Source organism: Anomaloglossus baeobatrachus, chromosome 8 (assembly GCF_048569485.1).
Source record: "Anomaloglossus baeobatrachus isolate aAnoBae1 chromosome 8, aAnoBae1.hap1, whole genome shotgun sequence".
Classification (NCBI taxonomy): Eukaryota; Metazoa; Chordata; class Amphibia; order Anura; family Aromobatidae; genus Anomaloglossus; species Anomaloglossus baeobatrachus.
The window spans coordinates 61,992,331-62,236,123 of NC_134360.1; the positions used below are offsets into that span (position 1 = coordinate 61,992,331).

General features: G+C 48.2%; 2 protein-coding genes across 2 annotated transcripts; both read right to left on the reverse strand.

The window, feature by feature from the left end:
• Window positions 1-20,463: 20,463 nt before the first annotated feature.
• On the reverse strand, window positions 20,464-101,845 carry SH3BP1 (SH3 domain binding protein 1). Its single transcript, XM_075320822.1, has 18 exons — window positions 101,742-101,845; window positions 77,467-77,509; window positions 77,164-77,268; window positions 77,006-77,082; window positions 76,809-76,920; window positions 57,382-57,458; window positions 55,016-55,139; window positions 54,720-54,788; window positions 54,254-54,344; window positions 52,402-52,535; window positions 50,373-50,484; window positions 50,024-50,105; window positions 48,947-49,027; window positions 35,103-35,216; window positions 34,922-35,019; window positions 31,948-32,062; window positions 24,043-24,167; window positions 20,464-21,032 (listed from the first exon to the last, which is right to left on the reverse strand). Exons 1-18 carry the CDS (start codon window positions 101,792-101,794, stop codon window positions 20,758-20,760), a joined length of 1,887 nt encoding a protein of 628 aa, XP_075176937.1. The 5' UTR covers window positions 101,795-101,845; the 3' UTR covers window positions 20,464-20,757.
• Window positions 101,846-131,341: 29,496 nt separating this feature from the next.
• GGA1 (golgi associated, gamma adaptin ear containing, ARF binding protein 1) lies at window positions 131,342-242,740 on the reverse strand. The gene is made up of 17 exons (XM_075321726.1): window positions 242,630-242,740; window positions 235,100-235,184; window positions 233,700-233,775; window positions 205,266-205,364; window positions 201,752-201,875; window positions 201,570-201,670; window positions 185,868-185,948; window positions 185,639-185,776; window positions 185,483-185,564; window positions 183,118-183,225; window positions 177,124-177,258; window positions 142,915-142,976; window positions 139,042-139,190; window positions 136,815-136,999; window positions 135,743-135,912; window positions 135,554-135,664; window positions 131,342-135,409 (listed from the first exon to the last, which is right to left on the reverse strand). Exons 1-17 carry the CDS (start codon window positions 242,658-242,660, stop codon window positions 135,299-135,301), a joined length of 1,848 nt encoding a protein of 615 aa, XP_075177841.1. The 5' UTR covers window positions 242,661-242,740; the 3' UTR covers window positions 131,342-135,298.
• Between the last annotated feature and the right edge of the window lie 1,053 nt (window positions 242,741-243,793).

The window sequence follows — 243,793 nt, forward strand, 5'->3', positions numbered from 1 at the left end:
AAGTCTAATGATGAATGACAAACCTTATTGTTAGTATGCAAAGAAAGCAGTCAGTCCTGGAGCAGGAAATGAGATTAGAGGGATGAAATAAGTTCCTATGAAGATAAAGCAAAGACAAGATGAGAATTCAGACAATAGCCAGGGTGACCGGAGAGAGAAGATTGATACCTGATATGGAGAAACTCCTGTGTGAATGCCGGTATGAGTCCTGAAGTGCACGTGGTGGCAGGAAGTGGGGCCTATTTAAGAGGTGCCCGATTACTAAAAGAAAACACCTGTTGTTGAAAGTCAGGACCGGACCGTGGTACGTCAGTGGCCCGGGCGCAGAGAGACCACAAGGATCCATCCGCGCAAGCGCCAACGACGGCCACAGCCGGTCTGTGCACGTAACCATTGATGGACAGTGAATGCCGGAAGTAGCGTGAACCGCATCCGTGGAACGCATCAGTCGCGCATGCGCAGAAGGGTCAAAAGACCGATCGGCGCATGCGCAAGCAGCGGCCACGGAGTGTAAGTGCTGATGGAAGGAGTGGGCCGAGCGCAGGCGCAGACCGGCCGGAGAACCGGCCAAGACCGCGCACGCGCAGGCACACCGACGTCCAGAAGATGGTGGATGTTGCTGACAGGGATACAGTGCCGTGACGGGATCGTGGATGGGATATTTACAGCGCCTGAAAGATAAAAAGACATATGATAAGAACCCATGTATAAATACAAGAGGGTACTATTAAAAAAGAAGACAGCACAAAGGTTTAAACAGGGAAATGAATAAAGAAATGCCAACAGAGGAGAGACTTATAAGAATGACAATAGCTAAGAAAGATTTTTCACAGTAGGGAAATTAAAAAATTATTGTTAATAGAAAACCTCATATTCACGGTTCAAGCCCAATGGCTCTAATGTCTGTAGTGTATAGATCCAATAAGCTTCGCGCTCCTTCAACCTCTGTACTCTATTCCCCCCCCTCCTGGGTGCTAGAACTTGTTCCAAGATCTGGTAGCGTAACTGCGCTACAGTATGACCAGCTTGTATAAAGTGAGCAGGAATGGGTAAGAGCGTCTGTTTGCACCTAATTGTAGATTTGTGCTTACTGATCCGGTCTCGGATATGTTGGGTAGTCTCCCCAACATATCCGAGACCGCAAGGACATTTGATCATGTAGACAACAAACGATGAATCACACGTAAAGAAATCCTTAATGTGAAAAATCCGTCCTGTCCGGGGATGGGTAAAAGTATTGCCTTTAGTGATGTTGGAACATTGTATACAGTGTAGACACGGGAAGTTCCCAGAACGAGCTGTTTGCAGTGTCATTTGTCGTTTCTCTTTCTTTTGTGAGCCAACATCCGCCCGTACTAGCGCATCCCTCAAATTTTTGGGGCGCTTGTTGCAAAATAGGGGTCTATTGATGAACTCTGGAATATTCGGGTATGCTTTGCCTAGAAGTGACCAGTGTTTCAGTATAGATCCCCGCACTTGCGCCTGAAAGGGGTGATAGGTAGCTACAAAAGGTACTCTAGGGCCTGATTGTGAACTAGATGATTTAGTAGTGGGTTTTGGTATGGCAACCTGCTGTGGATAGCCCCTAGCAACAAATTTATTGCTCATTTCAGCCATGCGTCTTCCTCTAAGAAGGGGATCAGACACTATACGTTCAACTCGTTTTATCTGGGATATTGGAAGGGCCCGCTTGATGTGACTGGGATGGGAACTGGTAAAATGCAACAAACTGTTCCTGTCCGTGGGCTTAGTGTATAAATCGGTAGAAATGACCCCACTTGGGGACTTCAAAATGAGTACATCAAGAAAATTTATTTCATGAAGGTCTGAGTGTAAGGTGAAACTCAAATTGGGCAGACAACCATTTAGATCCGAATAGAATGTATGTAAACTAGAAGAATCACCGCGCCATATCATAAAAATATCATCTATGTATCTCCGCCACGCGATGACATGTGACGAGAACATAGGATGAGAGTAAACAAAGGTGTCCTCAAAATGCGCCATAAAAATGTTAGTATAGGGGGGCGCTACATTTGATCCCATTGCAGTCCCTTGTACTTGCATGTAATATTGATCTTGAAACATAAAAAAGTTATTATACAATACTATAGTTAAAAGATCAATGACCAACTTTCTTTGATCAATAGATAATGCGTCTTGTTGATCCAAGAAAGAATCGACAGCCTCAATGCCTTGTGTATGATTTATACTTGTGTATAGACTTGTCACATCAAGGGTAACTAGAATATCATCGCCGGAAATGTAATTGGTTGTCCTAAGAAAATGTAGGAAATCATTGGTATCCTTAATGTATGACCTTATACGTGGTACAAAAGGATTCAGAATTCTTTCAAGTGTGATGGCCAAGGGTGATAAAATAGAATCAGTGGAGGCCACAATGGGCCGTCCAGGTGGTCTATTTAGATTCTTGTGAATTTTAGGTAAAGTATAGAATACTGGTGTTATAGGAGATTCTTTAACCAAAAATTCAGCCAACTTTTTATCCAAAGTACCAAGACGTAGATGTTCCGTGATCATATTGCCAATGAGTTCCCTAATCATGGAAGTAGGATCACGTGGAATGGGCTTGTATGTGGTGTGGTCGTCAAGCTGGCCCTGTATCTCGGATATGTAATAACTCCTATCCATCACCACTATAGCACCACCCTTGTCTGCTGGTTTGATGATTAATTTCTGGTTACTCCTGAGGCCCTCAATGGCTTGAGACTCTGTAGGTGTGAGATTATGACGAACACGTAACAGACCGTTCCTTATGTCATGTATAACCCCCTGTATATCGGAGCTAACAAGACCTATAAAGGTCTCAACCGGATGGTAAGTTTTAGGTGGTTGAAAAGAACTACGTGTCATTAGATTGAGGTCCTTAAGATGGAACATTCCCGGGGTGGCTGTATGTACCACCTGATTGCTAGTATCTAGGGACTGGAAATGGGTCTTGAGTCTGAGGGACCGAAAGAACCTCCTGAGTTCCTGATCAAGGGTAAATTCGTTGAAGGTGGGGGTGGGGCAAAAGGAAAGACCCTTCTGCAGAACCTCGGACTCTGTCGGGGACAGATGATAGGAGGAGATATTATAGAGGATGTTAGTCCTACCTGAGACCGAGTCGTGACTTTGTATGGGGCACTTTGGTTTCCTTTTCCCACGCCTCGTCTTTCCCTTTGAGGGCGTCTTGGTCCTAAAAAAGAAAAAGAGGAAGACCCCCGAGACTGGCTATGATCACTATCGGAGCTAGTCGAGCCCTGGTATGAAGCCTGGTATGGTTGTCGACGGTCATGAGATTCCATGAAACGCCATTTATAAACACGATTTCTAGAATAGTCATCCTGATCCCTAATATATTTGGATCTTTTTCTATCCTGCAATGTGTTCTTAAAGTCCATCATGGAGTCCTGAGTCCGTGTCTTCATCGTGTTCCATTCAGCCGTTGGCAAAGTGTTGGATAGTTGTTCCTCAATACTACGGATACTCTCACTGACATCCCGGAGTTCCTGTTGTAAGAAATCGATGGTAAGAATAATAATATCCATGGAGCACTTATTTAATATGCTCTCGAATTTATCACAATAGGTGGTATTGTCTGCAAACAGAGTGGGACGTAAGGGAACTCGTAGGCCACGGGGTATTCTTTTGGCTTTATGATACTCCGCCAAGGTTATGGAATGCAAATCGAAGGCAATTTGTTTGCGGAGAATTTTCTCATAGTCCCTTGATCTTGATTCTTCAGCCGGAATGGTCAAAAAAGTGTTAGGAGTGGTAACTTTAGCCAAAATTGAAGAGGTTTCCTCCTCATTATATGAGAGGGTAGAAAAAGACATTTTGAAAAAGTTGATATCAAAGAGGAGCCCAGACTAAAAATACAGTCAATGCAAAAGAGAGAGTCTGGCTCACTCTAATATAGTAGGTGCCTCCGAGAAAAAAAATTCACAATAATCAAAATAAGCTCGGGCACACAGTGAAAAGTAAGAGTCCGAAAAACAATGCTTTTTTTGAATGCAGTAGATTTTTTATTGATGCAAAGGACTAGACAAATCTCAAATCTGACGTTTCGGCCAGCACATATAGGCCTTCCTCAGAGATGGTCTGTGATACAATTTTACAGAAAAGAAAAAAAGCAAAATTAGTACATGTACAGACACCCATACATTATGCACACATCCTAGTGTGAAGATAAACATGTTAGCATCAATAGACATATATATACACTGATAGTAGAAAAAACAGGTACATCTGTTCCCATTTGTGGGATATAGTACTTATTCTTTATTCTTTCTTTTTTTCTTTTTTCCTGACTTCTCTCATATCACTACTCTCTGTGCCCTCTTCCCCTTCCCTTTGACCCTCTCCGCTGTTCCTCTGCACGCCTTCTCCTCCCTTTTCTTTGTCTTTTCCTCTGTTCTCCCTCTTGTTTGCTCTAATGTTTTACTTTCTTGTATATTTCTTTCTTGACTTCTGCTCTCTCTCTTTGTCATAATCGTGGTCTCACTCATATCTTCAATCTTCACCTGAATTCTTCACCTAAAGCCGGTTCAGCATGCTTACATGTGTCTATTTTTAGGCATTCCTGCTTATCATGACGGCATCACCCTGAGTATTAACTCGAATACGTGTCCCTTCCATTTTTTCATATAGGTATGCCCCATTTTTCTATATTGTCCAAGTTAGGAGGGTCTTCAGTAGTATGAACCTTCTCTATTTATATGTATCTTTGTACTCAATACATCTCGTATGATATAATTTTTTCGCAATGTACCTGTTTTTTCTACTATCAGTGTATATATATGTCTATTGATGCTAACATGTTTATCTTCACACTAGGATGTGTGCATAATGTATGGGTGTCTGTACATGTACTAATTTTGCTTTTTTTCTTTTCTGTAAAATTGTATCACAGACCATCTCTGAGGAAGGCCTATATGTGCTGGCCGAAACGTCAGATTTGAGATTTGTCTAGTCCTTTGCATCAATAAAAAATCTACTGCATTCAAAAAAAGCATTGTTTTTCGGACTCTTACTTTTCACTGTGTGCCCGAGCTTATTTTGATTATTGCAACCAATCACAGACACGGGGACTGCCAGTGGGCAAGGGAAGCAGTGAATATGTATGAGGCTAATAAGCAGCCCCGGAAGAACAAAGAGCGGCCCAGAATCAGTTACAGCCACGCCGGAGACTCGGTAAATATAGCACGCTTGCTTTATTTTTATTTTTCCTCTTTTTTTTTATTTCCCGAGTTATTTTTGAAACCACTTGGGTCTGGACTTTTACAGTCTGGGTCCACCCATTACTAATCTCCAGTGATCCGGAGAACCAGAACTCTGAAGAGCCCCTTGTGAAAAGAGTGGAGGTTGATCATGCACACATCTACTCCATTCATTCTTATGGGAGTGCAGAAGACCAGCCAAGTGCTGCACTCAGCTATTTCTGGTGACAGAGTGCATGATCAACCTCCGCTCTTTGGAGCTCCAGTTCTCAGAATTAATTAGGGTCCCAGAAGTCTTTTTATTCAGTGCAGATTTATATTGCTCGGTGGTGGAGGGAAGAGTGCATCTTTTCATTTTTCACCTTATGTATCAGTGGTCCTCGTTGCCATTGTCCATCACCATCACAAAGGGCTCTGTACTGTGATTCTCAACTTTATCCTCCTGCAAACACCCAAAAGAAGACCGGAGAGCGATATCAGTTCCTTTACAGCCTTTATAATGAGATCTAGCGTTACATTTGTTTTTCATGTCAAATGTGAGCAGCTGCTCCCCCTAATGCTAAAAAGTTGAATATATCAAAACTTTTTAAATATTTTTTTTTCTTTTATTCTATTAAAAAAATTTTCCAAAACTAAAACACCAATATTTAAAAATTTAAAATATATATATTTTTTGTGATAAATTTCCTTTAAACACACAAGAGGCTACATGCTAGGCCAAAATAGAGAACCCTCAATTGGTGCAAATGTTCCTGATAGTATAAACATTTTACCAAATCTACAGAACGCAGATTCTTCCACAGCATGGTGGATTTAGGATCAGCTCAATGCTCTGTCAATTCATTATCTTGATCCTTCCTCATGTATCAGAGTCCTACTACTCAGTAAATTCTATACACAGATGTCCAAGTACAAATTAATATGCCAGTATAGTCATTGTCACGGGGTCCTCCGATATCACACAATCAACAGAGCGAGAGATAGGTGAACAACCCAAAAAACATTTATTCCAAGCAAAACAGAATGTCCATCAAATAATCCACCGCACAAAGGGTAAAAATAGTCCAGAAATGGCTTAAATGTCCCGGAGTTCAGTCACACTCCTCCAGCAGTCCTTCTCCAGGGAATTTCGGGGTTTCTCACAGTCTCTCTGTGGTGCTGGCTGCAGCCTCAGCATCTCCCTCAGAGGTTCCATCTTGCTTCTTCTCTAGTAAGTCTCACCCAGAATGAATAATCCCACAGGTAAGCAGAGTTTAGGTGGATTCCAGGCCCCCTCCCCCACACCTAGGGACAGAAACACTGCAAGGGGTTATAACCCTGCAGAAAGGACAAACAATACCTCAAATAGACAGACCACCACGCCCAAAACATGAACCCACACAAAATTGTACATAACACACAATATCACACCATCACAGTCATCATACCCCTCACAACCAGATTCTAGTTCCAAAAGTACTAGCATCCTTGGCCTTTAAAACAGTTACTGGTTCAAGTGATTTTGCAGCCCCAAACCACCCTATGTCTCATGACCAAAAGCTACGAACACAATGAACAGCAATACTCAGCCAGAAATTACCTGTCCAAAGTCAGAGAGAACAGACATGTTGGGGTTTGCAAGATACATGGCTTGCTTTGCCATAAACACACTAAGACCACTCAGATTCGACGATCAACCAGTCCAATCTTTCTCTGAGTCAATAAAGCAGACACTGTTCCTTTAAACAGCCGATCTTTACTGAACTTCAAAGCAAGGACATTTTCCATTCCCATAACACGGGCACCGCTTCTGGTCCCGACGGGGGTTACCTCCAGACTCCACTTCCACATATAATTTGATGGCCGACCGCTCTCCTGGCATCTGGGCTCCATCGGACACCACTAGGACCCTCATTCTCCCATCTGACGTCACGCAGCACAAACCAATTCAAATAGTCTTTAGGCCTACCCGTCCCACCCACAGGGATTAGATTGCGCTTAGGAAAGGCTAGCTGCAACAGCACTCCTCCGCTCGTGCATTAGGGACCAGTGCATCCAGGACCTACCCTTCTTTGTTAAGGGCCCACTGACCTTTGGTCTCACAGGTGATTTCTTTGGGTTTCGAATCCAGGAAATAATGGACGCCTCCCCGACCAACCGAACTAGACCCCGCTTCTGGGGATGCAGTTCCACAGACCCCTTAAGAGCAGGACCCTGCGTGTCCGGAATCAAAGGGGTGACCCTTAGGATTGTTAATCAGTAAAAGAAAATGGCTTCTTCTTTCTATCACATCATGGGGTCTCTCCTACCCTCCTTCTACATCCTGTCCTATATATACCCTACCCTATCCTTCTCCTTTCTCTTAACCCATTTTCTGCCTAACCAGGTGCCAGGGCAGCCTTCACAGACCCACATTGCCACCTGGTGGCAATTTACCAGATTTACAATACATTAATGTACATTACAATAAAAAAGGGCAACCAGTCCAGTTAGCCCAGGCCAACACATCTAATGCACAAACAGGATGCAGACAAGCCTCTCAACATGATGGACACTTCACAGGTGCAAGGTAAATTGCACACCAGTGGCGCGCATAGGGCACTGTTCACACTTGTATGCGCATGGTGTCCAGCCAGCAACCTATTACCACGCCCTTACTATTAGATTAGGCGGGTTACCCGGACACTACTCACTGCAGCACGCAAGGGACAGAAATTCCACTATGCACGGCCGTATTAAGAGGCCCGGCTGCACCCCGCATAGTCAAAGTGCAAAAAATACATATAAAATATATGTGAGGTATTAGTTTGTAAATTGGCCAATGTACGTAAGCCCACAATCCTCATCACGGATCCTCACGTTTGCGGGTCCCTACACTGATAAATATCAAAAATAGCAACAAAAAGAGGAGCTAAAAACTCCCCCAAAAATGTATTATAAAATGTACTCACAGCAAAAAAGGGCAACCAGTCCAGTTAGCCCAGGCCAACACATCTAATGCACAAACAGGATGCAGACAAGCCTCTCAACATGATGGACACTTCACAGGTGCAAGGTAAATTGCACACCTTGCGTGCTGCAGTGAGTAGTGTCCGGGTAACCCGCCTAATCTAATAGTAAGGGCGTGGTAATAGGTTGCTGGCTGGACACCATGCGCATACAAGTGTGAACAGTGCCCTATGCGCGCCACTGGTGTGCAATTTACCTTGCACCTGTGAAGTGTCCATCATGTTGAGAGGCTTGTCTGCATCCTGTTTGTGCATTAGATGTGTTGGCCTGGGCTAACTGGACTGGTTGCCCTTTTTTGCTGTGAGTACATTTTATAATACATTTTTGGGGGAGTTTTTAGCTCCTCTTTTTGTTGCTATTTTTGATATTTATCAGTGTAGGGACCCGCAAACGTGAGGATCCGTGATGAGGATTGTGGGCTTACGTACATTGGCCAATTTACAAACTAATACCTCACATATATTTTATATGTATTTTTTGCACTTTGACTATGCGGGGTGCAGCCGGGCCTCTTAATACGGCCGTGCATAGTGGAATTTCTGTCCCTTGCGTGCTGCAGTGAGTAGTGTCCGGGTAACCCGCCTAATCTAATAGTAAGGGCGTGGTAATAGGTTGCTGGCTGGACACCATGCGCATACAAGTGTGAACAGTGCCCTATGCGCGCCACTGGTGTGCAATTTACCTTGCACCTGTGAAGTGTCCATCATGTTGAGAGGCTTGTCTGCATCCTGTTTGTGCATTAGATGTGTTGGCCTGGGCTAACTGGACTGGTTGCCCTTTTTTGCTGTGAGTACATTTTATAATACATTTTTGGGGGAGTTTTTAGCTCCTCTTTTTGTTGCTATTTTTGATACATTACAATAAACCTTAGGTGACTTCTGAAGGGGGTGGCTTAGCTTTGACCCCACTTAATAAATCTGCCCTCAAAACCGCTGCTGATACTAGATCTGCTGATCAGGGAGCTTCAGCCACAATCAAGTGGGCGTATCCAGCAGCGGGCCTAATGTCTGCCATAGAGAATGTGAGCTGTTCAAGCAACTAGAAGATTTTCCAAGCAAGTACAACACAAAATTTCAAGAGCTCTCTGAGTTAGAGCTTCAGCTGGCCGAGGTAGTCACTGAACTTCCTGGATTCTGCTATCTGGACACAGCTTATAGCAGAGGTCTCAAACTCGGCTAGGTGTATAGGCCGCACATAGAAAAAAAAATATTTGATTGCAAGAGAAGAAGGGAATTTTGTTTACTTACCGTAAATTCCTTTTCTTCTAGCTCCTATTGGGAGACCCAGACAATTGGTGTATAGCTTCTGCCTCCGGAGGCCACACAAAGTATTACACTTTAAAAAGTGTAACCCCTCCCCTCTGCCTATACACCCTCCCGTGCATCACGGGCCCATCAGTTTTGGTGCCAAAGCAGGAAGGAGGAAACTTATAAATTGGTCTAAGGTAAACTCAATCCGAAGGATGTTCGGAGAACTGAAACCATGAACCAAAGAACAATTCAACATGAACAACATGTGTACACAAAAGAACAACAGCCCGAAGGGAACAGGGGCGGGTGCTGAGTCTCCCAATAGGAGCTAGAAGAAAAGGAATTTACGGTAAGTAAACAAAATTCCCTTCTTCTTTGTCGCTCCATTGGGAGACCCAGACAATTGGGACGTCCAAAAGCAGTCCCTGGGTGGGTAAAGAATACCTCGATAAAAAGAGCCGTAAAAACGACCCCCTCTTACAGGTGGGCAACCGCCGCCTGAAGGACCTGCCTACCTAGACTGGCATCCGCCGAAGCATAGGTATTCACCTGATAGTGTTTTGTGAAAGTGTGCAGACTCGACCAGGTAGCCGCCTGACACACCTGCTGAGCCGTAGCCTGGTGCCGCAATGCCCAGGACGCACCTACGGCTCTGGTAGAATGGGCTTTCAGCCCTGTAGGAACCGGAAGTCCAGACGAATGGTAGGCTTCAAGAATCGGTTCCTTGATCCACCGAGCCAGGGTTGACTTGGAAGCCTGCGACCCCTTACGCTGGCCAGCGACAAGGACAAAGAGCGCATCAGAACGGCGCAGTGGCGCCGTGCGAGAAATGTAGAGTCTGAGTGCTCTCACGAGATCTAACAAGTGCAAATCCTTTTCACATTGGTGAACTGGATTAGGACAAAAAGAAGGTAAGGAGATATCCTGATTGAGATGAAAAGGGGATACCACCTTAGGGAGAAATTCCGGGACCGGACGCAGAACCACCTTATCCTGGTGAAATACCAGGAAGGGGGCTTTGCATGACAGCGCTGCTAGCTCAGACACTCTCCGAAGTGACGTGACTGCCACTAGGAAGACCGCCTTCTGCGAAAGACGTGATAGAGAAACATCCCTCATCGGCTCGAAAGGTGGTTTCTGAAGAGCCGTTAGCACCCTGTTAAGATCCCAGGGTTCTAGCGGACGCTTGTAAGGTGGGACTATGTGGCAAACCCCCTGCAGGAACGTGCGGACCTGCGGAAGCCTGGCTAGACGCTTTTGAAAAAACACGGAAAGCGCCGATACTTGTCCCTTGAGAGAGCCGAGAGACAAACCCTTGCCCATTCCGGATTGAAGGAAAGACAGAAAAGTGGGCAAGGCAAACGGCCAGGGAGAAAAACCCTGATCAGAGCACCAGGATAAGAAGATCCTCCACGTCCTGTGGTAGATCTTGGCGGATGTCAGTTTCCTGGCCTGTCTCATAGTGGCAATGACCTCTTGAGATAACTCTGAGGACGCTAGGATCCAGGACTCAATGGCCACACAGTCAGGTTGAGGGCCGCAGAATTCAGATGGAAAAAAGGCCCTTGAGACAGCAAGTCTGGTCGGTCTGGTAGTGCCCACGGTTGACCCACCGTTAGATGCCACAGATCCGGGTACCACGACCTCCTCCGCCAGTCTGGGGCGATGAGGATGGCGCGGCGGCAGTCGGACCTGATCTTGCGTAACACTCTGGGCAGCAGTGCCAGAGGAGGAAAGACATAAGGCAGTCGAAACTGCGACCAATCCTGAACTAATGCGTCTGCCGCCAGAGCTCTGTGATCTTGAGACCGTGCCATGAATGCCGGGACTTTGTTGTTGTGCCGGGACACCATTAGGTCGACGTCCGGCGTTCCCCAGCGGCAGCAGATCTCTTGAAACACGTCCGGGTGAAGAGACCATTCCCCTGCGTCCATGCCCTGGCGACTGAGAAAGTCTGCTTCCCAGTTTTCTACGCCCGGGATGTGAACTGCGGAGATGGTGGAGGCTGTGGCTTCCACCCACAGCAGGATCCGCCGAACTTCTTGGAAGGCTTGACGACTGCGTGTGCCGCCTTGGTGGTTGATGTACGCCACCGCCGTGGCGTTGTCCGACTGAATTCGGATCTGCCTGCCCTCCAGCCACCGCTGGAACGCCTTTAGGGCTAGATACACTGCCCTTATTTCCAGAACATTGATCTGAAAGGAGGACTCTGCCGGAGTCCAGGTTCCCTGAGCCCTGTGGTGGAGGAAGACCGCTCCCCACCCTGACAGACTCGCGTCCGTCGTGACCACAGCCCAGGATGGGGGCAGGAAGGATTTTCCCTTCGACAAGGAAGTGGGAAGAAGCCACCACTGAAGCGAGGCTTTGGCTGCCCGAGAAAGGGAGATGTTTCTGTCGAGGGACGTCGACCTCCTGTCCCATTTGCGTAGAATGTCCCATTGGAGTGGACGCAGATGAAACTGCGCAAATGGAACTGCCTCCATTGCTGCCACCATCTTCCCTAGGAAGTGCATGAGGCGCCTCAGGGGGTGTGACTGGGCTCGAAGGAGAGATTGCACCCCTGTCTGTAGTGAACGCTGTTTGTCCAGCGGTAGCTTCACTATCGCTGAGAGAGTATGAAACTCCATCCCGAGGTAAGTCAGCGATTGTGTCGGTGTCAATTTTGACTTTGGGAAATTGATGATCCACCCGAACCTCTGGAGAGTCTCCAGGGCAGTGTTCAGGCTGTGTTGGCATGCCACCCGGGAGGGTGCCTTGACTAGAAGATCGTCTAAGTAAGGGATCACCGATTGTCCCTGAGAGTGTAGGACTGCCACCACTGTTGCCATGACCTTGAAGACCCGTGGGGCTGTCGCCAGGCCGAAAGGCAGTGCCACGAACTGAAGGTGTTCGTTTCCGATGGCGAAACGCAGGAAGCGCTGATGCTCTGGTGCAATCGGCACATGGAGATAAGCATCCCTGATGTCGATTGATGCTAGGAAGTCTCCTTGGGACATCGAGGCGATGACGGAGCGGAGAGATTCCATCCGGAACCGTCTTGTTTTCACGTGTCTGTTGAGCAGTTTGAGGTCCAGAACGGGACGGAATGATCCGTCCTTTTTTGGCACCACAAACAAGTTGGAGTAAAAACCGCGACCACACTCTTGAAGGGGAACAGGGATCACCACTCCTTCTGCCTTCAGAGTGTTCACCGCCTGAAAAAGAGCATCGGCTCGCTCGGGGGGGCGGAGATGTTCTGAAGAAACGAGTCGGAGGACGAGAGCTGAGCTCTATCCTGTAACCGTGAGACAGAATGTCTCTCACCCATCGGTCTTGGACATGTGGCAACCAGGCGTCGCAAAAGCGGGAGAGCCTGCCACCGACCGAGGATGCGGTTTGGGGAGGCCGAAAGTCATGAGGAGGCCGCCTTGGGAGCGGTTCCTCCGGCGGTCTTTTTAGGACGTGACTTAGACCGCCATGAATCAGAGTTCCTCTGGCCCTTCTGTGGCCTGTTGGACGTGGAGAATTGAGATCTGGCTGATGGCCGAAAGGACCGAAACCTCGGTTGTATCTTCCGTTGCTGAGGTCTGTTTGGTTTGGACTGGGGTAAGGACGAGTCCTTTCCCTTGGATTGTTTAATAATTTCATCCAATTGCTCGCCAAACAGACGGTCGCCAGAAAATGGCAAACCGGTCAAGAACTTTTTGGAAGCAGAGTCTGCCTTCCATTCGCGTAGCCACATGGCCCTGCGGACTGCCACTGAATTGGCGGATGCTACCGCTGTACGGCTCGCAGAGTCCAGGACGGCGTTCATGGCGTAGGACGAAAAAGCCGACGCCTGAGAGGTTAAAGACACAACCTGCGGAGTAGAGGCACGTGTGACTGCATTAATCTCAGACAGACAAGCTGAGATAGCTTGGAGTGCCCATACTGCTGCGAATGCCGGAGCAAAAGACGCGCCTATGGCTTCATAGATGGATTTCATCAGGAGCTCTATTTGCCTGTCAGTGGCATCCTTTAGCGATGAACCATCTGCCACTGCTACTATAGATCTAGCCGCCAGTCTGGAGACTGGAGGATCCACCTTGGGACACTGAGCCCAACCCTTAACTACTTCAGTGGGGAAGGGGTAACGTGTGTCATTAAGGCACTTAGTAAAGCGCTTGTCCGGAAATGCTCGGTGCTTCTGGACCGCATCTCTGAAGTTGGAGTGATCGAAAAACGCACTCCGTGTACGTTTGGGAAACCTAAATTGGTGTTTCTCCTGCTGTGAAGCTGACTCCTCTATTAGTGGAGTTGGAGGAGAAAGTTCTAGCACCTGGTTGATGGACGCTATAAGGTCATTTACTATGGCGTCCCCTTCGGGTGTATCCAGATTGAGAGCAATGTCAGGATCAGAGTCCTGATCTGCCACCTCCGCTTCATCCTCCAGAGAGTCCTCATGCTGAGACCCTGAGCAGTGTGATGAAGTCGAGGGAAGTTCCCAGCGAGCCCGCTTAGCCGGTCTGGGACTGCGGTCCGTGTCGGAGTCCTCACCGTGGGACCTAGGAGACACCCCAGGAGCAGTTTGACGCGCCGACCGAGGGGGGCCTGGGGGCAATGATTCAACAGTGCCCGGGGCCTGTGTTACCGGTCTGGACTGCAAAGCTTCTAGTATCTTAGCAGACCATCTGTCCATAGACTGAGCCATGGATTGTGAAAGAGACTCAGAAAGTTTCTCAGCCAATACTGCAAACTCTGTCCCTGCCACCTGGACAGTGGCAGCCGGTGGTTCTACCTGGGCCGAGGGTCCCACCAGTGCCTGAGGCTCCGGCTGAGTGAGTGTCACAGGGGCCGAGCATTGCACACAATGAGGGTAGGTGGAACCTGCAGGTAACATAGCCGCACAAGAGGTACAAGTTGCAAAATAAGCCTGTGCCTTGGCACCCTTGCTTTTTGCAGACGACATGCTGTTGTCTCCTCTTAGAGCAATCAGTGAGGGTATATAGCCAAAAGCAAATAATGCGGCCGAACAGAGCAAATGTATACACAATATGGATATATATATACACTTCGGCACCTAGGGGGGCCAGCACCTGGTAACTGGTGCGGCTTACCGACCGCCCTCAGCGGTTGTGTGTACACCAGATTCCCTGCCTGGGCCTCCCAGCGCTGTGGAGCTCTGTCTGAAGTTCTCCACCGGCAGCAGCGATGATAACAATGGCTGCCAGCGTTCTGAGAGGAGGAGGGAGCCGTGGGCGTGCCTCAGAAAGTGCGGGAATCTGGTGCCCCACAGTGCTCAGTGAGGGGGGAGGAGGATACTAAGTATGCTCCAGCCCTCACCGCTGACGTCCAGTCTAGCGTCCCGCCCTTACCCCTGACTGGCAGGCCTGGGGGCGGGAATATGCGGTACTAGGCCGCAGAAGCCGGGGACTAAATTTAGAAGCGTGGCCGGCAAACAGGCGCGGTCGGCGCGGTAGTCCCGGCGACACAAAACACACAGCAGCTGCTGCAGCGTCCGATACACAGGCGCTCTATGCGCCGTCCCCAAGGGGACACAGAGTACCTCTGAAAAGCAGGGCCTGTCCCTGATGACATCCAGTCTCCTGTCCGTCAGATTCCCTCAGGGGCTGCGGAGGGAGCCCGGTCCCAGTGCATGGTGACCGGTTAGGATCCCACTTCTCCCAGAGCCACTAAGGGATGGGGAAGGATAACGGCATGTGGCTCCAGCCTTTGTACCCGCAATGGGTACCTCAACCTTAACAGCACTGCCGACCATAGTGGGGTGAGAAGGGAGCATGCTGGGGGCCCTGGGGCCCTCTTTTCTTCCATCCGATAAAGTCAGCAGCTGCTGCTGACTAAAATGTGGAGCTTGCGTGAATGTGTGCCTCCTTCAACACAAAGCATAAAACTGATGGGCCCGTGATGCACGGGAGGGTGTATAGGCAGAGGGGAGGGGTTACACTTTTTAAAGTGTAATACTTTGTGTGGCATCCGGAGGCAGAAGCTATACACCAATTGTCTGGGTCTCCCAATGGAGTGACAAAGAAAGTGACATTTTTACTGATACAATATTTTTTTCTCTACACCTTTGGATCACTGTTTTTGAACATTTTTTTGCTCATTTATTATAACAAACATGCACTTTTTTTGTTTAAATATCTAAAAAAAACCCCATTTTTTATGGTAATAGAAAATGTCATGCTTTATTTTTTTGCTTACATTTTATCCCTTTCTTGTAAGTAATATATTGTAGTTTTACAATTAGCACCATATAGTAATTTTGGCCAACATCTTTTAGTAATGTCCCCCATCCTGTTCCCCTTCTTGAAGTAATGTTCCCTTTTTTATAGTATGAATCAGCTCACCGTGGAAAAAGCTCAGTCTTGATTTCGTCCTGGAGCACGGACAGGCACTGCCACAGCCCAAAATAATGCAAAAGATGAGGATGTCCAGCTCTTCAGGCAAAAAATCACGTCTTTATTTTATCATGCAGACACAAAGAATGACATGACCAGCACAACGCGGTTCAGGTGAAAGCACATGATTAAGGGTGAGTGCTTTCACCTGAACCGCGTTGTGCTGGTCATGTCATTCTTTGTGTCTGCATGATAAAATAAAGACGTGATTTTTTGCCTGAAGAGCTGGACATCCTCATCTTTTCCCTTTTTTATCCCCATCCTGTTGTAATGTGCACATCCTGGTCCCTATCCTGTAGTAATATGCCCATCACGTAGTAACATGCCCCAGCCTTATCCCCTTTAACTAATGTGCCCCATCCTTGTCCCCATCCTTTAATACTGTGCCCCCTCCTTGTCCCCATCCTGTAGTAATGTGCCCAACCTTGTCCCCTTTTACTAATGTACCCATGCAGGTCCTCTTCTTGTCCTCTATTGTGTCATTCTACATACACACACACACACACACACACACACACACTAGGAATGTCCCATCCTGGTCTCCTATTGTGACACTCTATACACACTCACACACACACACACACACACACACACCTCTGCAATGTCCCATCCTGTTTCCCTATTGTGCCATTCTACACATATACACACATACAAACACACACACACGCATTCTTCTCACCTGTCCTCCATTTCCTCGGCGTCCTCTTCCCTGCTTCTTGCAGCCCGCAGGCACGAGCCACCGTAACAGTCGCGGCCGCTGTCAGCACTTAATCTGAATTTCAGATGAACATTTTGCTGTCGCGCAGAGTCAAGCTCTCTCAGCACTAGTCCAATGGCGGCTGCTGGCCAATCAGATACAAGCAGGTAACGTCCTATGCATCAGCTGCTTGCTTCTGATTGGCCAGCGGCTGCCATTGGACTAGTGCTGAGAGAGCTTGACTGTGCACCGCCGGTAAAACGTTCATCTGAAATAAAGCAGTGAGCAGAGACGGCTGCGGCCCCTGCACCGGCCGCAATTTTTAAGGGGGGCATGTTCCTGCGGTCCACAAGAAGCAGTCTCGGGGCAGCATGTGGCCTGCGTGTTTGAGACCTCTGGCTTATAGGGTACTTAGCACACAAATATGCAATTTATTTGAGCCCACCAACCATGACAAAGTGTACTATATACTGTATAAGGTTTAGGATCCGATCAAAGAAAGCTCGTCTAGTCGTTGCTGGTGGGCTCACCAGAATTGTCCCGTTTCTGTGCTATGTACTTAAATTTATTAAGTATATTCATTATGATAGTAATCCAGTTTAAATTTCATATAATCAATGTTTGCTGACATCTTAATGCATACGGATGCTGCGGCATTATTTTGTTTATATATTGTGCAGCTTGCATATTTTCATACTTGCTTTACTCTGTTATGAGTTGCTGGTCAGTTTTGTATTGCAACACTCCAACTTCAGCTTTCCCGAGTGTTAGACATCTGTCCCAGATATGGGCTTTGCTCCCCTCAACTCGGTCTGCTGAACTCTGTTGTGCACCACATCAGGCTTTACAGATGGCCCAATGTGCTTCCATGTGATCATCTGCCTGGGCCTATGTAAGACATGTGTCTTGGTATTAAGATTTTTTTTGTGTTCCTGAGTCTTATCTGCTTGTGCCTTCCAGTATCTATGCTGCCTGCTTCACCTGTCTCCTGTCTGCCTGCAGTTTCCAGTACCTCTGCTTCCGGTCTCTTCTCTGCAACCGGTCTCCTGTCTGCCTACAACCTCCAGTATCTCTGCTACCAGTCTCCTGTCTGTGGCCTCCAGTACCTATGCTGTTTCCCGCGTGCCTCACCTGCTTGGTACCCCTATGCACCCGTGACCCATTGAGTCCTTGGGCTTGGAAGATCTACCTCACCAGGTGAGCCTAACACTAAGGAATCTTATCCCAATCCTCATGGGTAATGACAACGCAAGAATATTCATGGTTCAGAGGCCAAAATAGTTGTCCAAAAGTTAAGAGAAAAGAGGAATGCACAAACAAGGAAGTAGATATAAAAAAAGATACAACCATGACTGTTGCTAGAGATACCGCAGTAAGCAGAGGTCACATATAAACACTGGCTATGCTACCAGTAAGAGGAAGCTGTTACTGGCTGCTACTGGATTTGTGAGGAGTCAGATCCTCTATGTTAAACTGAGTTCAAAAGACCTGCAGGGAGATTTATTGGCAGAAGACACTGAGGTTTCAGTTTATACAGTAAGGTGCATCCTAAATACGGAAGTTTCTTTATACCCAAATTCTAAGATGTCACCTCTACTGATCCATAAGCACAAGAAAAAAACATCTCCAATATAGTTAAAACCAAATAAATAATTACATTCTAGGATTCAGCCCTGTGAAGCAAGGAAACAAAACTGCAATTTTTCTATGGATCAGCGGTATGTCTGGAGGAGGAAGCATGCTGATAAGAAAACCATGCCCACAGAGAAGCATGGAGGGGGCTCAGTGATAACTATTGTGAAATATGGTTGTGACTCTGTGATGCCTACAGTGAAACATGGTGGGGCTCGGTGATGTCTACAGTGAAGCATGGCGGGGATTTCTGATAACTACAGTTAAGCATGTCAGAGGCTCAGTGATGCCTAGAGATAAATGTGTCAATAACACGTGATGTCTACGGTCACATCGGTCTGCTGAGCTCTGTTGTGCTCCACATCAGGCTTTGCAGATGGCCCGATGTGCTTCCATATGATCATCTGCCTGGGCCCATGTAAGACCTGTGTCTTGGTATTAAGATTTTTTTGTGTTCCTGAGTCTTGTCTGCCTCTGCCTTCCAGTACCTCTGCTGCCTGCTTCGTGGTCTCAGCCCTGTGGAGCAAGGAAACAAAACTGCAATTATTCTATGGATCAGCGGTATGTCTGGAGGTGGAAGAATGATGAAAAGAAAACCATACCCACAGAGAAGCATTGAGGGGGCTTGGTGATAAATACTGTGAAGTATAGTAGTGACTCAGTGATGTCTACAGTGAAACATGGCAGGGGCTCAGTGATGTTTACAGTGAAGCATGGCAGGGGCTCAGTGATATCTACAGTGAAGCATGGCAGGGGCACAGTGATGTCTACAGCGAAACATTGCAGGGGCTCAGGGATGTCTACAGTAAAGCATAGCAGAGGCTCAGTAATGCCTAGAGAAAAACGTGTCAACAGCACGGTGAAGTCTACGGTGATTATGGCTGTCAGGATTCTTTCTTGTGGCTCTGTTTTCATGTTTTGCAGAGTCAATATGTTTTGTATATGCTTTTCTATGGACTATATTTTCTGGTTCTAAGCCCGGTGGGAGGAACTTATTCGGTAATGCCTCGTTCCAGGTAATCACTCTGCCTTATCTTGGAGCCTTTACACCCAAAATGCTGCCAGTGATAGTTCCTGCTTATCAGTGTACAATTCTGGTTCCCACGAGTGGTTCAGATCTTGTCCTACTACTTTTGTTCCATTCCCGTTCCCTCTCCTCCCCTGCTCTGACTGTACTTCCTGGTTCCCTGACCTTTGGTTTTCTGTGACTCCGGCTCTACACTCTCTCTGGTCCCTGACATGTCCTCTTTGTTTCCGACACCGGCTGATACCCTGACCTTGTCGCTGTTCCCCCTCGGGTATTGATGCTCCTTCCTGGTTACTGACCCCTGGCTCTCACGCAACCTCAACTTCTCTTGCTCCCTCTGTATTGATGTTACCTCCTGGCTTCTGACTCAGCTAGATCGACTACTCTGCAGACCTCTCCCACTAGGGTACACCTCATTACACCTAGGTGCCTGACATCATTCTTACCAACTTGTGCCCCCTAGTGGTTTAGCGTCACATTAGCAAAGGCTAGGTGGTGTCCACAGTGAAGCTAGGTGGGGCTCGCTAATGTAGAAACATGTCTAACATGGTGATGCCTACGGTGAAGTATGGCAAAGGCTGGGTGATGTCCACAGTGAAGCTAGGAGGGGCTTGCTAATGTCTACAGGGAAGTATGATGGTGGCTCTGTGATGACTACAGTGAAGAATAGCAGTGACATTTTAATTTTCTGGAACTGCTTTGATTCCTCTGGTGTTGGATATCTTGACCATGTAGAAGGCAAGATGGATTCAGTCAAGTATCAGGAAATCCTAGCAAAAACTGCATGTCTTCTGTGAGGAGCTGAAGCTTGGGTGTCACTGGACCATGATCCCAAGCATCTTGCATTCCACCAAGCCTTGGTTTCTGAAGAAGTCCTTGAAGATTTTGGAGTTCCCCGACCTGAATCTCATAGAAAATCTTTGGTTGGATGTGAAGAAGACAGCTGTAAACTGAAACCCTAGAGTTCTAGTGACATGGAAGCCATTGTCCCTGAGAAATGAGGTATTCCCAAGATTCACCAGGAACTGCCAGAAGCTGGTGTCATAGAAATTTTACAGAAAGTTTCTACATTTTGCTAAAAAAACTATTTGTGATGGGAGGTGAATAATTTTGGTTGCAAGTGTATATTATGACCATAGCATGCTCTACTTCTGTGTATGACCATAGTCCAGATTATCTCTATATATGACCACATATTATGACCATCACCTGCTTTGCTTCTGTATGTAAATTATGACCATACCCTAGTCCGTGTATGAATATAACCATATTTTATCATTTATTAACCATGATAATTTACATTTTTTAGCATCAACATTGTGTGGATGAAAACTCTTAGAATAACTGGGGTTAATTAACCTTTTAATGACCATAGGAGCCAGTCCTATGTTTTATACAAAAGTCAAAAGTAGTATCTCGCCTGTCCAGGGAGCTGCACTGGATTCATATAAGAAGCTGCAACACATGAAGCACATAACACAAGATGTAATACATTTCCACCATGAGTCTCTTATTGGCCCAGTCTGCGTGACATACAAGGTTTAGGTGGAGAAGTCTCTTCCCTCTAGTTGTCTGTAGATTGAATACGGTTCCTGGGTAGAGGTTGTGGAGCAATTTTCTTTGAGGGATCTGTACATCCTTCCTGTGATTTGTCATTGGGGCCCTTGGCTGGCTGGGGTGGATTAGGTGGGGGTATGTTTGGCACTTTCAGGCTGCCGCCAATATTCCTCCTAGGTATTGGTTGAGGACTTTGGAATTCTTCAGAGTTCTCATTATTGGTGGATCCTCGAGTTGGTACAACAGGAGGGGCAATGGGACGCTGAGGAGCTGGTCGCTTCACTGTAACAAAAAACAAACTTATCATATAAAAGAACTAGTGAATCCAAGTGGTCGTGCCAGTCCTTTACAGTGGCACAATAGGCTCAATGGTGGAAGTCCCATAAACCGGCACAATAGGCTCAGGGGTGCCAGTACCTTAGAGGAGCTAAATATATTAAGTGGTAGCAGTCTCTTAAGAGCATCAAAATAGGCTCAGTGGTGCATGTCTCTTAGAGAGGCATAATAGACTCAGTGATGCCAGTCCATTAAAATGGCACAATAGCCTCAGTGGTGTGAATCCCTTAAAGCAACACAGTAGGCTCAGTAGTGTCAGTCCCTTAGAGTGGCACAATAAGCCAGTGGTGCCAGGCCCTTTTGAGTTGCTCTGTGGACTCAGTGGTGCCAGTCCCTTAAAATGGTACAATAAGGTCAGTGGTGTCAGTCCCTTTGAGTGGCACAGTAGGCTCAGTAGTGCCAGTCCCTTAGAACAGCACAATAGGCTCAGTGGTGCCTGTCCCTTTGAGTGGCACAGTAGACTTAGTGGTGCCAGTCCCTTAGAACGGCACAATAGGCTCAGTGGGGCCAGTCCTTTTAGAGTTGTACAATAGACTCAGTGCTGCCAGTCCCTTAAAATGGTACAATAGACTCAGTGGGGCCAGTCCCTTAAAATGGTACAATAGGATCAGTGGTGTCAATCCCTTTGAGTGGCACAATAGACTCAGTGGTGCAAATTTCTTAAAGAGGACCAACCACCAGGATTTTCCTATATAAACTAAAGCCAGTGCTATACGGACACTAGGATGCGGATTCTAAACATACAGTCATATGAAAAAGTTTGGGCACCCCTATTAATGTTAACCTTTTTTCTTTATAATAATTTGGGTTTTTGCAATAGCTATTTCAGTTTCATATATCTAATAACTGATGGACTCAGTAATATTTCTGGATTGAAATGAGGTTTATTGTACTAACAGAAAATGTGCAATCCGCATTTAAACAAAATTTGACCGATGCAAAAGTATTGGCACCTCAACATAAAAGTGACATTAATATTTTGTAGATCCTCCGTTTGCAAAAATAACAGCCTCTAGTTGATTCCTGTAGCTTTTAATGAGTTCCTGGATCCTGGATGAAGGTATATTTGACCATTCCTGTTTACAAAACAATTCCAGTTCAGTTAAGTTTGATGGTCGCCGAGCATGGACAGCACGCTTCAAATCATCCCACAGATTGTCAACAATATTCAGGTCTGGGGACTGGGATGGCCATTCCAGAACATTGTAATTGTTCCTCTGCATGAATGCCTGAGTAGATTTGTAGCGGTGTTTCGGATCATTGTCTTGCTGAAATATTCATCCCCTGCGTAACTTCAACTTCGTCACTGTTTCTTGCACATTATTGTCAAGAATCTGCTGATACTGAGTTGAATCCATGCGACCCTCAACTTTAACAAGATTCCCGATGCGGACATTGGCCACACAGCCCCAAAGCATGATGGAACCTCCACCAAATTTTACTGTGGGTAGCAAGTGCTTTTCTTGGAATGCCGTGTTTTTTGCCTCCATGCATAACGCCTTTTTGTATGACTAAACAACTCAATCTTTGTTTCATCAGTCCACAGGACCTTCTTCCAAAATGTAACTGGCTTGTCCAAATGTGCTTTTGCATACCTCAGGTGACTCTGTTTGTGGCGTGCTTGCAGAAATGGCTTCTTTCGCATCACTCTCCCATACAGCTTCTCCTTGTGCAACGTGCGCTGTATTGTTGACCGATGCACATTGACACCATCTGCATCAAGATGATGCTGCAGGTCTTTGGAGGTGGTCTGTGGATTGTCCTTGACTGTTCTCACCATTCTTCTTCTCTGCCTTTCTGATATTTTTCTTGGCCTGCCACTTCTGGGCTTAACAAGAACTGTACCTGTGTTCTTCCATTTCCTTACTATGTTCCTCACAGTGGAAACTGACAGTTTAAATCTCTGAGACAACTTTTTGTATCCTTCCCCTGAACAACTATGTTGAATACTCTTTGTTTTCAGATGATTTGAGAGTTGTTTTGAGGAGCCCATGATGCCACTCTTCATAGGAGATTCAAATAGGAGAACAACTTGCAAGTGGCCACCTTAAATACCTTTTCTCATGATTGGATACACCTGCCTATGAAGTTCAAAGCTCAATGAGGTTACAAAACAAATTTAGTGCTTTAGTAAGTCAGTAAAAAGTAGTTAGGAGTGTTCAAATCAAGAAATTGATAAGGGTGCCCATACTTTTGCACCGGTCAAATTTTGTTTAAATGCGGATTGCGCATTTTCTGTTAGTACAATAAACCTCATTTCAATCCAGAAATATTACTGAGTCCATCAGTTATTAGATATATGAAACTGAAATAGCTGCTGCAAAAACCCAAATTGTTATAAGAAAAAAGGTTAACATTAATAGGGGTGCCCAAACTTTTTCATATGACTGTACCTTTAGTTGTGAGATCGGATGTGTAGTTTCTGAAATATAGGCAAGTAAAATTTGTGAAATGCACTGTTACTTGATTAATAGGTGATGCAGAATATCTAATAGGTGGGTCAGGTTTTACTAGTTATTCCCACCCCTGTCTGCCTGCCTCTCTCCTACCTCCCCTGTAATAACAGAGACAGGGGGAGGAAGGACAGGTAGCAGACAGGGGTGGGAATAACTATCAAAACCCGACCCACCTATTAGATATTCTCCAGCACCTACGAATCAAAAGTAACAGTGCATTTCACAAACTTTACTTGCCTGTATTTCAGAAAATATATATCCGATCTCACAACTAAAGGTATGTATAGAATCAGCATGATAGGGCCAGTATAGCACTGGCTTTAGTTTATATAGGAAAATCCTGGTGGTTGGTCCTCTTTAAAGCAGAAAAATAGACTCCTTAGTGTTAGTACGTTAGATTGGCAGATTAGCCTCAGTGATGCCAATCATTTAACATAAATGTGTGTAAGTGCTTAGCATAAAATCTCCAGATAATGAAGGCATTAACGGCCCTTTCTCACCTTTACGAGCTGTGGTTGGGCTGGATTCCGGTTGAGTTGATGTGTTACTTCCTGCTTCAACAGGAGGTAACCCCTTTACCAATTTCATAGAAATTTCTAGAGGAACCGTCTGGAGTTCAGCATCTCTGCAATAGACACCAAAGTATGACTGCGTCAACAGTGAAACCTAAATGGAATATATCAGCATTTTTTTGCTATGTAATCTGTGATCCGCATGACGTAGAGGCAGACACCATGATTCCAACGATGATTACTTACTGGACTGCTTGGTGCAGTATTGCCAAAGTCCCTCTTTTCTTGCAGTGCTCAGAATGTGGAGCTGCATATAACCCCGCCCACACCACTGATTGACAGATTTCTGTGTACACTGTAAATTGTTAGTGAGCTGACAATCAGTGGTGGGGCAGGGTTACAGAGAGCAGCCTGACTGGCCTGCACGTGAGACCTAGTCAGTGTTATGCACATACCTAACTTAAACACATGTAAAGGGAGGACTAAAGCCTACAATACAGCAGCTACACCCATGTCCTACTGGTTCCTGTACAGACTAGAAAACCCATAGCTGCACAACTAAAAACACCAGCTTATACCAGGCTCCCTGAAAGACCTCAGACCAGTTTCTTGGTCCTCCTGAGGAACCAGAGAGGAGGCCACCATGCACAACTAACCAAGAGAGGGAAAGTGTACAGCGGTAGATGGAGACCCAAGGTGAGGAAACGTAAAGCATGTGAACAGGTGGGGAAAAGGAGTATAATAAAAGAAAGTAAGAGAACATCCACCAACCTAACTGGGGAGAGAAGAAAGGTATTGAGAAGGTAAATAAGTAAAACAACTGGTCTCTGCCTAGCAGGCAAAATACAGCAGATTTTTATAATAAGCTGCATTACAAATCTTCTCATATTCTCTTGTACAATTAATTTATGCAAAGTCTGTAAAACCACAGTAGTCATTAAAAATTGACAAGAGATATTACCCAGCTTCATAAGTCACTTTTTACGATTCCTCTGTGCAGAGCATCTTCCACACAGATGATGCTCTGCTCCACCTTCCTGGTAATTGCTCTGTTTCATTACTGAGCGTGCTCTCCCTGAACCTTGCCAGTCGTACTCTCTGGTTCTGCAGTTCTGCTCTTGGCTCGTGTTTGTGCTTGTGTTTTCATCTAAGCTTCTTGACCCTGGACTGTTGTTTGACTCCTCTCTGCCCTCTCCCTGTTCTTGTCGCTACCTCCTGATTTCTGACCTCGGACTGCCACCTGACCATGTCTCTGTCTGCTCCCTGTATCTAATACGTACTCTCCTGGAATTCTGACCCTCAGTCTGTGACTTGACTTTGTTTCTGCTTACTCCTTGTGTCCTGTTGTGTCCTCCTGTTTCCTGACCCCGTCTTGTCTGACTACTCTTTCATCTATACTATCTGTAAGCATTACTAGCATTGACTAGCATCACATTACTACGCCACTAGGCGTAAGGAGGGATTTACCAGTCAAGAGCATCCTCAGACATACAGCACCATACCTCTGCATGGCTGGGATACAGGGTTATATGTATCTTATGTTCCTCCGGAGCCTCAAGAATTATAAGACGACTGGTCCGTAATAAATGCAAAAACCCAATCACCAATCTCCAATCAATTACTGATATAGGTAAGTCCAGAGATATTTGGACAGTGACTGAATCTTCGTGATTTCAGCTCTGCAGGCCACTATGTTTATTTAAAATTAAACAACTGAGATGCAATTGAAGTGGAGACTTTTAGGTTTAATTACAGGGGTTGAACAAAAATATCCTGTGAGACGTTTAGGAATTACAACCGTTTTTCTACAAAGTCTCCTCATTTCAGGGGCTCAAAAGTAATTGGTCAAATTTCTTTTACCATAACTTTGTTCATTTTTGATCCTTTGTAGAGAATCCTTTGCAGCAATGACGGCCTGAAGTCTGGAAGCCATGGACGTCACCATCGCTGGTTTCCTCCTGTCTGAGGCTTTACTGCAGTGACTTCAGTTGCTTCTGTTTCTGGGTCTTTCTGCCTTATGTTTTGTCTTAATCATGAGAAATGCAGCTCGATGGAGCTGAGATCTGGTGATGACTGGGTCATTCTCCATCTGTCTGTGAAGTGTCGTCCAATCAACCTTCCTGCATTTCGTTGAATCTGAGCAGAAAGTCTCGCCCTGTGCACTTCAGAATTCATCCGGCTGCTTGTGTCTTCAGTCACATCATCAATAACAATTAGTGCCCCAGGGCCATTAGAAGCTCTGTATGCCTGGCCATCCCACCACCTCCACCATATGTTCCAGAGTGCTGTGCTCTGGATCATGAGCCGTTCCAAGCCTTCTCTATACATCTTCCCATCATACTGGTACAGGTTGATCTTAGTCTCATCCGTCCTCTGCTGCTTTTCCAGAACTGGGCGACTTCTTTCGATTTTTTGGGACAAAGTCTAATCTGGCCTTTCTATTTTTAAGGCTGATTAATGGTTTGCACCTTGTGGTGACCCCTGTGTATTTGCTCTCATGAAGTCTTCTCTTTATGGTAGACAGATTCTAAAACACCAACTTCCTGGAGATTGTTCTGCACTTGGTTGGATGTTGTGAAGTGGGTTTTCTTCAACATGGAATGAATTCTGCAATCATCCATCACTGTTGTCTTCTGTGGCGGTCCAGGACTTCTTGAGTTCCCAAATTCACCAATGCGCTCTTTCTATCCCTAGAATGTACCTGTAACGCCTGCCTGGATCAACAGACTCAGGGGGGATGTAATGGACAGACTAGAGGGAAGCCACTCACCAAGCAGGACCCCCAGAACCCTGAAACACTTTAACCCCTATACAGGGATTTGGAATTACACAGGGCCCTGGAGATCACTACCTGTGGAAGGTTGCAGTCCGATGAGAGTAGTCGCCAGGCAGGGTCAAACCAGGAATAGCAGAACAGGGACAGAATCGGCAGACAAGGACGTAATCAGAAAACGGAGCAGAGATCAAATCCGGATCGGGCAGCAAGGTACAAAAACAGCAGGCAGAAGGGTAGTCAGCAAACATGCAGAAGTCAGCACACAGGAATCACAAAACAGAACAGGGCAGACCAGAAGCCAGGAAATCAGAACTATCTCTGGCAGTGGTCATGTGACAGGAGGGGGAATAAGGGTGTGGTGTCTTCCCTTTGACTGTAGCTAAACGCTGGCAACTTCAGCTGGAAGACACATGCCACCCAAGTCGCTGGAGCAGACTCCAGCGGTGACGTAACAGTACCAAACTGTTAATTTAAAAATATAGAAAAACAGCCAGCTCACCCAAGGATGTGATTGGAGTGGATTTCCTTGATCCGCACAAAGAATGCCTTGGCCAGGGCTTCAAAAACTCAGAAAGGAGAAAAATCCAGCGGAAAATAGGCAGGGATAAAAAACATATTAGTTTATTAAATTTATTAAAATAATGGTGCAGTGGTACTGGCACCACATAGACCCCTCAGGGATAAAATCCAATGTTTTTCGACATGCACAATGTTTTAAGGCGGCATTACATGCTACAATTTATCTGACGATATGTCGTCGGGATCACGGATTTCGTGACGCACATCCGGCATCGTTAGCGTTGTCGTTGCATGTGACACCTACGACTCCGAACGATCGCAAATACGTTGAAAATCGTTGATCGCTAACACGTCGTTCCGTTTCAAAATATTGGTCGTCGTTTGGAACGCAGCAGACATATTGCTACGTTTGACACCCTGCCAACGACGAACAACATCCACACAACCGCCTTGGTCAAACAATATATCGCTGATCGCTGTTGCGTCGTTGGTTTGATGTGTACATGTGACCGCTAATAAACGACCTATGTGCGATCTCGGCAAATCGTAACTACGATCTGGGCGTGTCACATCGCTAACGAGATCGTCAGATAAAACGTAGCGTGTAAAGCGGCCTTTAGTCATGGATACAACAATATCTCAAGACTACAAGTTATAAAGGTAGTGGTAGCCATACAAATCACATGGGGGGTCACAGCATTGGCTTCATCAATTAAGATAAAAACAGGTACAAAAGCAAAATACAAAACCCAAAGAACAACCTATATAAATGTATTACAAAGATCTCATGTGAGAATACAAATAAATAGATGCACATACGGTAAATTATGTCGCAATTTTAAGTATAACTGCAAAAAAGAAAACCAAATAAAAAGACATGAAAGAAACTAACCAGGACATAAGATATTACTTAATGTTGGTGCACATTTGGCTACTTATGTGACCGGATGTTTATTAAGACTGGTCACTAGAATAGGGTTTTGATTGAGGACAGGTAAATAGTTTTTAATAATTTGAATATAATTATTGTATTGTGGACTGTATGGATCTGAACACGTAACAGGACCAGCAGTGCGGTTACTGTAAAGGGACCTACACTTTTCTTTTTTGTATCAAGTAACAATTTTCTGTCTAATTCATTCACATAGTTTTTAGCTCTTTATAAAGTCCACTTTGGATATCCTCTGACTTTTAACCTGGCACATACCATATCACATTCCTTCTGAAAACGCCTATGAGCACTGCAATTTCTCTTTGTTCTAGTAAGTTCTCCCATTGGGATGTTTTTGATTATATATGGGGTGAATGACAGGACTTAACCTGTAAAAGTGAATTGCTGTGAGTAGGTTTTCTAAATGGACAAATATCTACAGTACCACTATCAGCATATCCTGTTATAGCAATGTCCATAATAGCTAAATTGTCTGTTAAGGAGACGAACTCTAGTGCCACCTATTGTAAGTAGCTATCCTAAAAGTCAAAAGTGGCTCTTTAACGAGCCTTGTCATATGACCTAGGATTTATGCCAGATCAGAACTTCATTTTGCAGACAGGGAGTTTTTGTCCCTCGTCAGTGCAAAGTATGAGATCAGATCTGGCTATATGAGAAGCTATAGTGGGATCTAAGGGGAAAACTGTTCTCCTTGCGGAGACTAACAAACCAATCTGGCTGTGAGTGGTGAGGAGTCTTATAGCTGCAATGTTCCTCTGGGAAATATTCAAATTGTCTCTTCAGGGAGGAGGGCTTTTTAAAGAGCCACTTTTAACTTTTATGATAGCTACTTCCAATAGGTGGCACTAGAGTTCGTCTCCTTCCTTGACCCTGGTCAAGTTAAGACGTGAAACGGCCGTCGTCCGACGTGCTCTGTGTACCCCCCGTCCCCAAATGCCTTCACTTGTAACCTGTTGATGGAATAAAAAGGTTTTTTGACACAACCATTCCGGTGAGTACCTTTCTCTCTACTATTTTTCCCCTAATTTTGATACCCATCCAAGATAAAGCCCGACAGCTGGGGGCTTGTATTCTCAAACTGGGGAGGCCTATGGTTATTAGGCCAGATTCCAGCCTAAAAATAACAGCCTGCAGCTGCCCGGGATTGTTGCATCCATTAGATGCGACCAGCCCGGAGCTTTACCCAGCTCCTCCCGATTGCTCTGGTACGGTGGCAATCGGGAAATATTATGGGCTAATAAAGGCCCACGGCTGCCACTAATCCCTAGATTAGTCATGGGGAGGGTCTTTGAGACCCCTTTGATATGTACCGTAAGTGAAAGTAAATAAACGCAAACACCAAAATAATCCTTTATTTGGAATAAAATACATAAAAAACACCCTCTTTCACCACTTTATTATCCCCCAAAACACTCATGCAGGTTTGACATAATCCATACGAGATCCCATAACAATTCAGCTATGCTACATATGAGTCACAGTGCGATCATTTAAATTATATATTTAAATAATAATAATAAAAAAAAAAAAGCCGCATACGGTTTCTCTTATTTTGATGTGCAGTCAAGATAGGCGCACGGCTGGGGGCTGCAGCCTGTAGCCGTGGGCGTTTTCTGTGCTGGTATTATAATACGGGGGGACCCTACGCCAAATATTTTATTTATTTTTCTACCACGATATTGACCCGCAGACAGAGCATGTGATTGGTTGCAGGCAGATGCTGTCACACATACTGGGGGAGCACCTGACTACATCCAATCACAGATCTCAGGCCAGCCGGTGATGAGACTAATGAGTGGCCCAGGAAGTGAAGGAGAGGCCGCGGGAGCAGTGTACAGCCACGACAGAGCCTTGGTAAGAAGGCAGTGCTCACTTCATTTTTATTTTCTTTATTTTTCCTTTATTTTTTTTTTATTTCCTGAGTGCCAGATCCGGATCAAAGACCCAGAATCCCGGGCCCGGGTCCGGCACATGGGCACCTTTGAGACCGTAGGATCCAGACTTTTACAGTCCGGGTCTGCCCATCACTACTTATTAGAACAAAGAGAAACTGTAGTGAACATAGGCGTTTTCAGAAGGAATGTGATACGGTATGTGCCAGGTTAAAAGTCAGAGGATATCCAGAGTGGACTTTAAAAAGAGCTAAAAACTATGTAAATGGATTAGACAGAAAATCGTTACTGGATACAAAAAAGAAAAGTGTCGGTCCCTTTACAGTAACTGCACTGCTGGTCCTGTTATAGGGGATACTTTAAGAAAAAAATACTAAATTGTGAATCCTTGTGGATTTTTAGGTTATGTACTAGAGTGCCACAGGCCCTACATGTACGCCAGGATTTAATTACACAATATAATTAATATAAATTGGTTGCTATTTGAGGATCTTATTCTATAGTTTCTTTCATTGTTTTCTTTTTTGCAGTTATACTTATAATTTTGACATAATCTATGTGCATCTATTTATTTCTATTCTCACACAAGATCTTTGTAAGACATTTATATAGGTTGATCTTTTGGTTTTTGTATTTTGCTTTTGTACCTGTTTTTCCTTAATTGATGAAGCCAACCTGTGACTACCCAGTGATTTGTATGGCTACCACTACCTTTATAACTTGTAGTCTTAAGATATTGTTGTATGCATGACTAAAGGGTGCTTTACATGCTGCGACATTGCTAGCGATCTCGTTAGCGATGTGACACGCCAGATCGCAGATGCGAGCTGCCGAGATCGCACATAGGTTTATTTTCATAGCGCCGGTCACATGTGCGATCTCGGCAGATCGCATCTGCGATCTGGCGTGCACATCGCCAACGAGATCGCTAGCAATGTCGCAGCGTGTAAAGCACCCTTAAGACATGTGCATGTCGAAACGCATTGGTTTTATCCCTGAGGGATATATGTGGTGCCCGGTCAGCTGCAGCATTATTTTAATGAATCGAATAAACTAATATGTTTTTTATCCCTGCCTATTTTTCACTGGATTTTTCTCCTTCTTTCTATACTGTTGATTTGGCTACTCCTAACATTTTTGCTATCCTTCTGAGGAATTTGTTCTTTTTTTCAGCCTAATGATGTTCTGTTTCTCCTCCATCAAGAGCTCCTTTGACCGCATGATGTGGGTTCACAGCAACAGCTTCCAAATGCAACTCCCGCACCTGGAATCAGCTCCAGACCTTTTACCTGCTTAATTGATGATGGATTAGAGAGGGAAAAGCCCATGCAGCCCATTAAGGAGCTTTTGAGATAAATGCCCAATTACTTTTGATCCCTTGAAATGAAGCAGCTACATACTAAAGAGCTGTAATTCCTAAACCCTACTCAAATTAGGATGTGAATACTCTCAAATTAAAGCTGAGAGTCGTCACATTAAGCCCAGATTGATTATATAACTGTATCTTAAATATGTTTTGGTAAACAACTAAAATGCCAAAATTGTCACTGTCCAAATATTACAGGACCTAACTGTATATGGCGGAGGGTGCTTATCAGACTGAATTTGCTGTGTAGTAATAATACAGTATAAATATAGTATAAGATAGTAATAAACTATGAATTTCTGCATTTTCACAGTTTCATAGCCTGTCGCTGTCACCGTCATTTTCTCATGTAGACGAACAAAAATATATCCTTACTAAACAAACATACCGGCCGGAGGTGTCTGGAAGTGGGGTGTTTGCTGTCGGAATGTGTCCAATCCCTGGGGTCACCTCGCTCACTGCTGGAGAAGTCACATAGTCATCTGGAAGCCCAAAATCCACATCTGCAAAATGTGATCAAATAGACTAATAGGTTATTGGGGAAACATACTTTAGTGTAAAATAGAAAATCCCTATATGTCAAGATGAAATGCCAACACAACAGAGACACTTACAGGAACGGGAAGTGATACGAGTCCATGCTCACTGACTCATGGAGGATACAATAGGCATATAGAACAGTTATGAAACCAGACATACAGTATTTAAGGGATTGTTCACTACTCACGTCATACCAGCACTTATACTCACTTACTGTTTTAGTAACATTGGCACCGAGCCTTCTGGAACTGACGAGACCTTATATCATGGGAGAGCTGTAGCCTATCAGCAGCCACTGATCGGCTGCAGTGTTCACATTTCCCTTAGATGCCAGTGCAGGAGGTGATTTTTTAAAAAAAATGTTACATGGGGAACTACAACATTTAAGAAGTGTTTGTCCAGGCAGACCAGTGTTCCCCAACTCCAGTCCTCAAAGCCCACCAACAGGTCATGCTTTCAGTATTTCCTTAGTATTGCACAAGTGATTATTCCAACATTGGCTTTACTTAGGAAATCCTGAAAACATGCAATTGATTGTGGGCCTTGAGGACTGGAGTTGGGGAACACTGAGGTAGAGGAAAAAACCTGTAACCATTTATTTCTCGCATTATAACATATGAGCATTCTCTGCCTTTCTACTTGGTGTAGGTTTTTGTATGGTCATGATTATTGGGTTTGAGAGGAACTTTTTCAAGTTTCCTGTCTTCTGACAAAGGCTCAATCATCATGTGCATGTTAAGGAAAGTTTAATGTTTAATCTGATCGTGCACATTAGATAAAAGCTGGCCAAACTTACTGATTTCAGCCAAAGATCTAATGTATGAGGAACTATTACCCACGCAGGTATTGGTGGAAATAAGGGTTTGGATGTTTTTCTGCAGAAGATAGGAATCTGGTTGGAAAATACAGAAGGGCCTGGAGGGAGACAGAAGGTCCCAGAGGGAGACAAAGGAGCCTGAAGGCTGGAAAAAAAATAGACTGAAGGTTGGGAATAGAAGAGCTTGTATAGAAACAGAGAAGCCTGGTGGGAGACAGAAGAGCATGGAGGGTGAGCATAAAAAAGCCTGGAGGGTGAAAAAAGAGAAAATTGGAAGGAGACAGAGGAACCTAGAGGATGAGGACAGAAGAGACGGTAGGGAGAGGGCAGAAAAGCCTGGATGGTGAGGGTATGTTACGTCACCACCGGAGCGACTTCTGCTCCGATCGCCAGATGACGCCGTCTTCCTGCCGAGGATAGTGCTGGTGATAGGAGAGTAGGCAATGCCGGCGACGCCGGTGGGTGCAGGCTCCGCTCATCCACTGGGATGGGTTTCCTTGGGATCTGAAGTACCACTGGCTGACTGTAGGTGGCTTGTGTCTTCCAGCTGACGTTACAATCATTCAGCCACAACCAATAGGAAGACACCACACCCTTCTTAATTCCCCTCCTGTCTGCTGACCACTGCCAGAAATAGATCTAATTTGCTGGCTCCTGGTCCGCCCTGTTCCGTTTAGTGATTCCTGTGTGCTGACTTCTGCGTGTTTTCTGACTACCCTCCTGCATGCTGTTTTTGTACCTCACTGCCCGATCCGGATTTGACCTGTGCTTTGTGTTCTGTTTACGTCCTTGCATGCCGATTCTGTCCCTGTTCTTCAATACCTGGTTTGACCCTGCCTGACGTCTACTCTCTTGGACTGCAGTCTTCCAAAGGTAGTGATCTCCAGGGCCCTGTGTAATTCCAAATCCCTGTATAGGAGTTAAAGGGTTTCAGGATTCTAGGGGTCCTGCTTGGTGACTGGCTTCCCTCTAGCCTGTCCATTACAGCCCGTCTGAGTCTGTGGATCCAGTCAGGTGTTACAGGGTAGAAGAACCTGGAGGGAGACAGAGGAAGCTGGAGGGAGACAGAGGAACCTGGTGGGAGAAAGCGACGTCTGGAGAGATGGGACATAAGAGCCTGCAGGGAGACAGAAGAGCCTGCAGGGAGACAGAAGAGCCTGAAGGGAGACAGAAGAGCCTAAAGGGAGACAGAAGAGCCTGAAGGGACAGAATGTTAGGTAGGGAGACCGTGGGTTCTGAATGGTGGAGACAGAGGAGCCTGGAGAGAGACATAGAGGTCTTCAGAAAGGGAAGAGAAAAGCCTGAAAGAAGACAGAGGGGTGTGGAGGGTCGGGACAGAGGAGCCTAAAAGGTGGGGACAGAAGAGCTTGTAGGAAGACAAAGGAGCCTGGATTGTGGGATAAAAAAGCCTGTAGGAACACATTTTATTACATTTTTAGGGGAAGTGACGGTGACCAAAAAACCCATTTCTGGTGTGTTGATATCAAAACCTGTCCAATATCATGCTGCTGATGGTAAAAAAAATCAAGGTCTCCTTTGCAGGCCAGCCATAGGGTGGGCTTCAAAGGAGCTCAGTGATGACAGGTGGCACAGAGGGCTTCAACAAACCCCTGACGGTTTTAGCAACCCATCAGCATCCCACATTTATGTCACAGTACCTACGATGGATGCATAGAATGACGTATCCCAATGCTGGCGCTCTGTTAATGTTCCTGTCAGAGTTTGATAGCAACTTTTAACAGGTTAACAGTCCTGGACAGCTGTTAGAGGCCAGTTCTGGCTGTGTGTTCTCTGTTGAGTATGGCACTCCGCGATCCCGCTTCATACACCCACTACCGACTTGCACCGTACATGTACTGCGGATGTCAGTAACGTCTCTGGCTGACACTTATAACCCTTCTAGTAGACATGCAAGCTTGGCCCAACACTAGAAGCTAGTGGACTAGCATACAAGCTATTTAATGTGGATTGACAACATGTGAAAGAATTTTTAAAACCATTTTACCTTCAGGAAAAACTTCAGCCGCACAACTTATCAGTCCTTCAACCACATTCACTACCAGGATGGGGGAAGCAGACGCCATGTCAATTATAGATAGGTCCCTATTAAGAAGAAAGGGATAGGTGATAAAAATACTAGTGGTAACCCTATAGCTTCATGTGACACCTGCAGATCTTGTTCTTACCCTTCACTGTGAGCCCATAACAAGTTGGGACCCAGTACAATTGCTATGTTACTCGGTGTCATCTTGTTCACCTCCTGCCGTTCCCCCAGCTTTGCCAGAAACTTAATTAAATACCTAGAAAGAAGAAAATGTAATAAAATGATCTACAGATAGATAAGTCTATAGGAGAGGGGATAAGTCAGGTCCTGCCCAAAATTGCATACTTACATCGTTTCGACTTATCCCAAGTCTTTCTCAAAACCATGCTTTGTTTGAAAGTCTTGTGAAAAGCCAAAACGCGTCACCATTATTGCCTGTGTATGGAGTTGAAGGGCCTTCATAGACCTCTTTACAGTTTTTTCATGAAATTTGAGTGCCCCTCTATTTTTCACTATTGGACTTTGGATGCCTTCCTTATACCTGTGCACCACTACTATTTGTGTGCCGCCTGGAAGTTGTTTCTTTGCCAAGAACCTGGTACTGTCATTAACCTCTGAAGGCAGCAAACTCACAAAGGGACACATTTGGAAACAGGGAGCAAATAGTAACAGAAAAAGGAGTAAAGAAACCCAAACCAGAATAAGTATTACACCTTAGATTCCTCACATTACTCCTATTTCACACCTCTTTGACATTTTAACAAGCAGCTTCATCATCAGGTTGTTACTTGGAATGGCTTCCAACAGCCTTGAAGTAATTTTCAGAGGTGATGAGCACTTGTTGGGTCCGTTGTTTTCTTCACTCTATTTTTACCAGATAGGTGTGCCCTGAATTTGGAATAAATCCGTCATGACATAGATCAAAAAATCCCTAAATGAGTGTATCTCGCTCCGGGGAGACCCGAGGTGAATCTGGTGTCAGAAGGTCAAAGCACCTTGCCAGTGGCAGGTTTACTACTGTAATGGCCCCGTTACACGCAACGACGTATCTAACGATATATCGCCGGGGTCACGGATTTCGTGACACACATCCGGCATCGTTAGCGACGTCGTTGCGTGTGACAGCAAGGAACAACCATTAACGATGGAAAATACTCACCTTATCGTCCATCGTTGACACGTCATTCCTTTTTAAAAAATAGTTGATTGTAGAGGTCGCAGGTTGTTCGTCATTCCCGAGGCAGCACACATCGCTACGTGTGACACCTCGGAAACGACTAACTGCAGCTTACCTGCGGCCGCCGGCAATGCGGAAGGAAGGAGGTGGGCGGGATGTTACGTCCTGCTCATCTCCGCCCCTCCGCTTCTATTGGGCAGCCGCTTAGTGACGCCGCTGTGACGCCGCACGAACTGCCCCCTTAGAAAGGAGGCGGTTTGCCGGCAACAGTGACGTCGCTAGGCAGGTAAGTGCGTGTGACGGCTTCTAACGATTTTGTGCGCCACGGGCGGCGATTTGCCCGCGACGCACAAACGATGGGGGCGGGTGCTTTCACCAGCGATATCGCTGCATGTAACACCCCCTTTATTTGATAACATCTCCTTGCTTGTGGTGCTGTAAGGGTTAAGCACCCTTTCCTGCCTGGCTGCTGGCTGTAGCTTCCAATCTCAGGTGTGGCTCTTTGAGCTCACTCCCTTTCACTATTTAAATCATGTGATCTGATCGCATGATGCCTGTGATAGAAACTGAATCTCTCATTTCTATATGGTGCACTTTGGAAGGAGCCTGCTCTGGAAAATCTGTCGTGTTGTGTGCAGCTGTGGTGTTTGCTGCACTGAAGCCGCTGGGAGTGTTTTTCCTTTGCATGTCTATTTCCCCGTTTGTATTCCTACCCTTGTGTTTCTGTATTGTAGTGGCAAGTCTAGTAATTGTGTAGGGCTAGCTGAGGGCCTTAGGTATCTATGTTGGCGACATGTTGCAAGAACCTGTATAGGAATGCTAAGAAGCTCAGGAGCCAGCTTGAGTTCAGGAGGTGTCCCCTCACCTGTCTAGCGGCAGGGACCTCCGTTTTATCATGACCCCTGTGTTCCCTGTGTGTTGATCCATCTTCTAAGGGTTTACCAGGTACTTGGCAAACCCTGCTAATCATTTTCATGACAAAATCATCAACAATATCACCAACAAACACCTCCACACCTTCACTCCTACCCTCCATGCATCACGGTGGGCACCACACATGGAGAAACAATCCACTTTTCTGTATCTCATAAAGACATGGTTGTTGGTACTACAAGTCTTATAGCTTCACTCCTCAATGCACAGTACAGATTTCCACTGATTTAATGTCTAGTCCTTATATTGCTTGGTGAATACAAGTCTGTTCTTGTTTGTGGTTCTTAGTTGTGGGTTCTTTGCAGTAAATTGACCATAAATGCCACTTCTCACAGTCCCCTCTGGACAGATAACGTTTAAATCTGTATGCTACTTGATGTTTGTACATCATTTATGAGGGATGTTATTGGAGGTGCTGTCAGTTTGTGGTTTCTGAGGCTGGTAACTTTGATGAACTTATTCTCTGCAGATGACGACCTGATCGGGCTGCTGAAAGAGTATAGACAGCTGTCACCAGAGTAAAAGGAGGTTACTCTGGGGAATCTAAGGTGTAACACATATCCTGACACTTTATACTACATTGAGAAAATTATTCAGACACCTACATATACCACCTTCAGGAGTTTTTCTGGCCTCCCATTCTATATCCATACATGTTAATAGGGAGTCGTTCCCTTTGCAGCCTTAACAACTACGTCTCTTTTTTTTGGGAAGGCTTTTGAGCAGAGTTTGGAGGTGTCTGTGAAAATATTTGCCCATACATTCAGAAAAGCATTTGTGAGATCAGACAAGGATGTTGCATTAGAGGGCCGGGCTCACAGTCTCCATTCTAGTCCATCCCACTGGGCATGGGTAGGGTTGAGGTCTGTATCCTTTGAGCCGGTCATGTTCTTCCATTAAACTTGTGTACATTGGGCACATTCATGGGGAACAGAAATGGACTTTTACCAAATTTTTTCCACAAAGCTAGAACCCACAATTGTCCACAATGTCTTGTGCTTAAGTATTAAGATTTTCCTTGATTGGATCTAAGAGGCCGAGGCCAATCCATGAAACATAATAATCTTATCCCACCTACATCAGACATTACAGTTGGCACAATTCAGTCGGGCAGGTAATGTTCTCTTGGCAATGATCAAACTCAGACCACTCATCAGATGTAAGCTAGAGATGTGTGATCCTTCACTCCACAGTACACGTTTTCTCCAGAGTCCAGTGATGGTGGCTTTACATCAATTCATCCAAAGCTCAGCATTATGTTTGGTGATTTAAGGCTGCATGCATCTACTCGGTGTCACGCTCCCGGTTCGACCGCTCCGCCCACCTCCTGTTGCTCCAACCCCTGGGGTCCCCGCTCCCCGCCGAGCACGCTCTCCTGCGACCTCGTCCATGCCTTTTCCCCATCGGTCCCGGCCCAGTGCCGCACTCTCACTGCAGCCACCTGCGCTCCAGCGTCCTGCCTCTCCCCCTGTGGTCTAAGCTCTAACTTCCAGTTGGCGGTCCTCACACATGCACACTAGAGGGTGCACGTGCGTGCACTCACCTAGCCTTAAAGGGCCAGGACAGCCGTCCGGGGTATAGTTCAATAGGATAAGGCACTTCCACAATATATGGAGTTCCATATACGGGGTGCTCACGTGGGTTTCCAGACAATATAGTGAGTTAATAAGCACGAGGCACTCCCAGATAAATTGAAAATGTGAAAGTGTTTTTATTGTTATTTCATATTCAGTGCAGTTAAACGTTTCGGTCAATGTTTGACCTTCGTCAGTAACTAGCACACGAAATAAATAATGCACAGGATAGCTGACTCTGGCTTCAGAAGTCAGGGATGGATAGCTGTAGGTATCCTAAAGATTAAGCATAATTTCTGGCCGTCTGTGATAAGCGGTATCCGCCGCTGTGTGGTAGTCAGCTATCCTGTGCATTATTTATTTCATGTGCTAGTTACTGACGAAGGTCAAACACTGACCGAAACGTTTAACTGCACTGAATATGAAATAATAATAAAAACACTTTCACATTTTCAATTTATCTGGGAGTGCCTCGTGCTTATTAACTAGCTGTCCGGGATATGACTACTAATTAACCTTGGGTATTTAAGACTTCCTATTCCCCTTGGCCAGTGCTTGTTCAACGTGTCCCTGTAGCTTGTCTCTTGTACCAGTTGTTCAGGTCCCTCTATGCCTGTGCTTTGTGTAACTCTGTCTCTGCTTGCAGATCCTGAGTACCATTCTGAGTACACACTTCAGCCTGATCCTGTTAACCTGCATCAGTCTCCGCTCCTGGATCTCAGCCTGATTCCATTAACCTGCACCAGTCTTCGCTCCTGGACCTCAGCCTGATCCCGTTAATCTGCACCAGTCTCCGCTTCTGGACTTCAGCCTGATCCTGTTACCCTGCACCAGTCTCCGCCTCTGGACTTCAACCTGATCCCATTAACCTGTATCTGGTTCAGATAGGATCCTGTAGCCATAAGATTCTATCCAGTGACTCTTTCTGATCCCGGCTTCCGTGCATCTAGGCCCTCTGCGGTTACGCTCGACAGTCCCTGTATAGGGGTTCACTCGAGGCGGCGTCACAGGGGAGTCCGATGCACGGTCCAGTGGTTCCACTCCCAGGACTATCATTTCAGTCGGCTATGAAGCTCCCGACGGATACAGGGTTAGTGCTGATGGTAATAACAGAGAACGTCTGGACTCTGCAGTTATGGAGTCAGTAGAGCAGTGGTAACTTATGCCCTCTGCTCCTCAGTCATCGGTGACCCCACTCTGTAACTTTATGTGGTCTCAATGTCGTGTCTGAGTAACCGTGGTTCCTTTCACTTAGGCTGCATTCACACATCTTCATAATGTTTAAGGTTGAAGGTAGACTTAAGTCCATCGAGTTCAACCCATAGCCTAACATGTTGATCCAGAGGATTGCAAAAACCCCATGGGGCAGACAGTAAGCTCCATATTAAGGGAAAAATTCCTTCCCGACGCCACATATGGCAATCAGATGAGTTCCATGGATCAACGACAGTCACAGCATCTAGTGCACATAACCAGTGATATTATATTTTTTAAGAATTGTTTGTGTGAAATGTCCTGGTTCTGTCTGTTTATTTTGGACAGCACACTGACCATCCATATACCTATCTGTTTTAAAAATGGATACGTGTCTCCAGTCTGCGAGACAGCAAAATGGATGAGAATAGGACATGCGCATACTCATTGTGACCACTCAATTACTTTTTTCTGTGCACTCAATAAGACTATCGGGGTCCATGTAAAAAGAGATAACACACTGAAGACATACTTTGTACTATAGTTTTCTATCCAAGTCACATCTGTTCTAAACTGATCCGTTGCGAAGATTCAAATCGATAAGATATTGTCGAGACAGTCTAACTGCTTTAGTGATTGGTCCATTTCTCTTGGATGGTAACACTCACATATACAGTATGTGTGTTACACTAGGTACAGGGACGTACCAAGCGCATGGTGAAAGGGAAGAGAAACTGTGTCTAGGGAGAGGAAAGATGGTGACCCTTGACCGAACCTACTGTTAGTTCCTGGGGTCCCCCACCATCTTAGATAAGTTTCGCACATATCCGCTGAGCCGGATATCTGACCCTAGGTATCCCTAATGCTGGGCCTTAAATAGGGAACGGACGGGATGAGCTCTTCATCAACCCCACTAAGCAACTATAGAAGACATAAGGAGGACGCACAGGAGATAAAGCATAAACTACTTATCATTAGATGACTCTGGCAGAAATTCAGCAAAGCTTTCAGCAACGATACCAAAGAGCAGTACAAACCACCTGCTTGCAACTTCGGCTTGAAGGAACTGAAAATATCACCAGCACTAGTCCAATTTAAGGAAGGGGTATTTAAACACTAAGGGAATACTGACAATCATCAGCTAGGTGTAGGCGAGCTCCTGCTGGGTCCAAAAGGGAGAGAGATGAATCCAGAAGGAAAGCTACCTATACCGAGGAATACTGATAGCAGGAACAATAGAAAGTCTGGGAGCATTCTGCGCAGCCAAACGCTGTGACCTTCGATGGCCAGAAACCCCATGACTGTCTGTCACCCGTGACACACCTGTGACAATGTGTGAATGTACTGTAGCTTCATCAATAATATCACGGACAAGTAATGGAGGAATATTTAACTGGAAGAAATATCATGACCGGACTTGAAACATGAGTGGTGTCATTTTACATGACTGCGCTGGTATCAGTGAGCTTTTTCCCACCAGCTATTCTGTGACACCCTGGACCCCAGGGGTCACAGGTAATAACACCTACCACATTACACACACACCCCCATCCCTTGTGAGGACACACCCGTCACCCGAAAGGGAGGCCTGATGCCTCCCTCAGGGCAAGTAGGGCACACCAGGTGGGCGGAGTCAGGCGGAAAGGCACGCCCACTAAGGAGACTACTGTTCTGAGGCAGGAAGTTACATAGTTACATAGTTACTAAGGTTGAAAAAAGACCTAGGTCCATCTAGTACAACCTTCCTCCACCAGTTCTACATTTGGTCACAAAGTCATTTATAACCAACAATGTTGTGTGTACTGAGGAAATCATCCAGCCCTTTTTTGAAAGCTGTTATAGTATCTGCCATTACTACCTCTTGTGGTATGGCATTCCAGTGAGCAGTTTACAGTAGACAGTGAAAGTGACAGGAGGTGTAGAGGAGCAGAGCTGTTAGGGACCCGGGTTGGAGCCTGGGACCCTTGGAAAACGTCAGGCAGGCAGACGGTGGTGGCCATCTGCAGGAGTAACGGTATAGCAACCGGTGGAACCGTAGGGACCGGGCCAGGGTTGGAGCCTGCCGGCCTTGAACCGGGGAGTCAACCGTGTACCGGAGCACCAGAAACCGGGTACTCAGACCCCGTCCTAGCTTAGAAGCCACTGAGTTTAGGCAAATTGACTGATTGCTGGCTGGACCTCACGGGTTCATCCACACCCAAAGTCCCGAAAGAAGGCAAAAGCCCACCGATACCGGGTGAGAGCCACCGCCAAGGGCCAAACATCCGATGGGCCAGCGCCTGCGGGCAACAGAGGGCTCCCCCAGCAGCTCAACGCAGGGGAGCAGGCTACCACTGCCCAGGCAGGGGAGCCGAAAAACCACAACAAGAGGTGCAAGGGAAAAGGGGCCACCATCAGCCTCACAAGGGACACAAGCAGCCAGCTGCGGGACCCGACCATACCCGAACTTTGGTTTACCAGTGACTCTGAGTGTGAATTAATCGTGAGTAGACCAGTGCCATCCGGGCACGACACTGCACCGCAGCACGGCACCCTGCACCCTGACAACAACCCCGTTGCCAACACGTCCCTCACCCGGGCCCCGGGACACACCGCCCCTACCCACGGAGGGGCTGACATGTAGGCTGCGGCCGCAACACCGATCCCGGACGAGCTCCCCCCATCACTCCAGCCGCAGCGGTGGTGCATCCCGTCACCACTACCCGTGGGTGACGTCACGACCCGTCCGACGATAACGCGGCCCCCGGCTGCGCACCTCGTCCCACACCACCACCACCACCCCGTTTAACAGAGCGACGTGGCCCCCGGTCCGGAGGCGCTCATGCCACCGACAACCCGAGCCCGGACATCGAGCGGCTCGGCCCGAGCAGCGGAGAGCGGCCGGCCCTTCTCAGGGCGGTACAATTCTGTCACACCTTAGTAAAGACAAAGAGAATTTTGTTACTTACCGTAAATTCTTTTTCTTATAGTTCCGTCATGGGAGACCCAAACCATGGGTGTATAGCTTCTGCCTCCGGAGGACACACAAAGTACTACACTCAAACGTGTAGCTCCTCCCTCCTAGCATATACACCCCCTGCTAGCCAGTCCTAGCCAGTTTAGTGCAAAAGCTGAAGGAGGACATCCACCCACAAGTAGAGACAGAGTAAAACCCGGAACAACCGGAACCTCTGTCTGCAACAACAACAGCCGGTGAAGACACACGGAACAAGAAACCTGCCAACAGGCAATAGGGAGGGTGCTGGGTCTCCCATGACGGAACTATAAGAAAAAGAATTTACGGTAAGTAACAAAATTCTCTTTTTCTTTATCGTTCCTATGGGAGACCCAAACCATGGGACGTTCTAAAGCAGTCCATGGGTGGGAAATAAACAGACAAACTGAGAAGTAGGCGAAACCTAACTTCACAAATGGGCGACAGCCGCCTGAAAAAAGCGTCTGCCCAAGCCCGCGTCTGCCGAAGCATGAGCCTGCATTGGGTAGTGCTTCGAAAAGGTATGCAGACTAATCCAAGTGGCAGTCTGACAGACCTGGTGAGCCGTAGCCTGGTGCTTGAAAGCCCAAGAGGCACCGACATCTCTGGTCAAGTGTGCCCTGATCCCAGGCGGGGAAGGCACTTGAGTACACTGGTAGGCATCGGAAATGGCCGACCTAAGACGAACCAGGGTCGGCGTAGATGCCGAGAGACCGCTACGCTGACTAGTGGTCAGCACCAGAGAGAGGTGCACCGCGTAATAACAACGGTGCGAGACACAAAGATCCGGAGCGCCCGCCCCAGATCCAGGATATGCAACGCTTTTTCAAAGCGATGAACAGGAGCCGGACAAAAGGAAGGCAGGGAAAATGCCCCGGTTAAGGTGGAAGCAGCAACCACCTTAGGGAGAAAGTCCGGAGTCGGACGGAGACCACCTTGTCTTGATGAAAAACCAAAAAAGGGGGTGACTCAGAAGAGAGTGCAGCCAAAACAGAGACTCTCTTGAGGGAAATTATGGCCACTAGAAAGACCACTTTCTGTGAAAAACGAAACAAAGAAACCTCCCTGAGAGGCTCAAAGGGGGGTTTCCGGAAACCGTGAGGACCGGATTAAGGTCCCAGGGCTTCATAGGCCGCCGGTAAGGCGGAATAATGTGAGATGCGCCCTTGAAGGAGCGCACCTGAGCCAGCCGGATGATACGCCGCTGGCACACACTGACAGAGCCAAGAGCTGTCCCTTAAAGAGGGATAGTCCTAAGCTGTAGACCGGACTGTAGAAGGGACAGGAGGGTCGGCAAGGCCAAAAGGCCAAGGACACTTCGGAGCTCGAGTCATAGTGGAGATGACTTCAGGAGGGATACCAGAAGTCGTCAAGATCCAGGACTCAAGAGCCACGCCGTCAATCTGAGAGTCCAGAATTCTGGCGGAAAAAAACGGACCCTTTGAGAGAAGGTCTGGACGGTCCGGAAGATGCCATGGCAACACTACGGACAGATGGAGCAGGTCAGGGTACTAAGCTTGCCTGGGCCAGTCTGGAGTATGAGAATGACCCGACGGCCCTCCTTACTGATCTTGTGCAGGATTCTGGGCAAGAGCTAGAGGGTGAAACACGTAAGACAGACGAAGCTGGGACCAAACATGCACCAGTGCGTCTGCCGCAAAAACCTGAGGATCGTGGACCGCGGATGGACAGCTGAGATAATCTGCCTCGCAGTCTTCATGTCTGGGATGTGGGCTGCGGATATGGTGGACTAGGAGTCCTTCGTCCACTGAAGAATGCGTTGAGCCTCCAACATTACCAGGCGGCTGAGTGTGCCGCCCTGGAGGTTGATGTAGGTAAACGCTGTCACGTCGTCTGACTGGACTCGAATGTGCCCAGCCGTCAACAGATGGTGAAAGGCTTAGAGAGCTAGAAACACAGCTCTGATTTCCAGCACATTGATCCAGAGGGCTGATTCGGACAGAGTCCAAGCGCCCTGCGCTCCGTGGTGGAGAAACACTGCTCCCCAGTCGGATGGACTAGTATCCTGGTGAGGATCACCCGGGACGGGGCCAGGAAGGAGCGTCCCTGAGACAGAGTGGCCGAAGCCACCACTGAAACGAGCCCCTGGTCTGTGGCGAAGCCACCACCCCGTGGAAGGAGGAAGTTTGCTTGTTCCAACAGCGGAAAATATCCAGTCTCCGGGGAGGAGAAACTGGGCAAGGGAATCGCTTCCATTGACGCCACCATATGATCCAGTACCTGTATTCGGTGCCTGATGGAACGACGTCGACCGCCAGCAGAGGAACTACTGTTTGACTAAGGGCAGCTTCACAAGTGCCGACAGAGTCTCGAATTGCGTCCCTTGGTACGTGAACTTCTGGTTCGAAGTCAGAGTGGTCTTGGACAGAATGACAAGCCACCCGAATTGGTTAGCGTGGCGAGAGTGAGCGAGGCACTCTGCTAAGAGTCTGCACTGGATGAATCCCCGACAAGAAGGCCGTTCAGGGCAAAAGATCACTGCCAACCTCTAGGGGTGCAGGACCCTAATCACAGCTGCCCCAACCTTGAGAGTACTCGAGGGGCCGTGGCTAACTCCAAGGGAAGAGCCACGAATTGGACCACTCCGATTGCAAAACGTAGCCAACGCTGGTGAGAAGCTGCGATTGGCACATGCAGATAGACATCTCTGATGTCGATGGATGCTAGGGAATGTCCTTGGGTTATCAATTGATCCGGTGAAAACACCCGGAACAAGACCGAGACTCCATGTGAAAACGCCGCACCTGAACATGCTTGAAAAGCTTGAGATCCAGGTCGGAAGTACCTGCCCTCTACGGGGACTAGGAATAGATTTAAGCAGAATCTCAGAACCGTTCCCAATTGGGAACCGGTACAATTACTCCATTGGCCTGCAAGAATGCCACGGCCTGTGAGAAGGCGGCGGCCTTGGAACAGGGGGGAGTTGACAGAAAAAATCTGTTTGGCGGGTGGATAGAAATCTATCCTGTAGCCATGGAGAAGTAATCCCGCCCCCACTGATCGGAGACGTGTTAAAATCATACGTCGCCAAAGTGGAAGAGCCTGCCACCGACCAAGGACGTTGCTGGCGTGGCCAGATAGCCCGGAGGAAGCTGACTTAGTGGCAGTATCTCCTGCGGTTTCTGAAGACGCGGCTTCGAGCGCCATTTGGGTTTTACGATCCTTGGCCGAACTAGTGGACGAGGCCGAGGGCTTAGAAAACGCTCAGATGGAGGAACGCAAGAACGAAAACCTCCGCTGATTCCTGCCCTGGACAGGTTTCCTGATTTGGGATTATGGCATGGAAGAACTCTTCCCGCCAAAAGCTTCCTTAACAATTTCATCCAGTTGTTTTCGAAAGACTGGTCCCAACAAAGGGAACCCAGCAAGGAACTTCTATAGAAGCATCTGCCTTCCACTTCCGAAGCCACAGGAGCCTGCGGATAGCGAGGAAAGTAGCCGAGGCCACCGCGGTGCGGTGAGAGTCTCCAGCATGGCAGACATGGCATAGGATGAAAAGGCTGAATCTGGAAGTTCAGGCAACCATTTCGGGCATAGAGTCCCTGTGAGGGAACGCATCTCCTCTAGAGAAGCAGAGGAGGCTACGAAAGCCCGCACTGCTATAAAGCTGAGGAGAACAAAGCTCCTGCCGCCCCTAAACATATTTGGCCAGAAGGACAACCTGGTGGACAGCAAAACTATAAATGAGGAGCCATCAGCCACCGATATAACGGCCCGGGCTGAGCCACCCTTGGTGAATGAGCCCACTCCTTAACCACCACTGGTGGAAAGGGAAACAGTCATCAGAACCACGCTTCATGGGAAGCGTCTGTCAGAGCAGACTCTGGGCTTGGTCACAGAGGCCTGAAAAACTGGAGTGGTTAAGGAACACACTCCTTGTTCTCTTAGGCAAGGTAACTCCGGCGGATTAAGGTCCAGTACAAAAGTAATGTACAGTGGGATCCCTATAGAGGTGCCGTCAGCCACTGATACAACTATCCGGGCTGAAAGTCTAGACACCGGAGGGACCACCCTTGGCGAATTAGCTCACTCCTTGACCACCACTGGTGGGAGGGAGAAACAGTCATCAGAACTCCGCTTTGGGGTCTGACAGGACAGGCTGTGGGCCTGGACACAGTGGGCTGAAAACTAAAGTGGTAAGGAACACACTCCTTGTTCTGTTTAAGGTATACTGATGCCTTTCTGCCAGCGGGGAGTGCTCCCCTGATACCGGCGGATGGAGGTCCAGTACAAGTATAATGGACGCAATCCCATCATTAGCATCTGCGTCACCTTCGGACAGATCAATGGTACATAAAGTAGCGTCCGAGCCCCTGGTAGGGACATCCTCCTCGTCCAGTGAGTCAGCTCGTGAATCAGAGCTGCGGGACGGGGAAGGACAGGGGACCCTGCGTCTCCATTTTAGGAGGACGGGGTCTGAGACCAGAAGGAGAGTCCTCCGTGAGCTTTGCTGAGCGAGTAGCAGCAGAAACACCCTGAGAAGGGGGCTAATGCATGCTCCGCAGAGTCCGGGACGGTCATCCCCTGGAAAGAGCGGATTCTGCCCAAACCGGGGGTTCAGCCACCGAAGCCGGAGCAGCTGGAGGGACCACTGATGAGCCTCCAGGCTGACTCTGCGTCTCCTGTGTTTATGTGCTCGGTACAGCCGTACGAGTCCTCATACAGTGCAAATTAAAAACAGCCCTGCAGCCTTGCTCTGATGTGAGACATGCTGCAGAGGTGGGGGCTCTGACCAGAGTGGCCCCCAGCAGAGTATATAACAGATAAAATAAGCAGCTGCACAAACCGGAGGTTGTGGCTGCTAGGCCGTTTAATAGACATTTTTGTGCCCCCAGTCCCTCAGCCCAGGCCCCCACTTGTCACAATGTGGAATCTCTGTGCCTATGTAGGCACAGAGAACGCTGAGAAAATGGCAACCGGAGCGAGGAGAGGGGGCGGGGCCTACTCTGAGAGCGGCAAATGAGGTAGACAGGGGAGGGAATCCTTCCTCAGTGAGGAGTGTCCCTTCCCTGTGCTGCACAGCCGCTGGGCGGAGCCATCCTGTCTCTCTGCGTGACTGACAAGCAGAGGCAGTGGAAACCGAAACTAGGCCTCAGGCGAAGCCGGGGCCTAGATTTAAACATGCGGCCGGCGTGCAGGCACCATCGGCGCGGTTCTCCAGTGAAAACTGGAGAACCGGCCGGAAATGTTAACACAAACATAAAACACACTCTCCCCACAAAATAAAGTATAAAGGACCCCTGGAAAGACCACTTTCTGTGGTAATAACGTCTCATGTACTTAGCTTGTGAGACGCAGGTGCCAGGTCCCTGGGGGATGAGCGCTCCGTCCGACAGGATCCTGAACAGGGCTGTGGATGGAGACCGGTCTCCTGCAAAGCAGTGAGAACCGTGTTGGCTCCCACTTCAAACCAGAGCCTCTCAGAGGGTGTTGAAGGAGCGCGGCATGTGAAGGCTCCAGCCTTGGAAAATCAACCTTAACAGCACCGCCGACACAGTGGGGTGAGAAGGGACATGCTGGGAGTCCAGAAGGGACCCTCTTTTCCTTCCAAATCTTTGATCCAAAGAAAAAAATCAAAAATCAAAAATCAGAGAATGCATGTGTGTGTGACCTCCTGAAACACAAAGCATTGAACTGGCTAGGACTGGCTAGCAGGGGGTGTATATGCTAGGAGGGAGGAGCTACACGTTTGAGTGTAGTACTTTGTGTGTCCTCCGGAGGCAGAAGCTATACACCCATGGTTTGGGTCTCCCATAGGAACGATAAAGAAAAATTACGTAGCAGGGAGTCAGATGTTATACACCTCAGTAGGCAACAGTGCCGGTTGTTATACACTGGGGGCACAGCTCTGGTCTTTGTATAGAGATGAATTTTCAGCCTGGTCATTTGCTGAGGGTGTCCTATACACACAATTAGGGTGTGCCACTGCAGTTGTAACCAGGGCCTACTCAGAAGTTTCGCCTACCCCTGAGCTGAACCCCTAGCTATCCCTCTGACCGGGGTAAATGGGAGTAAAGAAAAATAAAACAAATTCAATGATTAAGACTTTTAAGATGAGCAGCCAAGGACTTTTATCATTGCCCCACCCCTCACAGATCATCTTGAAACTGTACCTGAGGTTGTTATAGTTTTCAACAGGAAGTCTCTGAAGAACCTCCTTATAACTCTCCTGACGGGCTTCAGCCTCTTTGACGCTAGAAGACAATACAAAGATGATGAAATATTGGTCTAACATCAGAAGTCTTGTATATACAGTGTGTCCACCCATATCCTGTCCACCGCCATTAACTTGAGAATCGTGGCAGAATCTATAGGAATAGAAGTGGTGTCTAGGTATAGCAAAGTAGCGATGTGCTACGCAATGAAACCACCTATAGCGTCACCTGGTGGAAGACAACGGAGTTAGCATTTTTATCTCAAAAACGGAACGAGATAGAGAAAAAATGTGAATTAAAAAATTGTAGGGCATCATCAATTCAATACGAATCGACACCTTGCATACAGAAATGCTATGATATGAAACCCATGACTCCCCAAAACATTGAATGGTGGTCACGCATATGGCGCTCATTTAACTTTGATGCTCAAAGTGGCCACCGTCAGCTGCAATGCACATCTGGCCTCTGGACAGCAGACTGTATCTTGCTGCACGTTGTGCAATATGGTAGGTGACACGTTTGCACAAGCATCTGTGATACGTCGTCGTAGGTCCTGCAATTTTGGTGGAGGGGTCGCATACACCTGCTGTTTGATGTGACCTCACAGAAAAAAGTCCAATTGGACCAGGCCAGGTGAGCGTGGAGGCCACTCCACACAACCACCATACCCAATGACTTGTAGGAAGGTCTCCATGAGGTATCACTTCACATCCGCAGCCTTGTGAGTTTTACACATTCTAATCATAGCATTTCTGTATTCAAGGTGTCGATTCGTATTGAATTGATGATGCCCTGCAACTTTGTAATTCACTTTTTTCTCTATCTCGCTCTGTTTTCGAGATAAAAATGCTAACTCTGTTGTTTTCCACCAGGTGGCGCTATAGGTGGTTTCATTGCATAGCGCATGGCTATTTTACTATACCTAGACACCAGTTCTATTCCTATAGCCACCGCTGTTCTCAAGTTAATGGCGGTGGACAGGATATGGGTGGACACACTGTATATGCCTAAACCTCTCAAGTACTCTTGTACCTGGCAGCTTTCATCCAGTCATTGTAGAGTTCGGATGTCATCAGCGGCTCTGGAAGCTCACGGAGATAGGACTTTAACGCACCTAAAGGAAGAATTGTAGCAGAAAGTTAAGGGAGAGAATGGAGATACACATGGTGGTAAGAGAGGAAACCAAGAACATGACTGTAGGAAGAGAGTGTCCATTCCTCCAGATGTGATTCTCTATTGACATTACTGTGGGTCTACAGTCCAGTGATATCTACAGTGTTACTGGAGAGGAATCAGACGAAACCAGAGAAAATATATGGCCATTAATCAAACAAGGAGTAGAGTCCCAAAAAGAACCTGTGAGGAGCAGGAGATGACGGACCTGCAACAGCATGAGGTTCAGACATGAATTCACCCAGATCGCTGATTCCAGCATCAAGATGGCATTTCAGCTTCTTCAGGACAGACGCTCCAGCAGCCAATCGGAACAGACCCTGGGGTAGAAGAATCACTAATGACATCAAGACCTTGTAGCTGCTAACACCCTGCAGTCAAAACATCTCTATGCAAAAGTATCTGAAGAAAACAAGAATTACACAGAACTGGTCCCCACTCCTGACATGATGGTCTCTGTGATATGTATGCATAAATTGACATATGGGGGTCCCCATTCTTCTTTTGAGTGAGGCGTGTCCCTGAACAGTCAGCAGTGATTGCACAATATTAGACTCTATAGCCCGCTTTACATGCTACAATATATCTTACAATGTGTCGGCGGGGTCACGTCGTAAGTGATGCACATCCGGCATCGTAAGGTATGTTGTGGCATGTGACAGCGACGTGCAATTGCGATTGAACAAAAAAACGTTCATCGCATGCACGTCGTTCATTCCTGACGAATTGAACGTCAGGTTGTTCATCGTACCCAGGGCAGCAACCATCGCAGCATGTGACACCCCGGGAATGATGAACAGATCCCACCTGCCTCCTGCGGCTGCCGACTGGCAATGCGGAAGGAAGGAGGTGGGCGGGATGTTTACGTCCCGCTCATCTCCGCCCCTCCGCTTCTATTGGCAGGCTGCCGCGTGACGTCGATGTGACACCGAACGTCCCTCCCACTCCAGGAAGTGGACGTTCGCCGCCCACATCGAGGTCAATATGGAAGGTAAAGTACGTGTGACGGGGGTTAATCGTTTGTGCGGCACGTTCAACAAATTGACAGTGCCGCACATATGATGGGGGCGTTGCAAATCGCATACGATATCGTATGCGAAATTGCAACGTGTAAAGCCCACTTAAAGAGACATACCCCAACCTAACACACCCAGTCAAATGTATTTGTACAATTTTAAGAAAAACACACAAATCTGAGAAAAGATGTTCCAGAATTGCTGCATTATAAGCAATACACTTTACTAAACTAGACATATAAGGATGTTTCTGTTCCTCATAGTCCTTAGCATCCACCCTGTTTCTTTTCTCCACTCAGCATCCACCCTGCTCCTCATCTTCCCCTAACATTCACCCTGCTCCTCCTCACATCCAGCATCTATCCTGCTACGTATCTCCCACCATCATACATCATGCTCCTCCTCACCCCCAGGATCCCACCCTGGACCTTTTATCACTCAACATCCACCCTGTTTCTCCAATATCTACCCTGCTTCTCTTCTCCTCCTCCCCTCCAACATCCATCCTGCCCCTCATCTGGCCTAGCATCCACTTTGTTTCTCCCATCACCTAGCATATACCCTGCTCCTCCTCTCACCCAGCATCCACCCTCCTTCTCTTCTTCCCAGCATCTATCCTGTTCCACATCTTCCCCAGCATCCACCTTGCCCCTCCTCTCTTCCAGAATGTATCCTACTCTCCACCTCCCAGCAGCATCCACTCTGCTCCTCCTCTCCCCCAATATCCATCCAACACCTCATCTTCCCTAGCATCCATCCTGCTCCTCCTCTCACCCAGTATGCACACTACTTCTCATCTCACCCAGCATCCATCCTACTCTCTCCTGCCAGCAACCACTTTGCCCCTCTTCTGCACCAGAATGTACTCTACTCTCCGCCTCCCGCCAGCAAACACTCTGTTCCTCCTCTCCCTCAATACCCATTCTGCTCATCCATCTACCCAAGAATCCAACCTTTTTCTTCTCCTCTCCTCCAGCATCCACCCTGCTTCTTCTCTCCCTGAGCATCGCTGTTTCAACTCACCTTCTGCCAGTGTCCACCCTGCCCCTAATTGTCCCTGGTATCCACCTTGCTTATCTTCTCCTCTCAGCATCCAACTTGTTCCTCTTCTCCGTCAGCTTCCATCCTGGTCCTCCTGTCCCTCTGTATTCACCCTGCTTCATACCTCTCCCAGTATCCACCCTGTTCCTCCTCTCACCGATAATCCACTCTACTACTCACCTCTTCATGCATTCCATACATGAGCAGCATTTTTACACAGGCAGATATGGGCACAGCAATTTCACATGAAAACCGAGAAAGGTGTGTCGCTAACGGGACTCCATACACATCTGCAGATGGTGGTTTCAATGGAGCTGTAGGAGAATCAATAATAAAATTGAGGTATTAAGAGCACAGTATTATCAAATTATGAAAGCTGATCTACCAGCGACGAGGCGGCCAACTTCTAGATGAGAACCTAAGCTATCAAACTTAGGCCCCTTTCACGCATCAGTTTTTTGCCGTCAGTCACAACCTGTTTGCTCAACAGATCCGTCGCAGATTGTGGAAAAACTGATGCGACTGATCTGTTTTTCGACAGATCTGACTAGTGGATCCGGCGAAAAACTGATCCGTTGCATCCGTTTTTCGACAGATCTGTTTTTTAAACACAATAGATAGATAGAGGGATAGATAGATAGATAGATAGATAGATAGATAGATAGAGAGACAGAGAGATAGAGGGATAAATAAAGAGATAGAGGGATCGATGGATGAATGAATGAATGAATGAATGAATAGAGGGATAGCTAGAGTGATAGATAGATAATAGATGAGAAAGACATATATAATGTCCCACTCCCCAGCATTTTGTAATCTTGCACCCTTTAGTGCCTTTCATGTGGCACTAAAGGGTGTTTAGCAAAAAAAAAAAAAATTAAAAAACAACGTGTGGTCACCCCTATCTTTTGTAGCCAGCTTGGGTAAAGCAGATGGCTGCAGCCTGCAGACCACAGCTGGCAGCTTCACCTTGGCTGGTAATCCAAAACAATAAATAATTTAAAAAAAAAGTGGGGTCCCCCCCAAATTGGATCACTAGCCAAGGTAAAGCAGACAGCTGTGGTTTGGTATTCTCAGACTAGGGAGGTCCGCGGTTCTTGGACTCTCCCCAGCCTAAAAATAGCAGGCTGCAGCCGCTCCAGAAGTGGCACTTCCATTAGATGTGCCAATCCTGATGCTTTGCTCCAGCTCATCCCAATGCCCTGGTGCGGTGGCAAACGGTGTAATGTATGGGGTTGATACCAGTTGTGTAATGTCACCTGGCATCAAGCCCTGGGGTTAGTGATGTCATGGCGTCTATCAGTTACCCAACATCACTAACCCAATCAGTAATAAAAAAAATTGACGACAAACAAATTTTTATTTGAAAAAACACTCCCCAACACATTCCCTCTTTCACCAATTTATTAGAAAGAAAAATCAAATCCGGGTCCGGCGTAATCCAATAAGGGGGTCCCATGACGATCCATACTCCCTGTCCCTGATCATCAGGACTCGTGAAAGCACAAGCTGTGTGAAACGGCCCATCGTCAGACATTCTAGCCCACCTCACCTCCCCATTTCTGTACCAGTCCTACCACATATAAGAGCACCTTCGTCTAGAATAAACGCACCGTGTCTTCAACTCTGATGAGTGCTGCCTTTCTGTCTTTACCTGCCATTATTATATACAGTATTTTAGAATGCTGTATATAAGGGCTTACTGCAGGTGGCTGTAGCCTATAGGGGACAAATCTGGTGAGAGGTTCCCTTTAAAGCCTACCTCTTCCGACAAGCCTACAACCTGCAGTAACCCTTAGTCCATTATACCACTGAACGACCAGCTCTACCCTCGGCTTCTATATCTCACCCATCCCTTGTAGACTGTGAGCCCTCATAGACAGGGTCCTCTCTCCTCCTGTACCTGTCTGTGCCTTGTATTGTTCATGATTATTGTACTTGTTTTTATTAAGTACACCTCTTATCATATGTAAAGCGCCATGGAATAAATGGCGCAATAATAAGAAATAATACGCTCGGAGTAAACACCTACCACTCTCCTTCAAGGTGTCTCTCAGCTCCCCAAGTGCCTCCGTCAGATGAGCTAGGGATTTTCTGTGATATTCCGCTTGTAATTCCAAGAGCTGAAAACAGAGGAAGAAAACTTCAGAGACCTTAATGTACGCAGCTCTGGTATACCTGGAATCCCCCAAAATATAACTCCACTGGGACCCATGGAACCACAAGTGCCACCACTAACCCTTCACATACTGCAGTTTATCTTCTGTATAATTGTGATACTAATGTTCAAACATAAAATAGGAGAAGTCGTTCTCAGATAACTAGTTTCCAGTTTTCATTCCTCCAATATAGGTTATAAAAATGAAAGTGGTTGTGATTTCAAGGGTGGTTTATTGAAATTATTTAGGGTGGGGGATGTTGACATTCATTCTTTAAAAAAGTAAAAAAGTATAAGCCAAAGAATATGAGAAGGCCTCTCCGGAGGTCGCGGTATTTACCTGAATGAAGTAATTCTCATACTCCGGCTCCTTGGAACTGAACTGATATAGATCAGATAAATAATCATCCTGCATCAAAAATAAATCAATTAAAAAATACTGCAAATAGAGTTATTGACAAAATATACTGTCAACTGGTGACCATCATTTCATGTCAAGGATATTGCGTATTGGAGAAGGTTCACAGAGAGTAGAGACAGAAGATCACAGCACCACAGAAGGCAACACATTCAGGAGAAGGCTCCTGAGAGACGAAAGAGCCAGAATTGTGACTGTCCACATGGCCACCCACTTACCTTGCTCTGGTCCAGTCTCCTCCTCAACTCCTCTTCTTCCTCTTTGAGACTCTCCAGCTTAGGTGGAGTAACTGCATTTCCACCACCTGGAATCATTGACATATTCTTCTGGGCTTGAGACAGCCTACATGACATGATCAGATAGAATAGTGTCTGCATCTCGTATAAAAATGCCCATTGACTAAATCCCTATGGTATAGTACCTCAGGTAATGCCTCACCGAACCCTTGAGAACAATGGCAACCAAGAAAGCAATGCTTGTCATGAGTATGGAATGCATATCAACAGCTGATACTACACCAAGGGTCCCTCACCTTGATATAGTTAGAATCTACTGTAGAGCAGAGAGACATAGTCTACATGCATCACCACTTTCCGTTCTGTAGACCACAAAATGCTTTAGTTTGCAGCCTACAAAATGGACACATTGGATAATTCCCAGGCAGGGAGGGGGGAGTCAGGGGACATTATTACTGTACATGGGGGGGGATAAAATATTAAATGGGCACTTAAAAAGCATTATTGTTGTAGGGGCACTCAGGGCCTTATGACCATCAAAAGGGCACATATGGGGTATTAGTACTTTCTAGGGTTAAAATGTAAAAACTGTTTCTACGGAACTTGCACAGGGCCTCAAAATTTTATAGAGACCAATTGTATGCCCCCTTCCCCAGTGATGTGTATGCCCCCCAGTAACATCTGAGCCCCCCAGTAACATCCATGCCCTTCAGTAATGTGTATGCCCACCTAGTAATGTGTATGCTCCCCTAGTAATGTGTATGCCCCACAGTAAAGTGTATTTCCCCCAGTAATGTGTATACCCCTTAGTAACATGTATGCCCTTCGTTAACATGTATGCCGATCAGTACCATGTATGCCTCTCCGCAGTAATGTGTATGCCCCCCAGTGTTGTCTATGCCCCAAGCCTCTCCTGTGATGTATATCCTGCAGCCTCAGCCCCTCCTGTGATGTAAATACTGTAGCTCCAGCCTCTCCTGTGATGTATATACCATAGCTCCAGCCCCTCCTGGGATGTATATACTGTAGCCCCTAGCCTCTCCTGTGATGTATATGCTGTAGCCCTTAGCCTCCCCTTTGATGTATATACTGTAGCACCAGCCCCTCCTGTGATGTATATAATGTAGCCCCTAGCCTCCCCTGTAATGTATATATTGTAGAATCCAGCCTCCCCTGTGATGTATATATGTGCCGCCCCAGCAGCGTATCGAACCGCTCAGATTCGGGGGTAGTGTCGGTTCGTTGCTCGATGGTCTCCGAATCCGGGGGCTTAGGGGCCACACTCAAATGTAAAGCGGGTATTTACAGGGGATTTGGTATAGTTCGTGATGCCACCCGTGGTGTGTGGTAATTGGGAGTACCGCCACTGCCGTTGGGAGTACCCGGGGTGATGGAGTGTTGCAGCTAGGTGACGTTGCCTTCCACGGCTAGGGGTAGGCCCCGGGACTCTAGATGGTGATGCAGGGACACAGTGGACTCAGTCGGGTACTCACACAGCAATGAAGCAGACGCTGACAACAGAGTAAACCAAGTCACTGAATGCCGCTGCCTCTTAACGGGAGCTCGTCTGGGTCCCGTCCCCTGCAGTGCTGCTGGTGGTCTGTAGCCTGCCTCCTGGCACTAAGCTTTAGATTGTCCGTTGTGGTCCGGTGGCTTGGAGCTATCCGGGCCCCACTCCCCACTGTGGCTAAGTGAAGGAGCCTGCTCTCAGGGGTCATGCTTGGGATTTCAGTGGGCTGCTTGCTAAGAAAGCCCTATCCCCCTTGTTGCGCTAGTGCCCCAATTCTGGAGCTGGTGGGAACAGTCCATAAAGGCCCCGTTCTCCTCAGGTTAATTGTCGGGTTGCCTGAAGCTTCTCCCCGACCTAGGGTCCGTGTGCCCCGTCATGCCATCGGTCCCGGAGCGGTGATAGGACCAGGCTGCTGACCGTCCTCTTTGACAGGTCCCAGGCAGCTAGCCTCAATCCCCTGCGACCGGGGATCCGACTTCTCTAGGTCCAAACCACCGTCTGTGACCTAGTTGTCCTCTCCCCTGGGAGCTCCAACTCCCAGCTTCCTCAGAGCTCCTCACAGCTTGAGGATTACCACTCAACTGACTTGACACCTCCCACCTTCCTGTCTGACCCCTAGGTTGGCGGCCCTATTCCTGCTTAAGCAGCCGACTGGTGTGCCTGACAGGTGTGGTGCAAAGTGTATAAACACAGATCCCCTGCACTCATCTGTATTTTATATAGATGCACAGATCGGCTGCACTCACCTGTATATTATAGATACACTATATACACAGATCCCCTGCACTCACCTGTATATTATATAGACACACTATATACACAGATAGGCTGCACTAACCTAGTTTTTACAGTGTTCCAGTCAGTCAGGAGTTTTTGTAGCTGTTTCCGATGTTTTAGAATTGTTGGTAATTCTTCCTGAGGATGAAAGATGATACTTTTGTAAGACAACACATACCATCCAGAAAAGTAGTATGTTTTTTTTTCTCACCTGTCATCCGTCTGCTGACCTTTTTCTTTTAGCAGCTTTATTGTTTTACAGGACCATTTACAGTTTCCCATCTTACAGAATTGTAATGTACCCACAAATTTCCGAATCCATACTTATGGTCCGTATGGGACCCGATTTTTTTGTCACACTATACAGATTTCAGAATCAAACTGCAGCATGATGGATATGGAGCACCCCACGGGGCCTAGGAGGATACTAGTAGCCGGGCCGGTGACGGGTCGGGGGGATGTCACGGGTGGTCTGCCTGGTTTTGTGACCCCGAGGTGTCCACGGAAGGGGGACGGGTGGATGGGATGGAGAGAATGAGGGTAGTAGTAGTGGAGGAGTATGATGAGAGTGGTTTAGTGTCGCCAGAACTGTAGTCCCGGCTTGACTGTCGAGAGTGTGTGGTTGCTCCTACTTCTACCTAAAGTTGTGCACGCCCCCCCTGGTCGTTGTCCTAGTGACCGGGAAAGTCCCATGTCTCGTGATGGCCACCCCCCAGCCCCCCCCCCCCCCCCCCCCCCGTCTACCCTAGTCCAGCTCCCCAGTGAAAAAGTTCCTAAGCTGTATGTAAGGTGGAATGTGGAAACACCGGTGATTAACCCCCTCTTTCTTTGTCGCTCCATTGGGAGACCCAGACAATTGGGTGTATAGCTTCTGCCTCCGGAGGCCACACAAAGTATTACACTTTAAAAAGTGTAACCCCTCCCCTCTGCCTATACACCCTCCCGTGCATCACGGGCTCCTCAGTTTTTGTGCTTTGTGTTGAAGGAGGCACACATTCACTCAAGCTCCACACTTTAGTCAGCAGCAGCTGCTGATTATATCGGATGGAAGAAAAGAGGGCCCCAGGGCCCCCGGCATGCTCCCTTCTCACCCCACTAAGTCGGCGGTGCTGTTAAGGTTGAGGTACCCATTGCGGGTACAGAGGCTGGAGCCACATGCCGTTTTCCTTCCCCATCCCTTAGAGGCTTTGGGAGAAGTGGGATCCTAACCGGTCATCCAGGCACTGGGACCGGGCTCCCTCCGCAGCCCCTGTGGGAATCTGCCGGACAGGAGACTTAATATCATCAGGGACAGGCCCTGCATCCAAAAGGTACTCTGTGTCCCCTTGGGGACGGTGTATGGAGCGCTCGTGTCACAGACACTGTAGCGGCTGCTGTATTTTTATGACGGCCGGGACTACCGCACCGACCGTGCCTGTTTGTCGGCCGCGGTATTAAATTTAGTCCCCGGCTTCTGCGGCCTAGTACCATAACTCCCGCCCCCGGGCCTGCAAGTCAGGGGTAAGGGTGGGACGGTCGACCTGACGTCGACAGTGAGGGCTGGAGCACACTTTAGGTGTCCTCCTCCCCCCTCACTGATCACTGTGGGGCACCAGATTCTCGCACTTTATTAGTCGCCGCCCACGGCCCCCTCCTCCCCTGAGAGCTCCGGCAGCCATTTTTACAATCATTCTGCCGGTGGAGGATTTCAGGAAGAGCTCTGCAGCTCTGGGAGGCCCAAGGCAGGGAATCTGGTGGACACACAACCGCTTTGGGCGGTCGGTAAGCCACACCGGTCACCGGTGCTGGTCCCCCCAGGGTGCCGAAGTGTATATATTTATATATATATCTGTATACATTTTCTCTGTTCGGCCGCATTGTTTTTGCTTTTGACTATATACCCTCAGTGATCACTCTCCTAGGAGACAACAGCATGTCGTTCACAAGGAGCAAGGGTGCCAAGACACAGGGTTATTTTGCAACCTGTACCTCGTGTGCGGCTATGCTTCCTGCAGGTTCCACCTACCCTCACTGTGAGCAATGCTCGGGCCCTGTGGCACTCGCTCAGCCGGAGCCTCGGGCACTGGTGGGCCCCTCGGCTCAGGTAGAACCGCCGGCTTCCCCTGTCCAGGTGGCAGGGACAGAGTTTGCAGTTTTAGCTGAGAAACTCTCTGAGTCACTTTCACAATCCAATGGGCATTGCGGCACCGGGCTACGGCTCAGCAGGTGTGTCAGGCGGCTACCTGGTCTAGTTTGCACACTTTCACGAAACACTATCAGGTGCATACCTATGCCTCGGCAGATGCCAGCCTAGGTAGGCGAGTCCTTCAGGCGGCGGTTGCCCACCTGTAAGAGGGGGCCGTTTTCGGCTCCTTTTATTGGGGTATTCTTTTACCCACCCAGGGACTGCTTTTGGACGTCCCAATTGTCTGGGTCTCCCAATGGAGCGACAAAGAAGAAGGGAATTTTGTTTACTTACCGTAAATTCCTTTTCTTCTAGCTCCTATTGGGAGACCCAGCACCCGCCCCTGTTCCCTTCGGGCTGTTTGTTCTTTTGTGTACACATGTTGTTCATGTTGAATTGTTCCTTTGGTTCATGGTTTTAGTTCTCCGAACATCCTTCGGATTGAATTTACCTTAGACCATTTATAAGTTTCCTCCTTCCTGCTTTTGCACCAAAACTGAGGAGCCCGTGAGGCACGGGAGGGTGTATAGGCAGAGGGGAGGGGTTACACTTTTTAAAGTGTAATACTTTGTGTGGCCTCCGGAGGCAGAAGCTATACACCCAATTGTCTGGGTCTCCCAATAGGAGCTAGAAGAAAACGAATTTACGGTAAGTAAACAAAATTCCCTTCTTACCTGAGATGAATACTGCAGCTTAAAGGGAACCTGTCACCAGATTTTTACCTATTAGGCTATGTGCGCACGTTGCGTACAGTTCACTGCAGAAATTTCTGCAGCGATCTGAAGAGCACATGTGCGCTTTAAATCGCTGCAGAAATGTCCGTAGTGAAGCCGATTCCATGCGCTCTGCCTGCAGCTCCTCCCATAGACAGAGCAGGAGCTGCCGGCAAAGCGCACGGAAGAAGTGACATGTCACTTCTTTTTACGCAGCGCTTCGGCAGTGGCCGAAGCGCTACGCTCTAAAACGCCACGTGCGCACGGCCCCTGCACAATCTCCATAGACTGTGCAGGGGACGCAGGACGCATGCAGTAACGCTGCGCTACAAAGCGCAGCGTAACTGCATGTATTTACGCAACGTGCGCACATAGCCTTAAACTAAAAGAATCCCCTTCTGCAGCTCCTGGGCTACATTGTATGAAGGTGCACCTTGGCCCTGACTCACCCTCCAGCCTCAAAAATAACTTTATAAAACTTGGCCGTTAGGTATGCTAATTACCTTGGTTGGCCAGATGGGCGGGCTCGTTTTCTCTCCTTTTCTCTCCTTTATCCCCTCCTGCTGCTGATCGCCGTTCTCCTTCCTTGATTGACGGGATGACGCCCTCCATCATCCTCCTCGTCGCATTTTCAAATCTCGCGCCTGTGCAGTTAGGCCTTCTCGCGCAGGCGCAGTTCACTCTGCCATATCACGGGCAGAGCAGAAAACAACTGCCCTCGTGCCGGTGAGCTAAATGCGCAGGCGCGAATTTATGGGCAGGTACGAGCATGGCGCTGGTGAGGTCATGCACAGCGCCAACCTCACCAGCGCCATGCTCGTACCCGCCCATAGTCTCGCGCCTGCACATTTAGCTCATTGGCGCGAGCTAGGGCAGCTATGTTTTCTGCTCTGGCCGCGATATGGCAGAGCGAACTGTGCCTGCGCGAGCAGACCTAACTGCACAGGCGCGAGATTTGAAAATGCAACGAGGAAGATGACGGAGGGCGTCATCCCGTCAATCAAGACAGGAGGACGGCGATCAGTGGCAGGAGGGGGATAAAGGAGAAAAAACGAGCCCGCCCATTTGGCCAACAAAGGTAATTAGCATACCTAACGGCCAAGTTTTCTAAAGTTATTTTTGTGGTTTGGAGGGTGAGTCAGGGCCAAGGTGCACCTTCATAGAATGCAGCCCAGGAGCTGCAGAAGGGGATTCTTTTAGTTTAATAGGTAAAAATCTGGTGACAGGTTCCCTTTAAATGAGCTGTAGAACCCTGTGGTGACTGAAGCCTCAGGTGCGCCACAGATACAGCTTCGAAAAAAAACACCAGATCTGCACTGCCTCATTGAATAACATTGGCTCAAGTGCCTAACCTTTTTATATCAGATTTCACTCGAAGTATTTATACCAAAGAGTGAACGAACCCCAAGACTTGCAGACTTAAAATGAACAGTGGGGCTGTCTTATTGCTGGCCATATGAACAATATGGTTTGCACTTTTGGGTAGGATGGGTGCATAGAGATTGTATTTTCTCAATAACTTTCAAAAAAACAAAAACATAGATGTAAGAAAATTAGATAACTTCATTGAATTGTTGCCCCACATATGAGAAACTGGCCTGATAATGAAGGGGACCCAAAGTCCTTCAGACTTCTAAGGTTTCATATTCTTTTTGGACAAAGTGTGTTCTCGTAGCAAGGCATGGGAGTGGTCTCTCCAAGAATCTCGTAAACAACTCTTCTAATCTGCTAGTTTTGACTGAAGATGGTTGATGTTGCCTAAAGAGGTCAGAAAAGTTCATCTTGACCATAAAATAAGGAAACTTTATACTTGAAGTGTCAATTTGGGAAGTAAATTGTAGGTTTGTATCAACTAAATTGATGTGAAGGTAAAAAGTGTTAAAGGGAATCTGTCAACAGGATTTCACCCCCAAACTGTTTATATACGTATGTATAATGCTATACCTGGTGCAGTTAGAGCCTAACCCACCATGTGTTGGCAAAGCACTAACAGATAGAAACTGTCGGAAAGAAACACTAGGTGGCGCAAAATCTAGTGGAGAGAAGTCAAACAGGCCAAGGTCGATGCACAGAGAGGCAACATCAGGACAATAGGGAAAACCAAGGCAGAGTCAGAGAGCTAGCCGAAGTCGGTACACGGAGGGAGTCAGTCAGTAAATAGGGATGAGATTAGTCCACAGGGATGGGAAGGAGTAGAGAAGGTGGGTTAGACAGAAAGAGGTACATGGAGGTCAAAACACCGGTACGGCAGGACGGAATTCAGGGATGAGACAGAGAGGGGTCACGGAGAAGTCAGGGAATGTAGACAAGGGCAGAAGGAGGAAGTTAGGAGAGGAGGAGGAGGGGAGCGGTAGTGGGACAGAATCAGGGAAGACACAAGCAGACCAGAGCCGAGTACTTATTGAAAGCGGAAATATCACTGGCGGCGCTGCAGCAGGATCGGCTCCATAGTAAGGCAGAGGGGAGTCGAAATCGAGGCCCAGAGAAACCCCTCTCCCAGGGTCAGGAAGGGGCCAAAAACCCGGGGGGGGGGGGGCAAAAGGGAGTGCCAGCTCTGCAGGAAGTCGGCCTATAGTGCAAAAGCGTGAAACCGACTCTGCAGGATGGCGGGCCTGCAGAGCATGATCATGGCAGCATGGAGATCTTTCAGAGACAAGTCTAGTAATACCTTTACATGGCCACTCTGTTCCTCCGTTACTGGTAAAGCAGTGTTTGAATTGATATGTAAAGGAGCTAGTTGTAGATTTAAAGCCTCTGTCACTCCAGCTCTATTTTACCAACCAGTGCTGCCTCCTCCTGCTTCAATAACAGCCTCTATGGAGTATGTCATTAGGCAGGCAATACAGCCATTAATCAAGTAGGAGGTGGCAGGGCTGATTGTGGAATAGAGCTGCAGTGACAGAAGCTTCAAATCTGCAAATAGTTCTTCAGCCTCATACCAATTCAAACGCTAATTTCTCAGTGATGGAAAATTGGACTGCCCATATAAAAGTATTGCTGCTCTTTTAAGGTAGTGGAAGAATGATCATGAACCCTTGAAGATCATATAGTAATTGTATTATGTTTGGTGATACATTTTTCACTGGCTGCACTGATTTAGAAGTGTACTGTGAAAACTATTACTAGCTGCAGGAGTTTGGGAAAACAAGGGGTGAGCAATTAGTTAGAAGCTCAGGGAGTGGCTGCAGAAACCTAGTACACCGGAGTGCCTGATTACAGCACAGTGAGGATCAGCTAGACAGAAAGCATGTGCTACGAGAACAGGAATCCAGAAAGAGTGATAGAGGCATTATTCTGGAAATGAGTACACCTTAGTGCAGGGGAGGGCATCCTCCGGCCTGCGATGTCACTGATTCCAGCCCCCGGGCAGATTCCTGGCGATCCTTGTGCCTCCCGCCCTGTGTGGCTGGCTTTTAATTCTTTGTTACTCTGCAAGTATGTGCACACGTCATTGAGTACTGGATGCTGCAATGCCCTAACACTGGTTTATATCATTACCCTGGCCAGTATTAGCATCAGGATGTTCTTTGTGGGCAGTGTTCGTGTGCTCTGCACTCCCATCCCGCTTGTACCATGAAGGTAGCAGTCTCAGCATTTCCTATATAATGTATCTGCATCATTTTCAGTGTGTCCTATATGATAGAATACACCAAGTCTGGTGTATACATTAATATATATAATGTATATATGCTACACCCAGTGCATTCTATGTTATATGTGTATACCAGTTTCAGTGTCTACTATGTAATGTATATACATCAGTTCAGTGTGTCCTACATACTTTATATACACCAGTCACAGAGTATCGTCTGTGATGTTTAAACAGCAGTCATAGTGTATTTCATGTGATATATAAACACTTACCTAACAATCTCTTATGTGGTGTATCTGAAGCAGGCTCAGTGTATCCTATGTCATGTATATATACCAATCCCAGTATATCCAAGTAATGTACACAGCAGTTTTGGTGTCTCTCATGTGATGTAAATTAAGCAGTCTCAATGTCTTCTATGCGAAGTATACAACAGTCGGTGTATCCTATTTGATCTATTTCAGAGTCCTAGTGTATCCTTTGTGATGTATATAGCAGTCTTGGTGTATTCTATGTGATATCTACAGCAGTTTTGGTGTGTCCTCTGTGATGTATATACAGCGGTCTCAGTTTATACTATGCGATGTATACAGCAGTCTTGATGTATCCTTTATGATGTATACAGCAGTCTTGGTATCTCCTATGTGATGTTTACTGCAGGCCTCCCATTGCCTAAGATCTGTAAACAATACATGAGTAGTGACAGCTGTCTAGTACACCACAGGCCTAGTTACAGCACAGTGAGCATCAGCCAGACAGAAAGTAAATTATACCAGACAGGAATCCAGAAAAGGTGCAGAAGACATATACTGGACGTCAGTACAGCTCAGTGGGAAGTCGGGTGAGGTCTAAACAGGATCATAGTTGGGAACAATGGAGGAGCAAAGCTAATAATGTTCCTGAGACTGTTGCGGACCGGACAAGGTCATCCTAGTACAATAATAGACAGCAAGGTGCCTACATAGTGTAGAAGATTTTAGAGAAAAAAAGTCTATGTCTTGCCTAATGTGAGAATCTGGGAAGATAGCTGCTGCAGCTGGTGTGTGGAAAGTAGTAAACATGGATTTTGTATGAAAGTAGGATAGTAATGAAGAAGAAATATAAACCAGCAAAGGTAAAGCAGACAGGTGGGGGCTAATATCAGGCTGCAAAGGGCCATGGTTATTTGGTCCCTTCCCAGCCTAAATATACCAGCTGGAAGCAGCCTTAGAAGTAATGCATTACATAAAATACATAAATTCTGGTGCTTTGGTTCTGCTCTTCAGCTGGCATCAAGCCGCAAGACCCAGCGAGTGGTGATGTAACTGACAGATGCCTCTCCAATACTAATGCGGGCGTCACACGGTACGATATATCGGGCGATATGTCGTCGGGGTCACGTCGTTAGTGACGCACATCCGGCATCGTCAGACATATCGTACCGTGTGACACCTCGGAACGACTGTGAACGAGCAAAAATACTTACCTTATCGTTGCTCATTGACACGTCGTTCATTTTCAAAAAGTCATTCCTCCTTCTCTGCTCCGGTTGTTCGTCGTTCCCGTGGCAGCACACATCACTCCGTGTGACACCACAGGAACGACGAACACAGCTTACCTGCATCCCGCCAGCAAAGCGGAAGGAAGGAGGTGAGTGGGATGTTTACGTCCCGCTCATCTCCGCCCCTCCGCTTCTATTGGCCGGCGGCTGTGTGACGTCGCTGTGATGCCGAACGTCCCTCCCCCTTCAGGAAGAGGATGTTCGCCGCCCACAGCGAGGTCGTTCGGCAGGTAAGTACGTGTGACGGGGGCAAATGACTTTGTGCGCCACGGGCAACAAATTGGCCGTGACGCACAAACGACAGGAGCGGGTGCGATCGCTTATGCGATCGCACGATTTATCGTCCCGTGTGACGCCCGCATAACAACAGGACTTGATGCCAGCTGACATACATCCAAACTACCATTGCCCTGATTGCCACTGCACCAAGGCAAAGCACCAGATGTGGTGCATTTTATGTGATGCGCCACTTGTGGGGCGGCTGCAGGATGCTATTTTTAGGCTGGGAAGGGCCTAATAACCACAGACCTTCCCAGCCTGATAATACCAGCCCTCAGCTGTCTGCTTTACCTTGGTTGGTTATCAAAAATCAGGAGGCCCCCATGTCATTTTTTTTAAAAAAAAAAATTATTTGGTTACACAAGGCTAAAAACACCCTTTAGTGCCACAAGAAATAAGCAAGGTTATAATATGTAGAGGCTTTGAGACATTATATATCTGCAGGATATTTATCTATCCGGTATGTCTATACAGTATATGAATGCTTTATATATATACACATATAAATAGTTTGGGGTATGAAATCATGCTGACAGACTCCATATAAATGTCTTTACGTGTCCTTCACAAGTAAAGAATATATAGTCAATATAATGTTGCTACATAGTGTTTGATGTAAAGAAGGTGCTATCTACTTGTCCACAGTGACTTTTACTATTTTCTCTCTTTTTGTGCAGTAATTTCATGCTTTGTGACATTGTTCTATGTATCATTAGTCCTTTGCCTTGCATTTATATTACTACTGTCTGCATTAATTTATTTGGTTTTGGGCTATTTGCTCTTTAGTTCTTGCAACAGTACTCAGCATAAATGAGTACACCCCAAACAAATTAGTCAGAAAGTTTCCTCTAAGAATCAACATTTTCTTTGGGATGTCATAGTACAAAATACGGTCATAAATGTGGGCCATTGATTGCAAACAAAATTTGCTATTTTGCACCCAAAAAAAGAAAGATTCCTAACAAATTTATTCAAGATGGTGCAAAAATGGGTACACCCCCATGAAAGTCTTTGGAGCTAAGCTAAAGTTTACACTACAAAATTCTAATTAGCAAGAAGACAACCACAGGTAGATCTAAGGTGTTCAGCAGACAGGTAACTAAAAAAACACTCCCTTTTCTTTTCACCAATGGCACCACATGGGAGAGAAATGTCACGACTTGAGAAAAAAATGTATTTACCGAAGAAAGGTACAAGCTACAAGATGATCAGCAAAGATTTACTTATCAGTCAGAATACTGGAGAAAAAGTGATACATAAATTTAATAGATGGAACTGCAACCATGTCACAGATGTCCAGGCTGATCACGGAGGGTAGAGATGTATTGTCTCAAACTACAAGTCTGCAGTCATTCTATTGTGACTGCAAACTTGTACATCCTCACATTTTGAGCACTGGGCATTGTGAGTATACTATGGTGACCAGCATCTATGTAGTCGGAATGGGTCTTGGAGTTTGCATATTGCCCACTCCTAGCACCAACACCTCAAAATCCTCACAGTGAGCAGTACGCATAATGCAAAGATACACAAGTATTCAGTCACAGAACGACTGCACTCTGGCATCATAAGACCGGACAATCCCTTTAATACCTAAATAGAAGCATTTTTTTATGAAAAAGAATCAACATGCAAGTTCACTGCAGTTAGTAGAAATCAAAACTAGGGTGAGTGTTTCCATGACACAATATGGCACATAAGGCAGAGGAACAGCATGCATGGGTGTCGTCCACAAAGGAACCCGCTCCTAAATTTCATGCACAAAAAAAACACGTATACAATTTTTCAGGGCCCATGCTGAAAAATATGAAGACTACTGGGACTCTATACTCGGGAGAGAAATGGTTTTGGAGATGATGGCTTCAAGACTTTATGCTGTTGTAAAGGTGAGGAGTACAAAGAAAAACCCTGATAGACCTGGTGGTGTCCGTGTCCTTATGTGGGGCTGCATGAGTGCTGCTCGTGTCGGGGGCTACATGTCACTGATTGGATCATGAATTCAGGGGTGCAATGCGGCGCCATAGTGATAGAGAAGATGTCATCATCACTACGTGCCCTCAGTAGGTGTACATTTTTACAACATGATAATGATCCAAAACATCTAAGGCCATTGTTCCATTTGTGAAGAATAGGGTGAAAATTTTTCAGTGGCCAAGTGTCCTCTGATCTGAACCCAACTGAGCACCTATGAGTAGTTCAGAAGAGTTTCATCACTCTCGACTTGTACACTTGACCCCATTTCACCAACCTCACGAGAATACTTATCACGGGCCCTAACCCATCTTTTCAACCTATCATTAAACTTCAGCTGTTTTCTCTTTTGCTTTCACACATTCCGCACCTAGCCTGAAGAAACGATTGCTCAACCTGACCTCTACGTCCAGCTACCGCCCCATATTGTTGCTTCCTTTTTCCTCTAAAATCCTTAAACAGCATATCCATGCTGAATTTTTGTCATAGCTTCACTCTGGGGCTTGATCCGGTGACCTCTACTTGTGTGGTCGTTTTCCCTTTCTTTGTACCACAGCATATTTTGTATTGGTTGATCTGCTGTTAGTACTCTTGTCTTTCCTTTGCCTTTCTGTTTTATTTCCACTCAAGTGTGTTGACTTTCTTGTTTTGTTTCCCTATCACATCATGGGAAGGGCTGTTTCTACTCGCTATGTATATGCCTCAGTTTTGGCTATATTCCAAGGTTGATGGATGTGTGGAGTCCCAGCTTCTCAGTTTAGGATAACCTTGCTGAGTTATCAATTTTGCTTTTCCCTGCAGTTTGTTTGTGTGTTTCCCTCCCCAGCATTTTTCCATTCTGTTTAATTTCGGATTTGGAGGGGTTCTATTTAATCCGTAAATCTTTTTTAGGTTTCTTCTGCCTTCCCTGTTCGACTGTCTAAACACATCTTTGGCCCTGTATCTCATATTCTGCCTGTGTGCACGTCTTTTAGGATTATTGGTGTTTTATGTTACACTTTATACTTCAGAGCATAGTTAAGGAAACGCACGGTCAGCCAACATTGATTGGATGCACCATTGTGTAACCTTAGGGTGACAACTTCCATAGTCAAGCAAGGACAAAACATCAAGCAAGGTCAAAACAGTGACATGTTTAGGGTAATCCTTGTCTGTATAGAGACCTGTGGTTACATCTCCCCTGGTTTGTTCGTCCTCGTGTGAGTTGAAGGTCGTAACAACGTTCCTCAAACCGCTCATCTAACTCACATTTTGACGATCTACAATTTGGTTTGTTTCCACCATTCCACTGAAGCTGCCCTAACCAAGATTATTAATGACTTACAAAGCTTACAGACAATTCTCTACAGTATACTGCTCCCTCTAGACCTGTCCTCTCCCTTCGACACAATCACCCCCTCCTACTACATATCCTCTCTTGCCTCGGTATCACAGACTTTGCCCTCTCCTGGATGTCCTCATACCTCACTAACCACGTCTCCTATTACAACAATATCTCTTTATCCCGCCCCTCTCTCTGCTTGTGCCCCTCAAGAATCTGTCTTGGGATTCTTACTCTTCTCCATCTATACTTTTGGCCTAGGACATCTCAAAGTCCCATGGTTGCCAGTACCACCTATGCGCTGATGACACTAAAATCTACCTCTCTAGCTTAGACGTCAGCTCTCTGTTATCCAGATCCCAGAGTGAATATCAGCCATATCCTCCTTCTCCTCTCACTACCTAAAGCGCAATGTGAACAAAACCAAACTCCTCATGTTTCCGCCATCTCACTTCTCTTCTCTACCCGATCTTTCTATCACAATATATGAAATCACACTTTCCCCTATATATGAAGATGGCTGCCTTGGAGTAACTCTTGACTCTGCCCTATCCTTCAAACCTCACATCCAAAATGTTTCTACCTCCTGCCACCTCAAGGTGGAAAATATATCCTGAATTTATCCTTTTCTCAACCCTAAATCTACTAAAATGCTAATACATGCCCTCATCAACTCCCGCCTCAACTACTGCAATATCATCCTCTGTCGCCTTCCTGCTAATACTCTTGCGCCTCTCCAGTCCATCCTTAACTTTGCTGCCTGAATAATCCACCTCTGTCCTTACTACTCCTCCACCTCTCACCTCTGCAAATCCCTTTATTTATTGGCTCCCAATTACCCAATATATCCAGTTCAAACAACTTACACTAACCAAAACCAAAGACATGAGTATACGTTGGTATACATGTACTGCATAGAGGCATGTTCACTCTGATGCCATGTAACAGACAAAGCCTAAGATAGAAAGAAAATGAGAATATACCCTTAATATTAGATGATTAGGGACTGTCTAGATTGGGGAACACCTTGTTGCGGTGGGATGGCTTTACACTTTTTTTTCAATCAAAACAGTGTATACTAAATACCCTATGTTACTTATATGTACTATATCTTTTTATAGCAGAGTATATGCTCATTTTCTTTCTTTCTTAGGCTGATCTACAAAGCCTTTACTCACAAGGAAGTTATCAATGCTCAGAAAATCTTTTTGTGGTGGTCTTTGGAGCGTTACTAAGTATATATCCCTATAATCACTTCAAAAGACCATATCATAGTGCAAAATATTCAATCTTTATTAACATGATTAAAAAAACATGTACACAAAAGACACAAAGACATGATTAAAAATTGTGAAAAAAGGTGTAAAATGAAGGGTCTATCAAAAAGACATCCATGATTTTAACAAACTTCATTTATAATATTATTTGATATATTGAAACCATCACATATCATCCCCTGTATTCTGAGATGAATTTATTCAAACATATGAAGGATATATGTGCAAATCTCATTGCATGTAATTCATGAATAATGGTTATTTAAGTTTTTTTCTGAAAAAGCAAGAGAAATAACCTTCAAATGGTGGACAGGAAAACTGCATGTAAATGAGAATCAAAGTGCTCTAGGATTATGGGAAGAATGTATATGTCCCATTATATATAAATGCCTAAATAGGCATAATGTTTATATACTTTGCAAAGAAGGATAATCTTTATACAATGGACACAGAAATAGAGCATATCGCAGAAGTGTCAAATCTCATAGTAAAAGAGATCCGATCATTCCTCACAGACCAATATTTTAAAGCCCATATAGGGCAAACATGCAGATGGATGGTATAATTTTTACCTGAAGTTGATAGAGCCTCCCTCACACCACTCCAACGATCGTTTCACGTATCTTCGTCAGGGACGAAGATACGTGAAACGATCGTTGGAGTGGTGTGAGGGAGGCTCTATCAACTTCAGGTAAAAATTATATATAATGGGACATATACATTCTTCCCATAATCCTAGAGCACTTTGATTCTCATTTACATGCAGTTTTCCTGTCCACCATTTGAAGGTTATTTCTCTTGCTTTTTCAGAAAAAAACTTAAATAACCATTATTCATGAATTACATGCAATGAGATTTGCACATATATCCTTCATATGTTTGAATAAATTCATCTCAGAATACAGGGGATGATATGTGATGGTTTCAATATATCAAATAATATTATAAATGAAGTTTGTTAAAATCATGGATGTCTTTTTGATAGACCCTTCATTTTACACCTTTTTTCACAATTTTTAATCATGTCTTTGTGTCTTTTGTGTACATGTTTTTTTAATCATGTTAATAAAGATTGAATATTTTGCACTATGATATGGTCTTTTGAAGTGATTATAGGGATATGATCTACAAAGCCGTCTATAATCTTTCTTCTCCATATATCTCCGAACTAATCTCCCGATATTATCCTACACGGAATCGATGGTCCTCCCAAGACCTCCTTCTCTCCTCCACACTCATAAGTTCCCAAGACTTCTCCCGAGTATCCCTCATCCTCTGGAATTTTGTGCCCCAACAAGTCCGATTATCTACCACATTCGGAACTTTCAGATGGAACTTGAAAACCCATCACTTTGAGAAAGCTGACAGTCTGCAAAGACTCTGGTGCCACCTAACCACCACCAGAGCTGCTGCAACTGCTCAACCTACTGTCTTCTCCAATGTCGTTCTGCTCCTCTTCTCAGTGATGTCACTCCTTTTCAGAGCCTTATCGGGTCTCACTACACTTGGTGTGACCTGGAATTAGCTATTACAGTGTAAGGCTATGGAGCCTCAGAGCGAGGTTACATAGACATACATTGCAAAGGAGACTTCCGGCTCACAAATTGAGTGGGCTGGCTAGTTAGAATTCTGTGACATCACTGAAAAGAGGAGCAGAACAGACCTGGACACTGGAGAGAGCAACTGGAGGTGAGTATATTAATACACTTGCAGTACACTTCAAGCACAGAAAGTGCCTTGCAAAAGTATTCACCCCCTTGGCTGTCTACCTATTTTATTACATTACAACCTGTGTTTAAATTTTTTTGTAATCCGATTTGTGTGTGATGCATAAGTGTAAGTTGGGGTAAGGAATTAAATAAAATATAGGCAAAAACTTAATTTATTTGATAAAATAAATAAAAATTGCTATGTGCATATGTATTCACTCCTTTTGATATGAAGTTCCTAAAAATCTCTGGTGCTATCAATTACTTTCATAAGTCACATGCTTAGTGAAAGTAAGTCCACCTGTGTGCAATCTAAGGCGGGCTTTGCACGTTGCGACATCGCAAGCCGATGCTGCGATGTCGCACGCGATAGTCCCCGCCCCCGTCACAGGTACGATATCTTGTGATAGCTGGCGTAGCGAAAATTATCGCTACGCCAGCTTCACATGCACTCACCTGCCCTGCGACCGTCGCTCTGGCCGGCGACCCGCCTCCTTCCTAAGGGGGCGGGTCGTGCGGCGTCATAGCGACGTCACACGGCAGGAGGCCAATAGCGGCGGAGGGGCGGAGATGAGCAGGATGTAAACATCCCGCCCACCTCCTTCCGCATAGCCGCCGGCGGCAGGTAAGCTGATGTTCCTCGCTCCTGCGGCGTTAGGCTATGTGCGCACTAGAGCTTTTTACCCGCGGATTTACCCGCGGATTTGCCGCGGAAATTTCTTGAGAAATGTCTGCAATCTTTGTGCAGACATTTCCCAGCAATTTCTATGAAAAAAAAAAAAAGCTGTGCGCACTTGTGCGGATTTTTCTCAAGAAATTTCCGCAAGAAGAATTTCTCGAGAAACTTTCTTGAGAAAATGAACATGTCCATTATTTCCGCAGGTACCCTGCGGATTTCTGCAGTACAGCCTGCAAAAATCCGAAGGGAACCACCCGCGGGAAAATCGTGGCAATTCCGCAGCTATTCCGCGGCTAATCCGCGGCAAATCCGCGTCAAATCCGCATGCGGATTTGGTGCGGATTTTTTCCGGAGGTCCGGAAATCTTTCACTCCAAGAAGTTTCTCAAGAAATTTTCTTGAGAAACTTCACATCTCTAGTGCGCACATAGCCTTATACACAGCGATGTGTGCAGCCGCAGGAGCGAGGAACTACATCGTACCTGTCGCTGCAGCATAATTATGAAAAAGTCGGAGCCTGCAACGATGATACGATAACGACGCTTTTGCGTTCGTTAATCGTATCATCTAGCATTTACACACTACGATCTCGAAAGTGACGCCGGAAGTGCGTCACATTTGATTTGACCCCACCGACATCGCATGTGCGATGTTGCAACGTGCAAAGCCGCCCTAAGTGTCACTAACCAATCAACACCATGAAGACGAAGGAGGGCTCCAAACAACACCATGAAGACCAAGGAGATCTCCAAACAACACCATGAAGACCAAAGAGATCTCCAAATAGCACGATGAAGACCAAGGTAATCTCCAAAGAAGTCAGAGACAAAGTTTTTGAGAAGTACAAGTCATGGTTGCGTTCTAAAAAAATATCCCAATCTCTGATAATCCCCGGAGCACCATGAAATCCATTATCATCAAATAGAAAGAACATGGGGCCACAACAAACTTGCCAAGAAAGGACCGCCCAACAAAATTCTCAGCCTGGGCAAGGAGGGCATTAATCAGAAACGCAGCAGAGAAACCAAAGGTAACCCCGAAGGACCTGCAGAGTTCCCAAGCAGAGACTGGAGTATCTGTCCATGCGACCACAAAAAGCCGTACACTCCATAGTGCCAGTCTTTATGGAAGAGTGGGCAGAAAACGTCTTACAACCAAAAATTGGAAGGTTCGTTTTGAGCCTACAAAAAGACATGTGGGAGACTCCCCAAATGTATGGAGGAAGGTGCTATGGTCAGTGTGGAGACCAAAATGGAGCTTTTTGGCCACCAAGGTAAACGCCATGTCTGGCACCAAACCAATACAGCTAATCATCACAAGAACAGAATTCCCACAGTGAAACATGGTGGTGGCAGCATCATGCTGTGGGGATGTTTTTTGGCAGCAAAGACAGGGAAAATGGTCCAAGTCAGTGGGAAGATGGATGGTTCGAAATAAAAGGATATTTTTGAGCAAAACCTGTTTCAGACTGTCAGTGATTTGAGACTGGGACGGAGGTTCATATTCCAACAAGACAATGATCCAAAGATACTGCTAAAGCAACACAAGTGGTTTAAGGGGGAAATGTGTAAATGTATTGGAGCAGCCGAGTCACAGCCCAGACCAATGGAGAATCTGTGGTCAGACTTGAAGATTGCTGTTCACCAGAGGAAACATCTAACTTGAAGGAGCTGGAGCAGTTTTGCATGGAGGATTGGGCAAAAATCCCAGTGGCAAGATGTGGAAAGCTCATAGAGACTTATCCAAAGTGACTTGCACCTGTAATTGCCGCAAATGGAGGCTCTACAAAGTACCGACTTTAGAGGGGGTGAATAGTTATGCACACTGACGTTTTCAGTTATTTTGTAAATAAAATGAAAACCAAATGTTTTCAGTTGTAGGCATGTTCTTTCCATGAAGTGGAATTCCAGGTTGTGAGGTAGCAAAACACGAAAAATGCCAAGGGGGTGAATACTTTTGCAAGACACTGTATACACACTCACTGAATAAAAAGATATACTTCGGAGTGCTTGTTTAACAGTGGTAGTATGTTGAAGTCATAGATACTCCTTCATTGACAGCAGAAGCATACTGCGGGGATACAGAGATTTCATCATTCATAGCGGTGGTATGTTACAGTGATACAGACAGTCCAGGCTGCAGCATTATACCCGTCTGTTCCTACACATTAATCTGTGCTGCATTCTTCTATTGCACTGCAACTTAAAACATAAAAGAACACTTCCCCATTCATGTTCCCTTTTATGCTACATTTACACTGGCCGAGTATCTGGAATGAGCATACATGGAAATGCTTGTTTCTCATAAATTAATCAGTGTAAACAGGCTGGCAAACGCCAAATGAAGGAACAGAATGCTTATTTGTGAGGTGATGTGATTTTTAAACTTTCTTAAAAACCATTGTTCTCAGCAGCATATTGTGCAGTATATACAGGACATGTGTGTCTCACATAAAGGAACATCCAGGGAGTGCTGCAACACACAGGGAACACGATAAAGCGGTGAGCCCTGGCGCTAGGTAGAGGGGGAGGCAGGGTAACTTCCTTTACTCACCTGAAGCTCATCCCTGCACTCCCTAACGTCCCTATATGGGTCCTTCCTTCAATCGCCGATCACGTGCCTTGGCCCTCGCTTTCCCTGCATTCACCCGGCTAGTGAGAAGGCTGGTGAGAACCCTAGTCTCGCCACTGCAATAACACAACACAAGGGAAGGGAGACAGACAGGTGGAAAATAGACACAAAAAGGAAAACACTCCAAGGTCCTTCAATGCAGCTAAGCACCACAGCTACAACTGTCAGAACTCCTCAGAGATTCTTTAAAAGTGGTCAGCATGAGAGTGAAGATTCTATCACCGGTGTCAGGTGGTAAGACACATGACTTTTTATAACAAAGGGGAGTGAGCACAAAAGAGTTGAACCTGAGATTAAGGCTACAATGGACAGCTCTTATCATACATTTTCTTACTACACAGAATTATTTTTTTAACTAGTGCCCAGAAGTGAACGGCATAATGCATTGTAAAGTGGATTTAAGTCCCTGTGCCATGAGTCCAGGCCTCTTATAATACATGGCAATATCTGTCTGGCTTTAACACCTGATTGACAGTGCATGTTGTTATTTAGTCTTGATCTACAAGTACACACAGATCCTTCTCTACAAGTGACTCTCCTAGTTTTACTCCCTGTAGAATGTATGATGCCCACAAATTATTACTACCAGGTCCTTCTCTAAAAGCTTCACCCCTAGTTTTACCCTCCCTAAAACATGATGAATGCAGATTATTACACCCAGATCCTTCTTTGCAAGTGATCCTAGTTTTACGCCCCCTATAATATATGATGCCCACAAATTATTACCAACAGGTCTTCTCTTCAAGTATCACTCCTAGTTTTTCTCTCCCTAAAAATGATGAATGCAGAATGTTATATAAAGATCCTTCTCTACAACTGTTTCTCCTCATTTTACTCTCCCTAAAACATGATGAATGCAGATTTTTACACCCAGATCCTTCTTTGCAAGTGACTCTCCTAGTTTTACTCCCCTTATAATATATGATGCCCACAGATTATTACCACCAGGTCCCTCTCTACAAGTATCTCCCCTTGTTTTACTTTCTCTAAAAAATGAATGCAGATTATTACACCCAGATCCTTCTCTAACGTCTCTTCCCTAGAATACTCTCCCTAAATCATGATGAATCCAGGTTATTACACCCAGATCCGTCTTTGCAAGTGACTCTCCTGGTTTTCTTCCTCTAGTCTATAATATATGCTACCCACAGGTTATTTTACTCAAATCTTTAAACTCTTCTAGTTTCACGCTTCGTAGATTTATGATTTATGCCTGCAGATTTTTACACCCAGATCCTCGTCTACCATTGTCTCTTCATGTTACTCCCCCTAAATTATTGGATGAATACAGATTACTAGTATGCAGATGCCTAATTCTACAATTATCTACACAGATCTTCATCTGTCTAGTCGAAGATCACTCAGTTTATAATTTATGAAGACTTCCTTTAATTCGCACTATATTACACAACTTCTGTTATATGCAAAAATGGAAACAATTCTTCCCATCTTCTAGGTTATAGCTGTGGACAGTTCTAGATATAACTGTAGGGTTCCACAAATATTGAGGTTCTTTTTTACTGAGAACTCTGCAGTTGTTGGCCTGTGAAATATCTGAGCCTAAGGGGGCGGTAGAAGTTGGGAACTGAAGGGCTATAGGTCTGGGTCATTACCTCACTTAGCCTGGTCAGTGGCTGGAGAACGTCTCGTTCCATGTTCATTTCATAATCTGCCAGATCCTGGGCCAGAAACCCCTCCACACAGCAGCCCATCTCCAGTGTCCTCCTAAGGAAGCCACACATTAGAGGTTACTAATCTCAAAACTACAGTTCCCCATCACTCCGGATCCCTGTCTGGTCACCACTCTCACCTCAGACTTGACTCACTATCCATTTCTTTCAAGCCATCAGCCATGGCTAATGACAGAGACATCAGGGCGAGTTTCTTCTGCAAAGACAAAGACTATCAGAAGCCTCGTTCAATGTACAGAAGTCCCCGTGCCGCGGATACAAAGCCCCATTAGCTCACCAGCTTCTTGTCCCTGTCAGAACTTGCTGGACCTTGCATACAATTTGCCAGACGTTTTCCAACAAGATGAGCCACTCGCTTCATAATGTCCACCTGCTGATCTGCCTGGGGAACAAAAGCGTGAAAGAGATGAGGGAAGTAACCTCGGCACCGGAATCATCCACACCCTACAGTGCAGATTCCATATCATCCTGTATATAGTATCCACCATTCCATGTACACCACCACTATCCCACACTAATCAGCCACCCATCACAGAGGTATATCTAGGGTTTCAGAAATGGCAGAAGGAATTTTACTTACAGACAATAAGTCCTCGGTTAGGAGGTCGGTGACATCTTGTGATCTGAAATAATTTAAGAAAAGGTTAAAGTGTACATGTGCTTCCGTGAGTGTCGTGTTTACATGTGGAATAACATTATTTCTTCCCATTATATGACCTGTAGCCTGCTCTATCTCTAATACCTCTGATACACAGTGCACATAGACACAAGGCATTCCTGCCCTCCAATATGTATGTAACCCCTGTTCAGAGGTAGCTGCAGAATGGAGGACATGCATCCATACTAAGCAGTGTAGCTGTAACTCTGCTGCAGTACTAAGCAGTGTAGCTGTAACTCTGCTGCAGTACTAAGCAGTGTAGCTGTGAATCTAATGCATTACTAAGCTGTTACCTCAAATACACAGTGCATGTATACACAAGGCATTCCTGCCCTCCAATCTGTAAGTAACCCCTGTTCAGAGGTAGCAGCAGAATGGAGGACATACAGCTATACTAAGCAGTGTAGCTGTGACTCTGCTGCAGTACTAAGCAGTGTAGCTGTGAATCTGCTGCAGTACTAAGCAGTGTAGCTGTGAATCTGCTGCAGTACTAAGCAGTGTAGCTGTAACTCTGCTCTAGTACTAAGCAGTGTAGCTGTAACTCTGCTCCAGTACTAAGCAGTGTAGCTGTAACTCTGCTCCAGTACTAAGCAGTGTAGCTGTAACTCTGCTCCAGTACTAAGCAGTGTAGCTGTAACTCTGCTCAAGTACTAAGCAGTGTAGCTGTGAATCTGCTGCAGTACTAAGCAGTGTAGCTGTGAATCTGCTGCAGTACTAAGCAGTGTAGCTGTGAATCTGCTGCATTACTAAGCAGTGTAGCTGTGAATCTGCTGCAGTACTAAGCAGTGTAGCTGTGAATCTGCTGCAGTACTAAGCAGTGTAGCTGTGAATCTGCTGCAGTACTAAGCAGTGTAGCTGTGACTCTGCTGCATTACTAAGCAGTCTAGCTGTGACTCCGCTGCATTACTAAGCAGTCTAGCTGTAAATCTGCTGCATTATTAAGCAGTGTAGCTGTGAATCTGCTGCAGTACTTAAGCAGTGCAGCTGTGAATCTGCTGCAGTACTAAGCCATTTAGCTGTGAAATCTTCTCCAGTACTAAGCAGTGTAGCTGTGAATCTGCTCTAGTACTAAGCAGTGTAGCTGTGAATCTACTGCAAGGGAGCGATGAAGGGGGCGGGGCGATGTAGCCGACCAGAGAGGACGCATGGGAAGAGAGCTCCTATAATCCTGATCTTATCCTGGCCATTTACACCCGGTTACCTGACCTATTTACTCACTGACCTGCTGCTGTTATAGGAGACACCATCTGGAGGCTGGTGATTCCCACTGGAGCTATTCCCTGACTTTTGCACGGCATTGCTGGATCTCCTGAGGCTGGGGAGTGTGGAGCAGTAGCCATCTTCCCTACAGCATGCATTTCCACAGTGAGCAGCAGAGCATGACTCCGGAGAGCAGTGAGGAGTGACAGATTTATGGCCAGAGGTGAAGACCCAGGAGCGGTGAGCACAGGGAAGTTAATTCTCTCTTAGGGTACTTTCACACTTGCGTTTATTTCCTTCCGTTACAATCCGCCCTTTTGGAAAACAGCGGAATCCGTTAACGGATTCCGCTGTTTCCCATAGACTTGTATGGGTGACGGATTGTACCAAGAGGACCTGCGTTGCTTCCGCTGAGCGACGCTCCGTTGCTTCCGCCCAGCGGGAGGAACGCAGCATGTAACGTTATTTTGAGCAGCGGAATCCTCTGGATTCCACTGCGCATGCTCTTTTTTTTTTTTTAAAATCAAACTTTATTTTGGCTCGCGGTGGCCGAACGTTCAGCTGAGCGCCCGGCCGTCGGCAAGCGACAGCGCTCAGCTGAGCGACCGGCCACTGGCATGCCCGGCCGCCGGCAAGTCACAGCGCTCAGCTGAGCGCCCGCCGGCATGCCCGGGCGCCGGCAAGTGACAGCGCTCAGCTGAGCGCCCGCCCGCTGGCATGCCCGGCCGCCGGCATGCCCGGCTGCCGGCAAGTGACAGCGCTCAGCTGAGCGCCCACCGGCATGCCCGGGCGCCGGCAAGTGACAGCGCTCAGCTGATCACCCGGCGGCCGGCTGCAGGGAGCGATCAGCTGATCACCCGGCGGCCGGCTGCAGGGAGCGATCAGCTGATCACTCGGCGGCCGGCTGCAGGGAGCGATCAGCTGATCACCCGGCGGCCGGCTACTGGGAGCGATCAGCTGATCACCCGGCGGCCGGCTGCAGGGAGCGATCAGCTGATCACCCGGCGGCCGGCTGCAGGGAGCGATCAGCTGATCGTTTACAATAGTCTGCCGCTGGTAAAACTGTAAAAAAAAAAAATCAAAACGAATTGCGTTGTTTTGCAGCATCCGTTGCATCCGTTGTGCCACTATATGCAACACATCCGTTGCATCCGTTACACAACGCAATGCAACGGATACCGTTCAACGCAAGTGTGAAAGTACCCTTAGCTGTGTAACTGGCAGTCAGTGTGCAGCACATTAAGGGGCCGGCTGCAGTGTGGGAGACTTTAACAAATAGAGTGCTGGAGGGTCTGGAGTGTGTGCCTTGAAAAACAGGCCCTGCAGATTTTTCCTGACACATGAAAACAAATAAGTGACACATATTGAAGCCCCCACGCTGCGCAGGCCTGCATCATCCTGATAAATACAGCCTGAGTGCTGTGCTGCCCTGGGACTCCCTTCATTCTTATTATCCACCATATAAGTGGCTGTTTTCTGGCTCTCTGGACGTGGTGAGAAAGTGGAGACAGACATATTACTAAATATACATTATAAAGGCACAGATTCAGACGCACAGGGGCACGATAAGAGAGGGGTGCAGAATCAGCAAATCCCCAGTGTATCAATATGAGTCCCCCTAAACAAAGTGGAGCTATTGACAAACTTAAGGAGTTCGCAAGGGGTGGTCAGGCAGATGCCCCTAAAGCCAAGAGAAATGCCACCCCAAAAGGTCAGGCACTATTGGATGACGGGTCAGAGGATCGAGATGATTTAACCCTGAGGCAGGTGTATGAACAGCTTCTACAAGCAATTTCTACAAGCAACAGCTCCCTCACAGGGAAGATTGAGCAGGTACATTCAGAGGTGGGCCTCCTGCGTCAGGACATGCAATCCCTGAGGGCCCGAACAGCGGAAGTCGAGACGCGAGTATCTGAACTGGAGGATCAAACTGTAACACTCAAAACAAAAATGACCACAATGGCCGGATCGGCAAATGCATGGCGCCAGAAAGCAGACGATCTGGAGAACCGCATGCGTCGAAACAATATACGAATCATAGGACTGCCAGAGCGCTCGGAAGGTCAGCATCCGGAACAATTCCTGGAGGAGTGGCTGAAATGTAATCTCGGAGATGAGTTCTCCTCGACATTTGCGGTGGAGAAGGGCGCACAGAGTTCCAATGAAGCCTCCTATTCCAGGCGCGCCACCATGTCCCTTTTTAGCAAGGATGCTCAACTACAGAGATAGAGACACAGCACTCCGTCTGGCCCGACAGAAGAGCCCACTCAAGTTCAATAATGCTGCGCTCTCGATCTTTCCGGACTTTTCGGTGGACCTCCAGAAGCAGAGGGCCCACTTCATGGAGGTGAAGAAGAAATTAAGGGAGCGGAACATCATCTACTCTATGCTGTACCCTGCCCGGCTCCACATAGTGCATGAAGGGTCGCCTCTGTTTTTTACTACACCTGCTGAGGCTGAGGACTGGCTACAGGTACACCCGAAACCTAAGAAGCCATGAGATTACTTTCCTAGGTGACATTTTCTGTGCCCCCTGGCGACCCTCTTCTTCCAAGGTTGCTTGAAGCCCCCTTTGGAGACATATGGGACTTCCCTGTGCTTCGAGTGATGGAGGAATTGGCCAGGAATTGGTTCTTGTGAAATGGGAGCCCTATCTTGTGCACCCTTATACCACCTATACCAGGACACTGTATTCAGTGGTGGTATCCCCATTGATGTTTGAAATGTTTTACAGGACTTATCGGAAAGATCCTGAAGTTCGATATTGGTTCTATATGTTTACAGCTGCAATTGCATTAACTTTATTTCTTTGCAGGGACAGGCTTATTACTGTTGGAGGGTTAACCACACTTAATTGCAGGGCAGAAAGCGTCTTATACCTGGCATCCTGGTTCTATAAAAAGATCTATGTGATATGGGGTCAGAGCTAATATTTATGACCTGAAATGTCAGAGGCCTTAAATCGCCCAAAAAAACGTATTAAGGTATTCTCCCAAATTAAGCAAGTCAAGGCCCAACTGGTGGTACTGGTAGAGACTCACATCACACGGGACACAGCCAGACTAGTAAACAAACCATGGGTACAATGGTCGGCACATGCATTCCACACCAGCTACTCCAGGGGTGTCTCTCTATTGGTCCATAGACATATCCGTTGGGAAGTAAAGGTGGTGAGGCGTGACCCGGAGGGGCGATTTGTGTTTATATATGCGTCTATAAACTCTAGAGATTATGTGCTGTTATGTATTTACAACCCCCCGCCAGCTCGCATCTCCATTCTTAAACAAGCACTGAGCTTTGCTCTCAATTATCCAGATGCGTATGTGTTATGTAGGGGGGATTTTAATCTTGTGATGAATGAGGAGCAGGACAGGTTTCGGATGGATGGAGGGGGACAACATTCGGCCACACACTTGACTGATTTGCAGCAATGCGCGGAGGGAGGTGGGTGGATTGACCTTTGGCGACTCCGGCATCCTAACACCCGAGAATATACATGTCATTCTTCTACTAGACGCACGCTGTCCCAACTAGATTATATTTTTGGGTCGAGCAATATCGCAACTTGGGTGGATGACGTGGTACACGGGGTCAGGGGCATATCAGATCACAGCCCTTTGATTCTTACTATGAAGACTAACCAAGGTGTTGGAAAACCCTTTTGGAGGTTAAACCCCTTTTGGCTGAAACTAATAGATCAAAGTGATAGAACTCTGACCCAAATAGAGGATTTCCTGGAAGCCCACCCTAAACCCTGGACTATTAACTTGGTGTGGGACACTCTTAAAGCCTACCTTAGAGGGTGTTTGCCTTCAACTATAACATATCTTAAAAGAGTGACTAAAACTGAGGATGATATAGTAGAGGGGAGACTTAGGGACTCAGAGGCAATATATATATCGGCCCCAACCGATGGAAATAGGGCGGCCTGGATGCAATCATATAGGTTATATATGCAGCACTCTGAGACCAAGTCCAAACGCAAATTACGGTATTCTTTACCCGACAATCATATTTTGAGCTTGGAAATCAATCCAGTAAATTATTGGCATATATGTTTAGGCAACACAACACTTCAAATACAATATTGGGTATACGGAGGATGGATGGCTCAATAGCTACATCCCCTGAAGATATTTTAGAGTGCTTTTGTGAATACTATAAAACCCTATACACTTCTAGAAATCCTCATGGAGTTCAAAGTTGCGTGACATATTTGTCGGATTTGGAGTTTCCCACTTTGAGTGGATCACAACAGGAGTCTCTGGAGGCGGACATCACACTGGATGAAGTGATTACTGCCATCTCGGATATGGCTAGGGGAAAATCTCCGGGTACAGATGGCCTTCCCATAGATTCTATAGTAAATATTGTGACGTATTGGCCCCGATTCTTTTAGAGGTTTTCTCACATTTTTCAGCTAGCGACTCTCTACCTGCCTCCTTATACGAAGCGCATATAGTCGTGCTGAGGAAGGAGGGTAAAGACCCACTAGACTGCGGTTCATACCATCCTATATCCCTAGTTAACGTGGATTACAAGATCTTTACCAAAATACTGGCGTCCAGGCTTAATTCAGGCATATTGAGTATAGTTCACCCAGATCAAACCGGATTTATGCCTGGGAAAAACACCTCTATAAATATAAGACGGGTCCAGTCCATAGTGCCATATAGCACACTGGTCCAGGAGAACGAGTGGGCCTTGGCCTCGCTGGACGCGACCAAGGCATTTGACTCAGTAGAATGGTCATTTTTATTTGCCTGCCTCCAGAGATTCGCTTTTGGGCCTAAATTCAGTAATTGGATTCATATGTTGTATAGGTCCCTGACAGCCAGGATACTAGTCAATGGTGCTATGTCTACACCCTTCTCATTGAATCGGGGCACAAGACAGGGATGCCCTCTGTCTCCAGCATTGTTTGCACTACCGTATTTTTCGGACTATAAGACGCACCAGACTATAAGACGCACCCTGGTTTTAGAGGAGGAAAATAAAACTTTAGCAAAAAAATTTGGTCATGACACACTGTTATGGGGCGAGGATCTGCTGCTGACACTGTTATGGGGGTAATGTCCCCAAATTCTCTACTAAGGTACCCCATCCTGGTAATGATCCTCCTGCCTTGTATATGATCCTGCTATAAACCCCCATCCTGCTCATATACCCCCATCCTGCTTATATACCAGCATCCTGCTCATATTCCCCCATCCTATTTATATACCCCATCCTGTTCATATACCCCCATCCTGTTCATATACCTCATCCTGTTCATATTTCCCCATCCTGCTCATATACTCCCATCCTGTTCATATACCCCCATCCTGTTCATATACCCCCCATCCATCCTGCTCATATACTCCCATCCTGTTCATATACCCCCATCCTGTTCATATACCCCCCATCCGTCCTGCTCATATACTCCCATCCTGTTCATATACCCCCATCCTGTTCATATACCCCCCATCCATCCTGCTCATATACTCCCATCCTGTTCATATACCCCCATCCTGTTCATATACCCCCATCTTGTTCATATACTTCCATCCTGTTCATATACCCCCATCCCTCCTGCTCATATACTCCCATCCTGCTATATGCCCCCATCGTGCTCATATACCATCCTGGTATATGGCCTGTATCCTATAGCACAGAGAAAAAAAAACAAACGTTTATACTCACCTTTTCCTCACTCCCTGCAGCCGATCATCTTCCTCTCTGCACCACTGACCTGTGTGTGTGTGTGTGTGGAGCCGTTCCCCTGCAGCACGCGATGTCTTCCTGTCTGTGCCGATCAGCTGACCAGCACAGATCAGCTGACCGGCACAGACAGGAAGACATCGCGTGCAGCAGGGGGACGGCTCCACACACGGGGACGGGTGAGTGTACTGATTCACTGCACCCCGCGCTGATGATGACGCGCGGGGGGCAGTGAATACAGCCGCACATGATCACTCCAGGCTGTAATTGCCAGGGGTGATCATTCGGACCGGCTCTTTACTATGCGCGCGTCCCCGCTCGTCCTCCCGCCCACCTGTCAGTGCCGGCTTCTGCGCTGAGAAATGGGCGGGAGGATGGGCGTGCATATGTAATGAGCGGGCACACGTGGTCACAGCAGGCTGCTACAGCCTGCTCGTGCCCCCCGATGACCCGCTCCACCGCAGCACCTCATTCCCCGCAGCCACAGTCAGACCATAAGACGCACCCCCAACTTTCCCCCAACATTTGGGGGGAAAAAAGTGCGTCTTATGGTCCGAAAAATACGGTGGTTATTGAAGCTTTGGCAATTAGAATCCGCTCTCATCCACAGATCACCGGAATCACTATAGCCGACCGCACAGATCAAATAGGATTGTATGCAGATGACATGGTTGTCTTCTTAGATCGAGTGCAAGAGACTCTACCGGTGGTTATAGACACTATAGATACATTTGGTGAGTTTTCGGGACTACGCATCAACTGGGATAAGTCGGCTTTGATGCCATTAATGCATGGGTCTGGAATTTCAATGGAGGGTAGGTCACCTCTGCAAGTGGTAACTAGCTTTAAATACCTGGGCATACACATACAGAAAGACCATACACTAGACCTGCAGACGAGTATAAGGCTATGTGCCCACGCTGCGGAAAATGCGCGGATTTTGCCGCGGATTTCTCGCGGAAAAGCCGCGGAGTTCCCGAAAATCTGCAGCTCAGGCACTCAGCCATTTCTATGGCATTTTGGAAATGCTGTGCCCATGCTGCGGATTTTTCCGCAGCGGATTTCGTGCGGATTTTGATCCGGAAAAATCTGCAACATGTCAATTATTGTTGCGGATTTTCATCCGGATTTTGGCTTTAAAATTGGGGAAAAAAAATAAAAAAATCCGCACCAAAATCCGCATTAAATCCGCGGTAAATCCGTGGCAAATCCGCACCTTTGAAAAGGTGCGGATTTTGCGGGAAAGAGATTTTGATGCAGAAAAATCCGCAGCTACATTCTCCCGTGGACACATAGCCTAACACCACTTCTGGAGCACGTTAAACTTAAATATAACTTGTGGAGCAAGCTACCCCTGTCAGTGGTTGGCAGAATAAATTTAATCAAAATGAAATTACTTCCAAAGCTTAGTTATACACTACAACATAGTGCAGTATCAGTACCCAAATCCTTCTTCTCAATGTTGAACTCGCTTACTACCTCTTTCATATGGGGGAAATCCAGACACAAACTTCGATCCATTTCATATCCATTTTACAGAGATCCAAAAGACTGGGAGGGATGGCTCTGCCGGAGTTCTTCCTGTACTATCTGGCGGGACAGCTTAGGGCACTAGAGACTTGGATGCCTGGATGTCAGCTGCCAAACTCTGAGAGTCACTTGGCACATGCGGCTGGGACTGATTGTTTAGTGGGTTTTCTGGAATCAGATGGACTGAGAACACCACGGCAATTACCCCTCCTCAGGTTGGCAAGATTAGTCTGGCGACAAGCCAAGAGGGTGGTGGCGGAACTCCCATTATGGGGGAATAGGCACTTCCATACTCTGAGAGATCACCCCTCGGCGCAATTCTGGGCCACTCACAGCGTCAGTGCATTAGGTGATCTTTTTGTCCCGGGAACCACAACCTTCAAGTCCTTTGAACAAGTCCAGATTGAATATAATGTTCCAAGGTCACAGTTTTTTAGATACCTGCAGATTCGCACAGCGATTCATTCCCACATACAGAAAATTGGAGTGAGGAAATTGATATCATCACTTCCTATGATAGGTATTCTAAAATCACAAGGACCTCGAGGCCTCATCTCAGCTATATATACTTACCTGTTGTCGGAGGGGGTGGAGTCGGACCCCTTGCCAGCCCAGGATAGATGGAAATCTCTAATTCCCTCTCTACAGGGAGAGGAATGGGAAGAGATATTGGAATCTCCGACTGCGGTATCCCCTTCGGTTAATAATAAGTTGATTCAATGCTACATTGTCCACCAGGCATACCTTACGCCAACTCGATTATTTAGTATGGGCCATTCTCATACACCGGAGTGCCCGAGGTGTCATCTCTCAGGGGCAAATTTCATACATATGATTTGGAGCTGTCCCAATATATCTTCGTACTGGCGGGAAGTGACATCTCTGCTGACATCGATTGTGTCGATTCCTGTTTTGTGTGACCCTTTGATATGCCTGTTTGGGGTAGTGGAGGAAGAGTCCTGGGATCATTACATGACAATATTCCTCAGAGTGGCATTGTTTCTGGCTAGGAAATTAATAGGTCTGAGGTGGATGGGAGATTCGAATCCAACTGTGCGGTCCTGGGTTAAACTAGTCAATGCAACCATAGTCTATGAGCGGGTGGTATATTATAATAGGGGGTGCCCGGGAAAATTTAACAAAATCTGGGGTTTGTGGAATTCTTCTCCAGACACACTTGCGGAGGTTTGAGGGAGATTATGCGGATAATGGAGGTTCCCGCTAGATGTTGGGATATGAAACACTGTCCAATGGTATATTGAGATATAATAATGCAATGTGGCTGTTGTTCTTTCTTTCTTTTTCTCTTCCTCTTTCTATCTTGTTTTCAAAATATGGTCATGCTGATAGTTACAGCTGTTCTTATGCTCAATATAAAATTAGATATTTATGTAAATGATAAGAAGTATGGATAATAACATTGTTCTATCTTAAGTGCTAAAGATATTATGGACTTTATATGACTGTTTATTGTTATATTTAAATATTACTATCTATATACTGAGCTATCTTTATAGAGCAAATGTCAGTTGTACCATATTTGAAATTGTTAATAAAACGAAGTTAAAAAAAAAAGGGAGCGATGAAACACTTACTAGAAGCAGCAGCATGGAGGGCATTCTCCAGCAGTACCTGGTGTTCCACGTACATTTTTGATCTTTTGATCAGTACTAAAACCTAATAACAAAACTCTATACAGAGATATATATAGATATATACACACTGCCCAATTGTTCTACTATGCAGAACAGAAAAATATTCTGTAAACTAATGACAACATGTCTCCAAATTTCCAAGCAAAAAAATTTGTATTTACAGTCAGGGCCAGAAATATTTGGACAGTGACACAAGTTTTGTTATTTTAGCTGTTTACAAAAACATGTTCAGAAATACAATTATATATATAATATGGGCTGAAAGTGCACACTCCCAGTTGCAATATGAGAGTTTTCACATCCAAATCGGAGAAAGGGTTTAGGAATCATAGCTCTGTAATGCATAGCCTCCTCTTTTTCAAGGGACCAAAAGTAATTGGACAAGGGACTCTAAGGGCTGCAATTAACTATGAAGGCGTCTCCCTCATTAACCTGTAATCAATGAAGTAGTTAAAAGGTCTGGGGTTGATTACAGGTGTGTGGTTTTGCATTTGGAAGCTGTTGCTGTGACCAGACAACATGCGGTCTAAGGAACTCTCAATTGAGGTGAAGCAGAACATCCTGAGGCTGAAAAAAAAGAAAAATTCCATCAGAGAGATAGCAGACATGCTTGGAGTAGCAAAATCAACAGTCGGGTACATTCTGAGAAAAAAGGAATTGACTGGTGAGCTTGGGAACTCAAAAAGGCCTGGGCTTCCACGGATGACAACAGTGGTGGATGATCGCCGCATACTTTCTTTGGTGAAGAAGAACCCGTTCACAACATCAACTGAAGTCCAGAACACTCTCAGTGAAGTAGGTGTATCTGTCTCTAAGTCAACAGTAAAGAGAAGACTCCATGAAAGTACATACAAAGGGTTCACATCTAGATGCAAACCATTCATCAATTCCAAAAATAGACAGGCCAGAGTTAAATTTGCTGAAAAACACCTCATGAAGCCAGCTCAGTTCTGGAAAAGTATTCTATGGATAGATGAGACAAAGATCAACCTGTACCAGAATGATGGGAAGAAAAAAGTTTGGAGAAGAAAGGGAACGGCACATGATCCAAGGCACACCACATCCTCTGTAAAACATGTTGGAGGCAACGTGATGGCATGGGCATGCATGGCTTTCAATGGCACTGGGTCACTTGTGTTTATTGATGACATAACAGCAGACAAGAGTTGCCGGATGAATTCTGAAGTGTACCGGGATATACTTTCAGCCCAGATTCAGCCAAATGCCGCAAAGTTGATCGGACGACGCTTCATAGTACTGATGGACAATGACCCCAAGCATACAGCCAAAGCTACCCAGGAGTTCATGAGTGCAAAAAAGTGGAACATTCTGCAAAGGCCAAGTCAATCACCAGATCTTAACCCAATTAAGCATGCATTTCACTTGCTCAAATCCAGACTTAAGACGGAAAGACCCACAAACAAGCAAGACCTGAAGGCTGCGGCTGTAAAGGCCTGGCAAAGCATTAAGAAGGAGGAAACCCAGCGTTTGGTGATGTCCATGGGTTCCAGACTTAAGGCAGTGATTGCCTCCAAAGGATTCGCAACAAAATATTGAAAATAAAAATATTTTGTTTGGGTTTGGTTTATTTGTCCAATTACTTTTGACCTCCTAAAATGTGGAGTGTTTGTAAAGAAATGTGTACAATTCCTACAATTTCTATCAGATATTTTTGTTCAAACCTTCAAATTAAACGTTACAATCTGCACTTGAATTCTGTTGTAGAGGTTTCATTTCAAATCCAATGTGGTGGCATGCAGAGCCCAACTCGCAAAAATTGTGTCACTGTCCAAATATTTCTGGACCTAACTGTATTTTCTGAAAATGAGAAATGGTCAAAATAACAAAAAAAATGCATTGCAATTAAAGTCATTGTCATGGCCAGCCCCATCTCCAGACCTGAACCCCATTGAAAACTTCTGGAATGTAATCAAGAGGAAGATGGATAGTCACAAGCCATCAAACTAGGAAGAACTGCTTACAAAAAAAGCAGTGTGAAAGACTGGTGGAAAGCATGCTAAGACGCATGAAAGCTGTGATTAACATCATAGTTATTCCACAAAATATTGATTTCTGATCTCTTCCTGAGGTAAAACATTATTAGTATTGTTGTTTCTAAATGATAATCAACTTGTTTTCTTTGCATTATTTGAGGTCTGAAAGCAATGCATTGTTTTGTTATTTTGACCATTTCTTATTTTCAGAAAATAAATACAGAATTTATTGCTTGGAAATTTGGAGATGTTGTCAGTAGTTTATAGAATAAAAGATCAACTTACATTTTATTTAAAAATATATTGTACCTATAAAAAAGAAAAATCAGAAAAACTGAAAATTTTGCAGTGGTCTCTTATTTTTTTTCCAGAGCTGTATAATATATATATATATATATATATATATATATATATATATATATATATATATATATATATATATATACAGTTAGGTCCAGAAATATTTGGACAGTGACACAAGTTTTGTTATTTTAGCTGTTTACAAAAACATGTTCAGAAATACAATTATATATATAATATGGGCTGAAAGTGCACACTCCCAGCTGCAATATGAGAGTTTTCACATCCAAATCGGAGAAAGGGTTTAGGAATCATAGCTCTGTAATGCATAGCCTCCTCTTTTTCAAGGGACCAAAAGTAATTGGACAAGGGACTCTAAGGGCTGCAATTAACTCTGAAGGCGTCTCCCTCGTTAACCTGTAATCAATGAAGTAGTTAAAAGGTCTGGGGTTGATTACAGGTGTGTGGTTTTGCATTTGGAAGCTGTTGCTGTGACCAGACAACATGCGGTCTAAGGAACTCTCAATTGAGGTGAAGCAGAACATCCTGAGGCTGAAAAAAAAGAAAAAATCCATCAGAGAGATAGCAGACATGCTTGGAGTAGCAAAATCAACAGTCGGGTACATTCTGAGAAAAAAGGAATTGACTGGTGAGCTTGGGAACTCAAAAAGGCCTGGGCGTCCACGGATGACAACAGTGGTGGATGATCGCCGCATACTTTCTTTGGTGAAGAAGAACCCGTTCACAACATCAACTGAAGTCCAGAACACTCTCAGTGAAGTAGGTGTATCTGTCTCTAAGTCAACAGTAAGAGAAGACTCCATGAAAGTAAATACAAAGGGTTCACATCTAGATGCAAACCATTCATCAATTACAAAAATAGACAGGCCAGAGTTAAATTTCCTGAAAAACACCTCATGAAGCCAGCTCAGTTCTGGAAAAGTATTCAATGGACAGATGAGACAAAGATCAACCTGTACCAGAATGATGGGAAGAAAAAAGTTTGGAGAAGAAAGGGAACGGCACATGATCCAAGGCACACCACATCCTCTGTAAAACATGGTGGAGGCAACGTGATGGCATGGGCATGCATGGCTTTCAATGGCACTGGGTCACTTGTGTTTATTGATGACATAACAGCAGACAAGAGTAGCCGGATGAATTCTGAAGTGTACCGGGATATACTTTCAGCCCAGATTCAGCCAAATGCCGCAAAGTTGATCGGACGGCGCTTCATAGTACAGATGGACAATGACCCCAAGCATACAGCCAAAGCTACCCAGGAGTTCATGAGTGCAAAAAAGTGGAACCTTCTGCAATGGCCAAGTCAATCACCAGATCTTAACCCAATTGAGCATGCATTTCACTTGCTCAAATCCAGACTTAAGACGGAAAGACCCACAAACAAGCAAGACCTGAAGGCTGCGGCTGTAAAGGCCTGGCAAAGCATTAAGAAGGAGGAAACCCAGCGTTTGGTGATGTCCATGGGTTCCAGACTTAAGGCAGTGATTGCCTCCAAAGGATTCGCAACAAAATATTGAAAATAAAAATATTTTGTTTGGGTTTGGTTTATTTGTCCAATTACTTTTGACCTCCTAAAATGTGGAGTGTTTGTAAAGAAACGTGTACAATTCCTACAATTTCTATCAGATATTTTTGTTCAAACCTTCAAATTAAATGTTACAATCTGCACTTGAATTCTGTTGTCGAGATTTCATTTCAAATCCAATGTGGTGGCATGCAGAGCCCAACTCGCGAAAATTGTGTCACTGTCCAAATATTTCTGGACCTAACTGTATATATATATATATATATATATATATATATATACACATATACATACCTACACTTATCCGGGAGTGCTGCCTCCATTTTTCTATTTTGCATATTACAACAATTGGACAGTTGTTTGGTAGGATTCGCATCCCCCATATGCAAATGTGGTGTCGTTCTACTACCGTATATATATTGGACATACCTTCTCATTCAAAGAGTTTTCTTGATTTTCATGACTCTGAATATTGTAGATTCACATTCAAGGCATCAAAACTATGAAGTAACACATGTGGAATGAAATACTTAACAAAAAAGTGTGAAACAACTGAAAATATGTCATATTCTAGGTTCTTCAAAATAGCCATCTTTTGCTTTGATTACTGCTTTGCACACTCTTGGCATTCTCTTGATGAGCGTCAAGAGGTAGTCACCGGAAATGGTTTTCACTTCACAGGCGTTCCCTGTCAGGTTTAATAAGTGGGATTTCTAGCCTTATAAATGGGTTTGGGACCATCAGTTGTGCTGTGCAGAAGTCTGGTGGATACACAGCTGATAGTCCTACTGAATAGACTGTTAGAATTTGTATTATGGCAAGAAAAAAGCAGCTAAGTAAAGAAAAACGAGTGGTCATCATTACTTTAAGAAATCAGTCCGAAAAATTGGGAAAACTTTGAAAGTGTCCCCAAGTGTAGTGGCAAAAACCATCAAATGCTACAAAGAAACTGGCTCACATGAGGACCGCCCCAGGAAAGGAAGACCAAGAGTCACCTCTGCTGCGGAGGATAAGTTTATCCGAGTCACCAGCCTCAGAAATCGCAGGTTAACAGCAGCTTAGATTAGAGACCAGGTCAATGCCACACAGAGTTCTAGCAGCAGACACATCTGTAGAACAACTTTAAGAGGGGACTTTGTGCAGCAGGCCTTCATGGTAAAATAGCTGCTAGGAAACCACTGCTAAGGACAGGCAACAAGCAGAAGAGACTTGTTTGGGTTAAAGAACACAAGGAATGGATATTAGGCCAGTGGAAATCTGTGCTTTGGTCTGATGAGTCCAAATTTGAGATGTTTGGATCCAACCACCGTGTCTTTGTGCGATGCAGAAAAGGTGAACGGATGGACTCTACATGCCTGGTTCCCACAGTGAAGCATGGAGGAGGATGTGTGATGGTGTGGGGGTGCTTTGCTGGTGACACTGTTGGGGATTTATTCAAAATTGAAGGCATACTGAACCAGCATGGCTACCACAGCATCTTGCAGTGGCATGCTATTCCATCCGGTTTGCGTTTAGTTGGACCATCATTTATTTTTCAACAGGACAATAACCCCAAACACACCTCCAGGCTGTGTAAGGGCTATTTGACTAAGAAGGAGCGTGATGGTGTGCTACGCCAGATGACCTGGCCTCCACAGTCACCAGACCTGAACCCAATCAAGATGGTTTGGGGTGAGCGGGACCGCAGAGTGAAGGCAAAAGGGCCAACAAGTGCAAAGCATCTCTGGGAACTCCTTCAAGACTGTTGGAAGACCATTTCCGGTGACTACCTCTTGAAGCTCATCAAGAGAATGCCAAGAGTGTGCAAAGCAGTAATCAAAGCAAAAGGTGGTTACTTTGAAGAACCTAGAATATAAGACATATTTTCAGTTGTTTCACACTTTTTGAAGTATCTCATTCCACATGTTTTCATTCATAGTTTTGATGTCTTCAATGTGAATCTACAATTTTCAGAGTCATGAAATTAAAGAAAACTCTTTGAATGAGATGTTGTGTCCAAACTTATATATGTACAGGGTGGTCTGAAAGTAGGTGGACAGAAAATAATAACATTTATTTTGATTTATATATAAAATTATATTTACTAACACAAGCATAACACTGACAATTAAATTTTATTCTGAACAATAATACAAAAGCCCTTAAATTTTATCAACGCAGGTGCTCAGTCTGTTTTCCATTACAGTTTGCACAGCTTTGAAGTCTACCTCTTACGCTTCAACAAACATTTTTGCACAGGTCTCTTTGGGTATTAATTTCTTGAAATGCATCTCTTATGTAATTTTTCAAATCACTGACACTTTTTGGTTTTTGACTATAAACTTTGTCCTTGAGTACTCCCCAAAAGCAAAAACCCATTGTGGTCAAGTCTGGTGAATGTGCCGGCCAGTCAAGTACCGTATTTTTCGGACCATAAGACGCACTTTTTTTGCCCCAAATGTTGGGGGAAAGTGGGGGGTGCGTCTTATGGTCTAAATGTAGGGCTGCGGGGAATGAGGGTGCTCCGGTGGAGCGGGTCATCGGGGGCATGAGAAGGCTGTAGCAGTCTGCCGTGACCACGTGGGCCTGCTCATTACATATGCACGCCCATCATCCCGCCCATCATCCCTCAGCACTGAAGCTGACGCTGACAGGTGGGCGGGGTGATGGGCGAGGGGTGCGCGCATAGTAAACAGCCAGCCGTGATCACCCCTGGCAACTACAACCTGGAGTGATCATGTGCGGCTGTGTTCACTGCTACCCGCGCATCATCATCAGCGCGAGGTGCAGTGAATCAGTACACTCACCATTCCCCTGCAGCACCGCGATGTCCTTCTGATTGCCGGCAGCGCTGTGTGGAGACTAGCGGGGCTCACAGTGATGACGTCATCGCTGTGCGCACGTGTCCACACAGCGTCGCCAGCACAGACAGAAGGAGATCGCGGTGCTGCAGGGAGCGTGGCCGGCTCCACACAGCGCTGCCGGCACAGACGGAGGAGGAGTGACGCTGCATGGAGCAAGGAAAGGTGAATATAAATGTTTATTTATTTATTTTTTTGTGTGTGTGCCGCAGGATGGGCGCATATGAGCAGGATGATGGGCGCATATGAGCAGGATGATGGGTGCATATGAGCAGGATGATGGGCGCATATGAGCAGGATGATGGGCACATATGAGCAGGATGATGGGGACATATAGCAGGACGATGGGCGCATATGAGCAGGATGATGGGCGCATATGAGCAGGATGATGGGCGCATATGAGCAGGATGATGGGGACATATAGCAGGATGAGGGACATATAGCAGGATGAGGGACATATAGCAGGACGATGGGCGCATATGAGCAGGATGATGGGCGCATATGAGCAGGATGATGGGCGCATATGAGCAGGATGATGGGGACATATAGCAGGATGAGGGACATATAGCAGGATGAGGGGCATATAGCAGGATGAGGGATATATATACAGTATTTTTCGCTTTATAAGATGCAACTGATTATAAGACTCACCCCCAAATTTGGTGAAGGAAAAGAGAATTTTTTTTTTTTTTAATGTTAAATGGGGTCCATCTTATAATGCCAGTGTCCGTCTAACAAATCATATAGGGTACATGTCCCTCATAGCCCCCCATCCTAAAATTAGCCCCCCTTAATCTGGATATGGCCCCCTTATATTGAATATAGCCCCCTTGTGCTGGGACACGTCCCCCTGTGCTGCCCATGGCCCCTATAGATGGCACACCTCCCCTGTGTTTGATATGCCCCCCATGTGTGCTGCCCATGGCCACTATAGATGGCACATCTCCCCTGTGTTAGATATGGCCCCCAGGCTGCTGCCCATAATAAAATAAAACACTTTCCTTACCTTCTCAGCGCTGTCCCTCCTCTGTCTCACTCCTCGCAGTTGAGCTCCGAGTCCTCCCTCCTCCACTTCCTTGCTGCCGGTCATGTGATCGGCACGGCAGAGTGATATCATCTCTGCGTGCCTTATCACAGACAGCAGCAGCAGGAGACCGGGAGATCAGCGCTGGAGGTAAGTAAAGCTTTTTTAATTTTACTATGGGCAGCAACACGGGGGCCATATCTAACACAGGGGGGATCATGTGCGATCAAAGGAGGGCGCAGGCAGATATAATATGCCCCGCTGCCCCAGCCCCTCAGCGTGATGCGGTTTCAGCACCACGCTGCTGATGGACAGCGGCTATGCATACTATATGAGCGGCAGCAGGAGATCAAACGCTGCCGCCCGCAGCTGTCACCTGCCCCTAGCACCGCTCCAGAGCGGACCCTGCAGTATATATATATGTACACCCCCCGTATATTCGGTTTATAAGACGCACCCCCTACTTTCCCCCAAAACTTGGGGGAACAAAAGGAGGATCATTACCAGGATGGGGTACCTTACTAGAGAATTTGGGGACATTACCCCCATAACAGTGTCAGCAGCAGATCCTCGCCCCATAACAGTGTGTCATGACCACATTTTTTGCTTAAAATTTTATTTTCCTATTTTCCTTCTCTAAAACCAAGGTGCGTCTTATGGTCCAGTGCGTCTTATAGTCCGAAAAATACGGTAGGCCTCTTTGGCCAATCCATTTATTAGGAAATGTTTCATCAAGATACTCGCGGACTACTCTTGAATAATGTGGAGGGGCCCCATCTTGTTGGAAATAAAGGTCATTTCAATTAGGCTGTTGCTGTAACTGGTGAACAACTTGATTCATTAGAATTTCGAAATACTTATCTCCTGTGACATGGGCGTACCCAGGATCAAAACTAGGGGGGGCAAGCCATGGTCATTCAGGTTGTAAAATATTAGAACGGAAAAGGCGAATGAAACGAAAATTTTAAGAGAATTAAATGTAATTATAGCTCGATTAATGACTCCGTGCCCCTCCCCACATATACACACAGACACACACACACACACACACACACAATACAATGCACCCCCATTACCCTCACACACACACACACACAGACACACACACACAATACAATGCGCGCTCCATTACCCCTCCCCCCCACATGCACACACAATACAATACATCCCCCCATCACTCACTACACACACACACAAATACCATGCACCCCCCATTACCATCTCCCCACGCACACAATACAATGGACCCCCCCAAACACACACACAATACAATGCACCCCCCCATCACTCCCTACACACACACACACAATGCACCCCCCATCACCCCCTACACACACACACACACACACACACACAATGCACCCCCTTCACCTCCTACACACACACACAATGCACCCCCCATCACCTCCTACACACACACACACACACACACACACAATGCACCCCCTCATCACACCCTACACAAACACACTGCACCCCCCATCACCCCCTAGACACACACACACACACACACACACACACACACACACACACTACACACAATACAATGCACCCCCCATCACCCCTACACACACACACACACACACAATACACACAATACAATTCAGCCCCCCCATCACCCCCTATACACACACACACACAATACAATGCACCCCCCCATCACCCCCTACACACACACAATACACACAATACAATGCACCCCCATCACCCCCTACACACACCCACACAATACAATGCACCCCCCATCACCCCTTACACACACACAATGCACCCCCCCATTACCCCCTACACACACAAAATACAATGCACCCCCCATCACCCCCTACACACACAAAATGCACCCCCCCATCACCCCCTACACACACACACACACAATGCACCCCCCCATCACCCCCTACACACACACACACACACACACACACACACACAATACACACAATACAATGCAACCCCTCATCACCCCTACACACACACACACACAATACAATTCAGCCCCCCATCACCCCTACACACACACAATACAATGCACCCCCCCATCACCCCCTACACACACACAATACACACAATACAATGCACCCCCATCACCCCCTACACACACCCACACAATACAATGCACCCCCCATCACCCCTTACACACACACACACACACAATGCACCCCCCCATTACCCCCTACACACACACAAAATACAATGCACCCCCCCATCACCCCCTACACACACACACACACACACAATGCACCCCCCCATCACCCCCTACACACACACACACACACACACAATACACACAATATAATGCAACCCCTCATCACCCCTACACACACACACAATACACACAATACAATGCCACCCCTCATCACCCCCTACACACACACAATACACACAATACAATTCAGCCCCCCATCACTCCTACACACACACAATACAATGCACCCCCCCATCACCCCCTACACACACACAATACACACAATACAATGCACCCCCATCACCCCCGACACACACCCACACAATACAATGCACCCCCCATCACCCCTTACACACACACACAATGCACCCCCCCATTATCCCCTACACACACACAAAATACAATGCACCCCCCATCACCCCCTACACACACACAATGCACCCCCCCATCACCCCCTACACACACACACACACAATACACACAATACAATGCAACCCCTCATCACCCCTACACACACACACACACACACACATACACAATTCACCCCCTCATCACCCTCCACACACACACACACACACACACACACACACACAATGCACCCCCCATCACCCCCTACACACACACAATGCACCCACCAATCACCCCCTACACACACACACACACAATACACACCATACAATTCACCCCCCCATCACCCCCTACACACACAATGCACTCCCCCATCACCCTCTACACACACACACAATGCACCCCCCATCACCCCCTACACACACACACACACATACACATACTACAATGTACCCCATTACCCCTCCACACACACACACACACACACACAATACAGTGCATCCTCCATTACCCCTCCCCCCACACACAATACAATGCCCCCTCCATTACCCCCTCCCCGGACATAATACATTGCACCCCCCAATCACCCACCGGCACACACAAATTACACTACCCCATCACTACACACTCCTGCCTCCCCCCCTCCCTTGGAATACAGTGCTCCTCCTCTGCCTGTCACAAAGCTGTGTCTCCTTCACAAATGTTCTCCGTTATGTGTCCTCAGCCCCTCCCCACACATCCCCATTAATTACACCTGTCTCTTCGGCTCCTCCATGGAGCGTTTACCGCTTCATGTCTCCTGTGTCCCGGCGCCCGCAGCACTGTGATGACGTCAGCAATGTGCTGATCTCATCACGTTGCTGCACGTTGGGGGCGGGGCCCCTTTTCGGCGCGCTGTTCAAATGTATTTACGTCTGAAAGACGCAAATACATTTGAATAGGAAGAAGGAGGAAGCTGCAGTCACCGGCGCGCTCCTCTGCACTGTGTGCATGCCGGGCACACAGCAGAGCCGGCACAGCACAGCGCGCTGCCTCCTGCTGCAGCTAGTGTGCCCGGCATGCACACAGTGCTGAGCAGCGCGCCGGTGGCTGCAGATACAGCGGCCCACTACAGGCACCGGCCCACTACACCGTGCCCCTGCTTCTAGGGGGGGGGCAGCTGCCCCCCCCCCCGTGCCTCGCTGGGTACGCCCATGTCCTGTGACTGTTCTATCAAAAAATATTGGTCCTAAAGCACCAAAACTTGAACTACCACCCCAAACACTGACATCAGGCTCATTTTTGTTAGAGTTGTTGCTCTAATGTTAAATGCATGTTCTCATTATACCAGTAAATACAATTATGTCTGTTAATATGGCCGGATAATTTGAAAGAAGCTTCATTACTTCACATAATGTTATCTAAAATGACTGGATTTTCGTTAAGCATAATCTCACTAACTTGCAGCCGCCTGTCTGGATCCTCCTCCAATAAACCATCAATTAGACGTGGACAATAAACTTTCCACCCAATAATGTCAGGATTTGCATGATAGAAGCTGGTGAAATTCCCAATTCTAAAGAGACTCTTCTGGGGACTTGTTTGGACTCTAAGCAAATGTTTCAGCAACAAGTTGCTTACTATTTTCTGCACAGGCTGTTTTGGGTCGACCAGTTTTTGGAGCATTAAGGATTGAGCCAGTGACATCGAATTTGTCACAAAGGCGGTAAATTGTCTCTTTGGGGCTTGAGTACCAAATGTTTAAACCCAATTTGCTCTAACGGTTTCAGCATTTTGAGATTTCCAATACTCTTAAAATCCATTTTCTTTGATCTGTATTTCATTTTTTTGCCATTATGGGTTATCTGAATTATCTGAAAAGAAAACAGATTTGGGGGAGATTTATCTGTGAAAACTGGATCTGTGAAACTAACTCAGTTGCCCTTAGCAACCACCAATCAGATTCCACCTTTCATTTTCCAAAGAGTCTGTGAAGAATGAAAAGTGTAATCTGATTGGTTGCTATGGGCAACTGAGACAGTTTCACTTTACACCATGTTTCATAAATCATAACCTTCATAACCCTATTACACATACTGTCCACCTACTTTTGGACCACCCTGTATATATATATATATATATATATATATATATATATATATATAAAAATCTGTACTGCTGTACTGTGCAAATACTTAAAAACAAAGACAAGTATTAATATTTTATCAATCTACAAAATGTAAAGTGAATAATCGAAACAGAGATCTAAATCCCCTGAATATTTGGTGTCACCGCCCTTTGCGTTCATCAATCCTTCTAGCTACACTTGTCACCTGTACACTTTTTGAATGAAGTCACAAGGAGATTGTCCCAAACATCTTGGAGAACTGACCCCCGATCTTCTGTGACTGAGGATTGTATGGACCCTTCTATCTGTTGATCCCAGACAGATGATGTGAGATCAGGGCTCCATGGGGGTCGGATCATCACCTCCAGGACTCCTTGTTCTACTTTAAGCTGAAGATAGTTCTTAATTGGCGTCGTTGTCCAGCTTCGGAATAAATTTGGAGCCAATCAGACGCCTCCCTGATGATGTTACATGATGGATAAGTATCTGCCTGGATTTCTCACCAGTGAGGATATCATTAATCCTGACCAAAACCCCACTCCATCTGCTGAAATGTGGCCACAAAACTGCCGGACCCTCCACCGCACATCAATGCTCCTGTGGACCCTCATTGTGGTGCTGCTCTCTTGACCTTCAGGAACAATCTGCTTCCTTCGTATTTTAGCTCATCATCAGTCCAGATTCCACTACCTCCCAGTTCCTATGTTTTCATGCATAGTTTGCCTACTTGGCCTTGATTCCATATCTAAGGTCCGAGGGTTTTGGTAAACTTTCTTCAATGAAGACCCCTTCTTTCCAGACTTATACACACATTAGATGGTTGCTGCCACTTCAGAGCTGGACATTTTCTTCAGTGGAAGTAACATGATCATCTACTTCATCGTTTCCTTGGCCGACCACTGCATCTATGTTCCTCAATATTGCCCATTTCTTGGTGCTTCTTCTTCAGACCTTGATCAGCACATCTTGAAACCTCAATCTGTTTTGAAATCTTTCCCTGGGAGACACCTTACTGATGCACTATAACTGCCTAGTGTCTTGTTGTGTTCCCTCTTGCCACATTGTATGACCTTTGACAAGAAACTATCTTCCACAACCTCACCTTTGTAGCAGCTACTGTCTGATCCTCACCCAGTTTTCATCTTCTCACACTGCTGTTCTTGTTTCAATCGATATATGTAAGTGAGGACCATCATCTACTATTTGATTGAATTGGTTACACTAAAATCCAATAAAATCCATGAGTGTGAACAAAAAATGGTGGTCACATATTGATGGGATATAGATTTCTTTTTCATTCATTTATTTAGCATTTTCTTTATTGATAAAATAATAAACTATTATCGCTACAATTTTTTATAGCATTCTTACTGTTCTGTATTATTATTTCCAATCCTGTCTATAAAACACACATCTGTAAACTTGGGAGATAAAATGAGCAGCAGTCCCATGTAAACAGTATACAGTGACCTCTTGTATTATGGGCTGTCCTACTCCACAGGATCATTATCTGTTTAGGTGTGAGATATTGTGCAGACATTGAGCAGACATTTGTTGGAGGGGGGGGGAGGGGGGTACAACTATAACTTTAAGACACTTTAAACTTCCTCCAAAAGATATGATAAGATCTGTCACTTCCTCGTCATTTGGCCGGTGTCCGGGTGCAGAGCTCCGGTGTGCAGCCTCCGGGGTCGTCAGTCATGAGCTCCTGGCGGCGGAGGGGCGCCCCGGTGATCTGCAGGGTCGGTCTGGCCCCCCGGACACTCACCTGCCGTGGGTCGCCAGCTGCTGCCGCATGCGGTTGATCTGCCTCTGGATCATGGTGCAGGTGTCCCGTCCGTCTCTGCCGGTCTCCGCGATCTGGGGCGATGGGTGAGGCCGAGTCCCCTCCTCCGGAAGGGCTGCGGTGTCTGCACTGAGCTTCGGTCGCGAAGTTTATAGTTCATTTCTCAGGGCGTCTTCTCGGGTGTTCACAGGAGCCGGCGACAGAGAAGCCAGGGACAGAGCAAAGCTCCAGTCACAGGGAAGGTGCAGCACAGAGAGGACCCCCGAATAGTCACAGCGACCCCCGAATATACACTGCGACCCCCGAATAGTCACTGCCCTGAGGGACACAGCGACCCCCGAATAGTCACTGCTCCCCTCACTATATACACACAGCGACCCCCGAATAGTCACAGCAGCCCCCAAATATACACTGCGACCGCGGAATAGTCACTGCCCTGAGGGACACTGCGACCCCCGAATAGTCACTGCTCCCCTGACTGTATACACACAGCGACCCCCGAATAGTCACAGCAGCCCCCGAATATTCACTGCGACCCCCGAATAGTCACTGCCCTGAGGGACACTGCGACCCCCGAATAGTCACTGCTCCCCTCACTGTATACACACAGCGACCCCCGAATAGTCACAGCAGCCCCCGAATATTCACTGCTGCCCTCACTGTATACACCCAGCGACCCCCGAATAGTCACAGCAGCCCCCGAATAGTCACTGCTCCCCTCACTGTATACACACAGCGACCCCCGAATAGTCACAGCAGCCCCCGAATATACACTGCGACCCCCGAATAGTCACTGCCCTGAGGGACACTGCGACCCCCGAATAGTCACTGCTCCCCTCACTGTATACACACAGCGACCCCCGAATAGTCACAGCAGCCCCCGAATATTCACTGCTGCCCTCACTGTATATACACAGGGATCCCCAAATATTCACTGCTCCCCTCACTGTATACACACAGCGACCCCCGAATATTCACAGCTGCCCTCACAGTATATACGTAGCGACCCCTGAATATTCACTGCCCTGAGGGACACAGCCACCTCCGAATAGTCACTGCCCCCTCACTGTATATATACAGCAGCCCCTATACCTGCCCTGCTGCCCCCATTGTATATGCAGAGCAGCCCCTAAACCTGCCTGCTGCCTCTCACTGTATACACAGCATCCCCTGTACCTGCCCTGCTGCCCCTCACTGTATACACAGCAGCTCCTGTACCTGCCCTGCTGCCCCTCACTGTATACACAGCATCCCCTGTACCTGCCCTGCTGCCTCTTACTGTATATACACAGCAGCTCCTGTACCTGCCTTGCTGCCTCTCACTGTATACACAGCATCCCCTGTACCTGCCTTGCTGCCCCTCACTATATATACACAGCAGCTCCTGTACCTGCCCTGCTGCCCCTCACTATATATACACAGCAGCTCCTGTACCTGCACTGCTGCCCCTTACTATATATACAGTACACAGCAGCCCATGTACTTGCACTGCTGCCCCTCACTATTTATACACTGCAGCCCATGTACTTGCACTGCCGCCCCTCACTGTATATACACAGCATCCCCTGTACCTGCCTTGCTGCCTCTCATTGTATACACAGCATCCCCTGTACCTGCCTTGCTGCCTCTCACTGTAAACGCAGCATCCCCTGTACCTGCCTTGCTGCCCCTCACTGTATACACAGCATCCCGTGTACCTGCCTTGCTGCCTCTCACTGTATACACAGCATCCCCTGTACCTGCCTTGCTGCCTCTCACTGTATACACAGCATCCCCTGTACCTGCCTTGCTGCCCCTCACTGTATACACAGCATCCCGTGTACCTGCCTTGCTGCCTCTCACTGTATACACAGCATCCCCTGTACCTGCCTTGCTGTCCCTCTCTGTATACACAGTAGATCCTGTACCTGCCCTGCTGCCCCTCACTATATATACACAGCAGCTCCTGTACCTGCACTGCTGCCCCTCACTGTATATACACAGCAGCTCCTGTACCTGCACTGCTGCCCCTCACTGTATATACACAGCAGCCCCTAAACCTGCCCTGCTGCCCCTCACTGTATACACAGCATCCCCTGTACCTGCCTTGCTGCCTCTCACTGTATACACAGCAGCTCCTGTACCTGCCCTGCTGTCCCTCTCTGTATACACAGCATCCCCTGTACCTGCCTTGCTGCCTCTCACTGTATACACAGCAGCTCCTGTACCTGCCCTGCTGTCCCTCTCTGTATACACAGCAGCTCCTGTACCTGCCCTGCTGCCCCTCTCTATATATACACAGCAGCTCCTGTACCTGCCCTGCTGCCCCTCACTATATATACACAGCAGCTCCTGTACCTGCCCTGCTGCCCCTCACTATATATACACAGCAGCTCCTGTACCTGCCCTGCTGCCTCTCACTATATATACACAGCAGCTCCTGTACCTGCACTGCTGCCCCTCACTATATATACACAGCAGCTCCTGTACCTGCCCTGCTGTCCCTCTCTGTATACACAGCAGCTCCTGTACCTGCCCTGCTGCCCCTCACTATATATACACAGCAGCTCCTGTACCTGCACTGCTGCCCCTTACTATATATACAGTACACAGCAGCCCATGTACTTGCACTGCTGCCCCTTACTATATATACAGTACACAGCAGCCCATGTACTTGCACTGCTGCCCCTTACTATATATACAGTACACAGCAGCCCATGTACTTGCACTGCTGCCCCTTACTATATATACAGTACACAGCAGCCCATGTACTTGCACTGCTGCCCCTTACTATATATACAGTACACAGCAGCCCATGTGTCGCGGGCGGGGAGGAGGGTGTCAGCACACCGCGCTCACCCCTTCTGCTCGGGTCCGGCGGCTGCTCAGTGGTGGCTCGAGCCGTGGGCCGGATCCCGGGGGTTTCTCTAGCGGCGCTCCTCGCTTGTGAGTGAAAGGGGGGTTTGGGGTGTTGGGATAATGTCCGTGACGCCACCCATGGTTGTGGTGATTGAGTGTACACCACCGCTGCTTTATGTGGAGGTCCCGGGGATGGTGAGGCGGAGCAGCCAGTTGTTGTGTTGTCCCTCCGTGGGTAGGGGTTGGTGATCCCGGGGCCCAGTGGGGTGCAGGGGCGCAGGGGCAGCGCTGTGCCTTGCGGCACGGAGGTACTCACTCAGCCAGTAAACACGACACAGTTCTCGGTAAACAAACGGCTGGTTGGACGGGTCCCTCGGACGGTTCACGGTGCTACGGTTCCCTGCAGTTAACGGTGGCGGTCTCTTCCCTGCACCTTTGAAATGTTTGTTTGGTAGCGATGGATTCCCACTGGTTACCCGCTCCCCGACTACAATCTGGGCCGGAGGAGCTTCACACTTTGCCCGCAGGCGCCGGCCCTGGGAAACTGGTGCCTTGGCGGTGGCGGTGTTTCCCCGTTGTGGTTGGACCTTTGCCGTCAATCAGGACTTGCTTGTTGGGAGATCTACGTCCCCTTCACTAACGGATTTAGCAATTTACAGCGACTCCAAGCCTTGCCGGGATCTGAAAAGCCCCTGCTCTGGTGCTGACTGCCCTTTGTATCTGCTCCAGACCACCGGGCACACAGCCAACGGGGTCCTTCCAGGAACCTCCAGACAGTCCCACTGCAGACCTTCACCGCCGTCTGCTGACCTTGCTGGCTCCGTCTGGGCACACAGCCACAGACCAACTTCAGGCTTTCTGTCACTTCACTGCTGTTTCACTTCACTCTAGCTCCCTCCTGAGCTACACTCTGTTGTTTCCTCTTTTCACTTGCCCTGCCTGGGCTAAAACCTCTGCTGGTTACTCTCTCATGTCCCTCACTGGACTCCTCCAAACTCCATCTGCCTGGTACTTCCTGCCTCCAGAGCTGTGACCTCCTAGGTGGGCGGACACCAACCGCCTGGCTCCACCCCCTGGTGTGGACACCAGCCTCTGGAGGAAGGCAACAAGGGTTTGTAGGTTAGCTGGTGTACCTGCAGGGAATGTGGGGGGTGTGTGTGTTGTTGTGACCTGTGACCCCTGGCTTCCCCAGGGCGTCACACATGTACTTGCACTGCTGCCCCTTACTATATATACAGTACACAGCAGCCCATGTACTTGCACTGCTGCCCCTTACTATATATACAGTACACAGCAGCCCATGTACTTGCACTGCTGCCCCTTACTATATATACAGTACACAGCAGCCCATGTACTTGCACTGCTGCCCCTCACTTTTTATACACTGCAGCCCCTGTACTTGCACTGCCGCCCCTCACTGTATATACACAGCATTCCCTGTACCTGCCTTGCTGCCTCTCACTGTATACACAGCATCCCCTGTACCTGCCTTGCTGCCTCTCATTGTATATACACAGCAGCTCCTGTACCTGCCCTGCTGCCCCTCACTATATATACACAGCAGCTCCTGTACCTGCCCTGCTGCCCCTCACTATATATACACAGCAGCTCCTGTACCAGCACTGCTGCCCCTTACTATATATACAGTACACAGCAGCCCATGTACTTGCCCTGCTGCCCCTAACTATATATACACAGCAGCTCCTGTACTTGCCCTGCTGCCCCTCACTATATATACACAGCAGCCCCTGTACTTGCCCTTCTGCCCCTAACTAGATATACACAGCAGCTCCTGTACCTGCCCTGCTGCCCCTCACTAAATATACACAGCAGCTCCTGTACCTGCACTGCTGCCCCTCACTATATATACACAGCAGCCCCTGTACTTGCACTGCTGCCCCTCACTATACAGTGTGTCCACCCATTTCCTGTCCACTGCCATTAACTTGATAACTGTGGCAGCTATAGTCATAGAAGTGGTGTCTAGGTATAGTAAAGTAGCCATGCGCTACGCAATGAAACCACCTATAGCACCACCTGGTGGAAGACAAGTTAGATAGAGAAAATAAGTGAATTAAAAAATTGTAGGGCATCATCAATTCAATACGAATCGTCACCTTGCATACAGAAATGCTATATGAACTCATGACCCCCCCAAAACATTGAATGCTGGTCACGCATATGGCGCTCATTTAACTTTGATGCTCAAAGTGGCCCCCGTCAGCTGCAATGCACATCTGGACTCTGGACAGCATACTGTATCTTGCTGCACGTTGGGCAATATGGTAGGTGACACGTTTGCACAAGCATCTGTGATACATCGTCGTAGGTCCAGCAATGTTGGTGGAGGGGTCGCATACACCTGATGTTTGATGTGACCTCACAGAAAGAAGTCCAATGGGGTCAGATAAGGTGAGCGTGGAGGTCAATCCATGCAGCTACCATACCCAATGACTTGTAGGAAGGTCTCCATGAGGTATCGCTTCACGCTTCACGTCCGCAGCCTTGTGAGTTTTACACATTCTAATCATAGCATTTCTGTATGCAAGGTGTCGATTCATATTGAATTGATGATGCCCTACAACTTCGTAATTCACTTTTTTTCTCTATCTCATTCCGTTTTCGAGATGAAAATGCTAACTCCGTTGTTTTCCACCAGGTGGCGCTATAGGCGCTATAGGTGGTTTCATTGCGTAGCGCATGGCTACTTTACTATACCTAGACACCACTTCTATGCCTATAGCTGCCGCCGTTCTCAAGTTAATGGCGGTGGACAGGATCTGGGTGGACACACTGTATATATGTCGCACCCAGGGACATGAGGTACTCGGTTCCGGGCAGTACAGGTTTTGGGGAAGTCACGGTGGTGGCCGTTACCCAGTTCCATGCCCTCCGCAAGTAGGGTTTTGTCCCAGAGGGTGTATGATGCAGTGGGCATCGGAAGAAGGAGTCCACACAGGTGTTCAGTGCAATTGGTTTACTCACTGCTGGTAGATGTTGACTGGTTGCCCGAGGCCGGCTGGTTTCGCCTCCAGGTCCCCTTCGTCCCAGTGCCAGTTTGGTTCTCTGGTACCTTCTTCCCCTGCACCTGTCTCTGGTTAGTGGGTCCTCTTGGTATGGAACAACTGGGGGTCCCCGTTCTGTGGTTTTTCCACTTCTGTCCGCCTGACAGTAGCGTGAATGCTGTGGGGTTGAAGTCTCTGGTCCTGTCCCCGGTTCTCCCGTTGCTACTGAGTCTTCGAATTCTTTTGGGTCAGCAAGGTCCTTGATGGTCCCCTTGCTGTGCAGGTGTTAACAGGTCGGCCTAGAGCTTTTTCCTTTCCTAGAGTCCTGTACCCCGTTGGTGCGTAGTTCCGGGAGTACACCACCGTACTCCACCGGCAACCACTTCTCCTGGGTACCATGTCACCGTTAACCTGCGACAGACTGTCTACTCTGTCAACTCTCTCCTTTCCACCCTACCGACGACTGTCAATTCACTCACTGTCTCTCTCCACAGTCCGCCTCTCCCACCTGGTCAACTAGTGGACTGGATTGGCTCCACCTCTAGGCGGCCATCAATTGGTCCCACCCCAGCTGGGTACCATTGTATTGGGGATTATTGGGGAAAACTGGGATTACCTAGGTTTTTGTTGGTACCTGCACTGGGGTCCTGGGTCCCTAAGGGGGTAGGCCCTGCATCCTTGTGTGGATGCAGAACCTTGTAGCACCCTGATGGTTTCAGGGGCGTTACATTTACACAGCGAGTCCTGTACCTGCCCTTGCCCTGCTGCCCCTCATTTTATACACAGCAGCTCCTGTGCCGGCCCTGCTGCCCCTCACTATATATACAGTACACAGCAGCCCCTGTACTTGCACTGCTGCCCCTCACTATATATACACATTCTAGCACCAGCGTCCCTGCACTACCCTGTCTCTCTCCAGCAGGAACGCCGATTCCCTCACTGCTGGGGTCGGACTGTTTCATGTCTCGCAGTCCCACGGCCGCCCATGTGCTACTCTGCCTCTGTACTCCTGTCCCTTTACCTATACCTGTGTTCACTTTTCCATATCTGTCTGCCTCTGTCGTGCCCACCGTACCTGTTTGCTCCAGCTATCCTGTCATCCTCAACCATCCTGGTTGCACCTGCCTCCACCAGAGACTGTACCTGTCTGGACCTGTGCATTCTTGCATTCCCTGCCCTGAGGGTCAGTTGCCATAGTCCCGGCCACAGCCCTGGGAGTGGCACCTGGGTCCACCTCAGTGGTCACTTAGTTAAGCCCCTTACATGTTGGGGTAAGCCTGAGTCCCCCCGTGGTCCAGTGCATCTACTCCTACTACTGCTCGCCTCAACACCGATGAGCGTTACAGTTTGCGCAGGCCATGGACTCCGCTGACTCCGATACCCTTTCACTTACTGTGCTGTACTGGAAGATGTCGCACATGCAGGAACATCAAGATCAGACACTGTCCTTTCTGCGGACTGTGATCTCCCATTCAATGATCTGGGACCGGTTGCATTGGCATCTGTCCAACTTGCAGCTCCATCTAAACCCGGACCTCGTCTGTCTGCTTCGATACGATTGGACAGTGACGCCAATCAATGCCAAGGATTCATAAATCAGTGCACCCTGCACTTTGAACTATTAGCCCACCAGTTTTCTTTGGATCTGACCAAAGTAGCATTCCTCATGTCACACCTCAGTTGTGAGGCACTCACTTGGGTCAACTCTCTGTGGGAGGGAAGATACCCAGTCACCTCCAACGTCCTAGACTTCCTGGAGTCATCCCGGAAGGTTTTCGATGATCCAGGTTGTGTTGCATCTGCTGCATCCTCTCTGCTGCAGTTACGGCAGGGTATCCACACTGTCAGTCAGTATGTGGTTCAGCTCCACACCCTCTCATCCAAACTGTGATGGAATAATTAGGTGTTGGTGGCCACCTTTTGGGAAGGTTTATCTGGGAGGATCAAGGATGAACTGGCAGGCCATGATATTCCCACTACTCTGGATGACCTGATTTTCTTGGCTACCCCGGTCGACCTCATCTTCCAGGAGAGATCCGTAGAGGTGAAACGTGAAAGGGAACCTGTACGCCTGGTTCCATCTCTCCAGAAGCCGCAGGTTTCACTGTTTCCAGTTGCCACTCCTACTCTTGAACTCATGCAAGTTCACGATATCAAGATGGTTGAATAACATCAAGACCATCGTCGAGCTATGGGCCTATTTTTCTGTTGCGGAGGTGCAAAACACTTCATGCATGCATGTACCATGAGGCAGGGACCCTCTTGTCTAGGGCCATTAGGAGGGGCTACCCTTGGAGAGAAAAAATCCTCATTGACCCGCCGAGTTCATATTGCATACAGGTTTTTGATTCTCTGAGACAGCCCACCTAAATTCTGGATCTGCTGGGAACTTCATTCAACAGGTTGTGGTGGGTTGGTAGCAGATCCCTGTATGACACCTGTGAAATGCCTTAATGGTATGTTCTTTGGATGGAGGGTTTATGGCTAGCTTTTGGCATAGCTTTTCCTGCAGGTTAGGAAGTAATCTTTCGTTCTCTTCAGGATATCATTCTGAGACTCGTCAGATACAGAGAATGAATCAAGAATTAGAACAATATCTAAGATGCTTTGTTTCTTCTAATCAAGAGGACTGGGTGGATTTTCTTCCTCTACCTGAGTTTGCTCTCAATAACCGCACTTGTACAGCTATTGGTACCTCGCCATTTTTTTCTATTGTGGAGGTTTTCATCCAGTTTTTGATATTTTTTATGGCTTGCAGTCGGTGATCCCAGAGGAGAAAAGATTTTCTCCTCGTTTGAGTAAGGTCTGGAGAGAAGTTGATAAAGGTCTTTTGTTAACCTGCAATCGGACCAAGAGAACTGCAAACCGTGGACGTAGGAGGGCTCCTGTCTTTGCGGTAGGAGATTTTGTGTGGCTATTTTCAAAAAATCTTTCTCTAAAAGTTCCATCAAGGAAATTTACTTCCTAAATATGTCGCTTCATATAAAGTACTTAAAATCATTAATTCTGTAATGGTCAAGCTCCAACTCTCAGTTGCATGTAGGATCAATAATAATTCCTTCCATTCCTCTCTTAAAAAGTTTGAGGGGATGTCAGGTTTGCAGGATATCATTGAGGTTGAGTTGGAGTAACACTAGGAGTATGAAGAGAAAGAAGTTTCGGGTTACAGTTGTGTCAGACGTCACCTGCAGTATCTTGTTAAATGGAAGGGTTTCGGTCTGGAGGAAAATTCCTGGGTTGATTCTAGAGATTTGCATGTGGATCACCTAGTGAGAGAGTTCTGTCAGCGGCATCAGTGGTTGGGGATCTCTCTGGGTCCAGTGGCCCCTTGAAGAATTGGGGGTACTGTCATGCATCTGGATTCAAACCTATAAGTCTGCTTTGTGGTCGACTTCTCTGTCCGCTGGACCACAGCAGATACACCTTTTCTTTGGGTGCTTAGTTGTGTTACTCTAATAGAACTAATTTAATAACAGGTGTATTCATTTACTCATTTGTCAGCCCAATCACCTTTCGGGTGTGCCTTTAAATACTTTCCTCCTACTATTTCCCTTTGGTGAAATTCTCATTTTGAAGTCCAGCCATATTACTTTTAGTTTCTGCCACTCAGTGGAAGACCAGCCAAAAATCCTCTCTCTTATATTTATGTTCTCCACTCTGCACCTATCTTATGTTTGTTATCAGTAAGTAGGCAGCATATTCTTTAGCAATAGTCACCTTCTCTGGTATTTTGTTGTTTGTCTTACTCTGGGGTCACTTTCTACTTCAGCACACTTTCCATTCTGTAGGTAATTTTCACTCTGCTCTGCTCTCCAGTTCCTTAGGAGGAACATGAAGTGCTCGATGGCCATTCAGGTAGCATAGGCCCGAGATGCCATAGTTTATTCTGAGGTCATGGCTATTTCAACTCCCGCAGGAACCACTAGGGACTGCGAGGTTGGAATCTCTAGTCTGTACAGGAACCGGGAGGGTCATTTGCAATTTTTTAGTGTGTTTACTTTATCCCTTGTGAGTTGATATGCGAACATAATGTAAAGCAACCCCCACTGAACTCTGAAACAATGAAAATGTGTTCTGTGAAGTGATGGATCACATTTCTGATCTGGAAAAGTCTTTATTTGGCGATTGCCAGTAGAATGGTACTTGGCTAACTTTACTGTGCTGCCTGTGAAGTCTAGTTGAGGAAGGATAATGCTATGGGCTTGTTTTTCAGGTTTTGAAGCTCCTTAACTCCAGTGAAGGGAAATCTTTCAACATTTTGGTCAAGTATAGCTTTGTGGAAAAAAGTTTGAGTAAAGACCTTTCCTGGTCCCCATAACTGTGCTCAGAGTAGAAAGCAAGGCCCATAAAGGTATGGTTGGGGGAGTTTGGTCTGGAAGAACTTGACTGCCCACATAGATGTCTACTATTCTAGAATGCAGTGTTGTGGAGTCGGTAAGCCAAACCTTCGACTCCGACTCCTACATATATTGCTTATAGTTAGGTGAAAAATTTATTGTAGTACATGAACATGTGTATGTGAACATCAGACATTTAATAATTTTTATGATACAATAATCAAGATATTTGGATAGAACATAAAATATATTTATTGGTATACAACTTTAGAACACAAACTGTAATAAATTGTAAATATGTAATACACTATGTAATATACAGTAGATTACATATATATCTTGTGTGTATGTATATTTATATATATATATATATATATATATATATATTACTAGAAGGTGGCCCGATTCTAACGCATCGGGTATTCTAGAATTTACGTATTGTGTAGTTAATGTATGATTTTGTTATATATATAGAGGTTGTTGTGTGTAGTTGCCAGTGTTTGTGTAGGGCCCTGTAAATGTTCTGGGTGTTGTCTGGGTGTGGGGGTGTGTTGCGTTGTGTGTGTTGCGTTATTTGTGGAGCGCTGTGTGTCTGCAGCGTTCTGTGTGTGTGGTGCTGTGTGTGTTGCGCGGTTTGTGTGGGTGTGGAGTGCATGTGTGTGTTTTGGGGGGAGGTTTTGTGCAGTGTGTGTGTTGCGCGGTATGTGCGTATATTTATGTATGCCGCGGTGTTTGTGTGTTGGGTGTTGTGTGTGTGCGGCGTTGTCTGTGTGTGTTGGTGTCTGTGTAGGGCGGTGTTTGTGGTTCCCAGTGTGAGTGTGGTGTGTTGTGCGGTGCGCGTGTGGCGGTGTGTGTGTGTGTTTTGGGGGGGTGCACCCCCATCGTGCTCCATCCCCCATGCTGCGCACCCCTCATCGTGCTCCATCCCCCATGCTGCGCACCCCTCATCGTGCTCCATCCCCCATGCTGCGCACCCCCCATTATGCTCCATCCTCCATGCTGCGCACCCCCCGTCGTGCTCCATCCCCCATGCTGCGCACCCCTCATCATGCTCCATCCCCCATGCTGCGCACCCCTCATCGTGCTCCATCCCCCATGCTGCGCACCCCCCATCGTGCTCCATCTCCCATGCTGCACACCCCCCATTGTGCTCCATCCCCCATGCTGCGCACCCCTCATCGTGCTCCATCCCCCATGCTGCGCACCCCTCATCGTGCTCCATCCCCCATGCTGCACACCCCTCATCGTGCTCCATCCCCCATGCTGCGCACCCCCCATCGTGCTCCATCTCCCATGCTGCACACCCCCCATTGTGCTCCATCCCCCATGCTGCACACCCCCCATCGTGCTACATCTCCCATGCTGTGCACCCCCCATCGTGCTCCATCCTCCATGCTGCACACCCCCCATCGTGCTCCATCCCCCATGCTGGGGCTGCCAGGGGCGGGTCCGAGCGTGGCAACGTGTGCCAGGGGCGGGGCTGAGCGGGCGAGGCGTCAGCGTATGCCGGCTCCCTGCACATGTGTACCGTGAGCCGGTGTACGCTGGTAACCATGATACACATCGGGTAACTAAGGGAAGCGCTTCCTATAGTTACGCGATGTGTATCATGGTTACAAGCATACACCGGCTCCGTCACGATCCCAGCATCGCAAGGTTATGTCCGCCGGGGGCGGGGCCGAGTGTGCCAACGTGTGGTGGGGGCGAGCGGGCGAGGCGTCAGCGTATGCCGGCTCCCTGCACATGTGTACCGGAAGCCGGTGTACGCTGGAGCGGGGCTGAGCGGGCGAGGCGTCAGCATATGGCGGCTCCCTGCACATGTGTACCGGGAGCCGATGTACGCTGGTAACCATGATACACATCAGGTAACTAAGGGAAGCGCTTCCTATAGTTACGCGATGTGTATCATGGTTACCAGCGTACACCGGCTCCGTCACGATCCCAGCATCGCAAGGTTATGTCCGCCGGGGGCGGGGACGAGTGTGCCAACGTGTGGCGGGGGCGAACGGGCGAGGCGTCAGCATATGCCGGCTCCCCGCACATGTGTACCGGGAGCCGGTGTATGTTGGAGCGGGCGATGCGTGCGGAGGGCCGGGGCGAGCAACTAATCCATGCGGGGGGCGGGGCCAGGCCAAGGCGAGCGGCCAATCCGTGGGGGGGAGGGGCCAGGCCGAGCCCAGCGGCCAATCCGACAGTTATCACTGTAACGACACTGTCACGGTGACACAATTTTGGAGCAAGACAGACAGACAGACAGACAGACATACAGAATAAGGCAATTATATATATAGATATTACATATTGTATTATATATTTATAATTTATTACAGTTTTTTGTGTCCTAAAGTTGTATTCCAATAAATATATTTTATGTTCTATCTTAATATCTTGATTATTGTATCATAAAAATGATTTAATGTCTGATGTTCACATTGTACTACAATAAATTTTTCACTTAAATATAAGCATTATACTAAATGTTATTATTTAGTATGTTTTTGTTGAAAACTATTTTTTGCCACTTACATAGTGCATTACATAGTGTTATATATAACACACAATATATACTGTATATATAACACTATGTAATACACTATGTAAGTGGCAAAAAACAGTTTTCAACAAAAACATACTAAATAATAACGTTTAGTATAATGCTTATATTTGAGGTAAAAATTTATTGTAGTACAATGTGAACATCAGACATTAAATCATTTTTATGATACAATAATCAAGATATTAAGATAGAACATAAAATATATTTATTGGAATACAACTTTAGAACACAAAAAACTGTAATAAATTGTAAATATGTAATACAATATGTAATATCTATATATATATAATTGCCTTATTCTGTATGTCTGTCTGTCTGTCTGTCTTGCTCCAAAATTGTGTCACCGTGACTGTGTCAACAAAAACATACTAAATAACATTTGTGCAGTCTATGAATTTGTTGTAAGAAATAGAATTGGTTCCATCAGATCCTCCTTCGCAGATGACCTCAAATCTGACCTAATAATTTTAAGGCTAGAGAACAACCTCTCTACAGTAATTTGGGTTGGAGGCAAAGCCGTAATCACATGGGCAACATCTCTAACAATTTCCAGGTATAAAGCCTGCTTTATACGTGTCAATTTGACATACGATATCGTATGCGATTTGACACGCCCCCATCGTATGTGCGGCACGTTCAATTTGTTGACCGTGTCGCACAAACGATTAAGTGCCGTCACATGTACTTACCTTCCATACGACCTTGATGTGGGCGGCGAACATCCACTTCCTGGAGTGGGAGGGACGTTCGGCGTCACAGCGACGTCACGCGACAGCCGGCCAATAGAAGCGGAGGGGCGGAGATGAACGGGACGTCAACATCCCGCCCACATCCTTCCTTCCGCATAGCCATCGGGAGCCACGGGACGCAGGTAAGATCTGTTCATTGTTCCCGAGGTATCACACACTGCGATGTGTGCTACCTCGGGAACATTGAACAACCTGACGTGCAATTTTTAGCAAATGAACGACGTGTATGCGATGAACGGTTTTACGTTCAATCGCAATCGCACGTAGCTGTCACACGCTACAACAACACAAACAATGCCGGATGTGCGTCACTTACGACGTGACCCCGCCGACACATCATTAGATTTGTTGTAGCATGTAAAGCCCGCTTAAAGGAATTGCCTCATACACAGTCAGTTTTGATGAACGGTTGAATTTTTCTATTTCTTTGAGAGCAAGTGAAAAATTTTACTGATATCTGGTCAATCTGCTGCTATAGGAGACGGAGTGAAATCTTTTTCCTTGCGGCAACGCTTTGCTGCCTGCTCCATGTCATCCAAATACTTGTCAAAGTTAAACTCCTCATCTGATGAGGATGAAGATATGGCAGCAGTAGCACTGTCAGGCCCCAAGACCTCTTGCGCCTGGCAGTCCTGTAGCCGCTCATCCTAAGGGCTCCGCCACACATCCGTGAAAACCACGTCCGTGTAAAATGGGCCGTTTTTCGGGTCCGTTTTTCGTTTTTTAGGTCCGTTTTTATGGTATGTGTGGCCTGCGTGTGTATCCCGTATGCTAGCCGTATGTGCGTGAGTGAAATAACTGACATGTGTGTGTGTTGTCCGTGTGAAATGTACGTGTGTGATGCAAAATGTCGTTACTACATGTCGGAAGACAGAGTAGCGGGATGAGAATGAACTCGGGTGAACTTCACCCGACTTCATTGTCATGCCGCGGCTCTGTCTGTGTGCCGTGTACTGATTAGCGGTCACCTGTGAAGGATTCACCGGTGACCACTAATCCCCCGAGTGACTGAAGTGTCCCCCCCTCTCTCATATACTCACCGTTCCCCGATCACCGGCGCTGCACGGCGTTCACACTGTTCCAGCGGCTTTTTCTAATTTGAAAAAGCCGGCCGCCCATTAATCAATCTCGTATTCCCTGCTTTACCCGCCCACCGGCGCCTATGATTGGTTGCAGTGAGACACGCCCACCACGCTGAGTGACAGGTGTCACACTGCACCCAATCACAGCAGCCGGTGGGCGTGTCTATACTGTGCAGTAAAAAAAATAATTAAATAATTAAAACAACCGGCGTGCGGTCCCCCCCCATTTTAATACCAGCCAGATAAAGCCATACGGCTGAAGGCTGGTATTCTCAGGATGGGGAGCTCCACGTTATGGGGGGCCCCCCACCCTAACAATATCAGTCAGCAGCCGCCCAGAATTGCCGCATACATTAGATGCGACAGTTCTGGGGCTGTACCCGGCTCTTCCCGATTTGCCCTGGTGCGTTGGCAAATCGGGGTAATAAGGAGTTATTAGCAGCCCATAGCTGCCAATAAGTCCTAGATTAATCATGTCAGGCGTCTATGAGACACCTTCCATGATTAATCTGTAAGTTACAGTTAAAAAACACACACACCCGAAAAATCCTTTATTAGAAATAAAAAACACAAACAAATTCCCTCATTACCAATTTATTAACCCCGACAAACCCTCCATGTCCGGTGTACTCCACGGACCTCCAGCATCGCGTCCAGCTCTGCTGCATGCAGGTGACAGGAGCAGCAGAAGACACCGCCGCTCCGGTCACCTCCACGCAGCTAATGAGGTGAGTAGCGCGATCAGCTGCTGTCAGTCAGGTAACTCGCGGCCACCGCTGGATCCAGGTAACCTCAGTGATAGCAGCTGATCGCTATACTCACCTCATTAGCTGCGTGGAGGTGACCGGAGCGGCAGTGTCTTCTGCTGCTCCTGTCACCTGCATGCAGCAGAGCTGGACGCGACGCTGGAGGTCCGTGGAGTACGCCGGACTGGAGGGTTTGTCGGGGTTAATAAATTGGTAATGAGGGAATTTGTTTGTGTTTTTTATTTCTAATAAAGGATTTTTTCGGGTGTGTGTGTTTTTTAACTGTAACTTACAGATTAATCATGGAAGGTGTCTCATAGACGCCTGACATGATTAATCTAGGACTTATTGGCAGCTATGGGCTGCCAATAACTCCTTATTACCCCGATTTGCCAACGCACCAGGGCAAATCGGGAAGAACCGGGTACAGTCCCAGAACTGTCGCATATAATGTATGCGGCAATTCTGGGCGGCTGCTGACTGATATTGTTAGGGTGGGGGGCCCCCCATAACGTGGAGCTCCCCATCCTGAGAATACCAGCCTTCAGCCGTATGGCTTTATCTGGCTGGTATTAAAATGGGGGGGGACCGCACGCCGTTTTTTTTAATTATTTATTTATTTATTTTACTGCACAGTATAGACACGCCCACCGGCTGCTGTGATTGGGTGCAGTGTGACACCTGTCACTCAGCGTGGTGGGCGTGTCTCACTGCAACCAATCACAGCCGCCGGTGGGCGGGTAAAGCAGGGAATACGAGATTGATTAATGGGCGGCCGGCTTTTTCAAAAGAGGAAAAGCCGCCGGAGTTTTTAGAACAGCCGTGCAGCGCCGCGCCGGAGATCGGGGAATGGTAAGTATGAGAGAGGGGGGAACTGACCGACAGACAGCTAGAGGGACAGATAAGACAGAGAGACCGACCGACAGACATAGAGACCGACCGACAGACAGCTAGAGGGACAGACAGACATAGAGACCGACCGACGGACTGAGGGAGAGAACGAAACATAAAAAGAAAAAAGACTGACATCACATGAAAAAAGCACAAAACATACAGGGAACAAACAGAGATGCGTCCGTGTCACTCGGACGTGCGCACAGACCCATTGACTTTCATTGGGTCCGTGCTGCGTGTTGCGTGAATAAAACGGACATGCTGGCGTGAGACACGGACCAAAAAACGCATCACGGAGACGGACTCACGGACATAACCAAAAACGCAATTGTAACCGCAGAGATATAGTAACATTGGTGCACGTTTGGCCGTGTCTCCAGTATACACGGAAACGGACCAAACACGCACGTGTTTCACGGATGTGTGTTTCAAGCCTAACTGCTACGTCACTCAAAGCTTCTTTTCCTTTAGTAAGCTGTTGATCATCAAGCAGTATACGATGACTTGGGTCCACATAAGCAGCTGCCAGAAGAATTTTATTTTCCAATAGCTGTGTCTCTCCATTTTATTGAAGCAGAAATGCCATCTGTGATTAAACCTCCTCTTTGGGACAGGCAAAATAGCAAGTTCTTCCACTCCCTTATGAAAATGCCAGGAGTTAAATCCTCAGCTTGTAATTTTTTAGTCACGGTAAATGGGTGATTAAGCAATTCCTTCAATTCAGCCCCCTGTGTCCATTGACCTTCATTTAATGTTACTTGAGGGTTCACCATATCTATAAGAAACGATTTTAGTTCAAGCAATCGCTCAGTCATTAAATAAGTGCTGCCTCACCGAGTGGCTTGATCAACAATTACCCCTTTCCTAGCACTTCTCTTCAAGATGGAATCAATTTTAGGGGTTCTGGTGGCAAAAACCAACTTCCTCACTTTTCCAATTAGATTTCCAGCATGTCCGTCCAGTTTCACACATCCGGCTTTTCGCTGGTTTGGAGGATGCGGCGCATGCCAGTACAGTACAATACAGTACAATGGCAGCGCCGCAACTTCCGGGTCACATGATCCGGTCACATGACAGCATGTGACCGGCGTTTGTCGCGCTGCCACTGTACTGTATACACTGTACTGGAGTGCGCCGCATCCGCCAAACCGGCGAAAAGCCGGATGTGTGAAACCGGCGTCCCTCTTGCAGATTATCTCTTATTGCCAGCTGCAGCGCGTGCAAAACACAGCGCATGTGATGAATATGAAAGTGTTTTGAAGCAGCTTCAGCAAGATCATCTAATTCTAAAGTATAATTTTGCTGTTCTTCTGTTGTAATATCTGTTTGTTCCTCAGTTACATGAACAGCACTGTGGCTCCATCTCACACATACTGAATCCTAAATTTTCTTCTAGATGTTGTTCATTACTCTCATTCATCAGTGTAATTGCACTTATCAAGTTTGAAGCATTGTCCTTTATAATAGCTAGAACCTGTTCTTTTTTTGAGTTGGTAATCTTGCAGAACTTTTTCCACTAAGGCCTGGAGAAACTGGCCAGTGTAATGAGCTTTAGTATCTTTTAGGCCTCTGCCACACTCACGTGAAATTCACGCACATGCCAAGAGACACGTATTTCCCCTGCGTGTTGCGTGCCGGTAAGTACGTGTCTCTGGTACGTGCGGGACACGTGTGTTCTACGTGTGCTATCCGCGATAGCACACGTAGAACCGGTAATTTACATACTCACCTGGTCCTTCCTGCTGTCTGCGCTGCTGTCCGTGGTGCTGATCCTCGGTCTCCAGCCCTCCCGTCTCCCCGCTGCTGCTGCTGCTGCTGCCAGGCAGTGAAGTGAATATTCTATGAGATTAATGAGCGGCGATCGGCAGCAAGAGGCAGCAGCGGCAGAGACCGGAGGGCTGGAGAAGGTGAGTAAATGTTTTGGTTTTTTTTCCTCTGACACGTGTGTTTTCTCTGGCGCGTGTCACACGGGACCGCATCCACACTACACCCGTGTGGTACGGGTGCGGGCCGCGTGACACCCGTGCTGCGGGAGAAAACACTGACATGTCAGCGCTTTGATAAACGCACACACGTACAAACGCACACGGACACACGTTCCGTGTGGTTTTACGTGTGTGTGCCTGCTACAATAGGGTAGCATTGCTGAACGTGTCTCCGTGCCGCCGGTACGTGTAAAAACTGACAAACACGTGCCGGCGGCACGGATGTGTGTCGCAGGCCTTACTGCCAGTGTCTTGCTAACAATTTCTTTCTTGTTACAAACATATTGAACATTGATGGCAAAATAATTCAGTGAAATGCAGTGACTCCGGGGATCCCAGCAAAGGCAATGGGTGAAAAGATAGGACATTCAGACACAGCGTTTGTGGCCTTTTTCTAATCTGCTTTTGCTATTGAAAGCATTATTTATGAGCTCAAAAATCTTTCAGGTGATGGAGTTTTTTAAAAAGCTGATCTGCTTTTGCAGCTGACAAACGTATCCTCAAAAACGCAGCAAAAACGCTGTGTGTGAATGTAGCCTTAGAGCAGGAATAGAACAGACATTTTATAGGACATTTCATAACTTTCCCAAATTCCTATGAAAAAATATTCAGCACATTCTGCATTGAACGGCTGTACCCAATTTATTATATATTTTAGGAGTCAGAGTCGGTGCATTTTATACCGACTCCAACTCCACCAAAATGAGCTCCGACTCCGACTCCACAGCCCTGGTAGAATGGGAGGTCATAAAAGCTGCCGGGTAATGAAGTGATTCATGCGAAATAAATTAAAATAGTAATTTTATTAATCAATTATTGTTAAATAAAAAAGCCCCCAACAAAACAGAAAAAAACAGGCAAAACATCTATTACTATTATTTATTATAGAGCCATTTATTCCATGGCGCTTTACATGTGAAAAAAGGGCACACATAAACAAGTACAATATTCGTGAACATTTCAAGGCACAGACTGGTAAGGAGGAGAGAGGACCCTGCCCACGAGGGCTCACAGTCTACAGGAAATGGGTGAGGATACAGTAGGTGAAGGTGGAGATGGTCATGCAACCCTATGACAGGTTGTGGATGGCTTTTTATGTCATGATTAGGGTTTTGAGCTGGAGTTGTTGGGCAATGGGAAGCCAGTGAAGGGATTGATAGAGAGGAGAGGCCGGGGAATAGCAGGGGGACAGGTGGATTAGTCGTGCAATAAAATTTAGGATAGATTGGAGGGGAGTAAGAGTGATTGAAGAGAGGCCACAGAGCAGGAGGTTACAGTAGTCCAATCGGGAGATAATGAGGGCATGCACTAAGTGTTTTTGCACATTCTTGGTCAAGGATTGTACAGAATATTATTATTTTTTATTATTATTATCATTATAATATTATAACGCCATTTATTCCATGGTGTTTTATATGTGGAAAGGGGTACACATAATAGGGACAACTACAATAATCATAAACAAAACAAGGCACAGACTGGTACAAGAGGAGAGAAGACCCTGCCCGCAAGGGCTCACGGTCTACAAGGGATGGGGAGGATATAGTAGGTGAGGGTGGAGATGGTTGTGCGTCGTTATAGAGGACTGAGGGTTACTGCAGGTTCTTGGCCTGTCGGAAGAGGTGGGTCTTCAGGTTCTTTTTGAAGCTTTTCAAGGTAGGCGAGAGTCTGATGTGTTGGGACAGAGTGTTTGAGAGTATTGGTGAGGCATGGGAGAAATCTTGGATGCAGTTGTGTGAAGAGGAGATGCGATGGGAGAGAAAGAGATCTTGCGAAGATCAGAGGTTGCATGCAGGTAAGTATTGGGAGATGTATGGAGGAGACAGATTGTGGTGGCTTTGTATATCATGGTTAGTGTTTTGATATTGAATCTTTGGGCAATGGGAAGCCAGTGAAGAGATTGGCAGAGAGGAGAGGCTAGGGAATAGCGGGGGGACAAGTGGATAAGTCGGGCAGCAGAATTTAAGATAGATTGGAGGGGAGTAAGAGTGTGAGAAGGGAGGCCACAGAGCAGGAAGTTACAGTAGTCCAGGCGGGAGATAATGAGAACATGCACTACTGTTTTTGCAGATTCTTGGTCAATGAATGTACGGATCTGGGAACTATTTTTGAGTTGGAGTCAGCAGGCGGTCGAAAGGGCTTGAATATGTGACTTGAAGGAGAAAGCAGAGTCAAGGGTTACCCCCAGGCAGCGAGCACGTGGGACTGGGGAGAGCGAGCAGCCATTCACTTTGAATGATAGGTCAGGTGGAGTGGTAGAGTGAGGTGGGGAAGATTGATGAATTCTGTCCCTATGAGGGACTGCGAACATTGCCTGGTAATTAGAGGGAGAATTATATAATACAATGAAAAATTCACAACAATAGATTGTAACAGAAACTTATGACAGCAGGGGATACACAAAACAATTAATATTGAGGTTGTTTATCCATAGACTAGAACTATAGTTTTAAGAAACATGAATATAGTTGCACAGAATTTAATAAATTAATAAATGAAAATAATAATAAATAGATATATAATTTATAAAAGCCTGTACATCAAAAAATTAATGTAACAACTTATTTAACTTTTATGTGCTTATCTTTAACAACTTGTATGCTTAAATATGCTTGAATAACAGTGAGACTTACCACAGAACATGAGTGTGGTCTCGCACCTATGCCCATACAGATAGCACTTACCCTAGGCGTATATACTGATTTCCTAAGTCTAATTATCAGGAAGTGCCTAACTACTGTTCCCCCAATTGCTGTCCACAACCTATACCTTGGCACATATACCTTGGATAACAGCAAGTGATACTCGTTCCAGGCAGACTGTTCCTTGGCGAAACGTGCATTGGGGTGGAGGGACTGGCAGTCTGAAACGGGTATCACCTGCAGTTATCCAATGTACTGTATATGTGCCCTTATAGATTTGCTATAGAAGTATATGTGCCCTTATGCTTTGATACGTTGTCCTTTTCATACCCATAGTACTCGAGTGTACAAAGTAACTCGTCTTGTAGGACACTCACATATACGTAGCTCAGCATTGAAACCACCATCAACCTGGGCAAGTATCCAACGCCTTTTTCTATGAAACACCCCCATTTCATCAGGCTTCCTCCACCAAACTTGACAGTTCCTTCTATTTCTTGATCCATTATCCCCTTTTTCCCTTGATTCTTAAAGACCCATTTCCACCCATCGGAGCCTAGTCTTTTGACTTTCATCTCATTGCACCAAATCACCTGTTTTCAATCTTCTACTGTCCACTTTTCGTACTTTTTTAAAACTTGAGTCAACGCTTATGATGATATTGAAGTCGAGGCTTCTTCACCTTTTTTCGGGCCACCATTCCACACTTGTGTAATGTGCGTCACACGGTGCTTGCATGGACGTCTGTGATCTCACTATTATGAACCATATGAGCCACCTCCACTGCCGGGTGTCACCAGAACTGATAGAGCTTGTGATGAGCCAATTTGTTGACGCCGATATTTTGCCTCCACATCACGTCTTGGCTTTTGAATGGATGGACGGACTTCATTTCGTGTTCTTCTAACTGTCATGGCCTCACATGATGCAGTTTGGCAATTTTCTTGGCCAGGAGATCTCTATCGATGAGCTGGATAATGCGGTTTTTCTTTTCTTGGGAAATCTTCTTCATAGATGTGCCTCGGTTGAACCAGTGACCTTTCACTTGGGAATCAACCAAGCAACACACTGAACTATTAGGGAATGTGACAACTGGTTGCAATTTGTAGGATACAGGATATAAAAGATGTTTCCACCACCAGGAGCAAAACAGTAACAATACAGTGACATGACAAGAATCTGCATAACTAAATGTATGTTAAATAGTATTTACATATGAGATAACCAAGATGATTAGCTATAAAATGAAGGTAGTCTCACGTTCGAAGCTGTAATGGATGGTGAGCTATGGAGCCTAAAAGTCAAAGGTTCAAAACATTGTTACCATTTTGCTTGTAAGTGTAAGATAAAAAAAAAAACGTGGGCCCTACCATTTGTTACCTATGCTTTTGTGAGCACACCCCACATGTAGTCAAAAGTTCTGTTTGGACACACGGCAGGGCTTGGAACGGAAGAGGCGACATTTGGAATGTAAATTTCTCTAGAATAAATTGCAGACATCAGGTCTCATTTACAGAGTCCATGAGGTATCAAAACAGCAGACACCCCCACAAATCACCCCACTTTGGAAATTAGACCCATCAAGGAAATTGTGTGTGTGTGTGTGTTGAGCATGTTGAACCTGTAGATGCGTCACAGAACTTTCTAAAATGTTGATGTGTAAATTTTTTGTTTTCCGCTAAAATGTCGTTTTAGCTATAAGTTTGTAATTTTCACAATGGAGAATAGCTTAAAATGGACCCCATAATTTTATTGCACAATTTTTCCTGAACATAGTGATGCCCTAAGGGTACTTTACATGCTGTGACATCGCTAGCGATCTCGTTAGCGATGTGAAATTCTAGATCGCAAGTGCGATCTTTTGAGATCGCACATGCGTAAAATGACCCATGTGCGATCTCGAAAGATCGCACTTGCGATCTAGAATTTCCCGTCGCTAACGAGATCGCTAGCGATGTCGCAGCATGTAAAGTACCCTCTAGAGGTTGTCACAATCTATTGTTTGGCCACAGATCAAGGCTGGGAAGGAAGGAGCACAATTTGTTTTTGGATCACAGATTTTGCTAGAATAGTTTGCAGGCGACATTTGCGGAGCCCCCAAGGATCCAGAGCAGCAGCAAAACCCCTAAAATGACCCCATTGTAGAAATTGCACCTCTCGGTGAATTCATCTACGGCTGCAGTGACTATTTTATAACATCCACGCCATGCTTTTTTCTGTAGAATTGCAAACATGCCAGCCTAGTGTCCATACATTGTGTCCAGCTTGTTCTTCTGGCGACATGCACCCCGTAAATTGTTAATTGGGTTCTCCGCACTACAATAATGCCAAACATGTGGCTGTTCACATTTCGTCTGAAAATTCTGACTGTGGTGGATTATTGGACGTGTTGGGGCACAGAATTCCAGAGGATGGGGGAAACTCAGGAGAAGTCTTGAAGGCGATTGGGTGTAGAGGAGAGAAGGAAGCCTTCAGTGGACCAGAGATTACATGTTGGAGAATATTGGGAGATTAATTCTGAGATATGAGGAGACAGATTATGGACGACTTTGTAGGTCAACATTAGTAGTTTGAACTGGATACGGTGGAAAATTGGGATCCAATTAAAGGAGAGGCGGAGGAGAAAGATGGATTAGTTGGATAGTAGAGTTAAGGACGGATTGGAGAGGTAATAGACTGTTAGCAGGGAGGCCATAGAGGTGGATATTGCAGTAGTGGAGGCAGGAGATGATGAGGGCTTGCACTAATATTTTTTGTAGATTGAAGGCTGAAGAAATTACGAAGTCTGTTAATATTTTAGAGATGGAGGGAGCAGTAGGTGGCAAGAGCTTGGATAATTGGTTGGAAGGACCGGCCAGAGTCAAGGGTTACGTCAAGGTAGCTGACTTCTGGTACAGGGGAAAGCATGATGCCATTTAATGTGGTAGATCGGGTAGAGGAGTTAGGTGACATGGAGGGAAGATGAGTTCAGTTTGGGCCACGTTGAGCATTAGGAAGCGTGATGAGCAGAAGGATATGGCTGATAGACACTCCTAGATTCTAGACAGCAGAGAGGTGATGTCTGGCTCAGAGAGGTAGATCTGAGTATCATCACTGTATAGATGGCACTGAAAGCCATGTGGCTTTATGAGTTGTCAACAGCCAAAGGTATAGATTGAGAAGAGGAGAGGTCCCAGGATAGAGCCTTGAAGGACACCAACAGAGAAAGAGTGGGATGAGGCGATCGTGTGTAAGACACTAAATCTGAGGTTGGAAAGGTAAGAGGAGATCCAAGAGTGAGCAAGGTCTTTGATACTAAGGGAAGAGAAAACATATATAATGTGTTAGTACAGAATTATTAGCCTGCCCCAATCTACAACCTTTGCTAATTTTAGGCAGGAACTGTAAATACAATTCATTTTTATTGATTTCATTAAAAAAAACAAAACTGTAAAAGTGTCTCTTCACCCCTTGACAAAAAAAAAATATAATATAATAAAACGATACCAAAGGACCAGGTTGGCATGGAGCACTCCACCAGGTGAATGTATTGGTGCTCTCATCTACCCACATACCTGTTAGCATTACTTGGTGTGAACCTTGGCCCCATAGCAGTACTTCATTGCTGGACATAACAGTCTGCCCTACATGTAAAATAATTAGGAGTTAAAATAAATGAAATACGGTCACCAATATATTGCACTAGGCCCCTCAGGAATCATCTCATCTCATACAATTACGTGAATAGGAATGTGACATGCAAAGACTAACATATAATGGTCTTGCCATATAGGATTTGTAAAATATGTTTTTTTCTTCATTCTTCATTAGGGATGGTGGAAGAATATGATTTGATTTTAATATAGGTCTGCATAGATTTCAGATGGTACCGTATTTTTCCCAAACTAAGACACTGTGTTATACTTTTTTACCCCCCCTTCAAAAAAAAAAAGCACTAGGGCTTATTTTTGGAGGAAGTCTTCTTTTTGGAGAAACACCCCACTTCCAAGGAGACTCATACTTACCAGACCCGGACATCTGCATGGCTCCCAGGTCCTCCCCTGCTTCTGGTTGGCTGGCTGGCACACACACACACTTTACATCCAGCGTTACAGAATACTTCCAGCCACAAGGAATGATGAGAGGAAGTCACGTGTCTGTCCGCAGGTCCTGTAAGCTAGCATTGCGGCAGGTCCTTGCGCTCCACTGTCCACTGCACAGCCTCTCAGGATTCTGCCAGCCAGAAGAAATCGGTCTCGCTGGATGTGGTGTGTGTGTGATGCGATGTGTGTGTGATTCGATGTTTGTGTGTGCGATCTGATTGTGTGTGAGATCGGATGTGTGCGGGGGTGTGATCACTGCAGGTCTTCTGCTCGCACATCTGGTGAGTGTGATTACGGGGTGCCCACTATCTATAATGAAGTGTCCTACAGTATCTAACTTTTTTAGCTGCACACTTAATTATTGAACAGCGACTAGGGCTTATTTTCAGGGGAGGACTTATATTTAAGCCTTGCTCCGAAAATCCCTGCTAGGGCTTATTTTTAGGGAAGGGCTTATTTTTTGGAAAAACACGGTATTTGTCTTAATCCAAGATCATTGCTGGGCGGATTACAATATTTTTGTTTTCCTGCAAGCTTTTAATTTCTAGTCATTCACCTCTAGTTAAATTATAATGTTGGTGAAAGGTATTATCCTCTTCCCGATGGTAAATAAACATCGGTGCTTGCTGGTCTTTCTTCAGCCCCAATATTTATTTATGGTCAGCGGTGTGGCAGCGATCGGGACCCATAAAGTCCTTCAAGTGCCGGGATTCAAGTGCAGAACGCTAGATCAAACTGGCGACATCATGGGACCTGATTGGTTCCCTTGTGCCCAAACAGTAGTGTTTCATCACATATGTGGTACTGGTGTAAAGGCTGCTTTACACCTTACAATTTCCTATGCGATCTCGTATGCAATCGCACACGCCCCCATCGTTTGTGCGACTCGAGCAATTTGTTGCCCGTGTCGCACAAACGAGTAAATCCCCCGTCACACGTACTTGCCTTCCATACGACCTCGCTGTGGGTGGTGAACATCCACTTCCTGGAGTGGGACGTTCGGCGTCACAGCGACGTCACACGGCAGCCGGCCAATAAAAGCGGAGGGGCGGAGATGAGCGGGACGTAAACATCCCGCCCACCTCCTTCCTTCCGCATAGCCGGCGGGACCCACGGGACGCAGGTAAGCTGAGATCATCATTCCCGGGGTGTCACACACAGCGATGTGTGCTACCTCGGGAACATTGAACAACCGGACGTTCAATTTTTAGAAATTGAACAACGTGCATGCGATGAACGTTTTTGCGTACAATGGCAATCGCACGTAGGTTTCACACTCTACAATATCACTAACGATGCCGGATGTGCGTCACTTACGACGTGACCCCGCCGACATCTTGTTAGATATATTGTAGCATGTAAAGCCTGCTTGAACAGGAGAAATTGCACAACAAATTGTATGGTCCATTTACTGCAGTTACTTTGTGGTTAAAATAACTTTTGTGTGAAAAATGTAAATATTCTTTCCTTCCACATTGCTTTAATTTCTGTAGAGGGTTAATAAAGTTCTTGGATGTGGTTTGAGCACTTTGAGGGATGCAGTTTTTATAATAGTGTCACTTTTGGGTATTTTCTATCACATAGGCCCCCTCAAAGTCACTTCAAATGTGATGTGTGCCCTAAAAATATTGGTTTGGTAAATTGTATTGGAAAAATTAGAAATTGCTGATAAACTTTTAACCCTTCTAACAAAAAAATTATCTTTAAAACAGGATGCTGATATAAAGTAGACATGTGGAAAATTTTATTTATTAACTATTTTGCGTGGTATAACTATCTGGTTTAGAGGCATAAAAATTCAATATTCGAAAATTACAACATTTTCGCATTTTTTTATTAAACTCTTTGCTATTTTCAGAAACACAAAATCATATTGAGCAAAATGTACCACTAACAACGTGTCACGGAAAAAATAAATCTCAATTGCTGGAATCCGTTGAAGCGTTCCAGTTATTACAATATAAAGTGACGCTGGTCAGAATTGAAAAAATTGTCCTTGTCAGGAAGGTGAAAACAGGATGGGGGGGTGAAAGGGTTAAAGGATTCGGAGTACTCATGGATCTGATGAAAATTAGACTCATTTTAAATTGGTTTTACAGAAATAATCTGGTACTTTTTTGTTAATAAAATGTTTCTTTAGGGTTCATTTGTGCATGAATTCTTTGATTTAATTAAATGCTTGAAACCAAATTTACTGGAAGCCGCAAATGTCAAGTCTTTACTTAAAGAGAATATGGAAGGAGGTTTTTTTGGTTTTTAATCTGAGAGCAGCAAAAAAAAGTCTATGATTAAAGGGAACCTGTCAGGTCTAATATGCCCCCCAGAACCACGAGCAGTTCTGGGTGTATATTTCTAATCTCTGCCTAACCGTCCCTGTATCTAGTAGCATAGATAAAGAGATTTTTAGAAAAAGTATTTCTAAAGATCCTTTATGATATGCTAATGAGCGCAGGGAATAGTCGCAAGGGTGTTAGATCCTGTGCTCATCCTGCCCTCTTAGCATGCCCACAGGGGCCTGCTAACATGCTATGCAATGCCCAGCGTCATCAGCCGTGAAGCACATAACTAAGTCCATTGTCACCACTTCAGATTGCCAGGTTTAGGCTTAGTGCACAAGATCATAAGTCCTGGCACTTCCGGTCATGCACATTATGAAGCCGGGTGTACGCGTCCCGGCTTCAGAGAGGTCTAGTGAGCTTGACCAGAAGTAACAAGCATTCTGATCATGCGCACTGACCCTAAACCCGGCAATCTGAAGCAGTAACAACGGACACAGGTATGCACGTCACTGGATGCAGACGCTGGGCATTTAATAGCATGTTAGTACGCCCCTGTGGGACTACTAACATGCTAAGAGAGTAGACTAGTCAATGGAAATAATGCCCTTGTGACTAGTCCCTGCGCTCATTAGCATATCATAAAGGATCTTTAGAAATACTTTTTCTAAAGATCTCTTTATCTATGCTAGTGTATACAGGGACGGTTAGGCAGGGATTAGCAATATACACGCAGAACTGCTCGTGGTTCTGGGTGCATTTTGGACCTGACAGGTTCACTATAAGTAGTAATGAGGTTCGAAACGTGTCATCCTTGTGAAAAGTTTTTGAACAAATGTGATTTTTTAAATCATTTTTCTGGATTTTCATTTTGTTTTCAAGTGTTTTACACGGGTCCATTTCCATCTTGTGTATAATAGTATGTCAGATTGGAATCTGTCCCGTAAAGTGCCCACTTCCCACTTTTCTTCTATAGTGGTCTTGCACTCTGTAAGCTCAGGTTTAGTCTGCTGGTTTCTACCAATCATATATTATTTGTATAACTGCCGCAGACTTACATCCTTCCGGTAAGGTGCTATAATATAATAGCCAAACTCTAAAAAAACAAAACCTCATGCCAAAGATTTGTGATCCACAGATCTGAAACTTCCATTTGGCCCATGCTCATATCACAGTTCCACTGCCTGGAAAAAAAAATGTTGTGACTGGTGGAAGAATAACAAAAGACAGTAATGCTGCCTGCACTTGGCCACATTTATAGTTATTGATCCAAGTAGTCTTTTAGAAAAGAGTCCCACCGCTGTATACATCTGACGGGGATTGCAACGCAATGCTCAAACTGACTGGTGGCTATTCCGACCTGAGCATGAAAACAGATATGTCAATGCACCTGTCACGCTCCGGTCGGGAGAGCTGCCAGCCAGTCCGAGTGTTGGGTTGGAATCCCCATCTAATTTATACGTGTCACAATTCTCTGTGCAGAGCATCTCACAGACCTGGAGACGCTCTGCAGCACTTTCAGACCTGACAATGTGTCCATTCCTTGTGCAGAGCATCTTGCCCTTGGAGATGCTCTGCGGCACTTACAGACCTGGCAGTGTGTCTATTCCTTTGTGCAGTGCGTCTTGCCCTTGAAGATGCTCTTCAGTGCTGTACTCGTTAATGAACAAGCAGCTTGGTCACTATACTGAAGTCCAGGTTGGTTCTGGGAGGTGCTGGTTACTCAGCTTTTCCATCTTCCGGGTAATTGCTTAGGCTTCTTTACTGAGCATGCTCCGCCAGATTTCTGCCAGTTGTTTTGTCTGGCTCTGCTGTGTTGCCATAGTTTGTGTGTCTGCTTGTATTCCGATCTTGGTATTCTAACCCCGGACTGTTATTGAACGTCCATCTGCCCGCTCCATATTCCTGTCGTGCATTCCTGTCTTGGACCCCGGACCGTTATCTATGTCTTTGCTTGCTTCTTTTTACTACTACGTGCCCTTCTGGTATTATGACCCTCGGATTGTGCCCTGACTACGTCTCTGTTTACCCCTTATGATTATACGTGATCTCATGTTACCAGACCCTGGCTCCCCTGACTACCCTTCCGTCCATACAATCTCATAAGGTAGGGGCAAGCATTACAATACAGTTACTTAATGGACTCTTCCCTTAGAAAAATCAATTGTTTTTCAAGTGGAACGTTTGACACTTCTTTACTTCGTCTCTACACTTGTCATGTCTAAGTGGAGTTGTAAGTTTTTCTCGGCATGAAGACGCTTTTTGCACCAAATTATATAGTGTAAAGTAGGAAAACCTGTCCAGATAAGCCACATTTAAAATACTGCTTTTTCGTGAAAATTAGTGCTGACAGATCTTGTTACCAAAAAGTTATCACTATACAGAAACCCACATTGTAATTGCTTCCTTTATTACATTCAGTAGTAAAGACACTGTTCCAGATCTCAGACTTTGCATGTAAAGCAGAGCTCGCTGCTATGTTAACCTCTAAAACCACATGTACTCCATATGTGTAAGTGGAGTCCTAGTGAGAAGTGCATGTGGCATACAGGACATGGTGGACAGACTACAGAAAACATGGCCTCCATAAACTCCAGAATTAAGCCACTGAATTGGCGATCAGAAAATCTTCTGATATTGGAAGAAAATTAATTTTATTGTAAAGATATTTCAAATCCATAAGATTATTAAACCACAGCTGAAGATGCCAATAACTTCCCCATTATTCTGCATTACAGCAACACAGAGGAAGATAATTTGACAAATAACAGCAATAATGGCCAGAATATTTATGCAGTATGTGGCAGTTAGGCCTGCACATCTGCCTGGGCTGACGTGGTCGGGCCGGTGCTAGGGACAGAGGGTGGGGATCTGCCCATAGTTGGGAACAGTCATAACTCCCAATACATAGCCTCACAAGGCCAGGCCGGAACTAAGGACAGAGAGTGAGGATAGGACCGTGGTTGGGGACAGACATAAAACCCATTACAAAGCCTCACAAGGCCAAACCGGCACTAAGGACAGTGAGTGAGGACAGGACCATGGTTGGGGACAAACATGAAACCCATTACATAGCCTCACAAGGCCGGGCCCGAACAAGGGACAGAAGGTGAAGATAGGACCGTAGTTGGGGACAGACATGAAACCCATTACATAGCCTCACAAGGCCAGACCGGAACTAGGGACAGAGGGTGAAGATAGGACCGTGGTTGGGGACAGACATGAAACCCATTACATAGCCTCACAAGGCCAGGCCGGAACTAGGGACAGAGGGTGAAGATAAGACCGTGGTTGGGTACCGACATAAATCATGGCCTCACAAGGCCAGGCCGGAACTAAGGACAGAGAGTGAGGATAGGACCGTGGTTGGGGACAGAGATAAATCATATACATAGCCTCACAAGGCCAAGCTGGAACTAGGGACAGAGGGTGAAGATAGGACTGTGCTTGGGTACAGACATAAATCATATTATATAGCCTCACAAGGCTGAGCCGGCACTAGGGATAGAGAGCGAGGATAGGACTGTGGTTGGGGACAGACATAAAACCCATTATATAGCCTCACAAGGCTGAGCCGGCACTAGGGATAGAGAGCGAGGATAGGACTGTGGTTGGGGACAGACATAAAACCCATTATATAGCCTCACAAGGCTGGGCCGGCACTAGAGACAGAAGGTGGGGACCTGGCCATCGTTGGGAACAGTCATAATTCCCAATACATAGCCTCACAAGGCCAGGCCGGCACTAGGAACAGAGGGTGAGGATAAGACTGTGGTTTGGGTACAAATGCAGTGTGGGAAATTAGTATTTGATCCTATGCTGATTCTGTAAGTTTGCCCACTGACAAAGACATGAACAGTCTGTAATTTTAAGAATAGGTTAATGTTAGCAAAGATAGAAAATCCAATAAAATCCAGAAAATCACATTGTCTAAATTATATAAATTTATTTGCAATTTGCAGAGAAAAGCTCCTAGTCAATTTGTTACCTGCATTAAAGACAGCTGTGTTACATTGTCACCTGTATAAAAGACTCCTGTCCACAGACTCAATTAATCAGTCACACTCTAACTTCTACAACATGGGCAAGACCAAAGAGCTTTCTAAGGATGTCAGGGCCAAGATCATAGACCTGTAACAAGGCTGGCATGGGCTACAAAACCATAAGTAAGACGCTGGGTGAGAAGGAGACAACTCTTGATGCAATAGTAAGAAAATTGAAGAAATAGCATCTTAATTGACATCGTTCTAGGGCTCCATCCAATATCTCACCTTCTGGGGTATCCAGGATCACGAGGAAGGTAAGATATTAGCCTACAACTTGTTAATGATCTAAAGGCAACTCGGACCAATGTCACCAAGAAAACCATTGGTAATACATTACATTGTAATGGATTAAAATCATGCAGTGCCCGCAAAGTCCCACTGCTCAAGAAAGCAAATGTGCAGCCGGCCCGTCTGAAGTTTGCCAATGAACACCTGGATGATTCTGAGAGTGATTGGGAGAAGGTGCTGTGGTCAGATGAGACAAAAATTGAGCTCTTTGGCCTTAACTCGCCATGTCTGGAGGAAGAGAAATGCTGCCTATGACCCAAAGAACACCATCCCCACTGTCAAACATGAAGGTGGAAACATTATGTTTGGGGGGTGTTTCTTTGCTAAGGGCACAGGACTACTTCACTGCATCAGTGGAACAATGGATGGAACCATGTACCGTAAAATCTTGAGTGACAACCTCCTTCCTTCCGCCAGGACATGAAAAATGGGTCGTGGCTGGGTCTTCTGGTACGACAATAACCCAAAACATACAGCCAAGGCAACAAAGGAGTGGCTCAAAAAGAAGCCCATTAAGGTCATGGAGTGGCCTAGCCAGTCTCCAGACCTTAATCCCATAGAAAACATATGGAGGGAGCTGAAGTTCTGAGTTGCCAGCCAACAGGTTCAAAATCTTAAGGATTTAGAGATGATCTGCAAAGAGGAGGGGAGCAAAATTCTCCTGACATGTGCAAACCTCATCAACTACAAAAAAACATCTGACTGCTGTGCTTGCCAAGGGTTTTGCCAGCAAGTATTAAGTCTTGTTTGCCAAAGGGATCAAATACTTATTTCTCTCTGCAAAATGCAAATAAATTTAAATGATGTGATTTTTCTGGATTTTATTTTGGATATTCTCTCACTGTTAAAATTAACTTACCCTTACAATTATAGACTGTTCATGTCTTTGTCAGTGGGCAAACTTACAAAATCAGCAAGGGATCAAATATTTATTTCCCATCACATAGCCTCAGGAGGCTGAGCTGCAGTAAATATAAAGTGAATATTGAGCTTGCACCACATCGATCTTCATTTATGTGCAAGTGGTTTGGAGTCACAGAAGGGAAGTGAGCAGCTTGTGACTCAGTGGATGAAGGAAGTGGTCAGCACACTGCAGCAGCAGACAGAAGCCACAAGAGTCATTTCATAAGACCACATGGAGCCGGCTGAGACTGAACACAGGATACTGCAGGCTGTTACAACAGCGAGGAAATGTGTAGGTGAAACCGAAATTAGATGCAAACTTCGCTTACATTTATACTGTAAATATAAGTGACCTTCACTGCTATGGCCACATGTAGTGCCACGGGGCAATGCCGGCAGGGCTTAGTCATTTAGGGTCGATGGTTCGAGCTTCTCGGATTTCATGGTGACCATCAGCATGGGGTCGGGAGGGTCTGACATCTATATCCTCCTTCAGCTCATTACCTTACAGGGTTCACCGAAAGGGTCCGGCATACACAGAGCTCGATAGGTCAGAAGTTGTCACTCCCTTTTGGTGAAGGGTTTGTAACTAAAAAAAAGTGGCAATAGATTCCACAAGGCGATAGGAAGGCAGAGATTTAGAGGCATACTGCCACATCACACATGAAGTTTATGTCAAGGCTGTTTAGCTACATGAATCCTGCCGCATGCGATAAGTGAGAATAAAACTAGGAGACCAACATTCGACAAGATCGTCTGCAGATTTCACAAAAATCATAGAAATCAGAAGTATATTAGACAAAGACAATTAACACATAGCGGGAGGGTGAGGATGTGGCAATGGCTGAGCTCAGTTACTGTACACGGCAGGAACAGCTGAGATTTACCCCATAACATGAAGGCCTGCTCCAGAACAGATAGAGGCAAAAGAGGCAAAAGAATAAGAGGGGGTAAAGACTGAAATCTGACAACGTCCCCGGGGGTCTGTGTAACAGCAAGAAGGGGACAATAAAGGACAGCCAATCAAGTCAGAAAGATTGATAGTAGTGCAGTTCATGTTGGGGCTCCGGCCATCATCATTTCCCCGTCAATTTTCTTCCAGACATATCCTAAAGATTTCCCCACTTCTCCACAGGAGGAAAGTCTTCCACATCTCCCATTTCATCAAAGCTTTCCTCGCCTTGGCTATAGGTCAGTTTGTATCGTAAGCGAACCTTTTCCTGCGTGAGAAGAAAGCAAAATGGAAAGGTCCAAATCCAATAACTGGTTATGCACAACACAAATGATATGAGACGATTTAAGTACGCAATGGTGGTCTGTATCTCAGTGCCGGCACTTAGTACCTGGCAGTGACAGCATTATACCTGTGCGGGATTGGCCAGCAGCAGCACCTGAGTGACAGCAGATGGAGGCAGGATTGGGTTGAATGCCGGAAGTTCAGTGCCAGACGCCGGCTGCAACTTTACCCTCATGGTCTATAAGAATAGAGCGTTGTTAGATGTGAAACAAGGTTTGTGTGACGCAACAATGATTTTTGAGGTATCCCATCCAACCTTAGGAACAGCGGCCTGAAAACTTATTCCAGTGACAGGGAGTGGCGCTGTACTCAACATGGAGATCACAACCACCAGGACATCCGGTCTCCCTGCTGGAGCGCCCTGAGCAAAGTGGAAGAGCACCCGGAAACTACGTTGGTCGTACACAGTGACTGGGAGGATGCTACCTGCAAACAAGAAAAAATAGGCAACAAGTGTGCAAGGAGAAAAAAAACAAAAACAGAGAAAATTGCAAACGGATATGTCACAAAGTTACAGACAAGCCCTTCCGTGTAAAAGCTGCCACCATGGACTAAGGCAGGGGTCTCAAACTCAGCTAGATAAATGGGCCGCACAGAGAATGGTTGTAGACCACTAAGGCCAGAGATTCATCAACTTCCATTGACGTCACATCAACAAAGCAGTGACTTCTCTTCTGCTCTGTTCCAACTGTTCCAAGGCATGACTACCAATGGCATGCTGATAGGCAGTGGGGAGCCGGCAGTCAAACTGCAGAGAGCTGGTTGTCAATTAGCATGACATCGACATTCATGCCCTATTGACAGAGCAGAGCGGAAGAGAAAGAGATGCTCTGTTGCTGTAGAGCAGTTGAATTACCGGAAGAAGCGGTCATCGGGTACAATAGGCAGGTAGGTTGCGACCACCTGCCTGTAAGTTTTAGACCAATAGTAAATGAAAGAGACGCTTTTGCTACACTACACTCTACTATGTGCTCCAGCGTAAGATCATTAAGGAGCACCAGTGAACTCCTCCCTTTGGGCTGATCTGATCAATGCTGCCACAGGGATATTTCAGTAGCTCATGTGCCCTGCGCAAATTACAGTCCAAGGGACCACATGTGGCCCATAGGCTATGACATCGGCATCAAATAACTGATTTTATCTGAAAAAATGTACTGAAAGGCAGACGTTATCACGAATGTCCACCAGAGGAAAAAGCATGCCATCTAGCAGATGAGAGGTCCTGAGCAGGAATGTCCCCACTAGAATGTCTAGATATATCCCATTAAATAGCATAAATTGAAAAAATAATTGATGATATCCCTGCTCTACCGCTTACTGATCCGTACTCGGTTTGATAGACTCCAGAGGCACAGTGACAGCATTAAGGGAGGCTTCTGATTTTGCGGGTGACGGCTGGTCTGGAGCAGTGAACGTCAGATCTCCCAGTGCAGAGGGCTGTTGAGACTGCGGTGCAGATGGAGGAGCTTTACTCTGTAGATCTCGTAAAGTAGGCTTCTGCTGGATCTTTTCCCTGAAAAGAGACAAATCATAAGTGTGATGGGATACCTCGTAAGTTCACATATACTACACACAAAAAGTTAGGGATATTTGTCTTTCGGGTTAAATTTCACAATGATCTAAAATGCACTCAATTCTTTTGAGGTGAACCTTATGTGACGACCTCCAATCTTTTGACCTCACATGTTCAATGTTTCAGTAATTTTTCCACAACTTGCTGTTCTCTTAATTGCAAATCTGACACAGGTATTTGATCATGAATCACCCAATTTCGTGGTTCAATTGGAATTGGTATTAAACAGTCCTTCTCATCACGCTGTTCACATTTTGAAATCATTAGACCAAGATGACACCTAACAATTGATCAGCAGTAGCTTGCCATTGTGAGGCTTCAAGCAGGATGTTCTCAGACAAAAGTGGCCACTGAGCTTAGAGTGTCACAGAGTGTCATCAGCCAGTTGCAACAGACATACAGAGAGACTGGAAGAGTCAAGGAAACGCAGAGAAGTGGACATCCTTTAGACATCTCACACTGATGACGGTTTCATTGTGAATAATGCACTTCAGAACCAGAAGATGAATGCTACACAAATCCAGGCACATTTAAGGTAGGTGGGAGGCACTCAAGTGTCACATCAGACCATTCAAAACCATTTACATCAGAGTGGTCTGCATGCTAGATGACCTGCAGGGGTACCTCACCAAACCACTAGGCACATGTGCCATCATCTTCGTGGACGAAAGTTCAGTGGGCCCCAGCGCTGTTCACTGATAAAAATCGATACATGCTGAGCAGAATTGATGGCCACCATTTATGCTGGAGACATCAAGGACAGCGCTAAGTATCAGCCATTGCTGTCACCAGATGAATCTTTGGTGGTGGTGGTATTACAGTGTGGGCAGGTGTGTCTCAAAACAGAACTGCCCTACACTTTGTGAATGGTACAGTGACAGCCCCCTACTACTGGAATAACATTATTAATCCAGTCATTGTTCCTCTACATGAACAGCACCGGCCAAATTTAATCTTCATGGATGACAATACTCCAGCTCTTTGAGGTCACATCATTAGGGAACGGTTGCTGGAGACTAGGGAACCTCAACTGGAGCGGACTGCTCGTTCTCCAGACCTGAATCCCATAAAAAACCTGTGTCATCAGCTGAGTCGCCGTGAAGAGGCTGTAACTCTGTACTCCAGAAACTCAATGACATTACCTCCACAGGTATACCCACCACTATTGTTGGCTTTTGTTTAAAAAAAAAATGCTTGAGATGAGGAAATCACAATTGCATATTTCTACTTAAATACTTTACCTTCATGATAAAATATCACTGTAGCGTGAACGTTTTACATAAATTGCACCTGAAAGCCAAATATCCCTAACTTATTGTGAGTAGTGTAATTCTATACATTTGCTGAAAGTTTCCTTGTAGATTTAAGATCGAAAGAAGACAAGTCCATCAAGTTCAAGCTTTCGCATGTGTGGTGATGTTGTCCAGAATGGTGGACACAAGCAGAAATCTAACAAATAAGCATAAACGGCAAGCTGGCCTACACAGAGGTTTCGGGCCATTCATCTGGCAAAGTTCTCTATCTGGGTACTAATAAATAATCTGCAGGTTTCTGTGTGTGTGGTTTAAAAGTGGGGGAACCACTAGCAGAGAGGGGTGCATGGATGTATGTGTAGATGACAGACTAAGGAAATATTATGTATAGGGAGACATTACTTGCTTTATAGAGCATTAGTAAAGCCTCACTTAAGGTCAGTCAATCACTTCAGCGTTGACTCACTCATGCTTACCAGCTTTTAAGCCTTCTTAAAGAATTGTAGAAAACTAAATGCCCCCCCCCCCATTTATTCACTTCTCTCCATATTTATTCCTCCCTTCTCCCACTGTTGGAACATCCTGGACACATTTTTACATATATGACATACGACATGTAAAATAGTAAAGACCAAGTGAGTAACTTGCTGACACACACAGAGAAACCCAACCCTGCCCACGAGGAGTCGATCAGGATAGAAGTAGCCATTACGTAAGGGAGAATCTCACCAGGGCATGTGCAGGGCATTGGGCGGCAAGGATTGTTGCAGGAGTGTCTTTCCCAGCAGGTCTAGCTCCTCTAAAGCTTTGTTAGACGGTGCTGCAGTCTGCACAGTGGATGTGACCTTCTCAGCAGCTTCATTGTTTGGTTCTGAAGACTGAAAAATATCAAAATTATGGAATAATAATGGTCTACCCTGCAAAGAGTGATCATTTCGAAAGTCACAAAACAAGAAGTGACTACAGTGATAGATCCATTCAGCACAGAAATATCAGAAGATTCAGAAGAAATACACTGGAAGATCCCAATAGTTCCATAGTAAATCACCGTCTCCCAGCATATACATGCAAGGCCATGAAAATGTGTGCTTAGGCCAAGAACAATTGTCTGCCGGTGTGAACACGACGCGGCTGTCTGTGTACTGACTTGTGCTTATTATTATCCTGTCATTATATCCGAGAGGTAATTTCTCCCAATCACCTAATATTATGCATCCTCTTCTCTTCCGCACTTCATCAATTTCATTTTCTGTCTTTGAGCCGGTTACAGAAGAAGTCGTTACCAAGCGCCTTGCTTCTTCTTGTCCCACTACCAGACATCCTATTTCCTCTCAACTCCTCTCGTCTCTTTCTCCGGTTGCGACTACTCACTTACCCAAAATATATTAGCCCTCTCTTTCTTCTGGTATCTTTCCTCCTTCAAAAAATGCAGTCAAAATCTCTGTACTGTTTGAAATTGTTAATAAAACAAAGTTAAAAAAAAAAACTCTCTGTACTAAAAACACATCCCTCAATTAGAGCTGTGCAGCTAACTACAGACCGGTCTCTAATCTCCCCTTCATCTCAACTCCAGAACTGCTTCTTCCACTTTCGCCTAATCCGCTGACTCTCAGATAACGATCTTCTTGACCCTTTACAATCCGGATTCCGCTCTTTACATTCTATAGAAACTGCCCTTACTAAAGTCTCTAATGATCTGCTAACTGCTAAATTTACTGGTCACAGCTCTCTACTGATTCTCCTGGATCTCTCTGCAGCACCTGACGCTGTGGGTCACAAGCTCATCCTCACTATACACTGCAATCTCTTGATTTTCCTTCTGACTTTCCTACAGTCTATTGTTTACCAGCTATTTTTTTTCCTCTTCTTCCCCATTTACGTGGGTGTTCCTCAGACTTCAGACCTAGGCCCCGACCTCTTACTGTCGGAATTCCTCAGGGTTCCATCCTAGGCCCTCACCTCTTACTGTCGGGATTCCTCAGAGTTCAGTCCTAGGTCTCCTCCTCTTATTGTTGGGGTTAATCAGAGCTCAGTCCTAGGCCTCCTCCTCTTACTGTCCTTTTTCTTCAGGGTCCAGTCCTAGGCCACCTTCTCTTACTGTGAAGGTTCCTCAGGGTTCAGTCCTAGGCCCCCTCTTCTTACTGTCAGGGTTCCTCAGGGTTCAGTCCCTAGGTTCCTTCCTCTTATTCTTGGGGTTCCTCAGAGTTCAGTCCTAGCCCCCTCCTTTTACTGTTGTGGTTAATCAGAGCGCAGTCCTAGGCCTCCTCCTCTTACTGTCCTTTTTCTTCAGGGTTCAGTCCTAGGCCACCTTCTCTTACTGTGAAGGTTCCTAAGGGTTCAGTCCTAGGCCCCCTCTTCTTACTGTCGGGGTTCCTCAGGGTTCAGTCCCTAGGTTCCTTCCTCTTATTCTTGGGGTTCCTCAGAGTTCAGTCCTAGCCCCCTCCTCTTACTGTTGGGGTTAATCATAGCTCAGTCCTAGGCCTCCTCCTCTTACTGTCTTTTTTCCTTAGGTTTCAGTCCCAGGCCCCCTCTTCCTACTGTCGGGGTTCGTCAGGGTTCAGTCCCTAGGTTCCTTCCTCTTACTGTTAGAATTCCTTGGGGTTCAGTCTTAGGCCTTCTCTTATTGTTGGGGTTCCTCAGGGTTAAGCCCTAGATTCCCTCCTCTTACTGTTGAAACTCCTCAGAGTTCACTCCTAGGTTCCCTCCTCTTACTCTCGGGGGTTCTTCAGGGTTAAGTCCTAGGCCTCCCCCTTACTGTCAGGATTCCTAAGGGTTTGGTCCTACTCTCCCTCCTCTTACTGTCTGGCGGTTTTCAGGGTTTGGTCCTAGGCCTCACATTACTGTCAGGGTTCCTCGGGGTTCAGTCCAAAGTCCCCTCCTTTTTTCTCTATACGCCACTGCTACTGGATAATCCATCAGCAGATTTTCAGCACAATCTCTATGCTGATGACACCCTATTCTACACTTCTGCTCCTGACATCACCCCTGCATTACTACAAAATACCAGGGATTGTCGGTTTGCTGTCTCTAACATCATGTCCTCCCTCTAGCTAAAACAAAATACTTCCAAAACTGAACTTGCATTTCCCCCCTCTACTAACCTACCTAAACCCCATATTGGAAATTCGGTGTGTGGTTCAACTAGCTACACAGCCGCTGTTTTAGGATTATGTTTAACTCAGATCTTTCCTTTACCACTTATATCTGAATACTCACTCAGGTCAACTGCACCTTAAAAACATCTCAAGAATTTGACTTTTCTTTACCTTTCACGCTGCAAACAAACTGTCACTCTTCTACATTCTCACTTGTACTACTGCAATGATCTATTAATCTGTCTCTCTTTTAGCCCAAACCCTCCCCTCTACAATCTAGCCTCACTGAGGCAGCTGGGGTCATGTTTTTGTCCAGCTGCTACACCGATGCAGCCACCTGTGACAGTCATTGCACTGGTTACCCATCTGCTACAAAGTACATCATGAATGTATCACTATCACCACAGAGCTCCTCATAGTGCTGCACCGCCCTACATCTCCCTCATCTCTGTCTACCACTGTACCCCTCCTCTGCATTCTGCTAATGATTTAAGACTGACTTCCTTTATAAGCTGAATTTCCAACTTCCGACTCCAGGACTTCTCTTGTGCTGTACCAGATCTCTGGAATGCACTACTTCAGACAATTGAGGTAATTCCCACTATCTACTGTTCTAACCTTGCTCTAATAAAAAACAAATTTCATTAGAGGGGCCTGTCTAGAGAGGCCCATCACCTCACCTTACTAATCTAGGTATTCCCCGTTCTTTCTTCCCTCCTCTGTTTCCACACCCTCCATGTACTTGATAGCACTCTATCTGTATACTGATGACCCATTGATGCAGCATTAAATGAATACCCTAATTATTCTGTACCATAAATAACAAGAACTTTGTTGCCTTTTGTGTCCCCCTATTTTGTGATAGATTGTAAGCTTGTGAGCAATATCCTCACTTCTTCTAGTATGTCTTGAAGTATCGTCATATTTTTCGGATTATAAGACGCACCCCAACAATAGAGGAAAAAAAAAAAAAAGGGTAAAAAAAAAGGGGGTCCATCTTAGAATCCGGTGGTGTCTTACCAGAGGGGGCGGTAGCAATGGTGTAGTGGCGACACAGGAGGCAGGGGCGGTGGTGGATGCTGCGGGCGGTGCAGCTGGTGAGTGTCCCAGAAACTGTCAGCGGTGCTGGGGCAGCTGGGCTGGGGCGGGTGGGCAGGGTTTGAGGCAGATGGGCAGGGTTTGGGGCAGGTGGACAGGGTCTGAGGGTGGTGAGCCGGCGCATGCGCACATTGAGCTCTTGGCTCAATGACAAGTTGAAATGTCATCTGCGCATGCGCCACATCCGGGTACCATTTTCCTTAAGTTCACTGCTGGGAGATTAATGGACCAAAGGTGGCACGTGCACAGATGAGATCTTGAGCTTCACTTTCCTCCCAAATTTTTATAATCCGAAAAATATGGTATGTGTTACTCTGTAGTGTCTCATATTGATTGTACAAGGCCCCTCTAAATTGTAAAAGTGCTGCGGAACATGTTGGCACTATAGAACTAAAACTATAATGATTACCTGAAAGCTATTCCACGACGAAGCTTCCCGAGTCTGTGCAGGGGGAACAGGGTCGTTTAATCCTAGGATTAGATAATGCAGAAAGGTAAATGACAGTCAGTGACTTCTTTCTACAGATTACTACCAATCATCCATGATGCCAAAACTCGGATATCATGTGCCACTTCACTCACCAAGCTCATAAGGCTTTCTATGGATTTAAAGCCAAGACGTCTTGTCCCTCCACTACAGCAGCTGTAATCCAGGAAAGGAGCTCATTGATTTGCTAGTGATTTAGTTTTGTGATTGCTATTTTCGTAGGAGCTGGCTGCTTTCCTGAGAAGTCGGCTTTAGTTAAGACTTGCCGCACCAATTCCAGAGCCGCTTTTTATAGAACTTGGTGCTGCGCCACTCCTCTGTAACTCTTAATGGAAATGTATGAATACATTGATGATTGGCCATGAATAATGCCTTGGCAAGTAAAATGTCTACGCGCTGTAATTTAGTGACACATTTGCAGATACAAAAAAAAGAGGATTGGCTCACTGTATATATATATAGAAAAACAAAGTAGAACTGATGCATGATGGTGAATGCAAACATTCTCTAATATAGATAAGTCAGCGGGGCAGACAGGATGCTTCAGGTCCTAATCTCTGCCATACATTTATCCTCTGTTATGTTTCAGCCCAGACCTTACTAGGATATATCCAGGTTCATGCTGCCTGATGTAAGAGCAGTGCAATAGGGGGCAAAGACCCTGATTTCAGCACTGTGTTGCTTTCTGTGCTCCTCGAAGTAGTTTCCAAAAAACATAGTCTTATCAGACACATCTCTCGTACCGTGTTTCCCAGAAAATAAGACCTACCCCAAAAATGAGCCCTAGCATGATTTTACAGGATTTTTGGTCGGCTTGTGTATTTCTGTATGTATGTACATGTATATATGTGGAGTGTGTCTTTTTCCATGTGTATGTGCAGTGTGTGTGTATATATACAGGAGTATATGCAGTGTGATGACATGATTATATTTGATATTTATTTTGTTTAATAAAAAAAAAAAAAGAGAATTTTGTTTACTTACCGTAAATTCTTTTTCTTATAGTTCCGCATTGGGAGACCCAGACCATGGGTGTATAGCTTCTGCCTCCGGAGGACACACAAAGTACTACACTAAAAAGTGTAGCTCCTCCCTCCGAGCATATACACCCCCTGGATGACGATATCCAGCCAGTTTAGTGCAACAGCTGAAGGAGGACATCCACCCACAAGTAGAGATAAAGTAAAACCCGGAACAACCGGAACCTCTGTCTACAACAATAGCCGGTGAAAACACACGGAACAAGAACTGCCAACAGGCAACAGGGAGGGTGCTGGGTCTCCCATGTCGGAACTATAAGAAAAAGAATTTACGGTAAGTAAACAAAATTCTCTTTTTCTTCATCGTTCCTTATGGGAGACCCAGACCATGGGACGTCTCAAAGCAGTCCATGGGTGGGAATAAACAGAAAACTGAGAAGTAGGCGAAACCTAACTTCGCAAATGGGCGACAGCCGCCTGAAGGGTGCGTCTGCCCAAGCTCTCATCTGCCGAAGTATGAGCATGCACTTGGCAGTGCTTCGAAAAGGCATGCAGACCAGTCCAAGTGGCAGTCTGACAGACCTGCTAAGCCGTAGCCTGGTGCCTGAAACCGAAGAGGCACCGACAGCTCTGGTCGAGTGTGCCTTGATCCCCGCGGGGGAGGCACTCGAGTACACTGGTAGGCATTGGAAATGGCCGACCCAATCCAACGAGCTAGGGTCGGCTTAGAAGCCGAGAGGCCCTGACGCTGACCTGTGGTCAGCACAAAACGAGAGGTGCACCGCCCAAGAACAGCGGTGCGAGACACATAGATCCGGAGCGCCCGCACCAGATCCAGAGTATGCAACGCTTTTTCAAAGCGATGAACAGGAGCCGGACAAAAGGAAGGCCGGGAAATATCCTGGTTAAGGTGGAAAGGAGAAACCGCCTTAAGGAGAAAGTCCGGAGTCGGACGGAGAACCACCTTGTCTTGATGAAAAACCAAAAAAGGTGACTCCGAAGAGAGCGCAGCCAAAGCAGAGACTCCCCTGAGGGAAGCTATGGCTACTAGAAGACCACTGTCTGTGAAAGACAAGACAAAGAAACCTCCGTAAGAGGCTAAAGGGGGGTTTCTGGGAAGCCATGAGGACCAGATCAAGGTCCCAGGGATCCAAAGGCCGCCGGTAAGGCGGAATGATGTGGGATGCGCCCTGCATGAAGGAGCGCACCTGAGCCAGCCGGGCAATACGCCGCTGGAACACTGACAGAGCCGAGACCTGTCCCTTGAGGGATAGTCCTAGCTGTAGACCGGACTGTAGAAAGGACGGGAGGGTCGGCAAGGAAAAAAGGCCAAGACGCATGGCCGGAAGGGCGACACCAGGACAGGAAAATTCTCCAGGTCCTGTGATAGATCCTGGCCAAGGAATACTTCCGAGCCAGAGTCATAGTGGAGATGACTTCAGGAGGGATACCAGAAGTCGTCAAGATCCAGGACTCAAGAACCACGCCGTCAATCTGAGAGCCGCAGAATTCTGGCGGAAAAACGGACCTTGTGAGAGAAGGTCTGGACGGTCCGGGAGATGCCACGGCGCCTCTACGGACAGATGGAGCAGGTCTGGGTACCAAGCTCGCCTGGGCCAGTCAGGAGCAATGAGAATGACCGGACGGCCCCCCATTCTGATCTTGCGCAGGACTCTGGACAAGAACTAAAGGGGGAAACACGTAAGACAGACGAAACTGGGACCAATCTTGAACCAGCGCGTCCGCTGCAAAGGTCTGAGGATCGTGGGGGCGAAGATCCACTTCCGGAGTGCCCCACTTGCGGCAGAGTGACCGAAACACTGCCGAATGCAGAGTCCGCTTGCCGTTGTCCACGGTATGACGGCTGATGCCTCCCAGCTTTCCATGCCTGGGCTGTGGACTGCGGATATGGTGGACTTGGAGTCTTCCATCCATTGAAGGATGCGTTGAACCTCCAACATTGTCAGGCGGTGAGTGTCCCGCCCTGGTGGCTGATGTAGGCAACCGCTGTGGCGTTGTCTGACTGGACTCGAATGTGCTTGCCCGCCAACTTGGTGAAAGGCCAAGAGAGCTAGAAGCACAGCTCTGATTACCAGCACATTGATCGAAAGGGATGATTCGGACGGAGTCCAAGTGCCCTGCGCTCTGTGGTGGAGAACTGCTCCCCAGCCGGATAGACTGGCATCCGTGGTGAGGATCACCCAGGACGGGGCCAGGAAGGAGCGTCCCTGAAGAGAGAGGGGCCGAAGCCACCACTGAAGGGAGTCCCTGGTCTGTGGCGACAGAGCCACTAACCTGTGCAAGGAAACCGCTTCCACTGACGCCACCATCTGACCCAGCACCTGCATTAGGTGCCCGATGGAATGACGGCGGGGCCTCAGCAAAGAGCGCACCGCTAGTGAAGGGACTGCTGTTTGACTAAGGGCAGCTTCACAAGTGCCGGCAGAGTCTCGAATTGCATCCCTAGGTACGTGAGCTTTTGGGTCGGAGTCAGAGTGGACTTGGGGAAAAAAACAAGCCACCCGAATTGGACTAGAGTGGCGAGAGTGAGCGAAGCACTCCGCTGACGGTCTGCACTGGATGAAGCCTTGACTAGAATGCCGTCCAGGAAAAAGGGATGCCAACCCTTGGGGGTGCAGAACCGCAACCACAGCTGTCATGACCCTGATGAATACTCGAGGGGCCGTGGCTAACCCAAAAGGGAAGAGCCACAATCGGAAATGTTCCTCTCTGATTGCAAAATGTAGCCAACGCTGGTGTGAAACTGCAATTGGCACATGCAGATCGACATCTCTGACGTCGAGGATGCAAGGAATCTCCTTGGGTCATTGAGGCAATGACTGATCGCAGAGACTCCATGCGAAAATGCCGCACCTGAACATGCTTGTTGAGAAGCTTGAGATCCAGGATGGGGCGGAAGGAACCGTCCCTTTAGGGGACTAGGAAGAGATTTGAGTAGAAACCTCTGAACCGTTCCCAGGCGGGAACCGGTACAATTACTCCGTTGGCCTGCAAGGATGCCACGGCCTGAGAAAAGGCGGCGGCCTTGAAGCAGGGGGGAGTTGACAGAAAAAAGAATTTTGTTTACTTACCGTAAATTCTTTTTCTTATAGTTTCGACATGGGAGACCCAGACCATGGGGTGTACAGCTTCTGCCTCCGGAGGAGACACAAAGTACTACACTAAAAAGTGTAGCTCCTCCCTCCGAGCATATACACCCCCTGGATGACCATATCCAGCCAGTTTAGTGCAAAAGCTGAAGGAGGACATCCACCCACAAGTAGAGATAGAGTAAAACCCGGAACAACCGGAACCTCTGTCTACAACAACAGCCGGTGAAAACACACGGAACAAGAACTGCCAACAGGCAACAGGGAGGGTGCTGGGTCTCCCATGTCGGAACTATAAGAAAAAGAATTTACGGTAAGTAAACAAAATTCTCTTTTTCTTCATCGTTCCTTATGGGAGACCCAGACCATGGGACGTCTCAAAGCAGTCCATGGGTGGGAAATAAACAGAAAACTGAGAAGTAGGCAAAACCTAACTTCACAAATGGGCGACAGCCGCCTGAAGGATGCGTCTGCCCAAGCTCGCATCTGCCGAAGCATGAGCATGCACTTGATAGTGCTTCGAAAAGGTGTGCAGACTAGACCAAGTGGCAGCCTGACAGACTTGCTGAGCCGTAGCCTGGTGCCTGAAAGCCCAAGAGGCACAGACAGCTCTGGTCGAGTGCGCCTTAATCCCCGGCGGGGGAGGCACCTGAGTACATTGGTAGGCATCGGAGATGGCCGACCTAATCCAACGAGCTAGGGTCGGTTTAGAAGCAGAGAGACCCTTGCGCTGACCTGTGGTCAGCACAAAAAGAGAGGTGCACCGCCTAAGAGCAGCGGTGCGAGACACATAGATCCGGAGCGCCCGCACCAGATCCAGAGTATGCAGCGCTTTCTCAAAGCGATGCACAGGGGCCGGACAAAAGGGAAGGCAATGAAATGTCCTGGTTAAGGTGGAAAGGAGACACCACCTTAGGGAGAAAGTCCGGAGTCGGATGGAGGACCACCTTGTCTTGGTGAAAAACCAAAAAGGGTGACTCCGAAGAGAGCGCAGCCAAATCCGAAACTCTCCTGAGAGAAGTTATGGCCACCAGAAAGACCACCTTCTGTGAAAGTCGAAACAAGGGAACCTCCTTAAGAGGTTCAAATGGGGGTTTCTGTAAGGCCGTGAGGACCAGATTAAGGTCCCAGGGATCCAAAGGCCGCCGGTATGGCGGAATGATGTGAGATGCGCCCTGCATGAAGGTGCGCACCTGGGCCAGTCGGGCGATACGCCGCTGGAACAACACTGACAGCGCCGAGACCTGTCCCTTGAGGGAATTGAGGGATAGTCCTAGCTGCAGACCGGACTGTAGAAAAGACAGGATGGTCGGCAAGGAAAAAGGCCAAGGAGCATGGCCGGAAGAGCGACACCAGGACAGGAAAATCCTCCAAGTCCTGTGGTAAATCTTGGCCGAGGAAGACTTCCGAGCCTGAGTCATAGTGGAGATGACTTCAGAAGGAATGCCGGAAGCCGTCAGGATCCAGGACTCAAGAGCCACGCCGTCAATCTGAGAGCCGCAGAATTCTGGCGGAAAAACGGACCTTGAGAGAGAAGGTCTGGGCGGTCCGGGAGATGCCACGGCACCTCTACGGACAGACGGAGCAGGTCTGGGTACCAAGCTCGCCTGGGCCAGTCTGGAGCAATGATTATGACCCGACGGCCCTCCATCCTGATCTTGCGCAGGACCCTGGGCAAGAGAGCTAGAGGGGGAAACACGTAAGCCAGACGGAACTGGGACCAATCCTGAACCAGCGCGTCCGCTGCCACGGCCTGAGGATCGTGGGAGCGAGCCACGTAAACCGGAACCTTGTTGTTGTGCCGGGATGCCATTAGGTCCACTTCCAGAGTGCCCCACTTGCGGCAGATTGACCGGAATACTGCCGAATGCAGGGCCCACTCGCCGTTGTCTACGGTTTGACGGCTGAGATAATCTGCCTCCCAGTTTTCTACACCTGGGATGTGGACTGCGGATATGGTGGACTTGGAGTCCTCTGTCCACTGAAGGATGCGTTGAACCTCCAACATTGCCAGGCAGCTGCGAGTCCCGCCCTGGTGATTGATGTAGGCAACCGCTGTCGCGTTGTCTGACTGGACTCGAATGTGCTTGCCCGCCAACAGGTGGTGAAAGGCTACGAGAGCTAGGAGCACAGCTCTGATTTCCAGCACATTGATCGAGAGGGCTGATTCGGACGGAGTCCAAGTGCCCTGTGCTCGGTGGTGGAGAAATACTGCTCCCCAGCCGGATAGACTGGCATCCGTGGTGAGAATCACCCAGGACGGGATCAGAAAGGAGCGTCCCTGGGACAGAGAGAGGGGCTGAAGCCACCACTGAAGAGAGCTCCTGGTCTGTGGCGACAGAGCCACTAGCCTGTGCAAGGAAGAGGTCCGCTTGTCCCAACAGCGGAGAATGTCCAGCTGCAGAGGACGCAGATGGAACTGGGCAAAGGGAACCGCTTCCATTGACGCCACCATCTGACCCAGCACCTGCATAAGGTGCCTGATGGAATGACGGCGGGGCCTCAACAGAGAGCGCACCGCCAGATGAAGGGACTGCTGTTTGACTAAGGGCAGCCTCACAAGTGCCGGCAGAGTCTCAAATTGCATCCCTAGGTACGTGAGTTTCTGTGTCGGGGTCAGAGTGGACTTGGGCAGATTGACAAGCCACCCGAATTGAACAAGCGTGGCGAGAGTGAGCGAGACACTCCGCTGACAGTCTGCACTGGATGAAGCCTTGACTAGAAGGTCGTCCAGGTAAGGGATCACTGCCAACCCCTGGAGATGCAGAACCGCAACCACTGCTGCCATGACCTTGGTGAATACCCGAGGGGCCGTGGCTAACCCTAAGGGGAGAGCCACGAATTGGAAATGTTCCTCTCCGATTGCAAAACGTAGCCAACGCTGGTGAGAAACTGCAATTGGCACATGGAGATAGGCATCTCTGATGTCGATGGATGCTAGAAAATCTCCTTGGGTCATTGAGGCAATGACTGAACGCAGAGATTCCATGCGAAAGTGCCGCACCTGAACATGCTTGTTGAGAAGCTTGAGATCCAGGATGGGCCGGAAGGAACCGTCCTTCTTGGGGACTAGGAAGAGATTTGAGTAGAAACCTCTGAACCGTTCCCGGGCGGGAACCGGTACAATTACTCCGTTGGCCTGCAAGGATGCCACGCCCTGAGAGAAGGCGGCGGCCTTGGAGCAGGGGGGAGTGGACAGAAAAAATCTGTTTGGCGGGCTGGAAGAGAATTCTATCCTGTAGCCGTGGGAGATGATATCCCGCACCCACTGATCGGAGACGTGTTGAAACCACACGTCGCCAAAGTGGGAGAGCCTGCCACCGACTAAGGACGTTGCTGGCGCGGCCAGATAGTCAAGAGGAGGCTGCCTTAGTGGCAGCGGCTCCTCCGATCTTCTGGGGACGCGGTTTCGTGCGCCAGCTGGTTTTTCGATCCTTGGCTGAGTTAGTGGACGAGGCTGAGGGCTTAGAGGATGACCAGTTAGAGGAACGAAAGGAACGAAACCTCGACTGGTTCCTGCCCTGGACAGGTTTCCTGGTTTTAGTTTGTGGCAAGGAAGTACTCTTCCCGCCAGTAGCTTCCTTAATAATTTCATCCAGTTGTTCACCGAACAGCCGGGACCCAGCAAAAGGGAGCCCAGCAAGGTACTTCTTGGAAGAAGCGTCTGCTTTCCACTCTCGCAGCCACAAGATCCTGCGGATCGCGAGGGAATTAGCGGAAGCCACCGCCGTGCGGTGAGAAGCCTCCAGAATGGCAGACATGGCATAGGATGAAAAAGCCGAAGCCTGGGAAGTTAAGGCAACCAGTTCGGGCATAGAGTCCCTGGTGAGGGAATGCATCTCCGCCAGAGAAGCAGAGACGGCCTTAAGAGCCCACACTGCTGCAAAAGACGGGGGGAACGAGGCCCCTGCCGCTTCATATACAGGTTTGGCCAGCAGGTCAACCTGGCGGTCAGTGGAATCCTTAAGTGAGGTGCCATCCGCCACAGATACAACTGTCCGGGCTGAGATTCTAGACACCGGAGGATCCACCTTAGGTGAATGAGCCCACTCCTTGACCACCTCTGGTGGAAAGGGAAAACGGTCATCAGAACTACGCTTTGGAAAGCGTTTGTCAGGACAGGCCCTGGGTTTGGTCACAGTGGCCTGAAAACTGGAGTGGTTAAAAAACATACTCCTTGCTCTCTTAAGTGAGGTAAACTGATGCTTTTCTACCAGAGAGGCTTGTTCCTCTGACACTGGTGGATTGAGGTTCAGTACGGAATTAATGGACGCAATTAAATCACGAACATCCGCATCACCTTCGGTTAGATCAATGGGGTACATAGAGGTAGCGTCCGAGCCCACAGTAAAGGCATCCTCCTCGCCCTGTGATTCAACACGTGAATCAGAGCCGTGGGACGAGGAAGGAGAAGAGTCCCTGCGTCTCCGTTTAGGAGGACGGGGTCTGGGAACAGATGAAAAATCCCCTGTGAGCTCTGCAGAGCGAGCCGGAGCAGCAGAGGCGCCCTGAGAAGGGGACTGATGCATGGTCAGCAGAGTCTGGGATAGCTGTCCCATGGAGTCGGCAAAGGACTGGGAGATAGCATTAGAAAACGATGCTACCCAAGCCGGGGGTTCAGCCACCGGGGCCGGAGCAGCCGGAGGGACCACTGGGGAGACTCTAGGCTGAGGCACCACCATGTTAGAGCAGGCATCACAATGTGGATATGTGCTCGGTTCAGGCAGTATGAGCTTACATGCAGTGCATATAGCGTATAGATTTGCAGCCTTGCTCCTAGTGACAGACATGCTGCTGAGGTGGGGGCTCTGCAGTAAGAACACACTCCTTCAGAATTCCCCCCAGAGAGTGTATAAAAAAGTCCACAACCAGAGGTTGTGGCTTACCAGACCGATTTGTGTGCCCTCCGGTTCCACAGCTTGGACCCCCAGACAGTTTGCAGAGCAGCTGCAGCCAGCGCCGATCAGCATGAAAACGCTGAGAAAATGGCGCCTGAGTGAGGAGGGGGGGTGGGGCTAGGTCCAAGAGCAGGAACCGGAGGGCCAAGGAGAGATACAGGGGAGGGAAACATCTCCTTAGGAAGGAGTGTCCTCCCCTATGCTGCACGGCCGGTGGGCGGCGCCGCACTGTTCCCCTGCATGACTGACATGCAGGGGCAGTGAAACCGAAAGTAGGCCGCAGCCGAAGCCGGGGCCTAAATTTCTACATGCGGCCGACAAGCAGGCACCCCCGGCGCGGTTCTCAGGAAAAACCCAGAGAACCGGCCGGAAAACACATACAAGTTACAAAACACACTCTCCCCTCAATAAATGCACAAGGGACCCCTGAATAACGTCTCAATACTTAGCTTATGAGACGCAGGGCCAAGTCCCTGAGGGATGAGCACTCCGTCCAGGCAGGGACCTGAAAAGGGCTGCGGATGGAGACCGGTCTCCTGCAAAGCAGTGAGAACCGTGATGGCTCCCACTTCAAGCCAGAGCCCAAGGGATGGCGAAGGAGCGCAGCATGTAAGGCTCCAGCCTTGTAAAATCAACCATAACAGCACCACCGACACAGTGGGGTGAGAAGGGACATGCCGGGAGTCCAGCTTGGACCCGCTTTTCTTCCAAATCTTTAAAATCAAAAATCAGATGAGAATGCATGTGTGTGTGACCTCCTGGAACACAAAGCATTAAACTGGCTGGATATGGTCATCCAGGGGGTGTATATGCTCGGAGGGAGGAGCTACACTTTTTAGTGTAGTACTTTGTGTGTCCTCCGGAGGCAGAAGCTATACACCCATGGTCTGGGTCTCCCATAAGGAACGATGAAGAAAAATCTGTTTGGTGGGCTGGATAGAATTCTATCCTGTAGCCGTGGGAGATGATATCCCGTACCCACTGAACGGAGACCTGTTGAAACCACATGTCGCCAAGCGGGAGGACCTGCCACCGACCAAGGACGCTGCTGGCGCGGCCAGATAGTCAAGAGGAGGTTGCCTTAGTGGCAGCAGCTCCTGCGGTCTTCTGAGGACGCGGCTTCGTGCGCCAGTTTTGGTTCTTGGCCGAGTTAGTGGACGAGGGCTTAGAGAACGACCAGTTGGAGGAACGAAAGGAACGAAACCTCGACTTGTTCCTGCCCTGGACAGGTTCCTGGATTAGGTTTGTGGCATGGAAGTACTCTTCCTGCCAGTAGCTTCCTGAATAATTTCATCCAGTTGTTCACCGAACAGCCTGGGCCCAGCAAATGGGAGCCCAGCAAGGTACTTCTTTGAAGAAGCGTCTGCCTTCCACTCTCGAAGCCACAAGATCCTGTGGATAGCGAGAGGATTGGCCGAAGCCACCGCAGTGCGGAGCCTCCCGCCAGACATGGCATAGGATGAAAAGGCTGAAGCCTGGAAGTTAAGGCAACCATCTCGGGCATAGAGTCCCTGGTGAGGGAATGCATCTCCTCTAGAGAAGCAGAGATGGCTTTGAAAGCCCACACTGCTGCAAAAGATGGGGAGAACGAGGCCCCTGCCGCCTCAAATACAGATTTGGCCAGAAGGTCAACCTGGCGGTCAGTGGGATCCTTAAGAGAGTTGCCATCAGCCACTGATACAACTTTCCGGGCTGAGAATCTAGACACCGGAGGGTCTACCTTTGGTGAATGAGCCCACTCCTTGACCACCTCTGGTGGAAACGGAAAACGGTCATCAGAACCACGCTTTGGGAAGCGTCTGTCAAGACAGGCTCTGGGCTTGGTCACAGTGGCCTGAAAACTGGAGTGGTTAAGGAACACACTCCTTGTTCTCTTAGGCAAGGTATACTGATGCTTTTCTGCCAGAGAGGGGAGCTCCCCTGATACAGGCGGATTGAGGTCCAGTACAAAATAAATGGACGTAATCAAATCACTAGCATCTGCGTCACTTTCGGACAGATCACTTGGGTATATGGAGGTAGCGTCCGAGCCCCCAGTAAAGGCATCCTCCTCGTCCTGCGAGTCAGCTCGTGAATTAGAGCCACGGGACGAGGAAGGAGGGGGGACCCTGCGTCTCCATTTTAGGAGGACGGGGTCTGAGCCAGATGAAGAATCCTCCGTGAGCTTTGCTGAGCGATGCGAAGCAGCAGAAGCGCCCTAAGAAGGGGGCTGATGTATGCTCAGCAGTGTCCGGGACATCTGTCCCCTGGAGAGAGGGATTCTACCCAAGCCGGGGGTTCAGCCACCGGAGCCGGAGCAGCCGGAGGGACCACTGGGGATGAGCCTCCAGGCTGAGGCACCACCATGTTAGAGCAGGCATCACAATGTGGTTATGTGCTCAGTACAGGCAGTACGAGCCTACATGCAGTGCATATTAAGCACAGCCTTGCAGCCTTGCTCCTCGAGTGAGACATGCTGCTGAAGTGGGGGCTCTGAGCCAGAATGCCCCCCAGCAGAGTATATACGCAGAGTATATAAGCAGGTCCACAACCGGAGGTTGTGGCTTGCCAGACCTTTTGACATTGGGACATCTCTGTGCCCTCCAGATCCCCCAGCCCGGACCCCCAGGGAGATGGCCAGCGCCGATCTCACAATGTGGTTTATGCAGACATGCATAAAAACGCTGATAAAATGGCGCCGGAGCGAGGAGAGGGGGCGGAGCCTGCTCTAAGAGCGGGTTCCGGAGGGCCAAGGAGATATACAGGGGAGGGAATATTACCTCAGAGAGGAGTGTCCCTCCCCTGTGCCGAACGGCCGCTGGGCGGAGCCGCACTGTCCCTCTGCATGATTGGCATGCAGGGGCAGTGAAAACGAAACTAGGCCTCAGGCGAAGCCGGGGCCTAAATTTAACGATGCGGCCGGCGAGCAGGCACCATCGGCGCGGTTCTCTGATGAAAACCAGAGAACCGGCCGGAAAAGTCACAATAAATACACAGCACACTCTCCCCAACAATAAAGTACATGGGACCCCCGATAACCACGTCTCAGATACTTAGCTTGTGAGACGCAGGGCCATGTCCCTGAGGGATGAGTGCTCTGTCCGTCAGGATCCTGAAAGGGCTGCGGATGGAGACCGGTCTCCTGCAAGGCAGTGAGAACCGTGCTGGCTCCCACTTCAAGCCAGAGCCCGAGGGATGGTGAAGGAGCGCGGCATGTAAGGCTCCAGCCTTGAAATCAACCTTAACAACACCGCCGACACAGTGGGGTGAGAAGGGACATGCCGGGAGTCCAGGCTTGGACCCGCTTTTCTTCAAACTCTTTCCAAAAAATCAAAATCAGATGAGAATGCATGTGTGGATGTGTGACCTCCTGAACACAAAGCATTGAACTGGCTGGATATCGTCATCCAGGGGGTGTATATGCTCGGAGGGAGGAGCTACACTTTTTAGTGTAGTACTTTGTGTGTCCTCCGGAGGCAGAAGCTATACACCCATGGTCTGGGTCTCCCATAAGGAACGATGAAGAAATGTGGATTTTGCTCGTGTGCGCGCTGTGTGGGTCTATATGCACGTGTGCGCGCTGTGTGGGTCTATATGCACGTGTGCGTGCTGTGTGGGTCTATATGCCCGTGTGCGCGCTGTGTGGGTCTATATGCATGTGTGCGCGCTGTGTGGGTCTATATGCACGTGTGCGCGCTGTGTGTGTCTATATACACGTGTCTGCGCTGTGTGTGTCTATATACACGTGTCTGCGCTGTGTGTGTCTATATACACGTGTCTGCGCTGTGTGTGTCTATATACACGTGTCTGCGCTGTGTGTGTCTATATACACGTGTCTGCGCTGTGTGTGTCTATATACACGTGTCTGCGCTGTGTGTGTCTATATAGATATGTATGTGCTGTGTGTATATACGTGTATGTGCTGTGTACAGTGTGTATATACATGTGTATGTGCTGTGTGTACAGTGTGTATATACATGTGTATGTGCTGTGTGTACAGTGTGTATATACATGTGTATGTGCTGTGTGTACAGTGTGTATATATATATATATGTGTATGTGCTGTGTGTACAGTGTGTATATACATGTGTATGTACTCTGTGTGTGATGAAAAATTTGCTTTTTTTGGTCAATAGCAAATGTAGATACCGTAGTTGTTCATGGAAACAATTAAAGATATCCCCTGAAAATAAGCTTTAACCCACAATTTGAAGCAAAACATCATATAACACCCTGTCCTTGATATTCATGAACTCCGGCTACATAATGCTTCATATTCATTAGCTCGGTTAGCTTTGCTTCTTGCCACCAATTGATTGTTTCCCATGCACAGTTTAGGCAGAAAGTCGTCAATCACTGGCTCGCGTGGAGTTAGACTGAGCTCACCACGGATGGTACTACCGTGTTTCCCCGAAAATAAGACGTCCCCCGAAAATAAGACATAGCAGGAGTTTTCAGGGATGCTTTAATATAAGACATCCCCTGAAAATAAGACATAGCTGCGGTCAATAATGAAGTGTCATGCAGTGGTGAAAGAGTTAAAGACACTGCAGGACACTTCATTATAGGCAGCGGGCACCCCCAGAAGAGAGAAGACAGAAGAAAGAAGACCCCCGATCATACTTACCAGACCCCGACTGGGAGCATGTGAGCGCATCAAGGTCCTGCAGCGGCGGAACACACACACACGCACACACACATCAGATCACACTCACTCACTCTCACACACACATCATTTCGCATCCACACACTCACAACATCCAGTGCTATCGCTTGCTTCTCGGCGGCGATACTGTGCACTGTGCAGTGACCTTCCAGGACCTGCCGGAGGATCACATGGCCGGAAGCATGTGGTATGTCCGGATGTTGTGATTGTGTGAGCGCGTATGTGCGATATCGTCAGTGTGTGTGTGTGAGTGTATGCGATCGGATGTGTGCGTGTATGCTGTCTGATGTGTGAGTGTGTTCTGATGTGTGAGTGTGTGTGTGAGTGTACGCAAATCGGATCTGTGAGTGTCGGCAGAGGAGCACAGCGTGCAGCACAGCTGCTGGGACCGCCCACCGGTGGGCACAGGGAGAAGTGGGGTGTGAGTGTATGCGATCAGATGTGTGTGTGTATATGATCAGATGTGTGACTGTGTGTGAACGTAAGCGATCGGCTCTGTGAGTGTCGGCAGGAGGCAGAGGAGCACGGCGTGCAGCACAGCTGCTGGGATCGTGGGGTGGGTGTGTGTTTGTGTGTGTGATCTGATGTGTGTGTGTGATCTGATGTGTGTGTGAGATCTGATGTCACCAGACGCAGGGGAGCACAGCTGCAGGGAGATCACAGGGAGAAGTGTGTGTGTGTGTGTGTGTGTGTGTGTGTGTGTGTGTGTGTGTGTGTGATCTGATGTCAGCCAGACGCAGGGGAGGCATGCAGCGTACCTGATGGGAGATCACAGAAGGATCTGGGAAGCCTTCAGACGCCCTGGGCTGGTAAGTGTGACGATCCTGGGTTGGGGGGGGGCTGCTTTTTGTGGGGGGTAAACTTACCCCCAACCATGTCTCCTCGAGAATAAGACACCCCCTGAAAATAAGACATAGTGCTTTTTTTCAGGGGGAAAAAAAATATAAGACAGTGTCTTATTTTCGGGGAAACAGGGTAGCAGATAAGAAGGGAATTTTGTTACTTACCGTAAATTCCTTTTCTTCTAGCTCCTATTGGGAGACCCAGACGATTGGGTGTATAGCACTGCCTCCGGAGGCCACACAAAGCATTACACTAAAAAGTGTAAGGCCCCTCCCCTTCTGGCTATACACCCCCAGTGGGATCACTGGCTCACCAGTTTTAGTGCAAAAGCAAGAAGGAGGAAAGCCAATAATTGGTTTAAACAAATTCACTCCGAAGTAACGTCGGAGAACTGAAAACCGTTCAACATGAACAACATGTGTACCCGAAAAACCACCAAAAATCCCGAAGGACAACAGGGCGGGTGCTGGGTCTCCCAATAGGAGCTAGAAGAAAAGGAATTTACGGTAAGTAACAAAATTCCCTTCTTCTTCGGCGCTCCATTGGGAGACCCAGACGATTGGGACGTCCAAAAGCTGTCCCTGGGTGGGTAAAGAAATACCTCATGTTAGAGCTGCAAAGACAGCCCTCCCCTACGGGGAGACAACTGCCGCCTGCAGGACTCTTCTACCTAGGCTGGCGTCCGCCGAAGCATAGGTATGCACCTGATAATGTTTGGTGAAAGTGTGCAGACTCGACCAGGTAGCTGCCTGGCACACCTGTTGAGCCGTAGCCTGGTGTCGTAATGCCCAGGACGCACCCAAGGCTCTGGTAGAATGGGCCTTCAGCCCTGACGGAACCGGAAGCCCAGCAGAACGGTAGGCTTCAAGAATTGGTTCTTTGATCCATCGAGCCAGGGTGGCCTTGGAAGCCTGCGACCCTTTGCGCTTACCAGCGACAAGGACAAAGAGTGCATCCGAGCGGCGCAGGGGCGCCGTGCGGGAAATGTAGATTCTGAGTGCTCTCACCAGATCCAACAAATGTAGATCCTTTTCATACCGATGAACTGCATGCGGATAAAAGGAAGGCAAGGAGATATCCTGATTAAGGTGAAAAGATGATACCACCTTAGGGAGAAACTCCTGAATGGGGCGCAGCACTACCTTGTCCTGGTGGAACACCAGGAAAGGAGCTTTGCATGACAGCGCTGCTAGTTCAGACACTCTCCGAAGAGATGTGACCGCTACCAGAAAGGCCACTTTCTGTGAGAGTCGAGAAAGTGACACATCCCTCAGGGGCTCGAAAGGCGGCTTCTGGAGAGCAACAAGGACCTTGTTTAGATGCCACGGATCTAACGGCCGCCTGTACGGAGGTACGATATGACACACCCCCTGCAGGAACGTGCGCACCTGAGAAAGTCGCGCTAGACGCTTCTGAAAAAACACGGATAGTGCCGAGACTTGCCCTTTAAGGGAGCCGAGCGACAAGCCCTTTTCCAACCCAGATTGCAGGAAGGAAAGAAAGACAGGTAACGCGAATGGCCAGGGGGATACTCCTTGTGCAGAGCACCAGGATAAGAAAATCTTCCACGTTCTGTGGTAGATCTTAGCAGAAGTGGACTTCCTAGCCTGTCTCATGGTGGCCACGACCCCTTGGGGTAATCCTGAAGACGCTAGGATCCAGGACTCAATGGCCACACAGTCAGGTTCAGGGCCGCAGAATTCCGATGGAAAAACGGCCCTTGGGACAGTAAGTCTGGACGGTCTGGTAGTGCCCACGGTTGGCCGACCGTGAGATGCCACAGATCCGGGTACCACGACCTCCTCGGCCAGTCTGGGGCGACGAGAATGACGCGGCCGCAATCAGATCTGATCTTGCGTAACACTCTGGGCAAGAGTGCCAGAGGTGGAAACACATAAGGGAGCCGGAACTGCGACCAATCTTGCACTAAGGCGTCTGCCGCCAGAGCTCTTTGATCGCGAGACCGCGCTATGAAGGTCGGGACCTTGTTGTTGTGCCGAGACGCCATTAGGTCGACGTCCGGCACCCCCCAGCGGCGGCAGATTTCCTGAAACACGTCCGGGTGAAGGGACCATTCCCCTGCGTCCATGCCCTGGCGACTGAGGAAGTCTGCTTCCCAGTTTTCTACGCCCGGGATGTGAACTGCTGATATGGTGGATGCTCTTTCCTCCACCCACATCAAAATTCGCCTGACTTCCTGGAAGGCTTGCGGACTGCGTGTCCCTCCTTGGTGGTTGATGTATGCCACCGCTGTGGAGTTGTCCGACTGAATTCGGATCGGCTTTCCTTCCAGCCACTGCTGGAAGGCTAATAGGGCAAGATACACTGCCCTGATTTCCAGAACATTGATCTGAAGTGTGGACTCCTGCTGAGTCCACGTCCCTTGATCCCTGTGGTGGAGAAAAACTGCTCCCCACCCTGACAGACTCGCGTCTGTCGTGACCACTGCCCAGGATGGGGGCAGGAATGATCTTCCCTGTGATAATGAGGTGGGAAGAAGCCACCATTGCAGAGAGTCCTTGGCCGTCTGAGAAAGGGAGACTTTCCTGTCCAGGGAAGTTGTCTTCCCGTCCCATTGGCGGAGAATGTCCCATTGAAGTGGGCGCAGGTGAAACTGCGCGAACGGGACTGCCTCCATTGCTGCCACCATCTTCCCTAGGAAGTGCATGAGGCGCCTTAAGGGGTACGACTGACCCTGAAGGAGAGACTGCACCCCTGTCTGTAGTGACCGCTGCTTGTCCAGCGGAAGCTTCACTATCGCTGAGAGAGTATGAAACTCCATGCCAAGATACGTTAGTGATTGAGTCGGTGCCAGGTTGGACTTTGAAAAGTTGATGATCCACCCGAAAGTCTGGAGAGTCTCCAGCGCAACATTCAGGCTGTGTTGGCATGCCTCTTGAGAGGGTGCTCTGACAAGTAGATCGTCTAAGTAAGGGATCACCGAATGTCCCTGAGAATGCAAGACTGCTACCACTGCCGCCATGACCTTGGTGAAAACCCGTGGGGCTGTCGCCAGACCAAATGGCAGAGCTACGAACTGGAGATGGTCGTCTCCTATCACGAAGCGTAGAAAACGTTGGTGCTCTGTAGCAATCGGCACGTGGAGATAAGCGTCCTTGATGTCTATTGATGCAAGGAAATCTCCTTGAGACATTGAGACAATGACGGAGCGGAGGGATTCCATCCGGAATCGCATGGCGTTCACATGCTTGTTGAGCAGCTTTAGGTCCAGAACAGGACGGAACGAGCCGTCCTTTTTTGGAACCACAAAGAGATTGGAGTAAAAACCTTGCCCTTGTTCCTGCAGAGGAACAGGGATCACCACTCCTTCTGCTTTTAGTGAGCACACCGCTTGCAGAAGGGCATCTGCTCGGTCGGGACGGGGGGAGGTTCTGAAGAACCGAGGCGGAGGACGAGAACTGAATTCTATCCTGTACCCGTGAGACAAAATGTCTGTTACCCACCGGTCTTTGACCTGTGGCAGCCAAATGTCGCAAAAGCGGGAGAGCCTGCCACCGACCGAGGATGCGGAGGGATGAGGCCGAAAGTCATGAGGCAGCCGCCTTGGAAGCGGTTCCTCCGGTTGCTTTCTTGGGGCGTGAATGAGCCCGCCAGGAATCTGAGCTCCTTTGCTCCTTCTGAGTCCCTTTGGACGAGGAGAATTGGGTCTTGCCGGAGCCTCGAAAGGACCGAAACCTCGACTGCCACTTCCTCTGTTGAGGTTTGCTTGATCTGGGCTGGGGTAAGGAGGAGTCCTTACCCTTGGATTGCTTAATGATTTCAGCCAATTGTTCACCAAACAGTCTATCTACAGATAGTGGCAAGCTGGTTAAACATTTTTTGGAAGCAGAATCCGCTTTCCATTCCTTTAACCACAAGGCTCTGCGCAAGACAACAGAGTTGGCAGACGCAATTGAGGTACGGCTTGTAGAGTCCAGGACAGCGTTGATAGCGTAAGTCGCAAACGCAGACATTTGCGAGGTTAGGGACGCTACTCGCGGCACTGCTGGACATATGATAGAGTCCACCTGTGCCAGGCCAGCTGAAATAGCTTGGAGTGCCCACACGGCCGCGAATGCTGGAGCAAACGACGCGCCGATAGCTTCATAGACAGACTTTAACCAAAGGTCCATCTGTCTGTCATTGGCATCTTTAAGTGAAGCCCCATCTTCCACTGCAACTATGGATCTAGCCGCTAGCCTGGAGATTGGGGGGTCCACCTTTGGACACTGGGTCCAGCGTTTGACCACGTCAGGGGGAAAGGGATAACGTGTATCCTTAAGACGTTTGGAGAAACGCTTATCTGGGTAAGCATGGTGTTTCTGGATTGATTCTCTGAAGTCAGCGTGGTCCAGAAAAGTACTCAGTTTAGGCTTGGGATACCTGAAATGGAACTTCTCCTGCTGTGCCGCTGCCTCCTCTGCAGAAGGGGCAGGGGGAGAAATTTCCAATAGACTATTGATGGCCCCTATAAGGTCATTTACCATGGCGTCACCATCAGGAGTATCCAGATTGAGAGCGGTTTCAGGATTAGACTCCTGATCCCCCTCCTCTGTCTCATCATGTAGAGACTCCTCTCGCTGAGACCCTGATCCGCGTGATGACGTGGAGGGTCTCTCCCAGCGAGCACGCTTAGGCTGCCTGGGACTGTCATCTGAATCAGAGCCCTCAGGCTGAGATGCCTGGGACCCCCTTGAAGCACGGATTAACTCCAACTGAGGGGGACCGGGGAACATTGCCGCAGCAGTGTCCATGGACTGAGGAACTGGTCTGGCCTGCAAGGTCTCTAGGATTTTTGTCATAGTGACAGACATCCTGTCAGCAAAAACTGCAAACTCTGTCCCCGTCACCGGGACAGGGTTCACCGGCGACTCTGCCTGGGCCACTACCACCATAGACTCCGGCTGACGAAGTGGCACAGGGACCGAACATTGCACACAATGGGGGTCATTGTAACCTGCCGGTAGATTAGCCCCACAAGCGGCACAAGCAACGCTCACAGCCTGTGTCTTGGCACCCTTGCGTTTTACAGATGACATGTTGTCGTCTCCTCAGAGCAATTGGGGTATACAGCCAAGAAGCGACCTTACAGTGTAAAATATATATATATATGGTACAGAGAAAAAAGTACACAAATATAACACTGTGGCACTAGTGGGGCCAGCACTAATGTGCTGCTTACCGCCCGCTTAACGCGGGTGTGTGGTCGCCAGAAATCCCTTGTCTGGGTCTCCCAGAGCCTGCGTCCGTTCTCCAGCCAGACTGCATGTAAGAATGGCTGCCGGCGTCCTGTGGAGAGGGGCGGGCCCTGGGCATGTGCAGACAAAAAGCGGGAAACCTGCGTCCCCCTGTGCTCAGTGAGAGGGCTGGAGCATGTAAATAAGGCTCCAGCCCTCGGCGCTGATTAAACGTACAGCGTCTCTCCCTTGCCCTGATTGACAGGGTGGGGGCGGGAACGAAGCGGAGCTAGGCCGCAGAAGCCGGGGACTAAATTTATAAGCGACGCCGTCGTAAAAGCACGGTCGTCGCTAAGTCCCCGGCGCACTACAAGTCGCAGCCGCGCCGCCGCCTAGGGGCGGTCGGCGCGGCAGTCCCCAACACATAAAGTCACTCAGAAAAACTGTAGTGACTGTAACCCCAGCGCGCAGCGCTACTGTCCCCGGCGCACTAGCACACCCAGCAAGTCTGGAGTGTGCGCGGCCTGTACATACGGGGACACAGAGTACCTTAATGACGCAGGGCCTTGTCCCTGAACGGTACCCAGCTCCGTATCCAGCAGGTTCCATGGGTCTGTGGATGGAGCCCGGCCTCAGGGCTTGGGGGCCGGTAAGATCCCACTTCCTCAGAGCCCCTCAGGGGGATGGGGAAGGAAAACAGCATGTGGGCTCCAGCCTCCGTACCCGCAATGGGTACCTCAACCTTAACAAACACCGCCGACATAAAGTGGGGTGAGAAGGGAGCATGCTGGGGGCCCTAGTATGGGCCCTCTTTTCTTCCATCCGACATAGTCAGCAGCTGCTGCTGACTAAACAGTGGAGCTATGCGTGGATGTCTGACCTCCTTCGCACAAAGCAGAAAACTGGTGAGCCAGTGATCCCACTGGGGGTGTATAGCCAGAAGGGGAGGGGCCTTACACTTTTTAGTGTAATGCTTTGTGTGGCCTCCGGAGGCAGTGCTATACACCCAATCGTCTGGGTCTCCCAATGGAGCGCCGAAGAAAACAGTCACATCAAGATTACCGCAAGAAGCCGAGTAATAGACACAGTGTTGGATTCCAGGCCTCTATTTTATGCTGCCCTCAGATTGAAAAGCATACAGCAGCTACAAAGAACACCACAGAAAGAATGGACAGAAAAATCTGGGAAGGCCAGTCAGGACTGAGACGTGATAAGTACAGGGCTTAGGGTTGATGAAGACTACTTTCAGTGACTATCATGCTACCAGTCTGAGAATTCATGTCATATAGAAACCAATAATATAACGGCTTAATATCACGCAATGAAATTAGGAAAACAAGATCCCCGATACTCCTCCGATCATCCTGTTATGTCTCGATGGCTTTTCCACTTTACGCGAACGCTCTGTAATTTGCCCACCTTGCTAAGATGTCATTATTAAACAGTTTGTATTTTTTATTACTGAACAACTACAATACTCTCGGTTAATCCAAAAGGTTACTAAAACAGTCTTTAGGAAGTAGATGTGTGGTTTTGTCTCAGGAGAAGATCTCTGCGCAGAATTATTATGTAACTAAATGAAAAAGAAATTTTCTCTCACTTTCCATGCAATGAGAATAAAACCAAACAGCTCAATGTACAAAATACATTTCTGACATCTCCCACAGATCTCCGTGCCGATAGAGGACTAATATATATATATATATATATATATATATATATATATATATATATATATATATATATATATATATATATATATACAGCCACTCTTCTCTTCAGTACCCAGCATCAGTACCCAGCATAAGCTCCAGCCATGGAGACTGTCGGCTTCTTACTCCCACAGCCCCAGACACCGCTCAGAGATGTGATTGTTCGCCTTAAATCTCCCGTGTAAGAAGGGCCACAAGATCTCTAGGGTTTAGGTCTGGTGAGGAAGGGGCTGGGTCATTATTCTTCATCTTTAAGACCTTCACAGGCACCGAGCAGTGGTGACCTCGATGCGGTGATGGAGCCTTATCCTAGAGAAGGATCTGGGTTTTCTTGAGAGCTTCAGACTTTTTCCTGCATCACTGCTGGGAGAACGTGTCTTCTAATCACTGGAGGAGGTGTGAGATCTTGAGTTCTTCTTCAACCTGAAATAGTCCACCTAGCTGTAATGATCCCAGCCCATAGATGTTCCTCACCTCCACCTCGCTGGGATCTGAGTGGAAGTGGAGGTCTGTGCCTGATACTGATCCAGTCACGGTTCATCCATCTGCTCCATCAAAGGTTGCTCTCATCTCATCAGTCTATAAATACTGGGAACAATCTGTCTTCAGATATTTTTTGGGCCCAGTCTTGACATGTCCTCTTGTATGTCTTTCTCAGTGATGGTTGTGCTCAGCCTCCCCACCTAAGCTGTGTCTCTGAGGACTGAACATCTTGTACTTCTGTCTCTTGCTCAGTGGTGGTCGGGCTCGGCCTCCTCACCTCCTCCATATCTCTGAGCACTGAACACCTTGTACTTCTGTCTCTTGCTTAGTGGTGGTCGGGCTCGGCCTCCTCACCCCGGCCGTGTCTCTGAGCACTGAACACCTTGTACTTCTGTCTCTTGCTTAGTGGTGGTCGGGTTCAGCCTCCTCACATCGGCCGAGTCTGTCAACAGTGAACACCTTGTACTTCTGTGTCTTGCTCAGTGGTGGTCGGGTTCAGCCTCCTCACCTCGGCCGAGTCTGGCAATAGGGAACACCTTGTACTTCTGTCTCTTGCTCAGTGGTGGTCGGGTTCGGCTTCCTCACCTCGGCCGTGTCTCTGAGCACTAAACATCTTGTACTTCTGTCTCTTGCTCAGTGGTGGTCGGGTTCAGCCTCCTCACCTCGGCCGAGTCTGTCAATAGTGAACACCTTGTACTTCTGTGTCTTTGCTCAGTGGTAGTCGGGCTCGGCCTCCTCACCTCAGCTGTGTGTCTGAGCACTGAACACCTTGTACTTCTGTGTCTTGCTCAGTGGTGGTCGAGCTCTGCCTCCTCACCTCAGCCGTGCCTCTGAGCACTGAACACTTTGTACTTCTGGGCGTCCAGGGGGGAATATGACAGCACTGGAGGATAATGGCTTTTGTCGCATCACGTCTGATTCTTCTTGTATTTTTGCCCGTTAATATGCAGTAATTCAATTGCTAACTAGTTGTTTGTACTACAGGCTCCTTACTATTGTTTTTGGTTTTTGTGCATAACACCAAGGTGAATCTAAAAAGCTGTAATGCATTACATTGCCCGATATTCAGCACAAAGGATTGAGGTTTCAAGTAATGCAAGTGTCTATAGTCTTACCCAAGAAAGGAGTGCAACCATCAGCATAAATGTCTCATATTGCACAATGCATAGTGCAGACATCACCAGAACCAGCAGAGACTACGGTGGACGTATTACAGGCAGAAGCTGCAGAGTACGATCCACCCTATAATTAATAAACTCATCACTGAAACTTCAATACCAAGAAGCAAAAAAGTGTTGAAATTATGGAAATCACAAAATCAACAGACAGGTTAAAGGGAATCTGTCAGCAGATTTTTTGCTATGTAATCTGAAGACAGCATGCTGCAACGGTTAAAATGTAGAATTCGGGCATGCCTGTCTTGTCAAGATCCAATCTGTTGCTTATTTGCTATGTTTGTTTAAGCAGCAGGAGTTATCATTGCAGGACTACAATGTCATGAGCACACCAGTCTGGCACGCCCCATCCTCTGACAGTGAGGTGTCAATGTTTATAGAGAACCTGGTGTGGGTGGGGTCATCACTCTCAGCTCTGCTGTATGTATGTATCTAAAAATTTTGATTGTGTCAGGCTGCTTTCACATTGCATTCTGACCTGCGTTTAGTGGTCCTGTAGGGGCTTCCGTCTGAATCCCCCGCAAAACGGGTTTCGGACGCATGCGCCAACGAGGCCATTGACTACAATGGTGCAGATGGAGTCACCATGTGCTCTGTCTTGCACCATTTTCGGGCGTATATGCTATCCGTCTTTCCCGTAGCAGACTGCATCTGGGTGTCCGTCTCCAGTAAGCATATACACCCGAAAATGGTGCAAGAGAGCACACGGTGACTCCATCTGCACCATTATAGTCAATGGCCCAGTTGGCGCATGTGTCCCAAACCTATTTTATGAGGGATTTAGACGGAAGCCCCTATGGGACCACTGAACGCAGGTCAGAACGCAATGTGAAAGCGGCTACACTCAGTAATCTAAGTGATACATCGTTGGATTCAGGTTCTCTTTGCCTACATCATGCTGCTCTCAGGTGAGGTAGCAAAAACCTGCTGAAAGATTCCCTTTAAAGATATGAAAATAATGGGGCTAAGCACTTTTCGACATGTAGTTGCCAACTACCTGACTGGTCAGCCATTCACCAATCTCTCCGGCTTAGAGCGGGTACAGATCAGCTCCTCGTAGTGATTCTCCCACTTCTTGTGATGCTACGTTGACAGACCAGTTTCTTCTCTTCCGCTCTGCCTGTTCCCATCTGTCTAACTCAGAGTTAATGCGATTTACTTTGCATGAGCTGGCACATCAGCAGTGCAAAGAATTGTGCAAGTTTCGCCCATAAAATGTAATGTGCACTAACTAACCTGCGCGACAAAGAGACGGCTGTCAATCAACATGATGTCTGCAGTAATGGCCAAAGAGCAGAGGAGAAAAAAAAGGAACTGCTCAGAAGAAGTTGGAGAAACACCGTCAGCAGCGGTTCTGTGACTGCCGGGGAGAGATCAGTGCATGGCAGAATAGACCGGGACTTACCAACTACCTGCCAGAAATTGCTTAGCCTCATAGTAAAAAGAAAGAAGGGAATTTTGTTTACTTACCGTAAATTCCTTTTCTTCTAGCTCCAATTGGGAGACCCAGACAATTGGGTGTATAGCTTCTGCCTCCGGAGGCCACACAAAGTATTACACTTAAAAGTGTAAGGCCCCTCCCCTTCTGGCTATACACCCCCAGTGGGATCACTGGCTCACCAGTTTTAGTGCCAAAGCAAGAAGGAGGAAAGCCAATAACTGGTTTAAAGACCAATTCAATCCGAGGAAACCTCGGAGAACTGAACCATACCACATGAACAACATGTGTACCCGAAAAAACAGAAAAAACCCCGAGAAAGCAGGGCGGGTGCTGGGTCTCCCAATTGGAGCTAGAAGAAAAGGAATTTACGGTAAGTAAACAAAATTCCCTTCTTCTTTGTCGCTCCATTGGGAGACCCAGACAATTGGGATGTCCAAAAGCAATCCCTGGGTGGGTAAAAGAATACCTCATGATAGGGCCGTCAAACGGCCCTCTCCTACAGGTGGCCAACCGCCGCCTGAATGACTTATCTACCTAGGCTGGCGTCTGCCGAAGCGTAGGTATGCATCTGATAATGCCTGGTAAAAGTAAGTAGACTCGACCAGGTGGGTGCCTGACACACCTGCTGAGCCGTAGCCTGGTGCCGTAATGCCCAGGATGCACCCACGGCTCTGGTAGAATGGGCCTTCAGCCTTGAGAGAACCAGAAGCCCAGTAGAACTGTAGGTTTCAAGAATTGGTTCCTCGATCCCCCGAGCCAGGGTGGATTCAGAAGCTTGCGACTGTTTACGCTGACCAGCGACAAGGACAAAAAGTGCATCCGGGTGGCGCAGGAGCGCCATGCGGGAAGTAGAACCTGAGTGCTCTCACCAGAACCAACAGATGCAAATCCTTCTGAAATTGATGGACTGGACGAGGACACAAAGAAGGTGAGGTGATATCCTGATTGATATGAAAGTGGGATACCACCTTAGGGAGAAATTCCGGAATCGGACGCAGAACTACCCTGTCCTGGTGAAGGACCAGGAAGGGAGATTTGTATGAGAGCGTTGCTAGCTCGGAAACTTTCCTAAGAGACGAGACCGTTACTAGAAGGCCACTTCCCGAGAAAAGCGGGAAGGGAGACCTCTTTCAAAGGCTCGAAAGGAGGCATCTGGAGAGCAATTAGAACCTTGTTCAGATCCCAGGGCTCTAACGGCCGCCTGTACGGAGTGCTGAGAAGACAAACTCCCCGTAGGAACGTGCGTACCTGAGGAAGTCGTCTCTGAAAAAATACAGATAGCGCTGAGACTTGTCCCTAAAGGGAACTGAGCGACAACCCTTTTTCCAACCTAGATTGCAGGAAGGAAGGAAACATAGACGATGCAACCGGCCAGGGAGAAACACCCTGCGCCGAGCACCGAGATAAGAATATCTTCCACGTCCTGTGGTCAATCTTGGCGGACGTTGGTATGCTAGCCTGTCTCATGGTGGCAACCACGTCCTGAGGTAATCCTGACGACACTAGGTTCCAGGACTCAAAGCCACACCATCAGGTTGAGGGCCGTAGAATTCAAATGGAAGAATGGCCCTTGAGACAGCCAGTCTGATTGGTCTGGTAGTGCCCCCGGTTAGCCTACCGTGAGGCACCACAGAACCGGGAACCACAACATCCTCGGCCAATCTGTAGCGACGAGGATGGCGCGGCCGCAGTCGGTCCTGATCTAACGCAGCACTCTGGGCAACAATGCCAGAGGTGGCACATAAGGTAGCTGGAACTGCGACCAATGCTGAACTAAGGCGTCTGCCGCCAGAGCTCGATGATTGTGAAACCGTGCCATGAAGCTGGCACATTGTTGTTGTGCCGTGACGCCATTAGATCGACGTCCGGCCTCTGTCAGCGGCGCCAGATCTCCTGAAACCCGTCCGGGTGAAGAGACCATACCCTTTCGGCCACACCCCGGCGACTTAGGAAGTCAGCTTCCTAGTTTTCCACGCCTGGGATGTGAACTGTAGATATGGTGGATGCCGCGTCTTCCACCCACATCAGAACCTGCCGGACTTCCTGGAAGGCTTGCCGGTTGCGCGTTCTTCCTTGGTGGTTGATGTATGCCACCGCTGTGGAGTTGTCCGACTGAAGTCGGATTTGCTTGCTTTCCAGCTGCTGTTGGAAGGTGTGTAGGGCAAGATACACTGCTCTGTGTTCAAGAACATTGATCTGAAGGGTGGACTCTTGCTGAGTCCACGTACCCTGAGCGCTGTGGTGGAGAAAAACTGCTCCCCACCCTGATAGACTCGCGTCTGTCGTAACTATCGCCCAGGATGGGGATAGGAAGGACCTTCTTTTTGACCATGAGGTGGGAAGAAGCCACCACCGTAGAGATTCCTTGGCCGCCTGAGAAAGAAAGACGACTCTGTTGAGGGAGGTCGACTCCCCGTCCCATTGGCGGAGAATGTCACATTGTAGTGGACGCAGATGAAACTGCGCGAAAAGAACTGCCTCCATTGCTACCATCTTACGTAGGAAGTGCATGAGGCGTCTTAATGTGTGCGACTGGTTCTTAAAGAAGAGATTGCAGCCCGTAGTGAATGCTGTTTGTCTAGCGGAAGCTTCACTATCGCTGAGAGAGTATGAAACTCCATGCCTAGATATGTTAGCGATAGGGTCGGGGTCGGATTTGACTTTAAAAAGTTGATGATCCACCCAAAACTCTAGAGAGTCTCCAGCGCAACGTTCGGGCAGTGTCGGCATGTTTCCTAAGAGAGTGCCTTGACAAGTAGATCGCCTAAATATGGGATCACAGAGTGACCCTGAGAGTGCAGGACTGTGACTACTGCTGCCCTGACCTTGGCGAAGACCAGTGGGACTGTCGCTAGCCGGAAGGTAGAGCTACGAACAGAAGGTGTTCGTCTCCTATAACGAAGCGTAGAAACGCTAGTGCTCTGGATCAATCGGCACGTGTGGATAAGCATCCTTGATGCCTAATGATGCTAGGAAATCTCCTTGGGACATTGAGGCGATGACATGGCGGAGGGATTCCATCCGGAACCGCCTGGTGTCCACGAGCTTGCTGAGCAGTTTTAGATCCAGAACGGGACGGAACGGCCCGTTCTTATAGGCACCGCAAATAATTTGGGGTAAAAACCGTGACCTTGTTCCTGAAGAGGAACGGGGGTCATCACTCTTTCTGCCTATAGAGTGCACCCTGTTTGCAGAAGAGCAGCGGCTCGGCCGGGAGGTGGAGAAGTTCTGAAGAATCGAGTTGGAGGACGAGAAGTGAGTTCTATCCTGTACCCGTGAGACAGAATGTCTCACACCCAACGGTCATTGACCTATGGCAGCTAAATATCGCCCAGGCGGGAGAGCCTGCTACCGACCGAGGAGGCGGAGAGAGGAGGCCGCAAGTCATGAGGAAGCCGCCTTGGAAGCGGGTTTTCAGACTGTCTCTTTTTTGGGCGTGACTGAGCCCGCCAAGAATCTGAGCTCCTCTGATCCTTTTGAGTCCACATTGGACGAGGAAAAATGGAACCTGCCCGAGCCTCGAAAAGACCGAAACCCCGACTGCCTCCTGCTCTGTTGGGGTTTGTTGTGCCCGGGCTGAGGAAAGGATGAATCCTTACCCCTGGACTGTTTAATGGTTACATCCAACGCTCACCAAACAGTCGGTCAGCAGAAAAAAAGGCAACTGGTTAAGCAACCTTTTTGGAAGCAGAATCTGCCTTCCATTCACTTAACGAGCAGACCAGGCTCTGCTTAAAAACACGGAGTAGCGGAGGCTACCGCCGCACGGTTCGCAGAGTCCAGGGCAACCTGAATCGCGTAAGAAACAAATGCAGACATTTGAGAGGTTAAGGATGCCACCTGCGGCACAGATGTACGTGTAACCGTGTCAATCTGTGTAAGACAAGCTGAAATAGCTTGGAGTGCCCCAAGGGAGAGAATGCCGGAGCCAACGGTGCGCCGACAGCCTCATAGATGGATTTCGCCAGAGATCCATCTGTCTGTCAGTGGCATCTTTGAGTGCAGCTCCATCTCCCACTGCAACTATGGATCTAGCTACAAGCCTGGAGATTGGAGGATGCCGCTTGGGACACTGGGTCCAGTCCTTGACCACGTCAGGGGGCAGGGATAACGTGTATCCTAAGCCGTTTGGAGAAGCGCATATCTGGATAAGTGTGGTGTTCCTGGACTGCCTCTCTGAAGGCAGAGTGGTCCAGAAAAATACGTGAAGCTGACTCCTCCACTGGAGGAGCTGTGAGAAATAACCAACATTCTATAGATGGACGCTATAAGATTATTCACTATGGCGTCACGATCAGGTGTATCCAGATTGAGAGCGGTCTCAGGATCAGAATCCTGAGCCGCTACTTCCGCCTTATTACACAGAGAGTCCTCTGGTAGGACCCTGATGAAACCGAGGCCGCTCATAGTGAGCCCGCTTAGGCTGTCTGGGACTGACGTCCGTGCAGAGCCGTGACTCTGGGATGCGTGTGACATTCCCGGAGCTGTTAGTTGTTCACACTGAGGGGGGCCATGGATCAATGATTCAACAGTGCCCATATTGTGAGAGACATGTCCGGACTGCTAGGCTTCTAGTATCATAGCCATAGTCTCAGAAAAACTGTCAGTAAATACTGCAGACACCGTCCTCATCCCCTGGCCATTAGTGCATACAATGGGAGTCTATGTAACCTGCCGGCCGTATAGCCGTACATGCTGTACCAGCTGCATAGAAAAACATGTGGTTCTGCACCTTTGTTTTACACAGAGAATATGCTGATAACTCCTCCGCATAATCCAGGAGGGTATATACAACGTGCGACCAAACAGTGCAATATATATAGTACAAGCATATCTATAAGTGCACTTCTGCACTAGTGGGGTTAGCACCACAGGTGCCGTTAACGCCTGTTGCAGCGATTGTGTGACTATCAGAATGCCAGGGTCTTCCACACTTGTCTCTGTATCGTACAGAAACTGACACTAATGGCTGCCGGCGTCCTTGTAGAGAAGGAAGCCGTGGGCGTGCCTGAGAAAGTGCGGGAATCCGGATTCACAGTGCACACCGTGAGAGGGGTGGAGTATGCAAAACATACTCCAGCTCTCAGCGCTGCTGTGCTATGCAGCGTCACGCCCCTACCCTGACTGTCAGGGCTGTGGGCGGTAACGAAGGGAGACTAGGCCCAGAAGCCGGGGACTCGAGTTAACAGCGCGGCCGCCGTAAAAGCGCGGGCCGCGCTGAAGTCCCCGGCGCACCACAAGTGCCAGCCGCGCCGCAGTCCCAGCGGCCGGCGCGACCGATTCCTAGAAGTGGCCAGCGTCCCGCCCCTCTCCTGACTGGCAGGTCTGGGGGCGGGAACGAACGGAAGCAGGCCGCAAAAGCCGGGGACTCTAGTTATCAGCGCGGCCGCCGTAAAAGCGCAGGCCGCGCTGAAGTCCCCGGCGCACTACAAGTGCCAGCCGCGCCGCAGTCCCAGCGGCCGGCGCGACCAATTCCCATAAGTGAGCCTGCTTCAGCGAAGCTGAATGAGGCCATGGCACAGGCGCCGCAGCGCTGATGTCCCCCGGCGCACTACAACACCCAGCATGCTGCGGTGTGAGCGCCAAATGCACGGGGACACAGAGTACCTTGAGGAAGCAGGGCCATGTCCCTGATGTACTCCGCTCCATCCAGCATCTTCTCCAGGGGCTGTAGATGGAGCACGGTCTCAGTGCCTGGAGACCGGTAAATCCCACTTCACCCAGAGCCCTGTAAAAAGGGATGGGGAAGGAATCAGCATGTGGGCTCCTGCCGCCGTACCCGCAATGGGTACCTCAACCTTACAAACACCTCCGACATACAGTGGGGTGAGAAGGGAGCATGCTGGGGGCCCTTAGTATGGGCTCTCTTTTCTTCCATCCGACATAGTCAGCAGCTGCTGCTGACTAAAAAGTGGAGCTATGCGTGGATGTGTTGCCTCCTTCGCACAAAGCACAAAACTGGTGAGCCAGTGATCCCACTGGGGGTGTATAGCCAGAAGGGGAGGGGCCTTACACTTTTAAGTGTAATACTTTGTGTGGCCTCCGGAGGCAATAGCTATACACCCAATTGTCTGGGTCTCCCAATGGAGCGACAAAGAAATATCCCAGACAAACCTCTTTAACGGATGAATGCTGAATGCACAGCTAAATAGGAAAGGATTCTTTACAGTTAGAGCAGTCAGACTGTGGAATGCCGACCACAAGAGGTAGTAATGGCAGATACTAGAACAGCTTTTATATCAGGGCTGGATGATTTCCTCGGTACACAACATTGTTGGTTATAAATGACTTAGGGGCACTTTACACACTACGACATCGCAGGTGCGATGTCGGTGGGGTCAAATTGAAAGTGATGCACATCCGGCATCGCAGGCGACATCGTAGTGTGTAAAGCCTAGATGATCCGATTAACGAGCGCAAAAGCGTCGTAATCGTATCATCGGTGTAGCGTCGGCGTAATCCATAATTACGCTGACACGATGGTCCGATGTTGTTCCTCGCTCCAGCAGCAGCACACATCGCTGTGTGTGAAGCCGCAGGAGCAAGGAACATCTCCTACCGGCGTCACCGCGGCTCCCGTAGGATATGCGGAAGGGAGAAGGTGGGCAGGATGTTTACATCCCGCTCAAATCCGCCCCTCCGCTCCTATTGGCCACCTGCCGTGTGACGTCGCAGTGACGCCGTACGACCCGCCCCCTTAATAAGGAGGCGGGTCGCCAGCCAGAGCGACGTCCCAGGACAGGTGAGTCCATGTGAAGCTGCCGTAGCGATAATGTTCACTACGGCAGCTATCACAAGGATATCGCAGCTGCAACGAGGGCGGGGACTATCGCGCTCGGCATCGCAGCATCGGCTTGCGATGTCGCAGCGTGCAAAGTAGCCCTTAGTGACCAAATGTAGAACTGGTGGAGGAAGGTTGAACTCGATGGACCTAGGTCTTTTTTCAACCTGTGTAACTATGTAACTATGACCAATGGTGTCCCAGATGTGCTCAATAGGAGACAAGATGGGAAACGCTGCAGCCCATGAAAGTGCGTTCAAACCACAAAGGCTGCTCACATTAGCACAAGGCGTTGTCATGTCAAAAAAAATGTCTCTTTGGAAAAATGGTCGTAAACTGGTTCCACCACCAATCCAACGTAATATGGAGGTGTTACTGCACCAAGACTGAAGACAAGTGAGATATGGCTGCAGGGATTATGCCTCCTTACACTGAAATCCTAGGAGTTGGACCAGAGTGACATACCGTCATGAAAGTCTACTCATGATGTTGCCCATGCGGCCTCCAGACAGATGTCTGGCTATCTCAGTGGACAAGACAAAAATGGGACTCATTGCTCAAGAGGACAGCGATGGACACCGTGTGACACCGGACTACGCTGTTGCTACACGTTCTGATGACCCTCTGCACGCACTGATGAAGGTCTTTGACCAAAACGTCTGTGCTTTTGCTGGTCCTACAAGTTCTTCTCAAAAAAAGACCACTGTTCACATTTATCTTGAGTGCCAAGTTTCTACATCTAGCATCCATCTGGAGACCATAAGAGCAACGCCATGAAGGAGCCTTCACGAAGGAATGTCAGACTGGTCCTACTCCCAGGATAATGGTGTAGAATAATGTACAGTAGCCAGACCCTTGTAGTCTTAATTACAGGTGCACTAATAGCTCAGAGTTACACTGATTGTTGGTGAAACCAGTGGATTCACCAACAAATCAATGTAGTGTCCCTAGAGTCATTTTTCATTTTAACGACACTGTATCCTAAACGGGCTTCCATGGCCTCCAGAATTATCACCGAATGAGCACAACCATCATTGGCTGGCAACAAAGGCAGCTGCCAGCAGCGGATTTTGATGATTTACCCAAGTGTGACATTACCTTCTTTGGACAACCATTAATAACATCACTGATAGCTGTCTAGACATGTAAGATGCAAAAAGGAGAACAGTCGAGTGTATATGCAAATAGAAATTTATTTATTATCAAAAGAGACAAACGCAAAACAGCAATATAAAAGGGAGTTAAAAACTACCACTGAATCAAGGGGGGGCAAACACTGATGAAAATGTACAATACAGTTGTTATCAATAGCCGTGGGAGAGGTGAACATATATGGTTATTCTGTTAAACCATCAAAAATAGATGTGATATAATACTAATATCTATTGTTCACACTCTCTACTAGTCGTGGGAGAGGCATGCGGTTTAAAACAATGGGGGAAACAATTAGCCGTGGGAGGAGAGGTGCTGGATGTTTTAACAATCCTCTAGTCGTAGCATGAGGGAAGGTAAAGGTATACTAACAGATAATCGAACTCACTGGGGTAGGTGGAAAATATCAATATTCTATTTAACTGACAATTGCAGTATATACACTGGTAAAACCCAACCCCACCCAGGTATGTAGAAAACCCATATCACCAGTTTCCAACCACAGGCCAATAGTTACCAATAGTTCTCTAGCAGACAAATTATCACACAGTCTAAAGTGCAAGTGCATATCAATAGAACATGTCCAATGTAAAAAAAAAAAAAAAAAAGTCACAGTAAAAAACCACATGCCAACAAGAAACCAGCCATGGAAGTCAAAGGTATAAAATCACATGATGCACATACCCAAAGAGGAGGACGGGATCGCCACCAACGCGCGTTTCACGAGGTGTTGTTGCTTCTTCAAGGAGGAGACCCTTGAGGTTTTTTATACCTTTGACTTCCATGGCTGGTTTCTTGTTGGCATGTGGTTTTTTACTGTGACTTTTTTTTTTTTTTGACATTGGACATGTTCTATTGATATGCACTTGCACTTTAGACTGTGTGATAATTTGTCTGCTAGAGAACTATTGGTAACTATTGGCCTGTGGTTGGAAACTGGCGATATGGGTTTTCTACATACCTGGGTGGGGTTGGGTTTTACCAGTGTATATACTGCAATTGTCAGTTAAATAGAATATTGATATTTTCCACCTACCCCAGTGAGTTCGATTATCTGTTAGTATACCTTTACCTTCCCTCATGCTACGACTAGAGGATTGTTAAAACATCCAGCACCTCTCCTCCCACGGCTAATTGTTTCCCCCATTGTTTTAAACCGCATGCCTCTCCCACGACTAGTAGAGAGTGTGAACAATAGATATTAGTATTATATCACATCTATTTTTGATGGTTTAACAGAATAGCCATATATGTTCACCTCTCCCACGGCTATTGATAACAACTGTATTGTACATTTTCATCACAGTGTTTGCCCCCCTTGATTCAGTGGTAGTTTTTAACTCCCTTTATATTGCTGTTTTGCGTTTGTCTCTTTTGATAATAAATACATTTCTATTTGCATATACACTCGACTGTTCTCCTTTTTGCATGCTATTACGAGTGGTGCATATACCCCGCCAGCGCAAGTGTACTGGCGGAGTATTTACCTTATGGCTCAGTCTTTGAGAAATTGTTTCATACTAGACATGTAGGAGTGGGGAGCTCTGTGTATATCAATCCTGTAATTTCCATAATTCCACATCTGTCGCTCACAACCTACCCCATGGAGAGTGTACGGGCTCCACTGCAATCTTGTCTGATGGCAGTGCCAACCCTGGAATTTTCAAGCTAATCGCTAACCTACAGTGTCACCTACATAGATTGCTTTTATGTTACATGTTTAGTGATTCTTACCTAATGACATGAGCTCATCATCCAGAAGAGAGCTGGATGAGGACACCTGGGTCAGGTCACAGGGCTGAGATGGAACGGTGGGGTACGATGGAGTCATGTCTAATCCTGACAGGTCCAGCAGGGCAGAGCTGCTAGCTGAGGAAATAACAAGAAGATCACTCTGAAACCTGTCATTCTGGAGGAAATGTTCAGGGCCTAAATAGAAGGATTTTTGTGTACTCACCGTAAAATCTCTTTCTCTGAGTCTTCATTGGGGGACACAGGACCATGGGTTATGCTGCTGTCACTAGGAGGCTGACACTAAGTAAACAGAAAAAGTTAGCTCCTCCCCAGCAGTATAACCCCTGAGCCGGAGGCGGGCTCAATCAGTTTAGTGCACAAGCAGTAGGAGGAGAATCAAACCATTCTGGATAATACAGATAAAAACTATGAATAGTAGTCGTGTGACCAGTGGCCTGGGGAAATAGCCACTGAGGTAACCGACAGGTAATATATATAACAAATAACACAAGCAGGGTGGGTGCTGTGTCCCCCAATGAAGACTCAGAGAAAGAGATTTTACGGTGAGTACACAAAAATCCTTCTTTCTCTATCGTTTCATTGGGGGACACAGGACCATGGGACGTCCAAAAGCAGTCCCTGGGTGGGAAGAAAAACCATCACCGGAGATAGGAAGGTAACTGCTTCCCCGTCGGGCTTGCGCCAGACTTACAAGCACCTACGCTGTTACAGGTGTGTCACTGCCACCCGCAAACCTTACTCCAAGGCTGGCCGTTGCCGAAGCTTGGGTGTGAGCCTGGTAGAAACTAGTAAAGGTATGCCGACTAGATCGGGTGGCGGCCCAGGCAACCTGGACGGTCGACCTCTGTAGTCCAATCGCCCAAGGGGTACCCCTTGCTCGGTAGACCGCGGCGGAAGTCCGCCCTTCGTGCGATAGTCTTCACATATGGAGTAATGGATCCATGTGAAAATCTGGCCCCTGGCGCCGGCATGCGCCTCTTGGGACCGGGTGGAAGGGAGGACTGGTTGTCGGTGTAACTGAAAAGGGTGTCCTGCAGACATGTAAGACTGAGGGCTCGTACCAGTTCTGGAACGAACTAGGCCCCTTTCCGGCTGAGAGAGGAGACTAGAATCGAAAACCGAATACTAAACACCTCTTCTGGAAGGAAACAGCGAGCTGCCTTGGACAGAAACGAAGAGTTCTGGCCGGAGCCTCCCCCTGTCCTGCTGGAGGCGCTGGAAAACAAAAAGGGGGGAAGAACGACAAGAGGGCTGTCCGCCCTGATGCTGTCTGAAACAACGAGATGGCCACGAGGCGCCCACCTAACAAAAACAGGTGGAGCCGGGAGAAGAGGGGGTACCTTGAACGAACCCCTCTCTGGAAAAAAGAATCCACGTTTTTAGTGAAACGATGAAACAGCCGAGCCAGATGGACGCTTCTCAGAGCGAAGGCTCTGATTGGATGACGGAAGTGAAAAGACTCCGAAAAAAACCGAAGCGAAACGGGCCGACACCTGGCCGATACAGGGAGGCGCGAGAGGGCCGCATTCGGATCTGACTGGAAGAATGCCAGCAAAAAGGAGGGAAGATGTAGTCCTCACCCACTGGGGGAGCTCTTTCCTAGTGGAAATAAATCCTGGAGGAGACTGGATTCCCGGCCCTCAACGTTGTCTGTAATCCTCTTGTCAACAGGCCTGACCGAGGCAGTACCCGGGATCCACTGGTGAGGCCGTCGAACTTGGGACCTTTGAGTCCTGGTAGAGGAGAGGGGCCCCGACACAGAGAACTTGGCGGTCGGGAAGGAGCCCCGGGGCCTCCGTGAGGAGTTGAGTAGGCTATGCGAACTATGCTCGCCTGGGTCACTCCAGAGGCATCGTTGCCATGGTCCATCCTGAGATCCCTCGAGACCATGGGAAGCTGCGGGAAGATGCAGGAGAACCTGAACAGGCCACACGACCGGTCGAGGGTGTCGTCACCTAGTCCAGAGCAGGTGGTACACTCGAAGCACTATTGACTTGAAAGTTGGAACGGGAGAACAATAAGTCCATGACTGGAGGTCTTCCCTCGTCCGTGAACTGACTGGTGACTTCCCTGTTGAGGAGCACTTTTCCTAAGGGAGATCTTTCCTACCGAAAAAATCGGCCATCCAAAACGTCCATGCCAGGGATGGACTGCCGAGATAGCGAGTTAATGGACCCGTCCCAGGGCAAAATCTTCTTGGCCTCTTCCTTTGCCATGACACTCTCTGGGTCTACCTGGTGGATGATGCACGTCACCGCTGTGGCATGGTCCGACTGGAACCTGACTGGGCAAGGCCCGACCCAGAGAAGAATTGTAGCCGTGCTAACCGGATGGCCCTGGCTTCCGGAATGTTGAAGGGGAAACAACGCTCTAGGGCTGTCCCTCGGGACCGTGCCGAGGAAAAAGTGGGGGTCGCATACCCTAGCACGGGAGACTGGTGACGGTTGAGAATATCCTCCAGCGGAGGGAAGGGAAGCTTCTCAAGGGACGATTTCGAAGACTGGTCCGCTATGAGAAGATTGGCGGATCAACCGTGAAGACGGAACCTTCTTTGTCTCCGATCTTCAGTGTGGTCCACTGGAGAGAAAGGGATGAAATCTGGTACGTGCACCGTCGCTATCACCTGCACAGACTGCCGAGGGCTAGCATAGCCAAAACGGGAGCGGGTGGCAAGGGTACGCGGAACTCTGTGCCAGGAAGGAAACCATTCCTGCGTGAGGAATAGCTCCCCCTGAACGGGCCCGAAAAAAACCGTGCCTAAGGGATGATGGACCGAGCCGGGGTCTGGGAGGACTCGTTCCGGTATCTCAGCTACTCTAGTAGCGGACAGTGAATATGACGGTCTAACCCTCAAGCAAGGAACATTGAAGGGAGAACCCTGGACCTCCCGGCCGTACTTGGGCGTAGAGAACCTAGCAGCCCTGTAGAGTAGGGTGCGCAGGGACAGAGATCCCTGTCAGCGCTCTTATAAAAAACTGGAACAGTCCACTGCCACGCAAGGCGGAAGGGCTGTTGGAGGGATAGAGGCTTCCTGACGAGAGCGGCGTGAACGGGCTGGGACCTAGTGTGAGGGGACGATCCTGATGCCTCTGGGTCGATGCAGGGAAAGGGATGAACCCTTCCCTTACGTAGACTAGGGGAGAGAAGTACTCTACCCTGACGTAGCCAAGGGGGGCCACTGAACTCGCCTATCTTCAGAGGGGCGTTCCCTAAAGTCAGAAGGGAAGTCAGTGACCTCCTAGATGCCGAATCTGCGTTCCTGATCCCGAGTCAGAGGTCTCGACGGGTGGACACACTGATGGTAGAGGCTCAGGCCGAGCGGCAGGCAGGCCCCAGGTATGTGAAGAGAGGGTACTCACTGAAGATGATAACCAGTCCTGGGACGGCATAGGTGGAACTTGGTCCGCTGCGTATGGAGTTCGCTGATTCTCTGAGGGACGCCACGTTCGGGACGAGAAACCCGGAAGAACACAGGCGGGTCGACTACAGGGTGGGGTGCCCCTTCCATTTGGAGCCCCCTTTCTAGAAGGGGTAATGACAATACAAGGACTTACCACTGGTAAAAATCGAGGCCTGGGATTATCCGTGATAACGCAGTCACACGGCGAACTGTATTCCAATGAAACCGCAGGGGCCTGCCCTCTTCGTCTCTGCAAGGTGACTGCCCCCTCTCTCCAGAGCCCTACGGGGGAATGATAATGACCAAAAAACACGACTTACCGCTGGTAAACGCCGTGTCTGGTAGATGTCTGTGGTCAACGACTCCAGTGTAGCATGGCCATAGTCTCCGAAAACCCCTTTGGAGAAGGGAATAATGACAATGACATGGCTTACCGCTGGTAAACGTTGTGTCTGGTGGTTGTCTGCGAACACGCAGTAACTCGGCGAACTCTGGATGTCCCCCGAGCACATCAAGGGTCTGCTCCAAACGCCCTAAAGGAGACCTGGGTGCACGAAGAAAAGAGGGGCTGTCCGTAGCCTTACGGCCTGACTCACCGTTTCTAGTCTGCTATTCGTCCTGCGCCAAAACATCCAGGTCCTGCTCGGAGTCCAGCGGAGGTGGAAAGCCTGGGCCATCACCCGGGAGGTCGGAAGACTACCGGAGGAAGGGCAGTCTGGACCTGGGGAATAAGGTGGAAAAAACTGGGGGGCCACGAAAGACGAGACCTGGCGGGTCCGCTTCTAGCCTAGGAAAAAGGTCCCTGGTACGGGACTCGTCTCCCCGAGGGAAAGTCGCCGTTCTGTGGATGGTATGACCAAGCGTCGGCGGGGGACGCAGCGCATGTGCACGAACCCGAGGGACGTCAGCGAGGGAATATCTGGCCTGAGACAGGGCATTAACCAGCCGACAGGGGCGAGATACAGGTGGCGTGCGGTGCCAGGGACTGCGGTAGCTGTCAACCCCAATCTGCCATTATGTGCGGAAAATTACCATTAAGGAAAACGCAAACTTGAGGTACCGGTCCCACTAACTAAAAAACTCAGCTCTGAGAGCTCTATAGACTAACCCTATTGGGATGTGTCTGATGCAAAGCCCGAAAAAAGGTACCTGAAGGGGTTAAAAAATATAATGTACAAAACGCAAGCCCTGAGTAAAAAACCCCATTGTATTTAATAATCATGGAAGACCTGGGTCTATTTTCTCCTGATATACGGGCTGCTGCAGCGTCAGCAAACCGCATACCAGGAGTTTGACATAATCCCCTCTTTTTTTTTTTTTTTTTTTAATGAACGCTGAGGAAGCTGGAGGCGGGCCCAGGAGAGCGGGAAAAAGCATCCACCGCCCCCACTGTGATGCCTGGGGCTGAGCGGAGGGCGGAGACGGAGCGCCGGCGGCCAATAGCGATGCGGCGGGGGGCGGGCCTGTGACGCCGGAGACAGGGCCGAAGCCGGGGCCTAAATTTTGAGGCAGCCGGCGCATGTGAATCTGGAGACCGCGGATCTACCCGCGGGAGCGGCGGCGCGGCAGCTGGTACCGGCCGAGCACTGCGGGTGTGGAGAGGACTCCAGCGCCGGATGGGGACGTGGCTGGGGCGCCCGGTGAGTAGGCCCGGACTGGGGCCTAAATTTGCAACAGCCGGCGCGGGGAAAGGTAGAGCCCGACGGTCCTACCTGCGGGAGCGGCAGCGCGCAGCAATGTCCGGGCACCAGCCGAGCCCTGCCTGTGTGGACTCCAGCGCCGGATGGGGGCGAGGCCGGGGTGCTCGGTGAGTAGGCCCGGACCGGGGCCTATACCTTGTAGCCGCCAGGGAGAAGGTAGGGGGAGTGTCCTACCTGGACGGCGGCGCCGCATCTGGCAGTGTGCAGGCGTGGAGCTCTGCACCTGTGTCTGCGTGCTCCGCACACCGGAGGGCTGGCTGCGGGCCGCAGAAGAAGAATGAGGCAGGCAGGCAGGCAGGGAGGTGGACGCCGGTGGGGGCAGGGAGCCCCCTGTAGTGAAGCAGCGCTGCGGGCCCGATAATCATCCAGACGCGCTGCGAGGTCCAGTCCCTGCTGTATGCCCCTTGCACCCTTTGGGGTGATACCGCAGGGTGAATAGGGGGTGCCCCGGCAGGAATAGCCCCACATGCCAACCCGGGAGTGGTACCGTGGCATTGGACGGGGGAGAGGGCCCGACAAGTCAAGCTTCTGCGACCCAGGGGAGTGGTACCCACACGGGCTGCGAGAGCTGAGTAGAGAAAACGATACCTGCAGAAAAAGAGAATTCCAACAGATGAGAGCGACGAGCGTCGCCGAGAGAAAAAATGAAAAAATATACGCAAAAAATCAAGTGGCTGAAGGGGGCCCAGTCGGCCCACATCAGCCTCCTACGACACTAAGCAAAAAACTGATTGAGCCCGCCTCCGGCTCAGGGGTTATACTGCTGGGGAGGAGCTAACTTTTTCTGTTTACTTAGTGTCAGCCTCCTAGTGACAGCAGCATAACCCATGGTCCTGTGTCCCCCAATGAAACGATAGAGAAATTGGCACTCACTTGGCACGCTGCCGGACGCAGAATCTCCGTTCACTTCTTCTCCTTTCACCAGCTGGCGGTATGTGTTAATGACTTGTGTTAAACTATCATTTGCCTGCAGGATTTCCGCTGCAAAATAAATGAAGGGAGCGTGTCATCAGAAAATATATTGTTTAAAGCAGGAGAGCTGTGACATCAGCTACTGTGAATGGTGGATCCTGTGTTATCTTCTGTGTCACTGTACAGAAAGAAGGAGGAGCAGGTGAGCTGTAACATCAACTACTGTGAATAGTGGATCCTGTTACCTTCTGTGTCATTGTACAGGAAGGGGAGAAGGTGAGTTGTGACATCACCTATTGTTAATGGTGGATCCTGTGGTATCTTCTGTGTGACTGTACAGGAGGGGGAAAAGGTGAGCTGTGACATCACCTATTGTTAATGGTGGATCCTGTGGTATCTTCTGTGTCATTGTACAGGAGGGGGAGAAGGTGAGCTGTGACATCACCTATTATGTATGGTGGATCGTATGTTATCTACTGTATATATATGTCATCAGTCATTGTACAGGGGAGGTGAGCTGTGACATCACATATTGTGAATGGTGGATCCTGTGTTACCTTCTGTCATTGTACAAGAGGGAGAGAAGGTGAGCTGTGACATCACCTATTGTGAATGGTGGATAGCGTGTTATATACTGTATATATAAATGTCATCAGTCATTGTACAGGGGAGGAGGTGAGCTGTGACATCACCTATTGTGTATAGTGGTTTCTGTGTTATTTACTGTATATAAAGGTGTTATCAGTCATTGCACAGCAGGAGGTGGAGGTGAGCTGTGACATCACCTATTGTGAATGGTGGTGTTATGATCCGGTAACCGTGGAAGATTACAAAAAACTCCCATTAGTAGAAAAAACACCAAGAAAAAGTTGTTAAAGTAGTTGGAACCTGGGCTGACCGCAATCCCCTAACTATCAGACCACAGTAGAAGTAGCCATGGAGCGTTCCTAAACACCTAGACGCCATGTCACAGCCGGAGAAACTAGCTACACCTCACAGATCGAAATGAGAAAATCTACCTTGCCTCAGAGAAGTCCCCAAAGGAATAGCCAGCCCCCGACATATAGAGATTATGGTGATGTAGGAAAACACGATCCACAGATAGGAAACATAGATTAAGCAAAGGCGAGGCCCGACTATGTAGATACAAAGGAAAGAAAAGGAAACTGATTGCGTTCAGTACAAAAAACCCTGCAGAAAAATACCAATCTCCTGATAGTAAAAATAGCCCTGGAGGTCAAACGACCTCACCCCCACTATACCAGGTACTCTTGTAAATAATGGGAGAGACAAAATACCAAAAAGAACACAAAAATACAAAAGTGCAAATAATCCAGTTTGACAGAGAGAATCTCCCTTTTCTTGCAGAAGAGCTAGCAAAGGGGGAACCCCCATGCTCACCAAACTAGAAAAGCAAATATTCACCTGCAAGAAAACGGATTCAAAACAAAACAATGGAAAAATAAACACCCTAAGGTGTAAACCAGGAAGCAAAGCAAAAGCTTGCAAACTTATCTGCAGAGCTCTTGCACAGGAAAACAGGGAAGGACAGAACTCCAAGCCAGGTTCAGAGATTGAGGAAAATTCAACTATCACTGGCGCCAGCAAGGCAAAAAGTGCTCTCCTACATACACGAGGCTTGTCTGCAAGAGGACTTCTTTAATTCCCAATTAACGCCGACACCTGTCTGAGTCACAGACTCAGACTCAGCTTCACTACCATTCCTGGCCACCAGAGGGAGCTCCAAAACAGCACCCACACAAACAACATTCACAACAGGTGGATCCTGTGTTATTTACTGTATATAGAGGTGTTATTAGTCATTGTACAGTAGGAGGAGGAGATGAGCTGTGACATCGCCTATTGTGAGTGGTGAATCCTGTGTTATCTACTTTATATAGGGGTGTTATCAGTCATTGGCACCTTAAGGATTTAAAGAGTGTTTCTGTGGAAGAATGGACCAAAATCCCACCTGTGCAATCCATGCAACTAGTTTCTCCATACAGGACAAACCTCAATCAAGGCATTTGTACGAAGTATTAAACACATTTTCGTAAGTGTGTTCAATACTTCTTCCCTGTGTCATTTCTCATCACTAAATTTATGGACATCTATGGATTTCTTTGCCTGTGTGGATTGGATGGGTTGTTATTGACATCTGGTGAGAAATTTATGTCAATGGCATCTTTATAAATTCATTTAATGTACTTAGAAAATTGGCGACGTGTTCAATACTTTTTTATATTTTTATACACACACAGATATATGGATCCGAATTCAGAAATGTCCATATACTAATCTACGAAAAAGCTGCTATGTTCCTTACCTAAAGCTTCATCGTTGTCCTCTGTGTCACTGGCCAAACGGAAAAGTGTCGGCCTCATCTTTTCACACCGGTGATACAACTCCTGTCATGCGAGAGATACAAATCACCGATACAAGAAGCCATTTCTAGTGGCTTCACCTGCGATGGTGCACTGACCTTCATTAAGTCGTCGCTGCCTTCAGAGCATTGACCCGTCCTAAATGCACCCAACATGTCGCTCAGGAGTTTGACGTTGTTGTTCACCTCTTCTATTGCATGTACTCTTTTGGAAATTTTCTCCATGCGTTTTTGGTCCTGGTGAGGAAACATGACATGAGGTCAAATAGATGAGAAGTTGAATACTGCACCTGGGGTAATGGAGAAACATGGGAGAGGATCGTCTCACCTCCTGCACCATCTCCTTAATGAGTTTATTTGCCGCTCGTAAGTCTTCCGGATGTGTGCTCTTTAGCAGACGGGCTAACATCTTGAGATAAAAGATGAAAATATCCAATAAGGAGCCATATTACAAAAAGAAATGCGGGAAAGTACTACAAGAGAACGAGGACAGGCGGAGAATGGAGGCTCATCTTCCAAACTCATCGAATCGCAAGGAATACCACTCAAAAGAAATGTAGGTGGGATCTTATCGAAGCCGGTCGAGGGTTTTTCTTTACTTTCTCTTATCATTGGTGACAAACCGAAAGCGGGGAACAAAATAAGCAACCCTGGAAGATCTCTCCTTGCAATCAGAAGCTTTTTTTTTTTTTTAAGGGTACCATGGCCAAGATCAAACAGCAAGGAAGTAGATGAAGACAGAATAAGGTCTTCAATAAAGCTTCACATTTTTTGATATTATTGAAAAATAGAGCAGCAACAGCCTAAAAGCGGGATCAAAACCTACACGTTTCAGCATGATTAAGGCAATTTGCCGAAACACAAAAGGTTTTGATCCAGTGTTTATGCTGCCACTGCTTTATTTTTAAAGCGCACCAATCCCAAGGATTCTCCTATATAACCTAAAGCCAGTGCTATACTGGCACTATCAGACGGATTCTATACAGACCCTCAGTTGTCAGCTAGGATGTATAGGATTTGAAACACAAGCAAGTAAAGTTTGTAAAATGAGCAGCTTTTTGAGTGGCAGCAACTGCCAAGCAGTTGATAGCTGGGGTGGGTATTCATAGTGATTCCCGCCCCCCGGCCTGTCCGTCCTCCCCCTGTTATTTATACTAGTTCTATTATAGAATAGTTTTACTAAGTGACTAGAAGGACCTTTGCTGATCTGCCAATCAGCTGATAGCTGGGGTGGGTATTCATAGTGATTCCCGCCCCCTGGCCTGTCCATCCTCCCCCTGTTGTTTATACTAATTCTATTACAGAATAGTTTTACTAAGTGACTAGAAGGACCTTTGCTGATGTCATACCCATGTGACCAGAAGGGGTGGGGCCTCAGCCAACATAGCTGATACCAGGAAGCAACATAATTTTTCTATTGGCTGAGGCCCTGGCTCCTTCTGGTCACATGGGTATGACATCAGCACAGGTCCTTCTAGCCACTTAATAAAACGATTCTATAATAGAATTAGCATAAATAACAGGGGGAGAACAGACAGGCAGGGGGGCAGGAATCACTATGAATACTCACCCCAGATATTAGCTGATGGGCAGCTGCTGACAATTGAAAAAACTGCTCATTTTACAAACTTTACTTGCTTATGTTTCAGAAACTATACATCCTAGCTGACAACTAAAGTATAGAATCAGCCTGATAGTGCCAGTATAGCACTGTCTTTAGTTTATATATGAAAATCCTGGTGATTGGTGCACTTTAAATAATATCAAAAAACATGAAGTTTTATTGAAGACCTTATTGTGTTGTCTTCATGCTGGAGATTATACTTTCTTCCAGTTTGATTGCTTCTGACCCGTGCCAAGGCGGCTGCGTGCGAAGACTGTGATACAGGTGCAACCCGAACGGTGACCTGACTTCCTTCCTTCCTGGCCAAGTTTAGGGGCTCCTCACACGTGCTGAGTAAATAATGATGGAAACGTACAAGATAAAAGATCAGCAATGACGTGAACCTTGTGCACCACGCTAAGGCTACTAGTACGGCAATTTGTACACAACTCGTGAGATCTTGAGACATGTAGTACATAGTGAAACCAATAAAGCAAGCAAAGACATTAGCAGTTATGGAGTAGGGCAATGTTCACAAGTTGCTTTTTTTGTTGCAATCACAACATGCTCTCTTGGTAGTAAAAATTAGAATTAGTAAAGTGAAGGTCCAGTAACAAATTGTCTGTTATTTCTTTCACTCCAGTCCCCGTTTCTGCCCACAGCTGCTGACAATTACTTAGTGGGAATGATATGAGCACTGTGACAGCTCCCAGCCTTCTGCAGCCACTGAAAAAAAGCTTTTTGGACTTGAGAAGGGAGTAATCCTGCTCCAGCTCGAGGCTAAACCTGCGTAACGCCATCGTCCTGCATCACACAGACATCCAAAAAAGATTTTTAGACTGGAGTAGGGAATAATCCTGCTCCAGCTCGAGGCTAAACATGCATGACCCTTCCTCCTGCATCACACAGATATCCAAAAGAAAGCTTTTTGGAGTAATCCTGTTTCAGCTCGGGCTAAACCTGAACCTGGAACTAGATGGACCTAGGTCTTTTTTCAACCTTAGTAACTATGTAACTATGTAAACCTGCATAACGCCGTCGTCCTGCATCACACAGGCATCCAAAAGCAGCTTTTCGGAGCAATCCTGTTCCAGCTTGAGGCTAAACCTGCATAACGCTGTCGTCCTACATCACACAGACATCCAAAAAACACTTTTTAGACTGGAGTAGGGAATAATCCTGCTCCACATCAAGGCTAAACCTGCATAACGCCATCATCCTGCATCACACAGACATCCAAAAAAAGCTTTTTGGACAGCAGTAGGGAGCAATCCTGCTCCAGCTCGAGGCTAACCATAGATAATGCCGTCATCCTGCATCATACAGACATCAAAAATTAAAAAAAAACTTTTTGGACTGGAGTAGGGAGTAATCCTGCTCTAGCTCGAGGCTAAACCTCCATAATGCCGTCGTCCTGCATCACACAGACATCCCAAAAAAAAGCTTTTTCGGAATAATCGTGCTCCAGTTTGAGGCTAAATCTGCATAACGCTGTCATCCTGCATCACACAGGCATTCAAAAATAGCTTGTTGGACTGGAGTAAGGAGTAATCCTGTTCCAGCTAGAGGCTAAGCCTGTATAACTCCGTCATTCTGCATCATACACACATCCAAAAAAAAAAAAGCTTTTTGGACTGGAGTAGTGAGTAATTCTGCTCTAATGCGAAGCTAAACCTGCATAACGCAGCCATCCTGCATCACACAGACATAAAAAAAGCTTTTTGGACTGTAGTAAGAAGTAATCCTGCTGCAGCTCAAGCATAAATCTGAATAACGCCGTCGTCTTGCATCACACAGACATCCAAAGAAGGGAATTTTGTTACTTACCGTAAATTCCTTTTCTTCTAGCTCTTATTGGGAGACCCAGACGATTGGGTGTATAGCACTGCCTCCGGAGGCCACACAAAGCAATTACACTAAAAAGTGTAAGGCCCCTCCCCTTCTGGCTATACACCCCCAGTGGGATCACTGGCTCACCAGTTTTAGTGCAAAAGCAAGAAGGAGGAAAGCCAATAACTGGTTTAAACAAATTCTCTCCGAGTAACAACGGAGAACTGAAAACCGTTCAACATGAACAACATGTGTACCCGCAAACAAACCAAAAATCCCGAAGGACAACAGGGCGGGTGCTGGGTCTCCCAATAAGAGCTAGAAGAAAAGGAATTTACGGTAAGTAACAAAATTCCCTTCTTCTTCATCGCTCTATTGGGAGACCCAGACGATTGGGACGTCCAAAAGCTGTCCCTGGGTGGGTAAAGAAATACCTCATGTTAGAGCTGCAAGACAGCCCTCCCCTACGGGGAGGCAACTGCCGCCTGCAGGACTCTTCTACCTAGGCTGGCGTCCGCCGAAGCATAGGTATGCACCTGATAATGTTTGGTGAAAGTGTGCAGACTCGACCAGGTAGCTGCCTGGCACACCTGTTGAGCCGTAGCCTGGTGTCGTAATGCCCAGGATGCACCCACGGCTCTGGTAGAATGGGCCTTCAGCCCTGAAGGAACCGGAAGCCCAGCAGAACGGTAGGCTACAAGAATTGGTTCTTTGATCCATCGAGCCAGGGTGGCCTTAGAAGCCTGCGACCCTTTGCGCTGACCAGCGACAAGGACAAAGAGTGCATCCGAACGGCGCAAGGGCGCCGTGCGGGAAATGTAGATTCTGAGTGCTCTCACCAGATCTAACAAATGTAAATCTTTCTCATACCGATGAACTGCATGAGGACAAAACGAAGGCAAAGAGATATCCTGATTAAGATGAAAAGAGGATACCACCTTCGGGAGAAACTCCTGAATGGGGCGCAGCACAACCTTGTCCTGGTGGAAGACCAGGAAGGGAGCCTTGGATGATAGTGCTGCCAGCTCAGACACTCTCCGAAGAGATGTGATCGCTACCAGAAAAGCCACTTTCTGTGATAGTCTAGAAAGTGAAACCTCCCTCAGAGGCTCGAAGGGCGGCTTCTGGAGGGCAACTAGTACCCTGTTCAGATCCCATGGATCTAACGGCCGCTTGTACGGGGGTACAATATGACAAACCCCCTGCAGGAACGTTCGCACCTTAGGAAGGCGTGCCAAACGCCTCTGAAAAAAGACGGATAGCGCCGAGACCTGACCTTTAAGGGAGCTGAGCGACAAACCTTTTTCTAACCCAGATTGCAGGAAAGAAAGAAAGGTAGGCAATGCAAATGGCCAGGGAGACACTCCCTGAGCAGAGGACCAGGATAAGAATATCCTCCACGTTCTGTGGTAGATCTTAGCGGACGTGGGCTTCCTAGCCTGTCTCATGGTGGCAACGACCCCTTGGGACAATCCTGAAGACGCTAGGATCCAGGACTCAATGGCCACACAGTCAGGTTCAGGGCCGCAGAATTCCGATGGAAAAACGGCCCTTGGGACAGTAAGTCTGGTCGGTCTGGTAGTGCCCACGGTTGGCCGACTGTGAGCTGCCACAGATCCGGATACCACGCCCTCCTCGGCCAGTCTGGGGCGACAAGTATGACGCGGCTGCAATCGGATCTGATCTTGCGTAGCACTCTGGGCAAGAGTGCCAGAGGTGGAAACACATAAGGGAGCCGGAACTGCGACCAATCTTGCACTAGGGCGTCTGCCGCCAGCGCTCTTTGATCGCGAGACCGTGCCATGAAGGTTGGGACCTTGTTGTTGTGCCGTGACGCCATTAGGTCGACGTCCGGCACCCCCCAGCGGCGACAGATTTCCTGAAACACGTCTGGGTGAAGGGACCATTCCCCTGCGTCCATGCCCTGGCGACTGAGGAAGTCTGCTTCCCAGTTTTCTACGCCGGGGATGTGAACTGCGGATATGGTGGAGGCTGTGGCTTCCACCCACATCAGAATCCGCCGGACTTCCCGGAAGGCTTGCCGACTGCGTGTCCCCCCTTGGTGGTTGATGTATGCCACCGCTGTGGAGTTGTCCGACTGAATTCGGATCTGCTTTCCCTCCAGCCACTGCTGGAAGGCTAGTAGGGCAAGATACACTGCTCTGATTTCCAGAACATTGATCTGAAGGGTGGACTCCTGCCGAGTCCACGTACCCTGAGCCCTGTGGTGGAGAAAAACTGCTCCCCACCCTGACAGACTCGCGTCTGTCGTGACCACCGCCCAAGACGGTGGTAGGAAGGATCTTCCCTGTGATAATGAGGTGGGAAGAAGCCACCACTGCAGAGAGTCCTTGGCCGTCTGGGAAAGGGAGACTTTCCTGTCTAGGGATGTTGACTTCCCGTCCCATAGGCGGAGAATGTCCCATTGAAGTGGACGCAGATGAAACTGCGCAAACGGAACCGCCACCATCTTCCCGAGGAAGTGCATGAGGCGTCTTAAGGAGTGCGACTGACTTTGAAGGAGAGCCTGCACCCCAGTCTGTAGAGACCGCTGCTTGTCCAGCGGAAGCTTCACTATCGCTGAGAGAGTATGAAACTCCATGCCAAGATACGTTAGTGATTGGGTCGGTGACAGATTTGACTTTGGGAAGTTGATGATCCACCCGAACGCCTGGAGAGTCTCCAGTGCAACATTCAGGCTGAGTTGGCATGCCTCTTGAGAGGGTGCCTTGACCAGTAGATCGTCCAAGTAAGGGATCACAGAGTGTCCGTGAGAGTGCAAGACTGCTACCACTGCCGCCATGATCTTGGTGAACACCCGAGGGGCTGTCGCCAGACCAAATGGCAGAGCTACGAACTGAAGATGGTCGTCTCCTATCACGAAGCGTAGAAAGCGTTGGTGCTCTGTAGCAATCGGCACGTGGAGATGAGCATCTTTGATGTCTATTGATGCTATGAAATCTCCTTGAGACATTGAGGCAATGACTGAGCGGAGGGATTCCATCCGGAACCGCCTGGCGTTCACATGCTTGTTGAGCAGTTTTAGGTCCAGAACAGGACGGAAGGAGCCGTCCTTTTTTGGAACCACAAAGAGATTGGAGTAAAATCCTCGCCCCCGTTCCTGAGGGGGGACAGGGATCACGACTCCTTCTGCTCTTAGAGAGTCCACCGCCTGCAGCAGGGCATCTGCTCGGTTGGGGTGTGGGGAGGTTCTGAAGAACCGAAGTGGAGGTCGAGAACTGAACTCGATTCTGTACCCGCGAGACAAAATGTCTGTTACCCACCGGTCCTTGACCTGTGACAGCCAAATGTCGCAAAAGCGGGAGAGCCTGCCACCGACCGAGGATGCGGAGGGAGGAGGCCGAAAGTCATGAGGTAGCCGCTTTGGAAGCGGTTCCTCCATTTGCTTTCCTGGGGCGTGAGTGAGCCCGCCAGGAATCTGAGCTCCCTTGTTCTTTCTGAGTCCTTTTGGACGAGGAGAATTGGGCCTTGCCCGAGCCTCGAAAGGACCGAAACCTCGACTGCCACTTTTTCTGTTGAGGTTTACTTGCTCTGGGCTGTGGTAAGGAAGAGTCCTTACCCTTGGACTGTTTTATGATTTCAGCCAATGGCTCACCAAACAGTCTGTCTCTGGATAATGGCAAGCTGGTTAAGCATTTTTTGGAACCAGCATCTGCTTTCCAGTCCTTTAACCACAAGGCTCTGCGCAAAACCACAGAATTGGCGGACGCCATAGCGGTACGGCTCGTAGATTCTAGGACAGCATTGATAGCATAGGTCGCAAACGCAGACATTTGCGAAGTTAGGGACGCCACCTGCGGCACTGCTGGATGTATGATAGCATCCACCTGTGCTAAACCAGCTGAAATAGCTTGGAGTGCCCACACGGCTGCGAATGCTGGAGCAAACGACGCGCCGATAGCTTCATAGACAGATTTCAACCAAAGGTCCATCTGTCTGTCGTTGGCATCTTTAAGTGAAGCGCCATCCTCTACTGCGACTATGGATCTAGCCGCAAGCTTGGAAATTGGGGGATCCACCTTTGGACACTGGGTCCAGCGTTTGGTCACCTCAGCAGGAAAAGGGTAACGGGTATCCTTAGAACGTTTAGAGAAACGCTTATCTGGATGAGCGTCGTGTTTCTGGATCGATTCTCTGAAGTCAGAGTGGTCCAAAAAAGCACTTAATTTACGCTTGGGATACAGGAAATGGAACTTCTCCTGCTGTGCCGCTGCCTCCTCTTCAGAAGGGGCTGGGGGAGAAATATCCAACAGTCTATTAATTGCCGATATAAGGTCATTAACCATGGCGTCACCATCAGGGGCATCCAGATTGAAAGGAGCCTCAGGATTAGAATCCTGATCACCGTCCTCAGTCTCATCACAGAGAGACTCTTCTCGCTGAGACCCTGAGCAGTGTGATGACGTGGAGGGTCTTTCCCAGCGAGCTCGCTTAGGCTGCCTGAGACTGTCATCTGAGTCAGAGACTTCAGCCTGTGATGCTTGAGACCCCCTTGAAGTACGGATTAGTTCCAACTGAGGGGGACCGGAGAGCATAGACACAGCAGTGTCCATGGTCTGAGTAACTGGCCTGGACTGCAAGGTCTCCAGGATTTTTAACATAGTCACAGACATTTTGTCAGCAAAAACTGCAAAGTCTGTCCCCGTCACCGGGGCAGGGTTCACAGGCGTCTCTGCCTGGGCTACCACCACATTAGGCTCTGGCTGACGGAGTGCCACTGGGACTGAACATTGCATACAATGTGAGTCTTTGGAGCCTGCCGGTAGATCAGCCCCACATGCAGTACAAACAGTGTACACAGCCTGTGCCTTGGCACCCTTGCGTTTTGCGGATGACATGTTGCTGCCTCCTCAGAGCAGTACAGGGTGTCCAGCCAAGAAGCGACCTTACAGTGCAACTATATATATATATATATATATATATATATATGGTACTAAGAAAAAAGTACACTAATATAACACTGAGGCACAAGTGGGGCCAGCACTAAAGTGCAGCTTACCGCCCGCTTAGGAGCGGGTGTGTGGTCGCCGAAATCCCTTTAGTCTGGGTCTCCCAGGGCCTGCTGCCTTTCCCCAGCCAGACCGCATGTGTAATGGCTGCCGGCGTCCTTGTGGAGAGGGGGGGCGGGCCCTGGGCGTATACAGACGAAGAGCGGGAAGCCTGCTTCCCACTGTGCCTAGTGAGAGGGCTGGAGCATGTAAATAAAGCTCCAGCCCTCGGCGCTGCCAATTGAGCAGCGTCTCTCCCCTACCCTGATTGACAGGGTGGGGGCGGGAACGAAGCGGCGCTAGGCCGCAGAAGCCGGGGGCTAAAGTTAGAAGCGCCGCCGCCGTAAAAGCGCGGTCGGCGCAAAGTCCCCGGCGCACCACAAGTCGCAGCTGCGCCGCCGCTCCAGCAGCGGTCGGCGCAGTAGTTCCCAACATGTAACGTCACTCAGCAAAGCTGCAGTGACCTAACCCCAGCGCACAGCGCTACTGTCCCCGGCGCACTATAACGCTCAGCAAGCCTTGAGAGTGTCCGTGCCTGCCGGGGACACAGAGTACCTGAAAGTTGCAGGGCCTTGTCCCTGAACGGCACTCCCGCTCCAAATCCAGCAGGTTCTCTGGGTCTGTGGATGGAGCCCGGCCTCAGGGCTTGGAGGCCGGTAAGATCCCACTTCCACAGAGCCCTAAGGGGATGTGGAAGGAAAACAGCATGTGGGCTCCAGCCTCTGTACCAGCAATAGGTACCTCAACCTTACAAGCACCACCGCGGGTGAGAAGGGAGCATGCTGGGGGCCCCATATGGGCCCTCTTTTCTTCCATCCGATATAGCCAGCAGCTACTGCTGACTACAAACAGTGGAGCTATGCGTGGATGTCTGACCTCCTTCGCACAAAGCAGAAAACTGGTGAGCCAGTGATCCCACTGGGGGTGTATAGCCAGAAGGGGAGGGGCCTTACACTTTTTAGTGTAATTGCTTTGTGTGGCCTCCGGAGGCAGTGCTATACACCCAATCGTCTGGGTCTCCCAATAGAGCGATGAAGAAAAAAGCTTTTTGGACTAGAGTAGAGCGTAATTCTGCTCCAGCTCGAAGCTAAACCTGCATAACGCCGTCATCCTGCATCACACAGATATTCAGAAAAAGCTTTTTGGACTGGAGTAGGTAGAAATTCTGCTCCACCTCAAGGCTAAAGCTGCATAACGCCGTCGCCCTGCATCCCACAGCCATCTAAAAAAAGGTTTTTGGAGTAATCCTGTTCCACCTCAAGGCTAAACCGGCATAACGCCGTTGTCCTGCATCACACAGACATGCAGACTGCGCAGAACACAGAGAATAAAAGCATCTCGTTGCTTTGTTCATAATTAGGAGTATAACTCCTCGGATTAAATGAAGGGAATTTTGTTACTTACCGTAAATTCCTTTTCTTCTAGCTCCTATTGGGAGACCCAGACGATTGGGTGTATAGCACTGCCCTCCGGAGGCCACACAAAGCAATTACACCAAAAAGTGTAAGGCCCCTCCCCTTCTGGCTATACACCCCCAGTGGGATCACTGGCTCACCAGTTTTAGTGCAAAAGCAAGAAGGAGGAAAGCCAATAACTGGTTTAAACAAATTCACTCCGAAGATACGTCGGAGAACTGAAAACCATTCAACATGAACAACATGTGTACCCGAAAAACAACCAAAAATCCCGAAGGACAACAGGGCGGGTGCTGGGTCTCCCAATAGGAGCTAGAAGAAAAGGAATTTACGGTAAGTAACAAAATTCCCTTCTTCTTCGGCGCTCCATTGGGAGACCCAGACGATTGGGACGTCCAAAAGCTGTCCCTGGGTGGGTAAAGAAATACCTCATGTTAGAGCTGCAAAGACAGCCCTCCCCTACGGGGAGGCAACTGCCGCCTGCAGGACTCTTCTACCTAGGCTGGCGTCCGCCGAAGCATAGGTATGCACCTGATAATGTTTGGTGAAAGTGTGCAGACTCGACCAGGTGGCTGCCTGGCACACCTGTTGAGCCGTAGCCTGGTGTTGTAATGCCCAGGACGCACCCACGGCTCTGGTAGAATGGGCCTTCAGCCCTGATGGAACCGGAAGCCCAGCAGAACGGTAGGCTTCAAGAATTGGTTCTTTGATCCATCGAGCCAGGGTGGCTTTGGAAGCCTGCGACCCTTTGCGCTTACCAGCGACAAGGACAAAGAGTGCATCCGAGCGGCGCAGGGGCGCCGTGCGGGAAATGTAGATTCTGAGTGCTCTCACCAGATCCAACAAATGTAAATCCTTTTCATACCGATGAACTGCATGCGGATAAAAGGAAGGCAAGGAGATATCCTGATTAAGATGAAAAGAGGATACTACCTTAGGGAGAAACTCCTGAATGGGGCGCAGCACTACCTTGTCCTGGTGGAACACCAGGAAAGGAGCCTTGGATGACAGCGCTGCTAGTTCGGACACTCTCCGAAGAGACGTGACCGCTACCAGAAAGGCCACTTTCTGTGAGAGTCGAGAAAGTGACACATCCCTCAGAGGCTCGAAGGGCGGCTTCTGGAGAGCAACAAGGACCTTGTTTAGATCCCACGGATCTAACGGCCGCCTGTACGGAGGTACGATATGACAAACCCCCTGCAGGAACGTGCGCACCTGAGAAAGTCGTGCTAGACGCTTCTGAAAAAAAACGGATAGTGCCGAGACTTGCCCTTTAAGGGAGCCGAGCGACAAGCCCTTTTCCAACCCAGATTGCAGGAAGGAAAGAAAAACAGGTAACGCGAATGGCCAGGGAGATACTCCTTGTGCAGAGCACCAGGATAAGAAAATCTTCCACGTTCTGTGGTAGATCTTAGCAGAAGTGGACTTCCTAGCCTGTCTCATGGTGGCCACGACCCCTTGGGATAATCCTGAAGACGCTAGGATCCAGGACTCAATGGCCACACAGTCAGGTTCAGGGCCGCAGAATTCCGATGGAAAAACGGCCCTTGGGACAGTAAGTCTGGTCGGTCTGGTAGTGCCCACGGTTGGCCGACCGTGAGATGCCACAGATCCGGGTACCACGACCTCCTCGGCCAGTCTGGGGCGACGAGTATGACGCGGCCGCAATCGGATCTGATCTTGCGTAACACTCTGGGCAAGAGTGCCAGAGGTGGAAACACATAAGGGAGCCGGAACTGCGACCAATCTTGCACTAAGGCGTCTGCCGCCAGAGCTCTTTGATCGCGAGACCGCGCTATGAAGGTCGGGACCTTGTTGTTGTGCCGAGACGCCATTAGGTCGACGTCCGGCACACCCCAGCGGCGGCAGATTTCCTGAAACACGTCCGGGTGAAGGGACCATTCCCCTGCGTCCATGCCCTGGCGACTGAGGAAGTCTGCTTCCCAGTTTTCTACGCCCGGGATGTGAACTGCTGATATGGTGGATGCTCTTTCCTCTACCCACATCAGAATCCGCCTGACTTCCTGGAAGGCTTGCCAACTGCGTGTCCCTCCTTGGTGGTTGATGTATGCCACCGCTGTGGAGTTGTCCGACTGAATTCGGATCTGTTTTCCTTCCAGCCACTGCTGGAAGGCTAATAGGGCAAGATACACTGCCCTGATCTCCAGAACATTGATCTGAAGGGTGGATTCCTGCTGAGTCCACGTCCCTTGAGCCCTGTGGTGGAGAAAAACTGCTCCCCACCCTGACAGACTCGCGTCTGTCGTGACCACTGCCCAGGATGGGGGCAGGAATGATCTTCCCTGCGATAATGAGGTGGGAAGAAGCCACCATAGCAGAGAATCCTTGGCCGTCTGAGAAAGGGAGACTTTCCTGTCTAGGGAAGTTGTCTTCCCGTCCCATTGGCGGAGAATGTCCCATTGAAGTGGACGCAGATGAAACTGCGCGAACGGGACTGCCTCCATTGCTGCCACCATCTTCCCTAGGAAGTGCATGAGGCGCCTTAAGGGGTGCGACTGACCCTGAAGGAGAGACTGCACCCCTGTCTGTAGTGACCGCTGCTTGTCCAGCGGAAGCTTCACTATCGCTGAAAGAGTATGAAACTCCATGCCAAGATACGTTAGTGATTGAGTCGGTGCCAGGTTTGACTTTGAAAAGTTGATGATCCACCCGAAAGTCTGGAGAGTCTCCAGCGCAACATTCAGGCTGTGTTGGCATGCCTCTTGAGAGGGTGCTTTGACAAGTAGATCGTCCAAGTAAGGGATCACCGAGTGTCCCTGAGAATGCAAGACTGCTACCACTGCCGCCATGACCTTGGTGAAAACCCGTGGGGCTGTCGCCAGACCAAATGGCAGAGCTACGAACTGGAGATGGTCGTCTCCTATCACGAAACGTAGGAAACGTTGGTGCTCTGTAGCAATCGGCACGTGGAGATAAGCATCTTTGATGTCTATTGATGCAAGGAAATCTCCTTGAGACATTGAGGCAATGACAGAGCGGAGGGATTCCATCCGGAACCGCCTGGCGTTCACATGCTTGTTGAGCAGCTTTAGGTCCAGAACAGGACGGAACGAGCCGTCCTTTTTTGGAACCACGAAGAGATTGGAGTAAAAACCTTGCCCTTGTTCCTGCAGAGGAACAGGGATCACCACTCCTTCTGCTCTTAGTGAGCACACCGCCTGCAGAAGGGCATTTGCTCGGTCGGGATGTGGGGAGGTTCTGAAGAACCGAGGCGGAGGATGAGAACTGAATTCTATCCTGTACCCGTGAGACAAAATGTCTGCTACCCACCGGTCTTTGACCTGTGGCAGCCAAATGTCGCAAAAGCGGGAGAGCCTGCCACCGACCGAGGATGCGGAGGGATGAGGCCGAAAGTCATGAGGCAGCCGCCTTGGAAGCGGTTCCTCCGGTTGTTTTCTTGGGGCGTGAATGAGCCCGCCAGGAATCTGAGCTCCTTTGCTCCTTCTGAGTCCCTTTGGACGAGGAGAATTGGGTCTTGCTGGAGCCTCGAAAGGACCGAAACCTCGACTGCCACTTCCTCTGTTGAGGTTTGCTCGATCTGGGCTGGGGTAAGGAGGAGTCCTTACCCTTGGACTGTTTAATGATCTCAGGCAATTGCTCACCAAACAGTCTGTCTCCAGATAGTGGCAAGCTGGTTAAACATTTCTTGGAAGCAGAATCTGCTTTCCATTCCTTTAACCACAAGGCTCTGCGCAAAACCACAGAGTTGGCAGACGCCATTGAGGTACGGCTCGTAGAGTCCAGGACAGCGTTGATAGCGTAAGTCGCAAACGCAGACATTTGCGAAGTTAGGGACGCTACTCGCGGCACTGCTGGACGTATGATAGAGTCCACTTGTGCCAGGCCAGCTGAAATAGCTTGGAGTGCCCACACGGCCGCGAATGCTGGAGCAAACGACGCGCCGATAGCTTCATAGACAGACTTTAACCAAAGGTCCATCTGTCTGTCATTGGCATCTTTAAGTGAAGCCCCATCTTCCACTGCAACTAAGGACCTAGCCGCAAGCCTGGAGATTGGGGGGTCCACCTTTGGACACTGGGTCCAGCGTTTGACCACGTCAGGGGGAAAGGGATAACGTGTATCCTTAAGACGTTTGGAGAAACGCTTATCTGGATAAGCATGATGTTTCTGGACTGATTCTCTGAAGTCAGAGTGGTCCAGAAAAGTACTCAATTTACGCTTAGGATACCGGAACTGGAACTTCTCCTGCTGTGCAGCTGCCTCCTCAGCAGAAGGGGCTGGGGGAGAAATATCCAACAGTCTATTGATGGCCGCTATAAGGTCATTTACCATAGCGTCACCATCAGGGGTATCTAGATTGAGAGCGGTGTCAGGAGTAGATTCCTGATCACCCACCTCTGTCTCCTCATACAGAGCCTCGTCTCGCTGAGACCCTGACCAGTGTGATGACGGCGAGGGTCTTTCCCAGCGAGCCCGCTTAGGCTGCCTGGGACTGTCATCCGAGTCAGAGTCTTCAGCCTGTGATGCCTGGGACCCCCTTGAAGTACGGATTAGTTCCAACTGAGGGGGACCGGGGAGCATAGACACAGCAGTGTCCATGGTATGAGAAACTGGCCTGGACTGCAAGGTTTCCAGGATTTTTGTCATAGTCACAGACATCTTATCAGCAAAAACTGCAAATTCTGTCCCCGTCACCGGGGCAGGGTTCACAGGCGTCTCTGCCTGGGCCACTACTACCATAGACTCTGGCTGACGAAGTGGCACAGGGATTGAACATTGCACACAATGGGGGTCATTGGAACCTGCCGGTAGATTAGCCCCACATGCGGCACAAGCAGTGCGTACCGCCTGTGCCTTGGCACCCTTGCGTTTTGCGGATGACATGTTGTTGTCTCCTCAGAGCAATGAGGGTATAAGCCAAGAAGCGACTGTACAGTGCAATATAAATATATATGGTACAGAGAAAAAATGCACCAAATAACACTGTGGCACTAGTGGGGCCAGCACTTATGTGCAGCTTACCGCCCGCATAAACGCGGGTGTGTGGTCGCCAGAGTCCCTTGTCTGAGTCCCCCAGAGCCTGTGTCCGTTCTCCAGCCAGACTGCATGCAGGAATGGCTGCCGGCGTCCTGTGGAGAGGGGCGGGCCCTGGGCGTGTTGAGACCAAGAGCGGGAAACTTGCGTCCCCACTGTGCCCAGTGAGAGGGCTGGAGCATGTAAATAAGGCTCCAGCCCTCGGCGCTGCCTATTGCACAGCGTCTCTCCCTTTCCCTGATTGACAGGGTGGGGGCGGGAACGAACCGTAACTAGGCCGCAAAAGCCGGGGACTAGATTTATGAGCGCTGCCGCCGTAAAAGCGCGGGCAGCGCGAGTCCCCGGCGCACTACAAGTCCCAGCGGCGCCGCCGCTCCCGGAGCGGCCGGCGCGGTAGTTCCCAAGACAAAAAATCACTCAGCTAAGCTGCAGTGACTCTAACCCGAGCGCGCAGCGCTAGTGCCCCCGGCGCACTAGCACACCCAGCAAGCCTGGAGTGTGCGTGGCCTGTCTGTGCGGGGACACAGAGTACCTGAACGTTGCAGGGCCTTGTCCCTGACTGTACTCAGCTCCTCCAGCAGGGTCTCTGGGTCTGTGGATGGAGCTCAGCCTCAGGGTTCGGGGGCCGGTAAGATCCCACTTCCACAGAGCCCCTCAGGGGGATGGGGAAGGAAAGCAGCATGTGGGCTCCAGCCTCCGTACCCGCAATGGGTACCTCAACCTTACAAACCGCAAGTGGGGTGAGAAGGGAGCATGCTGGGGGCCCTATATTGGCTCTCTTTTCTTCCATCCGATAGAGTCAGCAGCTACTGCTGACTAAACAGTGGAGCTATGCGTGGATGTCTGACCTCCTTCGCACAAAGCAGAAAACTGGTGAGCCAGTGATCCCACTGGGGGTGTATAGCCAGAAGGGGAGGGGCCTTACACTTTTTGGTGTAATTGCTTTGTGTGGCCTCCGGAGGGCAGTGCTATACACCCAATCGTCTGGGTCTCCCAATGGAGCGCCGAAGAAATGATGATCGTAATTTTGAAAAAGGTACAGAGCAAACCCGAAGCATCAGATATAAGCCCACCTTTGGATTACATTTATTTCAAAGGGGGAAAAAGTGAAGACAGATTATAAGGGAAAACTTTACAAGAAGTGATGTGCAAATTACCTTGGATTTCTCATCATCGTCAAATATAGCATTTTTTGGTCGGGGTGGGGGAGGCGGCATCATGGCTTCTACTTGCAGTTTTGGGTCTTCCTTTACAATCCCTATAAAAGTGGAGGAATAAAATAAAAGGAGTGCCAGAATATTACGTCCAAACCTTTAGCGTCAAGCATCAGGAAACACACCTTGCTTCTTTAACATCTGGTAGGCCTCGGCTATCTTCACTTCACTGGGAAGCCCAAGTGTCCAGCTGTACAAAAGCTCCAAGATCTTTAACTTCACTTTCTCAGGAGAGCGGGTGCCAAGGTACTAGAAAATAGTGTCTGGGTGAGTAAGGAGGCGCAAAGATAAAACTTGTAAAAAAAAAAAAAAAGCTGGTCTACAGAGGTCGATCCTCATTGTTGGCTAATGAATAGATGAGCGGATCCGATCTGTAAAGTTTGGGCTACGAACGGAATACAGACTTTACAAAATAAAAAAAATAAAATATAAAATAAAATAAAAATTGGTGTTCGTGATTTTTATCAATATTTTATGAAGATGATAATTTAATAAATGGTTTTAATTATTCTTGTATTTTTTTTTTTCTGCTACAAGACTTCTACTTGAGTACACCGGCCTGGAGATTTTTGAGCATCGTTCCAAAAAGATATGTCTTTCTCACTGTGGTTTTGAGCTGACGTATCTTTTATTGTGTGCTGACAAATAGCAACTCGCCAAACATCAGTTAGGCCCTTTTCGCACATCAGTTTTTGGCCATCAGTCACAATCGATCGAATTCGAAAAAAAAAACCAAACGGATCCTGCAACTGATGCCGCTGGATCTGTTTTTTTTATCATTGACTTGTATTAGAGATGGATTGCGACGGGTCGCCTCACGTTTAATCCGTTGTTCGATTGATCCGTCGAAAAATGTTTGTCCGTCGGACGGAGACGACGTCCACAGTAACGTTTTTTGTGTACATCGAAAAGAACGGATTCCGTCGCTATCCATCGTTTGGTAGAATGGAAGCATATGGGCGCAGGGTCGATCGGAATCCGTCAAATTACGGAATCCAGCGACGGATTCTGTTTTTTTAACTGAGCATTGTGATGACCTGGACTCTGTCAATGCTTAGCAAGGGTTACATTTCTTAAAATTCAGCCAGACATGAAGATAGTTTGTTTATAGATGAGGGATAATCCCTCATTGTTTCTACAAGACTCTTGTTGACTCATATAATTGTTTTCGCCACTGAAGGCCAGACACCCAGATAACTCAATTATGCAAACTTCCCATTCTATTACTAAGTGAATTGCTAGATGTGATGTAACTTACCTGTCTCACCCTTGTCTCTGGATATTTGAATATGGCTTGAAATCTAGCGAATAGGAGCCTAGTCTTTTCCACCAATCGTGAAGACCCCAATGGTCTGAATGGAGAGCTCAGGGGTATAAGAAGGAGGACTGTCCATTGCTCAGAGAGACTCTGGCTACATGCTACCAATCTAGGACCTGCGTATCCGATTGGCAAGCAATAACCTGGATTATAACACTATATGGACTTCAGCATTGAATGCAAGGATTCGGCTGTGATACCAAGGACTACCTAAGGAAGGAATCCAGCTTGGGACAATCCAGTCATCTGACTACAGACTTTGCGGACCTCAGCCAGCTTCCTAAATCTGGCGTTATTCCATTCTCGGTGGGTGCCCGCCAAAAGCGGGGTGCTGCTGGATTGGAGTAAATAGCCCTGGAAGCTCTGAGGCACAGACCTTCTAATCCCTGGTGAGCCAGCGGAAAGGTGAGACTCTGTTGCCTGTTACATTTGTGTGTTTTGCTGGTTATGTGCTATGTGCCGTTAATTGTTTGGGGATCCAATAAAGTCTTAATATTGTGATTCCCTCACCCTGTGTTGTCTGAGTAGTGTTCCGCCCACGGTTAAGGAGGTCGTGCGTTCAGTTGGGATGAGCCCTGCAGTCTTTCTAATGGCGGCTGGGCCAGCGGACGAGAGCACCCACTGACTCCCGTGTCTCCACAAGCATGCTCAAATATCAGTATATAACGTACAATATAACCCACGTGTCATTTTCAGTGCTGTGATTGGTTTTCAGTAGCCAATAACAATTGAAAGGCACCCCCTTTAAAAAAACGGATCCGTCAAAAATGTCAGAAACGGATGACAAACTGATGTAATGGATGCATAAAAAAAATGGAAGAATCAGATGACAAACTGATGCGACGGATCCGTCGATCCGACGGATTGTGACTGATGGCAAAAAACTGATGTGTGAAAGGGGCCTAAGTCTTAAAAAGGATTAAAAGGAGTTGTTCAGGTATGGCACAAAACTCTGTGGTCGCTCAATCAGTATTTTTCAGCACTGGGAGCGGGCATCATGTGACTGCAAATGTGTGTTATGCAAACACCTGGCCACATTACAACTAGATGTACACAGCAGAAGAAGGTTTATGGCACACTTGGAAATATGGGTGCTCAAGAAAGGTTCAAACCAGTCATTAGATACAAGAGAACTTGGCACACCAAAATTGAATATAAAGACTTTTATAGGCAATCCAAAAAAAAAATGTAAAATGCAAATTTACAGACACATGCAGACTAGACGTGCATACAATTCACTTATATTGAGCAAGGCGGTGTATGTCTATATTATACAAGCAATCCAAAAAAATTGTAAAATGTAACATTTCGACCCCTATATTTGGGTCTTTATCAGACACAATAGATTCTTGTGTAGTGATGCACATCACATCTATACAGGACAGCAATCTGATATATCAATAGATCTCACAGTGATTCTGACAGTATCACCATCTTAAAGGCATATCCCTACACAAGAATCTATTGTGTCTGATGAAGACTCAAATATAGAGGTTGAAACGTTACATTTTTTGGGATTGCCTGTGTAATATAGATATACACAGCCTCGCTCAATATAAGTGAATTGTATGCACGTCTAGTTGGAATGTGGCCGGAAGTTTGCATATCGCGTTACTTGCCGTCACAAGACTGCTCAATCTTGCTGCCGGCACCGGTGAATACTGACAGAGTACATTATGAGGGTTCAATTGTGCCAAACATGAACAACCCCTTTAAGCATTGAGGACTCTCCATTTTTATTTTTACTCCATTCTCCATTCCATGACCATTACAGACTCGCCTCCCAGCACTGACAAACTATGTAACAAGGTGACCGGTTTCACAGGCTTCGTAGAAAGATCAGTCTGATTGACCTAAAAATTTAGCTAGTCTGCAAAAAAAAAAAAAAAAAAAGGGGGGGGGGGGGTGTCTGACAATTCCACTAACAACCCAGATATCTAGTGCTGAACATGGTCTGGACGATGCCATTACGGTCACCTCTGCTCCTATAAGATAGAGCACATCTGGGACGTTAATGGTCGTCAACTCCAAAAAGGAGCTGCCAGCAGTGGCTCTTGATGAGTTGTCTAACTACATTCAGTGTCTCAGATCATTCGACAAACAAGAATATCCTCATTAATAGCGTGTCAAGGTATGTAAGTGGAACAGAAGCCCCTGAATAAATCGATATGTCTGGAAAAAATGTTTTTCATTTTTTTTGTCCTTTGCATATCGATAATATGTTTCTACCCTGTCATTGCCATAATTCCAGAACTTTTCCTCCTTGGTGTTGCAATAAATATGTTGACATTGATATAGGCTTGTGAAGACTCTGCACTCACCTTTGGGGAAACTACTTTTATCAGCTCATTAAGGAATCGGAACTTGCCAACTTCATTGTGAAACCTCTTGCCACAGTTCTTCATACACGCTTCTAGTACCTGAAGGAGATGAAATGTCTCAGGACATAAGAAAGTATGGAGAAACCACGAACAGTCTAGTAACATGCTCCACAGACTGACGATGGTCTTCCTCCTTCCAGATCTGTCCTCAAGCATTTACAGTCTGACAATGTAATTTAATGTAATACCCCTAGATAACATTCAGTAAATGCAAAACCTATAAAACAGATCAGTGCCACAATAGATCTACAAATAACAATCATATTTATTTGGTAAAAAAAACCCCTCTTCATGCATTAGGTTCATCAAGTGGGATAAAGGGGAGATGTCACACTACATTGTGGTGGAGAGGACAAAGTGCAGTCACACGGCTCAAGAACTGTAACAGTACAAGCAAATATATCACATATATAGACAGGAGTGTGCACAGGGTAAATAGCCATGGTTAAATAGCATAAACTCTAATAGAGATACCCAATAGGTGTATAAGTGTAAGTATTACCCATCAAATCTAACTATGAGCTGGCACAAACTCCCTACTACACTTCCCCTAAGCTTTTAGTTTATACCTGTGGCCAGGTGTATGTCTCACTACAGAAGTCACCTCAGCTGCCCCACCTCGACGCACGTTTCACCGCTACTTCCAGTTTCATCAGGAGGTCCCACATAGTAACGCCCACCACTGTGTCCATTATAAACTAAAATGCCTCCTTTGTGACCTTTAAAGGGGTAAAGTTACCCTCTAAAAATATTAATGCCCTCTGTGTGCCTCTTAGATCACACCAAGTAACCCTATACCAACAATGCTTAAATGCCCACTTAATAACCCTGTAGTCGAACCTTCATGTACAACTCCCCCACACACAGTGTAATGGACCCCACAGCTCCCATATACACAGTATGACTGTCCCACAGGTCCTCTCCACATACTATGATGGCTCCCCTATATGCATTGTGATAGCATTCAAAGCCCCTATATACAATTTGATATCTCACAACCCTGGTAACACAATATGATGTCCCCACAGCTCCCTATACACAGTATAATGCCCCCCCACAGCTCCCTATACACAGTATAATGCCCCGCCACAGCTCCCTATACACCATAACTGCCCCCAACAGCTTCCTATACACAGTATAATAAACCCCACAGCTCAAGATACAATGATTCCACCACAGCTTCCATATACACAGTATGATAGCCCTCAAACCCCCCCTACATACAATATCATTCCCTACTACCCACTATATACAGTATAAATCCCCCCATATCCCCTTATACATAGTGTAATTAAGGCTTTGAGAGCTCTTATACTATGTGCACAATTATTTTTTTATTTGTACTTTTGATGATTAATTTTATTAGTGAACAACTACAGCGCTGTTGTGGTTAACACAAAATGTTAATAAAACTGAATATTTTTGAAAGTAAGAGAGATGACGTGTTTCTTAAAAAAGAGAATTTTGTTTGCTTGCCGTAAATTCTTTTTCTTATAGTTCCGTATTGGGAGACACAGACATTGGGTGTATAGCTTCTGCCTCCGGAGGACACACAAAGTACTACACTCAAAAGTGTAGCTCCTCCCTCTGAGCTTATACACCCCCTAGAGAACCAGATCTAGCCAGTTTAGTGCAAAAGCTGAAGGAGAATAGCCACCCACAAGTAAAAACAGAGCAAGAACCGGAACAACCGGAGTCTCTGTCTATGACAACAGCCGGTGATAACATGCGGAACAAGAAACTGCCAACAGGCAACAGGGAGGGTGCTGGGTCTCCCAATACGGAACTATAAGAAAAAGAATTTACGGCAAGCAAACAAAATTCTCTTTTTCTTTATCGTTCCTATGGGAGACCCAGACATTGGGACGTCTCAAAGCAGTCCATGGGTGGGAATAAACAGAAAAACTGAGAAGTAGGCGGAGCCTAACTTCACAAGTGGGCGACAGCCGCCTGAAGGATGTGTCTGCCCAAGCTCGCATCTGCCGAAGCATGAGCATGCACTTGGTAGTGCTTTGAAAAGGTATGCAGGCTAGTCCAAGTGGCAGCCTGACAGACTTGCTGAGCCGTAGCCTGGTGCCTAAAAGCCCAAGAGGCACCGACAGCTCTGGTCGAGTGTGCCTTGATCCCCGGCGGGAGAGGCACCTGAGAACACTGGTAGGCATCCGAAATGGTTGACCAAATCCAACGGGCTAAGGTCGGCTTAGAAGCAGAGAGGCCCTTACGCCGACCTGTGGTTAGCACAAAGAGAGAGGTGCACCGCCTAAGAGCAGCGGTGCGAGACACATAGATCCGGAGCGCCCGCACCAGATCCAGAGTATGCAACGCTTTTTCAAAGCGATGAACAGGAGCCGGACAAAAGGAAGGTAGGGTAATGTCCTGGTTAAGGTGGAAAGGAGAAACCACCTTAGGGAGAAAGTCCGGAGTCGGACGGAGAACCACCTTGTCTTGATGAAAAACCAAAAAAGGTGACTCCGAAGAGAGCGCAGCTAAATCAGAGACTCTCCTGAGGGAAGTTATGGCCACTAGAAAGACCACCTTCTGTGAAAGACGAAACAAAGAAACCTCCCTAAGAGGCTCAAAGGGGGGTTTCTGCAAAACCGTGAGAACCAAATTGAGGTCCCAGGGATCCAAGGGCAGCCGGTAAGGCGGGATGATGTGAGACGCACCTTGCATGAAGGTGCGGACCTGAGCCAGCCGGGCGATACGCCGCTGGAACAGAACTGACAAAGCTGAGACTTGTCCCTTGAGAGAGTTGAGGGATAGTCCTAGCTGCAGACCGGACTGTAGAAAAGACAGAAGGGTCAGCAAGGAAAGAGGCCAAGGAGAATGGCCGGAAGAGCGACACCAGGACAGGAAAATCTTCCAAGTCCTGTGATAGATCTTGGCAGAGGAAGACTTACGGGCCCGAGTCATAGTGGAGATGACTTCAGGGGGGATACCAGAAGCCGTCAAGATCCAGGACTCAAGAGCCACGCCGTCAATCTGAGAGCTGCAGAATTCTGGCGGAAAAACGGACCTTGTGAGAGAAGGTCTGGACGGTCCGGAATATGCCACGGCACCTCTACGGACAGATGGAGCAGGTCTGGGTACCAAGCTCGCCTGGGCCAGTCCGGAGCAATGAGGATGACCCGACGGCCCTCCATTCTGATCTTGCGCAGAACTCTGGGCAAGAGAGCTAGAGGGGGAAACACGTAGGACAGACGAAACTGGGACCAATCTTGAACCAGAGCGTCCGCTGCAAAGGCCTGAGGATCGTGGGAGCGAGCCACGTAAACCGGAACCTTGTTGTTGTGACGGGATGCCATTAGGTTTACTTCCGGAGTGCCCCACTTGCGGCATATTGACTGAAACACTGCTGGATGCAGGGACCACTCGCCACTGTCCACGGTTTGACGGCTGAGATAATCTGCTTCCCAGTTTTCCACGCCTGGGATGTGGACTGCGGATATGGTGGACTTGGAGTCCTCCGTCCATTGAAGGATGCGTTGAACCTCCAACATTGCCAGGCGGCTGCGTGTCCCACCTTGGTGATTGATGTAGGCAACCGCTGTCGCGTTGTCTGACTGGACTCGGATGTGCTTGCCCGCCAACAGGTGGTGAAAGGCTAGGAGAGCTAGAAGCACAGCTCTGGTTTCCAGCACATTGATCGAGAGGGCTGACTCGGACGGAGTCCAAGTGCCCTGCGCTCGGTGGTGGAGACATACCGCTCCCCAGCCGGATAGACTGGCATCCGTGGTGAGGATCACCCAGGACGGGGCCAGGAAGGAGCGCCCCTGAGACAGAGAGAGGGGCCGAAGCCACCACTGAAGATAGGTCCTGGTCTGTGGCGACAGAGCCACTAGCCTGTGCAAGGAGGAAGGCTGCTTGTCCCAACAGCGGAGAATGTCCAGCTGCAGAGGACGCAGATGGAACTGGGCAAAGGGAACAGCCTCCATTGACGCCACCATCTGACCCAGCACCTGCATCAGGTGCCTGATGGAATAACGGCGGGGCCTCAGCAGAGAGCGCACCGCCAGTTGGAGGGACTGCTGTTTGACTAAGGGCAGCTTCACAAGTGCCGGCAGAGTCTCGAACTGCATCCCTAGGTACGTGAGCCTCTGGGTCGGAGTCAGAGTGGATTTGGGCAGATTGACCAGCCACCCGAATTGGGCTAGAGTGGCGAGAGTGAGCGAGACACTCCGTTGACAGTCTGCGCTGGATGAAGCCTTGACTAGAAGGTCGTCCAGGTAAGGAATCACTGCCAACCCCTGGAGGTGCAGAACCGCAACCACTGCTGCCATGACCTTGGTGAATACCCGAGGGGCCGTGGCTAACCCGAAGGGGAGAGGCACGAATTGGAAATGTTCCTCTCCGATTGCAAAACGTAGCCAACGCTGGTGTGAAACTGCAATTGGCACATGGAGATAGGCATCTCTGATGTCGATGGATGCCAGGAAATCCCCTTGGGTCATTGAGGCAATGACTGATCGCAGAGACTCCATGCGAAAATGCCGCACCTGAACATGCTTGTTGAGAAGCTTGAGATCCAGGATGGGCCGGAAGGAACCGTCCTTTTTGGGGACTAGGAAGAGATTTGAGTAGAAACCTCTGAACCGTTCCCGGGTGGGAACCGGTACAATTACTCCGTTGGCCTGCAAGGATGCCACGGCCTGAGAGAAAACGGCGGCCTTGGAGCAGGGGGGAGTTGACAGAAAAAATCTGTTTGGCGGGCTGGAAGAGAATTCTATCCTGTAGCTGTGGGAGATGATATCCCGCACCCACTGATCGGAGACGTGTTGAAACCACACGTCGCCAAAGTGGGAGAGCCTGCCACCGACTAAGGACGTTGCTGGCGCGGACAGATAGTCAAGAGGAGGCTGCCTTAGTGGCAGCAGCTCCTGCGGTCTTCTGTGGATGCGCTTTTGTGCGCCAGCTGGATTTTTGGTCCTTGGCTGAGTTAGTGGATGAGGCCGAGGGCTTAGAGGACGACCAGTTGGAGGAACGAAAGGAACGAAACCTCGACTGATTCCTACCCTGGACAGGTTTCCTGGTTTTGGTTTGTGGCATGGAAGTACTCTTCCCGCCAGTAGCCTCCTTAATAATTTCATCCAGCTGTTCACCGAACAGCCTGGACCCAGCAAAAGGGAGTCCAGCAAGGAACTTCTTCGAGGAAGCATCTGCCTTCCACTCTCGAAGCCACAGGATCCTGTGGATAGCGAGGGAATTAGCCAAAGCCACCGCAGTGCGGTGAGAAGCCTCCAGCATGGCAGACATGGCATAGAATGAAAAAGCTGAAGCTTGGGAAGTTAAAGCAACCATTTCGGGCATAGATTCCCTGGCGAGGGAATGCATCTCCTCTAGAGAAGCAGAGATGGCTTTGAGAGCCCACACTGCTGCAAAAGTTGGGGAGAACGATGCCCCCGCAGCTTCATACACAGATTTGGCCAGAAGGTCGACCTGGCGGTCAGTGGAATCCTTAAGTGAGGTGCCGTCAGCCACCGACACAACGGTCCGGGCTGATAGCCTAGACACCGGAGGGTCTACCTTTGGTGAATGAGCCCACTCCTTGACCACCTCAGGTGGAAATGGAAACCGGTCATCAGAACCACGCTTTGGGAAGCGTTTGTCAGGACAGGGCCTGGGCTTGGACACAGCGGCCTGAAAACTGGAGTGGTTAAAGAACACACTCTTTGTCCTCTTAGGCGAGGTAAACTGGTGCTTTTCTGCCAGAGAGGGTTGCTCCTCTGATACTGGCGGATTGAGATCCAGTACAGAATTAATGGACGCAATCAAATCACTAACATCTGAGTCACTTTCTGACAGATCAATGGGGCACATGGAGTTAGCCTCCGAGCCCCCTGTAAAGGCATCCTCCTCGTCACGCGAGTCAGCGTCTGAAACAGAGCCGCGGGACGAGGAAGGAGAGGGAGCCCTGCGTCTCCTTTTAGGAGGACGGGGTCTGGGACCAGATGATGAATCCTCTGTGAGCTCCGCTGAAAGAGCCCTAGCAGCAGAGGCACCCTGTGAAGGGGGCTGATGCATGTTCAGCAAAGTCCTGGACAGCTGTCCCATGGAGTCGGCAAAAGACAGGGAGATAGACCTAGATAAGGATTCTACCCAAGCCGGGGGTTCAGCCACAGGGACCGGAGCAGCCTGAGAGACCACTGGGGGGGGCGATTCCAGGCTGAGGCATCGTCAGGTTAGAGCAGGCATCACAATGTGGATAGGTGCTCGGTTCCGGCAGTAGGAGCTTACATGCAGTGCATACTGAATACAGCTTTGGAGCCTTGCTCCTCGTGTGAGACATGCTGCTGAAGTGGGGGCTCTGCCAGAATGACCCCCAGAGAGTATATACAGAAGGTCCACAACCGGAGGTTGTGGCTTACCAGACCGCTGGAGCGGTTTGTGTGCCCTCCAGATCCCAAAGCCCGGACCCCCAAGCACCTCAGCAGGGATGCTGCAGCCAGCGCTGATCGCAGGGAAGAACGCTGAGAAAATGGCGCCGGAGTGAAGAGAGGGGGCGGGACTCACTCAGAGAGCGGGATCTGGAGGGCCAAAGAGACCTACAGGGGAGGAGACATGAACTCAGTGAGGAGTGTCTCTCCCCTGTGTAGAACGGCCGCTGGGCGGAGCCGCACTGTCCCTCTGCATGAATGACATGCGAAAGCAGTGAAACCGAAAGTAGGCCTCCGGCGAAGCCGGGGCCTAAATTTGAGCGGTGCAGCCGGCGCGCAGGCACCATCGGCGCGGTTCTCAGGTGACAGCCAGAGAACCCGCCGGAAATGTCACAAAAATCACTCAGCACACTCTCCCCCAACAATAAAGTACACGGGACCCCCATATATAAACGTCTCAGGTACTTAGCTTGCTGAGACGCAGGGTTCCAAGTCCCTGGGAGCGAGTTCTCCGGTCCAGCAGGATCCTGAAGGGCTGCGGATGGAGACCGGTCTCCTGGCAAGCATGGAGAACCGTGCTGGCTCCCACTTCAAGCCAGAGCCCGGAGGGATGGTGAAGGAGCACGGCATGTAAGGCTCCAGCCTTGGAATCAACCTTAACAGCACCGCCGACACAGTGGGGTGAGAAGGGACATGCCGGGGGTCCAGGCTTGGACCCGCTTTTCTTCAAACTCTTTCCAAAAATGAAAAATCAGATGAGAATGCATGTGTGGATGTATGCCTCCTGAACACAAAGCGATAAACTGGCTATATCTGGTTCTCCAGGGGGTGTATAAGCTCAGAGGGAGGAGCTACACTTTTGAGTGTAGTACTTTGTGTGTCCTCCGGAGGCAGAAGCTATACACCCAATGTCTGGGTCTCCCATAGGAACGATAAAGAAAGAATATCTCTGTGTGCAGATTAATAATACAGAAAAAAATGTTCTTTTCCATCTTTGTTATTATTACTATTTTGCCATTTATTTCATGACGCTTTACATGTGGCAAGGGGTGTACATAATAGGGACAAGTACATCATAAACAAAACAAGGCACAGACAGGTACTGGAGAAGAGAGGACCCTGCCCCGAGGGCTCATAGTGTACAGAGAAAGGGTGAGGTTACAGTAGGTGAGGGTGGAGAGGGTTGTTCGGCATTATAGAGGACCGAGAGTTACTGCAGGTTGTAGGCTTGTCAGAAGAGGTGGGTCTTCAGGTTCCTTTTGAAGGTTTCCATCATGGTAGGTGAGAGTCTGTCTGATATATTGGGGTAGAGCTTTCCAGAGTATGGGGGAGGCACGGGAGAAATCTTGGTTGTGATTGTAGGAAGAAGAGATGGCAGGAGAGTAAGAGCAGGAGATTTCTTGAGGATCGAAGGTTTCATGCAGGTAAGTACCGGGAGACTAGGTCACAGATGTAAGGAGGAGACAGGTTGTAGATGGCTTTGTAGGTCATGGTTAGGGTTTCGAATTGGAGTCTTTGGGCAATAGGAAGCCAATAAAGAGATTGGCAGAGAGGAGAGGTTGGGGAATAGCGGGGGGACAGGTGGATTAGTCGGGCAGCATAGTTTAGAATAGATTATAGGGATGCGAGACTGTTAGAAGGGAGGCCACAGAGCAGGGGGTTGCAATAGTCTAGGCGGGCGATAATAAGCACTAGTGTTTTTGCAACTTCTTGAGAAAGGAATGTACTGAACCGGGAAATATGTTTGAGTTGGAGGCGGCAGGAGGTGACGAGGGCTTGGATGTGCGTCTTGGAGAGAGCAGAATCTAGAGTTACTCCCAGGCAGTGAGCACGTGGCACTGGGGAGAATGAGCAGCTATTGACTTTGATGGAAAGGCTTGTTGGAGGGGAGGTTGAGTGAGGAGGACGAAAGATAATGAATTCTGTTTTGTCCATGTTAAGTTTTAGAAATCGAGCAGAGATAAAAGATGAAATAGCAGACAGACATTGTGGGATTCTGGATAGTAAAAAGGTGAAGTCAGGTCCAGAGAGGTAGATCTGCGTATCATCAGCGTAGAGGTGATACTTAAAGCCATGGGCCTCTATGAGCTGTCCCAGGCCGAAGGTGTAGATAAAGAACAGCAGGGGTCCAAGAACTGAGCCTTGGAAGACACAGACAGATAGGGGGCGATATGAGGAAGTGGTGTGAGAGGAGGGAGACGCTGAAAGTCCGGTCGGTTAGGTATAAGGAGATCCAAGATAGCGCCAAGTCGGTGATGCCCAGAGATGAGAGAATCTGTAGTAGAAGGGGATGGTCCACTGTGTCGAAGGAATGTTTATTCCCATCTGTCACAGTGAGAATAATAACTAAAGAACTCAATCTGCAAAATAAATTTCTAACATTTAAAAGAAGAAAAAAACAAAAAAGGATTATAATATAGCTGCCCTTTCATTCATGACGAGTCTACGTCATACACACTTGCCGGCATTAAGGTCAGATAAAAGTATTGTAGTGCGCCTGCGCATGACCTCAATGTCGGCGCGTGTGTATGATGTAGACACATCATGCACCGCGGCTTCAGAATAAGGAAGACCAAGATGACCGAAAGGGGAGGCGCCGGTCCCGGAGAACCACTGATCCAACTGCTGTGCACTGGAGCGACCTGTGAGTATTATGAAGTGTTTGTTATGTTATAAAGCACAGCATGGGCTCTTATATACAGCATGTTAGAATGCTGTATATAAGAGCCTGGTGGTGGTGGCCGAAACTTATAGGCCGAAAATGTGGTGACAGGTTCCCTTTAACCCCTTACCGTAGAAGCCTGTTTTTACCTTCCCGCCTAGGTCAAATTTTACAATTCTGACCAGTGTTACTTGATGTGGTTATAACTCTGGACCTTGTCATTTGTTGTGCAACTTCTTCTGAGTACGCCGATACCTCATATGTGGTGGAAACCTACTGTTTGGGCGCACGGCAGAGCTCAGAAGGGAAGGAGAACCATTTGACTTTTGGAGCACAAAATTTGCCAGTGGAAATCCTTTCACGCTTGGATACCTCCTGAGGTGCCTAAACAGTGGACTCCCCCACAAGTGACCCCATTTTGGAAACTACTCTCCTGAAGGAATTTATCTACATGTTAGGTGAGCACCTTGAACCCATAGGTGCTTCACAGAATTTTTTTTAACATTGAGCCATGAAAATTAAAAAAAAAAATACATTTTTCCCAAAATATATTGCTTTTACCCCAACTTTTTAATTTTCACAAGGGTAACAAGAGGAAATAGACCATACAATTTGTTGTGCAATATCTCCTGAGTATGCCGATATATGGGGTATGTCTCTACTGGCTTTTTGCCCATTCTTTTTTACACACGAGCTCTCGCTCAAAGAGATTGGATGGAGACGTCTGTGATCAGCAATTTTCAGGTCTTGTCACAGATTCTTAATGGGATTTAGGTCTGAGCTGTGACTGGGCCATTTACACACATGAATATGCTTTGATATAAACCATCCATTGTAGCTCTGGCAGGAGATTTAGGGTCGTTTTCCTGCTGGAAGAAGGGAATTTTGTTTACTTACCGTAAATTCCTTTTCTTCTAGCTCCAATTGGGAGACCCAGACAATTGGGTGTATAGCTACTGCCTCCGGAGGCCACACAAAGCATTACACTTAAAAGTGTAAGGCCCCTCCCCTTCTGCCTATACACCCCCCGTGGGATCACGGGTTCCTCAGTTTTAGTGCCAAAGCAAGAAGGAGGAAAGCCAATAACTGGTTTAAGAACAAATTCAATCCGAAGGAACATCGGAGAACCGAAACCATTCAACCTGAACAACATGTGTACCCGAAAAAACAAAAATCCCTAAGCAAACAGGGCGGGTGCTGGGTCTCCCAATTGGAGCTAGAAGAAAAGGAATTTACGGTAAGTAAACAAAATTCCCTTCTTCTTTGGCGCTCCATTGGGAGACCCAGACAATTGGGACGTCCAAAAGCAGTCCCTGGGTGGGTATAATAACCCCTCGTGATAGGACCGTAAAAACAGCCCTACCCTACAGGTGGGCAGTCGCCGCCTGAAGGACTTGTCTACCTAGGCTGGCGTCCGCCGAAGCGTAGGTATGCACTTGATAGTGTTTGGTAAAAGTGTGCAGACTCGACCAGGTAGCCGCCTGGCACACCTGCTGAGCCGTAGCCTGGTGTCGTAATGCCCAGGACGCACCCACGGCTCTGGTAGAATGGGCCTTCAGCCCTGAGGGAACCGGAAGCCCAGCAGAACGGTAGGCTTCAAGAATTGGTTCCTTGATCCACCGAGCCAGGGTGGATTTGGAAGCTTGCGACCCTTTGCGCTGACCAGCGACAAGGACAAAGAGTGCATCCGAGCGGCGCAGGGGCGCCGTGCGGGAAATGTAGATCCTGAGCGCTCTCACGAGATCCAACAAATGCAAATCCTTTTCACATTGATGAACTGGATGAGGGCACAAGGAAGGCAAGGAGATATCCTGATTAAGATGAAACGGGGATACCACCTTAGGGAGAAACTCCGGAATCGGGCGCAGAACCACCTTGTCCTGGTGAATCACCAGGAAGGGAGATTTGCATGACAGCGCTGCTAGCTCGGACACTCTCCGGAGAGACGTGACCGCTACTAGAAAGGCCACTTTCTGTGAAAGGCGAGAAAGGGAAACATCCCTCATAGGCTCGAAAGGCGGCTTCTGAAGAACAATTAGAACCCTGTTCAGATCCCAGGGCTCTAACGGCCGCTTGTAAGGAGGGACGATATGACAGACCCCTTGCAGGAACGTGCGTACCTGAGGAAGTCGTGCTAGGCGCTTCTGAAAAAATACAGATAGCGCTGAGACTTGCCCCTTGAGGGAGCTGAGCGACAAACCTTTTTCCAACCCGGATTGCAGGAAGGAAAGAAAAGTAGGCAATCCAAATGGCCAGGGAGAGACTCCCTGAGCAGAGCACCAAGACAAGAATATTTTCCACGTCCTGTGGTATATCTTGGCGGAGGTAGGTTTTCTGGCCTGTCTCATGGTGGCAATGACCTCTTGAGACAATCCTGAACCCGCTAGGATCCAGGACTCAATGGCCACACAGTCAGGTTCAGGGCCGCAGAATTCTGATGGAAAAACGGCCCTTGAGACAGCAAGTCTGGTCGGTCTGGTAGTGCCCACGGTTGGCCTACCGCGAGGTGCCACAGATCCGGGTACCACGACCTCCTTGGCCAGTCTGGAGCGACGAGGATGGCGCGGCGGCAGTCGGACCTGATCTTGCGCAGCACTCTGGGCAACAGAGCCAGAGGTGGAAACACATAAGGAAGTCGGAACTGCGACCAATCTTGAACTAAGGCGTCTGCCGCCAGAGCTCGGTGATCGTGAGACCGTGCCATGAAAACTGGGACCTTGTTGTTGTGCCGAGACGCCATTAGGTCGACGTCCGGCATCCCCCAACGGCGACAGATCTCCTGAAACATGTCCGGGTGAAGAGACCATTCCCCTGCGTCCATACCCTGGCGACTGAGGAAGTCTGCTTCCCAGTTGTCCACGCCTGGGATGTGAACTGCGGATATGGTGGAAGCCGTGTCTTCCACCCACGTCAGAATCCGCCGGACTTCCTGGAAGGCTTGCCGACTGCGAGTTCCTCCTTGGTGGTTGATGTATGCCACCGCTGTGGAGTTGTCCGACTGAATACGGATCTGCTTGCCTTCCAGCCACTGCTGGAAGGCTTGTAGGGCAAGATACACTGCTCTGATCTCCAGAACGTTGATCTGAAGGGTGGACTCTTGCTGAGTCCACGTACCTTGAGCCCTGTGGTGGAGAAAGACTGCTCCCCACCCTGACAGACTCGCATCTGTCGTCACTACCGCCCAGGATGGGGGTAGGAAGGATTTCCCTTTCGACAAGGAGGTGGGAAGCAGCCACCATCGAAGAGAATCCTTGGCCGCCTGAGAGAGAGAGACGTTGCTGTCGAGGGACTTCGACCTCCCGTCCCATTGGCGGAGAATGTCCCATTGTAGTGGACGCAGATGAAACTGCGCGAAAGGGACTGCCTCTATTGCTGCCACCATCTTCCCTAGGAAGTGCATGAGGCGTCTCAAGGGGTGTGACTGGCCTTGAAGGAGAGATTGCACCCCTGTCTGTAGTGAACGCTGTTTGACAAGCGGAAGCTTCACTATCGCTGAGAGAGTATGAAACTCCATGCCAAGATATGTTATCGACTGGGTCGGGGTTAGATTTGACTTGGAAAAGTTGATGATCCACCCGAAACCCTGGAGGGTCTCCAGCGCCACGTTCAGGCTGTGTTGGCATGCCTCTTGAGAAGGCGCCTTGACCAGCAGATCGTCTAAGTAAGGGATCACGGAGTGTCCCTGAGAGTGCAGGACTGCAACTACAGCTGCCATGACTTTGGTGAAGACCCGTGGGGCTGTCGCCAGACCAAAAGGCAGGGCTACGAACTGAAGGTGTTCGTCTCCTATAACGAAGCGTAGAAAACGCTGATGCTCTGGAGCAATCGGTACGTGGAGATAAGCATCTTTGATGTCTATTGATGCTAGGAAATCTCCTTGAGACATTGCGGCGATGACGGATCGGAGGGATTCCATCCGGAACCGTCTGGTTCTCACGTGGTTGTTGAGAAGTTTTAGGTCCAGAACGGGACGGAAAGACCCGTCCTTTTTTGGTACCACAAACAAATTGGAGTAAAAACCGTGACCTTGCTCTTGAAGAGGAACAGGGATCACCACTCCTTCCGCCTTTAGAGTGCACACCGCCTGCAGAAGAGCATCGGCTCGGTCGGGAGGCGGAGACGTTCTGAAGAATCGAGTTGGAGGACGAGAACTGAACTCTATCCTGTACCCGTGAGACAGAATGTCTCGCACCCAACGGTCTTGGACCTGTGGCAGCCAAATGTCGCCAAAGCGGGAGAGCCTGCCACCGACCGAGGATGCGGAGGGAGGAGGCCGGAAGTCATGAGGAAGCCGCCTTGGTAGCGGGTCTTCCGGCTGTCTTTTTTGGGCGTGACTGAGCCCGCCAAGAATCTGAACTCCTCTGATCCTTTTGAGTCCTTTTGGACGAGGAGAATTGGGACCTGCCCGAGCCTCGAAAGGACCGAAACCCCGACTGTCCCCTCCTCTGTTGGGGTTTGTTTTGTCTGGGCTGAGGTAAGGATGAATCCTTACCCTTGGACTGTTTTATGATTTCATCCAAACGCTCACCAAACAGCCGGTCACCAGAAAATGGCAAACTGGTTAAACATTTTTTGGAAGCAGAATCTGCTTTCCATTCCCTTAACCACAAGGCTCTGCGTAAAACCACGGAGTTGGCGGACGCCACTGCCGTACGGCTCGTAGAGTCCAGGACAGCATTAATCGCGTAAGACGCAAATGCAGACATTTGAGAGGTTAAGGATGCCACCTGCGGAACAGATGTACGTGTGACCGTGTCAATCTGTGCAAGACCAGCTGAAATAGCTTGGAGTGCCCATACGGCTGCGAATGCAGGAGCAAACGACGCGCCGATAGCTTCATAGATGGATTTCAACCAGAGCTCCATCTGTCTGTCAGTGGCATCTTTAAGTGCAGCCCCATCCTCCACTGCAACTATGGATCTAGCCGCAAGCCTGGAGATAGGGGGATCCACCTTGGGACACTGGGTCCAGCTCTTGACCACGTCAGGAGGAAAGGGATAACGTGTATCCTTAAGCCGTTTGGAGAAACGCTTATCTGGATAAGCGTGGTGTTTCTGGACTGACTCTCTAAAGTCAGAATGGTCCAGAAAGAAGGGAATTTTGTTACTTACCGTAAATTCCTTTTCTTCTAGCTCCTATTGGGAGACCCAGACGATTGGGTGTATAGTACTGCCTCCGGAAGCCACACAAAGCATTACACTAAAAAGTGTAAGGCCCCTCCCCTTCTGGCTATACACCCCCAGTGGGATCACTGGCTCACCAGTTTTAGTGCAAAAGCAAGAAGGAGGAAAGCCAATAACTGGTTTAAACAAATTCACTCCGAAGTAACATCGGAGAACTGAAAACCATTCAACATGAACAACATGTGTACCCGAAAAACAACCAAAAATCCCGAAGGACAACAGGGCGGGTGCTGGGTCTCCCAATAGGAGCTAGAAGAAAAGGAATTTACGGTAAGTAACAAAATTCCCTTCTTCTTCGGCGCTCCATTGGGAGACCCAGACGATTGGGACGTCCAAAAGCTGTCCCTGGGTGGGTAAAGAAATACCTCATGTTAGAGCTGCAAAGACAGCCCTCCCCTACGGGGAGGCAACTGCCGCCTGCAGGACTCTTCTACCTAGGCTGGCGTCCGCCGAAGCATAGGTATGCACCTGATAATGTTTGGTGAAAGTGTGCAGACTCGACCAGGTAGCTGCCTGGCACACCTGTTGAGCCGTAGCCTGGTGTCGTAATGCCCAAGCCGCACCCACGGCTCTGGTAGAATGGGCCTTCAGCCCTGATGGAACCGGAAGCCCAGCAGAACGGTAGGCTTCAAGAATTGGTTCTTTGATCCATCGAGCCAGGGTGGCTTTGGAAGCCTGCGACCCTTTGCGCTTACCCGCGACAAGGACAAAGAGTGCATCCGAGCGGCGCAGGGGCGCCGTGCGGGAAATGTAGATTCTGAGTGCTCTCACCAGATCCAACAAATGTAAATCCTTTTCATACCGATGAACTGCATGCGGATAAAAGGAAGGCAAGGAGATATCCTGATTAAGATGAAAAGAGGATACCACCTTAGGGAGAAACTCCTGAATGGGGCGCAGCACTACCTTGTCCTGGTGGAACACCAGGAAAGGAGCTTTGGATGACAGCGCTGCTAGTTCAGACACTCTCCGAAGAGACGTGACCGCTACCAGAAAGGCCACTTTCTGTGAGAGTCGAGAAAGTGACACATCCCTCAGAGGCTCGAAGGGCGGCTTCTGGAGAGCAACAAGGACCTTGTTTAGATCCCACGGATCTAACGGCCGCCTGTACGGAGGTACGATATGACAAACCCCCTGCAGGAATGTGCGCACCTGAGAAAGTCGTGCTAGACGCTTCTGAAAAAACACGGATAGTGCCGAGACTTGCCCTTTAAGGGAGCCGAGCGACAAGCCCTTTTCCAACCCAGATTGCAGGAAGGAAAGAACGACAGGTAACGCGAATGGCCAGGGGGATACTCCTTGTGCAGAGCACCAGGATAAGAAAATCTTCCACGTTCTGTGGTAGATCTTAGCAGAAGTGGACTTCCTAGCCTGTCTCATGGTGGCCACGACCCCTTGGGGTAGTCCTGAAGACGCTAGGATCCAGGACTCAATGGCCACACAGTCAGGTTCAGGGCCGCAGAATTCCGATGGAAAAACGGCCCTTGGGACAGTAAGTCTGGACGGTCTGGTAGTGCCCACGGTTGGCCGACCGTGAGATGCCACAGATCCGGGTACCACGACCTCCTCGGCCAGTCTGGGGCGACGAGTATGACGCGGCCGCAATCGGATCTGATCTTGCGTAACACTCTGGGCAAGAGTGCCAGAGGTGGAAACACATAAGGGAGCCGGAACTGCGACCAATCTTGCACTAAGGCGTCTGCCGCCAGAGCTCTTTGATCGCGAGACCGCGCTATGAAGGTCGGGACCTTGTTGTTGTGCCGAGACGCCATTAGGTCGACGTCCGGCACCCACCAGCGGCGGCAGATTTCCTGAAACACGTCCGGGTGAAGGGACCATTCCCCTGCGTCCATGCCCTGGCGACTGAGGAAGTCTGCTTCCCAGTTTTCTACGCCCGGGATGTGAACTGCTGATATGGTGGATGCTCTTTCCTCCACCCACATCAGAATCCGCCTGACTTCCTGGAAGGCTTGCCGACTGCGTGTCCCTCCTTGGTGGTTGATGTATGCCACCGCTGTGGAGTTGTCCGACTGAATTCGGATCTGCTTTCCTTCCAGCCACTGCTGGAAGGCTAATAGGGCAAGATACACTGCCCTGATTTCCAGAACATTGATCTGAAGGGTGGACTCCTGCTGAGTCCACGTCCCTTGAGCCCTGTGGTGGAGAAAAACTGCTCCCCACCCTGACAGACTCGCGTCTGTCGTGACCACTGCCCAGGATGGGGGCAGGAATGATCTTCCCTGTGATAATGAGGTGGGAAGAAGCCACCATTGCAGAGAGTCCTTGGCCGTCTGAGAAAGGGAGACTTTCCTGTCTAGGGAAGTTGTCTTCCCGTCCCATTGGCGGAGAATGTCCCATTGAAGTGGGCGCAGATGAAACTGCGCAAACGGGACTGCCTCCATTGCTGCCACCATCTTCCCTAGGAAGTGCATGAGGCGCCTTAAGGGGTGCGACTGACCCTGAAGGAGAGACTGCACCCCTGTCTGTAGTGACCGCTGCTTGTTCAGCGGAAGCTTCACTATCGCTGAGAGAGTATGAAACTCCATGCCAAGATACGTTAGTGATCGAGTCGGTGCCAGGTTTGACTTTGAAAAGTTGATGATCCACCCGAAAGTCTGGAGAGTCTCCAGCGCAACATTCAGGCTGTGTTGGCATGCCTCTTGAGAGGGTGCTTTGACAAGTAGATCGTCTAAATAAGGGATCACGGAATGTCCCTGAGAATGCAAGACTGCTACCACTGCCGCCATGACCTTGGTGAAAACCCGTGGGGCTGTCGCCAGACCAAATGGCAGAGCTACGAACTGGAGATGGTCGTCTCCTATCACGAAACGTAGAAAACGTTGGTGCTCTGTAGCAATCGGCACGTGGAGATAAGCATCTTTGATGTCTATTGATGCCAGGAAATCTCCTTGAGACATTGAGGCAATGACGGAGCGGAGGGATTCCATCCGGAACCGCCTGGCGTTCACATGCTTGTTGAGCAGCTTTAGGTCCAGAACAGGACGAAACGAGCCGTCCTTTTTTGGAACCACAAAGAGATTGGAGTAAAAACCTTGCCCTTGTTCCTGCTGAGGAACAGGGATCACCACTCCTTCTGCTTTTAGTGAGCACACCGCCTGCAGAAGGGCATCTGCTCGGTCGGGATGTGGGGAGGTTCTGAAGAACCGAGGCGGAGGACGAGAACTGAACTCTATCCTGTACCCGTGAGACAAAATGTCTGTTACCCACCGGTCTTTGACCTGTGGCAGCCAAATGTCGCAAAAGCGGGAGAGCCTGCCACCGACCGAGGATGCGGAGGGATGAGGCCGAAAGTCATGAGGCAGCCGCCTTGGAAGCGGTTCCTCCGGTTGCTTTCTTGGGGCGTGAGTGAGCCCGCCAGGAATCTGAGCTCCTTTGCTCCTTCTGAGTCCCTTTGGACGAGGAGAATTGGGTCTTGCCGGAGCCTCGAAAGGACCGAAACCTCGACTGCCACTTCCTCTGTTGAGGTTTGCTTGATCTGGGCTGGGGTAAGGAGGAGTCTTTACCCTTGGATTGTTTAATGATTTCAGCCAATTGTTCACCAAACAGTCTATCTACAGATAGTGGCAAGCTGGTTAAACATTTTTTGGAAGCAGAATCCGCTTTCCATTCCTTTAACCACAAGGCTCTGCGCAAAACCACAGAGTTGGCAGACGCCATTGAGGTACGGCTTGTAGAGTCCAGGACAGCGTTGATAGCGTAAGTCGCAAACGCAGACATTTGCGAGGTTAGGGACGCTACTCGCGGCACTGCTGGACGTATGATAGAGTCCACCTGTGCCAGACCAGCTGAAATAGCTTGGAGTGCCCACACGGCCGCGAATGCTGGAGCAAACGACGCGCCGATAGCTTCATAGACAGACTTTAACCAAAGGTCCATCTGTCTGTCATTGGCATCTTTAAGTGAAGCCCCATCCTCCACTGCAACTATGGATCTAGCCGCAAGCCTGGAGATTGGGGGGTCCACCTTTGGACACTGGGTCCAGCGTTTGACCACGTCAGGGGGAAAGGGATAACGTGTATCCTTAAGACGTTTGGAGAAACGCTTGTCTGGGTAAGCATGGTGTTTCTGGACTGATTCTCTGAAGTCAGCGTGGTCCAGAAAAGTACTCAGTTTACGCTTGGGATACCTGAAATGGAACTTCTCCTGCTGTGCAGCTGCCTCCTCTGCAGAAGGGGCAGGGGGAGAAATTTCCAATAGACTATTGATGGCCGCTATAAGGTCATTTACCATGGCGTCACCATCAGGAGTATCCAGATTGAGAGCGGTTTCAGGATTAGACTCCTGATCACCCTCCTCTGTCTCATCATGTAGAGACTCTTCTCGCTGAGACCCTGATCCGCGTGATGACGTGGAGGGTCTCTCCCAGCGAGCACGCTTAGGCTGCCTGGGACTGTCATCTGAATCAGAGCCGTCAGGCTGAGATGCCTGGGACCCCCTTGAATCACGGATTAACTCCAACTGAGGGGGACCGGGGAACGTTGCCGCAGCAGTGTCCATGGTCTGAGTAACTGGCCTGGCCTGCAAGGTCTCTAGTATCTTTGTCATAGTGACAGACATCTTGTCAGCAAAAACTGCAAACTCTGTCCCCGTCACCGGGACAGGGTTCACCGGCGACTCTGCCTGGGCCACTACCACCATAGACTCCGGCTGACGAAGTTGCACAGGGACCGAACATTGCACACAATGGGGGTCATTGTAACCTGCCGGTAGATCAGCCCCACAAGCGGCACAAGCAGCGCTTACAGCCTGTGTCTTGGCACCCTTGCGTTTTGCGGATGACATGTTGTCGTCTCCTCAGAGCAAGATAGGGTATACAGCCAAGAAGCGACCTTACAGTGCAATATATATATATACATATATATATGGTATAGAGAAAAAAGGTACACCAAAATAACACTGTGGCACTAGTGGGGCCAGCACTAAAAGTGCTGCTTACCGCCCGCTTAACGCGGGTGTGTGGTCGCCAGAAATCCCTTGTCTGGGTCTCCCAGAGCCTGTGTCCGTTCTCCAGCCAGACTGCATGTAGGAATGGCTGCCGGCGTCCTATGGAGAGGGGCGGGCCCTGGGCGTGTGCAGACAAAGAGCGGGAAACCTGCGTCCCCCTGTGCTCAGTGAGAGGGCTGGAGCATGTAAATAAGACTCCAGCCCTCGGCGCTGATTAATCGTACAGCGTCTCTCCCTTGCCCTGATTGACAGGGTGGAGGCGGGAACGAAGCGGAGCTAGGCCGCAGAAGCCGGGGACTAAATTTATAAGCGACGCCGTCGTAAAAGCACGGTCGGCGCCAAGTCCCCGGCGCACTACAAGTCGCAGCCGCGCCGCCGCTCCAGGGGCGGTCGGCGCGGCAGTCCCCAACACATAAAGTCACTCAGAAAAACTGTAGTGACTGTAACCCCAGCGCGCAGCGCTACTGTCCCCGGCGCACTAGCACACCCAGCAAGTCTGGAATGTGCGCGGCCTGTTTGGGACACAGAGTACCTGAATGTCGCAGGGCCTTGTCCCTGAACGGTACCCAGCTCCGTATCCAGCAGGTTCCATGGGTCTGTGGATGGAGCCCGGCCTCAGGGCTTGGGGGCCGGTAAGATCCCACTTCCTCAGAGCCCCTCAGGGGGATGGGGAAGGAAAAACAGCATGTGGGCTCCAGCCTCCGTACCCACAATGGGTACCTCAACCTTAACAAACACCGCCGACATAAAGTGGGGTGAGAAGGGAGCATGCTGGGGGCCCTAGTATGGGCCCTCTTTTCTTCCATCCGACATAGTCAGCAGCTGCTGCTGACTAAAAACAGTGGAGCTATGCGTGGATGTCTGACCTCCTTCGCACAAAGCAGAAAACTGGTGAGCCAGTGATCCCACTGGGGGTGTATAGCCAGAAGGGGAGGGGCCTTACACTTTTTAGTGTAATGCTTTGTGTGGCCTCCGGAGGCAGTGCTATACACCCAATCGTCTGGGTCTCCCAATGGAGCGCCGAAGAAAGTACTTAATTTACGCTTGGGATACCTGAAATGGAATTTCTCCTGCTGTGAAGCTGACTCCTCCACTGGAGGAGCTGGGGGAGAAATATCCAACATTTTATTGATGGACGCGATAAGATCGTTCACTATGGCGTCACCATCAGGAGTATCCAGATTGAGAGCGGTCTCAGGATCAGAATCCTGATCAGCTACCTCCGGCTCATCACACAGAGAATCCTCCTGCTGAGACCCTGACCAGTGAGATGATGTAGAGGGCCTCTCATAGCGAGCTCGCTTAGGCTGTCTGGGACTGTCGTCCGTGTCAGAGCCATCACCCTGGGATGCATGGGACACCCCCGGAGCCCGGAGCTGTTCCAACTGAGGGGGGCCAGGGAGCAATGAATCAACAGTGCCCATGGTCTGAGTTTCTGGTCTAGACTGCAAAGTTTCTAGAATCTGAGACATAGTCACAGATAATCTATCCGCAAAAATTGCAAACTCTGTCCCCGTCACCTGGACAGTATTCACAGGTGGATCTCTCTGGGACACCTCCAGCAGAGGCCCCGGCCGAGCAGGGGGCACAGGGGCCGAACACTGCACACAATGGGGGTCAGTGGAACCTGCCGGTAGAACAGCCTCACAAGCGGTGCAAGCAGCATAGAAAGCCTGTGCCTTGGCACCCCTGTTTTTTGCGGACGACATGCTGTATTCTCCACAGAGCAATCCAGGAGGGTATATAGCCAAGAATCACCAGCGACCGTTTAGTGCAATGTATAGCATGCAAGCATAAAGAAGGGAATTTTGTTACTTACCGTAAATTCCTTTTCTTCTAGCTCCTATTGGGAGACCCAGACGATTGGGTGTATAGCTACTGCCTCCGGAGGCCACACAAAGCATTACACTAAAAAGTGTAAGGCCCCTCCCCTTCTGGCTATACACCCCCAGTGGGATCACTGGCTCACCAGTTTTAGTGCAAAAGCAAGAAGGAGGAAAGCCAATAACTTGGTTAAACAAATTCACTCCGAGTAACATCGGAGAACTGAAAAACCGTTCAACATGAACAACATGTGTACCCGAAAAAACCCAAAAATCCCGAAGGACAACAGGGCGGGTGCTGGGTCTCCCAATAGGAGCTAGAAGAAAAGGAATTTACGGTAAGTAACAAAATTCCCTTCTTCTTCGGCGCTCCATTGGGAGACCCAGACGATTGGGACGTCCAAAAGCTGTCCCTGGGTGGGTAAAGAAATACCTTATGTTAGAGCTGCGAAGACAGCCCTCCCCTACGGGGAGGCAACTGCCGCCTGCAAGACTCTTCTACCTAGGCTGGCGTCCGCCGAAGCATAGGTATGCACCTGATAATGTTTGGTGAAAGTGTGCAGACTCGACCAGGTAGCTGCCTGGCACACCTGTTGAGCCGTAGCGTGGTGTCGCAATGCCCAGGACGCACCCACGGCTCTGGTAGAATGGGCCTTCAGCCCTGATGGAACCGGAAGCCCAGCAGAACGGTAGGCTTCAAGAATTGGTTCTTTGATCCATCGAGCCAGGGTGGCTTTGGAAGCCTGCGACCCTTTGCGCTTACCAGCGACAAGGACAAAGAGTGCATCGGAGCGGCGCAGGGGCGCCGTGCGGGAAATGTAGATTCTGAGTGCTCTCACCAGATCTAACAAATGTAAATTCTTCTCATACCGATGAACTGCATGAGGACAAAAAGAAGGCAAAGAGATATCCTGATTAAGATGAAAAGAGGATACCACCTTCGGGAGAAACTCCTGAATGGGGCGCAGCACTACCTTGTCCTGGTGGAAGACCAGGAAAGGAGCCTTGGATGACAGCGCTGCTAGCTCAGACACTCTCCGAAGAGATGTGATCGCTACCAGAAAAGCCACTTTCTGTGATAGTCTAGAAAGTGAAACCTCCCTCAGAGGCTCGAAGGGCGGCTTCTGGAGGGCAACTAGTACCCTGTTCAGATCCCATGGATCTAACGGCCGCTTGTACGGGGGTACAATATGACAAACCCCCTGCCGGAACGTGCGCACCTTAGGAAGTCGTGCTAGACGCTTTTGAAAAAAGACGGATAGCGCCGAGACTTGCCCTTTAAGGGAGCCGAGCGACAAACCTTTTTCTAACCCAGATTGCAGGAAAGAAAGAAAGGTAGGCAATGCAAAAGGCCAGGGAGACTGCCAAGATACGTTAGTGATTGGGTCGGTGACAGGTTTGACTTTGAGAAGTCGATGATCCACCCGAACGTCTGGAGAGTCTCCAGCGCAACATTCAGGCTGAGTTGGCATGCCTCTTGAGAGGGTGCCTTGACAAGTAGATCGTCCAAGTAAGGGATCACAGAGTGTCCCTGTGAGTGCAAGACTGCTACCACTGCCGCCATGACCTTGGTGAACACCCGTGGGGCTGTCGCCAGACCGAATGGCAGAGCTACGAACTGAAGATGGTCGTCTCCCATCATGAAACGTAGAAAACATTGGTGCTCTGTAGCAATCGGCACGTGGAGATAAGCATCTTTGATGTCTATTGATGCTAGGAAATATCCTTGAGACATTGAGGCAATGACGGAGCGGAGGGTTTCATCCGGAACCGCCTGGCCTCCACGTGCTTGTTGAGCAGTTTTAGGTCCAGAACGGAACGGAAAGAGCCATCCTTTTTTGGCACCACAACCAGATTGGAGGAAAACCGTGTCTTGTTCCTGAAGAGGAACAGGGATTACCACTCCTTCTGCCTGCAGAAGAGCATCGGCTCGGTGGGGAGGTGGGGACGTTCTGAAGAATCGAGTCGGAGGACGAGAACAGAACCCTGTCCTGTGCACGTGGGCACAATGTCCCTCACCCACCGGTCTGTGACCTGTGGCAGCTAAATGTCGCAAAGGCGAGCGAGTCTGCCATCAACCGCGGATGCGGAGAGATGAGAGAGCTGAGAGTCATGAGGAGACCGCCTTGGTAGCGGTTCCTCCGGCTGCCTTCCTTGGGCGTGATTGAGCCCCCGGAAACTGAGCCCCTCTGAGGCTTTTCAGCTCTTTTGGACGAGGACAATTGGGACCTGCCCGAGCTTGGGAAGGACCGAAACCTCGACTGTCCTTCCAGGACAGCATTAATAGGGTAAGTCGCAATGCAGACATTGCGAGGTTACGGACGCCCCTGCGGCACAAATGTACATATGCTCAAGACCAGCTGTGCAAGAACAGCTGAAAAGCTTAGGGTGCCCATACGGCTGTAAATGCCGGAGCAACCGACACGCCGATAGCCTCATAGACAGATTTCAACCAGAGTCCATCTGTCTGGCATCTTTAAGTGAAGTCCCATCTCCACTGCAACTATAGCTCTAGCCGCAAGCCTGGAGATTGGAGAATCCACCTTTGGACCCTGGGTCCCACGCTTGACCACGTCAGGGGGAAAAGGATAACGTGTATCCTTAATACGTTTGGAGAAAACGCTTATCTGGTAAGCGTGGTGTTCCTGGACTGCTTCTCTGAAGTCAGTGTGGCCAGAAAAATACTCAATCTACGTTTGAGCTACTGAAGTGGGACTTCTCCTGCTGTGAAGCTGACTCCTCCGCTGGGGGAGCTGAGGGAGAAAGATCCAACATTCCATTGATGGACGCTATAGGATCATTCCTTATGGCGTCACCATCCGGTGTATCCGGATTGAGAGCGTTGTCAGGATCAAAGTCCTGATCAGCTACGTCTGCCTTATCATACAGAGAGCCTCCTGGGACCCCCCCCGGAGCACCGATTTTATTCCCAATGAGGGTGGCCAGGGAGCAATGATCCAGATTGCCCATGGCCTGTCCGGACTGCAAGTCTCTATCCCATTGCAACTCCATCCCTGTCCTTGGACAGGGTTGACAGGTGGTTCCTTTGGCCACGTCTAGTAGAGACCCCGGCTGACCAAGTGCTCCAGGGGAGCATTGCACACAATGGGGTTCAGTGCCGTGGAACAGTATCACATGCAGTAAAAACAGCATCGAAAGCCTGAGTTGCTTATATGCTGCTGCCGACTAGCCATCTAGGACATAGCCAAGAATGGCGACCGTACAATGCAATGTATAGCATACAAGCATAAAGTACAAATGAACACTGCAACCCCTGCAATACAAGCAGCATAGAAAAAACCTGTGCCTCAGCACCCCTGCTTTTCTGCTGCTGTAGTCTAGTCATTCTAGGCGAAAATAGCCCAGACTAGCGACCGTACAGTGCAGTGTATAGCATACAAGCATAAATACACATGAACACTTCAGTACATGCAATACAAGCAGCATAGAAAGCCTGTGCCTTGGCACCCCTGCTTTTCTGCTGCTGTAGACTAGCCATCTAGGGGAATATAGCCCAGAATATCGACCATACAGTGCAATGTATAGCATACAAGCATAAGTACAAATGAACACTGCAACCCCTGCAATACAAGCAGCATAGAAAAAACCTGTGCCTCAGCACCCCTGCTTTTCTGCTGCTGTAGTCTAGTCATTCTAGGCGAAAATAGCCCAGACTAGCGACCGTACAGTGCAGTGTATAGCATACAAGCATAAATACACATGAACACTTCAGTACATGCAATACAAGCAGCATAGAAAGCCTGTGCCTTAGCACCCCTGCTTTCCTGCTGCTGATGTGTCGCCATCTAAGAGGGCATATAGCCAAAAATAGCGACCTATGCAGTGTAAGCATAAAAATACAAATGGACAACTGCGGTATTTAGTGGGGTCAGCACTTCAGGTGCCGCTTACCGCCCGCCTATAAGCGGGTGTGTGGTCGCCCTAGTCCTGTGCCTGGTCGCCCAGAGTCCGATCTCTCAGCTCGGACTGCAGGAATGGCTGCCGGCGTCCTTCTCCCGCTCGTGTGAGTAGGGGCGGGCCGTGGGCGTGCCCCCAAGTCAGAGCGGGAAACCGGCGTCCCACAGTGTCCAGTGAGAGGGCTGGAGCATGTAAATAAGGCTCCAGCCCTCGGCGCTGCTGATTGTACAGCGTCTCTCCCCTACCCTGATTGACAGGGTGGGGGCGGGAACGAAGCGGAGCTAGGCCGCAAAAGCCGGGGACTGGATTTATAAGCGCCGCCGCCGTAAAAGCGCGGTCGGCGCTAAGTCCCCGGCGCACTACAAGTCCCAGCCGCGCCGCCGCTCCCGGAGCGTCCGGCGCGGTAGTTCCCCATACATAAAGTCACTCAGCTAGGCTGTAGTGACTGTAACCCTTTACTGTCCCCGGCGCACTAGCACACCCAGCAAGTCTGGAGTGTGCTGTGCCTGTGTGTACGGGGACACAGAGTACCTGAATGGTGCAGGGCCATGTCCCTGAACGGTACCCAGCTCCGTATCCAGCAGGTTCAATGGGTCTGTGGATGGAGCCCGGCCTCAGGGCTTTGGGGCCGGTAAGATCCCACTTCCTCAGAGCCCCTCAGGGGGATGTGGAAGGAAAACAGCATGTGGGCTCCAGCCGCCGTACCAGCAATAGGTACCTCAACCTTACAAACCACAAGCGGGGTGAGAAGGGAGCATGCTGGGGGCCCTATATGGGCCCTCTTTTCTTCCATCCGATATAGTCAGCAGCTACTGCTGACTAAACAGTGGAGCTATGCGTGGATGTCTGACCTCCTTCGCACAAAGCAGAAAACTGGTGAGCCAGTGATCCCACTGGGGGTGTATAGCCAGAAGGGGAGGGGCCTTACACTTTTTAGTGTAATGCTTTGTGTGGCCTCCGGAGGCAGTAGCTATACACCCAATCGTCTGGGTCTCCCAATGGAGCGCCGAAGAAAATACAATTGAACACTTCGTCACTAGTGGGGTCAGCACCGGAGGTGCCGCTTACCGCCCGCTAAAAGCGGGTGTGTAGTCGCCAGAATCCCGTGCCTGGGTCTCCCAGAACTTGTCTCCCCTTTCCAGCTCAGCCTGCACACAGGAATGGCTGCCGGCGTTCTGTGAAGAGGGGCGGACCGTGGGCGTGCCTCAGAAAAAGTGCGGGAAACTGGCTTCCCACTGTGCTCAATGTGAGGGCTGGAGTATGTAAAGCAGATTCCAGCCCTCGGCGCTGACGTTCTGTACAGCGTCCCGCCCTTCCCCTGACTGGCAGGCCTGGGGGCGGGAACGAAACGGAACTAGGCCGCAAAAGCCGGGGACTCTAGTAAAAAGCGCGGCCGACAAATATGGACGGCCAGCGCGGAAGTCCTCGGCGCACCACAAGTCCCAGCCGCGTCGCAGTAAAAACTGTCAGCAGGGGCCGGCGCGGCAGTTCCCAACACACTAACTCCCTCAGCAAGCTGTGGAAGTGTGGCACAAGCGCGCAGCGCTATTGTCCCCGGCGCACTAACACACCCAGCAATGCTGCAGTGTGTGCGCGGTCTGTACGGGGACACAGAGTACCTTGGCGTAGCAGGGCCCTGTCCCTGACGATACTCCGCTCCATATCCAGCAGATTCCCCAGGGGCTGTGGACGGAGCACGGTCTCTGTGCCTGGAGACCGGTAAATCCCACTTCACCCAGAGCCCTAAGGGGGATGGGGAAGGATGCAGCATGTGGGCTCCAGCCTCTGTACCCGCAATGGGTACCTCAACCTTAACAAACACCGCCGACAAAAGTGGGGTGAGAAGGGAGCATGCTGGGGACCCTAGTATGGGTCCTCTTTTCTTCCATCCGACATAGTCAGCAGCTGCTGCTGACTAAACAGTGGAGCTATGCGTGGATGTCTGACCTCCTTCGCACAAAGCTTGAAAACTGAGGAACCCGTGATCCCACGGGGGGTGTATAGGCAGAAGGGGAGGGGCCTTACACTTTTAAGTGTAATGCTTTGTGTGGCCTCCGGAGGCAGTAGCTATACACCCAATTGTCTGGGTCTCCCAATGGAGCGCCAAAGAAAGTGAACTTCACGATGAGGTCATGATGATCAGCTAACACTAATAGCCGGGGAAGTTTCCCAATTCTGTTCATGCCCCTACTGCTCTTATTGGTTCATAGTTCAGAGGGGACTTGTCCTTTGTCTGTGACCCTATATAAACTGATCACATGTACCAATAAAGGAGAATTCTTTGACTACACCATATTAAGCAGTGCGTGCTGTATTGATTTCCCGAGCGCTCGTAAACCAAATCTTATTAAATTTGGAGTTCAAGAGGCTTAGAAGGAGGGTATTTCGTTCACAGCTTACACCCCAGTCTCAGTTTTTTTTTGCAGCCTATAACAGTTTTTCCACCAGGATTGCCCTGCATTTAGCTCCAGCCATCTTGACATGAACTCTGACCAGCCTCTGCTGAAGAAAAGCCTCCCCACAGCAAGATGCTGCCACCGCCATGTATGACAGTGGGGATGGCGTTTTCCACCAGACATAGCGTTTTTTTTAATTTACCCCAAAACTTCTACTTTGGTCTTGTCTGACCTGAGCATCTTCCTCCATACGCCATGTAGAGGACACAGCGAGCATGTGGAAGAAGGTGATAGGTCCATACTGATCAGGTACATTTTCTTGTGGTGAGATGACGTATGCTTTATTTTTTATCAAAACAGTGTCAAATAAGTAACCTATCTTATTTATATGTGCTATTACGATTCATTTACTTACTGCGGGGTATTTGCTCATTGTGTTGCCCTAGGTTTTGTCTGTCAATGGCCTCAGTATGAACATAATGCTACAGTATCGCAGTATATAGTTAAAATATTCAAAGTCAGCCATGTGTTACTACCTTCCCCATGTAACACCGACTGACAATGGTTTGGGGAGACAACCATCTACTGGGCATGTTTCCCAAACTACAGTCCTCTTGATTCCCAACAGATAGTGTTTTTAGGATTTCCCTATGATTGCACAGGTGAGAGAACCTTGCCAATTTTTGATGCCTTGATAATAATTCCATCACCTGCACAATATTGGGTAAATTGTGAAAACATGATCTGTTGGGGATCAGGAGGACTGGAGTTTGGGAAATACTGCTATACAGTCTGAAGATTGTCCGGGGACAAAACCATCTACCAGGCATATGCTGGTACCTTCCATATCTGTGACCCCCGAGCTCTCTCCTCGGTGTACGCCTGCACTGGGATCTACCTGAAGTCTGTTACCTGCAGGTGTCCTAACAGGATGTGTAGATTAGAGAAGACAAAGAAGTCTATAACACGAAGACATTTGCACCTTCCAGGTCTCAGACAGGCCGAATAATAAGAAAAGCTGTAACATCAGAAGTGTTATTCATTGCTCCTCACCGTCAGCGCTTGCATCGCTTCCCATTCTTGAGGCGACTGTATTTTGTGAGCCAGAAGTCGCGTTGCGAGCTGCGGCCTATGAGAAAAGAAAAAGTGCAAATTAATTCACAGCACAAAAAAATCAAACTGTAAGAAAGAGACCCGGCTATCTAACTCCAGCAATGGTCACAACTGCGTAATAGCCCCCCAATACAGCACCACCACTATGCCAGGCACCACCGCCCCGCTGGGTCCTTTAAGTTGCACATCGCCATCACAGCGGTCCCTTCTCTACTATATGGCACTACCGGCTCCTCTGTGCTGTATGGCGTCAACGGCCCGAGGGGGCCTCTCTGCTGTATGGAACCACCAGCCAGATAGGTTTTCTCTGATGTATGGCGCCACCGGCCCAACGGTTCCTGTCTCCTATATGGCGCCACCGGCCTGATAGGTCCTGCCTGCTATATAGCGCCACCTGCCTGATGAGTCCTGCCTGCTATATAGCGCCACCTGCCTGATGAGTCCTGCCTGCTGTATAGAGCCACCAGCCCGTTGGGTCATCTTTGCTGTATGGTACCACCGGCTAGGCGGGTTCTCTCTGCTGTATAGCGCCCCCGGCCCGATGAGTCCTACCTGCAGTATAGCGCCACCAGTCTGATGGGTCATCTTTGCTGTATGGCACCACTGGCCCAACGGGTTTTCTCTGCTGTATAGCACCACCACACGGACATCTCCTCTCTGCTATATAAACCCTAAAACCACCACCCTTGCCTTAACAGGTTCGTTCTGATGTATAAAACCACTGTCCCGATAGATGCGTTTTACTGTACAGCGCCACTGCACGAGGGGCCCTCCTCGCTCTATAGCGCCAATGCACGAGGGGCCCTCCTCGCTCTATAGCGCCACTGCACGAGGGGCCCTCCTCGCTCTATAGCGCCACTGCACGAGGGGCCCTCCTCGCTCTATAGCGCCAATGCACGAGGGGCCCTCCTCGCTCTATAGCGCCACTGCACGAGGGGCCCTCCTCGCTCTATAGCGCCACTGCACGAGGGGCCCTCCTCGCTCTATAGCGCCACTGCACGAGGGGCCCTCCTCGCTCTATAGCGCCACTGCACGAGGGGCCCTCCTCGCTCTATAGCGCCACTGCACGAGGGGCCCTCCTCGCTCTATCGCGCCACTGCACGAGGGGCCCTCCTCGCTCTATCGCGCCACTGCATGAGGGGCCCTCCTCGCTCAATCGCGCCACCGGCCTGACATGTCCTCTCTGTTCTATATAACCACAGCCCTTAACAGGTCCTCTGTACTGTAGACCACCTCCCTAACATTCCAAAATTGGGAACATTTTAATCTCAAGCAGAAAGAAAAAATTTTATCAATCCAGAAATTACACAATTGATAAAAAATAATATATTGATATTAACCCTTCCAGGTCTCGGTTGAGCTGATCACAAAAGGCTTGAACATCTTCCCAGTCCTGCTCCTTGTTCAGTGGATTTGTCGCCCGGTCTGAAAGATGAAAACACACAGCAAATCAAATCCCAGAAGAAACGGCCGCGGTATTGTAAGATATAAGTGAGGAAAGAACAAGGAGGAAACAAGAAGCCGGCACCCGGGATCACTCGGCTGAATGGGGAAAGCAGCTTGTCATGTATATAATGGATTTCCCAGAATATATGACAATAAGGGAGGTGCTCGAAACGCTAAGGTATAATCACCATGCGTGTCCTTCATTAGAAAAAAAGGGCAGCATTCACCCTGGAAGTAAAATGTACATATATTTTATTTCTGCGCAGCGTTAGGGTGGGGGGGAGTAAGCAGGCAACTGTGGAAAGACATCGCCCGTTTCGCACTGACTAGCGCTTCTTCTGGCCCCCGTGTGTGCACAGAAATATAGTATACGTGCATTGTACTAACAGAGTGACTGCCATTCTTTTTTTTTCTAATGAAGAACATATTTGAAAACACATATTAAGGGAGTACGACAATACGATCAAATTCAGCAAAGGCGATAAAATACATGTGGCGGCGCGGGGAACACGCAACATACACAACAGCAGCCGATTCACGCCCGATATTCACTTCTTACTGGTCCGAATGGTATTTCACACTTTGGAGTAAAATGTGTGTCTGAATGTCGCAACTCATCCCATAATATATGTTTTGCAAGAATTCTCTGGATGTATATTTCCTATATATCATTGCTGGTCACCACTGACGTGTACGGTGTAGTGTCTCCTACTGAGAGCCCGAACTAACCCTCAGTACTGTAATATTGTGAGAGACTCTTCATTGTACAGTAATATTGTGACATGGAGCCATCATCTTCCCTGTCACTGCACTACAATATCGTGACATAGACCCCACATCTTCCCTGTCACTGCACTACAATATCGTGACATAGACCCCACATCTTCCCTGTCACTGTACTACAATATCATGACATAGACCCCACATCTTCCCTGTCACTGTACTACAATATAGTGACATAGACCCCACATCTTCCCTGTCACTGTACTGTAATATCGTGACATAGACCCCACATCTTCCCTGCCACTGTACTACAATATCGTGACATAGACCCCACATCTTCCCTGTCACTGTACTACAATATCGTGACATAAACCCCACATCTTCCCTGTCACTGTACTACAATATCGTGACATAGACCCCACATCTTCCCTGTCACTGTAGTATAATATTGAGACATAGACCCATCATCTTCCCTGTCATTGTACTATAATATCGTGACCTAGACTCGTCATCTTTCCTGTCACTGTACTGTAATATCGTGACATGGACTTATCTTCCCTATTATTGTACTGGACTATCGTGACATGCACTGGTCATCTTTCCTGTCATCATCATCTTCTGTCACTGTATAGGAATATCGTGACAGAGCCTTGACATCTTTCCTGCCACTGTACTGTAACATCGTGACATGGACTTGTCATCTTCCATGTCATTGTACTGTAATATCGTGACATGGATTCATCTTTCCTGCCATCGTCATCTTTCGTCACTATACAGTAATATTGTGACATGGACGCAATATCTTCCTTGTCACTGAAGAGTAATATTTTAACATAAACTGGTTATCTTCCCTGTCACTGTACTGTAATGTCGTGACATAGACCCATCATCTTCCCTGTCACTATACTGTAATATTGTAACAGAGATCATGTTCCATCACCGTACTGTAATATTGTGACATACAGTACAGTGATGGAACATGATGGCTCTAATATTGTGACAGAGCCATAATGTTCCATCATTGTACAGTAATATCGTGACATAGAGCCGTCATGTTACATCATTCTACTGTAATATTCTGACATAGAACTGTCATTGTAATACAATGTTGAGACAGACCCGTCATCTCCCGTCACTTTACTATTATATTGTGAAAGACCAGTCATCTCCAGTAACTGTACTGTAATATTTGTCATATAGAACCATCACTGTACTGTAATAATGAGATATACCTATCATCCCCATCACTATAATGTAATATTGTGACATACAGTGCTGGCCAAAAGTATAGGCACCCCTGCAATTCTGTCAGATAATACTCAGTTTCTTCTTGAAAATGATTGCAATCACAAATTCTTTGGTATTATTATCTTTAATTTGTCTTCAATTAAAAAAAAATAATTTTGTCATAAAGCCAAATTGGATATAATTCCACACCAAACATAAAAAGGGGGTGGACAAAAGTATTGGCACTGTTTGAAAAATCATGTGATGCTTCTCTAATTTGTGTAATAACAGCCCCTGTAACTTACCTGTGGCCCCTAACAGGTGCTGGCAATAACTAAATCACACTTGCAGCCAGGTGACATGGATTAAAGTTGACTCAACCTCTGTCCTGTGTCCTTGTGTGCACCACATTGAGCATGGAGAAAAGAAAGAAGACCAAAGAACTGTCTGAGGACTTGAGAATCCAAATTGTGAGGAAGCATGAGCAATCTGAAGGCTACAAGTCCATCTCCAAAGACCTGAAAGTTCCTGAGTCTACGGTGCGCAGTGTCATCAAGAAGTGTAAAGCCCATGGCACTGTGGCTAACCTCCCTAGATGTGGAAGGAAAAGAAAAATTGACGAGAGATTTCAATGCAAGATTGTGCGGATGGTGGATAAAGAACCTCGACTAACATCCAAACAAGTTCAAGCTGCCCTGCAGTCCGAGGGTACAATAGTGTCAACCCGTACTATCCGTCGGCGTCTGAATGAAAAAGGACTGTATGGTAGGATACTTAGGAAGACCACACTTCTTACCCCGAGACATAAAAAAGCCAGGCTGGAGTTTGCCAAAACTTACCTGAGAAAGCCTAAAATGTTTTGGAAGAATGTTCTCTGGTCAGATGAGGCAAAAGTAGAGCTTTTTGGGAAAAGCCATCAACATAGAGTTTAAAGGGAAAAAAAAGAGGCATTCAAAGAAAAGAACACTGTCCCTACAGTCAAACATGGCGGAGGTTCCCTGATGTTTTGGGGTTGCTTGCTGCCTCTGGACCGCTTGACCGTGTGCATGGCATTATGAAGTCTGAAGGCTACCAACAAATTTTGCAGCATAATGTAGGGCCCAGTGTGAGAAAGCTGGGTCTTCCTCAGTGGTCATGGGTCTTCCAGCAGGACAATGACCCAAAACACACTTCAAAAAGCACTAGAAAATGGTTTGATAGAAAGCACTGGAAACTACTGAAGTGGCCAGCAATGAGTCCAGACCTGAATCCCATAGGACACCTGTGGAGAGATCTCACAATGGCAGTTTGGAGAAGGCACCCTTCAAATCTCAGGGACCTGGAGCAGTTTGCCAAAGAAGAATGGTCTAAAATTCCAGCAGAGCATTGTAAGAAACTCATTGATGGTTACCGGAAGCGGTTGTTCGCAGTTATTTTGGCTAAAGGTTGTGCAACCAAATATTAGGGGCTAAGGGTGCCAATACTTTTGTCTGGCCCATTTTTGGAGTTTTGTGTGAAATGATCGATGATTTGATTTTTGTTTCATTCTCTTTTGTGTTTTTTTTTCATTGCAAGCAAAATAAATGAAGATAATAATACCAAAGAATTTGTGATTGCAATCATTTTCAAGAAGAAACAGTATTCTCTGACAGAATTGCAGGGGTGCCAATACTTTTGGCCACGACTGTAGATCCGTTATTTTACCCGTCACTGTACTGTATTATTGCGATAGACCCGTCATCTCGTCACTAAACTGCAATATTGTGACAGACTGTCATCATCCCTGTCTATGCGCTGTAATATCGTGACATAGACCCATCAGCTTCAGTCAATGTACTGTAATATGATATAGACCCCTCATGCCATCACTGTACTGTAACATTGTGACATAGAGAAGACACCTTCCCTGTCACTGTAGTGTAATATTTTGATATAGAACCATCAAGGTACTGAATTATTGTGATAGACCCGTCATCTCCTGTCAGTGTACTATACTATTGTGACAGACACATCACCTACCCTCACTGTACTGTATATATTGGGATATGGAATCATCACTATGCAGTAATATTGTGATACACGTTATTTCCTGTCAATGTACTGTAATACTGAGATCTAGAACAGTCACTGAACTGTAATATTGTGACATTGACCTGTCATCTTCTGTCACTATACTGTAATATCATGATATAGACTAGTCATCTGCCTTGACTGTATTGTAAAATTGTGACAGACCTATCACTGAATTGTAATAATGTGCTATAGACCAATCACCTGACATCACTGTACTATTGTGACACACCGGCCATCTCAAGTCATTGGATTGTATTATTGTGACATAGACCTGTCAACATCCTTGTCATTGTAATATTGTAACAAACACGTCATCTTCCATCCGTGTAATGTAATATCATGATAAAGACTTATCTTCCATCACTATACTGTAATATCGTGACACAGACCAGTTATCAACAGCCACTGTTCTGTAATATGATATAGACCCATCATCTGCTGAAACTGTACTGTAATATTATGGCAGACCTGTCACTGTCACATTATTGTAATAGCATGGTATAAACTAATCTTCACTGTTACTGTAATATCGTGACATGGACTTGTCATCTTCCCTGTCACTTTACTGTAATATGACTTGGACTCAATATTTTCCCTGTCACTATGGTTTAAGATTGTGACATGGACTAGTCATCTTCCTTATGTTCTGCAATATCGTGACATAGACTCATCTTTCCTGTCACTGTACTGTAATATCGTGACATGCACTGGTCATCTTTCCTGCCATCATCATCTTCAGTCACTGTATAGGAATATTGTGACATAGCCTTCCTGCCACTGTATTGTGACATGGACTTGTCATCTTCCATGCCATTATAATGTAATATCGTGGCATGGACTTGTCATCTTCCATGTCATTGTACTGTAATATCGTGCCATGGATTCATCTTTCCTGCCATCATCTTTCGTCACTATACAGTAATATTGTGACATGGACTCAATATCTTCCTTGTCACCGTAGAGTAATATTGTAACAAACTTGTTTCTTCCCTGTCATTGTACTGTAATATCGTGACATTGCCCTGTCATCTTCCCTGTCACTGCACTGTAATATCATGACATGGACTCATCTTCTTCCCTGTCACTGCACTGTAATATGGTGACATGGACTCGTCTTCTTCCCTGTCACTGCACTGTAATATGGTGACATGGACTCGTCTTCTTCCCTGTCACTGCACTGTAATATCGTGACATGGACTCGTCTTCTTCCGTCACTGCACTTTAATATCGTGACATGGACTCGTCTTCTTCCCTGTCACTGCACTGTAATATCGTGACATGGACTCGTCTTCTTCCCTGTCACTGCACTGTAATATCGTGACATGGACTCGTCTTCTTCCCTGTCACTGCACTGTAATGTAATATCGTGACATGGACTCGTCTCCCTCCCTGTCACTGCACTGTAATATCGTGACATGAACTCGTCTTCTTCCCTGTCACTGCACTGTAATATTGTGACATGGACTCGTCTTCTTCCCTGTCACTGCACTGTAATATTGTGACATGGACTCGTCTTCTTCCCTGTCATTGCACTGTAATATTGTGACATGGACTCGTCTTCTTCCCTGTCACTGCACTGTAATATCATGATATAGACTCGTCTTCTTCCCTGTCACTGCACTGTAATATCATGATATAGACTTGTCTCCTTCCCTGTCACTGCACTGTAATATCATGATATAGACTCGTCTTCTTCCCTGTCACTGCACTGTAATATCATGATATAGACTTGTCTCCTTCCCTGTCACTGCACTGTAATATCATGATATAGACTCGTCTCCTTCCCTGTCACTGCACTGTAATATTGTGACATGGACTCGTCTCCTTCCCTGTCACTGCACTGTAATATCGTGCCATGGACTCGTCTCCTTCCCTGTCACTGCACTGTAATATCATGATATAGACTTGTCTCCTTCCCTGTCACTGCACTGTAATATCATGATATAGACTCGTCTCCTTCCCTGTCACTGCACTGTAATATTGTGACATGGACTCGTCTCCTTCCCTGTCACTGCACTGTAATATCGTGCCATGGACTCGTCTCCTTCCCTGTCACTGCACTGTAATATCATGATATAGACTTGTCTCCTTCCCTGTCACTGCACTGTAATATGATATAGACTCGTCTCCTTCCCTGTCACTGCACTGTAATATTGTGACATGGACTCGTCTCCTTCCCTGTCACTGCACTGTAATATCGTGCCATGGACTCGTCTCCTTCCCTGTCACTGCACTGTAATATCGTGCCATGGACTCGTCTCCTTCCCTGTCACTGCACTGTAATATCGTGCCATGGACTCGTCTCCTTCCCTGTCACTGCACTGTAATATTGTGACATGGACTCGTCTTCTTCCCTGTCACTGCACTGTAATATTGTGACATGGACTCGTCTCCTTCCCTGTCACTGCACTGTAATATCGTGCCATGGACTCGTCTTCTTCCCTGTCACTGCACTGTAATATCGTGCCATGGACTCGTCTTCTTCCCTGTCACTGCACTGTAATATCATGATATAGACTCGTCTCCTTCCCTGTCACTGCACTGTAATATTGTGACATGGACTCGTCTCCTTCCCTGTCACTGCACTGTAATATCGTGCCATGGACTCGTCTTCTTCCCTGTCACTGCACTGTAATATCGTGACATGGACTCGTCTCCTTCCCTGTCACTGCACTGTAATATTGTGACATGGACTCTTCTTCTTCCCTGTCACTGCACTGTAATATTGTGACATGGACTCGTCTCCTTCCCTGTCACTGCACTGTAATATTGTGACATGGACTCTTCTTCTTCCCTGTCACTGCACTGTAATATCGTGCCATGGACTCGTCTTCTTCCCTGTCACTGCACTGTAATATTGTGACATGGACTCGTCTTCTTCCCTGTCACTGCACTGTAATATCGTGCCATGGACTCGTCTTCTTCCCTGTCACTGCACTGTAATATTGTGACATGGACTCGTCTTCTTCCCTGTCACTGCACTGTAATATTGTGACATGGACTCGTCTTCTTCCCTGTCACTGCACTGTAATATCATGATATAGACTCGTCTCCTTCCCTGTCACTGCACTGTAATATTGTGACATGGACTCGTCTCCTTCCCTGTCACTGCACTGTAATATCGTGCCATGGACTCGTCTTCTTCCCTGTCACTGCACTGTAATATCGTGACATGGACTCGTCTCCTTCCCTGTCACTGCACTGTAATATTGTGACATGGACTCGTCTTCTTCCCTGTCACTGCACTGTAATATCGTGACATGGACTCGTCTTCTTCCTTGTCACTGTCCTGGATTTCACAATTCATGGCATGGATTATCGAGTTGATGAAGTTCTTCAGAGTCCACCTCTGTGTATGGGGGCGCCGAGTACAGTGTGCAGAGGCCCCTCCTGTGCCCGCAGCCCCCCACACCCGCACTTACTGATCCGGGCTTCCAGACTCTCCTCCTCCATACTCAGCTACGTCAAGAGCACTTGGACACTTCCGCCAGGAGTGAAGCATAGGTACGTCACGTCCGCCAGGAAAGACACACAGTCACGTTACTTCCGCCAGGAGAGACCCATAGTCACGTTACTTCCGCCAGGAGAGGTACACTAACACTTCATTTCCGCCAAAAGAAACACAGTTACGTCACTTCTGCCAAGAGTGACACATAGTCACGTTACTTCCGCCAGGAGAGGTACACTAACACTGCATTTCCGCCAAAAGAAACAGTTACGTCACTTCTGCCAAGAGTGACACATAGTCACGTTACTTCCGCCAGGAGAGGCACACAGTCAAGTTACTTCCGCCAGGAGAAGCACACAGTCAAGTTACTTCCTCCAGGAGCAGCACATGAACACTTCGCTTCCGCCAAAAAAGGCTCACAGTCACGTGACTTCCGCCAGCAGAGGCTCACAGTCACGTGACGTCCGCCAGAAGCTGCTCACACGTCACTTCTGCCCACAGCTCTGGTTTTGCTTTACGTGACGCCAAATACTTCTCGGCACGTGAGCAGTGCCGGCACATAAGTAGTTAATGCGTAAGACACGTGATAGGTGTGTCATTCTGTCATTGTTATGCCTGTGCCACGTGTTCACGCGGTCGTGCTGTAAAGGGAGAATGAGAGTGGCATCATGGGAGTTGTAGTTCTATTTCACTCCTGCTGGTATACAGAGGTGTGCACTGCAGTAGCGCAGAGCTTCCAGTGTGTACTTGGCTGGTAGATATAAATCCAAACAGGTGAGTAGTGATGGGCGAGCGCGCTTGATGTGCTCGGTACTCGATAGAGTATGCTGGCCTGGCTGGCGCTAAGTTCACGTCCCCGCCCCACGTTATTTTTCGTCTACTAAACATGCAGGGATTGCCTGCCAATCACGGTAATGTCATAGCCATCTTGGTTACTGGCATTAGGCCCTGTGCGCACGTACCGTTTTTTTTTCCCGCGGTTTTGCTGCATGTTTCGCTGCAGAAAATGTTCATAACATCTCTGCAGTGAATCACCAGCAAAACCTATGGGAAAAAAAAATGCTGTGCGCACTATGCGGAATTTGACAGCTGCATGTTTTGCTGCGGGATTCCTGCAGCAAAAACAATTGCATGTTAT

Bases quoted from the DNA above. Each gene is read 5' to 3' on its own strand.
- SH3BP1 (XM_075320822.1), bottom strand. From the start codon at position 101,794: ATGATCCAGAGGCAGATCAACCGCATGCGGCAGCAGCTGGCGACCCAC. The intron at 49,028-50,023 runs GTACAAGAGTAC...ATTGTCTTCTAG, and splicing joins GACTGGATGAAAGCTGCCAG to CGTCAAAGAGGCTGAAGCCC. The intron at 32,063-34,921 runs GTAAAATGGTTT...CACATTTTGCAG, and splicing joins GGCTGAAGTTTTTCCTGAAG to ATGTGGATTTTGGGCTTCCA.
- GGA1 (XM_075321726.1), bottom strand. From the start codon at position 242,660: ATGGAGGAGGAGAGTCTGGAAGCCCGGATCA. The intron at 233,776-235,099 runs GTTAATATCAAT...CTTTTCTCATAG, and splicing joins CTCAACCGAGACCTGGAAGG to GCCGCAGCTCGCAACGCGAC. The intron at 142,977-177,123 runs GTAAGAATCACT...ATCTAATCCTAG, and splicing joins TGATGAGCTCATGTCATTAG to GATTAAACGACCCTGTTCCC.